Consider the following 288,358-nt stretch of genomic DNA (forward strand, 5'->3'; position numbering starts at 1 on the left):
CTTAGCCTCCTTTTTGGTGATTGTAACACTCCAAAGATAGAGCTTCCAGCAGCAATGGGCACACAGAGGCAGAGCTGTGGCACAGAACACCTAGGCTGCAAGAGCCAAAGATTGGCTTTGCTTTGCCTCACTATTGTTTGAGTCCAGCTGGATCAATTTATTGGCCGGATTAAAGCCCCTAAATCTGCTGCACACCCATTCATGGCTTTCTTCTGCCCTACTAATGGCAAATAGGTGAAAGAATTTGGAGCTGTCAGCCATGGAGGATACAGCTCTTGCTCTTCACACTCATCCAGCACTTGCACCAAAGGTAAAGGCAATAGCAGCCTCTCACAGGTGTACCTTATTCCTGGAGCTAACATTTTAGGGGCCAGCTGACATCCTGCCATGCTTAGGCCCTGGGCTGTTTATCTGTGCCTGCAGTCTGTCTGTCTTTGAGTCTGGAGCAAGGGATGTTGGAGTCTGCAGAGCTGATGTCTCAGGGGGTCATCACTGATGGAAACTAAGCTCATCCCCAGGTTGTAATTATTTGATATTAACATTCAGACCCATTTTTAAGTTACTTTAAGATGTTTTTAATATGAAAATAAAAAGCTAAGTGATTCCTAGGCTTGCATTAATGGAAGTAAGAGATAGAAACCTAAAGCTAAAAGTACTCTTTTTTTTTTTTTCATCTCCAAGTACATATGGAAATAGCTCACTCCAGCCCCTTGTACTTAAGGATCCATTTGTGCTGCTGCCTCAGCTCCTCCTGTGGAAGGCAGCGAGTTGAAAGAGTGATTTAGACACTGTTAACGCAAACGAGAGGAGACAGGCCAGTACTTAGCACGACAGGCTCCTCAGAAAGTTTAGACAGGGAGAAGCTGTTTCTTTTCTCTCTGTCGTTTCCCCTTTGCAGCCTGCAGATGAGAATTTCATAGTAGAATAATTCAAGGAGAAGGAACCCCTAGGTAATTCGGCTCCAGTCATCCGGCAGTCCTTAAACTCCCCAGTCTTTGTGGATCAGCTATGTGTATGCTAGCAGATGCTGTGCATTAGTACATTTAATAGAAAGGAAATTGTCCAGAATGAGTGACAATGCATATTCTAAATATCCAATAAAAGTATTCAACAGAGGAATTCAGGAAACACAAAAATGGAAGGGGCTGAAGGGTGATGTCCCTGCTCAATTGTATTGTGTATTCTAAAATGCTCCATGCTAAATGAGTGGGTTTGATGGAGGTACTGGAGAGTAAAGTGAAATGGCTTACCCATGCAGCAAGCTGGCTGACCGCTGCACGGTCTGACATTAAAAGGTACTCACCTTCAATGTATAAAAGCAAATGGGAATTCAGATCCATAAGACCTGAATTAAAATCAAATGTAGATCACAGATTTTTCCCCACTGATAACACCAGTTAAATCTAGATTTTTGTATGTGCATTTCAGTTTAAGATCATGAGACAAGAACTGGCTTTATCTACTAAAGTAAAAGCTATCTTTGTGCAGAACACTAGGGGAAAAAAAAAAGCCATTCTCTGCTTTACATGCTCAAAATGTATTTTGGGTAAACTTATATAACTCGTGGATAAATTCTTTCTGCTGGCTTCCCTTTACAGGAATGAATCTGACCTCAATATTCAACGTTATGTTTTCCAGATAAACTTGGCCCACATTACAGCATCCATCCTTTGGGTATACTGCAGAAATCACTCCAGCTCTCTTCAGCACCCTGGGCAGCACGTGGACTTCTAATTGTAGTGAGTAACCTTTTTTATTTTTATTTTTTCCTTTTCTGGAAGTTCTGAGGCATAAGATCATTCTCCTAATCCTAGAAATAACTCTTTTTTTTTCTCTCTCTCTCTCTTTTTTTTTTTTTATTGTGACCGACTACATTAACACAAGGGAATTGGCTTGAGGTTCTAGGATAAAGGCTATCTATTGTGTAATTCTCTGTATTAAAGCCATCAGACAACTATGTGGATTCAGAAAGTCAAAAGGATAAATGTCCTGTGACAAAGGAAGAATCAAAGGTTTCCAGATACTCACTTAGGTTATGAGTAGGCCTATAAAGAAAGGGACTGATCAGCGATGAGAACAACATCTCAGATGAGCTGTGGGGATAAAGTGAGAATTGCAAAATGTCAAGGTTTTAATTTCCTTGCAAAGGAAATTCTTCGCAGAGGAAATTAAAACAAACAGTAGAAATTCCTTGCCCATAGAAATAAGGAGAATGTAATGAGAGAAGAAATACTGACACCATGCAGGAAGAATGGCCCCAAGTTTAAAAGTAATCTTTGTTTGTCCTCAAAACAAAATGAATAATTTTCTTTCAATTTCAGTAAGGATGTTGATAATAACCATGGCATAAAGGTGGGACACAAATGGAAAGAAGTGTATGGACATTTAAATTATTATAGCTGAGGCAGAAGTAAAATTCAAACTGCTTGATACAATGATAATGAGAGGAACAAATTGCTTTTATTTCTGATATCTGAAAGGCCTGTTTAACAAAATGTTGGTTCAGTAGCAGGTTGATACTATATAATGGAAGAATTGTAAGCATGGCATGTGTATTTTAGAGGGAAAAAAATGATCAAGGCATTCATAAGTCTATTAGTGTGACCTCTGTAGTATGCAAAAACACCTTTGAAAGACAAAATTAATTAGAACAGCGTAAGGTGGATCACAAATCTTTCTCCAAGAAAAGGATGCAAAAGAATGATGTGGTGTCTTGCTTTGAGAAGGTAACTATTTTCCAGCTGGTTGTTGTACTTAGATCTGAATCCAAATAAGCTAGGAACACTTGATACAGGCAATATGAAAACTACTCATTGAGACATTAGAGGTGAAGTGAAGTTAGATAATAAGAGTGCCACCAAAAGAGATGAGTTCTCCAAGAAAGGAAGTATTTCAGTGGGGGTGGTTGGTAATAAAATTTTTCAAGGGCCAGTCCTGTCAGATCCAATTTCATATTTTCGTTAATAATGGAAATTGTCACAAAATACCAGTGACAAGTGATGTTGGATAGAGCTGGTGTAAACTCAGTGGAATTTCCTTGTTCTAGGGTACTGGTAAGCATTGGACAAGTGAACTGAGGAATCTGTGTAGGAGGACAGTGTTTATGAGTTGGAGAAATACCTGGATAAGCTAGATGACCTTAGAAAAGACCACTGAGGCATCAGTATGTGATGGAACTGTTGAAAAAGCAAATTCTATGATACCTCATGCATCGTATGTCTAATAAAGCAAGAGAAAGCAAATATTTTTGTATAAGTACCTGGTATACCTTCAGCTGTAATGCTAAGTGCAGTTCTAGACACCCTTGTCCGATGCAGAGTATTTCAGAGAAGAGCAGTGTCTAGGAAGGACTGATGGGATAATCAAGTGGACAGGGAGTCAAAGACTTAGATTTTTAAGATAAATAAATAATTGCTGTTGCTAAACAAGTGAGGGGATTGTGGAGGATAAGAGGAATAGAAGGATTCATAATGCCAGGGAAGGAGACAATTTGTTAAACTCAAGGGTAGCACTGACACAAGAACAAAGGAATGTCAACTAGCCATGATTAAATTTAAGCTGAAATATGCAGACATTATGACTTCTCCAAGTCAGAAGGGAGAGCTCTTCTGCAAAGCTTCTCAAGGGTGGAGGAAACTTGAGATTCATCCCACCTAACTGTAGACACTTGATGAAGGTACGTACCTTAGGGATTTAGTCATACTAGATTCCTCTATAATTAATGTAAAGAGCCTCCTCCAGACTGTGACTCAGATTTAGGTGCATTGAATCACCTCGGAGATGTTTCCCTTGCATTGACCCAAGGTCCAAGGTGACTAGTACCTACTGCTGAAACCTGGGGTAAGTCTCTTAAGTATGAAGGGTGGGTCTCCAAGTGGAAAGGACCAATTCGTTGCTAGATGAAGAATGATTAAGAGATCATATGGAATGAAACCTGCCAGAGCAAAGACAAAGCTTTGAAAACCCAGTTCTAATTTAGACCACTCTGACATTTCAAAGTTCTTTCATACTGATATCATTTTGGATACCCTTACAGACTACTTTTACTTGCACTTAAGGCCCCAAAATAATTCAAAAGGTGGGTTATTCTTTACTATTTCTTTATTATTCATGCTATACTTGGTTTTATCTTCAGAACCACGTACAGCCTCTTGATGCTACGTGGAATTATAACATGGTCTCAGGTGGGAAGTTGAATTCTGGGAAGAAAGATGAGTTGTGGCTAGTGCCTGTGGGAAGTAGGTTTTGTCTCTGCTGGAGAAGAGGAGAGGCAAGATTACCAACTTCCAGCCCTTTGAAATCAAGTCAAGATTTAGTGCCACAAATGTACCTAATTTTGTGTAAATCGATGTGTTCTTTACTAGCATGGGTGAAGCTGTCTGGATCTTCAGGGATTGTTATCCCATCCCCTCACTATATTACAGTGTATTTTGGCTTTCTCTATGAGATATAGTAGGGTGAATACATTAGCAGATCTTCTGTTTTATGCCAGTTGTTATATCTGGATTGTAAAGAAATCACTCTTTATTCTCACTAGCATATGAAGATCAAACCTCTGTGACTATGTTTTTCAAAGTGCAACATTTAAATGCCTCTTTCCAGGCCTCTCGCTAATCTCTTTCTCCATTTCATGAAGTGGTGCTAATTTGAAGACATTTTAAAGTGCTCAAGAAAGAAAGCTGGAAGTGGAGGTTTGAAGGTGACAAGGCCTCCAGTGAGGGAGAGGAGGAGGAGAGGGAAGCTCGATAGCGCTGCCCTTCCAGGGATTCTGCCATTAACTGCATTATTTTTCTAAGCTCATTAAATAACCCTTAGAACTGTGAAAAGGTCAAGAGAGAGGGGAAGGAGCTGAAGCTGCCTGTGGATTTTGGTGGTGCTGCAATTTCCTAAGCAAGCAAAAGGAGGAATGAGCGCGGGGGGAATGTTGAAGAGGCAATGAAGGAGGAGAGTGGAGAGAAGTGTTGTTTTTTCTGTTGATCTTTTTTCTTGGAGCATTTCCACCCCCCTCCCTCTGAAGGCAGTAATAGGATTTGCTGGAGATGCTGAAAACTCCAGATGAGGCTTTCGGCAAATTTTGTCTTTTCTCTCTCCCCTGTTTGCTTCCTCTTTCTCCCCACAGGTGCATTTCACGGGCTTGCCTCTGTGCTGGGGAGAAAGCAGGTCATGTGGAAAGGAGGCAGCCAAGTGCAGAGACCCAAAGAGAGAAATGATCACGGGGAAAATTACGGGTTGTTTCCTCACTGTTCACCTGCCTTGAGTGGTTCACTTAATTAACAATGCAAGTGTGAGCTGACAGATTTGGCAGGGAACAATAATGCAGTGGGAGGTGATGGAAAGTAGTCTTGCTGGGAAAGTTGTTCCTGATTTATAAATACACCTGATTATTACAGAGTCGCCCATTAATGACTCTGTAGTTTATAGCAACATTCCCTGTTCCCAACCCATGTTTTCATGGTGTTATGCAAAGGTGGCAGAATTTGTCTCTGGGAGCTGAAATTCATCTTGCAGAACAGCTTTGTTTTCATCCATTGAGCATTTAAAAAACAAAACAGATAAAACCTGCCTGGTTTCCTGTGTGCAAGGGAGTCAGCTAAAGGTAGAGTTTGGCCTGCAAACATAGGAAATGTCTCAGTTTTATTCTTGGAACAGAAGATGGGTCCCAGGAGGCACCAGGCTCAGTTTTGTTGTGTCCTTGGCTCTGAAAGCCAGCACAGCGTCCAGCCGAAAAGAGGCCTGGTTCTGGTCTCCTTTACTCTGACAAAGATCAGGTGCTACTCCACCAAGTCAGGAAATTACACTGGTGGAATAAAACCAGCAGGAAATCAGATGAGAAACCAGCCAAGCAGTTGAAAACTGGGACATTTAAACTTGAATGTATGTTATTTTCCCATAAAATTAAAGGCATTATAGATGGAAACATAACCCACCATCTAAATATTAATGCTTTGTAAAGTTTGGATGTAAACTCTGTAATTTGGGCCAATGTCTAACAGGGAAAGGAATTGAGCTGGCTTTGCTGAGCCAAGGGAGAAACTCCATGCAATCAGGCAAAGCAGACTAATGATCTGCAGCTTCCTCTGCCCAAGCTGTTTCTCCAGTTTCATGGCTGATAGGGATTGCTGGCAGTCCTTGTCACAGGCTGCAGGAGATCTGGCCCCCAGAAAGTCCTCGTATTTGGATCAGGCTCAGTGCTGGGTCCCTCGTTCGTGTCTGCTCCTGGATTTGCTTTGGCCGGAGCTCTCGGGAGGCTGTGCAGAAGCAGCTTATCCTGCGAGCTCTCCCCACGCCAGTTTCCCATCCAAATCCCAGCGTAGCTCTGTGGTAGCTGCTCTCTGGAGGAGCCACCTGCTGCTGCTCACAGCAGCCAACAAGCTGTGGTCGTCCACGGGCCAGCTCAGAGACGTGGTCCGTGCCATGGCACAGGTACAGTCCTGTCTCGCCTTCCGCTGCCGCTCTCCGTGGGCTGAGAATTGGTTTCTGGTTGCTCTAAAAGCCGGACCCTCATTAGGAACACCACGTGTGGGAAGGCCTGAGGTAGAAAGGCAGTTTGTTACTTTTTAATAGGGTTAACTTCTAAGCCACATTACAGGACGCACAGAGTTGTCTCTGCAGGTCAGAAACCTTCCAAAGAGATTACTGCAAGGAGGAATTTCAGGCAGGTGCAGAGGTGAAGGTCTCCAAACCCACCGATGCTGTGCGAGCCTGGGACATGAGAAGCAGGCTGATCTATCTGCAAATCTCTGCCTTAGCTACTGCAGTCAAATTCCCTTGAGCAAAGGAAATGTCTGCTTTTAATTGGCGGCTGTTTCTTAACTTCTGAACGGTAACATCCAAGGCAAAACAAACAAACAAAACCTAAACAACAACAAAAGGCAAGGTTTCAAACTGAGCTGCTGGAAAAATCAAGGGTGATGCTTCCAGAGAAGTGGATGATGTTTTAGATACCGTTCGTGATCTTAATACAAGATGAGGATGAAATGTGCAACTTGCATGTGGGGTAGTCAGCTGGTAGCAGGACTGCAGGACTGTGATGTGCCAGTGAGCAAAGAACATTGTTGGGGTTGGTGCTCAAAGACATTCCCCAGCAAAGCCCCATCTTTGTGCAATCCAGAGGCTGTCATCAAGTACACCCCTGCTCCAAATGCAGTGTGTGCCACAGGATTTGACACAATGTTGGCCCTCTTCTTCGAAAAGAAGTTACTCAGAAATTCTGCACAAATAAGAATCCAATTCCTTGGATTCTATATGAATAAATACACAGTATTGTGACATTTAAAATTCTTTTTCTTTTTTTCCCCTCTGGCTTTCCAGAACCAATGAATATAAAGCTTAAATTTCTGCCCTTTGCCTTTGGAAAGCTGGGGGAGCTTGTGTATATTTATCTCAGTGTAGAAACTGTGTGAAAGCTTCATTTGCATCGGTCAGAAACCGAGCAAGATTGTTTTCTAAGGTCAGGGCTATACCTATCTGGGACTGGGCTTTTGTAACTGGTGTTTCCATGCAATAAGGTGAATTCACAATATTGCTGGTGAGGTCTCAGCAGGCTGAGGCTACTCAATTCTTATGAAGAGATTGAGATTAAGGTCAATCAGATTAGGGTGTTCAGACTTGGCACAGCTGAAAATCCCTTTTTGCACTGCTGGCTGCTGAGTTCACAGAGAGGAGAGGAGTGATGTCTCAATGTTAGGACACGCATTTACCCACCTACAAGCATGTGAGGACACACATAGTCGAGCAGCACATCTGTAAAGCAGGGGAAGTATTTGGCGTGCGCTCCCCTCGGGATTAGCACTTCAGTAAAGCAGCGTGTTGAGCCAGAGTAACACGTCTTTATTTACCGAACAGATTTTGCATGTTCGGTTGTGTGAGTGAGTAAGTACAAGACAGAGATGAGCTTCTCTGCAATTGGAACAGTTTCTTTGTCAGCACTACGGCTCCTCCATTTAATTCCACAAATCTGCTGTAATCAGAGTGGCTTCACCCATCAGCTCAGCTGAGAGCGAGCATGGGAGGAGGAAGCGGCTCTTACTTTCCAGCTCTCTGCGTTCTCAGGCATTGCATCAAAGTGGCATGGAGCCTCCTGGGAAAGGGATTTGCTATAACTCATGTCAGTCCCAGCCACATTATGTTTATGGATATGATAGACTGAACACTGAAATTACCATTTGCACAAATGATCACACAATTCCTTCAGGCCTACTGTGTCCCTTTAATAGTCCAATCTTTCAATAATGAAGTGGAGATCAGTCAGGACTCTCTGGAAATCCCATCTTTTTCTTTCATTTCTCTTTTTTTCTCCTCCTTTTTTTGGGCCTTTTTATTGCACACATTATTTTTGCCCTTTCTCGGAGCCAGATCCATTTACCGAGAGGTTTTAAGGGAGATCAGAAATGAGATTCTCAATATTCTGTTAATACTCCAGAACTAGCAACCTGGCAGAGACAATTCATTGCTGCTTGGGGCAATGAGTCATGGAAAACTCCGAAGTTAGAGAACTGCGTACAGAGAAAAGGGATGCTATTCATGAGGCCTCAAAAACCAATACAGTGCAGGAAAGACACTTTAGAGAGCAGGCTTTCCTTACTGACTTAATACTGGTTCTTACACTCCCTGCTCCATCTCCTTCAAGATTTTACTCTGTTTTAGGGCACTTCTTGAGATCAATACACCGGGCCAGTTAACTGATGGTGTTAAAGGCACAAAATATATTTGTTGCGTGGATCAAATGACGAGCTGTTCTAATCAAAAAAGAGGGTTTGACCCTCTCAACTTTATTTTCATAAGAGGCTCTCCTACAGTTCTATTCCCCTGTTTCTCAATGAAAACGTGTCTCTGTGAGAAGCAACAGGACTTTTCCTGAATTTATCTTTTAAGGACTCAGCCAGAGCTGAGAGGTGTAAGGCAGAGGTAGTAGAAGTGGGATCTGCAGAATAGGTGAGAATACGACTTAAGATTGCTCTGAAACAGAATAAGTAGAGGTGAGGCAATCTGCCCTTTGAGGACACGCTGTGAAGCACTGGGTATGGTGCTTGACACAGGGCATGGTCTGGAGAGGTGATGGGAGAGCTGCTGACAATGGCAGAAGTCTCTGCCAGTTACATTTAGCTGATAATCCAGGGAACTGGGAGCAATAAAGAGATTGGGCCCTAGCAAGGAGCCACGCTTTGCATCCTGATCTGGGCTGCAGCCTACATACAGCTCCCGAGCCACATGCAGAGGTGGTGAGGTGGTGTCACACCACAACGCTCTGTGGGAGCTGGTGGACAGGACTCTCAGGTGACATAAATCGTGAGGTTTTGATGGAGCTGTATAATGAGAAACTTGGGTCTTGCTGTCTGTATTCAACCCTTTGTTGATATTTTTTCCATCTTCCCTCTTAACATCTCTTTCTGTCCCCTCACAGTGCTTTACCCTCTTTTTCTCATCTTCCTTTCTTTTTTTTCTGTACGATATATTTCTTTTCTCTTCTGTTTAGCTCCCTACTCATTGCTGTGCACCTAGTAGTTACTTCAACCAAGACATGGATATGGTCACTCTGGCAGGAGATCGTGCCCTGAAAATCAAACCTGCCAAAGACGATGGTCAAAGCCATTAGAAAGATTGCAGCTTGAGTGCCGCCCCTCTCCAACCCCTAAACGCGAGCACCGAAGTTCCTGTAATTGTGTTGTGTTCGGGAGCAAATTGTGCCTGGAAATCTGTTTGCGAGGCCTTCTCCACAAGGCTGTGCCACGTGCGCGAAGCAGCTGCAGGAGCCGGGAAGGTGCACTCAGGACTTCAGCAGTCTCTTGGTGGGGGATTCCGCTCCTGAGCTGGAAGCCTCCATCTCCCCACTGCCTCTCCAGTGGTGGGAAGCTGCCGATGTATTTGTTTTTAATTATTTCCCCTGTTGCATTCGCTCTGTTTTCTTGCTTACGTTAACACAGCTCTCCTCACTGCCCGCGCTCAGCTGCCTATTTGTCATTTCTGCTGTTTGACGTGTCGTGGTAATCTATGTGCACCCAGCCTGCTGTGCATCGATATTTACTAATGGAGCTTCTTGTATGCAGAGGCTGTTTGCAATAAAAAGATAATGAAGAAAACTCCTTGACCCTGGCCAAGCAGTTAGCAGAAATCACAGCTATCGACAGGGGTATATCCGCCGTCCGGCCCTGGGTGGGGAGGAAAGAGCCGATAGGGGGAGGAGAGGAGGGGAGTTAAAAGAAAGGGAATTGGGACCTGGGAGAGATGTGGAGGAAAGGAGGAAATGAAATGGAGAAACAGGAGGCAGCGAGGGAGGTGAGTGCATGAGAGAAATCATTGCAGGGAAGGGGAGATGGGCAAATGGAGAACAAAGTACTGGGGGGATTGAAGCTGGAAAGGCAGGGAGGAGAGGGAGAGAGAGTGGGAAACAGCAAACAGAATGGGGAGTGTGGGGAGGAACGGGAGAAAAGGCAGAGACAAAGAAAGAAGCAGAAATGCAGTAGGTGGTGGGGAGCAAGAGCCTGATTATGGGGTAAATGGCATTGGTCTGTTAATAACCAGTGGAGGATTGGCACCGAGGGCCCAGTTTGCTGACAGGAGTGGAGCCAGGCTGCTCTACACCACCTGTGTGTGCGGTCTGCTAACTTCCAGAAAGCTCTGTCCATTTCCAGCAGTTCAGGTTTTGTCCCCTTAACCACGAGTTTCTGTCCCATGGCAGTGATGCTGTGTCTCTAGGCAGAGCAGAGTTCCTTGATACATCCAGATCCTGAAGCTGCCAAAACCTGCAGCTGCTCTACAGGTGGGAGTTGGTGCTCACCTCTTCGTTGGCACACTGATCTGGACTGAGTCACCTGAGGCTTCCCAGCCAATAGCTCATGAAGTCACCTCTGGGGATAAAATTGTGTGAGAGCCCAGCCCTCCTTGCATGTTGAGCCTCCCCAGCCCTCGTGGGAGCTGTTATCATTGTGGGGTGACTTCCCCAGCCCCATCCTCTCAGGGGTGCAATGGGGAAGCCTGCCCCTGTCCTTAGTGAATCCACCTAATGGGGGAAATCGGTAGTGTACCAAGCTTCTGTGTCACAAAACCGAGCACTTGACAGGCTTGTCCAGTCAAGGGGGAGCCTTTTTCTGTGCAGAAGACCAAACTCACAGTGCGTAACGCATTTTGCAATCAAATCCTTACGGGTTTTCCCAGGCTTTTGCAGTAAGAAACAACAGTGAGATCAATAAACGTCTTCATACTTGCAAAGTGACCAAAAGAAGACATTAAGAGAGGTTTTTAAAATTCTGGGCTAGCCTGGGTCTTGGGAAAGAAGCGAGGAGCTTCTCTCAGAAGTGAGTACATGAAGCAGGTGTGAGCACCGAACATGAGGGGATCTGAGGGGTTAGTGCTGCATCCAGGGAGCTTTGATGCTCTGGCAAGCCTCATGGATTGCAACCAAAAACCTATTACAAAGCTGGGCTGTGATTCCCTGAGGCAGAGGCAAACAGAGCATCTGTAGAGAGAACTGACAGCGTGGATGGGGGGAGCAGGGAGGTTTTGTCCAGCGGTGCAGCATTGTCACTGTTCAGCACACGGCTCCTGCCCTGCCCTGCTGCTCCTTGCAGCCCCAGGGAGGGAAAAGCAAATTATCCCAGGGACACACCAGTGCCCAGGGTCAGCTGCAAGGCAGCACCCTGCTTCCCAGCACTGCTGGGTAATTTTGGGAGGAGAGCACGTCTTCCTTCTCTGTTGTCCACTTCTGCCTGCAGAAGATGCCCTGCAAGGTATTAAAATGTGAGCTGCTCAGTGCAGCAAACAGAGTAAAACTGGTTAAATTTGGTGCATAACGTCTTTATTAAGCCCAGGAGCAGCCTTCCTGGCTGGCAGTGACCCTGGTGCCCAAAAGGGGTCGGCCACAAGGAGTGTGGCCACCCAGGGCTGGGACACGCAGCCTTCTCCTGGGCAGCGGCCTGAACATAGGGAGTGCCACGGTAAATTGCACAACAAAAACAAATTAAAGCTGAGTGCCTACAGCAAAGCACATAAATCCGTACTTAATGGCCTGATTCCCAGAGGAGCGCAGCCCTTGGACCCAAAAGACTTGCTCTAGCGCACGATTGTGGCCTTTGGTCTGTTTTTGTGCATTTTAAGATGAAGTATTTTAAGGTAAGTTTCCCGGTGGCTTTGCTAATTTAATTTAGGCAGGAGGCAGACACGTGGGTGGGTGAACACGTGGGCTCCATACACTTTGCAGTCAGGGCTCCTGCCTGTTAATGACCCCACAGTGAAGCAGCAGCCAGCTCTGGGCATGTGGACAGCGGGGTCCCACATGGAGGCAGCCACATGAGAGGCCAGGGACAAGGCTTTGTCCTCACCACGTGTCCCTGGGCAGCGCCAGGTAGCAGTATTCCCAGTGCAGGCTCTCACAAAAGCAGGAGGAGTGGGGCTGAACTGCAGAGCATCAGCAGGAGTCATTTACAGGGTGGGATGTTACTAAGGGGTACTCCTGACACGGGTGAGGCCACATGGATCTGTGGGTTTCAAGGAGTCTCCGATACAACAGCAATTATCAAGGACCCAGTCTGGCCCAAGGGAATCGCAGTCCCTAATCCCCTTGGATTGTATAACCAAGTTTTTTAAATTATTTTTTCTCCCATTTCTTTTGGCTGTTTTTAACCTGAGCAATTTGCTACTGGAAGCGAAAGGTTTTGTTGCGAGCTTTCACAGCAACCGGTCAACTACAATAAAATGTTTGATGGAGAATAGTTAAAATGAATTGTTTTGACTTCGTATTTCATTTTGGTAATGACAAAATGTTTTGTTTTGAGCACTGAAAAACTCTTGGTTTCCATATTTTTTTCCCCAGCCTAATTTGGATGGATTTTATATTACATTAAAGCATTAATTTTAAATAGTTTGTAATAGCAGAGTGATTCATATTATATCATTTTGATGTCTCCATATGATTTTTTTACACATTTACTCTTCTGTGAGAAGGTTTGAGAACCTAGGCTGTTGCTTCCAATTCGGAAGAAGAATTTCCTGTAAAAATTGAAGTTTACTTTTCCAACCACAGTTACTATCCCAGCAACTAATCCTTCGCCTTCTCCATTTATTAACCACCCTTCTTCCCTCTGTCTTTACCGCTCCTACCTTGTTCTTCTTTTCTCCTCCTGTTCTCAGCATACCCAGTGAAAATCTCCTGTACCCAAGGGAAGAACAAAGGTGCAGAAATAAACCATGGTGCAGCCGGAGGGGAGGGAACAGGTCTTTGGGCACACCAGGGCTAGATTTCTTTCTGCTGGAATAAGTTCCTCCTGTCCCCTTGGTCCCTACATGTATATACACGCTTGTATATATGTGTGTATATGCTTGTGTATTTATATATAAAAACATCAATTTCTGTTCGGATATCCTTGTTCTGTTCCCACTATTTAGCCCCATGATCGTGTCTCCCACACCAGGAAATGGGCTGCATGGGGACATGAGAGCACCAGGAGGGAAGGAGAGCAGGCGAAGTGAAAAAGGAAGCTGAAAAGTTGTGAGGTTGCCTGCTACACGTCAAAAGAAGGGGCAATAAAATCTTAAAATGCTGCCTGTCACTCAGGATTGTTAAATGTCAGTGGAAAGAACACCTGGAAAACTTCTCCACGATTGCTCAGACTTTGTCTTCACAAATACTTCAGCTATTTGAGAACAGTTGATTTCGAATATAAGCAAACATACCCATACACGGTGTACATTTATGTTAATATATATATTTATTTAAGCTGTAGCTTCTGTGTTTGTTAGCTCCCAGTGAATTCCCTGCGTGCACAGATGCAACTGGGAGCCCTATAGCATGGCACTGCTCATATTTCTCTAAGAGAACCGACCCTGGCTGGTACCTGGGAGCTGGTGAGACTTGGCACAGCTCAGGCCCGTTTTGTTCCCTGCCTCCAGACCCTCTGGGGCCGGTGGAAGGGCCAAATACCTCTGCTTGTGCAATCCCACCCCAAAGACCTTGCGAGCGTCTCCTATCCTTCACTAGCAACCGTGGCGGTCGGGCGGCCGCGCTTCATTTCCTGCAGAATTTCAGCTGCTTCGGTATTTATCAAGAGCATCTGTTAAACAATCTGGAGGGGAGCGGTAATGGTGCCATTAGCGGGCGCGTGAGGAGGGAGGTGCTCGGCAGCACCGAGACCAGACGAGACGAGGCTGCGCGCTGTGCGTTTGGGGGTGTCGTGACCTTGACTTCTTGTCGATGAGCGATGTTATGTGTCTTGGAGCAGAAATGACGGTGGTAATGGTGCTCTGAATAGATGTGTTCTGGTCACCGGGGCTGGAGAGGGATGCAGGGGATGGATCATTAGAGAGACAGAAACAAGCAGCATCTCCACACCGGGTTCTTGCAGAGGTGCTGTCCCTACGTGCAGGGAGAAAACACACAGAAAACGATGCAGGAGTGTGTACCCCCTTCCCCTAAAGATCATCCTTCATCTGGGGCCTTCTTTGCCCTCACTGACTGGCTGTTGGCACTTGTGGGCTCCACAGAGGTGATCAGTAGTGTGGATAAGAAATGAACTCTACTGAGATGACGAGTAGCATGCACAACACGTACAGCCTTGTGCAAAACCCTTCTGCAAAGAAGACAGCTCAGGGGCACCCGCAATGCCCCCAGCATTCATCTGCAGGGCCCTAGCCCTAATTCCCAGGTTGCTTCCACAGCCTCTGTGACCTTCCCAAACTTCCAGGCATTCCCTGCAGCGACAACAGCAGCAGCCTCGTGCTCTGGGTCTGGCCTCATACTCCACAGGACAGATGTATTGCGGCACAGCGGTGGCTACGCAGGGATCCTCTTTGCCCAGCAGCTGCTGCAGAGAAGTGTTGAACAAACCAAATCTCCTGTCTTTGCCCATAAAAACAGCCCCGATACAAGCATGATTGCTGAACAGCAACAGTGATGCCCACTGATTGCTGAACGGCATCCGCAGCGTCCCACTCCCTGTCTGCAATGGAACTTGGTTCTACCAGTCGGCAAAGTTTTGTTGATGTCAGATTTTCTTTTGATTTACGCATCTACACGCTTATGTAGTCCTAATTCATTTCTTCAATGGCCCTTCAGCTGTTATATTTTTGCTTGTCAGGGTGCTTTTTAATTTTTTTTCCCCCTTATAAAAATATAAAAACATTTAATGAGGAAATAATGATATTTTCTCATGTCACTGACTATTTTTCCTGTCATCTTTGATGTGCTTGTAACGTGGGCGGACAGATTATTTATGACCAGGGAAATTAAATATTATTTCACTTTTTTTTTTTTCCTAATGCAATCTGTGTCATCTTCCAGTTCCCAATTTCTTTCCATTAAAGTTATTGTCTTTGCTGTTCCACTCGACCGTTTGCTGTGGGTTTTGTAACAGCGCTGCCAGAAGATGCAGAAAAACATAATGGAGAAAAGAAATGGCATAATTTGCAGGAGATACTTTTCTCATCTCATTTAAATGAAGACAGTTTGTTCCTGAGTGTCAAAAACATCAAGAGCAACAAAAATATGGAAATTGGTAATTTCTTGCACTAGGAATACTTCCAAAAGGTTTGGAGATTCTGTTTGATTCTAGCAACTACTAAAGATGTGGCCAAGCCAAACTTCAGCATAAAATATCTTAAAGCCTCAAATGATTGAAAATCTGGGCCTGAATTTCTTTTTTTTTCTTTTAAGACTTTGGCCCCAAATGCTTCCCTCATCTGCTACCAGAACGTCTGCAAAACTAGGGCAGGGATCACAATCCCCAGCATATTCCTTTGTCAGCTGGGTGTTGGGGAACCAAAATAGAGGTGGGCAGGGTGCGTGTGACAGCCCTGCACCTGGGATCTCTGCTCTTAACACTTTCTGGTCCCTCATGCCCCGATGGCATGGGATGACACCGTGGGGCAGGAGCCTTTGTGTTTCCAGTATCTACCCAGAAGGGTTCTGCAGAGACTCTGGGGTGGGATTTTTCTCCCTCAGGCAAGGAAGGACTAACCCGCTGGTCTGAACACATCGCCTGGGTTTCTTCTTTAAGCAGAGAGGACAGGTGAGCACCTCCGGAGCTGATTCATCTCTTCCCTCTGTGTTAGTCCCTTGTTTTATGAAGGGTGGAATCGCCTTTCATGGGTGCTGATTTTTCTATGGACCACAGAGGCAGCCCGTACAGCCAGCCAAGTGTTGTCAATCGGCTTTAAGGTGTCTGAACTAATGGCAGTGAAATCCCAGCCATTCTTTCCATCTGCCCTATTCTTATTTTCAGCCACGACAGCTGCAATACCAGTCTCTCAAAGGAATCAGAGGTGAACCTGAGGCTAGCAACCTTAAATGTTGGAGAAATAAAGAGCACCCTGACTGGTTTTATCCCAGAATATTCTTGCCCCATAGCTAGTGTCTTCTCATTTATCTTCCCAGTAGTTCCTCTTGCTGCCGGTGTATTCAGTAGTGTATTTTGCAGAGGAATATTTTTCTTGCTTTCTTTTCAGTGTCATGGCTTTGTTTCATGGCTCCTAGCTCCATGTATCAAAGCCAAATCCAAACAGCCTTATATCACCTTTCTTCTTTTTCCCTTTTTTTTTCATTTTTTCTCTCCACATCTCTGCAAGGCTGCCTGCTAATCTCTTCTTTTGCAAAGATTAGAAAACTAGTTTTTCTTTGACCTTTCTGAACAATTGGGATGTTGGAGTCCCCAAGATGGGTCTCCATTATCTCATCTTTTGGGTTGCTGACAATGATTAGGCAGGACAAAGGATGTGCTCAGAGCATTGGAGTTTCAATCTGTCCTTAGGGAGTACCTGGAAATAAAAGCAAGTGGAGGGGGGACAGCTCCAGCAAAAAGAAAGGTTCGACCTTTAGAAATCATCCTTGGCTGGTGCTTTCTCACCTTTCCAAATATACATAACTAAGATCTGCAAAAATAGGTCTCTAAGTGCAGACACCTGCATCTAGATCAATTCCCCACAAGACTGCTCCCCCAGCATGTTCCACTGAAATGGACACTCAGGACTTTTGAAAATGAGGTCACAAGCAGAAATGTAATTTCAAACTATTATTTTTGTTTATGATGTATCTAGCCATCTAGCTATCTGTCTGTGTGCTATGATCTTTACAAGTTTTTATTCAGGAGTAGGTTACCCTTGTACAACAGCTCAGAGCAAGGGATGAGTGATGCTTCTGCTGCTCACAATCAATCTACGAACAGAACTGTGGCTCTACAAGGCATGATTTCTTCTCCTACTCTTCTTTTTAGTAGTTGATCACCTGCTGCTTGCCTTTTCCAGGGATTCAGAACAACGGTTGCCCATGCAGGGCCAGGTGAATTAGCAGGTAAATTTCCAGGAGCTGCAAAGCTTTCTGCCTCCCACCCGAGCATGCATGGCACAGCAGTTTGTTTCTGTGGATTCAACAGAGCAGTGCGTAGGCAACATCCTCATGTTTCTCACTTGCATCAAACAAAGACCAAAGAACTGGCCAAACAAGCCAAGAATGGATTTGTAAAATACTACACTCCTGCCTTACTCCTACTTCTCTTGTACACTGAACAGAGGAGAAACTAAAGTGCAGATAAGCACTGTGAGAAGAACATGACCGTATGGTATCTTGCACAGCTCAGAAAGCAGAAGAATATGTATGCACAGTTACATTCACAGTGGGACATCCATGTGGGCAGAGAGAGAGATTTAGGCTTCTCACATGGCTGTTTTCTGCTCCTTTAGAGCACCTTGCCAACCTGCTGCAAGGGAAGCTTAGGCACAGAGAGGATACATAAAGAGAAAGTGAGAAAGATAAGAAAAAAAAAAGAGAGATTTTTAAAAATGGGCTAACATATGAAGAATGGCCTTTGTGAACAATTCAGTCGTTTATCATTATTTCATTGGCATTGTATGAATTATAAATTCCAGATTATAATGGAGTAATATCTCATCTCCTTTCCCCCTCAATGGGCACTGGATGGATGGCCAGGTGAGCTGCACTTGGACCAGCAACATTCTCCAGAAGTCACTGTTCACCTCAAACTGCTTTCCTGAGTTTCTTTTCAGTAAGCATATGTTGATCTTTCACTGGTCTTTTCCAGAGGTGGAAATTAATGAGAACTTAGAAGACAGCTTTTATCTTTTTGGAGACAGTTTAATTTAAAAATTTTTGTTCTAAGTTTTGTTTTCCTAATGAAAAATGGAAGGGTGAGGGACAGAGAAGCATAGAAAATGAGAGCTGAAGCCAGTGTTGCTTTGCAGTTTATCCAGGGACTAAAGGCTAAGTGTGGATGCAAAGTGCTATAGCGGCTGAGATGATGGGTGCTAACGGGACATAACTTGCCAACATTCACTTGGGTGTTTCTGTACTTGCACAGACACCAAGTTGTCTGTAAAAGAATGGGTGCACAGCCGTGATGTAAATGGGATTTGTCCCCTTCAGATCTGGTACTTCAGTTCAGAAGGCTCTGACTGCTGGAGTGTTCTTGTTGTGCCCACAGAAGAAGAGTCGACTCAAGTGCAGTAGCAGGGTTAAAAAAGGAAAGGATTCTGGCTGTAAGAGATTCAAGGAGCTGTGAAATCTGCTTTGAGAGGTAGAACTGTGGTGTTTACTTAGCAGACTATCAGGATCTATGAGAAACTAACAGTAGCTATAAACATCAATGGACCAGCTTCCATGCATTTTGATTTCCAGTTTTGTTACACTTTGGCTGTGTCACAGCTAAAATAAGAGGTACTAGATAGAGTGGCTATTATTGACATATTATTAATTCGGTAGGAACTTTTTTCCAATTTTCTGTTACGTTTATTTCCATAGCTCTTCACTACTCACAGACAGGTTCCCTTTCCTCTCCCATAGTGGTTTAACACCCGCTCCCAGCTTACCTGCCAGGGGGATGGAGGCCTAAAGCATTTGCATTTTTAGGAACAGAGGTCTCTGAGGTATGTGAATGTAAATGTATGTGAAAAGGAACATCCCGTCTTAAGGAGAAGGTTCCACGATGTACCAGTAGGAATTGCTGTAGAATTATATTTTCCTTTGAGACATGATTCTCAGTTATACCATCCTTTCACTCATAGCAAAAAAAAGAGGTGTACAGAGGAGGAGGAAAGGAGGCTAGGAGGCTTAACCCAGCTTTGTGATCCTTGTACCCCAAGGCTTTAAAGAAGCCTAACATCTGCATTTGAAGAGGTCATCCTACCCAACCTTTGTTTCCCAAGTACAGCGTATTTACCCAGAGCTCCACAGAGATCCAGGGCACATCCACACAGATGCTGATAAAAGGCTAGCAGCAACAGAGAGATTATTTTGTTTGGATCTGAGGTTTTCAAATAAATACACCTGAATCTAAATCCTGTCCTTTCATAAGTCAGAGGGTTAAAGCTTTTCATCAAGGCAAGGTGCTCCCCAAGCAATCTGCATCGAGGGCTCTCTGAAGCAAGAGGACGTTGTTGACCCAGACATCACTAACTTCTTTGCTCCTGAGAAGTTCTGGCTGCCGATAAACCTTTGTCCTTTTCCTTTGATTAGCTTTACTCTGGCTATAAATCCCATTTTGTTCTGTGCTGGGATCTGGCCAAGGAAGTATTTCTATTAACCTGGAGCAGCTGGGGAGTAGCTGGCTCTTGGTGTCTGGAGCTTGCAGGCCTGAGCGTCCTGAAACACTAATGCTCTTTTTTCTCAAAGACCCAAAATAACTGAAGGAAATCCATGTTCTCTCTGCGGTTATTTTGCAAGCTTGGAAGCTGGCAGAGATGTGTGGGCAGACTGTCATTAACCTAAAGATGGCAGTCATTAGAATTTTAGTCTAAAATCTGCTCTCTGCCCAGCCGCCGTGCCCAGCGTCTTTGCTGTGAGCCTTCATTTATCCATTCAGAGAGTGGGAACATACTCCCGCTACTTTCATTACCCAATTGGCTTTAATTAAAAAATCTGCAACACCTCCTGTCTTTGAGAGCTCTGAGTTTGGTATCCGAGTGTCAGGGGCCCTTGTAACCGAGGGCGATGGCATTCAGCCGTAAGAGCAGCAATTTCCGCGCGCTGAGGCTCGATGGGCTATGCCGCATTAGCGCGCCGCTCTCATTCGCATTCATTTGCAGCCAGGTGTGAGTCCCTGAATCTTCAGCATGTCTTCAGCCTAAAGGAGGAAATAGCTCACTTTTAGCCCCGGCTCTTTGTGCTTGGTTATGGCATTTATTAGGGCATTCACCCCGAGCTGTCCCACCCCGAGGCGGTGCGGCCTTGCCAGGTGCACCAGCCCTGTCAGCGGGGCACCACAGCAGAAAGCTCTCCCCGTCTTTGCCTCTTGCCCGGGGTCTGTGATGCTCCTCCGTATCACACAGGTGTAAAATGAGTACCAAACATGCACAGCAAATGTTAAAAACCCTCGTTGCCAAAGGCAAACTCTGTAGTGACTAATCTCTGGGGGGCTCCTGGGTTTTGAGGTTGGTGTATTTGCTGCTTTCTGTTATCTCTGCTCTCTCCTTGCCTTTTGCCAAGTATTTTCTGTCCCTTCACCCCCTTCTCTACACTAGCTCCCCACTCTGCAAAGCCAGTGCCCTCAGCCAGCAGCACTTTATCTGCTACCAGTGTAGTGTGTCCTAGAAAGAATTATAGCATTGCCTTTCTCTCGACAGCTAGGTCATCTCTCAGTAACATGCAATAAGCTGTACTTGGGCCAAAGGAAATGGGTTTAGCCTGGCGGGTAATTAATTTTCTCAGGGTTCAGTTTCCCACACTGAAATTGGTCTCAGTCTGATCAATTAGAAGAACATTTCGCAAACGAAACTGATTATGAATCATGGGTTTCAGTTCAGTTGTGGAAAACCTGATACATGGCTGTTGGAGCAAAACGTAGAGAGAAGCCTCAGCCCATTTATCCCAGCTGGTGCCGAGAAGTGAAAACAACATACACGCACACATGCCCTCCTTCAAGGAGAAAAAGGTGCGGAGACTCAACCAGACCTCCCCATCCTTCCGAACACGGCCCTCAGACCTCCCCAGGAGCTGCCCCCGGGCTGATGCTCTTCTGGGGCCACCCCTCTGAGTGCGGACAGAGCTTAGCCCTGGCTCCCTTTTGCCTCCAGACATGCAAATCAAAAATGGAAGAGAGTTTTAAGATGAGGAGCATCCCCCAGATGCCTTTAATTCAGACATAATGGTTTCAGACAACCAAAGGAATGATCTCAGAAAGCTGAGGTCTCTGTATCACAGTCATCTTCCCCTTCCCATTTTCCTTTGCAGGTAATAGTCAGAGAAATGATAGCAGCCTTTTCAATTGCAATTTAGTTTTTAAGAAAACGACATTTCCATTTCAGCCAGGAGCAAGCGTACAGGATCTGTCTCGCACAGTGGGAAGAGCTACCCCCTGCTGCACTGCGGAGAGCACTCTCCATCCATCCTGCCTGCTCTTCTCCCTGCCCCAGGTACCCCCTAACACTGAGCAGGACTCCTCACTGCTGCTGGTTGTTTCAGACGGAGTCCAATTTAAAAAGAAATCTAGCTACTGTTTCTTTAAAATATGTTCAACACTTTACTTTAAAGGAAATAAATAACTTCTAGAGTTCAAATGAAATTTTGCTGAGAGCCATTTTTTTCTCTGGAAAAAGCCATGACACTAAACTTTGCAGTCATCTCAAGCCTTGAACAGTTTTTCATTTGTGTCAGATTAACAAAGTTAAAATTCCCTCTCACGGACTCGGCATTTAGAGGTATTATACTAGAAGTAGCTTAATAACTTTCACTTAAAAAAAAAAAAAAAAAAAAAGAAAAAGAAGGCAAAGGCATTTTTAGCACCATTCAATGTAAACAAAGAAAAGGAATTTCACAGAGCAGGACCTGCTGAAGGGGATGAGCTGCAGCTAGAGATGGGAACCAAGGCTGGGCCTCCCAGTGAAATGAGTCTGAATATCAAAAATCCATCAGCTGAGGTCGCAGGCAGTGGTCTCCCCTGGTTTTATACATTTTAACTGGGGCAAGCCCGGGCAGTGCCTGAGCAGGACACAGTGCAGTAAAAGCAAATTAATAAAAAGAGGTGCTGCAGAAAATGGTTCTCAGAGGGTAGGTGTGTATTTTATATAGCTCCTGTAGGTTTTCCTATAGTTCTTTTTTCCTCTGTCTTACTAACCTACACCCTTCATAAGGAAAGAACTGTATGTGAACAGAAACGTCTTATTTTGTGGTTGAAATACATCTCTGCAGATACATAATATATCCACGTGGTTGAAATAATCTGTTTGGTATCTCATGTACTGACTTCTATTCATGCTGGAGAAGTTCATTTGGCATTTGGAGGCTTGCGGAGCTCACCAGTTGCTGTACGAGGAGACACTACAACGCTGGGTCACACTGGAGACAGCTCTGTCACCAGCATGGTTATTCTTAATGAATGGAGTCTCACTGTGCCAGGGAAGTGGAAGTGTTGATTGTGGCTTTTAGTAAAAAATACAATACTCTGGCATACCTTCAAACTGAGGAGCCAGACCTGGAACCTGACAGAGGGCAAACCCGACCGCTGTATATTAGTAGTGCAGAGGGCAGAGGGCTGTCACTCCGGCAGTAACCCCTGCCGCGGAGGAAACATGTACAGAAGCTGTTACAGAATGTGTAAAGATGAAGTTGCCTAGCTGAGGAATCAAACCTAAAATAGTGTTCTGGCTCCAGGCTCGCAGAGATGCCGCTTTTAAGATGCAATGGAAAACTGATGTCCTGACCTCTTGTGGTCACTAAATATACAGTGCCAGATTTTCCAAGCATATGATTGTTTTCAACACACTGTCTCCTTCCTAAATGTTGATTTGCTTTACTGAATAATGTTATCTCCAGAGCCCTCTTCACAATTTCACCAGAGCAGAAACTTACTCAGTGTTCCCAGTTCTTTTGTAGAAGGTACAATGTGACACAGTTGGAGTTCTCCACCCCCTGACAAATGCCAGAGCACCCTGCAATACAGCCATCGACAATGAAATAACATTACTGTATGATCTGTTGCTCTGCATACCTTTTTTCAAGGATTCCTTGGAAGCAGGACTGCCTTTTAGGGCATGTGAAATGATCCTTGAATGTAGCTTGACAATCGAAGTTCAGAAGCAACAACAATATCTTTGAGAATGAGAAGGTACAGGCTAACTGTAAGCATTTATTTTTATCATTGCCTTGAAATGTTTCAGGACATGTTCAGCAAAAAAACTATCCTTGAAGAGCTGGCATAAGTTGTAGGGCGAAGTATCTTTCGCATGGGTGTTGGCAGTCTAAATTATACAGGATTCAAGCTTCCAATATATCTTATGGTTATTGTCTGTGTCTAGTGAGTTTTGCTGTAAAGAAATGATGGGGCTGGAGCCAACCATCTGGCATGACCACATGGGAAACCAGACTTTGATTCACACCTCTGCAGGCTGGAGTCAGATGCTGGGAACATTGAGGACCTGACTGTAGGACTTAAAAAACGTCATTCATTTCACTCTGTCTTTGCCTTGTGCTGTCGGGGAGCTACAGGTAGGAATATGGCCGAGTATGATGGCCACTGACATTTCAGAAGAGGCTGAAAGCTTTGAGGAGGAATTGCTGGAGTGGGTTTAAAGACAGGGAGAGGGGAAAAAAAAAAAAAAAAAGGAAAAAAAAGCACTAGATATTAATGTGGTTGATTTACTGTATTTTGGACAGGCTTCTGGTTCTTTTCTAAAGAAGTAGTCCCCGTCGACAGCTGTAGCAACCGTGTTAGATGTGGTTTTCTTGTTTCTAGCAGGCTGTAGGATTTATTTCTTTGTATGGAGATGTGAGCTAGGGGAGACTGAATGCTGTTCATGTGGGTGGATTACTTGGTGATGTTTTTCTTGTAAAAATGGAAAGCTTGGTGTTTGCTCTGACCACGATAAAGTGGAGATGCAACCCAAGCTGCCTTCCTCCTGCTCTGATAATGCCCTGGTTGGCATAACCTGTGATTCCCATCCTGTGCTCCGTGTGCCTCCAAATTCAGAGTGAACGGGATGCTTCAGAAGGTGTCCAAGTAAGTCACTTGCCTGAACAAGGCTGCTGAGCGACTTAGATAATGCTGCTTGGGTTGGGAGGTTATTGATAACTCGAACTCCAGTCCAGCAGCGTAAAGGCAGCAAATAGGGGAAATGTGAGACAGAGTGAAACAATCACCGTGGTTCCAACCAGCGAGCACGTTTCCTGCTGTGTACCGAAAAAAACAAAGCAGGTGGAGTTTCACTTCAGGAAGGCCAGCTAAGGGAGAGAATGATAGGAATGGAGCTCCGTGGTCAGAGAGGTCCGGGTTGCTGCTGTGAGGTCATCACGGGATGAGGCACAAGTGCTGTAAATGAAGGAAGAAAAGGCAATTTCATACCATAATGCACTATGCACAAACAGTAAACAGCTACTTAGCCTCTGAGATGGGGAATAAAGCAAAAACAAAGCAAGTCAGGAGCAGAAGCTGGCCTCTCCTGTAGCAATCTGCACTGAACCGTGTTCAAAATGGCCACCCGGCCGTCGTGTTCTCAAAGAAATGGTGCAGAGCGCAGAAAAAAAAGGGGCAGAGCTGTATCAGAGGTGAGCCAGGCTCGTGGTTTAGATCAGTTCTGTTCCTGAGCCAGCCCAGGCTGGTTTTTCCACAAGCCGATGAAGTTCTGATAGTTTATTTGAGACCCAAATGTTTGAAAAATGGCCAAGAGTTGCATGGTGACCTCCCTGGGGTGCCCAGCAGCACTCAGAGGATGTTAGCACCCATCTCCTTCCCTGCCAGAGCCTGGACACTGCTCCTGTTCCTGGGAGGTACCGCAGCCAGGAGGCAAGGTTTGCCCCATGCCCTGTGCGTTGGGGCTGCTGCCACGTCCCTGCTCTGCTGAGGAAGTTGGGGTGAGTCCAATCACACCGTGCTTCCCCAGAAATGAAATGGAAATGAAGTGTCCAAAAGACAAGGCAGTGTTCTACAAATGCTGTTTCCGTCTGATATTTCAAGATAGCCGTGTCATATTTGGCTTCTAATATCAGTGAATTATTTCTGTAGGTTAAGGGGCTGAAATAAGCTGTATTGACTGCTCAGTGCTTATTAGAAACTATCAGGAAGCAACTGAGGCAGGGTCTTACCCTGTGATTTTATTACCTGCAGCTTCGGTGGTGAGAGTGATGGAGGGCAGAGGGAAAAGAAAGAAAGAAAACCACTTTGGTTACCTGGCCATTGTAGTTATTTGGCACCTTCAGCATCGTGCGACATTATGCAGGAGCAAATAGGATGAGGTTGGGTTTGTAGTTCATTAATTCCCTCATGCACGTGGTAAATCCCCACCAGCTCCTGTAGTTCCTCCCCCAGAGCAGAGTGACTCCTGGCCAGGGTGTCTGGGTCGTATTTCAAAGCAAGAACGGAATAATTCCGAGGATGGTTATCTCCTTTCCAATCTGTGGTCAGATAACATCCCTGTGGCAACCACTGCAATTGCCTGTGTGGAAAAGGAACATTCAGAAAGTAATTTAATGTAATGGATTGTTTAGCTTCCTTTTAATTAAATGTAGCAGCTGGAAACAAGAAGAAGACAGTTTTGTATCACCAACCAGTTCTCTAATTGCAGGCATCCTCCATAGACCCTACTTGGTGTACTGCACTTTCAGTCCAAGTTTAAAACCCATCAGTATTGCTTAAACACCCCAAAACATTATGATTTTTTTCCTACCTTTCATGAAATATTGCATTGGTTTGTTTTGCTTTGCAATGTCTCTCTCTCCCCAGAAGTCAAGCTGCTGCTGAGAGATTTGTGTCCCAGCAGCTCCAGGAATCCTCTCTGAGGATCCAGCAGGCACACCGGGGAGGAGAGGGCTCCGGTTCCTTGGGAATCTGCCCTTTTCAGGGGACTAAACGAGGAGCTCCGACTGTTTATTCCCTCCAAATGACTCTGGGTTTTGAAGATGACTGAACGCATTGATGTGCCTTTCAGCTGAGCCCCTTTTATGTGAGCACAGAAGGCTCCTTGCAGATTGGATCGGGGCAGCAGTGGCTCAGATGGACGCTGCAGATGTAAGGGGGTCGAGCACGGAGCTGGGAGGAGTGGGGCCTTCAGAGCAAGACCATTTAATGCCATCCTTTGCTCCTGAATTTTGAAATGCAGGCGTCTGGCAAATGTTATCAGCGGGAAGAACTGGCTCGCGGTAAAAGGGTCGAAATGCAGCTGGGTTACAGCAGCAGGGTGAGCAGGGTGCTCAATGTCCCCTCTGCATATTCAGTGAGAAGCCCGTGGTGACGAGCTCAATGGGTGGGTGTCTGCAGGTGACATAAACCCACCCTGGGCGAGCCACATTCCTCCACAGGTGCCTGGCTTTTGGATTTCCCTCTGCCACCCTCACTCCCTCCTTCCTTTCCATTTCAGATGGGTTTTGTGAATACGTGTAGAAGGAATGGTTTTTGTGAGATTTCCCTTAAAAAGCTTGCTACAAGGAGGACAGCCGTACCCTCTTGGCTTGCCCCTAAACTTGGATTATTACCCAGAGCCCAAGCCCAGAGCCTGTGGCCACGGAGAGCAGCTCACATTCCTCTTGGTGGATCCCCATGGATTTCCTGCCAGCCCTGCACAAGGCTAAGGACAGGTCTGGAAGCAACGTCTGCACTAGTGGGGAGCTGGGCCAAGGTGCTGCGAGTTTGCCAAGCAGCCCTTTGGCCGGGGTGTGAGTCTGCACCTCTTGCAAAGCGCAAAGAGCTGCAAGGAGAAGCCGGTGCTGACTTGCAGATATATAAAAAAGGCTTTTTAAGATCTCTGGTGGGGTAACTTGCAACTGCTAAATATACTCGAGGAGAAATACAGCCTGATCATTTCTCTCCTCGGTCCCACTGTGGTGCTTTACATTTTTCCTCGTGAGAGGAGGAGGGAATGCTGGCATTGGCAGGGGGAAGGCTGGGGAAGCAGCGGATTTGGTCTGTTGGCTGTTAACGTCACCAGGTGCCTCGTCAAGGCTTTTTCCCGTTCTCCTGTCTTGATCCTCAGGGAAAAAAAAGAATTGAGAGGGGGCATGAGAAGATGAGGGAAAGGACAAGCGAGGGCTTTCTGCATGTGGAGAGGAGGAGATTTTGACAAACTGGGTGATGGTGGCTAGGGAAAGGGGGGAACAGGCAAGTAGTAAATGAGTTTGTGTTCCTGGCTGCTGAATAGCCCCAGGAGGTTCCCAGCAAGTCTGCCGCTTTTTTATTGGAGTTTTGTGCCGGAGTTATAAACCCTTTAAATGAGTCTAGATCATTAGGGAAGCTTGGCTGATCACTGATGAAAAAATATAACAATTAAAACAAAGGGCTGGAAGAGGGAAGCAGGGGGAGAGGGAGCTGGGGGTGAGCGATTTTAATACTTAATAACAAATACTAATAATGGTGCTGTGTTGGGGACTAATTAAAAGTTTCTAAAAAGAGAGAGAGGAAGAGAGTGGAATTAATCTGGAGTGTTTTGTCTGGCAGCTTCCATGAGCGCCTGAACAAACCGCCCTGGCTTGGAGCACGGGCCAAAATGCTGGAGTTGAGCAAAGCTCTGGAGGTAGATGGATCTGATCCGTGGTGAGCAGGACTCAGACATCTGGCTGCTCTCCACTGTTGTGTGTTTTGGTGGCTGACCCCTCTGGAGCCACAACCATCCATCCTGCTACGTGGAGCAAAGGGGCTGGGAGGGGAGCTGCTGCCTGATGTCGGGGATGTGTTGCAGGTGAGATGTGTGACCACTCTCCCTCTGCCTGTGCTGTCTTCAGGGACATTTCTACCCCTGCAGAGAAATGTTCCCAAAGGCAACAGCCTCACATCTGCTTCAAGCTGTGTCCTAGGGGCCAGGGCAAAAGCAGAAACCAGCACACCTGCAGCGACACTGCCCCTAACCAGTGCACAGGGGGCTGGTTGAGCTGGGGCCAGTACGGGATTGGGCCATTTGCCTGCAATTTCAGCTCAGCTGTTATCAAGACCCACCACTGCCACCCTGCCTGTTACATCCTTCTGGATAAAAAGCTTGGCTGTGGGTGAAGGCCAGCTTCAGACACGGCACCCCTTCCAGCACCTCACTCCTTCGCTTTGTCATCCGTGCAGGCAACTCTGCATTTTAATTATGGTTGCTTTTTGCTGTTCTTTATCTTAATTAAGTCTGACTTGCTGACTGTTTCAAGCGAGATTATGTCTGGGAAAGGCCTCCCTGACCCAAACTCCGAATTGTGCAGGGAGATACGGAAGCTGTCATCGCTGGATGTGCCCGGCAGCTCGGGCCTTGGGGCCGCACAGATTGCAGCAGGGACAGGGACTGCAGCGGGGCTGGGGAGAGCTGCAGTGGGACCAGCCCCCTGGAAGGAGCACACAGCAAGAAAGCCAAGGGGCTGCTGGGTGCCAGCAGCTAGAGCAGATGTCCAAGAAAACTGCCCTGTCCCATCCTGTCCTGTCCTGTTCAGGATCTGTTGTTTGTTTTTTTTTCCCCTTTCTTTGGTAAAGCAGCACCAGACAAATTCAGGCTTGTGATGTAAACACCAGCAGAGCCCCCCAGGTCCCTTGAGGTGCTCTTGGAAAAGCTCCTGGTGGTCACAGACAGCTTTGCCCCACCATCACCCGCTGTGCTCTCGGCATTATTCTCCTTTGTACGGGTGTCCAGGTCCTCAGACAGCCCTCCTGGCCAAGCAGCATCTCAGTTTGTCTTCTCATCCTCTGCACAAGGCAGCTCTGCCACAGCTCTCTGCTTTATATCATTTTAGCCCCACAAAAGAAGAGCTAAGGTGGCTTACGGTGGGCCTGTGTGCTGTTTTGCTTGAGAACTCAATCTTGGCTCTCGATGCAGCCCTGAAGCGGCCAGCAGCAAGCTTTGCTATTCAGCGCCAGGGCTGGATCTGTCTGTAAATACTTCCATTTCAGCAGCCTCTCTCGAACGTGACAGATTTGCTATGAGGAACCTGGCAGCAAAGAATTTTTTCCCCTCTCTCTCTCTCTCTGACAAATGTATAAAATGTATTAGCTTTTCATGTTCTAATTTACGATATAATAAACTCCTCCGTGCCCTGGCCTCTTTCAGGGATGGGAAGTGAAGCGCTCCCCTTGCTGCTCCGGGGAAGCCCTGCCGGGCGCTGCGGGCAAGGAGGGGACAGAGGGAGGAAGGGGAAGGGGGCGCAGGGGCAGAAAGGGGAACAGGGATGTTTGAGGACCTTTCCAGCAGCTGGTTTCTCAGTTCGCTGGGCATCATTTGCTTCCCCGGGGGATTTACACGACTCCGCTGCTGCTTTATTGCTCCTGGTGCATTGTGCTTTGTGGAGGAGCTGCTCCGAGTGGCTGAACAGCGTCCACACCCAGACCTTCGAGGAAAAGGCTGATAAACTGCAAGAAGGGAGCAGGTCTGAGCATCCTCATTCGGGTCAAAAGGAGGGGAACGCAGGAGTAGGATGCGGAAAGAAAAGAGATTGATTCACTTGCAGTGAAGGATTTGTTTGACAAGATCACTTAAAAAAAAGAAAAAGAGAAATTCAGTGGAGTCCAGAGGACCAGCCTCTGTGGGTGTTTGTGTACACTCTTGGCATCAATACATGCTCTGTGTGTAACAGAAACTGGAGCTCCCACTCAGACCTGCTTATTCTGTGACAACCCTGCTTTTCTTCCCCAGCTTTTCCTTCTGTTTGCTTTGCAACTCCATCTGAAGGGACCTTCTGACAGGGCAGGGACCTTATCTTTATTCATCAGGCTGCCAAGAACTCAAGAAAAAAACCCTTTTTGTTCATTTAATGAAATGGGCATGACGAGGGTTATGTGCTTCTTTCTTCCTTCATGCATAAATGATTGTCCAAGAGGTATTTTTTTCTCAGGTAAACAGATTTGGTTCTGATGTTTTGTTATTACAACAGGGGAGAAAGGGTTAGATTTTCACAGATGACATATGTACGTGTGATGAGCTGGTAACTTTACACCACAGAAGGTTGCTGTAGAGTGGACATCTGACATCTTCATAAGGCTGAGGATTACATAAAAAAATGAGAGAAGATGAAGTTTTTCCGCAAGAAAAACAGCAAACAAAAATGGGAGAAAAAAATCCTGGAAGTGGGCTGGCAGTCAAAGAGAAGAGAGGAGGTCCTCAGCAGCCTGGTCCTCAGCTTGGTGCACGGCCCATTTCAAGGGGTGTCCAAATTTAAGGGGTTAGAACAACCCAACCCCCGGATCAAACACTTGGAGTCTTCAAGACAAGTCTCAGACTTTTCTGAGAGGTTTGAAACTTCTGGTTGACCTTTGTTTATATCAGTTCCTCGTTCACTGAAATATTTTGGGATCCTCAGCACAGAGCTGTGGGTTCAAAGCTTTCCACTGGCCAGCAGTTCTCCAGGCCAGCCAAGAGGGGCTTAAGCCAGTGCCTGGAAATACAGAAGCAGTCTTTATTAGTGTTGAAAATTACATGGATGCAAAGGCTGCAGCTTCTTGCAAGCTTAAAAAGAGCTCCCACCCTGTCGTAAAGTCTGACAGCCTCCTTAAATTGCAAGGTCCTTGCTTAAATACCCCACTGTGGGCAGCCAGTCCCCCTTCGCACCATCACCACCTGCCGATCCATGCCTATAATCAGTCCCTCTTCTGGGCTCTGACCAAGCTCAGCAATTTTATTCTGGAGTACACTGCAGGAATCCATGGGGACCCTTCTGGTCTGTAACAGCAACACCGATGAAGCAGCTTTGTGAAATCCCAGCTCCTGCTAGGAGCCTGTCCGTGCAAAACCCAAGCACAGTGACCACAGTGCTGAAACAGGGTGCAGATACTGGGACTGTCAAAGCCACAAGCCTCATTGGCAAGGATGACCACAACCCTGTACGAGCCCTTCCCCAGAGGACACGGTATTTTCTAATGCTGCACAAGTACTTCAGATAATGCCCTGCCCTTTCCCTTTCGTATCAACACCAGCACGGCCGAGTTATCGCTGCCAGGCCTCCTGCGCAGCGGGGCCCATCCGTCAGGCCCCTGGGACAGGTTTGCTGGAGGGTTAGCTCAGGTGAAGGACACAGGGAACGTGTCTGTAATGCTCTGGGATGGATGGGCTGCAGGATTTGCTTGGGAAAGTGGTAACAGTTCATGTGTGTAGGGTCCTAGTGATGGATTTGGAGTAGGATTGGCCTGATGATGAAGTGAAGTGGGGCCTGTCAGTATTTTTCATGAGAAGTGACTCTGTTCCCAAGGCACCAGGTACAACAGGATTTGCTTAGGTGGGACAGGGGTGCATCCAAAGCTATATAAACCCAAAGATAAAAACCTGGGGGTAATTAATGCCATAGGATTTCTCCAGGAGAGAAGCAACATTTCCCAACCAGCCCCAGCAAGGGCTCTAGGCCTTACCCCAGCCCATGTCCTCAAGCCAACGAGACTTGTTGCTTACAGAGTTTCTTGTGATCCTCAAACCAGCTGAAAGGCTGGCTTGAGTAATTAAAATGCTAATTGGAAATTCACCATTCATCAGAGGAAATAGCAATGAGTTGCTTTCTTTCTCCCTTTTTTCATTCTTTTTTTTTTTCTTTCCTCCAGCATCTTCTCTCTCGTGGTGGCAGATGTTGGGGTTGTGAATCCATTGTCTGCCAGAGACACAGCAAAATCCTCTTTCCAAACTAGTTTCCCATATTTTTGTTGATTGTCTGCTTGAATTAACCTTCTCTAATGAGATGAAGATACGCAGGGTATGTCTGTAATTTGCTGGCTAAGAAATTAGTTAGTGTGAATATAACACATCCTGGTGGGTGACAGGGATTAGAGAGCTCTGCGCGTACCCAGGTGGAGGAGAGGGTGGCACCTATTTTTAATGCAGGTTTGCTGATGATCTGAGGGCTATCCTGCCCGTACACATGCATTTACAGACTTTGCTCAGGACTGTCAGAAACAACAGCTTGCCATGTCCTTCAAGGAGGCATTTACATGGGTGTGAAGTGAGCGTAATGGGGGTGCAAAGTGCAGCCATGCCACCTGATTTCTGCACTACTGTGCAGAAGCAGCCCAGGTTTGCACACGGGCACCTCCAGCTTGCTGCCAAGCCTCCTCCAACTAAAGCAAAACATTGTCAGGATGAAGGATTCAGGGAGACATACCAGCCCGTCAAAGAGCTGCCGTTTACACGAAGCATTACGGGGGGATGAGCCTGCGTTTCCCTGCCCAGAAGTGGCTCTGCAGTCGGGTTCTCCTTCAGCTCGCTGGGTTTGGCTGCGTGTGTGCCTGTGGCTGTCCTCTGCTGGAGAAAACGGGACACAGACGTGTTTTATGGATTGCCTGAAAGCCCTGCAGGCTTCTGAAAGAAGGCGTCTGCTCAAAAGGATTGGTCTGAAATTTCTCAGTTGTCGCACAGCACGTGGCTGAAATCCGCAGAGAAAGGCGGATGCCTTCGAATGAAAGGGTTCAGGTGTCAGATTGGGATTTTTCCTTCCCTCCGCTTCCCTGCTCCCCCATGTCTCCATGCCTCACACTTCAAATATTTGGATCCAAACGTCAGATTTCAATTCTGCTTCCCCGACGGCACAAAACGACCCGCTGGGGAGCACGACGCATCCACGCCAGTGCACATCCTCACCTGCTTTGTAACCTGGGGACGGGAGATCAGATAATTGCATGGCTGGCAGCTTCCAATATTTTAGGGGTAATTTATGGTAATAGGTGTTTGAAACACTCTCAGCCCTCAAGATATTAGCGCACACCTCCGCTTTCATAAAAAAGAAAAAAGAAAAAAACCTTCCTTTGTTTTCATGCTGAGCAGATAATCTGGATATTGTGTGTCAGATTCAATTTGAAGGCCATAACAGAAAGACAAATAAAAACCTCCCTCCCTGCTACCCCCATCAATTTTTTTTCCTGTGTTTGGATATTGTGATAATGGATTTGAGTCTGCAGGACCCGCCGGGGGCTGAGAGCCCCTGAGTTTGTGTATATGCCAAACATGTTGCAGTTATAATGATGTGAGGACCAAAGAAAATGAGTTTTGCTAAAGTTCTTTCTAACAATATCCGTTGCTTTAATAGAAGATATTATCACTGTTTGTGAATCTCGTCACATGTTAGGCCTCAAATCAGATGTGTTTACAACCCCGTACTTTAAAAAGGTAGAAGGGGAGCACTATTAGTTTGACTTTTTTTTACATAGTTATTACAAGGAGAAAATCCATTTACTTGGGTTCGAGTTCAGACGGGCCCTGGATCAAAAGGCTAAAGTTATATCCTGAAATTTGGGAAGATTCATATCACTCATATCTGGGTCTGTGTTTATTAGCTCAAACGAAACAAAACACAGAAAAAGGTGAGCAAACAAACGCACAAACAAAACCGCAGCTAGAGCCCGGAGTCCAGCCCTGCATCTGGAATGAGTTCAGACCGAGGTACAAACTTGTAATCCACTTTCTCATTCTCCCTAATTGTCATTTTTGTTGGATGTGTATCTAACATATGCCAATTACTTGCTTTTTCATAAACACAGTCCTTGCCCAAAGGTAAACAAGACAGACGAAACGCGAGGCAAAGGATGGTTCTGCATTACAATTTCTCTGGCAGTGAAGGCGGCTTAGGAGGATCCTGCCCTTCTCCAGCCAATTCTTCCCTTCCCGTGCTGCAAGCTGCCTTCCCTCGGATACATCCGTGCAACTCTGTGTAGGGGCTCAAGTGGATCAATTCTAAAAGATTTATTCTTAAATGTGGCCCGGTGTCAGTACAGCCCTCAGGCAGTTGCCTCCGTGTATCTGGAGCGGTAAATTGAGTTGCAGTGTGGGAAAGCACAGCCGTGGTGGGAAACTCGCCTAAATTGGCTTTCCCCTGAGAAATTATGATGTGGTTGGATGTGCTGAGCTGGGGCTGTGCTCATCCACACCCCGGCACCCCTGGCCATGGCCTGCAGTGGCTGGGGGATGAGCGCTGGAGATGGGTGGGGGCATGGGGAGAATGAAAAGGTTTCTGGCAGGTGGTGGGAGAACCTTGGGGCAGTGTTTTGGGAAGGGAAGAGGGGGCTCTAGGTGGCACCCAGAGCATCCAGGAGAGCTCAGAGCTGGGCCAAGGGTGCCAGTTCTCCATGGGTGGCCCTCGGAGATGGGGCAATGCTGCAGCTTCGCTGTCGGGGGCTGGAGATGGGAAAAGTGAGGGGGAAACCCAGGAGCAGACACATAACACAGGGGCTGGTGCCTGGGCCGGTGCCTCCCCACCCTCATCATGAAGAATTTCTTCCTTATATCGACTCTAAGCCTACCCTTCTTCAGTTTAAAGCCATTGCCCCATATCCTATCCCCACGCTCCCAAATAAAGGTTCTCTCCCTATATAACCCACCCCATGGAGCTAGGTGCCCCATGGCGCTCTGAGCGCCCCACTTCTGTTCTTTCCTCTTCCTCTTGCTCAGCCCCGATCACTGCTAGTCGTAAGCAGGTTTGAGAGAGGTTGCCACCGATGTAGTCAATTAATTCTGTTTGCCACTGTGACTTTTGGGACCTGGCCTATGAAGAATGGGGTTTGCCAAGCTGTACATCATCCTCTCTGTTCTGCATTTCTAATATAAAGGAGAATGTAGCCTGGGAGGGATACAGGTTCACTTCTTCAGCATCATGAATAACGTAAAGGAATCCACTTTTTCCAGCTATGTTCTCACCTCTTTTTTATTATTTTTTAACAAATACTGGAGTTAATCCCCCCTCTTTTGGGGGAGAGGGAGGGAAGGAGTTAGGTTGCATTCAAAGCTTACAACCTGGCCAGAAATCTCAAGTGGGGAGGCAGAGGGCTGGTATCACTGCAAAGTAATCATATTCCTCAGCTAGTGTAAACTAGCTTCGTTCTGACAATGTCAGGGTAATTGGCATGAGATGTGAATCAGGTCGTATTCAGCCTGAGAATGATATCAGTGAAAATGTTCTAGTAGGAGGTGAACATCAAAGAGGGAAAAAAAAAGAAATCAGAGGAAGGTGCAAAATAGAGTTACTTTACCTGTAACATCAGCATTCATGTCCTGCAAAATTACTACAAGAAAAGCGAGATACAGAGCTGCATAAAACGGGGCTTCTTGTCCAAGGGAAAATATCAAGTTTTGCCTTTTTTTTTTTTTTTTTCCCATATCAAATCTAGGTGAAAATTTAGAAGTCTGAAGTTTTGTTTTGTTTTGTTTTGTTTTGTTTTGTTTTGTTTTGTTTTGTTTTAAAAGAAGCATAAAGAAACATTTCTTTTCAATTTTCTTATTTTGTGGTCTTTCTGGTCATGTTGGTGTCTTGGCTTAGTTTTTCCTTAGCTGAAATGTTGTAAGAAAACACATTTCAATCAGGGGGAAAAAATAAACAAAAACCACTCCCACACACACAAGAAAAATAAAAAATAAAAAATAATAAAAAAAACAGGCAGCACCTTCTCTTTAAAAAAGGAAAAAAGAAAAGTGGAGGAGAAAAAAAAAAAAAAAGGTTGATTTAAACTGACCCTTTCCTGCAAACAGTTATGATTTCACAGAACTGGACTTTTGCAAAGAAAAACAGGCGTATTGAGAAGCACCCAGGCAGCTCTTCTGCTGCCACGGAGCCGCGTTGTCAGCACACCTCTGTTCTCCAGGCAGCAGCACGGCGTCTGTGAAGAGCTCTGCTGCCAGCAGGGACAAGGACCCTCCCTGGGCTCAGTCCAGCACCAACCTTGAGAGTCAATGCCCGCATTGTGCGGAGCCCCGCTCACAAAGAGCTGCCTCTCTTCTCGCCTTGTTCTTTCATTCTCCCGGTGCACTGTAAAGGTCACTCTTCATGAAAGTAGGTATTTGCTCTTTGTGTTCAGCGGGGAAAAAAAAAGTATAACCCTTGCATATTACTGAGGGTTTAGGAGGCATTAATGGACTCTCTCTGTAAAGTTTCTTGGGCATGAATTCCTCTTTTTGCTGTCACAACGTGGTCAGAAACGTTCTCTCCTCCCTGCAGGTGGAGATGGCATGGAGGGGTTATTTTCTGGCACTGTTCCTGTTGCTCTTACATCGTTCTCGTGCTGGAGGCTGGGGTTTCTGCTGTAAAGCTTCAGCATCTATTAATGCACTTTATGTTTTCACCGACGAGTTTATAGAAGGTTCTTTCCTTGGTCTCACTCTGAATTCCCTCTTGAGCCCACTGAGTTCAGGTTGTATTACACGGCTATTGTAAATTGGATAACAGCTGATCAATAGACACTTGTCCTGAAGATGAATGACCCTGTATCGGATGCAGGGCCGCCTTGGAGAGGAGGTTTAATAAGCTGAATTTGGGGTATAAAATGAAGTGGCATAAATAAGGACGGCCAGTTGGGGTTGGCGGTGGATGGTGCTGCCAGATCCTCTCGAGTCCTGCTTTGCCGGCAGCTCGTCTTGCTGCCAACTGGCAGCAGGCTTTGATGGAAAAGTGGCTCAAATGGTTGCTTGAATGGAAAAAATGGAAAACCACAGGGCTGGGGCTTGGGACTTGGGTCTAGGCCACCTTGCTGGGAGCACATGGGGTGAGGAGCTCGGTGCACGAGCAGAGCTGGGAGCTGTGGTGCCATCGCCTTTGGTACCGGGGGCTAAATCTGCAATCCCGCCTGACGAGCACAGAGCTCTGCCAGCTAAATGGCAGGACTTGCTCGGTTAGTTGGCAATTACAGCAGGATCTCAATTTCTGTGAGGGTCAGCCACTTCAGAGGAGTGTTTTCAAGAACTTGCTTGTCAGCGCAGGAAATTATGAATACAGTAGACTAAGTTTCCACCCAGTCTGATCAGTCTTGAGTTTAAATAATAATATTTCATCTTATTTAATGAACTGTCAGCCATCTCCTGAGGAAGACACTTTAATGAGTGGAGAATCATGTCCAATGCTTATTTATCTAAGTCAAGAGCATAGATCTGATAACGATCTCTTTTCATCCGTGTGTCTGATTTGCGTATGTCAGGCCACTTCCTGAGCCCTGCAAGGTGATTTGCATGAGAAAGGAGGAACACGGATGGTCACCGAGTCTCATTCTTCACTGCTGAGGGAACTTCGTACCAAAGTAGACTGAATGTCAACTCAAAGGGTGCTTAAAGGAAGAAGAAAGTGGAGGAGCAGAAAGGGGAGGAAAGGGAGGGAGACGAGAGCTGGTGCTCCAGCTCAAATTGGTGGGGAAGCGCTCAGATGGGCTTCACCGTGCCAGGGTTTCAGTCTGGAGTAATGAGCAAAAGTTAAGGAACTAAGTCCCCATGCTGGCTAATAACCGTTCTCTTTTCTCACTGAATTTTTATTATCTTTATAACTGGCGTGCCTGAAATCCAGGGGCTGTATCTCATGGTGTAGAGGAAAAAACATAGGTAAAAGTTGGGGAGGTGGCAGTGGAAAGATGGAGGCTTTAGAGTAATTGATAACACAGAAACCAGGCTTCTGGCATGCACGTAGATCAAGGGAGAGGCATTCAAGCTGCCTAACTTCAGATACTAATAAAAAGTCTAATTAAAACAATTAGTCTCCCCTGGAACTACACATAGGCAAGTCAACATCTCTCCGTTGCCTACAAGGGGAGCCAGGACAGACAAGCTTTTAACTAAGGGAGTAAAATGAGCACATACATTTTGGTGGAGATGTCACTGCCCCTCAGGTAGTCACTGTGTCCAGATGAAGCATGGGAGCGATCCTCAGCAAGCTGCAGTCACAGAAGCAGGAAAGGTTTCTCTGTAAGCACTGCTCACATGGTATGGGGGGGAGGCATGAGAGGTCTTCCTGTATGAAGCCATATCTCATGAAAATCCTATGTAAATGGTAGAATAACTTTAAAAAATGCAGTTTTCCAGGGGGTTCGGTCACACATGGCACTTCTTGTAACTCTATTGCAAAAGGAACCATTATGTGGGATAAAGATAAATTGCTTGCTACCGTGGAAGCAGGTTGTTGCTTAAGCAGCATTCATTGAATCATAGGAAAAAGGATTGCCAGAGACCTCAAGAGGCCGATGCCCCAAAGCTGGACCTCCTTTCCTTGTCATTGCCACGGCAGTGACATCGTCCCTCTGCAGGTGGTGGAAACCAACCCTCTACACTACCTCTGCACTACCATCGGAGTCTGCCAGCCCTCTGGGAGTCTTTGAGGTTTGGGCTTTGGAGGTCTCTGAGACCTGACTGGGCAGAGCCCTGAGCAGCCTTGTCTGAGTTCAGCGTTCACTTTGCTTGGAGCAGGAGGATGGATTAAATGAGCTCATGAGGTCCCTTCTGACCTAGATGTTTCTACAACACTACAGTTTCATAAGGTGATAGCCAAAGCCATGCACAGAATTGAAGCCAAGGCTTCAAGCCAAGGAATGAGTTGAGTAAGGGAACTGTGGTCTGCATCATGGAAGTGAACTCTTCCACTTCTGCCTTCTTCCAAAAGTACGAAATCATTGTCTCAATTTCAAATCCTCTACCATTATAATTTCAAATCCCTTTACCAAGGAATTGCTTCTTTACCTCTTACTGTTTTTTGTTTGTTTGTTAGCATGTTCTAAGAACTTTCTGGACAATTTTCTCTATTCTTTACTTCCCAGCTGTTTGCATAGTTGAGAAAGATTTAATATGGGCAAACAGAGGATAGTCATAACCAGTAATAAGTACATTTGCTGTCTCAAAAGCATTAATTTTCAAAAGTTGAGAAAAATTACAAATGAAATTGATTAGCAGAGAAACTGCAGTCAGAGAAAACGCTGATTGCAAATTGGGGATTCTGGAAGAGGAGTTTATTAGATAGCCAAAACACAACAATTTCATATGAAGTAAGAAGACAACTTTGGCTGGAGTCCAAGCCTTGCTCTGTTACAAAGGAAGGCGGCAAGAGAAATCTATATCCATACATTAAAAAAATTCCAATGAGGATTCAAGATGGGAAATGGGAAAGGATTACTGCAAATGAGAAATTAGGAAGTGCAGAATGTTGATAAGGAAGGCGAAAAACTTCAGAGAAAAAGAAAATCGTGATTGGAAGGGCAAAGGAAATTAGCGAGGGATGAGAGAAACAAAAGAAATCCCAGCCAAGCACTCCTGGATGGAAACAGCAAAATTATCAATAATGAAATGAAAAAGCAGATACATTCACAGGCGAAGAAGCAATTCAAGTGCCGAGAAAGAAGCAGCTGGACATTTATATTATATGATAATGAAGTGCTTTACAGCGCTTCGGAAAACAAGGCAGGTACCCAGACGGCAGTAACAGCTTAAACTCAGCAGACACAGAAAGCTTGCACAAGGGCTCACTGAAGAATTAGCTGAACTTTCGTTTGGTCTGCTGACTTGAGCTTCTAATAAAGCCGGCACCACGGAAAGTTCCTCTGTGATGCTCAGACAGTCGTGGTATTCTAAAAAAGTCTGGGAGGTTGTTGCTGTGTGATGGGGAGCACGGTATCGGTCTTAGGCAAAACATTGGGAGTGCATAAGCTGATGCCAATCAATGACAAATCAAAAGGGAGAAAGAAAATGAAGGTTTTTCAATATGATTTTGTAGAAAAAAGGATATTTCAAACAGAATTGGTTTTATTCTCTGAGACTGCAGTGTTGGTTCATAGGAGTGTGTATACACGTAATGGATTGACTTTTGTTTAAGTAATTCCCAGCTCTCTGCTACTTTATTGTGCTAATTTCATTATAGATGAAGAGCCCTCACACATCTGAAATTGGATAGCTGCTGGTGTCCAAGGGCATTGGATAACCTGGGGAAAAAACAAACAAACAAAACATAAAGCAAACATGAAAAAAAGCACAAGACTACGTCTAAGATGTTACACAGAGATCAGTGTCAGGGCTGCTGGTTTTCAACACTTTTTCTGGAATGATTTGTAAAGTTTTTTAACAGCACAAACTGGGGATGGTGACTTGGAAATGATTGGAGCTCTTTATGGGGACCTGCATGAGGAGGTACAAGGTGCTACAAGACTCCTCAGTCTGGAAAAGGCACACAGAAAACCAGTGTCTGCAAGCTGAAGGCAACAAATTCAATTTAAAAACCAAGAGATCTCGTGGGGTTCTTTCAGTCACTCATTCCTTGATTTGCTTATTTAAGTAGTGGGGGTGATTAGCCATTAGGTCAAACAATTATGGGGAAGATGTAGGATCCTGATCGTGTTGCGGTGATGCTGGGAAGTTTGCAGAGGCCAGAAGTTAATCACCATCGCCTCCTCCGCTCGTCAGTGGGAGGAACCAGCCTCCTCCGGCTCGTGTAAGCCAACCTGCCGCTTTTAATAATGCTGCTGAGGGGTCTTGGTTCCCTGTCCTCTGAGCATAAGGGGGCTTCACTCAGCTGAGTGTTAGTGGACAGCCCCCCTCGTCCCCCAGAGGGTGTCCTCTGGTCGAGCTCAGTGCCCATGCCGCTGCCAGAGTGCGCTGCCCCCAGCCCTGCTCCAGGTATTTTGCCTTCTCTCCAGGAGATGCAGGCAGGGGGCTGGCTGTGTCTGCAGGCTTTTTGTCCGTGTCCTTTTCCTTCTTTTCCCTGGGCTGGGGTTCTTGAGCCTGCGAGGTGATGTAGTGCAGTGTTGGGATAAGGCAACCTGATGTAAGGCGCACGGTTTGGGCACAGATCCGATTAAAGAAGAGGGGGGAAAGAGAGAGCAGCTTCTCCTGCCTCTTGGGCCTCTAAAGTTTGCACCCAGCAGCAAGTAGAGCGGGGAGAATTGTGTCCATCAGGTGCCTGCTGCCTCTCCGGGCAGATGCTAATGAGCTGCTGATGGGGACGTGCCCGTCTCCTCGCTCCCCGGCTGCGCTCGCGCCTTCCCCACCGAATGGCATTAATCATGTCAGCTCCCCTTTCTACAAGAGTGGCTGCTTTAATGGGAAACTCCAGCCTGCATCAATATCCCGAGGGGAGGAGGAAATGAAGAGGAGAGGAAAGCGTGGAGCAAAGAGGTAGCTAAGGGTGAAAGCAGTCGCCGTCTGTTCCAGAGCGGGGATTTGGGAGGGACAAGTCGGGGAATGGAGGCTGGATTTACCTGGAAGGGCCGGGGCAGGAGGGATGGAGGCTGGAGCTCTGCTGCTGGAGCTCGGAGAGGTTTGGGGAAGCAGAGGTGGAGTGGCACAGCTGAGCTCCAGAGCCACCTGCCCGGGGGCAGAGGGCAAACACTGGCACAGGTGAAGCACTTGAGCCTGGAGCACAGGATGGAGAGAGGTTGAGATTTCTTCTCACGCCTCCTTCCCCTCTCCTCCTCCTCTTTCTGCCTCCTGTCTGTTTCCTTGTCTGTTCCCATGCTCTTTTGACAGCTTGTTATTAGAAACATTTCTGCATATTAGCTGAAATTAAGTTAAACACTGCCTTGTAAACCGCTGTGTGACTGACACATTTTTCAGCGTACCTGAGCAGATGAGATCGATCCTTCTGCCCTGGCTTGCACAGTGCCATCATACTCTGCCTTGGATTTGAGCTTCTCCAGCCCTGTTTTTCCCACCTCTTTCCCAGGTGAGATGAACAACACATTTCCTACCCAGTGCATACAGAGAAAGAACTCCCTGGAGTCTTCTCCCTGGGATGTTTGCTCTGCGTTTTTTCATCAGTAATCCTCAGGAGAAAGATGGAAGTCATCAAAGGGCTGGATGATGATGCTTTGTGCAGCTCAGCACCTGAGCTGAAAACCCACGGAAATTGGTGTAAAGGAAGAGTAACGGTCCGTGTTTCCCTTGCTCAAGGAGTGAAATGCTCGTTCTTTACAAAACAAGGCAGCATGGGCTGTGCAATGGTATTGCTTTAATTTCTCTTGAAATGGAAGCTTGGAAGAGCCAAAAAAACAAGTGTGGATGTACACACATTGCTGGAAGAAAACCTGCCTTGGTGCTGTAGGACTTACCCCAGGAAGGATGTGCCCAGACACAGCCTGGGCTGTACAGGCAGAACAGGGCAAGGCTTTGCAGAGAGCTTATCCCAAAACAGTCTCCAAAACACCCCAACCTGCGCTGTTGCTCCTGCACTGCTATCTGCCCATGCTTCCAGCTTCCTAACACTGCAAGACACATTTCTGTCTCCAAGGATGAAGCACCTCGTCCCGTAAATGCTGAAGCCTGAGCATGTCCTACAGCCCTGGCAGTGCTGGTTTGTGTGAAGCCTGCAATGACGGGAGGTGCTGCAGACAAGGTGATGAGCTCAGCCTATAAAAACACGCTCCTTCAGAGAAATCCAGCCAGGAGAGCTGGCAGCCTAACACGCAGGAGGAAGAAATGAGGGTGACACGACACAGGTAACACAGACAGGGTGGGAAAGCCCTCCACGTAAATGATAAACCGAACCTGTGGAATTTGTTGCCACAGGATATTAATGAAACGAATAATTTAGGAGGAATCAAAGAGTTTGCAACCTCAGCGCGAGCTATGTCCAGAAAAACATGATACAGGTTGAAATTTATAATGACTAAATCTCTGCAACATAATCTAATTATCAGACAAGGTTAGGCAAAAATGACCTCCCGTGGGAAGAAATGCACAATTAAACGTGTTAGATCTGATCTGATGAGCAGGTATGTTAAACCTTCTTCTGAATCACCCGGTAGTGAATTTTTTATCAGAATTGCAGTAGCAGATCAGACAACCTTTTTACTTCTCTTCTTGCCATTACCCTGTGATCTTTCCAGATAAAATATTTTATTCCCTTTCACATGGAAATGTTTGCAAACAATATTTCAGAGGTCTTAGAAATTGGATTTCACACTCACTTGTGAAAACGTAGCCTCAAACAGACTCCGTGTCTGGCGGTTTCTGGGTAGCTGTCAGCCTGATACATCATGGCTTGGGTGACTCCTGGGTACCAAGAAGTTGGTTTCCCCAGTATAAACTTCATCAATTTGTTGCATTTTGGCATATACAGATCCCCCACTGGAGTTGGGGAAACAAAAAAGGGGAAAAAAAATCCTATTGGCTTTTTCTTCTGAAGTTGTAACCTAAACTATTCTGAAAACATGAAGTCTCTCAAACCCTCCTGAGACAGGGTGATGTTCTGTGGGTGGTTCGAGGATGGAGAGCTTGGCACCAGGACCATCCCATCGCCTTCCTCCCACCCCTCGGTACCCAACTGTGGCACAGGTCTGGCATCCAGTGAGCGACGGGGGAAGCTACTGTTCATGATTAGTTGAACTGAGCTGAGTGTTTGCACCTTTTCTTTCATTTGAGAACAGTATGCTCACCCCAGCTGCAACAGAGTCATTTAGTTGTAAAGAATAAGCCTCTGTGATCTCCCTTTCTGTCTCTCATCCCCACAAATATTTAATCCTTGCTAATTCTGATGGTTTTACTAAAAGTGGTTTTCAGTCTGCTCCTTGCCTCTGAGTTGTGCTACGTACCAAATGGAGCATGGCACAGAAAGCCCTGCTGTCACCCAGCCTCCCTTAGAGCAACCATGAGCATCGTGACCCCAAGTGTAGGAGTCACTGGAGCAAGGTACCAAACCCATAACACATTGACCCGTCACCCCCTCTCCCTGGGGATCAGAGATGTATCCCTCCTGTCTGCATACCCGTGTAGTGTCTGTCACTGTTGTGCTGTTTCTTGTGCTACTTTCATAGAAGCCACATCCCGAAGTCACCAAAAATGCCACTCTCATTAAGAAAAGACCTCATTTTCCCAGGCAAATTCTCCGTGCCGGTGGGCTCAGTGCATTAGCGGCGCGCTGCTTTTGTGCGGCTGTGTGTGATTACGATCGAAGCAAAGATCCGCACCGGAATGACAATGTGTCGAGGAGAGCAGCAGGGAGACGTGCTCGGTGGGAGACATTGCCCATGTTTGCAATCAGCATCACAACCGGAGGGCCTCGGGCTGACCCTCCGCCCGCCCCCTGGTGCTTGGAGCATTTTCTCCACCGCTGCTGATTGCAAACTGTGGCTGTTCTCTCCAGCAGCGGAGGGCCCAGGTGTTGTTTTATTTTTAGGTGTATTCTGGAGTCCGCTGCAGGCAGCGAACTGGCGTCAGCAGAAGGATTGAGAAGCAATGAAGTGCTGCTCTTCACTTAGAGATGTCATTTTCCTCCTCATAACCTCCCTTTCAAGGATGCTGGCCCGCGAGATCCTGGCTGGGCGGTGCGTGCGGGGCAGGATGCAGCTGCAGGTGCACGAGGGAGCAGGGAGCACTCAGCCAGCGTCCAGCCTGCCCACTTCACACCACAGCCACCCAGCCCTGTAGGACAAGGGGGACCTCCCCAGGCCCTATCTGCATTTTCCTCCCCAATTATTCCTCTCCAGGTGGGATGCGCTGCAAACCGCGGTGCACCACCAGCTCCGAGCCTCAGCCCTCCCGCGCACGAGGCTTGGCCACCTGCCCCTGAACTGGAGGGGTCAGCGAGGCAAAGCCAAAGCTGTCAGAATTGCTAAAAGTCAGGGGCAGCTCTGGGAGTCATGGCGAGGTCGTGGCTCCGTTCAGCTGTAATTTCCCAACAGAGCTGGCCCTAGGTGCGAGCAAAGCAGGCAGTGCCTGTGACAGCAGGCTGCTCGCAGCGACAGCGAGCCGGTGGCTCCGAGTACCTGGCCCGAGCCAGAGCCAGGCCAGCTGGGCTGCTGCTGCTGCTGCTGCTGCAGGGTGTTTGGGCACGAGGGAGCACATCTGCCTTGTACAGGAAAAGGCTCGGTCCGTGCATCCATCACTCCTCGCTCCCACCTTTCCCCGTTCAACCTCGGTGCTGCAAAAATCCTGTCTGGCTTTTTCTAATTCTGATCTCAGGCATATTTGCTAGATCCCAAAACAACCACTTTTTGGCACTGGCTTTACTTGTAATGTATTCTGCAAAGCTGTGTCTGTGCTGGTAGCATTGTTTTGTCTGATTATCACAGAGGTGCATGTGGACACAGTGCGTGTGTCAATAACAGCGCTGAGCCATGCGAAACAGCACAAAACACTGCTGCAAACTGGAAGAAATAACAGGGGAAAGACCCAAACCCGTGTTTTTTGTAGCCTGAGGCAGGGCCACATGAGGGTCCTGGGACACAGCCCCTCCTGCTGGGGTCATTGTGGGATTAGTCATTGGGCACGGGGCTCCCCCAGGGCAGAAGCTCATTCCCCACTCCTGTCGGATGGACAATTAACTCCCATTTGCAATCCCAAAGCATTTTGCACTGGAGCTTAGCGGTGGTGTCCTGATTGCGGGTGGGGAAACTGAGGCAGGGTGAGCCAGGAGCAGCCTGCAGAAGCTGGCTCAGCCTCCAGCAGCAGCGCAGAGCATCCAGGAGCCGTCCCCTCGGGCACCGAGCTGCCTTTCTGCCTGGCCAGCCCCGTGACTGCCAGCTGGGCGCCGAGAGGGAGGTCACCGGGATAACAAGTGACACCGCTGAGCTGCTGGGGCTGAAGTGGAGAGGAACTTGCCAAGGCAGAAATAAGCAGGGGGGTTGCTGGATGCATAGCCACTGGTTTTCGGAAAGCTGGGATATTTCTGGTCCATCATACGGAGTATTGGGATGAAAGGTCCTGATCGTCTCTTTTCAGTCATTTTTGGTGCTTTCCATAAAAAGAGCTTTTCCCACATCTGCTAGGTGAAATATGTGCTTGATATGTATGATATGTGATATGCTTTTCCAGTTCTGCAGCTCTTCAGGTCTGTTTGTTTGTTTTCCCCAGTAAAGGTGCCCACTGTCTTATCTGATCTATTCAAGGAGATTTCCTTTCAGCAATTACAGAGGGAACGATGCAGGACCCCTAATGAAAGCCAAGGCACTCTCTGGACTTTCAGAAAGAGGCAACCTTGTTTTCACCAGGTTATCCTGCCCCACGGATAGAAACAAGCTTCAGGCTCATTTACAGAGGATTTCCTTCCACTGCTCCCTAGTGCATGATCATTTGGGACCAGGAGGGGTTCAGAGGGAGCATTTGTAAGAAAAGTGGGGGCACCTGAGCAGACATTTCCATAGAGAAGTCACAGCTGTCAGCAGTGCTGCAGCTGTGAGACCTTATAGGGATCAACACGGTGCTGAGGACAAGATAAAGCAGTGCGTAAAGATGTTGGGGAGCAAAGCAGAGAAAAAGCTGCCCATCTTCCTGCAGCCGCGTCGTGTTGCATCGTCACATTCACCTGCAGCCTTCATTCTTAACAGCATTATTTTAAACTTCAGAACCGTATCCTTATTTTTGGTTACCAAGAGGATCAGCTTTAATGCTAGTGACAATCTTTATGTTTCAATCCACCTCCAAGGTCAATTTACTTTAAATATTTTCCCCAAAAAAAACACCATCATTTGTTTAAAAACGCGCTTTAGTGAAGTCATTTTGTGAAGTGTTTCAAAAATTTGGCATTTCTTCAGGAATCAGATTTTCTTTAAAACAAAATTTTAAGACCTCTCTTAGAGAAATTCTGACTCTTATCCAAATCTGATTCTACCTGTGCCTGGCTAATAAACAAAAAATAAATAAATAAAACAAAAAAGCCCACAGTTTTCTTTATGAAGGTTAATGCAACATCTTTACCAAGTGAGATAGAGGAGGAAAGGAAAGAAAGCTTGGAAGAAATGCTGTAAATATTTGAAGATAAATAGCAACAACCCCAACAACAGTAGCAGCATGTTGTCTGTGAAAGTCTTATCTATTGAACACCATCCAACAAGAAAGGGTAAGGGAGTGTGGGAATTAACTTCGAATTAAAAGTTGAAGCCTGGAAGTTTTGCAGGTTAGACAATGGTACTAACTACAAAAAAAAAAAAAAAAAAAAAAAAAAAAAAAGTGGAGTGTATTAAAATCAAATATTAGAAAAGAAAGTGCAAATAAAACCATACAGGGACCTGGTGCTGGCTGGGAAAAAGCTTAAAGTGATGCCAGAAGCACAGAGCAAATGGAAATAGAGGCTACAGGCATTAGAGGGATAGGACACATGGCTAATGCCTGTAAGCCCCGTAGTTAAACAAGAAAGGCAACAGCTTACTGAAGATAAAACTACAAAGCAGCAAGTCTGTGTCAAACAAAGAACAAGGTGACAATTGGTGGGAGAGAATATCTAAACACCGGACCTCAAGTGCTCAGAGAAATGAGCAGAGAAATTCCTCCCTGAAACCCAAACCACTCAATAAAAAGCTGCAGACTGTGCTGAGAGGGGAATTTAGGGGAGCCTGCAAGGATGAAACCAAATCAGACCTCTGAAGAAAGCCAAAACTTTTAGAACAAAGACAGGGCCGAAATCCCAGATAAAGATGAAGAAGCTGTTTTGGGCTATGAGAAATGTCTCTGGCAGCCACAGGGAGCACAGAGAGGTGATTTATTTGAGGAAGAGGCCTTTTTGTATTGAGGACCCTGGGAGCTGGGTTCAGTCCTGGGAGGCAGAAATCCCTCAGTTCCCCCAAACCAGGCATCTTGCTGTGACCCTAAAGAGAGTAAAAGGAAGCTCAAGGACTCATGAACCCTGACATGAAGAGAAATCCCACCAAAAGCAATGGCTCACTGCACAATCAATTCCAAAAGGGGGCCAGGAGCTGCCTTGACCCTCCAAACCAAACCTGAACAGTTGGTTTTGGGACAGCCACACCAGACTGGGGTTCAGATGCTTCAGTTTAATAGCTTCAGCAAACAGTTGCCATTGCCACACCACAGGTAACAGTCAGGGTAAGGGGAATCAGCTGCTGATGAGCCTGTCAGGAGGGGATCGGCAACAGGAACATATTTGCCCCAGCTGGCAGAATGAGTTAACATCAGACAGAAAGGGAGCCAGGCCCAGATCCCAGCCCTTTCCAGGCACCAGCTTGGACTTTTCTGTCCTGAACTTCTAAATGGTCCTGAAGCTTCAAATTGCTGCCAGCTGGGAGGTGGCAGGAGGGGGCTGGGTAGGGGAAGGTTATAAATGAGCTGTCCAGGGCCTTGCAGGGGGTTGAGCAGGATGGTGCTGTGCTGGGGGAGAAGTGCAGAGCCTGCTTGGTGCTGTTTGAGGAGGAGAGCTGGGAGCCTTGTGGTTTGAAGGCACAGCAGGTGAGTTGGCTATTAGACACGGCAGTATTTGTGAGCATAAATGTGACAGGAGCATAGCAGTGCTAGTTCTGCTGTTGTTGTCCAGGATGCCAGAGGAAGCTTTAAAATGGAGCACAGTGAAATAAAAAGGTGGGGTAGAGAGGCTCCTTTTCCTTCTCTTTTCCTCTTCCTTTCCTGAGGCTCCCCACTAAGTGATGACTTTGTGTAATTAAAATGAACAAAGTAAATGGCAGCAATCCATCTTCACAATCACAGCATTTTCTCCTTCTCTTTGTTGAAGTGCTTTGTTCATCTCAAATTGGTTAAAAAAAAAAAAAGTAAAAGTAAAAAAATAAATAATAAAAAATACAGAAATAGAAGTTGAATGGGTGCCTGCAGGGGCTGTATTTTTAGCAGCTCATCAGTTTGCAGAGAAGCTCAGAGGTTGCAAATTCTAATTGCCAACCTGGAACGTGGAAAGCGGGACAAGTAAAAGAGTGTATGTGTTGTGAGGGGAGTGAGGATTTGAAAGCAGGGGAGGAAGAGATAATTGGCACCTTTGCTGCTTACGAAACGTGGTGGGACACCGTGTGGTGAGGCCATCTGGCTGGTGTTCGTGGCACAAGGGCCCGGTGGAAGGCTCTTGTGGAATCCGCCTGCAGGAGGGATTTTACCTCCTCCCTGGCTGGAGCTATGCGTGTTTGTGTCTGCTAGGGAGAGGCCGGATCAGGATATTTGCTGATGGGGCACATCAGAGCCAACTGAGATGCTGGCTGGGAGAAGGAAGTGAGCAAGTGGGAAGCGATGAAAGAGATCTAACAAGGGGAAGGCAGGGGGTGGTCTCTGGGCACTGCTCTTGGGGCCAGGCCTTGAGATGGAAGTGGGTGCAAGCTCTGTAGGGCTGTGAAACATTAACTGGATTCAGCTTTGTCCTGGGTCAATGCCCCACAAAGTCCATAAGCAGAAGGTTGCTGTGAGAAGGGGTTGTTGATTTCTGGAGAAGTGGGACTCCAGCATGGGACAGCCTTTTGGACAGGACAGAGGCGGAGGTGCTAGGGCAGCCCTGGCACCATCTGACATGAACACAGTCCCCCCATCCCCTCCCCCACTCCCGGGTTTGGCTTTTGTGCTTTGCAGCTCTGGGGCTTGAGTTGGGTGTCCTGGAGCTGCTGAGGGTGCTGACAGCTCAGCTGATGGCTGGTGGGATGCTGGAGCCCATGGGGTTGGAGTAAGGGAGAAGGCTGTCTTGCATTTTGCTGGGTGTTCTGGCAGGTTTTTGGCTTGCTTTCCCGATAGACTATTTTCATCTCTCCTGTCCTACTTCCTTCCACACAGGCCTTGTTTTCCCCCGGGGACTGTAACTAAACTCGCTCCTGTCTATAATCCCAATTGGTTCATCAGTTCTTTGGAGCCTTTCCAGGCGTATACAGAAAGATGATCACGTGCGTCGGCCATCTGATGTATGTACATAAAAAGCTATGTGCAGGCTGGGCCGTGCTAAGCAGTCCTTGCTGTGGGTGCAGTTATTGGTGTCTGGACTTTGCGAGGAACCTCGTTACAGGCAGATAAATAGCATCACAAACCCCGTCTTTCTCTGTGTGAAAGGCCTAACCCTAAAACAAACAAAGCGAGAGATGTCTGGCAGAGCGGTCGTTGCGAGTAACTGCTAATTTGCTGAGGTAATGGGTTATAGGGATGGAAGTAGGACAGATAAACCCAAAAAAACACGGGTGAAACCATATGTAAGCAATGCTGTAAGGGCAGGACTTGAGGGTGAAACGGAGAAAAGTGTGGCCATGGCTGATTGCAAATCAGATCTGATTTGCAGAGTGAACACTGAGCGGAGCTGGTAAGGTCATCCTTCCATATGTATGAGCTTAGAGCCCTGCCGTCGAGCTACCCCCTGACTGTACGCTTCATTGCTGACTTGATCCAAACCCTAGACCCCAGTACAATAGGAAGAACTTAAGAGGCATCCTCACAGCTCAGCACTGGGGGGAGATGTACCCGATGCAGCCCCCTGCTTGTGCTCAGCATCCCCTTTTCCCCTGGCGGAGCTGGCTGTGCGAGCACAACCTCGGTCCTGGCCTTTGGGATGCTGCTGCCTGACAGATTAGTCACGCTGCCGCGCTTCGGCCGCTCTCGGCTGCCTGCAGGGCTGTCACTTTCTTCTTCTTCAAGGAAGAGCCAGTGGGCTGAGGAGGCTCCGGTCCCATCTGCCAGCAAAACCCGTAGCAGGGAAAGAGCAGCAGCTAGCGGGGAGGTGCTGGGAGGGGGAGCAGTGGATTCCCATGATAATTAGGATGGCTGCATCATCACTTATGCAAATAGGAGAAAGAAGGAGGCTTTCTGCCGCAGGCTGCCTGAATGGAGGAGAGAAGGGAAAGAAGGAGCTGTTCACCATCAAGGGAAAGAAACCTGGTATGCACAAATGGGACCTGATCATTTAGGGTGGGTTCTTTCTGTCCAGAAGCTGCAGGAGCCCTTCAGGACGAGTGATTCCTGATTAGTTGGGCTATCATCCTGTCTTACACGCCCATGGAACCAACATGGGCAAGTTCAGACAAATGAAAGCAAACTCTGGTTGTTCCTCAGCCCCTTGTGTCCTTTACATTTCCCAGGTCTGTCTCACTGCCCCTGTGCAACCCCAGCACTGCAAGTACTCGAGGACATCCCTCAACTTCCCCATGTGCCTAGAGGGGCCCTAACTTGGTGGTAGGGCACATAGGTGCAGTACAAATCCCGCTGTGTACAGCTGAGCCCTCGTGGTATCCACCAGCCTGAGCCATCCTCGAGCTGCGTGGCAATCCTTCTTCCACTGCTGATTCCTGGAGACCGCAGCTCCAGTGCTTTCAGTAGGATGAGGGTTGAGCAATGTTGTCATCTTACAATGCCAACCTTTTCTGTGTCTGACACCACCACAGATGTGTTTGTGTTCACTGTTTTCCACTTGCTCTCAATCAGCTTGGCAAGACATCTGTCTGCCTGGTGCAGAGCAGGATTTCAAAGGAAAGCTGCTCGGCAGCCAGCTGTGGCTACCCTCTCCCTCTGTTCGGCTGGACTGCCACGCGAGCCTGCAGCAGGCTCTTTCAAATTCAAAATGTGTGATCCTTGGCCTCCTTGCCTGCGAGGGAGAACTGATCAGACCTTGAAGTCAGTGATGTGAAAGCGGCAGAAGAGTTCTTGTCATCTTCTGTCCATCTCCCCACTGCTTAGCTGGTGGAGTTGTGTGCAGAAGGGCCCAGGAAGACGGCTTTGATGCTGGGGAAGAGTAAGGAGAGAAAACATTGTGAGGTTTTGGTCATGTGGCAGCTCTGTCTTATCCTAATACATGCCTGGCTTCATAGCAGAAGCGTATCTTGCCTGCTAATGTAAACTCAGCAGTTTGTGTGTGGTGAGCTATTTGTTTTGTGTTTGGAATAGACAAAGCCACTCTATTCCCAAAATGCCAATAAACAAACAGCAAAAGAATAACACGAAGCCTTGGGACTTGTCTGTGCGTGCCGGTTTCTGTGTGTAGTGGGAAGTTAGGGCTGGATCTAAGCACGAGATCCATGGACTGTGCACTCTCCGTTTAACGAGGAGGCAGCTACGGCTTCCACAGAGCCCTTCCTAGCTCAGCCTGTGCCAGCTGTTGGGGTGGTGGGAGAGTGTGGCCTGGAGAAGAAGCTCAATATGACATTGACCTTCATGCAATCCAGAAAGTTCCTCTCGTAGCCACCTTAGCCGTATCCTAATAAGATCACTCACCTTCTTTCTGCTTTTCTTGGGGGGGGGAGGGAATTCTCCCAGTCCCAGCTCACTGTCAGATGAGCAGCCTAATCACAAAACCACTGTGGTGTTTGCAGGCTTGACAGGTTTTAATGCAGGGCAAAGACGAACAAGTGAGATGAAGGCACAGCCAAATCAGCGCTGCCGATTAACGGGGGATCTCGTCAGAACTTGTACATCTCCAACAGTTTCTCAGTCTTGGTGGAGCTCTGCTTGCTGAATGAGGAGTCTTTCCTCAGCCCAGCTCAATTAAGCCACACCAAATCACTGAATGTATTTACTTACTCATTTACAGTTTATTCCCCTGTCCCATGACACAGGTAGGCAGATGCTTTTGCAGTCTCTTGTCCCCCTTCTCTTGCTGATGAAGAAGGAATCAGCTCTCCCCTTGCTGCTTCCAGAAGTAGAACCTGATTTGATTGACGTGAGGGCAAGGAGACCTTAAATAATGTCACACCCATGCTGAGATGTCACCGAATGGCATAGCTGAACCAGAAAGCTGGGTGCTGGTGCACCTTGGGCTGCTTTCCTCTTCTGAGGTTGTTGGGCATCAAATCGACTTCATGCAAAAACCTGCTTCTCTTTCTGGGCTGCGTTGATTCAGTTGTACTTGGTCTGTGTCAGCCAGTGGCTGATCTGGGCTTATCCCAGACACAGACAAATGAAGGCTTGTATCTGTGCAGAGCAGGGAGTCACGTCTGAGCAGCAAAACTGTTCCTTTGGCAACAGGCTCTAAAACATCACAGCTTAATGTCTCTCCTTTTGTCTTTAGCGCGGCGTAACAAAGGAATATTAAGGCTGGATGGGTTCTGTTGACATCCAAAACTTTTCCTCTGAACAAAGTGTTCGCAGGAGGGCTCTGGATGTGACAAATGAGTCTTTGCGTGCTGCTCTGTGCCTCCTGTTGCCGTCAGAGGAGAGGAGGAGCTGGGGAACGGCAGAAAGGTCCCAGCAGAGCTCTGCTGCCTGCTGAGAGCCGCAGCAGGGGAAGGGAGGCTGATGGCTGCCTCCTCTCCCACGACTTGGGAAGGCCCGTTATCTGCAAACACCCTGGAAAAGGTGCATTTATGTAAACATTAAAAAGTGAAGTCTGCGGAGTCCAGGGCAATCCATCTTTTAAATCTCGCTTTTATAGCATTATTATGTGAGACAGTCTCATAAAAAGCTCTCTGTAGATGTTATTACATTGCATTGTGGCTTTGGAGAGTGAGCTGAAGAAGCTGTGAGTTTGTGCAACAGCACATGTTAGCATGAGTTATAGTATGTCAGGGGCCCCGTGTTAACGATCAGAGAACCTATTCAGCTCCTTTAAGGTTAATCAACTCGGCATTTGTGTCAGGTGTAATGTCTAATTAAAATGATGGAAGGGGTGTGAATGCCTCCTGGCAGAGGAGGGAAATGGCACAAAGAGGCAGCGTCAGTGCCATATTGGTTTGGAAAATCAATAAGAAGAGCTCATTTTCTCCCAGTGTATCTGCGCGTTTGCCATTCAGTGGGCTCATTTGAAAAGGTGCCAACTGGCTGCCGGGGAGCCCGGGAACCGTGGCGGTCGGGAACACTTCGAGACAGTGCTGTGGGGAAGGGAGGGGATGATGCTGAAGGCCACCTCAGGGGGAAAGACTCTGTCCTTGTGCCTGCGAGGTGAGGGCTGCCTGGGCCTTGGGAAGCTCCGTGCGTGGAGGTGCTGGTGGAGAAGGGATGGGGAAGGAGGGAGAATGATGGAAAGGGAAGGGATGGAAGTTCAGGGCTGGCAAACCAAGGTTGCCTGGGATGCACAAAACTGGCTCTGTGAAGAAGCAGCACGTGGAGTGCCAGTGTGGAAGTATAGAGGGGAAAAAAGTCAGCTTGGGTGTTTCTGTGTTCCTACAACCTGCTAGGAAATGGGTGCTGGTGCAAGGAAGTAAGTAGCCTGGTCTAGGCTGAGAGTGGACAAAACTGGATACACTCAAAAAGCCATTTTTAATTGGGTAATGGCTTTGATGATGAAAAGTAACTTTCAAACTAAAATATTATGAGGAAGAGCTTGTGTGTTGGTGTTTGGGGTTTTGCTTTTTTGGGAACTTGGAGAAAATGACACAGAAGTTGTCTTCAGTTTTGCCTCTCTTAATAACTCTATATAAATTATGTAAGATACTGTAAAAATAGTTTGTTTCCTCATTTCTAATGAGGTGTACCCGTTTTTCAGGACAGCTCTTCTTTTGCTGGTTGTGCAGTCAGTTGGACAGACATCCATCCAAGTAACTGCACAAATGTGTTAAGGCTTTGGATAAATCAATAATTTTCCATCTATGCAGTTACACTTCTCTGCAAATATAAACATTTGCTCATTATCACCACACACAGTTTCATCTCCACTGAATTTTTAATGAGCAGGAATGATAATTTATTCAGTAGCTTTTTTTTTTTAGATAAAATGATGTCTTTTCTTAATGATTTTACTCCTTCTGGTTTAGTTAGCTTACTGCTTTCCCCTGCCTATATTTTCAGTGCAACATGCAGGAGTTCAGACACACTGTGCCTATGTTTAAACACTTTTAAATCACCTTATTTGTGAAGCACGATCAGCATCAGAGAGGCAATGAAGAAAGGCATGGTCCTCTAGGTGGCAATTTAGATCTTCAAGGGCTGAGCTGTCCTCCTGACACCCTGCTGGCTCCGTATTGATGGACGCAGATGCAATATTGTACTCGTAGATTTGTTTGATAGAGGTGGGAGAAATGCAGGTCTGAGGGGGGGTTAAGAAGCAGCACTCAAGTGACCTCGATAGCACGGTTTTCACCTTGCCTTTGAAAGTCCCACACTGAGTTCAACTTCCTTTCTTCTCTTCTCTGCCCCAAATAAAATACCTGTGAGGTTGCTTGGGTGGCTCATATTTATCTGCAATAAATACATGCAATACCTGCTTTCTGTAGGCCAGAGGAGGACAAGGGAGGACTGTAACTGTACATCTGCTGAGCATCCAGGTTGGCAATGTGATCAATAATTAGCCTCTAGAGTTCTGCTGGCCTGCTTTTGAGCCATCAGGCATTAACAACACTTCAGTTTCACCAGGAGCATCAGTCCAGGGTGTGAGAGTGCTCCTTCTTTAGCAGAGGATTGGATTTGCCTGATCCCATGCTGCTCTGCACTTATTTGTGTGTCCCTCGTACTCAGGCCAATTTGCATTAGTGTCTGAGGGGGCAGCCAATTAGCTCCTTCTCACATAGCGTAAAATATGTCATACCTGCATCCCGGTGTAAAGTAGCAATCAGTATGGTAGGACACTGTCCCCAGGTGGCTTGGTGCAAAAATGTAGAGATAACAAAATTAAATGACATTTGTAGCTCTGAAACCTCAGATTGGGTAGGAAATGTTCTGGGATTATCCTGACTTACGACCTTTAAGTGCTCTATGCAATGACAGAATCTCTCCCTGAAAGCTCTTTAAACAGAAATTAATTTATGCCTGACAGTGATTAAAGGGGAAAGTGAGAGGAGATGGAAATTAGCAAATCCATCTCTATTGCTGAGATCCCATTATGATTATAAGAAGAGGGGAAAATCAGCATTACGGGTGTCAGCTGCAATCTGTTGCATTCATTTAGCAGCCCATCCTACCTGGGAGATGTCCTTGTCTGGATGGATATACCTGTCACGCTGGCTTGGCCTGAGATGAATCAATTGTCGAGGTGGTGGAGTAGAGATGGAAGCCATTTGGCATGGTATTAACTCCCATTTTGAGTTTAATGCAAGAACCTAAAGCGGGGTCCATCAAATAGAGTCAGATGAGAAAACTGATTTTGGAAACGTCTCTCAAAGAGATGTTGTTGGAAGCGACGTGATAACAGAAATGGAGTTGTTATTGTGGCCAGGCAAAAGGATGCACATGGGACAATCTTGTTTTTGAGATACGGATCAGACCTTGAAGATAGAGCCTGCTCTTCCTTTGACTATCACGGTAAGATACTTTGCTTGATATTTTGAGAGTGATTATAGCAGCTAGGATGTAAGTGAGCAAGTGGAAAAAGAATTTGCTTACAAAGAGAAGTTGGGCAAAATTTCAAGTGCTTGAAACTCTCAACCCAATTTGTAGTGCATGTCTCATCAAATCTCTAAGCCGCTTGAACAGAGAAAATCCTACTGACCTCAAAAATATGAAATGTCCACTACAGGAGACACTTTGGTACTGACACAAATGGGATCCTGGTTCTTTTTTCTGGTGGTAAAATAGAACCATCCTGGAAAAGGTTTTAGTAATTCCCTCTGAAAAATGCAAGAAGCAACATTGTGAGAAAAGTATTTATAAATGCATAGCTTCTGTCAGTGGGCTTGATTATTACATGCATCAGGTGCAGCTCAGAAGTGAAAAGAAGAGCTCTGATTTCTTAGGAACAAACACCTGAATTGTACCACTGGTGCTTAGGGAGACTTCCGTGCCTTAATATCACAACTGACCTGCTAATTTTGAACTAGGAGCAGTATCCCAAAACTGCAAGCAAAAGATGTGTGATGTATATGATGTAAATGGGTTTTGTATTTAGCTAAAGGCTTGTGTGATTGTCACCATAGAATACTTTATGTTGGAAAAACCCTCTAAGATCATCTGGTCCAACTGTACCCTAGTATTGCCGAGTTCACCGTTAGGCCATGTCACCAAGCACTACATCTGCATGTTTTTTGAAGACCTCTAGGGAGGGTGACTCAACCACTTCCCTGGGCAGCCTGTTCCAATACTTCACGACCCTCTTAGTGAAGAAATTTCTCCAAGTATCTGACCTAAACTTCCCCGATATAACTTAAGATCATTTCTTCTTGTCTTATCACTTGGTGCTTGGGAGAAAAGCCTGATCCCTACCTCAATATAGCCTCCAATAAGGTAATTGGAGAGTGCAATGAGTTCTTCCCTGAGCCTCTTCTTCTCCAGACCAAACACCCCCAGTTCCCTCAGCCATTCCTCACAGGACTTGTGCTCCAGGCCCTTTACCAGCTTCATTGCCCTTCTCTGGACATGCTCCAGGGCCTCGATGTCCTTCTTGTAATGAGGGGCCCAGAACTGAACACAGCACCTGAGGTGTGGCCTCACCAGAGCAGAGTACAGGGGGACGATCACCTCCCTGCTCCTGCTGGCTGCACTGTTCCTGATATGAGCCAGATTGCCGTTGGCTTCCTTGACCACCTTGGGCACACTGCCGGCTCGTGTGTATCTGCGAGCACTGACAAACATCCCCAGGTCCCTTTCCACCAGGCACCTTTCTAGCCTGTACTGCTGTATGGGGTTGTTGTGCCCCGAGTTCAGGACCTGGCATAATGTTGAATAAAGGAGGGGGGAAAAAAAAGGGATAACAGAACATCTTTTTTTCTTCTGTTGTTCTTCCATGGCACACCGTTTGTTTTTTTTTTTCCTTGAAAAATGTTACTGAGGTTGTGCAAGATGTGGAAAGTGCAATGAAACACTGTTCAGGAAGGGCCACAGAACCCATGGTTCAGCATCTGCTTGCCACTGGCTTGTGGTCTCTGCTGTTGTTGGTTTTGGGCTTTCCTGTGGACCTTGATTCCCAGTTGTGAACCAGAGACTCTTTAGAAAAGAACCAGTTAACAAAAAGGTCTCTGACCTCTTCAACAGCTTCACACACTTGTAAATACTTCTCCCATCTCCAGAAGGAACAACAAAAGCAACACTTGTTAAAGCATTGTAATATCCACTGAAGTATATAATACACCAAACAATCAAAGGCCAATTCCTCGTTCAGGCTCAGGTGCCAAAAAATGTCTGAATAAAGCACTTTCTTCCATCCCTTCTTAAGATCCACTGTTTGGAAAGATGCCTCAGCACTTCTCCAGCAAAGATTTATCCTCCTGCTCTATTCAAGGAAACAAAGTGACTTCAGCTTCTTTGTTTAACAAAATAAAATAAAATCAGACACAAACCCAACCTGGCAGGATAAAAATATATGTACATATCAAGAGAGAGGTTCTTCTGCTTTAGAGCAGGAATATGAAATTATGTTGTAAATTAAATTATAGAAAGGGAGAATAATATGAACTGAAAAAAAGATTAGTTCCAAGGCTGAGTTTCAATCATTGGCTTTCCTGGATTGTGCTGGGCCTGCGAGTCGGACTGAGCTGCCCTCAGACAGACATGGGGCCTGGCTAATTAATCTCTCCCTTCTTCTATAATGAATAGGGCCAACAAAGAGGAGCAGAAAAACAGTGAGAGCGAGGGGGGGAATGAAATCTGCTGCGGGCTGAGGCTGGAGAGAGCAGGGGAGCAATTTCAGCAGGCACGGGCTGTAGAGGGTCACGAGGAGCCTGCCTGGAGAATCCTAGGAAAGCTGGGCTGGGAAGGGGAAGCTGCAGGCTTCATCCTGGGCTAGGTGGGAGGAAGGGGACAAAGTTTGTCATCTAGACAAGGTGATTAGCATGGAATTGATAGGGAAGGGGCTGATGTGAAGGAAGATTCCCCAAATGTGTTTATAGAGGAGGAGGCAGATGGTGGAAGCCCTGTATGGAGGGGTCAGGGTCAGCCTTTGGAAGCATCTCATGGCATCCACTGCTGCATTGGGAGGGGAAAGGGGGCCTGGCAAACCCCTGTGTAGACATTTAAACATAATTTGATGGAGTCTTTGAAGCTTTACCTGATTTCTTTTAAATACATGTTTGATTCAGTTGGATTTGAATTTCTCTGCAGAGCAAAGGGACTCCAATGAATGCTGCTGGCAGAGGGATTTGGGATGTCTAATAAAAATATCTGATTTTCAAGGAAGCTGAGCACCTCAGCTGAGATCTGCAGAGCTTTTAGCACCTAGTATGCTCTAGAAATCAGGCCAAACTCTTTCCTAGTGGGGCTGCCAGAACGGAAAGAAGAAGCAGCAAATGGATGACATTGGACTGAATTCACTGGGGCACGTCTGGCTCCCAGACAGAGCTTCCAGCACTGAGCTCAGCCCCTTGGGCTGCTCGTGAAGTTTCTCTGAAGGTACCAGTGGGCCAAGGTGCTGGTGCAAGACATGACAAGGACCAGGGTTGTGAAAAGCTGAGGCCTCTGGCTAGGTTTGTTGTTATTCTAGGGAGGAATTAAAAATACTTCTTTTCCAATGCTTTCTATGCTGGAGGGCATCCTGTGTTTGCTCCAGGCAGCAGGAATGCCTGATCAGCCCCTCTGTACGGGGTGCACCTGGGGCTCCAGCCGTGGCAGAGGGTCAGTCTGGGTAGAGATTTCTGCTTGGAAACCCATCCTGGTCCCCTTTCAGCCCTCTGCTAGCAGAGCAGGCAGGGAATCCTTTCCACAGCCTTGAATCAAAGGAAGGCTTCACCTCAGCAAGTCCTGAGCCTGTACCCCTCGTTCTTTTTTCCCAGCCCTCAGTGAATGTTGATACCTGCCTAGAAACTGAAGCATCCCTTTCTTGCCGGTACCTTGGTGCTCCCTGGCTAGAGGCAGCAGCAGGACAGGCGGGGAGCAGCAGGCAGCAGCCCCAGGGAGAGTGATGAGACGGCAACTTCTTCCCCAGGGATGTGTCGGGGAAAGGGGCTGGCACCGCAGCTACATCCAGAAGAATAAAATGAAGGAAATAAATAAAGGAGGCACAGCGCGTCCTACAAACAAGAACATGTGTCTGCATTTATTAACATTTCCAACGCGGATTTAATTCTCAGCAAAGTGCTCCTGCCTACACGAAGCCCAGGCGTGTTGCAGGAAACCTCTCGTTAAGTTCCATACAAGCCATCTTTTTAGTGCATCCTCCAGGGGAATCTTCAAACAGATTCTATAATTTCACTGATAAATGGCTCTTTTGCAAAACACTATTTACATTCCAGCGTCAGAAAGGCTGGCGACTTTTCTTCCCCCCACCCCTTTCAACTGTCTCCTCCCTGTGCCTTCAGGGAGGGCTCTCTCGCCCACTCCAGGGAGGAAATAAAGCATTCGTAGGTTCCTTGGTGAAGGAGAAAGCTGATGTGCTGGATTTCTCCAGGAAGAAATGCAACCGTAGAGCAGCAGCAGTGTCTTTTTAGCTGGGATCTCTCTGGATGCTTCTGGAAAGAGGGAAACATTTCAGTCCTGGAGACAAATCTGGGCATTAGGATTCAGAGGACGTATTTGTTTTTTTCTTGGCATTGCCACAGGTTTTCTGGGTGGCCTCAGGCAGGCCACTTAATCTCTTTGGGGTCTTGTTTCCATCGGTACACACGGGATGAACACAGCGACTTTATTCCATTTGTTTGTCCTGCCTATTTTGATTACAGATCCCTGGGGGCAAGGATTGTCTCTCATTAAACAAAGCAGCCTGTACATGGGGATCCCAGCTTTGGTATGGCCTCTAGGCATGCAGAGCAACAAAACAACATCTGACAGCCAGTCTAGACAGTAAAATAATGCGCCAGAGAAACACAGTTTGGTCACTGCTTCCCTGTTTCTTTATTGCTAAACTGGGGCTTTTTTGGTTTTTGCTGGTCGCTCACCCTCTCTGCTGAGCAGCGTTTAGGAGGGGCAGAGCTCAGGATTGTTTGCCTTTAGCCACCTGCCTGGAAAAAGGAATAAAAAATAGACCCTGGCAGTTCCCAACGAGTTTCTCGTACAAGACTGAGGGGCACCCCAGGCCCCCCTGGGTGCGTTAGATGAGCTGTAGCTGAGCCCTCAGCAAAAAGAGGCTGTGGCAGTGAGCACAAGCCTACATGTGTGTAGGCCTCAGTATGATGTGTGTTCATGAGGCACCTCCAAGTTTCTTCACCAGCATCACTTCAGTCTTTTTGTGCTGCTGTAACGCCCTGTGGTCAGCGTGGCACCAGTACGCACACTTTACAGGTAGACTAATTAGGCAGTCTGAGGATGTCTCAAGCCCCCAGTTGCTGCTGTGGAGCGCTGGCTGCGCGCCCATGTCGCCGCCATCCTGGCTGGCCCTCAGCACGGGCACGCATCAGGGACTCACAGAAACCATCAGCTTCCCGCACAGCCGTTTGGTTTCAGTTTCAAATTTGCATTTACAGCCGCCTGAAACGAGTTCCACTTACCAGCTAATGCTCTGAAGGTGAATCAGTGCACCAGAAGAAATTTGTTTGCTGCCTGCTCTTGCTCCAGAAACAAGGCAGGCCGCGTCTTCAGCCGGTCTTGGTTGGGCTCTGCAGGTTTCAGCACCAAGTTTTATTAGTTGATCCGCTCCAAGAGCATCTCAACTGTTTCGTATTAGCAACTCCTTTGCTTTGGATTATCACTGTTTTTAAACCATGTGGGGACAACACATCTTCCCCACATCAAGGGAAAGGCTGCAATTACAGACATAGAAAGCACCGGACTCTTCAGGATGGCATCACGTCCCTGGCAGAAAGTTGATTTATTTTTAAACCGGTTCCTAAGGAAACCAAGTTTCCACAGTCATGTTCTCTGTCTCTTCGTCTGTCAGTCCTTCCCGAGTAACTTTTATATAAATTAGGCAGTTTCAACCACATTTTACATGGTAGGAGAGGAAAGAGTTATGAAACTCCAGCCTGTCTTGTGAAGCTGGCAGTGGGAAGAGCCTGACACTAGTGCTGCTCTGGGCTGACATGTCACTTCAGCAGTTACCAGCTCAGTCTGGCTGCCATTTAGTAATGAACTTTCAGCCCTGTCAGTGCCGAAAAGTCACCAGGACCTGGGGTAATTTGGAGTCGGTAGTGGGGAGCCTGGGTTACCAGGCTGTGGGAAGAAAAGGAGATTTGGCTTTCTTCCCAGTGCTGCTGGAAAAAATGGATTTACTGGGTAGATCACAAAGGAACTTAAAATCCTGACCAAGATTTGTGCTCAGATACGACAGCTTCTGCCTTTTTTCCCAAGTGCTCAGAACCCAAATGAGAGCTCTGCATGTGGGTGAAATCTTTCTCATGAGAAGATCCCATGACACCGAGGCATCACAGCGTGTGTCGTTCTGAGAAAGTTTCCAGCCGAGGGGCAGCTCAGGGTTTTGGTAAGAGTAGCAAATCACTCCTAACTGGAGAAAAAACAACTTAACAAGGGAATTCAACCCTTTTCTTCCAAAACAAGGGCTTTCAGCCTTGCTCCATGTCATGAAATACGATGGCAGTGTTTAGCTTTAGTTCCAGTGCAAAGAAACACCAGGTGTTTGGCATCCTGAATGAAGCTGTGAAATTGTATCCCTGTTCTCTAGACTTCTTTGCAGAGCAGAGGGGAAAGCGAGCAGGACCATGGGCTGGCACAGGGGAGAGATGTGAGCTGGTGGGAGGAGGAAGGGGCAGAGGAGCTGCATTGCTTGCTGCACGTTTTACTGTGCCAGCCCTGTCGCAGGGACTGCCCGTAGGGAGGAATCCGTGAGCCTCATCCTACTGCAACAGCAGAGCTTGCTCTGGATGGACTCTCCCTCCACCCTCACAGCCAGCTTGAGAAACCTTCTCTTTCCTGTCCATTAGTCTCAGTTTGTCGCTCCCCTGACCAGAGTGGAAGGATGTGTTCGCCATGAGCGAGCTCAGGACAGCTGTGCTGTTTGCCTTTCAGGTCAACTGCTTGTTCCCGGGGGGGAGAGAAGCAGGGGGTCATCCTGGCAGGAGCCGGAGCCTGATCATTATCTGTTAATGGGGAAGTCAATTAAAAGGCTGCCATTGCAGAACGTTTTCTGATGACTCTAATTATCCAATAATTGTATTATCTCATTCAGTGGTGCGACACGGCACGAGGCCCACGAAATGATGTGGGTGCTTTGAGTCTGCAAAGGGCACCCCGCTGCCTACAGCTGCTGGTGGGTTTCCGTGTGGCCCACCAGGGCTGAGCGGGCATGGGGATCCCTTTGTATCACAGGAACAAGGCAGTGAGCAGTGTACATTCCTCCCAAAATTCATTCTTCCATCCCGAAGCCATCAGCTTTTATGTGGACCATAAAGCTGCCTGTAGCCTGCCCTTGCTCTGAATGTTTTATTTGGTGTCTTGAGGGTCGTTCCTCCACGTTGATAGCATCAGGAGCAGGAGACAACTCCAGAGCTGTTGTGGTGCCCCACCTTGTGTATCTATAGAAAAATAATGACCTTCAGAGCCTCTCTGATGCTGCTGCTCACACCCTGCCATGTCCTGAGCTTGCCCAGCCCTGGCCATGCTGGGACCCAGCTCCTGCCTGGCACCAAGCTCTTCTGGTGCTGGCAATGTGGGCAGATCTCTTCTGAGGTTGATTAAAATAATAATAATAAAAGCATCAGGCCTGCTCCAGATATGTTGTGTGCTTTAACTAAAATTGTGGCCAAGGAAGAAAACAGCTTCACCCCGTCCCTTTTAGCCAGTAGTTCAATAATTGCAGCATCTTCTGATATACAGAAGACTGGGTTCAGTTATTGCTTTTCCTGTGGGAAGTCAGGTAAGTCTCCTGCACTTCCCAGGATAACGTCCTACCAAGGAATAGCAGCAGGAGAAGGTTTTTTTTTGTTGCATCATTAGGGAAAGAAAGAGGGGAGCAGTTCACTGGCTACCCTCAGGGCCTCATGGCACCAGTTTCTGCAGGTCTCACTGAGACTGGGTTCATCAGCAGCATGGCAGTAAGACAAGAGGGACACAGAGTGCAAGGCCGTGGTGTGGTTGAACCTGTGGGAAGCAAGATGCACCTGGCTGTAAGGATTAGTTTTCCTTTTCACATTAAACACTCTTGAAGGAAATGTATGTCCCCCTTTGGGATGCATCACCCAGGCTTCCACTTGCAATGCTATGAACAGAAGGAAGGACCCTCCCCGGGCTGTTCTTGGAGGAAAGAAGCCTCCAAACTGTGAAGGGAGGAAGGTGTTTCCTTGCAGCTCAGGCTAAAACTTGGGATTTCAAATCCACCTCCATGCTGGTTACTACTTCCCAGCTAGCAGGGCTTCTCTACTGACACAGCGAAACAGGTGTAGGGCAGGAGTTAGGAGGCAGGAGACCTGGTGGTTTCCTCAGCACTTGCCATTTCTCTTGTTTATCTTCCATCCTTTGCTAGCACCACATTAGCCAGTGTAGTGGCTTTGCCTGCCTTTTTGTGATAGGAATGTCTATTCCAAATGCTAAAGGTTGTGGATTCCAAAGGAATCTTGCTCCATGTAGACACAGGGCCAGTGTCAGGCAAGTGCTCATGGAGAGGCTGCAGGAGCTGAGCTGCTCTGCAGTGTCAGGGTGCCGAGATGAGGGAGCTGAAGCAGCCTGGACATTGTACTGTGCCGTGTTGTGCTGTGCCTTTCTATGCCATGCTGTGCCATGCCGTGCCACCTCCCAGCAGCCCACCCCTTCCCAGCCAACAATTCCCTTCCAGTGGCCGCCTCAACCCTAACTTTGTATCTGTTAAACCTCAGGTAATTGCTTTTAGATGGGTGTAATTAAGAAGCCATTAGTGTAAAGTTTCATTTCAGTTTATGCTTTGGTCTCCATTTGAGCAGAGAAATATGAAATTAAGGTATTAGCTCCTTTCAGAGAGATGAGTCATGAGCTAATAAGTTTCAAGAGCTGTTTCTCAGCTGTAATGATTCTGCTTTTCTCTTTCCAAATCTTCTCCTCCTAAATTCTTGTTTCTGGAGAATTCATTTTTTTAAAAAATAAAAGGGGGAGGGAAGATGTGGAGTGAGGGATCACTACCATGCTGGCAGCTGGAGAGACAGCAGCATTTCCCTGTGGAATCTCCCTGCCACAGCCGGGGATGCACGTGGGGGCAGCACGTAGGCAGGGGTGTGACATACCAGGCATGCAGGGGATACGGGGCACGCACCATGCAGGGTCAACCTCTGCTTTTGGCTGGGAAGGAGGGAAGCAATGAGTGGCCAAAATGTCCAAGGAGAGACCAGGGAAGGTGTCTGGGCTTTCTGAAGTAGAATATAGAAATAGAGAAGGGGAACACGAGTTTGCCCAGGAAAACTAAAGGTCCTTGGGGGATGAGGCCAGCCAAGTGCTGGCGTGCACAGCTCCCAAGGAGAGCGATGTGCCCCTAGGGCTGCAAGCTGGGAAGTTCATGATGGGCTGAGCACTGACCCAAACCGATGGGTTATTTGGGAACATTTTTCCTGTCACCAGCCTGAGCCAGCAGCTGGTGGCCCTGCTCACCTCCTCTCCCTGCAGCCTCAAGCCCTTTGAAGCTGAAGAAATGCCTCCTTTTCTCTGCTCTCCACTTGCTGCCTGCCTCATCCCTGCTCTCCCCCGTGGAGCACCAGCTGGGCACGTCCATCCAGCTGTGCAGCAGCACTCGAGCTGCCCAGACAGATGGGTCCCAGCAAAAAACAGCAGGACAGATGTGCACTGGCCCGACAGATGTGCACTGGCCAGACAGATGCGCCCCAGCAAGCGCCACGAGCTCGCAGCCACAGTGTTTGCACAACCAAATCAGTGGCAGTCAGAATTGCATATACAGCTAATCACGGCTTAATTAGACTGTTCAGACTGCGCGAAGGGTGCTGCATACAAGGAAGGGAGAAAGGGGAGAGGTGTCCTTAGTTTGAGACTGTGAAATGCTACTGAGCATCAATAATGCATCGCAGTAATGTTCCTGTATGAATTGGAAATGCCAAGCAATCAAAGGCCATATGTATTTAGCTTAGATCCACATGATGTCCATGTATTTTTAATAGTGTGGCATCTTTGAAGTGTGTTTATGAAGCACAGCGTTCCTCTCTGTAGCCGTGGAGGAAAGAAATGGCCCCTGGCTGGCAGGCACATGCTTCCTCCCCTCCGCGGGCTGCCCGGACTCCCAGGCAGGGATGTTCCTTCCTCCTGACAATATTCTGGCTTGGTAGGAGCAGGAGTAAAATTAGCAGGCAAGGGGGAAAGGATGGATGATTTCTAATAACCTAATCTAACCCAACCTCTGTCTTCTGTCGGCTTCATCATTTCTAGTGCGTCTTCAGAGTGGGTTTTGTACCCTTGTTTTGTACCTGGCAGGGAAATGGGTGGCTGGGGATCGGAATCTGAGTCCAGGAGCGTTCATCTGCAGGTGGGCGTCCTGGGCTGGCAGCTGCACTTACCCGCACTGAAACTGGGAAGGAGAGGGGAAAAAAAAGGAAAAGAAATGAAAAGAAAAAGCAAGTCACATGCTTGGTTAGCGGGGCTCTTAAAACATTAGGCCGGCTAAGAAGGGAAGTGGTGGGATGCTGAAGCTTTTAAATGAAGTCTAAAGGCCTTTTTTAAAAGATGTGTTCTCATTCATCTGGGAATTTTTGCAGCATTGCCAGCTCGTGTCTTTAAAATGAAGAACTAAATGCTTTAAGTTTATGTGAGAGCTGGCAAGTTTGGGATGAAACTGAAATCCACACGGTTCCCGCAGCTGGCTTGTTTTCTACTTTGCTTGTTTGTTTTGTGCTGCTGGTGTTGCGTTGTTGTCAGCTTGTTGTAGGTATTGCTGGGGAAAGCCTTAACCTTTGCTGAGAGGTGTATTTGATTATCCTGCGATCTTTTAAAATCCCTTGGTGTTTCTGGGAGTGTGTCTGCCTGGCTCTGGGATGCAGGAAAGGTGCAGACACGGGGCGGTCCCAGTTCTCCCCGCTCCGTGGTCCTGCACCCAGCTCTGCTGCTCTGGGGGGCACCCGGTGGCTCCAGCAGAACTCAGGGCTATGCCAAAGGCAGAGAAACTCCCAAAGACTGCTGATCCCTAATTCTAACAGAGGCTTTTGAGGATGTTGATGAAAGCCAGGCTGTCTTTGTAAAGCAGAAAGCATTCTCTCACCTTGATTAAGGCCCCGTGCCCTGCCCAGCCCTGCAAGGCACAAAGAGGCAGGATGCTCCGGGGGCCCAGCCAAACATAAAGGGGATGGCAGAGGGGGGGTGGAGAGAGGGTGTGCTGACACAAAACTAATTCTCCTTCCATTTTAGTTTGTGAACCCGTTGAATTGCCTGTTGGGTTACATAAGGGAAATCATCGTGCCGGTGCCGAAAGGGCAGCCTTGGGGATGCAGCATGAATGCTGAGCAGCCAGTGAGAGGCAGGGGGGGGCACCCAGCCGAGCACCCCATGCAACTTCCCTGCACATGGGTTTAGTGTGGGGGGACACAGGTCTCCAGCCAGGGCTGTGCTGGTGCCCACATCCCCCCCTCTTACCCTCCCATCCCATCCCTTGCCTCCGAATCGCACACACCCTTGCTGCCGGCGCTAGGGGAAAATTAGCAAACAGGCTATAAATTTTGCATGAGTTCCTGAGACCAGAGAGAAATTAATTTGATGTTGTCTTTTGATAAAGATGTAACCCCCTTTCTCTGACTTCAATTTGTTGTCTTCCCCCCCCCGCCCCCAGCTTCGCAAACACTTTTTCTTGAAGGTTGCCATTTGGTTCTTGTGATAATAGAAGTGCATAAATAAATGAATAACCCACTTCAAATAACCCCCAGCTTGTAAGTAGGAGCCGATAGAACACCACCCACGGAAAAACAAAACAGGAAAAATAATAGTAATCAAATCAAGTCAAATCACAGGCCGGTTGCCTCTGGTTTGGATTAGCTGGGTTTATTGTGTGCACAAGCCTCGGTCGGTCCCGTGCGAGTGCCCCAAGCCCTCGGTTTGCTCGGCGCAGCTCAGGGGCACGAAGGACGGAGCAAACACGGGGACCTCTGAGAGCATCACAGCTGCCTTCGGAAGGGCGAGGCCAAGCTGTTGAGGGGAGAGCTTGAGGCCATCACCTGGTGTTTTGTGCAGAGAAGTGCTACCTGAGGCTTCGTTTCTTTCCTAAAGAGGCAGGGGATGGTATTTAAATCTGCCTTTAAATCCGCACTGGAGTTTGGGAGATCGGGTGCAGGATGTGCAGACAGGGTCGAGAATTGAGGTCTGCTGTGAACTGGTTGCAGTGCTTGGGTGGAAGCTCACGTAAGAGTTCATCCCTCAGACTTACCGAGGCCCTTTGGCCATTTTGTTAATGGTGTCTCAGCTTTTTCAAGTCCTGTACAAACAATGGTTAGCACCTTATATTTTTCCAGGAGCTATCAGTGGTTAGAGTTAAGTTAAGAATGCTTCTTTTTAGATTAAAAAAAAAACTAAAAAAAGTGTTACAGGTCAAAACCCATTTCAAATCAAATAATTTAGAGTTTGAAAATATATTTGAAAGGAGAATGAAAAGAAAAGAAACAATTGAAAGAAAACTCCAAGCCCATGTTTAATCTGGAGCATTACATTTGCTTAAGAAATGAAGTTCTCTTCTCAAAAGTATTTAACCTCTTCACCTATTTTTCCCTTAAGCTGATTTTTAAAATTAAAATGCTCAATATGAAACAAAGAAAAGCTTAGTATAAGAAAAACTTCTGAAAAAGCTTTTAACAAAAGTTTGAAATTGCTTAAAGACTTTCAAAATCCCTTCAGCTCCCCTGTTTTGGTCCAAAACTCCTCACCAAATTTGATCCCAATTCACATGGAATTTTAGTTCATTGAAACCAAATGTTCCCGTTGATGTTTCCGTCATTTTTCAAAGTGTGCCCAGGTCATGCCAAGGCTTTCTATGGCAGTGATGGGCTATGCTCTGTCTCTGCCATTTTAGCACACATGCAACTTCCACCTACAGGTTTTCTTCTTTTCTTATTTTTTTCACTTACCCCTTCTCTCTACATACCACGTGTTCACAGATTTTGCCAAATGGATGTTCTTGTGTCTTCTCTCCTTACATGCCTCCATTCTGTGTTTTGTGTTTTGTTTTGTTTTTCCATGGTGCCTGAACTTGTGGCACCAGAACTAAGTCCTTGGATCCAGCTTTAAGGGACTTGGTCATGGATGTTGGATGGACTTTGCTGCTCTCAGGATTTCCTCTGGCAAAGAGGTCCCCAGTCCAGAAGCTGCCCCTCCAAATATTACACTTCGTATATAGTTTTCTTCTCGAGACAGCCACATAACCACTGTAAATCAGGTTTTGTAGATATTTTTAGGAGCAGAGTTTAGAGGCCACTTTGCAAGGCGAGAAAAGATAAGAGCATGTAACAGAATCGTGTGACATCTGCCTCTCTCTTGGAGACTTTGCTTTGATTTTTCTTGAATTGTTTTTTGTCTGAATTTTTAATGGAAGGAGTTAGGCAGCTTGTCACTCTTCATGTATGGAAAACATAATGCTCTTTGATGTTCTCAGTTACTGTGTCATGTTTATGTGCTCTGACAGTCTTTGAACCGCGGCTCACTGCAGACAATGGGAAGGGAGCCTCGGAGTGAGGAAAGGACTTTGAAAGAGCCCCGTCTTCTCCTCCAGAAATGGCAGCATTTCACCACCATCCACACTGGTGTCCAGCGCCTTCAAAACATGAAAATTTTAGACTGGAAAAGCTGCATGACTGAGCCAACAGTGTGCGATATCTCTCTGGGCTATGTCAACACTGGGAGGTTTTAGGAAGCTTTAGAGCTTTTCAGAAATTTCCAATAATTTGACATAAAGACAAACTTGTGGAGCTTTGTAGAATTATTTTTAGTTTTATAGAAATAAAATTCAATGAAACTAAAAATTCATATTTCATCCAAGCACTGATCACACTGACAGGAACTGCTAGTAAAATAAATACATCCTTTCTGTAAGTTTTTCGTAGCTATCCAAGAACATAAAAGTGACAGGCAGTTGTTGCGAGGAAATTAGGTGCGAACAAGCCCAGATCTATTTCAGCTGCATACTAAATAAACACCTGAGATCCCCGATGATGCTGCCCAGAAGCTGCCCTCTTTACTTCTGATCAGCACAATGACACTTAAAAAGAAAAATCACAGTGCAGTGTTCTGTAGATCACTTTGCATGGCTTAGCGCGTTATTTAATGAGCTTCAGGGCACAATGCAAAGTGTGTTAGTTCACACAGGTCTTTCATTAAAAACTACAGCCAGACCTTTTATTTAGTCATTTAAATGGGCTGCTTCTCTTCAGAGATTCTTTTAAGGTTTGTTTTAAAAACTGCCCAGATTCAGCTGCAAAGCAAATGGATCAAAACACACATTATGTTGTTATTCCAGGAACAGCAGCAGGTAGAAGACACCGCCGCAGTCATGGCACTGCCGTGCTGGATGCCAGGAACAGGGAGCAGCACGAGGCAGAAAAGCTTGCTGCTTCGCATGCACCAGCACGCCGACACACAGCAACACAAATGAAATTTGTCTTTTTCCTCCCCTTACCGTGTTTTTGGGACTCTGTGATCACCTGGGGTTGCTACCTCTGAGCATTCCTGGCCCAGTTGGTTTGGGAGAGAAGTGGAGGTGAATTGGGTTCTGATCCCAGGGGTGGCCAGCAGCCTTCCTCTCTGTCCCCGTCCTTGCCATCTCCCCTGCTCTACACCGCATGGCAGAGACCCTCCAGGTCCTCCTCAAAAGCCAATTTAGAAACCTGGCAGGGAGACCAAGCAGTCAATTCCATTTTCTTCTCCTTCTTCTTCCGAGCACGAAGCCTAGCAGACCCCTTCAGAAAAGACTCCCTGTCACAGGAAAGGGCTCCTTTGTATGCGAGTTGCAGCGTCTATTTTTCAAGATAACCTTTATTTCATGTAGTGAGTGTTAGCTTTGCTGAAAAAGAGAAAAGCCAAGATAACTCCTTCACCTGTGGAACATTATTACGCTTTCTGGAAAAAAGAAGAATGAGTCGTTCTGGTGCATGATAATGGAGGTGGAACAAATCAGGCAGAAACAGGTGCCGAATGGCACCTCTCTCTATTTCTCCCCACCCGTCTATCTTTGCAATCTCACTCTCTTTTCTCTGTCTGTCTTCCCGTCTCCAACACAGGCTGACTTTTCTCTCTCCCTTCTCTCATTACCTACAAATTCTCCATTTTTCTTATGCACAATATAAGAGCCTCCGGGACTCATCAGCAAAAGCTGCGACCGACAGCTCTATTATTTGGGCTGTCTGTTGAGGTGGTGGCTGGGCTCCTGCCCTGCTGTGCTCGGTGCTGTACAACCGAAGCACAAAGTACTGGCTTCTGCAGCAAAAGGTTTCCAGCCTAAAAATTTTGCGGTTTGCATTTGGCTGCAAATTGGTCTGTGGGAACATTTTCCCCTGGGGAAAAGGCTGTTCTTTGGGTAATAGGTAAAATGTGAATGCTTCATTGGAGTACTCTAATTCCAATGACATTTCAAAGGCAAAATATTGAATCAATTTGAAATCAAAATGGATTTTAAATTTTTTATTATTTTGGCTGCTTCCTGCTCCATTTCCCACTTGTTTTCACTTCTATATTAGAATCTTAATTTTATTCTGTTGCATATCTATATAGCATCCAGTATTGCAATACTAAACTGAGCCTCAATAATATCAAAATGAAGCATTTCAGTAGGTGGTGGCATAACTTCTGAAGAGACATACTTCAAAACCGCATTTTCTGACTTGGTCCTGTCTGAGACATAAAGAAATGTTTAGTTGCTAGATTTCTCTGGAGACAGAATGCCTGTTTTCTCATCAACTTTAATGATGAGCCCTAAGAAAACCTGGGTTTGATCAGACAGAACAAGGCACATTCAAACGCGTCTTCGGAATTGGATGCTGATATTGCAGTGTGACAGTGATGTATGGAAGAGGTTTCCCTGTCCCTCAGCGTACCCCATCCTCCCTGTGAAAACGTGAATCATGCCTTCAGCTCCCAGCTGTCCGCTTAACTCCTCATTTGAGCAATGATTGCAGTAGAGGAAGGAGGCTGGTTGTGCCTCGGCTCCAAACTGGACAGCAGCCGGTGTACGTCCCCCAGTCCCAGCATCCCCATGGAAAGCCATAGCCACGGGGTGCAAGAGTCAGGGACTGCTGCATGCACCTTGAAAGGGAAGGAGGACATCCCACCTGGGATTAGGACTTTAAATGAAAACCAGAAATAAAATTAATGATGTGGGAAGAGCATCTTAGTCATTTATCCTATTGCTATGGAGCAGGGCCGGTGGGAAGCCCGGCTGGCTTTATGCTCTAATCAGGGCAATGTGTTTGCAGAGCTGGCGATTTCGCATCGGCTGGATCCTACTGGCAGGGGAAAAGTTCTGCAGCACACGCCTGGGTGAGCTCCGTGCACATATAGCAGCTCTAAAAGTTGCTACACAGAGTCCGTGCTGCACCATAAATTACAGGGTAGTTATTTCTTAGTTATTTAGCAGTTACAGTGTAATTAGTTCCACTTAATGTCAACTTTTGTCAATACGTCTTCCATTAGCCAGAAAATTATAGCTGGGTTTGAAAGCAATGGCAATACATAAGTTTCTCTGAGCATGGAGTTGGAGAGGGGAGGAGGAAATGTGCTGCGGGGAGGGACGGGGCTGCTGGGTGAACGCCGAGCTGGTCTCATCTCTGCATTCCTACAGGCGCGCTCGTCCTCGCATCCCCACACACACAAAGCACACATCTCCTCTCCAGGATCGATATTCCAGCCCAGGCTGCAGAGAGGAATCAAACAGGTCCCTGGAGAAGTTTGCTTTGGCTGCTCAGAAACAAACAGACAAGCAGGCGAGCAAATAAAACCCAAGATCTGCCTTAAGATAGCATTTGTTGCCTGTATTTCATGGGAGAATCTAATTAAGAAGCATGCCTTCGATTTTGGGGATCCCAATATCTTTCGTTCAAAGAGGGCTTAATTTCCAGCTGCTCTATTCTTGGTCATTGCAGGAAGTCCATCTGTTCCCACACCCAGAAATTTAAAAAAAAGAAAAAAATAAAAGTGTTGACTCCTTTTTATTTGTTTGTTTTGCTTTTGAAACTGTAGATGTCATGAAAGGATTGAGATATCTGAGTTTTGCCATTGCTTTGAATAGGGCCAGTATTCTGGTCCTTAGTCCAAAAATGGTGAAAACTGGGGAACTCAGCTTTAGGAAAAGCAGGGAGAGATATTATCGTGTGTCACAATAGTCTGCATGGTGAAGGGTGAGGCAAGCTATCCATCCTCCTACAAGAGCTTCCACTTTAGGGCATCATCAGCATTTGGGAGCACTTTTAGTATGAAACAGTCTTTTACCTGTTTCACATTTCAAAACCACGTGGCAGCAGATTGCACAATGTGACTATTGACTGAAGTGCTAATGATGGAATGATTGGAAAATATCAAAACAAAATCTATTAAGATTACTTTGTAATGAAGCAGATCCATATAATTCTCTCTTTGTTTGTGTGACTAAACCAGGTCTCCTGTTATATGCCTAGAAGCAGAAAAGAGTCAGCATGGGTCCTTTTTTTTTTTTCTAATAGCTTTCATAATTCCAGCCTCCAATAGTCCCCTCCATATAATTTTCCTCTATGAGTATGCTGTGTTGATTTCACACAGGGCCCTGCATATGCTAAATCTGGTCCTTGAAGAAGAATTAAGTATTCAGTTCAGGAAAAAAATATCAGTCAGAAGGAATGTAACGGTACTGTTGGTATTAATACATCCTCCAAACATATAATGAAGTTCCTTCAGTTGTCTTGCACCCCTCTGTGTCCACCAGGAGGCCAGGGACAATGGGGCTCCTCCTGCTATTATAGAATAAACAATAATAACAACAACAGCAATAAACATTTGCACCACAGATTTTTTTTTCCTGACAAATATGAATTTCAAAATTAATGTGCACAGCTATACAGTGGTGATTGCAACTTCCTACTATTATCGATAATAAGACCGGGGCATGTAAGTCAACGAGCCCATTGCAGCTGAAGCACTGAGACCAACTAAAATCTCTTCTGAGAAATCCTTGGAGATTTATGTATACATATATATATATACATATATATATATACAAAAATCCCCAACCATGTTTGCATAATGAAGTACTGTAAGAAAGAATCATGATCTGAGAAATTCCATAAGCAAAAATAGAAGGTGAATTCCTCTGATAAATAATGCACTGTAGAATACTCACTGAGCTGAGTCCATTCCACCTTGCAGTTTCCCATCCATATGGAGTTTCCTTCTCTCTGTGGGCAACCTCATCCTGAATACACTTAAATGCAATATATGCAGACATTTATGTCTGTTCTCTTGAATATTTCAGGCCACGTTAGATAATTCTGCCCCACAAAACTCCCTTGCTTTAGCAATCCAGGGAAAAAGAATAGGCTGTGTTAATGGTCAAATACACCATATCCTAAAGTACCGCAGAAGCAGCAGGGGTTGGAACCTGTGGAATTTTGACTTATGGGTCAGGTGTTGGTTGGGAAACAGCACAGAGGTTAGCCGAGCCTCAGTCCTCATGGGAAAAAGAGGATCTCAAACAAGGCAGAAGGGCTGGTGCTTCTGTCCAGCTCTAGGGTCATGGTGGTCACTTTAGCAGAAGTCAGACTGAGGAAGCAGAGCAGAGGAGGGCCTGGTCAGCACCAGCTGTGGGGACTCTGATGTTTGACATAGCCTGGGGGAAGAGGTCCCCTAAAACCTGCTCCAAGGCTGACTGGGGTTGGCCGTGTCCCACCCAACCTTCCTCATGAGGACGAGGGTACCCAGCTGGGGCTGGGGGCTGCGAGACATGGCACCCAGGCCCAGCCTCGCCTCCCACCACCCCAGGGCACTCATTCAGTGCCTCGAACCCTCTGGCTTAGCACACTCAGTGCCTGTATGGGAGGTGATTATTATGGGATGCCACCACTTCTGCAAAGAGCCCTGCTGCCCACACTGCCTCCTCTCATTGACTGCTGAGGTATTTTTGCCTGGGGTGAAGCCTGAGGGCCTGCCAGCCCTGCCCCAGCCTCCTGCCACCCTGAGCCCCACCGGCCAAGCAGCAGGAGGGAGGATGAAGGGAATGACAAAGTTATGACAAGCACTTTGACAAGTGTTGACATGGGAAGGAGAAGCCATCACAAACAACTGTGGGCCTGAGATAATTTCAGCCTCAGGGCAGAGTCTGGAAGGTCCTCAATGACGTCAGGAGAGTTTCTAATGGCATCAAGTATTTGTCATCTCCTTTTGCCTCTCTCCTACACATACCCGTGTCTACCAATATTGAACCTACATCCGAGCTTTGCTGTTCCAAATCTGGAAGGTGTTGGCTGATCAAGGGGAGGATGCTCTGAGTCAGGTGCCCCATGTTGCATCCGTAACTTCTGGAGCTCCGTGATGGAGACAAAAAACAGCTACCACCCACAAAAGCCATGTGGCGGATGCTAAAGAGTCACAGCCCAGGCCTGTCTGTGAGGCTGGTGGGCTGTGAAACACTCCACAGCCTCCTCATTGCTTGGAAATGCAGTTTGGCCATGAGGGGTTGGAAGTCAGTCTGGTGGGAGTGGGGACATCTTGGCTGGTTGGCAGGGAGCTCACTGGGGACAGTCTTCCAGGGTTACTCGGAAATACATTTTGCTTCATCCACATACGTGGCCCAACAGATTGAGTGTCTGCTCTTTTGCCAAACATGCAGCTGAATAAGTTTTGCAGGTTGGCCAAATAGAAAGTTTCTGGTAACTGCAGATCTCTACTGTAGCCATAATTTGGGACTCTGGAAAGGATAGGGAAGACCTGCCACCTCTGATTGTATAAGAAAGAGAGAAGAGGTAGGAGAGAGCAAGATGCAATAGAGAAGATCAGCAAAAATGGGGAGCAGAGACTGTGTGCTCTTAAAGAATCAACAATACGCATAGAAAAGGGAATTACCCAGGGGAGTGAAGTGTGTGTGCGGAGCTGTGAGAAATGTTATGGAAGAAAGATATTAAGGCGAAGCAACTGATATTTGAAATGTTATTTGAAGAGAAGTTTTAATCTGATAGGGCGCAGACAGAGAATTAATGGATTTTCAATGAGTTGCATAGCGCTTTGGGACAGTGTAGGGAACAAAGCGAAGTTCCGCTGCTGGAGGTCAATGCCACATCCCTGGCACAGAGCAAGCCGTCAGAGAAGAAATCAAAAAAGCAATTGAGAAATAAAGTCTGCTGAATTCCTCTGAGATGAGCAGGAGTTTAAAAAAACAAAACCAAAGCCCATAACTCCCATATCTGCTTTCCTTTTAATTACCCAAGAGTTCAGGTTGGATGGCTAGAATCAGCGATAGGTATGTAAGCAGAGAAAAACAGGTAACTGTGAGGCTTCTTACAAGTCCTTCAGAGTAAGAATAGCTCACAGAGCGGATTTGTGCATCAGCAGGCATGTGGGAGGGCCACGGAGGGACTGGCTGGGGTGCCAGCAGGAACAGTACTGGGGAAAACTCATCACAATCCACAGCCTGATTGTCAATGTTGGGCTCGAACCACTGGATCTCCCTTGCACCCCCAGGCCTGCATGACTCAGTAGCCCTTCTGGAGGGCAGGAGACCTCCTTTTGAAGGCATTGCTTCAAAATGTCTTTTGGAAGGGAAAAAAGAGGAAGTAGAGCCAAGAAAAAGAAGGGATGAAAAACGGTGCTCTTGGATGACAGAGCAAGAAGATCCTTATTCAGATAAACACCAGTGTCTTGGGTCTGAAAGAAACTCCCTGGGCAATCTAGAAATCTTATCAGCTCTACAGCTCTTCTTTTTTTTTTTTTTTTTCTCATCTGTTTTAGTCTATCTTGATTTCTCCTTATTTCTTCATCTCTATTTCTTATTCCATTATTCCATTCTTCTAATATGATCAGAGGCTGTAGATATCTTGTGTTTCCCAGAATCCCAGTTAAGGTCTTGTTGGCATCTGGAGGGCAGAAAGTGGTGGGGGTCATGAAGGCAATGAAGCAGCAAGTTGAATCATTGCTATTATTTAAGTATTTCTAGGAAATGCAGACCATTTGTGTTTGTCTTTCTGTTGTTTTTTTTTTAGCCCCCAAATTTCTTTTCACCTAGGGAGACTGGGTTTAGGTCAAATCCCTGAAAAGAAAATGATCGCAGTTTGCTTCGTTTTTCTGGAGTCAGGCAGCTGGATAGAATTGAGAGACTCTGAAGATCCTTCTGAAAAGGGAAGCTGCAGCGTGAGGTCCAGGACTTTCAGAGAAGAAAAACTCTATAGGGAAAGAGCTATTTTAGAAAAGCTCCATCAACCAGCCATTCAACTGGTATTTGCAATCAGTCATGAGACACAAATGCATCGAAAAGAGGCGTCCTTATTTCTTAATTCTTGTTTCATATATTGATGCCATCAGTAATATTATGTATAACCAATTAAAAAGAATAATGGCTCTCAGCAGCAGGCTGAATTCTTCACTGCATCTGATTCAGTACTAAACCATCCCAAGAATTCTTCTGAGGCTGCATTTCTCTCAGTGTATTATGGAAATGCAGTGCACCTTTTAATCAGGAGGGACATCTCTACTTAGGCGGCAGACTGGAAAATTTCTTCTGTGCAAAATGCTGTGTTCTTACCTGACTGAAACCTGAGATTAAACTCCAGCTGATGTCATGGTTTCAGGAACAGGCAGATAATGCACTTCTAAAACTTGGAACTGAGTAATGCATTTTCTTTGCATTTAGATTTTTTTACCCATTTTCTTATAAACGGAACTACACCCCTCCTCCTCCCAGTTAACAAATGGAAATTGGTTATGTCTGGAGGATGGCATTAGGACTAAAGTACTCTGCTGGGACACTCCACTGGGGATTTCCTGGCTCCTCTGCAGCTGTGATCAGTCTTGTAGAGCTGCAAGTCAGCGTCCTTGGGAGCTGAGCTGGGGTCAAGAGGAGCACCACGGCCTCAGGGTACTGACGTGCCCAAAGGAGACCATACATTTTTTCAGGATTGCCATTTGTGCCTCTGAACTAGGTACCTAAAAATGGGAAATGGACAGGGACAGGTTATCCAATGGCTCAACCACCTGCACTCAAAGTAGTCATCTAAAATAGCCACATCCCTTACAGTCAGTGCAAAGACTGCCCCCTCCAGTGTACAATTTGGAAGCCGAAGAAATAATAGCTTTATTGAAATTGTCACAATATGAGCACTAATTCTAATGTGTCCCTGATTCGTGGTTCCTCATATGCAGAAAGCAATCTTCCTTTTTTACTACCTTTTCTAATCAGAGTATATGTTCTTTCAAGGCAGAAATCTCATCTTTCATTTTGCCAATGTGCAGCATCTTAACACATTTTCATCATAGCTGGGCCCCAAAGACTCTCTCTCGGTATAAATGACCGATACCAATGAGCTCTTATCATATTACAGTAATGCAAAAGCAAAGAAGGAGCTTCAGCTTAGATGCAAATTTCAGTCCTGCCCAAACAAACCACCTTGATTTAATGATGCAGAGCATGGAAGAATTACATATACATCATCCCATCAGGATGAGCTTCACCTTCCTCCTCTGCTGCTTATTCCTGTTTCAGGAAGGAGATTGAATTTAAGTCATGGAGAAAGGTGGATCTGTTCTGCAGTGCAAAGAATATGTAAAGCCCCAAATCTGGAAATAATAGCAATTCCCATTTCTGTATCTTTTCTGAAAAAAGACATTTACAGGTAGCTTTTCTTGGAACAGTAAAGATTTTTCTCTTTTTCTTCTTCTTTTTTTATTTTACTATAGTGAAATCTTTAACAAATAATCATTTCACACTGTACAGTTCATCAATAGAAGCAATAACACCAGGTTATGTAATAAATTAAATATGATTTGCAGTTGAAAGTAATCGTGCTTTCAGGCATCAGCTTCTTGTCACATTAAGGGCTCTGGCAAACAGGTTTAATATTCGAGGAATGAACAGAATTATTGACAAGCAGAGGAGGAACTAGACAGCAAGTGAGCATCGTATTAATTTTTCAGAGACCGATATTGCTTTTCCTGCTGACATTGCAACAAACTTTCAGGGCTGGCTTTTGCTGTGGAGGGTTTTGGTAGCGGTAGTCGTGGCTTGTTTTTTCTTGAACTTTTTTTCTGCCATTCTGTTCATGCCTGTTTGGGAGGCAGAAGGAAACAGGGAGAAAAATAGCGGTGGCTCACGGACAGCAAGGGCAGCTTTACTTCTGGGTTTATTCTCCCAGAAAACTCAATTCAAGGTTAACTGAGATTAGCTCCAGTTCTGCCTTTCATTATACCAATGGGCATCTTTCTTGCTTTTGAACAATGGCATACAATTCCCATCATGTTTCTAGAACATACAAAGATTTAGGGACTTCCACTGGTTTTTGGCTTAGAGGGAGATTCTGATGGTTGAAATATTGGAGCTCATCTAGGACAGAGTTTCTCAGTATAACAGTGAAATTAAAGTCCAAGCTACAAAGCCTGGCTGGAGTATCTGAGTTTCCTGGTATTTGTAACTTCTGGGTGTCACAATGGAATGGAAATTGAAAAGCCAAACTTCCACATGTCCAACCGGTCCAGTTTCCCAGAGATGAGTGTTGAAAGTGATGACAATTCACCTTTTTACCTATGTTTCCAAAGTGCTACAGACACAGCTGAAGGGGGAAAAAAAAAGTAAGAAAAAGTGTGAATGGCCACTCTGAGGCATGTGTTTTGTCTAAGGCAGAGGTAAAAATAGCCACTGACATTTTTCTTGTCTCAGATTTGAACTCTAAGCACCACACCCTTCCTCTATATGTCTCATGCAATTTGTCACTCCAGAAAGATGGAAAAAATGTGTTAAATAAAAATAACTAAAGTGCCTTTCAGTTGATGCAATATGGAGAGGCAGAAGAGAAGATTTGTGTGGTGTCGTGGTCAGTGGCTGCTCAGATCAGAGGTATCTGATAGGAATTGTCATTGGAGGTCCTCACAGAGATCAAGTGTCTAGAGATTTCTGTATCCCTAGGAGAAAAGCTGCCCAAAGCAGCTCCCTGCACTGCATTTACGTTGTGGAAGGGCTGGATTCATGTCCGTCTTTGGCATTTGTGAGACAATGGATGGGATATCCAATCCCTTAGGCATTTAAACACAAGAATCCTCACAGGAGGTAGTTTGGGAATACTCTCCCTCGTCTACCCCACGGTGGTCAACCCTGTGCTTTTGAGCCTTTTTCACATTCCTTGCAACATGGAGAGGAGAGGATGAGGGCAAGAGACAGCTCTAGGCTGGTTGGTGATGCTTTCACGGGCTCTGTTCAACCCTTTCTCTCCACTCTCTCATCACTGTCCAAAGCTCTGAGGGCATTAATATGGCTGGCAAGGCAGGCAGTGCTGCAATGAGCCGGGCAGGCTTTGCAGGTTGGCAGCACCATCACTTGGTGGGCCAGAAAACAGCTATTTTAGAAGGGGAACTGTATTGCAGGCCCCATCAAGTAACACTCAGGTCTGGTTTGTTCGTTACAGTAAGCTTTCATAGGCTGACCGACCTTGGCATATGTGGCCAAATTTTCAGTAATGACCTTGGGTCTCTGTGAAAATCCATATAACTGGAGATGGCCCCGGCCACGGTCTCCGTTCAGCCATGAAATGTGCCAGCTACCTTACTCCAAAATACCCCGGAATGACCTCATTTCTCCAAATAAACGTCAGAGTGCAAGAGAGCCAAGAGAGGAGAGAAGAGAGAGAAGAGCTGTTTGTCCTAATCAGGATCAGACCCAGCCTCCCCACCCAGTCCAACAGATGAAATCAAATCAAGACTCTGATAAGAGCAGGATTTTCTTTTTCAATGAAAGGTGATGGAAAATGCAGGCTTCAGATCTCATGTCTCTTACTGGAAAGCTGGTAAACTGATGAATGTTATCAGCTTTCAGATTTGCCTTTGTGGTGTTCCTTACTGCTGTCCTGGGACTTGTTTTAAGGACTTATTTGATTGTGTGCAAGACTGGATAGACCACTGGGCTGAGCAAGTCTGCCTAAAAATTAGAGTGGGGTGGTCTCAAGAATAATAAAGACAACACCCCTTTGAGGTTATGAGCAAATTTGACTGTTTTATCCCCTCTATGTGGAAAAAGAACCAGAAGTGAGAGATATTAAAGCACCATTGAAGAGGTATTGAGTTGCACCTGGAGGTCTGGGACAAAAGTGTGAGAAAGAGGCAAAGTTTCAAGAGAAATGCTAGCATATGAGCACCCTTCTTGTAATAAGCTGTTTCTCAAAATGTGGAAAATGTTAAAATTTTGAGCATCAGCTGCATGTCCTAATGGTATATTAACAACCTAATATACCTTGGAAAATGTTGTTAGAGGCAAGTAGCAGAATAAATACAGGAGAAGCATGAAGCCATTTGTACCCAAGGCAAAACCTGTCTGCAAAGTGCTACAGGGCTGGAAGAGGGATCTGGATAAGGATTGCAGCATCCAGGACGGGAACTTGTGCTCACATCCAGCCCACTTCTTAAGAGAAGGTGGGAAGGAAATTTCCTGTCCTTATAGTGAAAGAAAGCAGAAAGCACCCTGATGAATGTGGTGACTGTGGGACTGCCACAGCACAGCAAAAGCTAGTTGATTCAGAAGAGCTCTGTGTTCTTCAGAATAGGGCTAAGAGAGTCAAAGTAGTAGCTGCAAGGGGAGTCTTCAAAATCCAGTCTCAAATACTGATCATGAGGATTGCAAATAAGGTCTCTGAATTACTGTGGATGGCCACCCTGCCCCAACAAGTGCCTGTCCTGCCCCAACATGCGCCCGTCTCCCTCCCTGCAATGAGAGTCAAGGGGACAAAGTCAAAAGCCTGGATTGTCGTGGGGGAAAAGTAGAGAGACTTGGCTGTGGGGTTGGTTGGTTGTTGTGTGTTTTTTTTGTTTGTTTTTTTTCTGTTCCCAAGCTTCTTCAAAGCTGGTGTTTACACCAGTCTTTGAAGCTTCTCTGATTTCTGTCAGTGCTCTGTCTAAGCATTTCACTGGCCCTTTTTCCATGGGAGCTGAGGAAATCCTGCCATCCCTGTTGTACAGATAAGGACCAGTGATGCAGAGGGAGAAATACGTGCAAAGAAATGTGAGTGCGGCTGCCAGGCTCTGAAGTACATCTGAGAGTCCCATCCTACGTGCCTAACTACCCATAAAGAGCTGAGACTATTTGATTGCCCCAGAAGTCAAGGGAAGATAAGAACGGGAGCTGGGTTCCTGATGTCATTGGGCATCCTCTTTAAGATCCATTCTCTCTGACTGGTGAATGGAAAGGAGCTGTGCTCTTTCTCGTACAGAGATTAGAATTAGAAATAGATTTGTTAAAGCAAAGCAAAACAAAGCACAATCCTTTGTGTTAAGTCTTGCACAAGAAGTACTTCTGGGTTTCTTCCAGATTTAGATATATTATTGTTAAAATAAAGTAATATTTATTCTTATCCTCACACTTCGCCTTTTCTATTTAACCAAGTTGCTATTTTTGAGTTGAAAGCATACACACAAAAAAATGCAAATCCCAAATTTCAAAGGCACCTTCCACTTGGAATTGGATCTATTTTCATCCCTGTGACTATCTTGAACAGCTCTAATTGTCATGCCCCACTCTGAAATCCACAGCGCGCTCCTCTCACCAGCATATTTTTGGATTATTGTTCATTGTGATCAGCCTTTTGTGTTCCTTTTGATATGGGCCAAATTTCGACATGAGGTACTGAGTCATGCATAATGTGGATCTTATTTGTGTCTCAAAGAAACCTTCCTTTTTCTATTCCCATGTACCTGGGCCAACACCTGGCAGAGTTTCCTGCGTTTCCCAGACAGACAAGCAAAAAAGCACCTGAAACCCAGCAAAGCACAGAGCATTCAAAACAATTCATTTAATTATTATTACAAAATGTAGGGAGTGCCAACTTTGTATTGTAGTTTCTGCACTCCTGTGTTTTGTCCAAAAACTGAACAGTGACAAAATGTCCCAAAGAGAAAAGGAAGAAAAAAAAGTTCTGTTGCAACCAAGGACTTGGTGGTGACATATTTAGTTTCTGCACACCAGAACTACAGTCAAAAAGGAGTGGGGATTCAATGAACAAAACGACTAGGATATTATGATTGATTTTCTAAAGACAAATTATGTATTTTAAGCACTTCTAGGGAGTGATGAAGAAGTGGAAGGGCACTTGGTGTAATGGTGTGGAAAATCCAAATATTCCCATTTGTGCCGTGTTTTGTGGAGTGCTTTCCCCACGTCCATACTGTTCTGTGGCACTTGTACTACAGGCTGCCCGCACGCCTATGTAGCATCACCGCTATGGACTGGGCTTCCCTGGATCCTTTTAAGTCCCCTGCAGCTTTTTCTCTCTCTTTCAGTTTCTTCCCTGATGCCTGGTCAACATATATAAGCACCATTTGATGTGTTATCAAAAGGAGGGATGCTTTTTCACTGGGTAATGCAGAAAAAAGATTGCAGGCAGAATCTGCAACAGTCTCTGCAATAAATAGCATCCTTAATGTTGCGTGCCCTCCCTTTCTCTGCACACACCTCTGTGAGTGGCTTTTCTCATCCTGAATCTTGGGATGCTGAGTTCAACGTGCCTGATATTGGTGCTACTGCTTTATGTCCCAGCTCTCTGCCCAGAAAATTCCCCTGACCTTCATGCCTAGGTTTGTTGAGGCAGGTGAACCAAGCAGGGGCTCCTCCTCGCCTGCACTGTAACCCGCAAGCCAGGCTGCCCAGGGAACCCATGCAGAACAAGCTCCAGCGGATTTCTGTTTGCTGCTTGCGCTGACCAGCTGCTTCACAAATGGTTGGGCTATTTTAGTTTTGTTGCCATAATCACTTGGCTCCCTTGGTACTATCCGTCACTTGCAGATGAAAATGAAAAGCCTTGAAAGTCAGGTGACAATAACCCAGCGTGTCCAGGAATCGGGGATGGAGGGTGGGAGCACAGAGCAAGGCAAGCTGTTGTAAGTAAATTGTTAAGCACCCTAGAAATGGAGTGCTTGACACTGGAGAGAGGGAGCGTGTTTGTGAGGGAAGTGGAGAAACACAGGAAAATGTATGTTTTTATAACTGGAGACCACATCCCCTTGAAGGTCGGAATTTGATTGTTCAGTGGTCAGGGCTCAAGACACTCTGTTTGTGTCTCAGCTGCATGCCCTGTGCCATCACGAGCGATGCTCGAGGAGGAATTATTGGGCTAAAATAAGCAATTTGCCTGCAGTTCTCAGCCTTGTCTGTGCAAGATGAAAATTGTTATTCTGGATATAAGAACTCATAATTGCAGGGAAAATCCTTAAAGCCATGGTAAGGGAGGTGATGCCCCGAAGGTGGTATCCCCAACTCCATGTTTCCTCCACGTGCAGATGGAAAAGGCACGAGCAGCCCGTGCAGAAACTGGAAGCATAGACCTTGGGCTCAAAAGGGATGGCACATCCCTTTTTTGTGTGTGCTGCTAATGGAGCTGTGTTTGGTTTCCATCAGCACACACGGGACTGTGACAGGAGACCTGATGGGGGCACGCAGGTAGGGGGCAATGCCCATATTTCCATCCTGCTGAGGATCTGTGTGTCGGATGTCTCACTGACTGACCTGCATGGCACTAACCTTGATTTATCCTGGTGGAGGAGAGGGGAGAAGTGAGCACAACGAGCTGAATCCTAGAATAGAAAAAGGCCACTGGAGAGGGAGACAGAGTGCAAGGAGGAAAAGTTAACGCCGTGGCCTCTGTGATTCCATCTTTGCAGGTCCCTCAGGCAACATAACCGTAAACAGTCTCTTCAAAAAATGTGAATATTATGCTCCTTTCTGACAGGTTTTTTCCCAATTTCCTTCTGTCTTTACAAGTAGCTGAAGAAAATAAATATTTAATGACCTATTTCAATATTTTAATGTAGGTTTCTTGGTTAAAGCATCACAAATCTCTCCATGAAAGGGAGACAATAGAATTACTAAAGTAATGAGCACTGCAGCAAGTGGGAAGCGGGCGGGAAGGGAGAGGGCCAGAAATGAGGCAAGGCTGCAGAACCCAGGGGCACATCGCTGTCAGATCCCTGACTCGCTTCAAATGCTGCTTTCCAGAGCTTCCTGGGGAAGAAAGCCCCAGCCAGTCTGCTGCTGTGTCCTTCACCACTCCTGCGGGTAAAAGCGCAGCCGAGTTCTCCTCCTCAGAGCCCCGGCCGGGCCATGTTGCTTTGTGTAGGCCGCGTCAGGGCCCTGGCTGTTGGCCAGAGGCTCGGTGGGGCAGCTGCAGCTCATGGCCAGCTCCCCAGGGACACGGGTCCCCACGCTGCCACGGGCACATGGTGACAGCCCTATGGGACCTGCTGTGCAGCTTGTGGTGGTGACTTTTCACGCCCGATATATGGTGGGGTGCTGGCAGGCCTGAGCAGCTCCACCGCCTCTTCAGGTCACTGCTCCTGCTGCTTCTCTCTCTGCAGTTCTTAGTACCGAGATGGGTTATTCACGTTCACTCACACATGAAGTCCTTCATGTGGCGTGTTAGTGAAGGCTGCACTCTCACTCATCTTGATCTACATTTGGGGTTGTTCTCTTGCACAGGAGAGTGGTACAGCGCACCCAGTGTAGGATCTTGGTGGCACCTGTACGAAGAGAAGGCAGAAAACATTGCTACGGACCTCAGACCACCCTGTGTGTCCTCACACGGCCGCTGCAACAACTAACACACATTCCTGGTGCTGGGCCAAGGCTGCATCATTAAATGGCGTTCATCATGCAGACAGGGTGTGTGCACAGCGTGGCAGCTTTGTTCTCCTGAGACAGAGGTGGGCTGCAGCCCAGGAACGCGGCCGTGAGAAGGCTCCGTGCAGAGACAACCTGGGAGCGAAGTCTTGGACCGGTAACTGCGGTGAATATTTTATACCTCTCTCTCTCTCCTTCCTCTCTCTGATCTCGGCGGCAGTCTCTAGCCAACATAATTCTTTGTGAGTTACTTTCGTTAGCAAAACCTTTCACCCTATGAAGATGTTCTACTTAATTAGTAAAAGTTCAATTTTTTTTGTCACTGACAGAGCCCCATACATCACCATGTCTGGAGAGTCATTAGCTGTAAAATTAATCAGGGTGGATAACGGCTGAATAGAGTCAGAGCCCTTTGTGTTCCTTCCCACATCTCTGCCTTCGATGTGAGAACCTTTTCAAGAAGGGGAATCCTAAAAGCATCTCCAGATAGCCAGGAGACCGGTTTCTAGGGTAGCACTGAAGTAGGGGGTATCCCTGAGCCTGAAGCAGAGGGGGACGAAGCAGGGGTTAGCAAGCCAGGAGACTGTCACCCATGTCTGACCCCTGAAGCACTGCAGCTGAGGAACTCTGCCAGGATGCTGGGTGGCTGGGATTTTCCTTTCACCCACTGCTGGGCACACATCAACGGCACCCTCTTGTTCACTTCTTCATGGGCAAGTTTGGTGCCAGTTTGGGATGCGAAGGAAGTGGGGCCGGGTTAAATAGGCAGCTTAGCACATTCCACAGCTTCAGGAATGTGTGCTACAGGAGGGCAACGGAGGATATCTAGGAGCATGGGAGAAATTTAGACAAGCAGAGGACAAAGAATATAAACCAGGCGGTTTCTGCACTGCACTGAAGGAGCCGTGGCACAGTGCTCTGCTCCCTGGCAGATGATCTGTCTGGGTGTTTTGGCAGCACACCAACCCCTTGGGCATGCCTGCAGAGCCAAAGTGCCTTGAGAGCAGCCTGAGATCTGCCTCCAGCAGGGGTGGTGGAGATGAAACCAAGGTGCCTTTGCTCCCCTGCACTGCACTGGTATGCCCATTGCTCAGCAGTGATGCTGTCGGAGTGTTCTGCAGCCCATTGTAGCCCAGTGTTGGACTCCATCCCAGCTGTGTACTTATTGCTGCTCAGGAGGTCTCCTCTTCAAGGCAACTACTGCAATTTCCTACAGGCTCACCTATTTCCAAGTGGGTCAATAGACACAAGAAGACCACATGACATGCTTGGGTTCACAGCATGGCTCAGCATGGATTTGCAGGTCAGCTTCTTCCTGGCTGTTCTTTATCTTTTCACCAATTTGCTCCCTGGGTATGGAGTCTCAGATTTTCTGCTGGCAGATGGAGCCCATCTGTGTCTACAAGCAGGTGGGGAATGTTGCAGGAAGTTGTGCTGAGGATGTCGGATGCTTTGCAGGAAATTTTGGACAGGTGCATTAGCTTAAGAGGCTTTTTATAATGAGAAAAATGTTTTGTGTTGTTCTTACATCCTCAGCCCAGGACAGTGTATATAAGTCAGTGTTGCATTATCTCTTCCTGTTCTGGCACTTCTTTAAATTAGCAGGGAGGTGCTGCTGGCAAGTTGTGATGAAGAGCACTCATATCATTGTTTATTACTTTTATTGTTGTTGTTAAGGGAGGCCTTACTGTTTGATTTGTAGCAAAGGGAAATTGTTAGAGATAACGCAAACAAATGCAAGCAAGTTGATATCGCTTTTAATTTTGCATAACTGATCACAGGGCCTCCTTAAAAGCAAACTTTTATTTATCACGGTATACTTCATTTTGATACGGAGCAAGACCAGACAGGGGGAGAAAGCAAATATTTCACCTGCATAGAAATCTGCCTTCCCACTTGGCAATCTTCCTCCTCGGAAAGCATCTGAAGAGCAGACCTCCTGGGGGGGACTTGCCTGGGCTGCTGCGCTCCCTCCAGGCCTTGCCACTTCTCTGCTGCTGCGGCTGATGCTCATAACACTGAAACATTTTGGAGTCTTCTTTGACTAACAAGTGGCTCAAGGCCTCCAGCTCTGTCCTCACACTCCTGTCGACTGGAGTTAAGTAAGTGTCTTAACAAATGGAAAGTGATTTCTCTGCCACATCCCTTCTGGGTACGAGTCCCACCCAACCAGAATCACGAACACTGAGGCCTTGTCCCTAAGGATGAAGCATGTGTATCTCAGTAAACAATTTTGTCCTTGGCATCTGATTGATTTATAAAGCTTGTTTTCAGTGTACTTGTGCAGGGATAAAGCAGAAAAAATTGGAGCTTCCTGCCTCAAAACTCAATATCATTCCTTGCAGTAGGAGATCCTTGTCTTTGCAAGGCTACAGATCGTTTTTGATTGCTTCGCTGGGCAGAGCAATGGGGTAAAGCAAATGTCAAAATTACCCCAACCCAGTATGGATTATGCATTTTTCCCCCTTTGCCTTTCTTTGTGAAAATAAAAGAAAAGGAGAATTTTTCTTAGGCTGAACTGAAAAATTCTGTTTTCCAGTAAACATAATTTTTTTTTTTAATCTTTGTGAATCTTTATGCTTAAGACAAATATAATTTGGTTAACAGAAAACCCTGTTTTCTTTTGAAAAGAGACTTCATTTTGAAAATGCCAAAGTGGGATATTATCTTTCTTATTTGCTCTTGTTTTCTGATTAGTTATTTGAGGGAGCCAAAACAAATTTGTGAAAAGCTTTATGCGCTCTGAAATTACTTTTTCAGTGAACAAAAAAAAAATTGACCTGTAACTTTATACCCAGCTATAGTTATCAAGCTCTGTTCCAGGCTTTTCTTAAGCATCTTTCCCTCTTAAGCTTTTATTAGCAAGGACTGAAAACCTCAACCTCCAGACTAAGTGGACTTTCAGGCCACAGGATGGCTTCACAGTGTCTGTAACATACCGGATCCTACTGGGCGGGCTGCTGATGTGTGGATAATGTCGCACATACAGGCAGAAAGATACCCCAGTCCCATGTCAGGGCCCTGTCTTTAATGTACATAACAGGAGGACCATTAGCACATTAAATGGTAGCACTGATCATCACTGCTGATTTAGACACAAGAACGAAACGATATTGATTCAGGATTATGGCCAGGTAAAGGCACAATCATGCTATTTGCTTTGTGCTTGATGTTCTGTAAATGAACTAATTTATAGACAGGATTAGTGTGATCTATAGAATAGAGGATGAGGATAGAAAGCAGTGCCCTGCACTTCATTCATGAACCGAAGACTGGATTAGAATTTAGGGGAGGAAAACAAAAAAACAAACAAACAAAAAAAAAAAAACAAAAAAAAAAAAACAGGAATATAGGTAACCTCAGTGAAAGGAAAGACATAAATTGGTCTGAATTCTACTGCAGTCAGAAAAAGAAGAGTTCTCTCAAGAGCTGCTCTAGCTGGGCTTACGCTGCTTTGCACTTCATTCTCATGAGCATAAATACATAAATACACAACCTCATGCTGCCAAGTTGAGACTGGATAGATGAAGAGAAGGCTCAGGTACAGAGCTATAACCTGCTTCCCTTCTGCTTTCATAAATTAGCCCCAAATGGCCTTAGGGTGCCTGTTTTGCTGATCTGGAACACAACCCATAGCAGCTTTCTCCCAGAGGTGCCCTGCGAGGGTGGAGGGAGTGCATCTGGGCTAGTCACGAATTTTCTCCCCTAAGAACCAAAATTTAGCAATTTGTTTGATATTTACTTGGGGAGCTGATGAGAACATTTTGCAAATGTCTGTGTCTCCGTGGAAAAAGGGAGCTTCATATATATGTATACATAAACACTGGAAAATGATTTGCAGATGCTCTTCCTTTCTCCCACCCTTTTGCAGCCAGTACCCCTTTCTGGCAGGGGGAGTCCATGGCGCGTTGATAGGAGCAGACCTCGACAGCCCCAAAACCAGTGCAGAGACTACTGGGGGCTTAAAAAACAACATGAGCCTCAGGAGATTTATTTTCAGCCCCCTTGTGATGGCAGCCTTGGTGACTTCAGGTAAACCGTTCCCCTGCTGCTCTTGCCCTGATCTTGAGAGGTGTAAGGGTGCTAATATAATACCAGTAAGGAAGACAAAGGTGCTGCCTCCCTCTCCTCATCTGAAGCTGGGCAAGGAGTGAGCTGGTGTCCCTATAAGAGGCTTGGAAGCCTTAGTGTTCAGTTAAGTGCTGAACTTTACACCATGAAATAGGCAGGCAAACACAGGGGCCTGCTTGCCTAGTTAACATCCAACGTAAGAAGCAAAATGGGTGCTAGCAAAACTTCACTAGGAAACGTAGAATAACCTAGTTATTAATCAAGAAACGTCAGCAAAGAATGATATCTAGAGGAAAAGGCTCCCTTCACTCCATCTCACTGCCCGGCATCGTGCAGATCTCAGAGAGGGGAAGCAGTTTTTCCCAGTGTTTTCCAGCTTCATTGCAGCACTTGCCCCAGGCGCAGAGTACCCAGACAATTTGGTCCAATTTGTAATCAAGATGCATCAGACTTCCCCGTAGTCTCTTCAGTCTCCCAAGTTCCAGGCTGAAAAAACCTCTAAGTGCAATACTAGAACGAAAATGGCTCCAAGGCACCTAGGTTAGGATGAATGTGCTTTAAAAGCATCTGTTAACTCTATATCTCTTTCCAGCAATAAAAATTATTTCATGCACTGTCTGAAATCACCAGTTTTAGGGCTTCAGTACCTTGGTGGGTGGACAGAAGGAAGCCTGGAACATGCAGAAGGGAAGACAGCACATAGCACTACACGTAGCCTAAGATATTTTGTAGTAATCAATTAATCTGATAGTCTTCTCACACTTCTCCCTAGAGTGATCTCTATGCAATCTTGCCCTTCCAGCTCCAAGTATTTTCAATTGATTTCCTCAATTGATTGTTCCCGGTGTTCCCTCCTACCCCAGACCAAGCAACCAACTAAGCAAACTCACCCAAAACAGCTCCAGCCACTTTATAATCTGTTTTTCCTATTGCCGCAATTCCCCCCGTTCTCCCTTGTAACGTAAAAACAAAAACAAATAAATCCCATCTTAATTATACACCAGCACACGAGCAGCACAAAGGAGCCGTTAGTGTAAGCAGCAAAAAAAACGTAATTCCAACAAGTTTTGCCAGGGCCCTCCATGGCGTGATGCTGCCTCAACGTGCTGCTTCTCCCCTGTCCTCCCTCCGTCCCCTGCATCCCCTGGCTTGTCCCCAGCACCCAAGGGTGGCGTTGGCTCTCCAGGCCACCCATGGTCCTGCGGATTTGGGTGCTCGGGGTGGAGCGGGCACCACCGGCTGGAGGCGGTGGGGGCTGAACTGTTGCCATTGGAGATGGCGACAGATGCTTCCTGGTGGAGGCTGCGGCAGCTAATTCAGGGCTTTGTGGTTTGAGACAATCCCAATTATTTCCAATTAGGAGATCGCAGTGACAGCTGCTCTGAACAGGGCCCTATCTCGTAGCGGAGAAACCTACCTCTGCTTTCAGCTGGGCCTGGGTACCTGCATTTCGAGGACGGGGCTCCCCGCGTTTGTTTTTAATAACCTCTTTTTCCTCCACCCCTCGCTAAGCAATTCTTCCTCTCTCCCACACAATGCCACCTCTCATGAGAAATTTGGCGGCAGAACCATCCTTATCTCTCCCCTACCAAAACCCATTCGTTTCCTCTTTTCTATATGCAGAGTTTCATTTTCCTGCTGTGCTGTCCAGCTCCTCCATCACCTCTCCCTGCCCTGTGATGTATGGGCTTTCGCAGGCAGTTTTGGCCTGACCCAGCCAGCCAAAATCAGAGGAAAATCTGGTTTTATATTGCCTGGGGAGCATTCATCACAGAAATTGTCTCATTTAGGGAAATTAAGAATGAAGGAAAGGGAGAACTAGAAATTTATTCTGGTTTAGCGTTAACAATATATCTATCTACTGCTGTGTAAAGAGCTGATATTTTCTCTCCACTTTTCTCTTCCCTCTCTCTTGTCCAACCATATCACATAGTCTGGCTTGAAACTGCTGGCTGTGGTAGAGGAGTACGTAGGACAGGAAGGAGATGCTGACGAACGACACACATCACTCTCCATTTTATTCCATAGCTACTCAACGGAGGCAGATCTAATCCTGAAAATACAAACTAGGCAAATCCTTTGGAAGGAGAAAAGGGAGTTTGCGGGTGCTGGCTTTGTTTATGATTTAGCTAAATCCTTGTTTGTTTGGTTACTGAGTCTGTTGAATTACAGCAGGGCTAAGCAAAGCAGAGGCAAACCCTGAAGTGCTCCACACAGAGCCCTGGAGAACCTCTTCAAGAGGCAACGGCTCAGCCTGCTGTTTGCACGCTCCCTGAGCAGAGGGGTAGGGATCTGTCACCCTCTCCCTCGTCTCCCTTTTCTGTCTCCCTGCCCAAGATGCAATAAAAAGTTCGTGGCTTCCTCGAGGAATATTTGTGTGTGACCTGGCAGCTGAGAAGGCGCTGTCTCTTTTCAGGGAAGGTTTTGTTCGACTGGTTTGCACTGTGAGCACCACGCAGCTGCAGGGAGGTGTAAGGCATCTGTAGGACAGATTGGCAGCTGGGATTTCTTCCCCCACTGGAGGAAACCCCTGCTGGAGCAGCCCAGGGCCACTCTCAAGAAGCAGCTGTCCTGCAAGTGTGCATGCACCCAGCAGGGACAGCACGGGGACACTACCTGTGCTGAGATGGTGACAGCAAGGGGAGGCCAGGCCATATTCATACAGGTGTTGTAAACCGTGGTACTGAGCACAGACCTCTGCTGTACCAGCCCAATTCGTTACCCAGCTTAAAATCTGCTGGCTTCCTATCCACTGGCATCAATAAGACCATTGCCAGCAGATTTTGGCCCATAGTGTTTTTGCCAATCCCTGCCTGAGCATGGCCCTCATCATGCCTGCTATTCTCCCTGGGATCCAAGAGGCAAGATTTTAGCCCACGAGATTTTTCAGTGGGATGCAAAGTACTGAAACAATGCTGTATTTGGATGACAGTGTTGTCTATTTATCTATGTGGAGCACTTAGATACTACAGTAGATAAGTGCCTTGTAAATACAGATAAATAGATTAGATTAGACCTTGACAGTGGTTCATGCAAAAGGCATTTTTATGTGCAAAAATAGTAACATTGTAGAAAAATAGCTATTATTTGGAACCTTGGGCTACAGCTTCCATAATTGATATTGTTGAAGGAAAGAGGAAGCTAATGGAGAAGAGCTGCTGTGACTGCTCTTTTGTCATTGACTAATTCTTCCAGCAACCGAAGCAGCATTACCCAGCTCCCATTTAGGCCCCGATGTGAGTGGCCGCATTTTTCAAGAGAGCACAGCTCGATGAGCCCCGAGTCCTTTAGAAACTCTCCATGCATATACCGCAAGGCACGGACAAGGGATGGAGAGTGCTTTGGAAAAACATCCTATCTTCTACATGCTGGCTTCTTGTAATACGGGCTACTGCATAGCTCAGGGAGCGGCCCCCAGATCTGTCACCACCGAGGGTCTGGACTTGGACGTGTCCCCAGTGGAGACATCCCAGTACCTGGCAGTTCCTCCAGTGGTGTAGATTCACATCTTTCTTTGCTACATAGCCCTGGTGTACTGCAAGTGTAGGAAGCCCTGCACCCCAAATTCTCCACACGAAAATTAAAGATTAAAACGCAGAAAATAAACATCGAGTGATCTAGGAAAACCTGAAACAAGCAGCAGTTTTGTTTCTCAAACAAATCACAATTAAGTAACAGCACTACTCCCTCAGCACCACTTGCCCCCGTTGCATTAGGTACCAAACCCAAGTGCTTAAAAGCCAGGAGATTAATAATTAAAAACATCATACATCTTTTATTGCCTATAGAAAACATGTAAAGGTTGAAAACCTGGCCCATCTGAAGACAATGTCAAAATTCTCCTTGACTTATAGATTAATTTGGATTTTACCTAAATTGTTTTGACAAATACAGTGAAATGTGTGTCATAAGACACCTCAATAATCTTTACAGTGACCCAAGAGAGATGTGTATTTCTAGAATTTAACAGAAACCAAAGCTTGTCTTAAAATAAATAAATAAATAAATAAATGAATACACATGCAAAAGTAATGTCGATTAGCAAAAGAATAGTGTTATGGAAATTTATTCTTTTCTGTAAAAATGTGCACGTATTTGCCTATCACAAATGCAGTATTACCCCATACTAATGGTACTTGGAATTACTTAAACTAACTAATCATATTTTCTACTTATGAATATTCCTTAAATGAAAATGTTTGTACATCAATTTTAACACAATAAAAATTTCAAATAAAAGAGGAGGGAAAAAAAAAAAAAGGAAATAAATCACAGGTTAAGCATACAGTTGTTTTGCCAAAATAAAAAGTGCACTTCTTTGTACTCAACTTAAAAATAAATTTTTATTATGTGGGCAGTATAGGGTTTCAGGAGTCCTTAATCATTCATTTCCTTGCTTTTAAGTGTGAGGGTTTTGCAAATGATGTGATAAGTAAGTACATTGTTGTCACTTAGCAACCTTAACTCGTTTCTGAAGTGAGTTGTTTGTTTCTATAATAAATGAGACTCTCAGATACCATGGTGATGAGCATAGGAGACCTTGTATAGGAGACTCTTAGATAGAGTGCTGTCTCCATAAATATTGCATGGCTCGGAGGTAGAAGGCCCTCACAGCAGAGGAGTAGCTCTTCCCTCTGGTCCACAGCATGGAAACCCCATCGCTGGCTCTTTGTGCTACCTTCTGAGGAGCACCTGAAGGTTGTCCTGAAGACAAGAGTCGTGATTCTTTCAGGCGGAAGATCTGGGATTTGGGCTTTGGATGTAGCTGGAGGTCACCTCTACAGCATGCAAGATCCTAGATGTCCAAGAATGCGTTGATGAGTGTGCAGCCAGCTCTGAGATGTGTTCATCTCTGTCAGCAGACCTCATCGCACAACCTCGTGCTTTGCATTCAGCTCCACACTCTGCAGTTTTCTCCTCTCCAGGCATCCTGCTAGACCTGCACTGGGCCTTCTCTTGGCCCCTAATTACTCCTTTACACACTTCTTCCAATGTAACACCGCTATAAAGCCGGCTTAACCAGCTGGGGGAAGATTGCTGGCCTCTGGGAAGCCTGCTGTGATAAAGAACCTCCAGAACAGTTCCTGCAGCTGGGAACCGATGCCAGACCTTGAGGGCTGTGTCGGGGGAAAACAGGAAAAAGACAAATAGTATGGCTGGGACGGAGTGAAATCCCCGACATCCTCAGCTTTTGGGATCTCTGTCTGGAGCACCAGGTTTCTGGGAGTGACTTGAAGCACAAGGGTTACTAACAGAAGTCATAATATATTCTAGACAACTCTTTTGCATCCTAAAACTGCATTTACTATGCAAGGCTACAAAAAATCCCTGGACATAGTCTATCCTACTTGATTTTGAGAAAAATCCTCCTGATTTTGCCTGTTTTTCTCTTTCCTCACTCTCAGTTCCTTCCTTTTTGTATTTCCCGATCTTACACGCGATATATTTGTGTTGTTGCTAATGCTCCTTGAGTTTAAATTAATCTTTTAAAGAAAGACGAACCGCATGAACTTTCTTTTGTTTTTAGAAATCATATCCATATTCATAATCCACTAATCATGTTTGATAAATCAGAATCCGTTGTGAAACATACTAACCCTTCATGTTGCTGCAGTTTTTAATCTTGTAGGAAAAGGGATCATCTGTGCAGTGCGTTTGAAGGGGCTGGGCTGGGCTGTCTGGGGTGTCTCATTGAGTCAGCTTCCCTGTTTGAACAACACAGCTTGTGCTCCCGAATCTAAGCTATCATCTAAAAACATAACGAAGTCTTCAGTAAAAAGAGGAATCTTCACAGTGCAGACCAAACACCATCTCTGTGATGCTGGCCTGAGTCTGCAGCTGGTCTGGAAGAGCAGCTCTGGGCTCTGCCCTCATTTTGGTGGCAGAGCCACGCTGCAGCCTCAAACTCATATTCTTGCAGGTCAAAAATGACACGTATTTCACTTGCAATCAAAGAATCCACAGAGGGATGACTGCAGAGATCCATGGGGTCCATCATAAGCAGTGACTTATTTAACCTGGGTACGAGTTGTGCATAAGAGTGGGAAGATGACTTTTGCCCCTCCATCATTTGCACAGGAGCGTTCACATTTGGTTGTTTTCTATTTACAAACTGGGAATTTTTGGCAACACCTGGATAAGTGTGAGATTACCTCCATCGCTTTTTTTTTTTTTTTTTTTTTTGCATCAGTGCATTTATCCTGATCTTTGCTTTAGAGAAAGAGGAGTCCAGACCCTCTCGTCTATTCTGCCTGCTACGAGAGCGCAGCATTTTCCCCACTGCCGTGGGGCAGCCAGGCTGAGACAAGAAGCTGTGGGGAAGGACAATGACAAAGTGCAGAACTCAGGATCATGGACCACCTCCCACGGGTGGTGTAAAGGTGGCTGGCACCAGTCCGTGTTGGTGGAGTTGCTCTGCTTTCCACCCAGCCCCGAGGTTTGGGCTCCCGTGCTCTCCCAAAGAAATATAGATGTTATTTGCTGAAGCAGATTCTAAGCCTGCCACGCTTAATAATTCAGTGGTGAACTTTAGAGCTGAGCGCAGGCTGAAAAATAACTTGCTTTAGTAAGTACGAAATCTCCATTTCTGCTGCCTTCGCTTCTCCCTCCGATTCTCACCCCTGGCCCAGGCAGCTCCTGCAATCCAAACCCTCGCCGTGAGCACGCGACGGAGCCAAAAGGAAAAGCTCCAAAAATCCCCCTCCGAAAGGGAGGGAGATTCATTTCCTCTCTGCGGGATGTTCATTGTTTTTTCCTGCTCTCAGCGGCCCAGGTCTCTGTCGTTTTACATGATGTTTTATAAGGGAAACGGTTCTCGTAGGCACCGATGAGTTCATCCGCAGAGACGCGCGGAGCCTGGAGATTTAAATTTATACCTCCCCGACACCGCGGTAATTGGGGCTCCCAGGAGAGGAAACCCTGACAAGTGACACAAATAAACTCTGCCAGACCCCTCTGCAGACCTGTAGCAGCAGTAACCTCAGGAGGGTTCCCATGATCGAATTACCCTTAAACAAATGCTTCTGCAGTAACTGAGGAGGCAACTGCTGAAGGTCAGCCAGGTGTTTATAGACCGTGCTTACCAGGTTTATTTCCCAGTCCATGAGTTGCAACACTGGCAAAATGGAGCTGGAAGAAGCTAAAAACCTAATTAAAACTTGTTACTCCAATTGTCTACGAATGCATTTATTTAGGCCTTCCCTAGCCCTGTAGCTATTCAGGCATAATTACACAAGTGCTGTTTCCCAGAATATAAATGAATAGGATAAAGTGCACACATTTTCTCCCCTGTGAATTGAAATTTGGCAATCTCTGTGGCACTTGTTTGGGGAGCTGATGAAAACATCCCGAAGATGTCTACATCTCAGTGGAGAAGAGGGAGGTATGCCACTGACAGGCAGGTAGGTATGGATGTATGGATATATCAACAGACAGAAATAGAAAAATGAGGTATAGATTTTCTTCCTTTTTCCTTTTTCTGACTCCCTTTGGAGTCAGAACCTTTTTTTTTTTTTTTTTTTTTTTGAGGGGAAGAAATGTGGTACATGGGTGCAACCAGATCTCGACAGCCAAAGGAACAGTGATCCTGAAATTTGGGAAGACCAGAAATTCAGAAAGAAATTCAGCAATCCTCAGCAGACCCATTTGCAGCCCCCCTCATGATGCCAGCTTGTGTGATGCTGGGGCAGCCCCTCAGCCACTTGCTCCCAGCTCTTTTTTTCTTTTTTCACCTTTTGCCTGATGAGATTTCAAGCTTCTTAGGGAAATGACCTATTGTATAAATATGTTATCTCCATGTAGGAGGGAAAATAATTAATACTGATGTGTCATTTAAACAGCTGGGAGGGAATGCGTTTCAGGTGCTGCACTGCTTCAACTGCTGATTAAAAGACAAAAAGTCCCCACAGCTGACTCACAGGCTGCTGGTGTACCAGTTCTGGGTGGACCATGCACAGAAGACAGACAGCTCCTTCTGGTGAAAATGGTGAGGAAGCCAGAAGTTACGGATGTAATACAAAAATCATGGAATTAAATTCTCAGATTGGATCATGTAGGAGGTTCAAACCTGAAGAGCAAGGGGCTCTTTGGTATCTCTCATTCTGGATTTCCTCCCAGAGGCTGCTGGTTTTGAGCTAAACAGCAGCAAAACAGAAGTGTTGGCTTGCACAGAGCTCTGCTGTAAGCCCAGTGCCTGATAGGATCTATAAGCTTGATGGGACCCTGGAAATTCAGAGAGGTTTTTATTAGAAAGAATTAGTCATGGTGTCAAGGGACTCTTTCACTCCTTGCTTGTTTAACTGTACGTAAATTGTTTATCACTTAGTCATTACCAGCTCACATTCCTGGATCTAGCCCTGTTGACAACTTGTCCCTTGGGGTTTTGTTGCAGTGCAGACCTCATCCTGGCCCTGGATCTCCCTGCCATATCCTTTTCACGTTGCTATTTGTGAGCTGAACTCTTCCACGCAGCTGGAGGAAGAGCTTGGTCAGGGGGAGGCTTTCCCAGGAGCAGGAGACGTCCCATTGACCCCTCAGCCCCAGCGGCTGTTCGCATCCTCCCCTTGAATGTTGGCTCTGCACGCCAGCAGACAGGACAAAGATCTGCTCCAAGCCATCTGTGCCTGGACCCAGTCTCCCAAAGACACCCATCGAGTTTTGGGGCAGTCTAAGCTCCCCCCGCAGAGGTACCCGTGATAGCAGCCCAGCAGCTCACCAGCTCCAGCGCTTCCCAATATCCCAAAGTTTTCCTAACGCGCCAATTACTCGGTGCCCCAGGTCATCACCGTGCTGGTGGTAAAATCTGCAGTCACAGAGCTGGACTTTTCTATGTTTCCCTCGGCTCACAATCACCAGAAGATGATTTAATTGCATGAGAAAATGTTCTCTTTAATCTCTTAGAATTAGTCATCTCTTCCTCACTCATCTCTCTGTATTTTTGGTTAGAGAGACTGAAAATCTTAATATATCAGTGACATTTATAACACATGTTAATATTATAAAACGTCAGCGCTCTATTTGCAGAAATGAATACTGATGTGATGGGAGTGTTTTATTATGTCAATGACTTTTATTATAAATATGATAAAACTGTGTCATCTTTTTTTTTTTTTCCAAATAAAAAATAAAACCACCTAATCATTTATCTCAAGGTTACTGCTCCGCTACCTGTTTAATTTATTCAGTGGCGCTGTTAAAAAAAAGCACACCCTGCAATGGATTTTCACGTTGTATGGTCATTTGATGGATGTTAGCATTTACCTGCATGTTTATTTAGGATTAGAGTGTGATTATGAGCACAGAAATGGGGCTAACGTAGAGGCTTCCTATGGACACAAAGCCAGGAGATGAAACCTAATTTTGAGTGACTAATTAATTATTGCTAGAGGGTGAAAGGGGGCTTGATATCATGGTGTCCACCTTGCTTTCTCCAGGGTTGCTGGCTCCTGACACTGCCATGCCTTAATCCTGTCGACCCTGTAAAATGAGGCTTGTGAGATGTTGACCCCCTCCCGCTAGTGCCCTGCCTGAAGATCTCCTGGCCCTCGTGTTCACTGCCAGGCCCACGGAGATCAAGAGGCTCTGGGAGGTGTCTTGGACAAGCCCATTGTTTGGGCTGTGACACCATCCTGCCATTTAATCTTAATTAATTACTTAATCAAAGCTAGTATTTACTGTTGTGAGTAAGCTCAACTGTTTGCAATAGGTAGTTGCGCTGCCAGCCCCAATAATCAGGTGGCAGATTCACCAAAATCAAGAGCTCATTGTAAGGATGATGATATTTTGTGGAAAGGATTAGTAATGAATGGGTGTTTGTGTACATTTCTGCTTTGTCTCCTTGACTGTTTAAATTTCCTTACAATTTTTTTTTTCAAATTGCAGACCCCTAAGAATCATATTTACAAGAAATGAAATACTAATATATTTAGAAGAGAAAAATTGATTTGATCCGTACAAACTACCATGACTGCAAGGGCTGGGTTTTTCAGAGTACCAGGAAATGCCATGGAAGTCCCTCCAAAGTTGGAAGCAGCCACAGCGAGCTGGCACACGAGCGGTCCTGAACTCACACGGCACCGTGAGGGATCCGTTCCCCTGGGGAGGAAGCGAAGGGAGGAGGACAAAGATTGCAGCGTTAAGATCATGCTGTTGCTATGGTTGGTAGCATGAAAGTCTTGAGATTATTTTTTTTTTATGTATATATGCTTTTTTCTTCCCCCCATTCTGTCTGTGTGCTGGCGTTCCTGCAAAGGGAAGCCTGGGACTGCAGTCCCCGTAAGAAGGCCATCTGTTTTGGTTAGCGACTTGAAGGAGGTCAGGAACGGGCTGTGGAAGCCGACTGTCACAAAACGTCACGCAGCAGATAATAAACCCACAGCGAAATTTAATGTGTGGGTGTTTTTCATGGAAAGCATCTCGAATCTCTAGAGAGACACCCGGTCTGATGCGCTGCTGCTGCTGCTGAGACCTGGCAGAGTCGTCACGATCGGTGCAGGATCTGGCCAGGGGACTGCGGGGAAGCAATGACAAGCCAAGGAGCTTCCCCAGGTGCCACCAAACCTAATGGCAGCACGGGGCAGGGAAGCTCCCTTGCCTGCTGCCTGAATGCAAAATATCTGCAAGGTGGCTCTGCTCGAGGGCTCGCTAATTTGTGCTGCGGGGAAGGAGAAATAACTTTGTGCTGGTGTCCAGTTTGGAGATTTCCCGGAGGGGAGGACAAGAAGTGACCTCCGTGGGGCAGTGGCAGTGGGACACGGTGTGCTTCATCCCAGCAGTGCCTGTCCCATCCCCTTCCCAGGCAGCACGAGGGCTGCTGAGAGGCTGCCTGGGTTATTAGGCTGTCTCAACAGCGTGTTTGTGATGGTTCCCCAAGGACTCCAGTCTGAAGTAGCGGAGTCGCACAACCAGAGAAGGCTTCTGCCTCCCAGAAGTGAGCTACAACAGCACTTTAGCTGGAGACAGAACAGCTCTTTAAAAAGAAAATGCCGCGACTCCTCTTTTAAATGTTCCACTGGGCTCTCGAGGAGCTTTGCAGCCATCCACAAGGCTCTGAATGTTAAGGATGCAGAAACGAGCCCTGCTAAATCACAGCGGTGCCTGGCTGGTCTCCTACCAGCAGCAAGAGAGCACAAGGTGTCCTGTGGTGGCAGGCAGGACACAGGGATCAGCTCATTTCACACATTTCTTCACTATGTCTTTATTTTCTTTACTGTTTTCTTTACTTTCTTTCCCTGATCTCAATCCTTAAGGGTGAAAGCTCACACCTCTTTCTGTTCCCCTCCCCGTACCAGGGGCTATGGGGAAACACAAAGTAAGGAAATCATGGCAGGTTATTTACCCCTTGGGGAAATGCCCCGCTGGAGAAATATAAATCAGATTTTAATCAGGAGAATTCCTAATTAAATCTACAGGAAGCCCTGATCCTCTTCCATGTACTCTGGTCTCAAACAAGCTGCTACTGATTTTATATTGGTGTGAGATAATTGCTCTCACTATAGACTTTCATAGAGGTCTTATTAGTGACATTCAATATACTCCTAATGAGCAAGGTCTATCGAAACACCCTTCTGTATAGCAACCTATTGCACTCAGGGGGTTAGAGATCCATAGGAAAGGAGAGTGGAGATGAAGCTCCTGAAGCACAGGTGGGCTTGTGAGCCTTTGGAGAGCTCTGGCACGGGCTGCTGAGATGTTGCCGCAGCTCTGGCTGCAGATGCACAGCCCTTCCCAACCCCCAGACAAAAAAAAATAATAAATAAAAAATGTATTGACGCAAAATGTGGGAGAAAGGAAGAGAATCTGCAAATCATTTTTATTTATCTGAATCTATTGATGTGTCTGTATATCCATATCTAGCTGCCTACCCACCCGTCAGCGCATTTCTTCGCCATCCTCCCACGGACGCTCGTCTGACTCCTGCCCCTGCAGCTGGTGCATGCCAGGCATCTCCTGACCTGGGCTGGCTTTTGCCTGCAGTTCTCCTGCAGGTGAGTTTTTAGAGCTTCCACCTCCTCTACTCTCATCCTTCAGGAGCTGGCTGAAGGAAGAAATTCCCTTCTGCATGTGCCAGGGCCGCAGGCACAGCCTGGGTGGTGCCTGGGAGAGCAAAGCTGGCCACAGGTTGCCCAGGAGGTGCTTTCAGTGAGATCTGGAGGGAGAAGCTGGGTGATGGTGCACGTAATGCCAGCAAACCCTGGGGAACCTGAAGCAGGAGAGTGTCTCCGAGCTGATGTTACTCTGGAGTATAGCAAAGTCCACGGCTGAATGGCTAAAAGGGGAAAGCTCCAGCAAAGGGAGGAGATGGGCTCAAGGGGAAAGGCTGCTGTGTGAGACATCAGTAGGGATGAAACAGTTATAGGGAGAGAAAAGGGAGTTTGGGGATTAAAGGAGCAATTAGAGGGAATGTCTGAGGGGCCTGGCTGCAAAGGCAAAACTGTCTAACTCATGGCTGGTAAACAGAAAAGGGGTGGGTAGGGAATAGGGCACCGCAGGGGCTCAGAGAAGTGTTGGCAGTGAGGGTCTGGAAGGAGGAAAAGCTGCACAGAGATGCCAGAGAGAGGCAGAAGCAGTGTCCTGAGGCAGAGAAGAAGGGTGAGGGATGTAGGACCGAAGCTCTGGGGTGCAGGATTGATTTACAGAGCAAGGAGCAGCCAGACAAGAGGAAACACTGGCACGAAGAATTCCCATGAGGGGGGAGCAATGCCATGGGCAGGGACAGCGGCCAGGCCTTGGTGCTCTCTTCCTGTCACTTTGACACTTTGCTCTAATTTCACCTCCATCCGTTCCTTCCGCAGCCACCTTTCTGAGTTCCTTAAGGATGACTCATTAAAACAACAAGGAAAAAAAAAAAAAGCCAAAGAAAAGCAACAGCCACCTATTTCTGATCTAAAATGAAAGGGCAAGCTGTGTTTTCTATTTGGTCTAGAAAATGCCTTTCAGAGCTCAGCTGGCATTTAATTTGTTTATTCTTCCTCAGGACTCTTGCTCGCCTCTCCCTGCTCCTGTTTCTCACAGTTGCTCCTAAATGGAAGGCAAAGCCAATAATGGCCAGGCTGGAGGTGAGCTTTCAAACCCACAACATTGGAGCAGGTTCAGAAGGAAACAAATGGAGGCTGCTCGGGCATCATTTAGGAAATGGCTGGAGACAGATGGGCATTTGGAGCTGAAACAAGAGCAGGAGAGCTGCAGACCTTGGGGCAGCAGGAGGGTTTTGTGCTGCTGCAGGGCAGCTGGCAGTGCTGGCTGGGGGTGGGAGGGGTGCTAGCAGCAGCCCCAGCTGCCCAGGGGAAAGCTGCCTTCCTCCTCATCATCATCATCATAACCTGGGCACTGTGATAGCAGGAGGTGGCAGTTCACGGTGACAGCTTTATGTGCAGATCTGTGCACCGCAGTGATGAGGCTTAGCTCCTGAAGAGCTCCAAATGGGACTTTTAGAGGCTCTTAAACCAGCTGTGCAGTGTTTTCTGTTTCACAAGACCAGGTCCACTCCAATTTCCAGTGTGAGGACCTGCGTGTGAGTACGCCTGTGTGTGTGCCAGTACTGGAAGGGCTGCAGTGCGCTAATGATGAGGTTGTTAAGTGGAGACTGCTAGGGCTGAGGTGGCAGCGGAAGGTCGGGGCTGTGTCCTAACACTTATCTCACCACGGGAGGTGCTCAGCTTCCTGTATCCCAGGGCAAGTCAGCAGAAAGGCAGGCGTGTGTATTTAGCTACAATTTCCAGGTGCTGAAAAATACAGACAATAAATAAGATGCTGGAGACCTCCATCCTCTTGCATATATACCTGTAGTACGTGACCTTCAGCACTAGAGCAGATCACTTAGAGGTGGCAAATAAATGCAAAATATCTTCCTGTTTCACCTGGCCAAATTTTATTCAAGAAAGGATTTATCTGGAGAAACCAAAGGCATGCAGTCGGTGTTTGGCTCCTGGGGGCACTTCGCAAGCCAGCCGTCTCTGATATCCCATCCGTCTGCACCCCAGTGTTAATTCTGGGAGTCAACCATCACTTAGCCAAGCTAAGCCGTGCTGCAGCTCCAGCCTGTCCCCGCTGGCAGGACGCTCAGCTCTCCGTCTTGTCCTTGTCTTGCCTCTGCCTGCTTCGTGGCACGGATCTCTGCAGAGCGGCCAGGCCGCCAGCAGCTCTTTCTCTTTGGGTTTGCACAGCCTTTTCCTTGGGATCCAGGGGACTTGTTTGTATTAACGTAATTGGCAAACACATTGTTCAAATATTAGCAGTGGCAGCAAAACCATTGTGCGGGAGTAGTCGAGGCAAGCAGCCCCTCCGCTCGCAACAGTTAAAACCTGGATGCTGTTGCCAGGCATGTTAGGCGCTGAACACGATCCAGAAAAGCCGTCCAGCTCTGGAGCTGGCTGAGCAGCTCCAGTCTTAGTCATTATTAATGTGACTGGGGATAAAACTACACAGAAAGCCACTTTCTGCAACCGAAAGCATGTGATGAAGCACTTGGCGTTACGTTCAGCCGCCCCTGGAGCGCGGCGCGAGTGAGCAGGATGACGGGGGCTGTGCTGAGCCTCTTCAAAACCAGAAGAAAGTCATAAAGGAAAATGTCCTCATGGCTTTGCCACTACCCCACAGTTGTGTAAGATGAGGTTTTCCAGGCACTTGTTGAACAGGACTTCGTGGGAAAGGTTTATAGTGATGAGCTGAATTCCACGACCCCACTGAATCAATGGCATTTTATGCCAGGTACAAATTGGGTCAGTATTTTTATGATGATGGCCTCCACTGATATACTGCTTGACTAAAAAAAAATAAAGGATATAAAGTGATCATAAAGCTCGGTTTATGCTTAAACATATGGACATGTGAATAATGCAGTTCCTATATGACAATAAAAAGGATGGGAGGAAGGTCTTTTGAATTCTTTATTGATGAATTTAATGTAGTGGGACAATACCAAATCAATGGCATGATGAAGGGGCTGGGGTTGCCAGGCCCACATCTCTGATTTGGGCCAATGCTACGGCTGATGAAAGTGAGAATTTTGGTCATTAAATATCCATCTTCCTCCTGAGACTCTGAGAAAGAAAAGTGCCAACAGGATCAAAGAGATCTCCAACTCGCAGTCATTTACAATGGAGTGCCAGTGAGAGGCAGCTGAGGAAAGCTGATGGATGAGGGTGCTGAGGATTAATAGGAATGTTCTTGCATATCAGTGCCCCCTATAAAAAATCCTGACTACCTCCTCCTTCACCCCACTATCCAACAATACTAGCTTTCTTTGGTCTTTCAGGTAAATCCCTATTTCTTAGAAATGTGAGTTAAGGGAGAATCATTTCTGTGTAAGAAAACATGCAGTGTTTTGTTGGTTTTTTTTTCTGCAGGTGAAGCTGAAAAACACACCCCAGCATAGCCTGAAGATGTAAAAGAGAGAAGACACATAAACAAGAATTCAGAATGTATTTATAAAAACCTCATGCATTTTTTTCAGCTATTCTCATGCTGTTTGAACATGTAAAGCTGGGCACGCTCTGGCTGCAGTCAGAGTATCTCCTACGATAACTCTGTTGGAGTTGAGATGAGCTACATAAGCAGACAATTTGGCCCATAATTTTTCCTCATGATCGGCAATTTAAAAAATAATCTCTGAAGGCAGTGGGTGTTTGAACGCTGTTGTCTCTGCTCATGCTGTTGCTTTCCCTTACTGCTCCTGAACCCAGCCGGGTGCTGCTTGAAGCCCTGGCACTATTGCAGCCTTGTCAAAGCACCCTGACCGCACTTCTGCTTGACTTGGCCGAAACTGGAGTACAACACGAATAAATGCCTGTCCTCTCACTTTCCAAACCCACAAGGAATCAAATCTACCCAAAGTCACCTCTGCTTCAGGTGTGTAACAGCAGTGCCATGTCCTCCCTTCTGCTATGGGGAAACTGATGCTCAAAGGGGATATTGTTTTGGCAAACAAACTAAAAACTGATCTATAAGAGGGTTAGAGATGTGAGCCCCAAACCATATATCCTGCCCATTCAATTAATTTTCTTCTAAACACCAATCTTAGGCTTTAACCAAAAGCCTGTCCTTAAATGAGAAGCAAGCAAACTCTGTGGTTTCAGCAAAGTGTTTGTGTTCAAACCAAAAAGCCTGGAGCTTTTGGTACATTATTGCATTCATTTAAAAACTGTTAAAATTAATGGGAAAGTGTAAGAAAACAAAAATCATTTAGGGAAGCTTTTTGTTTTAATATGTATAAACTCAAAGAGATTGATGTACTGATATTTTTTCTGCACAACCGTTTTGTTAATGAAGTATTTTGTTGCTTATTTACCTTTACAAATATCCAAGGACAGCTTCACCGCAGGGTTTGTTATTCCCCAGCAAGCAGGAAGTTTGTGGTTTTAGGGAAATGCTTTTATTTAACGTTTAAAACAGAATGCAGATCTGATTCACTTGCAGCATTTCGCTCCAGTATGATATTTCAATAGATCAATAGGATTGATAGCATGAAAAGTTAAATATAAACTCAATTTTGTTGCAAAATAGTTGAAGGATAGTGTGAAAATGCTCCAAATTTTGTTTTAAGTCAAGATCCCCCAGATTTGGCAATTCATTTCATGATAATGATATTTTGGGGCACATTATTCTCTCCCACGGGCTTCAGAGTAGGGCTTATACCTGTCTACACCGAAGGAAAATTTGAAACAATTTCTGCAGCATCGATATTTTCCAGCTGATTTTTTTTTTTGAATGCTGCTTTGCAAATATTTTGATGGAAAATCCCTAACAATCTCCCACAATTCAATGAACTCAATTGGATTCCTTAAGTGATAAATTCAGAGAATTGCAGCACCACAGAATGGCTGGGGTTGGAAGGGACCCTAAATGCTACCCAGTCCCAGCCCTGCGCCGTGGCAGGGATGCCACCCACTAGGTGAGCTTGCCCAGGGCCTCATCCAGCCTGGCCTTGGACACCTCCAGAAATGGGGCATCCACAGCTTCTCTGGGCATCCTGCTTGCACCTGTGCCCAAGGGAAATCTTTGCATTTCATAGCGTTCTTATTCAGTTTGGGTCTTCCTTGGTTGTGGCCCTGCATCTCCTCCCAGCTGTGCACTTCCCACAGGTGACTGGTCGAACACAAGTGTCATTTTGGCTGCTCCCTGTTCATATCTTGGCTGCTTAATTATGTCCTGCAGGTGGTGTCCTGGAGGGGTGCAGGGAGAGGAGAGGAGGGAACCTTCCAAGGAGCATCAGTTCAGGTTGGGTGTCCATCCAGCCTAAGAATGGCGATTGTCACCTCCTTCCCCACCCTTAGACAACAAGTGAGAGCTGTCACATTCACTGCCAGCACGCTGCCACTTACCCTTTCAGCCTGTAAGTACTGATATAACTGTGACAAACGCATACTCACAGGAACAGGAGATGTAAGGATGCAGCTGCAGATCCTGGACCATTACAGATGTTTCCAACAGGCTCCTTCTGTCATCCCTACAACCTTTCTTCTTCGCTCCCAACCAACCATGACACAGCGGATTCAGCCAAATGGAATTAAACACATCTCACTCCCCCTCCCTCTCCCCCCCTTTTTTTTCCCCATTAATTGTATTTCATACTGAGTTCTGATGAGCTTTAGGTATCTGTCCTTATATGAGCCAAAGGTAATAAAATAACAACAAGATCCCCAAAGTACTAATAGGGTAATATGTGGTGAGAGGAAGGTACCAAGTGGAAAAAGAAGCAAGGGATAATATAAAGAAAAGGTAGAAAGAAAAAGGAATGATGAGAAGAACAGAGCGATAAGAGCAGGGAAAAAAAAAAAAAAGAAAAAAAAAATAAAGCAATGTAAAGTCAGAAATAGGGGAAAGGCTAAAAGGCAAAAGGGCAGATGGAAGAGAGAAAGAGGAGAAGATGAATGGGTGGGCTGAAGGAAGGCAAAGGAAGGGAAAAGCTGAGTAAGGAGGGATGAAAGAACTCCAGAGTGATCGGTTCTGCAGGTGCATCTCAGCAGGTTGCCTCTGATCGGCTCTCTCAGGGACACAGCATGTTACCTGGACTAATTTATAAAGGAAATGAAAAGGAAATGGACTTGTTATAATGAACACCATTAATTCACCTCTTCAGACTTCACTGTTTGAACAGAGAGTATCAAACTACTCAATTGTCATTTGTCTATTCCATTCTTCTCTGTTGCCTGTTGGAAGTGACTGGTGAGCACATACGCCCCCGAATGGCTGCACAGCCACTAATTAGCATATATATTGTTTGTCCTGGTACAAATTTATAGCAAACAGCAATATTTTACACTCCAGTAAAGTTAATAAATGAGGCTTTAGGCTATAAAAATTTCATGTTCTTTTGTGCAAAGGTCAATTATAAATAGTTAAGCACATATTCATCCAAAAGCTTTGGGCTCCAGCACTGGAAGAATAAAATATATTTTGATCAGTCCACTTGCCAGCTGGACCCATGCCTCTCGTGCAGCCTCTGAGACACCTTTCTCCAAATGGCCATTCAGTTGTAGAGTGCTTTTGGCCATGAGATGACTGAGGTCATGCTTTAGCTTACAGGAGGAAGATGCTGTGAAATGTTAGAGGTACGCTAGGATCACGCTGAGCCAGGCTAGTGGAGATTTTAATGGTTCGAGTTGTCCTCTCTGAGAAGCTCTGGGGCTGCAAAATCGGATGCGTACACTCAACGGTGCCGCTGATGCTGTTAAGGACAAAAAGTCCTTAGGGAGAAGCTAAAACTAAGGAATATGAAAGCCCTTCCTCATTTTCCATATGCAAAAAATGTGGGTTTAAAGATATCTTTTATTTGTATTACGGGAACACGTAGGAGCTGCATTGTGCTCGACGCTATAAATATATAGAAGAGAGGTGGCCTGTGTTTTAAAGGGCATCATCTGCATATGAGTGATGGAAGGAGAGGTTCTGCAGTCACATGCGTTATTACTAATATAATTCCTTTATATTACAGCTTCAACAACAAGACTATGCTGTTATATGGGGTCATATGTGAACACAGATAAAGACAGACGTGTCTCCTTGGGACTGAGAGCTTATAAGACAGGGATCAATGAACTGGATATATCTTCTTTCCATTGCAGGTGGAGGGGAAATGCACTGGCATTTCCTGCAACAGCCTTCTTGAGGCTGGAGCTATTAAATCACAGAAAAATTTTGAGGGATTGTGGTGAAGCTGGCCTGTGACAATGTGACAAGGAAATTCAATCAGAGGACATGGAGATTATAGGATAGACTAGACTGAGCAGGGGATGCAAGCAGCTGCTTACTGGAAAGAGACACCGTGAACAAGAGCATCTGAAGACTTGACACCGCAGGAGGTAAGGAATGGAGAAGTCTGGAGCCCAGATCACGGAGGAAGCAGTGTTAAACAAACTGTCACCCAGCATTTGTCATCAGTGTTAACCTGGTAACCAGGCAACTGAGAGATATGTAAGAAGCTCACTGCTTCATCCAGAGTGAAGGGATGTGTTTGGAGGGGATGAGAAAGGGCTTAAGAGCTCTGTGATTCACGGGATCAGCAACCCATCATCAGGGGCTGTCGGCTGGCAGGCAGGACACACTCACACACATGCTGACTTTATAGGATAGATTAAGGGTGAGGCAGGAAAGCATGGAAATGAAGGGAAGAAATCAGCACAAATGGGAACTGTACCAAAGAGCTGAAGCTTCAATTATTGCTGTCATTAGTTACTTCTCAACAATTCCTGTAGTTGTCCCAACTGCAGTATTTCATGTTGGTTTACTGCCTTCCCTCTACCTCTCCAGGGCTGTGCATCCAGCGTGTCTCTGTGAAGCTTTGTTCTCAGCTACGGGACATATTCAGCCCCACGTATCATCCCTCCACTGCCCAGAGACCACATCAGACACCACCAGCTTCAACAGAGAGAAGGAAAGCCACTGGACACCAAACAGCAGCAGGTGGGGATGGGGGAATAAAGATGTTGAAAAGGACTGTTGACATCCAGAGACCGGCTTGTCTTTGCAGACAGGAGACCTTTTAGTTGGACTGGTTTCATACAGGGAATGGTTTGAAGGTCCTGTACAAGAGAAGTTTGGCAGGGAACAGAAAGCTACGTAGAGGTGAGATGAAATCAGGAATGCTTGGCACATGGAGAGACGTGGAAGGGTCTGGGGACAGAGGAAGAAGGGGTAGGGTGAAGGGGGAGATGAAAGGGTTGTTACCACTCTGCGTGTATCCTAAAAGGAGAACACAGCACACAAAGCTTGACTTTCCCACTCACCTGGCCATGTGAACAGAGGGTGTGCAGAGTTCCTCGCTCTCAGCTCTCTGTGCGGAGCAGGAAGGAGGCACTCTGCACACCATGGCCTCCTGTTACAGACTTAATGCTAAAGTTGGCTGAAGCTAAACTATTTTCATTATAACAGCCTGCAAATTCATTTCCCTGCATTTCAGCCCAATCCATTTTTTCTGCTTGACATTAAGGAAGCTCTGCTGCAGCAGGCAATCCAGTAGAGAGCGATAACAGGATTGGAAAGGAGAGGCAGTCACCCAAGGTCAGCAGAAGCCTTTGGCTGCCAGTGCCAGGGTGGCTCAGCAAAGGTCACCACAAACGGGCAGGGACGTCTGGTTTGCAAAAGGCTGCTCATTATACACAGCGGGCCCGGCCCGAGTCGTGGGGGGGATTCAGGGATGCATCTGGCACCCAGAGAGGCAAGGGATGCTGATGTCTGCACTTGGTCAGGAGGAGACAAAGCTCAGCAAAGAAGACAGTGCAGCTGTGGCTGTCATGTTGGCTTTGCTTCATTTACGGTGCCTGTTAATTACACGAGGCTTGTGTTGGGAACAGCTGGCAAGTTCCCTCCTTCTGTCCCGCTTCTGCATGCGCTGGGTCGGTTGTGTTCTTCTTGGGATTTCAGTGCCAGGACTGGGAGGGATTTGTTAACTGACTCTTTGCCTCAAAGGTGACCCAAGTCAGACCCAGGAGGTCCACGGAGCTGGATGCCAATCAGCTGGTCCTGACCTTTCTTCTTCATTCCTCTCTTTGTGCGTCCGGGCACCAGTTCTCATTCTGCTTCTGGTTGTGCCACTCCCCAGTTTTAAACTGAGCTGTGAAACAATTTCATCTCAAACCATACAAGCTGACCAAAGGAAAAGAAGGAAAAAATAATTTCAGATACAGCTGCTACAAACCTAGATCCCCCGCATTGCATGTAGTTTAGGTTTTAAAGGTTTAGAATTGCTAGAGCCGGGGGGGAAACAATTCAGAAGTTTAAGGCACAGAACTTTTGTTACTCCCTCTAACTCAGGAGAGGTTATATTTGTTAGGCAGTGGTGCATTAGTTACAGGAGGGCTCACTCTCAGAAAATGTCTACACAGCTGTTTTCAGACATAACTCTTAGGATTTAAAAAAAAATTAAATAAAGTTTGCTGAAGACTTTGAATGCAGCCTGGATCTTATTGTATAAGAGCAAAGGCTTGCATTCCCCCACCTGAGAACAAAATCTAGTCTGGAAGTGCTGTTCTCGAACAAAAATGACAAGCCTTGTGACAGCACATCTCCTTCACAAGGGAAGTTAGCAGAAGTCCTGCCAGTTTGCTATTCTGGCAAAATGAGCGGAAATCTGCCTGAAGAAATCCAGGAAAAATGGATATAGTAATACCTTGCATTAAAAAGAGGTTTGGATGAACGTGGCCACTAATTGAAAAGAAAACAGCTATAGGGCTGCCCTTTAGTGAGACAAAGCCATAGTTCTTGGTGTCAGCCAAGGTGTCTTGAAACTTGTCAGTGATGCTGTGGGTCAAAGCCCTCTCCTGACATTGCAGAAAGCAGCTGGACACCAAAATGCTGAGGGCTGGACAGTGCTGTAGCAAGGGCGCGATGAGAGAGGCACCAGCCCTGGCACCCTAGGGCAGGAGGAGATATCAGAGGAGGACAGCGCTGCCAGAGCACCCCCAGCTCTGCTGCTGCCATTTCACCCTGAAGTGGGGCTGCAGGCCCACAGAGGGGGCTGGAAGGAGCCTGAGGAGTGTGAGAGGGGTGTCCTGTGACCCACAACATCTCCTGTAGCTCTGACTATGGCGGTCGGACTGGCTGATACAGGTTAGCTGTCCACTCTCTCACCTGGCTATATTAACCCCTCAGGAGTTCAAAATCTCATATAGATTCAGAAATTTGGAAGCTCAGACTGTTCTCATCGAAGCTTTCAATGTTATTATCTCTGCTACTCAGCGGTAGATTCCAAACACCCTCAGGAATTCACTTTTAATAAATGGTTGTGGGGCAAAGAGGTGGAGAGCATCCAGCACGGCCCCTGTTATTATACTTTCCCCTTGCTCAGTGCAGCTCTTACTCAAATATTGGAGCCATAGGGGGCTGCTGGTGGTGATGGGGAGCTTATTACAGTTCATTTCTCATCCAAATTAAAATCAGCACATTTGGTTCAACTTGCTGTGCTGACTGAGCGCTTTTGCTGGAGCAGAGCAAGACCAGTGGTCCTTGGCAGGGACAAATATGGAAGGTGGACACTGGAGACTCACTACCTGAGAAGACAGAGGATCACTGACTGCAGAATTAAAGCTAGCACAAATTACCCCCTCCTGTTCCCACCAAAGTCAGTAGTCAGCTTGGAAAGCAACAGGACTGCCTTCAGACTGCAGGCTTGTGAGGAGGTGATGTAGCGAGTGCCATCTACATCTGGAGAAGGCTAAAGCAGAAAAAAGGAAGAAAAACAAAGAAACAAAAAAAACCTACTGGTCCTAAGTGAGTTGGCAATAGGCACGGCCACCTGAGTGCCACAGCTCAGCTGGATGGCTGAAATGTTGGTCAAACCACCTCTCTCCTGACAGCACAGCTCCCCTGAGGCCTGGGCTGTTCCCAGGCTCTGCTGGGCCCCCTCAGGTGTGCTGTATGAGAAGCAGTGACCCAGCTGTCTGCCCCAGGCACAGATCCCTTTCGGTGGACTACAGCAACAGCTGAAGACAGTTTCCTCACTGCGGCAGGATCCGGCCTCTCCAGGCAATGCGAGGAGAAGGTGGGAGGCAGCCGGGTGGTAAAGCCCTGATCTGAGTCATTGGAGTGACTTGCAGAATTCATTTGACTAAGCAGCTGAAGGCACTCAGAGAGTTGTTTTCTTCTTGTTGGTTTTTCTCCCAGCTCTGCTATCTGTAACATTTCCCATGTTTCACCTGCCCAGCCTTTCAAATCATACACACGATGTGCATGCACACACACAGGCTGATGTTTTCAACATCTTCACCCTTTCTCCCATGAGCATCCTCAGCTGTCAGTCTCCAGGTAAATTTAACTTGCCTGTGTCCTTGACCACACCAAGGAGTGAGATGCAAATGGCCTATGTGGCTTATTCCCAAGTCAGAATACGGCCTCAGCCTCTTCAGTGGGAACGAGTCAGTAGTGGCGCTCTTCACTGCTGTTCAGAAATCTGAATTACAGATGTTTCCCTTTGAAATCCCCTTTCACCTGGGAGTAGAGCCGTGGGCTCCAAGGTTTATTTTATATTTTACTATTTTATTCCAATTCTTTCTTTCTTGTCTTCAAAAGGTACTTCTCACAATGCAGAGGGAGGATCTATTTCTTAGTTTAAGAGGGAAAAAAGTAAATGTGGAACAATACTTGACAAAATAAGCCTATAAGGGAAAATCTTCCTGCAGTTTTACTTTTTATTGCAAGTTATTATGTACACCTCCAGCTCTGACATTATTTTATAATCCAAAATACTGCCACTCAGTTAAAAATAAATAAATAAATAAATACAAATATGTTATTACCTCTTTGCCTTGCTTAATAATGGACACCTTAGGTACGGTTCTCCATAAAGTCTAAGCAGCTGGTGTCCCTGCTGAATTCTACAGCTGCTCTTGTCCCCTGCTCTGCTCACATCTATATGCTGCAGCACCTATTTACTCGGCCAAGAGCCAGAGATCCCAGCTGAGGGGGAATTTTAAGCCTATGAAACTATTTATTGTCGTCTATATACAGCCTCTGACATCAATTTAATTTCCTGTTTTTATTGACCCATTTCACACTTCTGAAATCGATTTGCAAAGCCCGTTAGGGACAGGTGTGCTCCCATGTCCTACCTAAATGTCCATGCTAAATGTCCACAGTGCTCCTAAAGAGCACAACCGAGAGGCATTGCCTTGGGCCAGGGCTCCAGCTTATGGCATCGGCTGTGGCACACCTTGTCCCCAGAGCCCAGCAGTGAGCAACCTTGGGGACAGGCAGTGGCAGGGATGAGGAGGAAGGACAAGGACAGACCCAAGAAAAACAAAGAAAAATAAGGTGTGATCTGCCCCGACGGATCAGGATGGAAAAACATGATGGAAAAACAGGAGACTAAGATGGGGCTAACACAGAGAGTGATGGAGCCAGAAAGTGCAAAGATCTGGGAGAGGAAAAGAAAATCAAAAAAGAAAGAAAAAATGAGTCTGAGGAAGACAAGGGAAGAAGGAAATGTGTAACAGAAATAGCTTGTACTGGAGCTGCAGGGTTTGGTTTGCAGATAAGGGTTCTGGAACTGCCTCTGGAGGCTTTTCTTACTCCATACACTTTCCATACACAGTCCGTAGACTTTGGGGCTCTCCCTGCTGTTGATGGTCTGGTTGGAGGACACTACATCAGCCGCAGTGTTCCTCACTGGAGAAGATCATTTACTCTGACAGAGGGCTCCTCATTTTCAGGGCATGTCAGGAGGTGGCTCTGAGTTCAGGAAAACCATCTTGGGCTTTTCTACACTGCCAGCAACACTCCTGCCTTAGGGCGAACACCCAGATTCAGCTTGGGGCCTTGCTGGCTGGCTCATCCCGCCCAGGCCCAGCCGTCCCTGCTGCGGGCCCACATGGCGCTGCTCAAGGCAAGGCCCCTGGCAGGGCGCTCATGGCTGAGCAGGCCCTGAACACCGCGCTGAGCAGGCTACCACACGCCATCCAGCCCTACCAAGCAATGGCTTATGTTTTCAGGTTCTAGCTTACAGCAGGGGTTTGTCTGTTGTGGATGTCACACATGCAACAAAAATGCAGTCAATGAGGCAGCAGGGGTGGAGGGAGAGTCTGTACAAATTTTTAGTGAAATTCTGCCATTATTACTCTATGACTGAAACACAGATCTCCAAGGAGGCTTCCAAGGAAAGTAAATCAATCTATTTAACTGTCTTTTAACAAACTTGGGTCTGGGAATACACCCATTCTTGGGCCTGGAGAGCTCGAAGCCACATGAATCTGGGCAGAGATAACAACCTTTTGCTGCTTTGCTTGGAGTTGCAGCTGCCCACGGTACCTGCTGAAATATGCTCTCCCCCACTCCTCTAAGCTCCCCACTGTCACAAACCTCCTTGGATTTCCAATTTAACTCCTCCAGGGAGAGTGCACTGGGAAGGAAGGACCATAAGCTCACTAAATGAATCTCTTAATCACTGTCATTTTAGTCCTGAAAAAAAAAAAAAAAAAAAAAAAAAGAGCCAAAACAGTGGTATGATTTTTTTTTTTCAGACAAATGGAAGTCCAGAAGTGAACTCCTTCTTCCTTCATTGCATCACATTCCTCTTGAGAAATCTTGGTTGCTGAGACGATTACGTACATATATATGTGTGTGTTGTGGTTTTTTTTTATAAAGCATTTTTCCTTTCTGTGATATTTTTTCATATTCAGCAAGGTGAAAATGTTAGTCAAGAATGTTTTAGAGGAGAGGTAGAAAAATATTGTGTGTGCCGGGTGTTTAAACCTTCTTGGCTCAATATACCTGCAGTGTGCTCACAGAGACCCAAGCCCAGGACATGGTTTGATAGCCCAGGATGTCACCCTCTATCAGCTTGGGCAAAGATGAAGAGGGCTTTTGTCTGTCCACCAGTGCTGTGTGCAGAATAAGACCAGACTCAGGTTTCCATATCTCTACTTACTCAGCCATACTTACATTGGCATCAGTCAGATGCCCCAATTCCCAGCTGGTCAAAATGTAAGGAAAACTGGGTGTCATCAGCAAACCTCACCCATTATGAAGTATCATAGTTGGATGAATGGATAAATGGATGTGGTCTAAGTTATTCTCCATGTTCAACTGTCATAACACATTCAGGGTCCAGAGGGCAGAATTAACCCATCTTGCTGCTTGCTGTGAAGTTCTCAGCATTTAATGATGTTCAAGCTTGGCCTGGTGATCCTGTGCACTCCTTCTGAGTGAACTGCCTGCAGATTTCTCGTGGCTCATCTGAGATTTTGGACACACAATTTATAAAGATGTTTTCTTCTTGCTGTTAACTGTCCTAGGGTATTTCACCAAGGGTAAAAAGCTCTGCCTGGGAGAAAATAATCTTTGAAGAAAATACTAAAGTAAAATGGCAGAAAGCTCAGCAGCTGCAGTGACATTACCTGCACGCCATGCCCAAAGAGAAGGAAGGTATGGGTGAAAATCTGATCCCTACCGTTCATCCTTGCAGTGGGCTTCCTACATCTGAGGAAGGTTTTCCCAGATTTCTGAAGTAAAAGAAATGCAGAGAAGTCCCTCCATCCTGTGCTTCCTCCCCCATCTGGATTGAAATTGTGCATTCAGAAAGCAAGCTGAAATGGATTCTGTTTAATAAATTCTCTTTGAAAGCTGGAAAGAGTTTTGCAGCCAGCAGAGGAGGGAAGCTCTGGAACAGCCTTCCAGCAGGAGGAGTGGGTGGCAAGCAGCAGCCTGACTGGTTTTATGATGAAGCTTGATCAGTTTATGAGTGGGATTGTGTGGTGCAGTTGCCTGAGATAGCAGGGGACTGGATGTAATGACCTTCGAGATCTCTTTCCGTCATGTGTTCTTCGACTGCAATGAAGTCACAGAATATAATAGACACAGCTCTTTTTTGTTGTTGTTGTTCAAGCTGCTTGAGCTTGCACCAGCTGAGAATCTGCCCTAGCGTGGCCAAAGTCAAGGCTGGCAACCTTTAATCCTTGTAATGTGTGATAACACCTCGGCCCTCTTTGCCCGCACCTGGTTTCCTGATAATACCAATGATGTCTTTATTCCACAATGTCTTTTTCTATTATAGAGACGTTGGCAATGGCCTATCTGGTGGTCACATTCAAATATGTATTTTTTCCCTTTGTCTGGGCAATAAAAGATACCTTGAAAGAGCAAGGATGGTGGTGAGAGTGTCAGGTGGGGTCACGAGGCACAGGCGTTCCACAAAAGGGAGCAAAATAACAATGAGAAAATACCTCAAAACACTTTCCAGAAATAACAGCCTAATTAATACAGCTGTTGTTTGCTCCGTAGCTGAACCTCCTTTTCCCATGCTTGGGAATAACTACAGGGGAATATGAGAGGGAACTCAGCTTTGTTTCTGAGCTTCAGCCCTAACAACCTGCTTTGATAGAGAAATGTATATGAAATCAGGGGGACAGATACACAGCATGTGAACTCTGGGTTGTGTCAGAACTAACCAGCGCAACATGAACATTGGATTCAGAGTACTAACAATGCACTGCCTGTTATATATATATATATATATCTATCTATCTCACAGAGGGACAGTGTGCCCCCAATCAAAGTGCTAGATGGACTACAAACAGAACAAAAAAAAAAAAAAAAAAAAAAAAAAGCAACCTGTAGAAGCTAACAATTCAAGTAAGTTAAGACACAGAAAAATAATTCCAGGAAAAAAATATATTTGGCAAAGAAATCCAACGAATTAATGATCTCAGTTGTGGGAAGATAATTCACAGGAAAGCAAAATGAGTCTAATAAATTAGAAAGCAGCAAAATTAGCCTAATAAACCTTTGGCTAGAAGTTAATCACTGCAGCGCACAGGTGCAATGTAACTTCCCTGTGGGTGACCCTGAGCATGGAGAGTGACGCAGCGTGGATGTACCAGTCTGAATGCGGCAGAGCTGGGAGGAAAGTGGGAATTAAGGTTTTATTTCGCTCCATTGTGAAACTCTTGCAACCCATTGCTCATCAGCTAACAGATGTCTCAGTGTGTGCCCAGCCCGTTCCTGGTAGGAGATGGACACCGCGTTTGTAGATCTAGCTGTTAAGCTTTGTACGACTTCCAGCTTAGTAGGGCTTTTTTCCCAGTTTCTGTGGTCAGCCAAAATGGCATCTGTTCTGCTCTTGTTTCTCTAGAGGTCTTTAGGGATCTGCTGTGCATGCGCTGCTGGTCTACAATGGCAGTGCTGGACCTGTCCCTATGCACTTGAGGATACCAAAAGCAGGATCTCATTTTATCACCCCATAAAATAAACTTGTCCAAGCTGCACAGAAAAGCAAATCCAGTTGCACTTTTTTTTTGGCTCAATTGTTGCTATGTGCAGCAATCCAAGGGTACAAAAGGTCGTGGTTTCTCCTATTGCCCTGCATAGCTGAGGAGCACCTCTGTGTTTGGCATGGGAATGGCAGCAAGGTGACCCTCCATCTGCCCCTGTGAAGGGACAGGTTAGGACAGGGAGCTATAACAGGTCAGCAGCAGGACTCTGCAGCTGCAAAGTGTGGCATTGGAGGAGGGAGTGGAGTCCCCAGACAGGCGTCTTGCTCTTGCCAGCACTTACAGTAGCGTGTTCTCTGTGCATCCCTACTGCTAGTGAAGAAAGACTTGAAGTGCAGTCTAAAACTCCACTTTTCCTAAACCTCAGCAGCTGCCCAAGGACACTGGTTCACTTAATTGCTGTATCAGTGCATTCAGAGATACTCACTATCTCGCTATCGGCCCCAGCGAAACATGTATTATCCATTTGTCCTTGAAACCAGCCATCCCTTCGCAAAGTGATTAAAGTAGTCGTGTGTCGGATGAACCATGCACATCTTTTTTTTTCTTTTTTCTTTTTATTTTCTGCCCTCCCCAGTAGAAATCATCCTTGTTCCCCCCCCCCCCCTTCACACCAGTCACGACAGAGCTTCTTCCTTGCAATTTATTATGTTTGCGCTCGTTTGTTTTCCTTCAGACAGTCTTTGAGACATTGCATCCACTGACCTCTGGCAAAGGAACGGGAACAGCACACACTTTTATCCTGGCACTAGGCAGCAGCAGTGACAAATTGGCTTACTTTTCTGCCTGACACTGGGGGGTGTGAGTAGGGAGAGGGGGTTTTATCAGCCCAGAGTTACTTATGCATCTAAAATGGGCTTTGTAATCTCCCTTCTCTGCTGTTATTTAAAGTACATATTTGGGTTTCTCTATTACTGTCTGGGAATGAAGAAAGTTTTGCCCAAACGGATGGAACCTTCTGGTGGGAAATAAACTTGCTATCATGATATGCTGAGACTTTTAATTTTTTTAACATCTATATATACATGTTCAGTTGTGTATGGATGTACTCAGCTATGCTAGAAACAGGAACAGCAGACACATCCACAACCACACTTTCCAAGCACAAAAATATCGAGCCATCTACCAGTGAAAAGAGATTAGGCGGTGTGGTGTGCTCAGCCACAAACACTTCCCAAACCTACGGGAACATTTTGGAAAGAAAGTACTTTCCCTGCTTCACTTCTAAACTGAGCACAATCAGCCCAGTCGATGGACGACTCTTGATGCTTGAAAGTGCAAAGAGGTAATAGTGATGATTTTGGTTTTGCTACAGCCTGTTTTGTTAGCAGCCCTCCTGTCCCTGCCATGGCACTTCCATCTCTGTAGGGGATTGCTGGCAGAATGGCACAGGAACTACACCAAGAGAGTCAACTTGTGTGCAATTCAGTACTGACCTCTGCAAAGCCTTTGAGATCTACTGAGGAAGAGCACTCTGACAGCTACGTGGAGTTGCCTTTCCTGTATTCCTCACTGATTTAAAAACTCTAGGGAAAGGTTATAACACTTGAGGTCTTCTCTGTAAGAGTCTGCATAGCTGCATAGCCATTTCTGAAGGGACACCTTTGCACTTGACCATCCATCTTCTGTTCTGGCTGGGCTAGCTGCTGTTGTTCTGAGGATGATCCATGCCAAAAACTGTTCATCTCAGTTTAGTGCGCCCTCAGAATAACATTTTCACTGTTCCCATGTTGCAGCTATGTCCCGACCTCAAAGGGGTGATCTCAATGCGTCCTCCTCATAAATCTGCTGTTGTGTTCCCTCCTCCGCTTTCTTTTTTGTGGCTGATGTTATCTTCTGTTATCTTAATTACATGCTTTAAGGATGCCTGCTGCACAGATCATTGATGGAGTTTGATGTTTGTTAATATCACGTTGCGTTATGGAAATCTGGTACATTAAGACCTTGGTGTCTTTCCAAATTATTCTGAAGATATAAAAAACTTAATAAGCAACCCACTTAAACTAATACAGACTAATAGGCTGAGAAGGGAGGAGGTGAGCTTGGGAACCTGATTGTTTGGGGGGTTGTAAGTAAAATGATTTGAAGAGCTCTTGATTGAGACTTGCTGTTTAAGGTCATGATTTGGCATCAGAATTAAGGTTAGTGCTGGTGGGGATAGTAGATACCAGTTTGTGGTCAAATCAAGTCAACCTTCATACTTGTATTTAATTTTTCCCCAACCAGCAATTTGTCTTTAAATGCAAACACTTAGCTAAATCAGGTGCAGATGGTTGTTTTTATCAAATGAATGCTGTTTTATCACTTTAAAAGCTTTTGTTTTTAGTCAAGTGAAGGAAGTGGGCAGCACTCCCTTGTTTTTGAAAGAAGAAGAGCATATGCTTTTTAATTTGAAATGTAGCACTAATAGCATTATCCACAGGGGGATAGGCTGTGCTATTGTGGATTGTGGATAATGCATTTATGCTCAAATATCCTTTATTCCCTCCTGAGTGAAAGAATTTAACAGCATATTGTATTACCATGCCACAGAGAATATAGTTTACTCTTAGAATGAATTTTTTGACAATCTCAACTCTGTTTTTGTTTTGGTTTTGTTAATTTTTTAAGGAAAATTCTTGATGAATGTTCTTATAACACCGTGCTGAAAAACACCCTCAGCCTACCATGAACAATGAAAAAAATACTGTTGGGGGAAGATGTGGAGATAATGCAGTCAAGAGCCAGAGACAGTTTCAAAAATAGCTTTTCCGACACATCCCTTTTTGCATTTGTCGGTCTCCGCTCTCTTCTCACCAGAAGTTGGTGCTCATGCTACAATGGTGCCAAACTGGGGATGCTGTGAAGCAGAGAGAAGGAAGCTTGAGACGAGGAAACTCAGTCCATTTGTGACTTACTGTAGCAAACTCCTTCTCCCCAGGGCGGTAAGACAAATGGTTTAATAACCCAGAATGCTGTGCTCTTTGCTTCGGCAAAGTTGACTCTCTGCATTCAGCCTTACCCACAGGTATCTCCAGCAACCTCCTGGGAAAATGCTGAACAAACAGAGATCGCGGCTTGGAGGCCCGGGGCTGGCCTTGCATTGTTTGCTTTTTATTGTAAGGCTTATCTCGCTGTGTCATATGGTTAAAAACTGGAGCCTTGCCTCCAAGATAGCAGTGGGAAGGCAAGAAAGCTTGTGCGCATTTGTCTTCAGGTCAGTTTTATAAATGAATGTACTGACGCAGCCCTCAACAAAATGCGAGGGAGAAACTATGAGCAAGAGAGAGCGAGAACAAGTCCTAACTTCTTTCCTGTCATGTGGCTTTCTGAAAATGAAAAATGTGAACGCTGCTCTCAGGCTTTCTCACCAGAGAATTGGCCGTGCTCCAGAAATGCTGTGGAGCTCCAGGCTGGGAGCTCCAGCCCAACACAGTGAGGGCAACCCCAGATAGCCGAGCGGCAGCTGCAGCTGGGGAATGAAACGGGGTCCTGTGCTCAGCTCTCATCAGCCCACAGGGTCTCGGGATGTCCTGGTGGTGTCAGAGACACCGAGCCAAGCCTGCCGGAGACAGTGGACTAAGGATGAGGAGCTCGGTGGGAAGAACGCATCGTGATGGCCAAGTGGAGTGACAGAGGAGCAGGAGGGGGCTCTGGGTGCTCGCCCACTACCCAATAGCAGGAAGCACAGACAGAATTGCTGCTGTCTCCCAGGAGAGTTCAGCTGAGACTACAGCCTGAGGCTGGGACAACTGATGGATGTGCAGCAAGTACTGAATTCAGACCTAGTTAGGGCCAGTAGTCCATCCTGCAGCTCCACTTGGAGGATCACAAAACAATGGCTTGATGTCCATCATCAAACTTTGCAGGACTGCAAGGCACGGTAATATCTGTGTCCTCTTCAGCAAAGCAAGGATTACTTTTAACTAGTTTTAGCCGAGTAAAATTTACATGTCTAAGCCAGTGATGCAGGCTTCATCTACAGGCTGCAAAGAGAAAGGGAGGCATCTCCAGTGAATGAGTCACCTCTTCTAATGTGCGGTGTCTGAAGTGGGTGGGATGACTCATCCGAAGGTAACAGCCTCCCTTTCTATGGCTTAAATGACTAGTTCCAACCAGAAGCCTGACTTTTTGGCAGAAATTAGCCAACTTCACTCTTAACTACATTTGTCTCAAGTTACTTTGAAATTTCAGAGCTAGGTGAGAAAGTTTACTCCTCAGTAGAAAACCCCTTCAAAGGACCATTTTGTGCTTCCTCCTGGGATCTGCAGGTCTTTGTCCTTCAGAATGGGGCTCAAATGGTTTGCTTAGCTTCATAGAGTCAGAGAAACTAAAGCCTATTGGGAGCACAAAGAGAAGTCATTTAACCTATCCCCAAACCCCAGGCAGAAAGCTTCAGATAAGTTTTGTTATCCTTAATGTTTCCTCCTTTCAATAATGTCTTCCAGCAGTCAGTAAGAAAATTCCAGTTGTCTTCGATGGGCTTTCATCCAAGCCTGCGGAGAGAGCAATACAGAAAATTCTGTTGCAGAGGCAAATCAACAGAGGAGAAAGGTAATGGCACAAGAGAGCTAAAAGATGTAATCATGAGAGGGGGGAGAGGGAAACATCACGGCTCATCTTTAAAGATTGAGCAGCAGAAGAACACAGAGGCAATGCAAAGCTCAGTGGAGAGGAGATCTGGGCAGGGGGAGAGGGACAAGCTCATACCCTTGAAATACGCCTCTCTCCACTGCTGCAGCGTCACTTCCATTTGAAAATGCCTAACTGCTCTTCAGTTTAATCATAGCTGCACTTTTGGGTATAAGATGAATAATTAAGCCTGGGAGTAGAATACAGCAAGTGTTAATAGGGCTAAAGGTACTGCAAAGTCCTTATAAAAAGCTGTGCTTGCAGCAAAGAGTGGCTGCTGTTCTCTGCGTCCCCAATCATGAAGTGAGGAGCATGAAAGTACTAAATTAAATGAAGTGCATCTGTATCTATTCTGCTGGACTTTTATTTTTTTTCCCTGCATTTGATACCATTGCTTGCTAAATAATACCCTGTTTCCAGCAAAGGCTGAATGGTGTAATTCTAAATCTTCCCTCTAAATCAAAAGAGGACAGGCATCCTGTACATCCATCCCTCCATGCCTACCCCTGTGGGCTCCCACAAACGCAGCCTTCTCCCTTGCATAAGCTAATGTTTAAAAAATAAAAAATAAAAATCTGTTGGCTTAAAGAAACAATTCAAAATGAAGTGGCAGTGTTACAGAGTTTGTTCTCCTTGCTGAGGTTCAAGGTTGCTTCCCGTTGCTGTCAGAAGACCAGCAAGGAAGAAATACATTCCCACTTGAGTCTGCGAGAGGCAACAATTAAACAATGGCCTCGAAGACACTGGCCCAGCCACACTGGCCAGGCACCTGGAGGGCTGGTCCTTGCCTGTAACTATACGAGAGAAGGCACAGAAAGGAAAAGCTGCAACTGAAAAAAGATGCAGCTCTTAATCTATGCACAGTGCAAGTCATTGCAGTTTACTCTCTGCCTCTATTTTCCCCCTCCTGCCATGACCATGCTTCTTCCTGAGACTGTGGACCTCCAGGGCAACAAGGCAGGAGCTCAGAAGAGCTTGCAGTTTGTGTTTGCACCACCCAAAATGTATTTGGGGACAGCGTGAGAGGAGTTTGGTTCGCTCCTGTGAGGAGAAATCAGTCTGAGTGTCATGGCAAACAGCGAATGGAAAGCTCCTCCTTTAGGTCCTCGTTTTCCGCTTGCACCCAATTAAACAGAGCTGCATGAACTAATCAAATTAGGTTGGCAAGGAAGAAAAGACAGATTGTTATTTTTAAATCCTTGAGAGATGTTTGGGAATGGGAGGTCATACAGGTAAAGAAGGAGGTCAATAAATAGAAAGAAGGAAATTATTTTTAACCATTGCAGATAAGGTATTTTTAGAGCAATCACCTGAAAGCTCCCTGAACTACACAGGATGATAAGCACCACTCAACACAGCAGCAGTAATGGGAGCTGCAGCCTGGCGCAGACCCATGTTCCCCTGCTTATTTCAAGTGAGTTTTCAGCGTAATGATTTCTGTCCCCTTGTCTCCTACCTCCTGTCCTTATGGCTGTCACTGAGGGAACCTCACAGAGCCTGCCTAACACATCGTCATCGAGGGGGATTTCAGTTGTTGCTAAGTGGGCATTTTTCCTCTTCTCTGGTTTGTTTTTCATCCTTTTCTTTTGACTGCTCTCCTCTCACCTCTGTGCTAAGTAGGAGATGAAAAGCCAAACCTCCACAGGTAGGCAGGTGGGAAAAGGAGCCAGAAGTTGCCTTCCAAAGGGACCAGGGGACCTAGGGACTGGTGTGTGCTTTTCTGCCAGAGGAGCAGCCCTCCGGCTGAGCCAGCGGTGGGGAAGGGTGCTGTGCATGAGGCAAGGGTGCTGTGCATGAGGCAGAAGGGCTGCCAGAGCAGCACTGCCCCATCAGAGTCCTATCCAACAGGTCCCTGTGCTGGAGGCAGCAGGCACAGGTAGAGCTTGCTGGGGAGCCGTGTGATGTGATGGATTTTTATTTTCACTTTTGGCCTTTTTGCATGCTATCCCACATCATTTCACCAATTATCTACTTCATCAGCAAGGACACAGGACCATCACCTTCATTTTTCATAGTCAAATTTAGGCGAAGGCAAAAGCCTTTAGACGAATCTAACCTTAGAACTTTCCTCTCGCAGCCATTCCCCACTGATGTAGCAGACAAGACCATGGGATGCACTGACCTTGCTGTGTAGAGAACACTTTTTGATCTCTTGCCTTCTTAAAAAGGGCCAAATCCTCAAGGTGATTCAGCCTGAATCATGCTGTGCCATAATGGTAAGCTGGGAATTTAGCATAGATACTTTCATAGGTAAGGGAAGATGCCTGAGTGTCTCCTTCAACCTGAATTTGAGGTTGCCAGGCTTCTGAGCAATTCAGGATGTTGACGTGTTGCCAGTTTGGGTAAAACAGCTGTTTTAGAGTCATTTTCCTATCTTGCATTATATCTGCAATCTTCAGCTGAACATTTTGCTGCATCTTCCCCGGCCACTCCACTGAAGGTGGTGCTGCCTCTGCCTCTGTGGTTTTCCAAAGTGAGGGCAACGAGAAGGGATTTTTCTTTCAAGGATCACAGAAAAACATAGAAGATGCCAATTGATAAATATTTGACTTTCAAAGATGAAAAAGAAGAGCAAGAGCAGCATCAAGGGAATAAATCGCTTGGGATGTCCTGCGGTCTGAATGTACTTTTCATGCTAAGACAGGAATTGCAGATGCAGTGTGTAAAGATGCAGGTTTTACAAGAAAATAGAATCAAGCAGAAGACCTCTGGGAAATCACAGAATGTGTGTACACTTTATGGTTTGTATAAAATTAAATGTTCAGGGTTTTTTTTAGAGATATTGATCCTTGTTCTTTTATTATTATTATTATTACAATTATTTTTTGCTCGTTTCATTCTCCATACCCCTGACTTTCAGATCCCTTGTTTGAATTGGTCCTATTTATCTGAAACAGGTTGATAACTCTCATCTCTTTTCTCTTTTGCTCTCAATAATTATAGGTCTCTTAGGAAAGCTGGGCTTCAGTAGAAACTTTGTAAAGGTTTTGAAAGATTTTATTAGAAAAGATTTGGATCCTGCACAATTATCAGTTCTGAGAGGTGCTTTGCCCACCTCCTCCAGTGGAAGTGCTATTGATCATCTCACAAAAGGAAGGCATGTACTTACAGAGAGAAAAGTTGAGGTCTGGTTGCCTTTTCAACATCAACGATAAAATTGCATCTAATGTTCACCTCATTCACCTTAACTCCACTGGTCTGCACTAATTAAGGTGGAGCAAGCCGTGCCAGTTAATAAAGAACACTGTAATTCAGCTTGTGCTGGTCCATGATTGCAACAAGAGGAAAAACCCAATAACTGATTTAAAAGACAGGCTTTGATTAATAGAAATATCTGGGGCTTTTGTTCGCTGATTGTACAGCACACACTGCAAAACCCTGCCACTATCAATGGCTTAGATGTGAGACTTAAAATACCATCTCTCCCTTTAAAGTTGGGCTCTAACTTGCAAAGTCCTGCTGTAAAATATTGCAGACGATTTTCATAAATCTGCCTTCTTTCTCGCAACAACATTGGTCTCCTTGGCCGTATGTGCCACGGTTCTGCTCTGAGGTCTTGTACCCAGGGCAATCCCATCCCACGCGATAGCTGACTCCTTTTGGAGCCATCACCTTGCTCCCTGCAAGTTGAATACCAGAGGAACTTACAGGCTATTCTGCTCATGGGTCTATATTAGATGTCCACACATGTATCAGCCTCAGTTCTCTCTGTCCAGGGCAGCTTTTCACCACCATCAGACCAGGCTTTGCTTCCTCGCATCACCAGCACGCGCCCCCCTACATGTCCCCTGTGCAGAGCATCACTCCTGTGGGCTGTAGCACAGCTCCCTGCCACCTCAGCACTTTTTGCTGAAAATATATCTACAAAAAAAGAATTTCCCGGGGCAGTGGGAGGCCACGCAAGGCCAAGAGCCAATGATGCCTCGCAGGCTCAGCCTTGGGAGGTGTGAGGGACACCAGCGTTTGCAGAGGGGGCTGAAGGCCAGGGTGTGGGTTGCAAGCACAAGGAGCAAACCCCCGAGCTTCACACTCCCCAGCCCTCTCTGGATCAGCACATTATAGCTGTGCAGGCAGGAGACAGAGCAATCAGGGATCGCTGCTTCCTCCTGGCAGCTCCTCAGGCCTCTCAGGGGCAGTAAGAGAGGTCTACGTGCGCTCAGCAAGGCCAACTTTTCACACCCCATTAGGCCAGATGTGATGAACCTCGCTTCCCACAGCCAGCTCTGCTGATAGAGCTGACCAATTTTTTTTCCCCAGCTGAACGGTTTTCGCTTAAAGAAATGCAAATTCAGCAAAATATATTTTTTTTGTTGACATTTTTTTATGGGAAATTATTGAAACACTTCACTTCCATTCTAGCATTTGGCCAGTTCTGTCTCATCTGGCGTGAAGTAATCAAGATCCAGCAGAGAAGCCCTCTCTGGAATAGCCTCTTTCAATCATTTACCACAGTTTCCCATCAAGAAGGCTGTCCTGAGATTCCTGGGCTGAAATATGATGGGATGCTGCCTTTCACCCTAAACTTTGAGAACAGCACTTTGCATTTAGCTTTCGAACTTTCTCCCAGAAAATAAAAACATTGCTCTAGACAGCTGCATTGCTAGGGAGGAAAGGTGCCTTGTTTCAGCTGAATCATAGGAAGGAGGGTTGGACTTGAGGCTTTTAAAAAATTAACAGTTGCCACAGCAGGGCTCCCTCTCATGCAGCCAAGGCAATGAGGAGAGGAGCCGGCACAGGGAGCCCCGTGTGATTTTTATAGTGACAGATTTCTTTGCATAATGCATTTTGGGTGAAGTTTCAGGTTTATTTTGTACTTATCTGATGTCAGAAAAGAACATATTAAGTCTTCAAAAAAAAAAAAGAGGAAGGTTTTTTAATCAGCTTATTGCAGCCTTCCATGTATAATAAAGCAGTTATATGGCAGTAAACCTGGAATCCTACAGGAGTTTGTTGTAAAGTGACAGATTCAGGTCAAAGCTGTTAATGAGCAGCCAGATTGATGTGTGATGCATAATGATGGGGGAAATGGCATTCTTGTTTTACAGGAGAGCGCAGAAAGGTAGGATATGCCAGGTCCATCAGAACAACTGGCTACCCTGGGGTTTAATACTTTGCCTCTGGCCAGTACCTGATATTTCAGAGCAATTTGAGCTATTTTACAGCTGATGACTGAAGTAGCCACATGGTAGACACATGTTTTTGGCTCCTTAGCTCCTTCGACCCTGGCAACAAACCCTGAATATCCCAGCTGAGTCTTCTGTAGGTAAGATTTTGAAGAAGAAATTTTTCAATGTCTGCTCCTGCCTAACTTCTTGTCTGAAATGAACACTTTTTGGAGCATGAGTATCTCATGCCCATGTCATCCAGTTGGCTTTTGTTGTTGTTGTTGTTCTTTTTTTTTATTATTGATTTTTCTCTACATTTTCTGGTCTTTATTTTCATTAACTGGAGCCTATAATAAATGTGTAAGTTATACTGGCCTGAAAGAAACACTGCTCACCCCATTAGGAGTATCAGGGAAGTAAAAAGGCAAGTGGGAAGAATGCAAAAGCAATCACTTCTGTCTGACATTTCCTGGGAAGAGAGGGCAGCAAACAGATACCCTTAAAAACCAATGACAGACTGATCCACCTTTATGGGACTGACCCTTGAAAGATGGTTGGGAACTTCAGATGGTGTCACATGCGTTTTCTTCTTAATTAGTGGCCCTCCTGAGAAGTTTCTCGAAACCAGGTCTCCTCTTTGTTATGTCTCAGTAAAATGCCAGCCACTCTGGTGTCTCGGTGCATGACTGAGGTCCCCCAGTGCCACATCAGAGATATTAATTCTCATTAAGAAGTGATGCAATTTGTGTTCATTTGGACACACGCTGTACACTTCACTGGCTGCTCCAGGGTGCAATGTAAGTGTTCATCTCAGTCTAAAAGGCACTGTGCATGCTCCATGACTGCTGCCTAGGCTCACTGAACCCAACCCAAGCACTGAAATTAAAGAAGTAATTCAGGCTAGCAGCTTGCTTTTTGATCTCATAGCTCCTGGGCCTTTACATCCGTGAGATCTGGGATTACCCCAGAGCTCAGCTCATTCTACCAGTTATTGAGAACTCTGAATTTGAGCCAGAAAAATATATGATCATGATCTTAACCCATATGGTTTTGAATGATCCCTTTGACTTTCATGCATCTGCCAGCACACATGCACGCAGTATTGCAATCCACAGCGCTCAGCACCTTGCAGGACTGAGCCCCTCGCTAATCCTTCTAAACCCAAGTCTATTGACTTTCAAAGCAAACCACGAGGGTTTCTTATCTGCATTTTCTGAGCAAGCTGCTTGCTTAGGCTGAGCCTTTTGCATTAGTCTTCACCAGAGTTGATTTTGGGCAATGAACATGATTAGATTTTTATATCAGGAGAGAATGAAAGCATGGAGATAGTTCCGGAGTATCCAGGAGTAAGTCAGGAGTGAACTCCCTTCATTGAGTAGCATATAAAACCACAGAAACATCAGAATGAGTGCCTAATTCCAGCCCAGCCTAATTCCAACCCAGGTTTTGCTTTCTCATCCTGGAATGAATCTTCACAGAACCCTGAGTTTAAATGTCTTAGGGAAGTTTGAAAAACATATCTCAGTAGTTAGATGCATGACATTTGTATAACATAATCCTGTCATCACGTTGTAGAACAAGATTCAGTCCTAAATTACACCACAACCCAACTCAGAGAGAGATGCAGCATGCTGTCGAGAAGCTGCCCCAGAAAACAGGCTGAAAGAAGGATTGTTTCACCTCTAGAATATTTCTATTATTGGCTTCTCTTTCCACCAAACTCAGGCAAAGGCAATTCTTTCAGGCTTGACCTGAGCATTTGGGATGTCACAAGACTGAAACAAGATCTGCATCATGGTAGCACATCACCGTGCATCTTTCTCAAGGTCACTGGCAATATACGTGAGAGTGGGATACTCAGACACCAGAACTGTCAGGGAAAATAAACGCATACCTGGAATAACAGTTCCTGCCCTGTTGTCTCTCCTTTTGTTAATACAGTGGTCAAACTTATGACTGAGACTGCAGACAGACATGGGTCACAGTTCTGTGCAGATTTTGTCATAGCAGGCCAGTCTCTGTCTCTCTCAGGTTTCCCTTTCACACCTATAAAATAAGGGTAGCCCCAGACTGGTCATTTCTATGTAGATGAGAGTCTAGTGCTAACTGTGTGCATGCCCAGCACCAAACACACTCAGACATGAGCTGTATACAAGACCTCAAGATATAAATTAATAGATAAATTAACATATAGCTCATATATATATACACTAAAAAATAACTAAATGTATACACGTGTCTAGAAATGACATACATCTGTTGTGTTTCTGTCTTCAAGGTATCATAGAAGTCTCTTGCTTTTCTCCCTTGAATTGAACAGCACCAGAATCCAGGGGCTCTTTCCTCTTCTCCTAGAAGCGTCTTTGAGAACTCTTGACCTTCGGCTCCCCATGGCACACCCTGTTGCAAATCTGCAAGCACTTTGCCAAATCCTCACGAATGAGCTCCATTTTCCTATTCAGGCAAACCTATGTTCTAGACAAGCTGAATGACAGATGGAGGTATTAAAAAACAGGGTAGCTCAGATACTTGAAAACTAGCACGTACCCCACCTGTTTCAATCAGAACATCTTGAATTTAAATTGCTTATGTTTTTAGACCTCCTTTAAAATCCCAGTCAAAATAACTCAGATGGCCATTGTCAGCTGGATGTTGTTGTGCCGTTAAAGCCCAAAGTATCTCAAATAAATGCATCACTGGCAAAGAAATGCCTAATAAGCAGAACAAGTCTTTGTGCTTTTCCCCATTTCATTTTGCTTCTTTGTTCAATTAGTTTTGTTGTGTTGTTTTGTTTGTTTTTTTTCATGTCATTAAAGTGTTATTTTAAGCTGTACTTACATGATGTATGTTACATATAATAGCTAATGGACTGGTTTTGTTCATTATTGAGCCAAAGCTGATAAGAGGGAAGGGTGAGAGACAGGATGGGTTTGAGGAGTAGAAGGAGTCCTCCCTGAGCAGGGAGGTCAGTAATCCAATTTCTTTTGTGCCTACCTCTATCTCTTCAGGGTCACCTAACCAGATCTTTTTCCTCCGCAGGCTCTACTGTGGTGATTATTTTTTCTAGCAATACCTTTCGTAGTTCTCCTGGGGAGGGACCCATGGCCTGTTTTTTCTAGGTCTCTCCACAAGGTCAGATTTCCTTCACGTCTGCATTAGGACAAAAGCAAGCACTGGAGGCCAACGGGAACCACCCAGAGATTGCACGGCTCTGCAGCTAAACACGAATAATGAGGGCACAAAACGGTGTGGTTGGGGCCGTTCCTGCACAGCAGCACTTGAATCTCAGCTCCACTGTGGTGGTGTCACTAGGACAGCCCTCTGCTGCCCGCCTCAGTCACGTTGCACATTCCCAGGCACTTTCTGCTGTACCAATTAAGAGGTGTAAGGAGGAGGCTGTTGAGTACTAAAGTGAGTGTCAGAAAATGCTGAAGAAGAGCTAAGAGGCCAACTGCTTGTCCATTTCCATTTCCCAGGTACCACAGGAAGGATTTGGCTAAAAGAGGGCATCCCATGGTGTGTGAGGTACCTGAGCCTATCCCAGCTACGTACACTCCAGCTGCTGCACCAGCAGGGCAGCTTTGTTACGGGTCCCACCTCACCACTGCCAGCCCCAGGGAGACGTCTTTAATGGCACTAGGCACCACTAGGATGTTCAGCTAACTACATCCCACCTTGTGTGTCCTGCTAAGCTTCATCCAGCACAGACTGGAAAGCTACCCGTATCGTGAGACCCTTTCATGCAGTGCCTGGTGCTACAGCTGTTAGTACAGCCACAGAAGCATGAGAGGCTAAAGATTGGGAAGACTGAGAAAGACCACCGCTCCCCTCTTTCTGGTGGTCAGTATTAATACTGGCAGTCCTGCATGTGAGAAGGTTTGTTTTGCATAGCCAAGGTGTACAGATTACACTGGATATTTTTTTTCTGTCTTCTATCAGAAAAAGAAAGTCATCTTTGCTCAACCAATGGACTTGTACCAAACATCTTCCATCAGGAAAAGTCACAAGTTGAAAATTCAAGAGGAGGGGCTCAGATTTCCAACAAGATGTTTTGTTCGTTTGTTTTTAGAGAGCTTATAGTCCTCATTATTTTTCATATTTATTTAATTTACAGAAAAATAATAATCCTGATGACATTAAGATAAGGCAGTTTTAGACTATGGAAAGAAAGATTTCTGGGAGAAGTTGCAGAGAAAATATGAGGGGCTGTTATTGGATACATGGAATTGAAAAGGGATCTGGGACAAGGACCGTACTCTGACTGGGCCCAGCAGGTCTCATGTGCTGTTGCAAACTCCAGGTTAGAAGGAAGGTGGAAATGTTTCCCTCGTGACCTCTTTACGCCCCCATCTGTCTCCCTTGTGCATCTCCCATAACACACAGCACCATCTCCACCTTCCTCTGCCTCTGCTCTCAGACAAGAAACTGCAACACCTAATCCTTGTGTCATTTTTTCTTTCCTTTCAGCACATACCGGATTTTGCTCATCAAGGAAAGCACTTTAGCCAGCAACACGAGCCCACTGTTTGGGTTGCCGCTCAGCACTTCTCCTCCAGCACTGGGAGCTGAGCAGCCAGGCTGGGGATCCTGCTACCCCCTTGGTGCAGGAGATGCCATCTGCCAAATGTCCCCGAGTGGTGTTTTAGCAAGTGGGCTAAAAAGAACATCCTGTGCACGGTAGCTGAAGTCCATCACAGCTGTCACAGGAACATACGCACGCAGCCTGGGCTGGAGGTGGATGCTGGCTCGGGAGGGAAGCTGGGCAGGTGGCCAACAAACCTCCCTTACTTGCCGATGCTTCCTTTTGGGGAAAGGAGATCCTGGCTTAGTATGGCCTGAGATGGCCCAGGGGAACCCGACAGCCCCAGGGAGCACCAGCACTGACAGGACAGCTCACCCAGGCAGACACCAACACCACTGACTGAGCTTCCCAGGGCCTTGTGGCCAATCTTGACTTCATCAAGGTCACAGGCCTGAGCCCTGTAGGCCCCCAAAGCAGCAGATCATGCATTCTTTTATGCAATAGGCTTTGTGCAAAGGGGAAAATCAGAGGGGGAACAACACCCATCCTTTGTTTACTTCCCTGCCTTGTGCCCCCTCACTCGTTTGTGCCAACCCACCTCCTGCATGAAGTCACGGCTCCGGGACATGGCGGTGGCTGGAGCTGCAGAGGGGAGGCCGCAGGGTCACCAGGGCTGCGGCCTTGGCCTCCTCCTCTGAGGGTGAGGCTGCCGTGGTCCAGATTCCTCCCGATCATTTCATGTGATAGCTAATTAATGGCCTCCCCGCGTTTCCATGGCGACACCATGCTGTGCTCTTAGCCCTGATCCAAATGGGCATTCTGCACACTTGTGAAGCCGGAGCATCAGCATATTAATAAGACTTGCTGACGTCCGTTGCTTTCTGCCACATTGGCTGGTAACTCTAAATAAATGTAGAAAAGCACATTTCTTAACAAGCTCCTAGCGCGTTCTCTCATGTGGCTTGAAGCAACCGATCCCAAAAGTTCTTCATTTGGAGACAGGGAGCAGGGAGTCTGCTCTACCTGCTGGTCTTTGCCTTGCTTAGCCTTCGGGACACCTGGCATCTGGCTTTTCTTTCTTCCTCTGATTTATTCAGAAGCTTCAGCTTTCATAGAGTCTCCCTAACTTAACTGTAACAAGGGATGAACATCTGTTACGACTCAGTAGGACCATCTCTGTGTTAGCTGAGCTGGATGCTCTTAGAGATCGCTCCCCAGATCCCTTTCGCCCAGGTGAAGGGAGCTGAGTTTCATTCTCGTACAGAAAACGACTGCTCAAACCTCAAAGTCTGAAGATCCTTTTTAACATCGAATACGTAGCACTACCTACTGACCATACAGCTTAGTGATTCTAGTTTTATGTGTCAAAGTGCTCTCTGGGCCCCAGCTAATTCTCCCCTATTAGTTTCCCTCCATTCTTGCATTGTCTTGTAAAACTTTTTTCTGGCCAAGTGAAGGACTTGGACATAATTCCCTCAGAAATCCATTAACACCACTGCAGCACTGGTGTGGTCTCTCTAGGGTAATGTGAGCTAATTTGTCTTTGCCAAAAATATTTGGTCTTCTACCTCCTGCAGAACAAATACCCTAAAACAAACCTGCATCACCTTGTTCTAGACCTGGATGTCACTGGTCAGGAACCAGCAGAAGTGCTTATGGGACTGAGCAGAGACTGGGTGCCCTGTTTGTGGTATTGTGAACATTTCACATTTGAAAGGTAGGGCACAAAAATTTTCTCACAGAGTGATTTTCCCACTCTGTGTCTGGACCCAGACATCTCTTGTTCCAGCATCAAAAGTAGAGTGTAGTGCGGTCCAAGACACAGTTGATTGGGTTGTTTGGTTTTATTTTTCTTTTTTTTTTCTCTTTGACATAAATTTTGAGCCCAAAAAGCTGTCTGGACTGCCAGATAGCTACACTTTCCTCTACCCTGAAGGACAAGAGAATTGATCCGTGACATTTTGTCTTCATTCCATCCCCAAAATGTCATTCAGCCATGCTGCAACAACATCGCTGCATGGATACAACACATCACTGTTGTAATGTGCCATCGTATCCCAGTGGCATGTCGTGACATCAGGACAATGCATGTCTGCACCTCTGCTCTCTACCACTGCTTTGGCCTGGACTGGACAGTGGTGGTTTAAAGTTCTGCTGGCTCCCAATGTCTTGTGTAAAGTCCCTGATGTTGCACTCCTTGCTGAAGCCCAGATTAGCTTGAGGCTGATCATCCCAGGGCATCATTAAGAATACATGAGAGTAATCGTTTTGATCACTAATAGTCCCACAAACACAGGACAAGATTTAGCTAACGTGTTGTTAGTTACCCACAAGATCTGAGATTTACTTGCAACTTCTCTGGCTGCTACTCACTAGAGTTGGATGCTTATCTTGTAGGAAAGCAATTTATCGAATTCATTTCACTTCGTGTTAGCACATTCACTATTTCCAGCCACGAATAGATCCCATCATCGAATGCGGACTGCATCTCAGGCTATAGGTTGCTCATAAGCAGTATTCAGTATTTTTAGAGCAATAACTGTAGTTCTTTTCAGTGTCAGCTCTTCGGGTCATACATGTAAATTAAACAGTATATTTCTATTCCATTCTTGGATGGATGAAACTGTCAGGAACATTATTTTCACTCATAATTACAAATCTGACATTCATTTCCCATGAATACTCTCAACTATTTGCTTAAAACTAGCTTCCATGCATACCATTGCCAGTAAATTTTCTCTTATTGGAAAGCTGACACAGAAATGTCACAACTATAAAGTAACTTGTTTGAATGGTGGGGTCTATAAGCACGAACCTCTACTATGCAGACAAAGACCCAATCAAACAATGACAAAAAGAAAAAACAAATGAACAAACTAAGAAGCAGGCAACCTTGCAACCTTTTCCAGGGACTGACGAGTAAAGAAAGAAAGAGATCTCAGCATAAGCTAGGGAAAAGACAAAGTCAAAGTTACTACCAACTGGAATGGATGAATGTCCCTAGAAACATCTTTGTTTAATTTACCCAGATCTTCTTCAGGCTCATGCACATGCCCTCCTCTGGGGGGGGACAGACAAGGATTGATGTGTGCTTTGTGACGAGGACTCCTTTTTGTTTTCTCACTAACTAGGCAGATAGTTTCTCTTATGCTCTTAATTATTAGTTCAGCAGGAGAGTTCAGTGAATGTTTATTTTCCTCAAGCTATCTAAGTCATTCTCAGCTTTGATTTGCATCAACCAAAACCTCTCAAATTAAACAAAACCTGAAGCCAGACTTAATTGTCTGAGTCCCTGGAGTCACATGAATAACACCACAATGCATTTAGCTCTTTCCAGAAGAACTAATGTTATTCTAAGAATCTACAAAGAAGGTCAAAACACATACAAGACTATTTTGAACTTGATTGAACCAACAGGTTAAGTCTTGAGCCAGGTCTGAATCTTGGGTTTTGGATCAAAACTGTCCCTCCTGCTGTGCCCTGCTTTTCCACAGGACACTCCTCCAGCTCTACAGGTGGGTAGGATGAGAGACCTGTTGCTCCCTTCTAAAAGGGCAGAACGTCTGGTCTCGCTCTGGCAGTTTTCACAAAGAAATTTCAACTAACAGTGAAATTAAGAGAAACACCCCACTACTCTCCTCCCCCATGCTTGAGCTTCATCACTAGCTCAGCTCATCTTATATTCACACAGTATAGCCTGCATTAAACAAAAAATAAAATCTGAACACACAAGCACACACACAGTTAAATTTTACCCAGCTTTTAGGTATTTCTTTTCTTTCTTCCTTCCTTCCTTCCTTCCTTCCTTCCTTCCTTTCTTTCTTTCTTTCTTTCTTTCTTTCTTTCTTTCTTTCTTTCTTTCTTTCTTTCTTTCTTTCTTTCTTTCTTTCTTTCTTTCTTTCTTTCTTTCTTTCTCTCTCTCTCTCTCTCTCTCTCTCTCTCTCTCTTTCTCTCTTTCTTTCTTTTTCTTTCTTATAACCCTTTTAAATTTGGCTTTGTCCTTGCAAATTCAGAATAAATTTGGTTATTGTGTCCCACCCTCTTTTTGTGAGTTTTGGAGATATTGAAATAAAATTTTCTCATCTGCTTTCTGTTTGTTTGGTTGGTCTTGTGGATAAATAATCTGTATCAAAACAATGATATTCTTCATAGCCACAGAAACAGAGGAAAATTAAAAGGATTTTTCTATCCCCAAAGAGCTAAAATAACTGGTGTGTTCTTCTACAACTCCAGGTTTCCTTGGCAATGTGTTTTTTTACATTGTGCTTTGGTTTTTTGGTGATGAAGGTTATCCAGTGTTATTAGGAATCCCAGGACATGGGTTAAAAGCCAAACTCAGGTTTGCCTTTAGGTTTTCTGAAATAGAATATAAATTTAACTTCTCAGTTTGAGGGACTCTGTAGAGACACCGTGAAGAGGAATGACTTGGGAAGGTTTACAGGGGATGTGCACTGGCCGGACTGAAGGCAACAGCAGCCTAGTGCCAGGCATGGGCTGGAGCCAAAGGCACTGCAGAGCCCTGCCCTGCCTCTCTCTTTGGCAAGAGCTGACACTACCTCCAGTGAAAAGTCTTCTGAGGTGGAAATGCCAAAGTGAAGACACCTCAGATCTGCATCCACCCTCCACCTCATGTGTCTTCTCACCAACGAGGCACTCGTTTTACTCTCAAAGGACTGCCATCACCTTCTGTCCTCCAGCAAAGCTCAGCACAGGCTGGGTGAATAATTCAACATAAAGCTGGCATAAATCTCAACAGAAGAAATATTTTTTATCTTTAACCATTTACTCCCACTAGGAATAATGGCAGTTCTTTTACATTTACATATAACTCTTTTTTGTTTGTTTACTTTGATTTTTTTTGTCTCTTTGTCGTGGCACCTGCATAGCAGAAATCTTTACAGTTCATTACAGAAATTTGCCCCTCTCTCTGCTCCTCCTTATATTTACCCCGCTGCCTCTGAGGACTAGCAAACAACACCCCCAAGGTCAAGAGAGAGTAAGGTGTTACCCTTTTATGACGGATTATAGAAATAACAAACATGCCTGACAGTTTTATACAGCTGCTAGAACGGGTTTAGTTTTCAACAAATGAAGAATTTCCTCTTTTTTTTTTCTCTTTTGTATATTAATTACATTTTACAAATTTTGTTCTTCCCCCTTTGCTTTTTCCCCCCTTTTCTTTCTTTCTTTTTTACTTTTTTCCCTCTTTTTTTTTTTTCCTCTTTTATTTTTTTTACAGCAAAAGGATCAGTCACCAACATGTCCACTGAAAAGTCCGGGTTAGCAGAGTTTGGCTGTCATCTGGTCCGACTGTTTGAGGATCTCGGTGTTGTACAGGTCTAGAGCGTGGTTCACGCGGATGATCTCGCTGTTGGTGAGCTTCAGGCGGTGCTTGAGCATACAAGAGAACAGATCCAGCTGGGGCTTCCCTGGGGCCACGGGAGGCGCCAGTCTATTGATTCGGTCCCGAATATCCAGCAGCAAGAGCATGACGGAGGAGGACGAGTAGAACTGCCCACCTTGCGTGTACGACTGGTTGACCTGCTGCACGGCACTGCGCAGGAGGTCGGCGTTAAAGCGCAGGCTGTAGCCGTACACCTGCACATCCGAGATCTTGATGTAGAACTGGCGCTTGGTGGGGTCGGAAAGGTCCACGGGCCCTTGGCCAGTCTCGTTACGCAGCAGGGAGGGCAGCCGAGTCCGGCTGCGTAGGTAGATGTGGACGGTCTCGAAAAAGGTTTTCCACCGGTTGCCCAGTAGCAGGGTCCAGTTGTAGCACTGGCTGTTTTGGAGGCGGATTTTCTCCCAGCGTGGGTAGCCGTACTCCCCAAAGGGCATGTTCCAGCCCTCGGAGTGACTCCCACTGAACGGGTTGACGTAGACAAAGAACATAGGGTCCAGGCTGCTGTTGCGCATCTGGCAGATTCGCATGGAGATCCCAATCACCATGTGGATGAAGTCCATCCGGTTCTTGTTGCTCTTCAAGGTGAGGGACATGCGCTTGCGCCACCTGGGGTCAAAGAAGGTGTCCAGGCGGATCTCGTTGCTGATGAAGGTGGTGTGCACGTACAGGCGAGAGTCCATTTTCTGCAGCAGGTACTTCAGCTCCAGGTCCTGGAAGTCCAAGTCCGTCTCAAAGCTGATGAACTGCTCGCTCCGCTCCGAGTCTACGTTCTGAGGCTCGCAGCGACCCCGGTAAAGCTTATAGCCCTTGTTGCATGAGCCACACAGAGAGATGTTGGCAAGGCTGCACATAGCACAGCTGTTGTTGCCCCCGATGATGCAGGGGATGGGGCGCTGGCACAGGCTGGTGCCACCGTGGCAAACGCAGCTCCGTTGGCTTTCCAGAAAGGTCCCCCAGAACCCATTCTCATTGCAGTACAGCAGGGACTGGACCCGGGTAAGCCATTCCTGTATTGTCCTGCAGGTGGGAAGAAGAAAGGATTAGCACCATAGAGCCTCCCAGAGCCTATGGGGTTGACATCTTTCTAAGTCCACAGTGCCTTTTAGGGATATTTCTGAGGTGGAGCTTTTATAACACTGATGCCCTGCTGTGGCATTTGGGAGCCATCCCAGGCTCACTCTTACATCTGCCGCTTACTCCTTCCATGGAGAAGAGAAGCCCTCTACGAAATAGCCATAAATCAGGACTGATCATTTTTCTCTGCACGCTGCTCTAAGAGCTGAGACTGGCTCAGCCTTCTCCCGAGGCTCTCATCAGCATGGTGGTGAGAAAGTTCAGCCATGGGAGGGGAGCTGATCAAGCTGTGCCAGAGGCTGAGGTGTGTTCAGGTATTGCAGGTCAGCATAACTCCTAGGCTGGTGGTAGGCAACAACCCCTCTCCATACCCCAGATAATTTCCCCCACTTCCCAAAATAGATTGTAATGGGATAAGGCAACCTCTGCTCATGGTGCAGAGTGCAAAAACATCAGCAAAGAGCATGGAAGTCAGGATGCATGGTGACAAAGCTGCTCAAACAGCTTCTCCTTTAAGAAACCTTGTGCTAATTAACCTCCTGTTACAGCTTCTCCCCTTAACAAGCAGCCACACTTGCTCACTTCCAGGCCCCACCACTCCCATAATTGCTCTACCAGCACCCTCACCTCTACGTCCCATGGCCCTGGAACGGCGCTGAAGGAACGACACCGTAACCCACGCTCTCTTTTCGTACCACCGCCTTGCAAGGTTGCCTTGCTGCCCCCTCGTCCCCCCCTCCCCGGGGGATCTCAGCACAGCGACTCCTTTCTCCGCAGCCTCCAGCAGAACCCAGCCGCCCGCTCCCTCCCCTCTGCCTCCCCCCCAGCTAATGAATACTTCATTGTCTCCTCTGGGCAAAAAGTTCTTGGTAGCGCCGCAGTGAGAGGACTGGCTAATGACAAATTAGGATTCAGTCCCTGTAGAACGGGAGGAGTGATTATGGACAGAGGCTCTCAGAGCTGGATTAGTGAAATTCATGGCACCTGCATCGCCTGACCTCCGAATAATCATTAAGCTGTAGGCTGTATCAAAGAAGGCATTAAATGATACAGCAGCAACGAACAGCAAGATGATTAGGGGGAGGGAGGGAGTGGAGGGATGAAAGTATAAAACAGAGGAAAGCACTGGAAGGAAAAAAATAATCAAGGAGCAGAAGCAAAAAGGGTAGGGGAAGAAAGAGGGGAAAATGTGCAGGTAAAAGGAAGAATGAGTGAAAAATGCAGTAGGCAGGAGGCTTAGGGATGAAAAAGGTGAAAACTGGAACAATAGCAATAAGGGAAAGACAGAGAAATGGCAAGAAAGAAAAAAAAAAAAGCAGAAAGAAAACTGGTAAAAGCATAATAAGGAAAAGAAAGAAGTGAATTTATCACAAAAACACTGATGTCTTGGATGTAGGAAGGGGCAATTTTCATGTTCCTCCTGCGGTACAGGGCTGTCAGGGTCACTCTCCTATATTCACAACTAGCAGGAGCTCTCCCAGCAGTGCAAAAGAAAAGGGGGGCAGGGGGCTCTGAGCAAGGCACCTCCAGAAGTGTCTGCTGTAGTGGGAGGTGGTGACAGCCCCGCCTGGTCCCCAGCAATGGGCAGGGGACGCTCTTGGCTTCTAGGACAGCTCTGCTTTGGAGGGAGGGGCAGGGAACAGCACAGAGTGACTGCAAAATGTGCTGCTGACAGCAACAAGCACTCTCAAAACCATCTCCTGGGGATTGAGTTTGATTTCTGCTCATAGGTGAATTTTTGGCCACTTTTTCTGCAATAAAAAATAATTTAAAAATCTATCCTATTTAAGCCTTGCAGCTCTTGTTTGGAAAGCCAGCTAAATGTTCTTGAGTTTAGCAAGACGTGCAGATCCCAGGCTTCGTTCCTTCTGAGCTCTCTCCTGTGAGCCCACCTTGGTTCCCCTGTGCACATGAAAGCTTCGCTCTTTGCTTCTAACCACTACTCTAAGCACGAAGCTGAGGGATGATGTGCAAGTGGAGGATGAACTAAAACCAAAGCAGGTCCCCAGTGTATGCACACTGGCTGCCTGGGCTTGCTGTGGTTGTGAGAACTGCTGAAGGCAAGCACAAGGTGCCTGCAGGTTGCTCTTCCCATGGTTGGGCTTGGTGACAACAACTGAACACATCACAATTCCAGCTCTGTGCAAGTGAATGCAACTCTCCTGATTTCCTTACACCACTGCTCATGCTCAGGATTCCCAACATATTTTGACAGTGTTGGTTTGAAGCTTTCTGACACAAGTTTTATATCTTGATAATGCCATTGAGTTCATGGGATAAAGACTGCCAGGTTGTACAGCAGGGGACACTATAAAAATTGGAGTAAGATGACCACATCCTAGTCCAGCTGGTGTGTTCTGCCTCAGGAAAGGAAAGAATCCTTGGCTTATATTAGCTGCTGGTAGAGCAAAACAAGAAAGGATTCTCAGCAGCTATCTTGCAATTGAAGCTAGTCATTTTTTCTATTCCTTAGATTAACTTGGTGGAGAAAGGATGGAAGGAGCTTTGGAGAAGGAAGTGTTTTGTGTGTGTGTGCATGTCATAGCATTCAGCAAAGACACAAGTAGGACAAAAATGAAAAAAGAACTACCCACCATCTGCTGATGGTGGCAATAAAGGATGTAATTAAACGAAAATGCAGAATCCAGGGCAGAGCTGGGCATTGGCTACAAACATGACAATGGGAAGTGTGATAGACTGAGAGGAAAAGTGGTATAAATTACCACGTTTTATCTTGCAACTGGGACAGGATAAGAATATACGCAGGACCAGTCACAGCCCTTTGGCTGACAGGAGGAAACTTCTTAAAACACATGCCCTTGTGGCTCAGGTTCATGTGAATATAACCAAGAGAAGTCAGGGAAGAGGGAAGCTGAAAAGAGCCCCTGTTTAAAAGCTGAATGCCAGTAGCAGAATAGCCATTGATCTCTATTTTTATTATTTTCTCTTTCATTAAGGAGTCATTAGTTTCTCTTTCTCCTCCTTAACATCATTGCAAAAGATATTTTGCTTAATGTTTGCTTCCTCTGCTAGTTCAAAGTATAAAGTAATAGAGCATGTGCAATTAAAAAAGGAAAACTATGTCTTCAGAGGTCACTGGTAAGCAATTTCACGTTCAACTTTAATATCTGATATTCCAATCTCAAATGATATAAAATGACATCCAGACAGAGCTGTGAGTGAGTGTTATATTGCAATGGTTTCCTGCTGTTGCTCACTGGAGTTACACAATGCTGGGAACTGGGAGCCACATAATCCTGCAGAGCTCTTTCACCATTTAAAACCATTTAAATCTCTTGTGACCCCCACTGAAAAAAGAAAAAAAAAATATTTTGCAGGCCATTTTGGGGCTTTCTGATCAGAAATGGAGGTCAGGTTATACAGAAGGTGATGAATAATTTTATTTCTTTCTGACTTGTCATTCTTCAGGATTAATCAGGTCTGGGGAGGGAAAGAAGTTGGTGGGTGTCCCTGAGACAAAGATGCAGCTTTGCTGTACAGGGATCTGAGCTGATCAGAAAACCAAACCAAACAAATCAACCAAGCAACCAAAAAAAAAAAAATCCCAAAATAAACAAAGCAAACAAACAACAACAAAAACAAACAAACAAATGCTACTACCACAACAACAACAATAATAATAATTAAAAAAAAAAAAACAAAAAACAGCAAAACCCAACAACAACAACAACAAAAAAAAAACACCATCCAGCAGAAGAGGTTCTTTTTTTTCCTTTTCTTCTTTTTTTTCTTTTTCCTTTTTCCTTTTCTTTTTTAATTGCAAGAACAAAGGTAGGAATTTAATGGGTTTTCCTTTGCAAACTCACCTTTCCTTTTCCAGCCAGCACTAGCTCCTGTGGAGATACCTTTGGGCTTTCTGTGTGGAGCAGTGAAGTAAACATTGCTATTTTCATTCTCAGCAGCTGGGAGATGTATTGTTAACTAATGACAATATGGCTGGAGCCCAGAACATGTATCAGTCCCCCTCCTTTGGGTGTTATTTATATTTTATATCCCGAATTTTAAAATACAACTATAGGTGCTCATTCAAGGTTGAAGCTTTAACAACTGAGGAGTGGTTTCTTTTTTTTTAAACCAACAAACTTGCCTGCAAAGAGGTGCTTTTAAGCAAAAGCAGTGCAGAGTAAATATATATATATATTTGTATTTCCTTTTTAGCTGTTACAAAAGGTCATGGAAAATCATCCTAATTGCAAAAATCCCTACTCTCTCTTTCTTTTGGAAACACCACCTCTTCCGTTCCCTGAGGGCAATCAACAGCAGCCCTATTTTATTTATTATTTTTTTTTACGGTGCTTTTGAATATATAATATAGGCTTACTATTATGTGTATTAGAGAGAGAGGCTTGCTCTTAATAGAAGCTTTCCATCCTTTCAAAGCCACTGGCATGCTTGATAAGTGTCTGTCGTTCTGTACGGTAACAATTAGAAAATTAGAGTATTTCCAAGCCCAGTGAAAAGAAGGATGAAATGCATACCTCTTCCACTACCTATCTGTCTGCTGAGCCCCTCCCCTGACTAGCTACAAATGCAGAATGACAAATAAGAAAAGAAATTATACTATGCCTGGTGGTATTGACTTAAACAAATCAAGCACATCAGTCAGTTAAAAACCCAGCTGCCATCATCCATTTTGTCCTCCTTTCTCCAGATTTTATAGTATTAGTTGGAGGCTCCCTTTCTGCCTGGCTGACTTTTTAAAATAGAAGAGAAATGCTAAAGACACATTTATCCGAATGCTTCACTGGATCTCTGCTTGCTGCTGCTTCACGTTGCTGCTGTTATGGCACAGCTCAGAATAATGCCTGGTTGTGCTTGCGGCTTCTCCACCCGTGTGCTTGTTTGAAGAAACTTCGCCATTTGGCAGGAATGGGCCAATTTTAGGAAGTTCTCCAAAGACTTTTTTTCATAATCTCTTAAACTTAATAGATATTTCTCCTCATCCCTAGTAACACCATTGAGTCTTTGTCCAGAGACATGAGAATTCTTGGTAATTAGAGAGACCTTAAGCTTTGGAAGAGTTTCCTGAGCTGCACAGTGATGAAATGAAGACTCAGCATGCTTAGCAGCCAGTGGGCAGGATGATAATAAGACACAACAATCAGCTAATTTTCTCTTAAGAGTGAACATTTATGTAATAAAAGAGCTAAAAAAGATTTCTTCTAAAATACTAAGCTGGCATGACCTTTTCTAGAGAAGCGTGGAAGAAAAGGCACTTGGACCCTTTTTTTTTTTTTTTTTTTTTTCCCCTAAGATTTTCAGTGTTACCTCAATCCAGAAAATGTAGAAAAAAAATAACAAGTAATGTTTATTAAAATCCACAGATGCAGGTGTGGAAAAATGTTCAGAAGCAAACATAAACTCAGCCATAGTGCAGGGCTGAGAGGAGCCAGCAGGAGGTGACTATTGGATATCAATAGCTGCTGTAGCTGTAATGGAAAATCTGCTCCCTCCGTGTACAATAACATCACTAGGCTTCTGGTCAATGCAGGTTTGAAGGTTCACTCTGCATTTTGTAGAAGCTATGTGATATGTTCCAAGTAAAACTAAGGTTTCTTCTTCACTCCGGTTATATTCACAGAGGAGTGCAACCCAAAAATTATCTGGAGCACCTTGTACTCCATATGTCCACCTAAACAAGAAATAGAGGCTTAAAATTTGTCTGTGGTACGTGGTGCCAGACTGCCTAAAAAGGAGATTGGCCTTTTAAAAAATGTCTGGTTGGCTGTTTGATGTCATTTTATCATAGAATCAGAGACTCATATAATCGTATTCTAACAGAACACTACAGAACAATTGGGTGCCTGTCAACTGGGTACACAGAAGGGATGTGGATATGCTTAGAGATGTGATAAAGGTTACTTACCCAATTTCAACCCACTCCCAGAGTTTAGCATTTTCCACCCCTCCACATTAGCACACCCTGTATCAAATCCCTTCAGCTGTAGGGTTTATGTCCATGCAAAGGCTCAGCCCACCACACCGCAGCCATCCCAAAGGAGGAGGGTTACCTTTCTCGAGGCAGCTGGTGGTTAGGGTTGTGCCGACACCGGACACTGAGGCCAAAGAGTTTGCGGGCAGTGCGCTGGATCTTCTGGCGCTGGGCTTCCAGGGAGCTCTGCAGCAGCTTGTAGCGGTTCTGCAGGTCCCAGTCGTTCCCCCAGTGCTGGTGGATGCTCCCAATGGTCAGGAAGTGGTTGCTAGGTAGCCTTTTCATGAAGGATTTAAACTCATCTGGAAGACACGAGAACGTGGAGAACTACAGAGGGATCTGAACCGTGATGAAGTTACAAGGATTTACATCAGCAGGATGGAGAAGCAGCGGTGAGGTGTGAGGTTTGAGGTGCTCTGCTGGAGGAATCTGATGTCCATCAGCTCCCTGCTCTGTCGCTCTGCCCCAGGAAACCCACTGCCTCCATGACTGTTACTGCGGGAAGATGAAACCCCGGGAGCGTCAGGGTGAAACAAAACGGTTAATGTGTACAGGGTGGAGAATAAAAGAGAGCAAGCTCCCTGGAGCATGGGATTATAGTCTAGGGGTTACGAACAAAAAGCAGGGAGCTGTAATCATTGTCAGCTAAAGAGTTCTCATTTAAATTGTTTTTCAGCTGCTTCTAAAATGCCATTTGTTGTTGAAGTCAAATCACTTTGGCTGTGTCATTAATAAAAAAAGAGGGGAAGAAAGCTTAAGAAAATCCCCACAGGAAGGGTTTGGATTGTGTGAAAACGTCCCGCTTTGTCATTTTTTAAAAAGAGCCTTCTGATTTTATATTTGAAGTTAAATGAGTTGCTTTATGTAACAATGAAAACAAAATAAAATAGTTTGAGGGGCTAGTCGGAAAAAAAATGTGACAATTTTAGCCAAGGGAAAAAATCTAATGGATCCAAAAAATGTTGTTAAATGTTGTTTTGTGATCACTTTATTTCTGTTTGATTTTGCTTTACAATAATAATAATAACAATAAAGCCTTTATGTAGGGTTTGGGTTTTTCTTCCCATAACAGAACAGAAAATCTGATACTATTTCTGTTTATGACCATCCCTTTCTTTCTAACTGAGAAGAATAGTTTGCTTAGGATCTGATTACTGGGCTGGGACATCCTCATGTAGAACAGACAGATGGTTCCAACTTTCTCAATAGAAACTAACCCAATTTTTGATACCAGAAAACTGTGTTTGACACACTGGGACCTTGAGAAACTCGAGGAGTGGGCCAACACAAACCTCATAAAGTGCAATAAAAAAAAGCAGAGAGCTCTGCACCAGGGCAGAACAACCCCACGCAGCAGCACAAGCTTGGAAGCAGCCAGCAGAGCTGGAAGTGCCTTGGGGTTATGGGGGACACCATGCTGAAGGTGGGTCAACGTTGTGTTCTCCCTGCCAATACAGAAAACTGCATCCTGGGCTACCTCCAGATTGAAGGACGTTAATATTCCCTGTTTCTTGGCTCTACTGAGGCTGCACCTGCGTTTCTCTGCCCAGCTTTGGACACCCAATTAAAGAGGTCTGTTGAGAAACTGGGAAGGGTAGAGCTGAGGGCTACAGAGATGGTCAGGGGTCTGGAGAACGAGTCCCCTGAGGTCAGGTGGAGGGATCTGCACTTGTTTAATCTGGTGAAGGAGAAGCCAAGGGGCAATCTAATTACAGCCTACAACTGCTCAGAAGGTAGTTACAAACGTGAAAGAGAGAGTCTTATTAGAGACAGATGATATAACAAGGAGTAATAGACACGGGCTACAGCTTGAGAAGTTCAGGTTATTTGCTGGAAAACTTCACTTGGAGGTAATGCAGTACTGGGACAGGCTGACCAGAGATGTTGAAGAATCCATCATTTTAGACTGCTAGACAAAACCACAGCTGACCTGATCTAGTTCTGGTGATGATCCTGCTTCTGGTGGGAAGCTGGACCAGAGCCCCCCCCCAAACCCACAATGTACTCAAAGAGAAATGTAGCCTTCTTTTCCTGTAAGTTATAAATATTATTTTTCTTCCTTTCCTCATTTAAATTTGTTTTTCCTTCATCTCATTTTTCAGAAGAAAAAGAGGAAAAATAAAAAAGGCAAAAAAGAAAGCTTGAAAAGGCAGTCGTCTTCTAAAAAGGAGAAATTTTCCACAGAAATATTGGAGAAAATCAAAGCAGATAATTTAGAACCTATCGTACAAACCTCATATACCTGAATTTATGACTATATATATTTGCATAACAGATTTCTTATTATTCAACAATCTGCAGTTCATGCTTAACTGCTTAACAAAGAATATCTATGCATTAGTTGGTAGGATTGTTATATAGATGGTAAATGGATGTTCATGTTTTACTCATCACACAGTGAAACTGAGCACCTAATAAAAATAATTATCATCATTGCACTATCAAGATCCACAGGACATCTGCTTGTCTCCTTTCTTCCCCAAAGATAACTGGGAGATGTTTTTTTAATCATCTCAGGTTTTCACTCTATCAGTAATGCTGCTTTCAGTGCCCTTCTCCTCCCCAAAAATGATTCTCTCCTGTGCAGTGGTCCTCTGAAACTATCATCATGTATAATTGCTTCTGTTGACCATGCTGATTACTCCTGGTACCTTTCAGCAGTAAAAGCCTTGCATTTGCTTCCCGCCCCTTATAAATCAATTTCCTCAAAAGCCTGTTTGTGCAAAAGACCAAGCTTTTTTTTTCCCTCTGATGATGAATGTGCTACATTTTTCATAGAGACGGGCGAGGGAGAAATTTCAGTGCAGTGTGCACATTTTGATACTGCAGTGCAACGTTGGGGGAAAAACAAATGAGCAAAGAAATCTGGCAAAATAACAGCTGAATGGAGTTGTTTTTAAAAAAGGGAAGGGAAAAAAAAAAAAAAAAAAAAAAGGAAAGAAAATACTTTCCAAAAAAGTATTTCTTCATATTTTATTTATATTATAACTATCCCTGAAGGCCCTAACCAAGACTGCATTGTGCTAAGCCTTGTACTTTTCTGGGAATAGTCCATTCTTAACCCATAGCATTTCCAATTAACTAATAAGGCTGTTTGCATTCGTTCTTATTTTATTTTCTCTGCACAGAAAATGTGGCCGATGGCTAGGACTACGTCTCCCAGAAAGCACCACGGCCCTTCTTTTTGCTGAGTCACTCCAGGTGGTCTCAGGGCAATGACTCATCATCGCAGGTGGTGCGGGGCAGAGGTCCTGCCTCTGGAGAAGACTGGTGGCATCACAGCAAAACATCTGTTTTGGAGATGAAATTTGCTTTTTTTTTTCAGTGCTTTTCAGTTAAAAAATGACCTTTTCATCAGACAAAAATAGTACTGCAAATACAAACAAACAACAAAAAGCCCCAAACAAATGACTTTTAATCAAAAAGCTGTTTAAAAATCCAGAATCATGGTTCTGATGTAGATTTTTTTTTTTTTTTGGCCAGCCATACTAAAATGCCAAGACAGAAAAAGGTGGTGTTATTGTTCTCAATTTATACATGAGCAATGAAGCACAGGGCTGGGAGAAGCTCCAGAGCTGATTTAAAGCAGCATTAGTTCACTGCAGCCTCCTTGACTTTGAAGATGCTATCCCAAATAACGCCAACCTTTTATTGGTCCCTGCAAGATTTTTTCAAATTGACGTAGGAACCCCACACAGATCAGAAACAGAATATAGATCTTTTAGGCTATCAGCCGCTTCCTGCACAAATGATATTTGCTTTCAGAGCACTCATGTGCCTTTCATCCCTCTTTACTGGAAAAGCCTTCAGATGTCACTAGAGATTTTTCTTCTGTTGTTCATTATGAAGAAAATCCTCCAGTTATTGGGAAATTTTATTAAAACAAAGAAGCAAAACACTAATACTACAGTCTTTTGTGATAGCAACTTTCATCTCAAAGGATAAGTTTGCACATGATGCAACAAAATGATGAATGAGATGCAGCAGCTTTAAACATAAAGATAATCACTCCATCTAGCCCTGAAAAGCCTCCAGCCCTGGGTGGAATATGGCTGTGGCACAGCAGAGAACTGCACTGCAATGTGTCACTTCAACACAGCAAATGAAAAACACCCTCCCCTGTTAAAATCTCAAGGCAAGGGGGACTAAATATAATTATCTACTGTGGACTTTGCTTAGATCAAGTGCAAGAAGTGCCCAGTGTAACAATAAAACAATCACTGTGGGACCGTAATTTTTCTCCCTCCATAGGGCTCTCACCTTCAAAGTGTCTGGGTTACATCCCCTGGAAATGTAAAGGGGTTTGATGAGTGGTGGCCAACATGTGGCTCTTGAGCAGCTCGTGTGAAATTCCCACACCAGAGCCAGCAACAAGTAACCATGCTGGCAGGCACTGCCAATAATTCTGATTTGTGCAGCGCTGCACTAGCAGATGCTCAGTTTCTGGTTTGGCCTGGTGTTCCCACCCTGCCCATAAATTTATAGAACCCCTCAGAAAACCACTGACTTCTTCAGCTAGTGGGCTGCTTCTGGAACTGCCTCAGCCCCGTGACTCCCCACAGTTTGTGTCTTGCAGCTCTCGTCATGATGCTCATCAGCCCTGGGCCAAGGGGTACTGCTCTGACGGTGCTCGTCCAAGCACCAGGCTGACAGTGTGGGTTGGACGTGAGAGCCCATGCGATGACAGACATGCCAACAGGGCCCACACCTCGAAATACAGAGCAGCCCTCAGCAGCCCACTGAGGATATAGCATAGGCCACCTGAGTTCTACCAACTACAGAGCTTATGGTGACCTTCAACATGAAGAAAGAAACTGCTGCTGGGAAGACTTCTGAAGAAACATTGCTCAGTACCTTGGAGTGAGATGGTCCCTTCCTTGCAGACATCTTTCCTAACATGAAGACCTGGAGAGTTATGGCAATAAACATTAAAGAAAAGGTGTTGGGGATTAACTGGCTTACACCAGAGGAGGGAGTCAGTGTGGGGATCAGTCCTTGACCAAGTTTTGCTCAGTGCCACTGTGTCTTCTAGGTTGGCAGACCAATGACTACTATAAAGGAAATGATATGGCAGCACCAATGCTGATGCTTTCTTGTCTCGGACCCTTCTGAGTTTTCTGCGTGGGCAAAGTAGCACACCAACGATGAGTGTTACCAGCATCAAAGTGGAACAACCTCCACTGACACCCCCAGTGTTACACTGGGAGAAAGCAGAGGAAGAAGAGAAACGTTCACACCAACAGCCATCGGCACTGTAGGAGAGAGAAGTCATTTTCCTTTCTCACTATCTCAGATGAGGTGTCATCTGGCCTGTGCTCTCTCTGTGAATTGCCTTTCACCAAAGCAGAATAAATCATTCATGCAAATCTGAAAAGCAATTTCTGCATCATTCATATTGTGGAAGTTTCTCTGTAGGACTATTAAAGAGAGATTCTGAGCTGGTTTGGTCTGAAAAATCAGATTTTTAATCAAAAAAAAAAAAATCCATGGAAAATATCCCCTTATGCATATGCATTGTGTGTGTAATTTTATTTGTACATGTGTGTGTATAACAATCCCTCAAGATCAAGATCATACTTTTGGGCTCAATATCATCCATTTTTTATCCAAACTGTAACATTATACTAGGGAAGGAAAGGATTCTCAACTGGTATAGACTGACAAGTTGTGTTTGAAAGAAATCAATTGGAGAGTGAGTTTTGCTTGGTTACCTGAATTCTCCAGATCTTTATAGGCTTCTGTCCAGGACTTGGCCATGTTTGCTAGCGTGTACTCCATGATCTGGATGTCGGTGATGGGGCAGTTGCACTGCGGGAATTCCTCCGCACACTGGCAGCCGCACTGGCTGTTCCGGCAGATGTACTCCCCCTCGCCATTGCACATGATGTAACTCAAGGCAGACTGGACAAACTTCTCCTGTAGGTACTGGGGGAAGATGATCTGGAGACCTGGCAGAGAAGCAAGAGGCAGGGATGTAGAAAGAAAAAGGAAAAAGGTCATTTCGCATATCTGTTCTTCTGTTCAGAACCTGTTTCATTAACAGCTTGGGAAAGTGATGCTAAGGAATTAAAAGCTGTTGGGAGACTTCTCTCACAGCTGTCATGGGTAAGGAAAATGGAGTAGAAAATATATGCCTCAGGTGCAAGCAATGATTAGCTGGAATCAGATACCCAGTTTTACCCCCTCTTTCCAGTCCTGATCCCAGTACAGTACAAAGCATCTGAGTGCAAAGCCTCCCTTACTGCCAGGTGTTATGTTTTTTTTTTCATACAACCAAGTGCTAGCTCAGAAATGATGAGCAGTACACTGTTCTGAGCTGTTTTAGGAGAGACTAAATAGGTTTGGTACCACAGAAACAAGAAAACTATGCACTGAAAAAGAAAGGAACGGAAAACAGAAGAAAGGAGAATAATATAGGGAGGGATTTCTAAAAGACTCTTGCAGAGTTAAGTGCTCAGCTCCCACAGCATAAATACAGGAGCTGGGTACCTGAGTCTTTCCAGCTCACTCCCTGCTAGGAGGGCTACTTGCCAAATCCTATAAAAGTGCAAATGGATTTAGTGCCAACGATTTCAGTGGTGCTCTGAAGGTTTACATTAGCTGAGAGATCAATCCCCAGGTCTCTTTATCCATAGCGAGTGTTTGTGTATCCATCCATCTGCACAGGCACAAGTGTAGGTGGATGCCTGCTCAGGTACCTGAGGACATAACCGTTTCCCTGTTCTCCCTGTGCATAATGTACATGTTTTCCCATCCTCTCCTCCTCCAGCCTCTGTCTCTGGGCCCCCTACAGACATGGGCCCTTGGGGACGCACAGCTGTTTCCTTGCAGCGGGGACGCTCCGCTTGTCAGCCTCGGTCAGCGTCTGCAGTGCACGAGGCAGAGACAACGACCACGACGAGCCAACCCGCTACGGCAAGCCTGGCCCGTTCACCTCCCTCGTAAACGGCCCGGGGATTTTGGAGAGGCAGAGAGAGGAGTTTACGGCTTGAACAGCAGCGCTGAACTCCAGTGCAATGAAGGCGCGCGGGTCAATTACCCATCTGTTTGTGTTTCTGCAGCACTGAATTACAGGATCCGTTGCTGACAGCTCATTGGAGTGGAATGAAAATAAGACAATAATTCAGAGGATGAGAGCATGCAGAAAGGGCAGGAGGGGCCGTGGTGCTTTCAGGAGTTCAGGCCCATTTCCCTGATGGGGCACGTTCACCTCAGGCAGGAGCGGTGCCCCAGGGGAGCCCGCTTCCCCTTCGCCTTTGTTTTCGGAGAAACACCTTGTCAAGGATGAGGCCCTTCCAGAAGGCCAGGCCTGAGGGGATCAGAGTGTGGTGAAGGTTCAGGGGCTTCCCTCTCCTCTCCCCTCCTGCTCCAGGAGCACTGTGCTGGGTGGCAGCGAGCAGCCCCCTTCTCTGACCTAATTTGCAGCCAAGCACAGAGCAGTGGCTGCCACCAAGCAGGATGAGTGCAGGCTTCACCTGGAGAAGGCACCTGGGACACTTGCACAAGGAGGGATTTCAGGCCTGGTGGCTGGAGGCACTGAGGCTGTGTAGTTCCTGATTTCTGTTGTGGGGAAGGGAGGGCTGAGCATCCCTGCACGTACTGCAGAAATAGTCTGAGAAGTGTCAGGGCAACAGCAGCATTCTGAGGTCCCTTCGATCTTCCTGAGAGGTTTCTCTGTAAGCACCATACCTTTCTTCCTCTTGCTTTCAGGATGGAATAAAACTCAGGGTCTTCTAGGGCTTTATCTGAAGCTAAAAACACAGAGGGATGTGGTTTCTTTTCAAACCTTCACTCTGACATTGGGGATAGGCTTACCTCCAGGGTCCAGGCCTGGAGGATGGAAAGAACGTGCCGAGCTGCTGGAGAACCAACACCTACAGAGCCTGGGCTGCCTGAAGGCTGTGGTGCTCCCTGAGCTCAACACGCTCACTGGAGACAGGGCTGGCCTCCTTGCTGTGCACTGACCCTGTTTATTCATGGTCCGAGTCCCATGAATAAATCTTTCTGCTCTCTGCTTCATGGAGGAGCAACCTGCCCTGGCCCCCGCCTTTGAATATGAAACCCAAATGCCCAGAGGCTCTTCAGCTCACCGTGTTTTCTTCTTTGAATTTTAACTTGGATGACAGCACCTACATGCTGCCTGGTCCCAGCCACAAATGGCACTGGCTTTGGATTTATTTTGTTTCATTTTATTTGAGTGGAAAGGGGTAAAAAAGCAACTAAAGACACAGGAAAAGCACTTCCATTGGAAAGGGTGCATGCTGTGTGCTCCAACACATGCAGAAATATGAATACCCTGTAATCTCCAAAACAAAACATGGTCCCATTGTACACTGCAGAGTGTCTCAAGTGGGTGCTTGTTTTGTGTTTTTGCTTTTGTCCATGAAACTCATGGTTTCTAAAATACTTTTCCAAGATAACCTTCTGTAGTAAGAAATAATTTCACGTTCACGACAGCATAAATGACCCTTCATTTAAGAGACAATCAGACCCCCTGTACACTTAGTACCAATTCAACAAAACACTTATATAAATACTTAACTTTAATCAGGTAAGCAGTTCTACTGAAATCTGTGCAGTTAATTTTAGCATTTAACAAGCAGCACATATTCAAATATGTGCTGAGACCAGGAACACAAGTGACACGCAAATCCAGCTACTCGTCAAAATGTGCATGTGCCTACACCCAACACAGAACCCTAATTTTAAATCTGAAAATGTGCTGTCGGTATTACATGTTATTCAGAGATCCTCCAGCCAAAAATTTCCTTGCAGAAGAAATCAGTGTTAGGTTACTGAAATACTGCCGTGCGTTTTCACATTTGTACATCGACACATACATAAATACCCACACATCTATCACCATCTCCAGTCACAGGCAGACTTACATCAATGCTTCTGTACTGAGCACCCTTGTGACCATATCCTAGCAAGATACTTTACAAGTACCGGGACAGTAGCATTTCACCCAGTCCTTGTGCTCTCCTCCATCATTTTCATGTCAGTCTGCACCATGCACAGAAATATTGCTGACATTGAGCTGATTTCAGCTGTCAGCAAAGTACCTGTGTGTCAGGTACAGTCATTTTTAACATAAGCTTTAGAATCATGAAGTTGTAAGAAGGCTCTACTGTTGGAAACCTCAGTTCTGGCTGCTTCAGTTGCCACCTGTGAAGCAGGAAAGCTGCTGTCTAAAGGACTATCACAGCCTGCAGAGCAGCTTGTAGCCAGCCATGCTAGTCAGGAAGCCTTGCTGCCCTAAGAAAACACCCCATGGAGCTGTTTCATTCTCTAAGAATTTTCTTTCACTATTGCAACCATAAAAAAAAGAAGTTCCTATTTAATCCTTCAGCATTATCTACTGATAAACCTCATCATGGCAACAAAGCAGGGAGGTGACTTGGTCTTAAAGTCTGTGATAGTGGACCAATATCATAGGGTGAACACCACAAGCCAAGACAGGGTGCAAAAGAAATTAGCTCCTTTCTCCACGGTAGCCTCCAGAGCTGACAGTACACAAGAAAGATGTGTGCTGGTGACCAGTGTTAGGGAGAATATCTTAGTTTTGAAGGTAACTTACTGATGAAAAGGGAGAATTTATCCGCTCTGAAGTGTAAAGGTCCTCTTTAGAAATTAAGAAGTGCCAGGTTTGGTAGAGGTTTGGCTTAGAAACCTGCAAGCAGAATAGCTAACAAGGGTACATGTCCTTAACTCAACTAGAAAAACTATTAGAGAGAGATGTTTGGCTTTGGACTGTACATAAAAGGCTTCCTGCATTAAAAGTGGTAAATTTCCCCAGCTCTAAATTAGAGCTATTTAAAACATTTTCCATAGAAGAGTTCTCTGTTGAAAATGCAGTTTCATTGAAGCATTTTGTGAGAACATGTTGACTTCTAAAGCACTTTTGACAGGGAAAGGTCTAAATGTATTTTTCATACTTCCTCATTCTGTTTCGCTGAAAAGCTGAAATGTTTTGTGTTGTCATTACTGCTCTGCCCATCTTGGTGAAGACTTTAATATTAATTGTGATGTGAATTTTAATATTCTATTACCATACTTGATGTAACAAACTACCGATATGCAACATTTCTTGATTAATGTTGCGATGTTTAGAATAGCACAGAAGGACGTTACCTTATTGAAATAGTGCCATGTTGCAATATAGATGTAAATGGTCAGACTGCCCAAGAGGATGCGTCTCTGGAATTTTAATTCCCCAGAACTCCAGAACTTTTCAGAAGCTTGTGGGTTGTTGTTCTTTTTTTTTTTTTTTTTTTTTACTCACATTTTCTAATTTCAGCCCAGGAATGTTTACCAGGAACCAGAAATCCCTATTTCCCACTGGTTGCTGTAGAGTTGTTAGCATCCCCCCCCCCGATTTACTCCTTGCCCAGGCAGCCCCAGCTGAGGAGGATGCAGATGAAGGGACAACTTTGTGCTGGTGTTGGGGATAGGAGGATATGGAGTCTCACCACTGAGACCCTGTTCCACAGCAGGATGCATCACCGCACAGCCCCCTCCATGCTTGAGGCAGGAAAACTTCCTCTAGGCAGTGCTAGGAAGAAGGGGAACCTGAGCTCTGTGACAAATAGACATGTATCTAGACCATAATGCGGGGATCTGATGAAGACGTATGTGCATGCTGGGCCCATAAGGATGCTGGTTTATGAATTAGTAATGCTGCTTTGTCCATGTAACCACAGGCATTGAACCTTGCACTTCCAGGTCAACCCCTTCGTCTCCAGGCTGGCTGACCTTTCTGAACCCTGCTTGCAAGCCTGGCTTGGCTTTGGGTCCAGCCACCACATCTCCTAAAGGGCAGGTCTTTGAAAACATGACTCTCAGGACTGGGCTGCAACAAGCGAGTTCAGAAATAGAAATTCTCCCTGTCATGAAGATGCTGCTCTTTTATTGAGCCGGCCTTGGAGCCAGAGTGACACGGAGGTAGTAACATGGATTTCTGTCAGCAGCTCATGCTTGGCTGCTAATCAGATCAGAGGAGACTTGGTCACGATCCATTACCCACAGCCCTGTGACTAATTCCTAATGAGGCCTCTCAGAGCAGAAGAAGGATCCCGGGTAATTATCCCAAGAACCACACTCCAGATTAGAAAGAAAACACCCAGGTGTAGCTTTAAAGGTCACTTCGTTCTATTAGGAAGAGCTCTTACCTTCCTTCCTTATGTCACCATCTGCCTTGGATTGGATCTAGCCCCTTTCTGCTCTGGGTTATCCCACGGAAGTCCATGAAATCCCAGTCTGGTTGACCTATGAGGTCCTGCAGCAGCAGCCCTTTGTCTGCTGCCATCAGAAATCACAGCCTCATCTGTCTTACCTGCCTTCTCTTTTTCTAAAAAAAAAAATCTCTTTTTTCCCCCACTTCCTCCCTCTCCTTTCCCCTCCCAGCTATCTTGCTTTTTCTCTTCCCTTTTAGGACCAGGTACTGAATAGAGATCTACTGATTTACTTACTTACCAGTTTGTCTGCTTATAAGTCAAGCAGTCTGTCTATTTAGCTCTTCACCTACTTATCTGATGTGTCATCCTTAGGATTTCATTACCAGCAGCCATCATCACAGTATATAAAAAGTCTCAAAATGCTTATTGTTAATTAGGTAAGTACCAGAATTCAGTAATTTAGACAATCACCGGAATAGTGAAAGTAACCTGCCTATTATTTTTAAAGGCAAATAATAAAAACAATAATAATATATCTGCAACATGACTCAGTAAATGAAACCCAGTTTCTGTGAAACCAAGATTAAAACGGCACTTGCCAAATTATACTCAAAGCGGAAGATGTAATGTAGCCTATTCATCTGAAAAATTAAAATTTGTGCAACTACAAGGATTCCAGAAATAAAACCATCTGGGCAAATGAGCAATTAAATCCCACATTTCCTTATTTTGTCAAAAACTTGGGAATAACCTTAGTAAATTACACGCCCAGTGAATTTTCTCCTTCTACTCAAGTTCACTTCTTGCTAACCAGCATGTATTTACTTATTAATTCAGTCATGACCTCTATCTGTTGACTTCTGGACTAGCTCCCCAGCTGGGACCGAAGCCATGGCTTCTAGCCTCCAAATAAAACCTCTGTGACTTTTCCCGAAGATTATGTTCATTAGAGAGTCCCAAAAGCTGATCTGCAAACTTCTTACGCAAATCAGCAATTTGGGAGGGACAAAGAGAGATGTGGGCAGTATGTCCCTTCAATATTAATGGAAAAGGTCACATTTATTTATATCGGCGAATGTATAATACACAGAAATCCACCATAATTCAGTGCAGGGGTAGGAGGGAGCCCAGATTCCTCACTTGAGTCCAGTCTTCAGCTCCTTGTGCCTTTAGCTCAGCCCTGTTGAGCCCTAACCCTGCTGTGCTGAGCATCATGTGAAGCCACCAGAAGCCACTGGTCCTCCTTCAGGGAACTTACAATGCAGATGACAATCCGAGCAAATAAGAGGCGAAAGGGTTAGAAAAAAGGCCACCCATCTCTCATCTCATGCCCCCGCTCCATGCCCTCTGTTACCATCTGCCTCTATCCCGTGACCTACCTTGCAGGTGGAGTTTGCTCTCAGTGCTTTGCAGAAGGACAGAACTCACAGAGTCCAGATTGTCGTAGCTGTTACAGCCCAGGGGGCCAGTCCGAGTTTCTGTTACCTACGGAGGATGTAGAAAAGAGAGAGAGGCGTGTTCTCTTTGATTAAAGCATCATATCTTCCCTAGCCAAGTTCAGACCCATTGTCACCAGCTGATGCAACCCAAAATACATCTTCTGCAATTGGGGAGAAATGCCCCACACTGGACAGACATGGCTAATGCTTGGTGCACTCACAAGCAGGGAAAAATACAGTGAATTGTGCCTGCTTTCTTTATGGTACAACACATTATTCTGGGCTTGGAAATGGGGTCCTACAGATTGATGTTTTTCATAGAGGATCTCCAATGGAGAGCACCAGAAGCCAGTAGAAGAATTATTCCCTGGCTTCTCTTACCAGGCAGCAAGCTGCAGAGATGGATTGCCAACCTGCAATGGCACCTAGTGCTCCCACAGCATATGTGCACACCATCCTCGTGCTAAGGATAGATGGAGGCACAGATGACCTGCAGCACTGCTGCTGTGGTTGTTGCTGTTGGTTTCCAACCATGGAGGAGAGCTGCCCTTCCTGAATGCACAAAGGGCGATTATCTGCTGTCACTGTTTCAATATCTCAATCCGATTTCCCATCCAGGAGGGAACAGACTCAGCCATGAGACACCACAGAACAATAACAAGAGCTGAAACCTTTCAGAAATGGCTAACAATGACGACTCCATCCACATCGCCTTCCCTGGAGTGAACTCTGCAACAATAAAATCCCTTCCCAGTATAGGATGATTGCTTTCAGAGAAGGCAGCCTTTGTCTGCAGAGCCATTTTCCCTATTTTGTATGCTCTGAGCAGCTCCCCCTCCTTCCTGCTCCAACCCCCAAGCTGTCTCTCAGTCCATTTCATTCCAGATGCCTCAGTAATGCCACACTCATTTTTTTCACCTTTTCTTGTAGTGAATTCACCTGAGAGATGTTTAGCTGACTTAGAGCTGCAAGAAGAAAATACTTCTGGGGTACATGAGGTTGCCCAGTTCACAGACCTGCCTTTCCCCTCCAATTTCCATTGCTGATCTGGGTCATTTGTTCCTTCTCTCCTTTCCAGAGGTCACTACCACACACAATGGTATTCTGTCACCTACCCTACAAAACCATCACAATGAATTCCCACATCTTTCCAGACATTACTGGCCCTGGGGAGATCAGTTCTTCTGTAAGGTCCCTGCCAGAACAACTCACCCTAGGGAAATCAGTGTGGGAACAGAACAACTTGTCATCAAGAAAGATATTACACTGAACTGGCGAAGCCCTGTCCCAAGTCCTGACATTATTGGCATGAGAATATGATCCTCTCCCTTCCTGGAGCAAGACACGGTACCTTGATTGCTCCGGTAGAGATCTGGATCTCGTGGAGTCTCCTCATGGTGCCATCACGGTCTACGAAGTAGGAGGAAGCAAGCTGGTGCAAGGCTTCAACGCTCTGGGTGGCGTTTCCTGACTTCCTGTCGAGGCGGCTTTTGTCCATGTACATGGTCAAGGCCTCCTCTCCTGCAGTGGGAAGAAAAGGAGTTGTCAGTAGGGCCCAGGAGGTTGCCGTGTAGGGTCACCTCAATGGGAATGTATGATATTTTGTTTTGCACTGAAAGAAAGAAAAATCTGACACTCAGATGAATCTACCCTTCCTCATCAGGACCAAGGAGCTAGAATATATGAGCCTCCTTCTCTATTCAACCAGTAAGGGTAGATCCAACACACCTGTACAGCAGCTCCACTCAAGTCATCAGATGATGTTTTGGACATTTATTAGTCAGCACAGCTTCACCCCAGCTGCTGGAAAGGATTCAGACCATTCAGCCCACTTGAAGAATGCTCTTCTCTCTGAACAGTACATCTAGAACAGTGCACACCTGGCAGGAGCAGATGCCACTCTTATGCAAGTCTCCACCCTGATTTCTAGAAGGAATAAATGATGATTTAAATTGCAATCAGGACATAGGTACAGAGGTGGGTACAGAAGACAAATGCTAGTTGTACCTCTTCAGCTTCCTGCAGCTATGCAAAAAGGCGAAGGGTGAGTGAAGGGGAGTAAATAAGAAAGTGAAGTTAAACCAAGTCCTCTCTCTGCCCTTTTTTTTTTTTTTTTCTAGTATCTCATTTAGTGAATCTAAGTGGGGACTGAAAAACACTGTGCAAAATAAGGAACAATAAGTGAATTTGAGCCAGTAAACAGAGTCTGAGAGTGAAGCAGTTGGGATCTGTTAGCAGCAGACATCCTGAATATTAGCAGAAACCTGAGTCTAACAAGAGATATATGAAAAGGACACAAAGCTTAGAAGTAATATTTACTTAAAAGTTCAATTTGTGCTATGTGATCTAGATTAAAATCTGGTTCATTCTTAACGTGAGGCTGGCATTAAAAGAGTAAAAATGGAGAACACCCTCCTGCATCCTTAATCCTTAACATGTGAAGCTCTGATTTTAATAAATGAAGAGAATAGACACCGAAGGTAGAAATATGCCTTTTCTACATAGCCTTCTTAATGAGAAAATGATTTGTTCTGATTTGATAGATGAGTACGTTGCCTCTGACAGTAATAGCATGGTCAAAAAAATGCATCACCAGTTTTTAGGCCAAGAATATTTTGCTCCTCAGCATTTTTGTATATTTTTTTTTAGTGAACAAGCACTTACTTTTCTTAGAAATTCCAATTAGCTGAAGTAATTTGATTTGTCCAATTTTTTTTATTGCCTACATGAAAACAAAACCAGAAAAACAAAACAAAACAAAACAATAAAGCAAAACAACACAACAAAATCCCCACACAAGCCTGTAATTCCACCCCCCCCTCCCCCCTTCCATTTCCTGGAAATATTCCAGCTTTTATCTAGAAGCCAAATGTTTGAAAACAAACTAAAAATATTCTGATTAAAAATCAAAATATTTGTATTTTATTTCAGCTTATTCAAGCAATTGGTACATTGAGGATTGTGCCTTTGGCTTTGAGATGAAAAATGGAAATTTTGGGTGCAAAGAAGATACCTTTCATCAAAAGAATTGATCAGTTGAAATCTTTTAATTGGCTTCATAGGAGCTAAGTGGAGAAGCTTGGCATGTAAAACTTTCTGCCTTTAATCTTTAGTAAGAAAAAACATATTATCCTCTGACCACAACCAAAGTTGTATCAGGAACACCATCATCATTATTACTTTACACACACACGCACACAAAAAAAAAAATCCCTGGAAAATGCCCAGCTCTGATTTCCTTTCTTTCTTTCAACATTATTATGCACTGAGCGGCGGCGTACAGAGTCTTTGGCAAGGATCAAGGCTCTGTCACATCCACACACACAGCAGGAAGATGGTTCCTGTCCTGGAGGATTTAAAATCCAAGTATCTGACGAGACACAACAGGTGTATACAACAAACACCGGGAAAGCACGAGGTAATAAGACGGCAGTGATTAGTGTGAGAAGCAGCAGCTACAGCACACCAGATGCCTGGCCGCTGTCAATGCATTTCCAAGTTTCATTGCTGCGGTGAGCTTTCCGGGGGGATTTGAGGGAAGGTCAGGTTTTGTGAATTTTCATGAGGCGACTCGTTTGCCACTGAAAGTACAGCCTCGTGGGAGAGGTTTGGGGGAACAGAGGTTGGATCGGTGTGAAAATGGTGTACTTTGAGCCCAAAGTGTTGTGTTGCTCAGGGAACAGAAGAATTTTGCTGCGTGGAGATGCAGCTGATGTAAATGGGGCCAAAATGCCTCCATTTCACAAGGCTGTGGATGAAGAGGGAAGGCCTGGAGTAATTTACCTGAGCTGCAGCTTAGAGGAACCTGTGGGATCCAGGTATCAGCAGTTCTGCAATTCTACCGGAAGTGGAAAAAACAGCTTTTTTGGGGCAAAAATATCATACCTCCTTCTAACAGCCAAGGCACAAAACTCAAGACCCTTCCAGTGCAGACTGTAGTGAGAGGAATGCTGGGGTCAGAGGTGTCTTGGACAGACAGCAACTGGGAAGCCAGGCTTGAATCACATCTGGTAGTGACACCAGTTTCAGATGAGCAGGAGATCCACCGTTATTAGCTTTGGGTCCCAAGACAACATGAAGCAGGCAATGAGCCACTGAGACAGCTCCCAGACATCAGACAGGAGAACCCTGGGCTTGGGGACAGTGGAGATCAAAGATTTCCCCACGAAAGCCATCACTTTTCCTCCCTGAGGTGTCTGGACCCCTTCAGTGGGAGGAAGAAAGGAGAGGAAAGTAAAGCCCAAGAGATTTGATGTTTTTCCTGAAGGACAAATGCTGTCCCTAGGAGGGAAGGGTGCTGAGCAGAGATAACACTGCTGGAAACCTATGCTGTGCACATGTGCGCAGCCCAGGAAAAGCACTCCATCCCCATGGAGAGAGTATGTGAGCAAGCAACCCTTAGATCAAGAGAGGTTAATAGACTTTTGCTGCATTATTAAGTCTTAATTTCTCATTTATTAAGCGGATGCTATGTTCAAAGTTGTCTTTCCTTCAGGGCTTTCCCTGCAAATTGGCTCTCAGCTCTGTGTGCTCCATCCCAGAGCATGGATGCCCTCAAAATGACCCCTCACCAGTCCCTTTGTCAGAATTAAACTGGAACAGAGCTGGGTTTTTATTAGGCTCCGGGGGGACCCAGCTGCTCTGCAGGTTGAAAGGCATCAGAAGTGTTCCTCATGTGGCCAGGTGTGAAAATAGCTGCTGTATTCAGCCGGGGCTGGTCTCAGCCATCACCCAGCCTCCTGGGGTCCCTGCAACAGATGGCATTTAAGAGCAAAAAAAATGGCCTCTGCATTTGTCACTCATTTGCAACCTAATAAGACGTCAGGCTAAATTACAAAGCACTGTAATCCAAAACAGGATGGCTGTAACTTTTTTTGAGGAGACCAGGGTTCTTGGGATTGCCAGGACATGTCTGGTTTTGTGTCCCAGAGGTCTTGTTTAGCCCGCAGATTGTGCTTTAGAGTGTGTCCTCCTTGCATAATGCATGCTCAGTCTCATCTGCATCTTCTGTAGGACTGCCATTGCCAAGATAAATCCTTCTTTTTTCCCCCCACCGTTGCTCACCGTGCTCTGGGCTGATCGAGCATTTAGCACTCCTCTCCAACACCAGTTCTCGTTACAAGCCTCTGCATATTTAAAATTGTTGTGTTGTAAAATCAGGAGAAGAAACAAGCCACTGTGAATAATTCAAAACCTCACCCAGGCAAAATTAAAAATATATTTCAACATCAAAGGTCTTTCTTATTTCAAATTTCCAGGGATGTGAAGAGGGAGGAGGAAAAAAAGCATGTCAATGGAAAGAGAAGTGAAATCTAGTTTTTCCTTACTGGTTTCTTACTTGTCTGATTGGGGCTCTGTAATATGGTCCTGAAAACTATTTCCTCAATAAAGAAGAGTTTATATTTACAGCAAGTTCTCTAAGGCCTGATGCAGGCAGTCACTTGTACACTTCAGGGCACAGAGTCTTTCTCTCTTTCACACTTCTTCCTGATGCGGTGGCCAGTTCGAGTGGCTGGGCTGGAAGAGCAGCTCGAGGTTTTTTGAAGGACAGTTGCTGCCCGAGAGGTCATTTGGTTTCGATGGAATGCGCCAATTTACCTACCACCTCATTTGTGCATGAATCATATGCACACATCTGATCTCATCTGCATCTCATCTGAGTGTCTGCAGAATGCTTTGGGAGCAGACAGATGGCCAGAAATTCCTCAAAGTTCACTACAAACTTCACAACGTGGCAAGGCTGGAGGTCGGATACACTGTAAGGAGCGACAGCAGCAAACTCTGTACTAAAAACTAAGACCCTTTACCAGTGCAGCATCCTTCTTATGGATACACATTCTCAAAGGAAAGGCATTTAAATGTAGATCCCAAAGGAGTAAAGAATGGTAAAAATAATACAAGTGAAAAAAAAAAAAAAGCAGGAAAGTTGCTGATTTTCACCCCTCCTCTTTTCAATACTCACTACTTGAAATGTTTATGCAGAACCGAAGGCAGTGCTTGCACACGGGTTAATAGCCCTACAGTTCTTTGTCTTCTGCACCACTGACATATTCTGTCTGCACAGGCAAACCTCTCTGCACTCCTTCTCTATACACTTGCAATTTTACTCAGCTGTGTTGTTTTCAGTGGTTGGGCCCCTGTTACTGCTTGCACTCCTGCATTCAGCACAGACCTCCCTGTGCTGCACACATGCCTTGCTCAGCTCCTTGAGCTCCCCTTTCCCTGGAGCTCTTTAAAATTCTTCCACTTCCATCCAGAAAAGATGCTTTCCCCCTGCATTTGGTTTCATACTGAAGAAAAGAGAGATCAACACACTGTATTGCTGAATTAAGGCCGGGACGAGGGAACAGCAGGCAGGCTCCCCAGGTAAAAGAAGCACGTTTATCTTGACGCACCCTGGTACACCCACACCGGTGTCAGAGGAGTACAGGTGCACACGTATCACAGATGCTGAACATGTACCCATTACACTGTGAATTCATTTGCTAAGACTATTCATACTCCAGAGACTTTCAAACATAATGAAGAGATGGGATGAGGCTGGGGAGCTGGAACCTGGCTCTGTGCTACCAGCCAGCCCCCACATGGCATGGCCAAAGGTCTGCAGGTGCTGCCTGGTGGCTTTTCCACCCCACCACCAACACCGGTGTGAAAGGGTCCAGATTGTGCACCTACCTCCCAGGGTGGCAGAGATGAGGATGTGGGTGCCGTACTTTTTGATGATGGTATCGATGAACTGCTGCGTGGTGGGTCTCCTGCCCAGGAGGCGGATGCTTCTCTGGAACTCAGGCATCAGGGGCAGTGGATTGTGGAGCAGGTCCCTCCGCTCGATGGCTGTGTTCCTCACCTTCCAACGGGCAAACTCCCTACACGACAAGACGGGAACACAAGAGGGGTGAGGCTCTCAGTCTGGAGGGGCAGGGAGAGCCTTCAAGGGCAGGGAAGGAGGATGGTGAAGGGGACAATCCTGCTGGACACCCCTGCATGGATACACACGTGAGGCTGCAAGGCTGGACAGAAAGGGAGGGGAAGGAGAAGAGAAGCAAGATGTTACCGCACAGCCACAAGGCACTTTGAGCATTAGGTTTTGGGCTGCCAAGGAGGTGGCCTCAGAGTCTCCAGAGATGTCTGGCAGAGGGCTGCATTTCCCTACAAGGAAAGCAGTCCGGTTCTTTCACTCTCACATGTTTTTGGGTTTTACACCTCTCCCGAAAGCAGCAAATTCTGGTTTCCATCTACAAACAACCAGTCAATTAGTTATACTTGAGATGCAGACTGGTCCAATCATTGCTACATCCTTCTGTCGCACTGCTCGTAAGCCCTCCTGGTATTCAAAGCTACTGCTTTTGTAAAACAAGCTGAAGGAATAACACTTTGTGCCAACATCTTAATCTTTCACCTCCAGGAAGTCCAGCAAAAAATCAGCTTGAAAAACAATTTACTTGATAAACTATCGAAAAGGATTGATTCAAATATAAACAAAGAATAGGATGAAAATGGAGGTTTTGTCTCTACTCCTTTCAATATTTCTCTCTCTCTCTCTCTCTCTCTCTCTCTCTCTCTCTCTCTCTCTCTCTCTCTCTCTCTCTTTCTTTCTTTCTTTCACCAATAAAGTGATTTTCAAATCCCTTCTTTAAAACTGATAATAACCGGAAAAAAATAAAGTTAATGTTTGCAAAAGCAGCTCTTTATTAAAAGTATCCATTCTGAAACAACACAAAGGGAAATGTCTGGAGAAAAACTTGCCCACCTGCAAACTAAAAACCAGGCCTCTGAAATACATCACCAGCTGAGCATCTAAAAGATGAGAAATCTCTTAATGTCCTTTGAAAACTATTGAGCACAGCCTTCTTGAAAGGAAAAGATATTATTTATAACCACTCTTCTATGACACTTCTGCACTATCTTAACCCATCTCCCAGAAAATCAAGTCACAGACTTCTCTGTCCCTTTTCATTCACTTATTCCTTTTAAATAAGATTTAAGACAGAAATTTCATTTAAATAATAGCAATGACAATACCTGGCACTGACATGGCACTTTCTCTCAATATGTGTCAACCAGCAACAGCAATCCCACATTGCTGGTGGAGAACCTGACATGCAGGCACATTTGGAGATGCCATAAGTCAGCTGCAAAGCCAGGATCAGAAGGCAGAGATATTTGTTCCCAGGCTGACTCTACACCCAGTCCATTTTGTGTGTGTTAGGTTATTTTATTTAATGCAATTATGCATGTATTTATTTTGATTGCATACCATCACAACACCCCAGGCTGCCTAACAGCAGTGCATTCATTAAAACAACAAAGTGGCAGCTTTTTCTTTCAACATGTCTCCTTGCATCTGAGATAATGCCCCTTCTGTAGCTCCTAGGCTTTCCCAAGCCAAGGAAAAATCCCAAAGCAGAACACCCTGCTGATTGCATCCTAAAAGTCACCAATGTCAAAGCATAAAATCTGCAGAGCATAGGTCTTTCCCAGAAAAATCTTGAAAGAAAGAAGGAAGGAAGGAAGGAAGGAAGGAAGGAAGGAAGGAAGCACGCAAACCAGGATCTTAACTTCATGAGTAGAAAAAATAGACTGTTGGCTCCAAAGCTGTCTGTGGATAACAAGTACGTTAGCAACATCCATGAATTTACTGTATGAAGCTGTTGCCTCTGCAGTCCCAAAATAGTGTAAAAATCCATTACTTAGTATCTCTGGGAGAGATATGTTTGGGGGACCCACAATAGCTTTTGATGATAGGTAGAACCTTAAAAGTGAAGAAAAATAGCTTATCTCTGACACTCCAGAGACAGGTTGCTGTCATCATTCATGATCCCAAACCTGGCTCTAGAAGAAAATTCCCTTTGCATGAAGAAGGAATGGTCCCTTCATGACAGAGCAGTTACACTGCACGGGAAGATGCAAATTTGGATGCTAAAAGACAGGCAAGGTCTTATAATAAATTGAAATTCGTACCATAAAGATCATAAGTGTAGAAAAAATGCTGTCTGTGCTTCTTCTCCAAAGGGACAATTTTTAGTTCCCATGAAATCAAGCACACTTCTACTTTCAGATTGCTGCTTCCTGGAAGTGTTATCAATAAAGTTAGGGGAGATAAACCCTCTAGAGCCAGCATGTTTTCAGAAAAAGCCATGGGAATGCTTCATGTTACCAGACAGAGAATAGAAGACTTTGCTTTTGTCACTGCCAAAATATCTATTCCAAAGCAAAAACAGTGCAGCTGAAACATGCAGCTGTTCTGGGAGGACTTTATTGATATATCAACACCCAAACCCAAGGAATGTCTCCAGAGGGTGGAGGCAGGCAGGGCAAAGAGTTACAGTCAGGGCCCTGTAGTGGAAAGCAGTGGCAGTATGGCTGGGAGAAGACTGAAGGAGAAAATGACAATTTGGTAAATAAATTTTTCAAGGGAAAAATAAGTTGTGGTATTTTTTATTTTACTTTAATTAGTTAATTAAATTATTTATTTATTTTTATATCAGGTCCAAAATAATCTCTTGCCACCACTACCAAGAGGCAAAAGAAGGAGTTTAAAAGAATTCGTTGTCCTATCTTCAACCTTGCTTGCTACCAAGGAACAATTTCAGTCCCTGTTCATGGAGCAGAAAACTCCTTAGCAGCATCCACAGCTAACACATCATACTGAAGGAGAGTTTTTTCCATTGGGTTCTTTTGCATACAGTCCCTCCCCAGAGCTTTCTGCTCCTAGGGCATTTCATCGAGGTGAAAGCCCAGTTCTATTATCCTCCCCAAATGTCTAGATGTGTGGCTTTCAGAGCTGATGAGAAAAGCTGAGCAAATATGTTATGATGAATAATTTATGCAACTAACTTAGATATTTATCTTCTGCTCATAGAATATCTATGAGCCAGTTGCAATTCCCTCTAATTTATGCATTATTTGAATTTACTTAGTGACATTCTTCAAGCTGATTTTTATTTTTTTTTAGGTTATAGCATCGTATTTGGAGTATTTGGCTGTTTTCTCTGCTTGTGTATTGCTGCTTGGTTGGGACTGGTCAAACAGATGATATAGCATTATTTAGTTTCCTCATTAATGACCACAAGTACCTGACCACACTTTCAAGTTGGCTTGTTCAGTACCAGAATATTTTATATTCAAAGCAACCCTCTGAATACCAGCAATCTTCAGTGCAAGCTATAGAGCTCTGTGCTGTAGGATGCACCCGAGGACAAGATTATGGTACAATTTTGGAAAACAGACTTGACATTAATGAATATGACCAGTGAAATAGCTTAGAATTATTGAAGTGGCTAAAAAATAAGAAATAAAAAGAGTTTTGCAGGAAACTGTACACCTCCAGCCTTAGGGGATGAACCAACCTGTAACTCCTGAAATCTGTGAAAAAAACACCTTCAAGAACAGGTTTTCTTATTAACTTTCAATGTCAGACTTAATTGCATTTTCTGCAGAAGCAGCTGTTATTGGACAAAACAGAATCCATGGCACCAGGCTAGGTAAGCACACTCTCGCCTTCTTGTCACCACTGGATCCTTGAATCCAGGAATCCTTGGAGAATCCATCCAGGCCTCGGATTTATGGATGATGTATACAAAGGGGCACTATAATTTTTCCTCCCAGAAACCATTCTAAGATGCCGTCTCACTGATCATTGCTTCTCAGAAGCCTCAGCGTCACCACTGTCTTAATGCCACTGCCTGGCAAGCACAGGTGAGGCCTCCCCAGGTCTCAAGGCACTTTATAAAAGAGAAAATAAATAAATAAATAAGTAAATAAGTAAATAAATAAATAAACCATCTTGTTTGCTGGTTTTCCAGGTGAAGGAGTCACAAAGAGCTGACCAGGATTATGATGGTTCCTCCCGATACAGTTGGGATTAATACAGAGCCTTGTGACCCTCGGGGGAAATCCCTGGCATGCACCTGAACTTCTGCTGGGGTGGTGGGGGGTGGAAAGCTTTTACGGGCTTCACAGAGGAGATAAACCTCTTAACAAGAAGGAGGAAGAATCTCTATCCCTGATGCAGAGACGGGATAAGGAGAAACTATGACCTAACGTCTGAGTAGTGGAGGAGAGGCACTTGTTTATGCTCTAATGTCTCGCCAGCGTAGACAGACCATGCTAATGGGGAGCGTACACAGGAAAATGCCTGCCAGGTCAGCAAGGGGAGTCTGCTCTCTAATATCTGGTGAAAGCACTGAAGAGTCTGCTCTTTTAATGGCTGCAAGGGGGTAGGAAGTGTCTTGCTGCTAATGCCTAAAGGAGAGGAGAGGAAATAGAGGGATGAAGTACATGCAGTAGCTTCAGGGAGACAAATATGCATATTTCAGTCCTTCCTCCTTGTCACACGTTTTCCTTGTATATGGCTATGTCTGAGAAGATATTTGCCCCTTCAGAGTTTGCGTTAATGAGCTAGCCATCAAGGCCATGCATGTCAGACAGAGGGAGTCACTAAGGATGCCTCCACACTCATTAGCACTATGACCCCTCCAGGGAAACAACACAAAAAAAGGGGAAAAATGTTGAAGAGAGAAGAAAAGTCAAAAGCCTGGAATGGGTACATCATACAGACCCATGCAGCAGCAGCAAGGCTAGGAGAATCCAAGGGCATGAGCATCTTTACCCTGGGAGAGAAGTCTGAAAGAGAGAGGCCGTCGGAGCAAATTAAATTCCCCATCTTCAAACAGCGAAGGCGACCAAAGGATGTAAGTGAAGAAACAAGTTCAGTACAGACCTCAGGGATCGTTGCTTCAAACCAAAATGAAATTAAATGTATTAAACAATGAATGAGACAGAGTCTGTTTGGGAAAAGAAAAAAAAAAAGAAAAAGAAAGAAAAACAGAGCAGAAAGACACTGAACAAAGTCTATAACCATCGCACTAAGTAGAACATCCCAACCCCTCCTGCTCCTGGGATGTTGCCTGTGTTAAGTGCAGGGCTGACAGGGCAGTTAGTGCATCCCACTCAGTGCACACTCAGCAGACTGGCCCAGCCCCACCACTCTGTGGGAAGTGGGCAAGGAGAAGGCCCCAGCGCCTTTCTTCTCCTCGGTTCTCCATCCTTTTTATAGATCACAGCTCAAAAGCCATCAGCTGCTCCCATAGGTGATGAGCAGACAAAGCCTTTCCAAACAGGGCAGCACTCTTGTCAGTAATAGCAAGGTATAAACATTACTTCATGTCCTCTGCCTGCCCTATTGCACACGTTATTGACTTGGTGATGTCTGTAGGATGCCAGGCCAGAGACAGAGAGCTCCTAGAGACTTCTTGTTCTCTTGGGTTTTGGTATATGTCTGCCTAGACATGTGTCTGTCCCTTGTTTTAATCCAAGCACCTCCAGTCATTAAGACTAACATTTTGGGGTGCCCCTACGTTGAAGAGAAGTATTATTAGTTGTTAGCATAAGTGTGAACTAGAATACAGACAGGTTTGAGACCTTGCCAAGATAACACATAAGCTTTTTGTTAGCATCAGGAACTGAGCCCAAAGTCCTCTGGAATCATCCTGGATGCTCCAACAACAAAGCTGGGAATTTTGTTTGTTTGCTTTGATTTGTTTTTCCTTTTCTCAGTCTAATTGTCCCAGTCAGGGGCTGCACAAAGTAGTAGTTATCTTCAGTGCTCAGGGTGACAGCTCTTCCAGGTTGCTGTGAGCCCTTGACTCTGCAAACAATGCCATGGGGACAGGATGTGAGCACGACCACAGCACTATAATGCTTATCTTTTACTGCCAGATCTGGCTTAATGTGAGTCTGTACTGGCTATCTGTGGTCATGGTGGGCTTGGTGATGTTTTATTTCCAGTCTGTGCCCTCAAAATGCCAGACAGCCCCAGGCTGAGCACTGCAATATTCTTTGAGCAGTTTTCTCTGCAGCCTGGCCCCTTCTCTATCTAGGCCAGCATGAAGAAGTCAGCCTTCAAAGCTGAGCTTTTCAAAGGACCACAAGAATTAGTTTCCTGTGAGGGTTTGGCACTCATCCCCCCTAATCTATTTAAGAAAAGTCCACTCCATAGATTCAAACTAGTTCCAAATTAGACAGAGGATGAAGCTCTGCCATAAAAAAAGAGAGAGAAATAAAAATCTAATTCTAGAGAAGCATGAAAAAGAAATCACTTAAGCTGAAAATCTGACAGCATTTTGCATAACAACCAGGCAAACAGACAGACTAAGATATGACAGCTGGCAGGTAAATAAGATAAATAAATTGACTATTGATTTATTGATTAATGCTGTGCTTTCCATACCAGTTTTATTCCTTTAGGATCAATCACCTGGATACAACCAAACCCAAGGGAAAGTCTGTCACTGTCTGGGTCACTCAAAATAATCATATAGCAGAAATAAAATAATGTTTTTCAGATACTAACACCTTCACTGATCTCCTCAGGACAGTGGAAGAATCTTCTGCTGCTTTTTCCTTGGTGTATATTTTGGCCATATGTTTAGTCTTGGATAAGGTGTCTGAAACCTCAACAACTCCCCGTTTTAGGTGATCATTTCAGCCTGTTATATTTTCCTGTTACAGATTTGCCTTTTGTCTCTCTGATATTAAAAATAAATAAATAAATAAAAAATAAGAACGTTCCAGGGCTGAATGATACGAAGTTTGCAAGAAACAATAAGAAAGAAAATGACTTCAAAGTTAAGTGGATTTCATGTGACCTTGAAAGTATCTGGGTAAACAGATTGTTCCAGCACTGAATTAAAAACCAATCAGACAAACATGACTCTGAGTCCTGTGTTCTCTGTTAGGATGTGACTATACTTGGGTCTCTTAGGAGGCAGCAAGTAATTGTTGGGTGCTGGCAAGATTGATTTGTTTAAAAGAAGATGAAACTGGAATAAATGTATTACTAGAGAGTCAAAGCAGTGTTTCAGCATAGGTAAATACAAGTTAAAAGATGGGACATTAAATTTAGTCATAATTAATTTTGCTCACTATTAAATTTTGCTGTATCCAAGATGTGGCTGTGATTCCTAGCTCTGACTTAATACCCAAATGTAGCTACCACTGTAATCAGAGATTCACAAACAAACAATAGAATAGGTCACTACCCCTTCTGCTGAATGAGGTTGTTTCCAAATTAGATGTTTCTGCACCCTCAGCTAACACATTGTAACCCCTAAATGTCTTCAGCACAGAGTAAACTCACCAGTTACCGTCATCTGTTATCTATTGATCACTCCCATATTTCACCTGACTCAGCTGGTTCAATTCCCTCTCATCACACCCACCAGGTTCCAGCACAAACTGCCTGTGGGGTGTTTATCCCGGTCAACTTTCCCCACAATATCCTTTGTGCAGGTTTCATTGCAAGCAGCACACACCTCGGGCGTTAGAGATGCCCTTTCCAACACCAGCCTGCTTAAGCCTTCTCCACCCTGGAGACTCACTTGTAAGTAGTTCCCATTACTGTTAACACCATTTCAGCTGTTTTCAGCATTGGGCTGACGGCGCTTCTTTTGAGCCACTACAATTTACGTAGCTGTTGATACTGACTGCTAGAAGCCAGAGTGACATCTTCACAAGAGCTTCCAGCGTTGTTAGCACGGCTGCAGCTTAACAAACATTAGCAACAATAGGAAGTGTTCTGTTCTGTTGCTGTTTTCCTCCTAAAAACTTGCCTAAACCAGACATGGTTTATTAAGCTACTGAGGAAGCTACTCTAATAGGCTGCCAGGTCCTGTGCTCCAAGCACTGAAACGGACAGTGTAGAGACACCCATTCCTTCACTGTGAATTATGATAAAAATCGCAAGAAATGCAGCCAGAGCAATTCTCCAGTAAAATATCGGAGGTAGCCTAGAGAAACTTGTCTACAAAACAGGCATTTTGAGTTCTACGGTTATGACTACAACAACACTGATAATATTTTTTTCATAGCATATTCTCCTGGATTTATGTTTCTCTGGTATGACCCAGAATTCAGGAGAAAGCAGATCCTGGGAAGTCAAGAAGCTGTCACAAACATGCTGTCAAAGACCAGTAGTTTGAAGCAGCAGATGGAAACATCTGAGTCATTGATGGCATTTTGTATGGTCTTGAGGAAAGCTAGGATAATAAGTACAATTTTAGCTTTTCCACACTTCCCTTCTTATTTTTGTGTGTTCCTTTGCTCAACACATCATTCAGTCAGACACAACAGGTTGGAAGGAAGCTAAGACATAGGATGGTGAGAGACTTAACTAAGTCTGTACAGCAGCATGTAACAGAAACAGGAATAGACCCCAAATTGTTCTTTCAGGTAAGAAAATAATAACAATTAATAGATAATTCTTCATGTTGAAGGACTCTAGTAGGTCAGAGGACTGAACTCTTCATGAAGTCCTGGCTAATACTTGGAAGTATTTAGATCTATTACTTATAGAAAACAAGTTTCAGATGGACACCAGGCAGACAGATTCTAGTTTATAGAGCAGATAGTTTATCCCCCAGGGGAATACAGGTCTACATCATGCCATGGAGAGCACTCTCTACCCCTTTTAGCCTCTCATCAAGCCAGGGATGCCCTGCCCCAAAATTCACCATCTAGACTAGGTCACCATTGCCTGCCAATGTTCTTAGGAACGTAGCAGTATGAATCAAAGGCTGTAGCAAGAACATAGTCTGGAGGAATTCAATTCATTAAATTGCTCTTGCTTCATTTCCTGAAGACATTGGTGTTTGGACTACTGGAGCTTTTTTCCCTAATTTTAGCTATAGCAAGCTGGTAATCTTGACACCACAGCCCCAAGCTTTGTTCTTTACTTGTCCTGGTTCATAGTAAACTCAGATGAAAAAAGAGTGATATATGTGTACTTGAACTTTAATTTCTCACATAACAGGCTTGGGTACCTGACTACTGCACTACTGGCTACTTAAGTACAACATTTGTCAGCACTGGGAAAGCAAGTATCAGAAATTTAGCCTTGATTGCCCTTTTCCTCAAAAAGCACAAATTTTTCCCCAACGCAGCGTGCAACCATGTTTCAAAATTTGAGCTGTTGTTAGAAAATGGAGCCATCACCCCCCTCCGGTCAGTTGTGCTGACTTTCTTGGCAAAGGTTCAAATACAGGAGGAAAAAAAATGCTGTTTCAATACCAAGCCCCTCCTGCCTCCTACACCCAGCTGTGCCCCCGCGGTCATCCTGGCAGAGCCATCTGGGCACCACGACCGTGCCCGTGGGCTAAGCAAGAGCAGTACCCATGCAGGCGGTGATGGCAAAGCCATCCCCTCTTGCCCACCCCCTCATCCCTGAGTCATCCTCAGCTGATGATGGCACTGCCAACCATGTGCTGTGGGTGCTGGTGGGCGACTTGGATGGTTAAAGACAGCCAGCTGGTGAAGCCACCTGCTTACATCAGGGACCCTGTGATGCAGGATGATTGAGGGGTTTTGTCCAGGTCAAGTGAAGTGAAGAAGCTCCATATACCTTTCTCTTTGGGGAATATCCTTGGGTATCCTTGAGTCTCCTTGGGCTGTGTGTAGAGAGCTTGTAGGGAAATCATGACTTGCAGAGATGCAATAGGGTGGAGGGACCGCTCACTGCCTGCACTCAAAGTCATACCCAGATCCAGCACGTGGTCACCAGTCAGAATAACTCAGGAGATGTGAGCAGCCAATGGCTGGCATAGAATCACAAACTCATGGAATCATTAAAGTTGGAAAAGACCTCCAAGATTATCTTGTCCAGCCATCCCCAAACACCACCATCACCCACTAAACCCTGTCCCTTAGCACTACGTCCAACCTTTTCTTAAGCACCCCAGTACAGTGACTCCACCACCTCCCTGGGAAACCCGTTCCAATGCCTGACCACTCATTCTGAGCATCCCTCATCACCCCTGCCATTGCAAGGCATCTTGCAGAAAGCACTTGTGAGTATGAGGGGTATGAGTACAAGTGAATAAAATCTGTTCTGTCATTGTAAAATAGAACCACCTTCCTCTCCCTCATTGATCCTTAATGCTTTACTGCAATAGTACATTAATAGTATTTCCTCTTACTTGGCTTAGGAGAAAATAGTGGTTCCTCCTCACAGTTCTTCAGGGCACCCATTTCTGGTCCTTCACCCCAAGCTCTGCAGCTCAATATCCCTTTGGTTTCCAAGCTGTGCTGTTACACCCAGGCTGATTGCCAAGGCTTCCAGTTTTAACAGTGATATCCAGCAAGGCAGGATATATACAGTGGCTATATGCAGAGACTGTCCCTTCTCAGCATAGAATTCAGGTGGTAACTGGGCCTGAAATTACTAGCAAAGGGCATAAGGTGAGAGGTAAACAGCTGGAAAATTAGGCTGCAGAGAACAGCTGCAGCAAAATTCAAACCATCCATAGTCAAAGATGTTTGTGTTTTGTTCAAGATTACAAAAAGAAAAAAAAAAAGCCAACAAAAAAAAAAAAAACAAAAAAAACAGCTTGTCCCAAAAAGTCTGTGACATTTCAGAATTACAGTAAAATTGAAGAAATTTTCTCTAGGAAAAAGGTGACCCATTTCCTCAGACTACATCCCTCTTTAGCAAAAATATTGAGCACAAGCAGTGAGAAAGCCTTGAACATTCCCTGGTTGCTCCAAAATCTCATTTCAACAAAAATCAGTTTTGATGTATTTAATTTTCATTCCTAGTCATGCCATTTCAAACTCAGACATGTTTTGATGGAGGAAATAAAAAGACCACAATAAAATAAAAATTCACAAACTCTTGAAGAAAGGCAATCGCAATCTTTTTGCATGCTGCAAAGTGGCCTGCAATAAAAAGACAACTGTGCCTTTTGTGCAACATTTCATAAAAGAAAAGCTTTATTTTTTTGTCATGTTCTATCCAGGGAACAGGAAGGAGTGAATGCAAATACCTTTGTTTTCTGGGATCTCTTTGTGATGCTCTGAAGAACTTGGTTATTCAGGCATGTGCTTAGCAATTTCCCAATCTCCAGTTGTGTTTTCTTTACCTGTTACCTATGACTTTGATACATAGATCTTAAAGCATTTTAAACAAATGTGTCACCGTAGACAGAGAAACCAAGAGAGGGAAAGCTTTTCCAAGGAAGAGATCTAGCATGCAACACAATCATGAACAAAATTACCCCAGATCTGGAGCCAGACTAAGCATTTCCCCAGCAAGAACCAAAGTAGATAGGGGGGTCGTGGTCAAACTTGTGTCCATTTTGCTGGTGCCATGAACCAGTAGTCCCCTACAGGGCCCTTTCTACCTGCTCAGCTCACTTCAGCAGTTTGCTTCTTGCATCGGACTCCACAGGGCTGAGGGCAGTGGTAGCAACACAGAAATGCAGAACAGAAGCAGGGCAGGGAGTAAATGTCTTTAGAAAACACCACTGCACATAGATTCCTAAATCCCAGCCCTTTGGGGAGGACTCAAGAGCTATGTACAAGCAGCGGAAATGTATGATGTCCTGCCAAGAGGAAGGTGTTGGACTTATTTATAGTAACGGTGAGGGATCAAATGCGCACCCGTGACATTCATCTTCTGCATGGTAACAGGACTCCGACAGTTACGAAATCAATCTAATGAAATGCAAACCACTTCCTTTGGGAAGGTTGTGTTGATTGCTGGCTCTGTTGTGTTCAAATCAGCAAAGAAGAACGTGCAGGACGGTCTGGGAAAGGAGGCTGTAGATCTCTAAGGCCCCTAGCTAATCCATACCACTTCAAGTTGTGGCTGTCTCAATTCCTCTCTTTTTACGACTCTATCATAGCCACAAGATACAGGAGGCTGGTTTAGTGTAAAAAGGAGCACCAGAGTGTTTCCTTAGCCAACTGAGCCTCAGGCATCCCCAAAATAGCTAAAAGAGGTTGTTCCACCCATTCTGTAGGCATACAAACTGTGGGGATGGAGGGAGTTCATTGGAAGGGCAGGAATGCAAACTGCTGGCTGCCCTGCAACATGCACCGAGCTGTGTAAGTGCCTACCTGCATGAATCACCTAATTCAACTGCAAAGTTGCGTGCATGCTAAGGTCCAGACATGAAATTCAGGTCCTGGGGATCAAAGGAACAAAATTTCCTTGGCTTCAGTGCAGCCAGCAGCCAGCCCTGCGTGCAAAAGCAGTCTGAAGGTCCAGCAGGGCTCTGCACTGAAAGCAGAGCTGCTCTGCGGCATCTGAATTTGGGATCTGGGGTTTGGGGTTTGGGGTAAGGCAGCCATTCAAGTTATATAAGGAGGAAACAGAAGTCAGCTGTGTGGGGAGTTTCCTGTAAATGTTCTGTTTTGTTTTGTTCGGGTTAGTAGGGAGTGAAATAGAGGGTAAAGGGGTTGTTCTTCAGTGTAGTCTCTTATGCTTCAGGTTTTCATTTTGGCTTGGCAGGTCTTTGCTTTGTGTCTTCAGCATGGCTCAGGGATCCTTTGCTGAGTCTGGGTGGGAGTTTCCATGAGGTCAGTTTTTTCTTTCTTTCCCACACCTTTCACTTTCATGGCAGACTTTCTTGGCAAAGCTAACATCAGGATCTCTCTGAGACAAGGCACTGGAAGCCAAGTCTGGGAAGATCAGATGCTGCAGGAAAGCTAAGGAGAAAACCTCTCCTCTTGACTACTTCAGGGGGTAAGGACCGAGTGAAGAAAAAGCAGCAGCTCCTAGCCTGCCTGTTAGCTAAAGCCATACCTGCAGCTGAATAAGGGATTCTGTGCTATCACACCCCTGAGCCTCTGCTCAGAAATAACGAACCCAGGATTCTGAGGCATATGTATATATTTACCTACTGAACACAACAACAATATCTGCAATGCTTTCTAGTTGGCTTCTGGGTTTTGAGACTTAAAGACTCCTCTTTTCTGGCTTTTCTTTTCAATCCTAAAAGACAGCTTATTCTTTTTTTTTTTTTTTTTAATGGAAGCAATGGAAGCTGTGAGTTACACAATTATGTGACTCAAACCTGGAATGCTTAAAGAAGGGGGGGGGGGGGGGGGTGAGAAGCTGATAGGAATCCCCTCCTCCCCCCTCCAGTATTACAAATAACGGAATAAAGAAAATAAAATCTGTGGGATCTGGCAGGGAACAGGTCCCAGTGTTTCCTGCTGTCAGCTGGAAACATCCCAATGCCTGAGCAAGTGCCAGGAAGATGGGGGATAGGTCAAACACCATCTCCTTGCCGTGGGCTTGGGTTAAACTTCAACTCGCTCAGGGCAGCGGCTGTCACAAGCCTTTTTGGAGGGAGAGAGGCATCCTAAATCTGCCTCCAGTGGGAGGAAGCAGATAAAGGGCCCTGAGCAAGAGCATCACCCAGAGGCCTCCACGCTAAGTGCGTGTTTATCTCGCCCAAACGTTGGCTCTGCAGCAGACCTGTTTGTGCTGTTACTCAGCAAGCCCAGCTGCTGGCGCATTTACTGATCTCCAGATAGAAGGAGCAGAAATATCTTTTTTCCAACCATGATACCAGGTTGGAAACATCCACTGAGTCCCAGCAGGAGATGTACTGGGTACACCACCTCTCGGACCTCATCCCTACCTGCCCAGCTCCTTGCCCCACTTAGCCCCATGCCTGGCGGGGCAGGTGGAGGCTGTATTTTGAGCTCCAATCTTCCTGGGCAATGAACCATTATAAACCGTGCGCTCATCAGCGGCACCGAGTTTCTCTGACTGATTGTTTTCTGATGCTGTTTGGCATTTTATCCAAGCTGCATAGAAAACTTATTACAAAACCATGTTTGTGTCACTTAGCTGATATCTGTGGCTTGCTGCAGCAGCAGGGTGCAGCGCGATGGAGGGGCACGGCTGATGAAGACCCACCAAGGTGACAGGGGCCAAGCTGCAGGCCAGGCGCGGTGTTTGTGGAGATGAAAGCAGGAGCCCCTTGAGCAGCCCCAGGTTATCCTAAGGGTAGTTTAGCTGTTGTGAATTTGACTAGATCCACAGGCCACAAATAAATGTTCTAAATGCAGATCAGTTTTACATTAGATGACTGCAAGAGTCCCTGCTGCCATTAAAAATCAGTTAGTTTTTCCCCTGCACAGCCCCAGGCTAGAGCCTGCCATCCATTCACACCTGTATCAAGTCCGATAGCCTGTGGTAGAACTAAAGAGAATTATTATTTAGGTTTTTTTATACTAGTTGGGCTCTGGGAGCAGCCAAAGGCTGGGAGATGCAGTCTACAAAGAGACAGTCCATACAGTCCTAGAGATTTAGGATGGGAATTCTTCAAACTGCAAAATGTTGTGCCCTGCAGAGCAGGAGGTAGGATGCTGGGACCTCAGAGGGTCCTTTTTGTCCTGTGTTTCTCAGGTTCTGATAGCAGGATGCTGAAGTGCCCCTGTCCTTCCACATGAGGCAGAAAAATGATGATGTTCTGCGAGATGGCAGCAGAGGAGACACTCTGGGAAGGTATGCCACAGAAATGGAGACAACCATTTTCCAGCCAGCCTTCTGTCATCCTCCTGCCTTCATCTCCTGAAGGCCCCCAGCAATGCACAGAGCAGTGTGCCCGGGGTCTGGCTGGTGACATTCAGTCTTCCTTGGGCACTGGTGTTTTGCCAGCTGTTTGGCACAAACACTCCCGAAAAAGCAAAAGTTCCCAAGTAAAAAACTCAAGTAGGAAAAAAGAGAAAGCACCAGCCTTGCAGAAACCACTAGATGTGCTCCGTTGGAAAGGGGGACATGTTGCAACCTCCTCCTCTCCCGAATTGTTTCTGGTCCCTAAATCCTGCATTTCAGGAGGGGGCTCCTCCACTTCCCCCATCCTTGGGCACAGGCAGAGCTGCCGGCTTCTCCCACCTCCTCTCAGTCCCCGTCTCAGCGCAGGCGATCCCCCCTCGCTCACACCTCGGCTATGTGCTGGTGTGAGAGGCCTGACGTCAGTGGGGCTGGCCATCTGGAGCAGCCTCCGTGCATCTCCCTGCCTCATTTACTCTTAGTTCCCTTTCAGTCCCAGCTGAGATCATTTCTCTTTTCTCTCCTCCCTTGCCTGTGACTCTCTTATTTTCTTATTCATTTTCTCTCTGCTGCTATTTATGATTTATTCTCTGTAACTGTCCTATTTAATGCTGCAGAAGGGTTGGGGACATGGTTTCTGTGGAAGACGTTGTAGAAAACAGTAGGGTCCTTTCATTAACTGATCACAGTGGGGCTGACAAAACACTTTCTGGCATTGTGAGAGATGGAAATCGCACTACAGCATCGTGGATTCTTACTTTGCTGCCCCGAAGTTGGGAGCACAGTATGAGAAGGCCGTGATTCCTTGGAGAAACTGGAGGGATATGCTTAGGAGCACTTCTGGACAAAACAAGCAGCCTTCAGGTTCAGACTGGGGGCTTCTCTCCTTGTGGTGAGCTTTGGACATCACCTTACTCCAAAAAGACGAAATGTCCTCTCCAGAAGGAGAAGCCTGGGACATTGCACGTGCCATCTCTGTCTGCCCAGATGGTCTTCATCCAGGGTAGAGCATGTTTTGAGGAGCTCATGGGCCCCACCGCCCCACCACTTCTAGAAACCCCAGGATCTGCGGGAGTCAGACGGCTCCCAGCAAAACACGATGAGTCTGTGAGGCTTCTTCCTACACCGGGACTTTTTATCATGCGAACGCCACGCTGCAGCTGGTTCTAGGAAGGCCTCTGCCCACACACTAAATAAATTCTGGTGCGGTGCACTGCTTCTCTATGGAAACCGTACCCTGCATTTCTCTCTATAGGATTTTTCTCATTTCAGGCTCCATAATAAATTAACGAGAAGATGTTTTCTTCACACCAACTATAGGAGAGACTCTTTTCTGTACTCGATTAATCTTTAGTGATCTATATTAAATATTTATCTGAAGAAACGAGGCCTGTATTGCTGCAACATTTTCTATTATGAGACTTTTTCATATCAAAAGATATTTTCCTGGTGCTGACTCGTATATACACAGTCAGAATTTCCGATGGAAGGGCACCCTTTTTTTTTTTTTTTTTCTTTCTCTCCCAGTGACCTTTTCCCTTCATAACAAGCTGCTGATATGTTAGAATTTACTGGGTTATAAACATTTTTTATCGAGTAGGAGGAAGCTGGGTGATTTGGCATCAGCTTCCCTAATAAAACCCAAGGGAGAGGCTGTGATGTTTGACACCAATAAAGGCATGGAAGAAGCTGCAGCCCTCTGGGATGCTGGTCACGAATGCCAAGAGGAGCCACTGAGTGTCGGTCACGTAGCTCCACTCTGCTGAGGCACTGCTGGAAGGGGGCCAGCTCGCTGGCATGGGTGAGGGAGCTGGGAGGGCCCTGGTAAAGGGCTACTCTGTTCCTTCCCAGCAGCACAAAAACTGTGTGATCTGCCACAGGGAGCAAGGCATGGGGATTCCTAAACCTTCTTTTCCTGCAGCTGGGAGGTGGGAAAACACTAAAGAGTGGAGATATCTAAGAAGAAATGAAGATCTTGGTGTTGGGTTTAAGCAGTGGTCCTACAAGAATGTGGAGAACCCAAGTTTTGATCTTGAATTAGTGGCTGAATTTTTCATCCCCAAGACAGACCTGGCCTTGGCTACAGATAAAACAGAATTATAATTTTTCATATTGATGTAGTGTCAAAAGGAAACCCAGCCACGAGACTCTGCTTGTGGTGCCAGGTGCTCAACGGTAATGCAACAAAAAGATGCTCCGGGTTCTCCAAGAGCTCACAACCTAATTTGTCTCTGCCTCCCAGGGGAGCCATGATTTAAACTGGTCAATAACTAACTCATTCCACAAAAGCCTGAATAAATCATCTGATGACTAGATATACACACATTATAAATGTTTAGCTCTGATAATATATGACTGAGCTGCTATTTTGACAAATAGCTAGTGAATAATATATTTGATGAACTGCATAATATTTTACTAATGATTAATTTATTCATTTGAAACAAACAAACAAAACCTAGTCTTTTCCTCCGCTATCAAAGAGAACCCTAAGTAATGGCTGCAAAGAGCTTTGAGATCCCTGGATGATCTGTGTCTGCTATTACACCCTTTATCATCGTGTATTTCTATTTTTATTTTTTTTTATTACCAGGGATAATAAATCCATAGCTTATGTTATGGACGGCCTCGTTTAAGGTAGTGACATCCTGGTCAGAAGCTCCTGATTTTATAATTCCCAATAAAATCTACAGGAATTTGGCACTTAAGACAGTTAAGTGCCATAAAAAAAGTGTTTAAATGCCTTTCAAAGTCTGGGCCAAGCTTCTCTGAGACTTCATCTGATTCTTCTGTCTGGGGATAGATGTGCTGTGGTGGGGCACAGCTTCAGGAGGGCTGGTTACTGCATGACAGCGGTCTGTAAGGTTTATTGAACATTGCCCTGGCTGTAGTTCTTCCTCTCCCTCACTCTTAATCCCATTCAGAAATATAATTTCTGTGAGTTCACAGAGAAGATAAAGGACCAAAGAGCAAGAGCACTTCCTCAGAGCTGCTCTGCAAAGGCGGACTGATTGATTACAGATTGGACGCTGCTCCAACTTCCCTTCCTAAATGAAAAATTGAGAGCTCTTTAAAATTGAATAAAATATGCTGTTCTAAGAAGGATTTCACTGGCACGAGCACAATAGGAGGTAGTAGTGAGTTGTTCGATATTTCTGTGTGCACTGGCTAATCCTTTACTACTCGGTCCCTGTGCGCTGTCCCCGTGGCACCTGATGGTAACTCATCTGTAACCGGTATGGACTCCAGCTCTGCCTCTCCAGACAAAGCTGAAATAGCTCTCGTTTGGGAGAGCTCCGACTGCAGTTGTGGCTGGAGCCATCCAGGAGATTATGCCTTTTTGCAGCTACTGCCGGGGCTGTGAGATCTGGCGTTGTTCCATGCTGGAAGGATCTGGAACAGCTTGCAATGTTTTCACTAGACAAAATTTTGTCAAAATAGCTCATTTCTTAGATCTCTCTCTTTTGCCGTAGTCACTAGTGACCTGAGTTTGGGACATCAAAAATGTGTTGAAGCCAATTCATCAGCCTTAAGCACTTCATTGCCAACAAAAGAAAACACGTTGGCAAAACCTTTCTTTGAGGAAAACATTTTCTACTCCCCAGAGACAATGTTGTTACACCTAAATCACAAAGGCTGTGCCATCCTGCCTTTTGCCTTCCCCCATCCTTCTGGAAGCACCCAGCTCTCCTCCCCTTTCGGTGTGCAATCCCTATCACTATGAGAAATAATCCCACCCCAGTGGCACAAACACTTGCAAGACTCTGGCAGAGAGCTGAGCAGCTTCCACACCCGACAGCAGGCAGAAGCTGTGCTTACAGCAGCTCTGCCTTTGATGCTGACCCACAGCCATGCAGGAGACAATCACCAATGGAGCTGATATGCTCAAGTGGGGAGATAAAGCATGCTGTTTTTTTAAAAAAAAGCACAGTGAAACTATCTCAGTCCCCAAGAGTGAAAACAATAAACTTGCTTTTATGCCTTTTCTGCAGAAGAAAATTCAGCCCAAATACAGTTGGCAATTATCCTGTAAGCTTATTATATATAGTAGCATTCAGCCCCTTCCACACTCTTGATTACTCCTCTGTTATGTGCTAGAAGAGCGGATAAGACTTTTGCTGTCCCCTAGTATTTCACAGGATGGTACCTTCAGATTTCCCTTAGTCCACTACAGGGCCATGCAATACTCCCATCACCCCGGTAGCTGAGTGCACCTCAACCATCAATGCTCACGTCTGCACAAAGATGTGCGAGGCTCTGGGAACATCCATAAGCATGGGACGTGCTCTGCTACCTCTCTATCTCTTCAGTGGGCATGGGTAAATTTGTCTGGGGATGGCAAGCCCACCACTTAATGGTGATGGTGGAAATCCTTTCATCTTGTCATAGAAGCATCTCTGTCTTGGTATGTCTGTGTGCAAATACTCTAGGAATTAAGTGCCCTTGAGCGGTGCATGTGCTTCACAGAAACAATAGAGCAAGTTGTTGCAACACCCGATTAATTAGGTTCATCTGAGATTATCACACGATTAACAAAACATCAGTTCTGGTATTGCCAGCATTCACAAGTGTCTGTTCAGTGTACAGTCTTGTGGTAGGGTGGAAAACTGGAATATATTTGCAATGCTATTGCTCTGTGACTTGTTTTCCCTACTTATGCAGCCTGACGAGATTTACCATTATGAATCACCCCACAAAACTACCTTCAAACTCAAATTTAATAACCTAAGTATTATGAAGATCAATATTATGGCTACTCTCATTCATATGATTAGTGCTAATATCATTCTGGGAAATATTCATGCTGCAGTAGTGACTAGAGACCGGGATTAAGAGGAGATCCTCAGCATCCATACAGAAGACAAGGCACTGTTCTCTCCAGCTGTGTCCTGAAGTGCAGTACTCAATCTCTGAGTCTCCATGGGTTTGGATATTTTATGTAAGTTATCTAATAAGATAACAAACCAGCCTTACAATCCCTACAGCCATATTGCTAACTGTTTGAAAATCATGAGTCAGTCTACAAAAAAGAATTAAGAGATTGGTTTTAAAATTCATGAGACTTTAAAATCTGATAAACTTCAGGGTTCCTTTTTTTTTCTTCTTCTTTTTTTTTTTTTTTTTTCTTTTTGGCTTCTGCTTTCTGAGTATGTAGGAGTCATATTATCAAGTTTTCCTCAGCAATTATGAGGGCCGTAAACTTACTTTAAAAATTGAGTTGAGACTCTTACATAATCACAGGACTCTAAAAGTGTGGGCTTTGAAGAGACACTAAATAATCTTGAGATACAGCTTCACCATGTGACTCAGCACCACTCAGCTGCTGAATCAGAATGGCACAGATTTCAAATATCAAATACTTCCCTGAAACAGTCGGGAGTCTTTTTGGGCAGGAAGGGGAAAGTCTGAGACTTTCACAGTCTGCTTGTGTATTGCAGGTAGGGGGAAGGCAGGGAAGAAAGGAGGTAAAGTGCAAGGAGAAAAACTTAGTCTGGTAGGGATTAATCATTGAGCTTTAACCAGAGATGAAGGTAGCAACCTTCTTTTCTTCTTATTTTCTTATTTTCTTATTCTCTTAATCATGCAACACACAGTTTGCCCTGTGTACCAAGCTCTCTCATTAGTGTTAGCCAGGCTGTACAGCTGCGCTCCCCAGGGAAAGTCCCAGATATTTGGAGGAGAGTAAAAAGTACTGTTCTTTCTGTTTTTCTGCTCAAGAGCTGGAAGCTAACACTAAAATATTTAATGCTGAATATGCCATAGACAGCTTTTCCTTTGCTGAGAGGGAAAGAATCAGTGTGGAAGAAAGGAGAGCTAAAGCAAAATGAGGTCGGGAGGGACGCGCACAACAAAAACACCTTTGCCCTCCTGACACATAATGCTGGGTTTCACCTCATCCTTCTTCCACCTTTGAGTACCTGTGGGGAGGCAGTATCCACCCCTGGTTTGTGTTTGTGTTCTCATCCAGGCTGAATGGCAGGGAGCTGCCAGAAGCTACCAGCCCATGAATCCCGTTTTCAGCTTACAAAGGGATGCTTTTATTACAGAAATGACAAGATCTCTAGCCATGTCAGCACGGTCAGTATCAGGATCCTTGTCAGAGCTGTGACTAAGTCAAACAAGCCCCAGCTCTAAGTTATAGGGGAGCAGCTTTTCTCTGCCTTTTCATGGTGCTCATTCCTGGGAATGAAAGGTTGTTGCAGTATTGAGCACATTGGAGTCTCCAGTCCCTGGTGTGCTGGCTGAGAGCATAGCCATCAAATAAAGTTTTTCTTCAAGGACCCTTCAACAAACCTTGCCAAAGGTGCATCCCTGTAAGATGGAGAGCATCTTGAGGCTCCTGCTCCTTAACTTGTCTCTAAAATGTCTGCTTGCTCCCTGCTGAAACTGATGGCAGGAGAGAACACAGCAAAGGCAGCATTTGCTGGCTTCTGGGCCAGCAAGTGTAGAAGGGTGGCAGGCCGTAGGCGTAACAAACCATTCATCCCTAATAGCTGGGCTAAAGAGCTGCTCTGAGAGGCAAAGCATCACCTGCTGTAACCCTGGAACAGAGAATTTCCATCTTGCTGCTTAAAAAGTGCTGCTCCCCATCGGCACAGCAGAGCCTGCAGGAGCCCAGCGCAGTCAGCTGCCTCGTGCCACCGCTGGACAAGGGCTGTGCAGAAGCAGAGGTTGTGTTAGTAGGGGATTTGGCCCAGCCAGGCTGTGTGAGAGCCATGCACAGCAACTGAGGGCACCCCACTGAAACTGTGACATAGCCCAGCTCCTGTGGAAACTCTCCTCTCTCGTTGCAAGCAGAAGCACAAGCCTGGATGGGAGTTTGATGCAGTGGCTTCCCCTCCTGGCTGCTTTCCCCTCTGCTGAGAGCTGGCTGTGCATTAAAGCAGATGTTGCTTGCACTCAGGTCATGTTTCCAAGCTTCCCTTCACAGTCATAAGGGCTGGAGATGCTTCCCTCCCTCCCCACACTCGTTCCTTAATTAAAGCTTAAATTCTGATGTCGTCACAGGACTGCAGGAGCAGGGCCTCAGGCAGGCACTTAGTGCTCGGCGCTGTCAGCAGGACTTTGATTTAGAAGCCCAGAAAATACTTGGGAGAATCCCATCTCCTCGCTGCACCCCAGCTAGGGTCAAAGCTGAGGGCTGGCCTCTGGGACAGGCTGGAGGCTTCACCTCAGGCAAAATGTGGGGATCATTGGGGTGGAAGCCTGCAAGGTGACATGGGTGGGAAATTGGGTCTGATCGCCCCAGGCATGGAGCTTCAGCCCTGCATGGCTTTGATTTCATGCTGATGATAGGAGAAAAATCTCACCCAAGGGGCTGGCCCAAGCCCTTCTTCCCTCCTGCTCCAGGTAAAGCTGATTCCTGGATTTCTTTTTGGGGGTGTCCTTGGGTTCTGTACCTGCATTTAATAGTTCAGCATGGGATGCCAGCCTGGATGGCTCTGACTGCCCCAGTGGGACGTGTCTTGTTCCATTTACAGAGGCTGGTGGGTGGCAATCAGCAAAAAAGAAAGGAAAAAGGAAAAAAAAATACATACTTTCTGGAACCCAAGGGAAACATTAGAGGGATCCAGAAATAGAAAAACCCCTATAATAGGTACAGTCATGCCATCTCCCAGTGCTACTGGTGCCAGAACAAAATTATTCCGGGATGACTTTTTTTTTTTTTTTTAATGTAACAGCTTCTCTGCTGATATAAGCATCTGCTTGACTTAAAAGCAGAATTGATAATCTGCTCACCAAAAAAAAAAAAAAAAAAAAAAAAGTGAAGGCTTCTCCTTGGCTGCTTGTTAGCCTTTAAAATATGTTCCCAACCCACTGGACTGTGGTCTGCTGGTCTGAAGAAATCAGAGAGGAGCACAGTGCTGTGGCAGCAAGCTTGGAGCAGCCTCGGGAGGTGAGCTGGGGAAAGCTCCCCTCTTCCTGCAGAGGGGAACAAAGACCCCACCAAGGTCTCCAAGGGGCTCCCTTCCAGCCCAGCAGGGTGCAGAGCTTATGGGAAAAGGGCAGTGACTCAAAATATTTGTCTGAGCTTCTTCTGGGCTTTGTTGGGAGGATGGTTGGAATATTTCACTCTGGGCTTAGAAAGGGGATTCCTGTGCTTGGGCCTGCAGCTCTGCAGAGCTGTGCTAAAGCTCAGCTGATCCAATGAACGGTTTATCCGGGTCAGCAGGCAGGGCAACAAGTTAGTGCTGTGGCTTGCTGGGCATGCAGCTCCTGTGCATGCTCGTTTGCAGAGGAACTGGCCTGTGCTAGCCACAAGCACCCTGCCAGGACACAACTACCACCACTTCTGCAGCATTTCCTATGGCCTGGACACGTGCTGCCAAGTGGAGACGAGGGGCTGCCCTTCCCCAAAGCTTGCCCAGCTGTTAGCAGCTCTAAGCCCATCAACGCCTGGTGCCACTTATCCTTCCGCTTAGCCCTCTATTCTCAAGAATATCAAAGAGAAGGAGAGGTGTGTCCTTCTGTCAACTCCTGCAGCTGCCAGGGCTGCTTGTGAGCCCTTGCCATCTGAATCCAAACGCAGCCAGCACAGCTGCTCCTCCAGCCCGACGAGGGCCAAGCTCCTCGCCTGCTCAGCCCAGCAGCTCCCAGGGCTCAGCGCTGCACAGCTCAGCCCCAGCCATTCCCTGCCACCCCTCCTGCCTCTCCTCCTCTCATACGAAAAGCTTTCCATAGGCAGGGCGGCTTTACATGCAAGGAACGTAATGAGGCCGGGCCCTGAACTGCATGAGGAATGAAGGCAGCGGCTGAAGGAGAGGCTGTGTGGTGGGGTGGGCTGCTTTCCGCCCAGATCTGAAGGGCTCGAGCTTGCCAAGAGGCTGCGTTAGAGCTGGTGAGACAGGAATGCAAATCGTGGCTCCCTTGTAAAGTTGCATAAACTTGTAGTAATGTCATTTTTAGATTATCATTTACATTGAGGACAACACTGGAAGGCTTCATTGTTTGCAAGCACTATGGAAATAGATTTAAATTTTTTTGGTTTACACACATTTATTTACAAGGCATTTACTGATTACAAACCAATGTACATCACTCGTTTACATGCATAATGTAAACTATGGAGATTTTGTATTTTTTTTGCCATGCAGTGCCGTACAGATTCCCATTGCTCATTCCACTCAGAGGCAAGAGCCTCCTTTCATCTCAGCTCCCTCTGTCCTTCAATTGCTGCCTTGCCTCCCCGAAAAGAGCCTTGCCTCTGACTGGAACACATAAAAGTTGATGTCCCCTTTAAACAGATAGCATAAAAACCTAATAGGAAAACCTTGTCAGCAGAACTTCAGCATGACTAGAAAAGCCAAAGCAAAAATTAAAAAGCCTAACAGTGCCTATCAGGTTGTACCAGCGCAGAGCATTGCCTTACTGCTGTTTGAGAAGAACCTTCACGGAGCTTTTTGGGATGCTTCAGGCATCCAAAAACAACTGGAACAGGACTGAAAGCTTGCCAGGATATGTGTGCCAGAGAGGAACAAGTACTACAGGCATGCTGGATGGTTTAGCTCAGTCAGTAGCACCTGGGTCTCAGCATCCATCTGGGTTTTGGACAAGCTTGAGTCTTCCCACAGCAAAGCTGCCACCCCACTGCCTGTCCTGGCTGTGTCTCCTGTGCCCAGCGGTGCTGGTGGGACACACGCACAAACATATATATATCTTAGCATCCTATATATAACATATTTTATCCTAGGATGCTAAAATCTGAACCCAAGAGATAGCAAATCTCAACCCTGGAAAACTGTTAGATTTCAAAGTCTAAGGAAAGCCAGATTTATTTTTTATTTTTTATTTTTGGCTTCTTGATAGTTTCAAGGACATAAAAACTATTTGCAAATTCAACACAAATGGAATGAGCAGGTTGAGAAGCAAACAGCTGAACCAAATCAAAATCAAAGTGTTTCCCTTTTGACACCTTTAAATGGCATTAGTTGGCTTTGTGTTTTGAGGTGAATTTTTATGCTATAAAAATTGGAAAAAAAAATATTGGTTTTCACTGGATTAAAAAAATGAAAACAAACAGCCAAGCTTAAACATACCACTGAGCCTAAAATGAAATGTTTTGATTTTTTCATTTTACTGAAAAGTTGAACAAACATCAGTTTCAGATCAACCCATTTTTAATGTTATTTTTCTTCTGTACAACCAGTGAACCACAAAATCAATTATTTGTGCAGCTCTGGTGACCAGTAGATTAAATTCAATGCAATAGCGAAACAGCAAAAAGAGTCAATGAGGAGTGGAGAGATGGGAGAAAAAAAAAATGAACTGAAAAAAAATGGTGAAAGCAGCTGTAATAGAGCTTGTCTCTGCCCAAACTTAGCATGCAGCTTCACAAATGCTTTAATACAACTCTAACCCATGTTGCTGCTGAAAGCAGTAGTCTCCTCTGTCTCCTTGCTGCCTCCAACCATGCAGCCCTGTCCCTTTATTAGCAGCTGAGTAAACAATCAGCGAGGCTGGAAAAGTGATCTGGTGTAAATTAACTTTTTTTTTTTTTTTTTTTTTTTCTCCTGCCAGCTTAGTTTTCTGCTGGATCAGTTCCTCAGTTGTGAAAATCACAGGTTTGAAAGAAACCTGCCTGCTCTGGTCAAGAAAGGCAAAACTTCTGTACCAGAAACAGGAGTCAAAAGCTCATGTTCATTAGCCAGATTGTGCAAGTCCAGTGCCTGAAATAAGGAATGAATTCTCCCCTCACTTAGAAATAACAAAATCTCATAATGCATGCAGCTGGACACCCAGGGCACGCAGCCTCACCAACCCTGCTGCTGTGCAGGGCCGGGGCAGTGCTGCAATCACCACAACAGACGCCCCAGCAGGTAAATTGGTGACTTCTCCTTGCGTATTTATGTCACAGAGAATCTGGCTCATTGTTTTAACTTGTGATGCTGTAAAACTTTGAAAGTTTTGTGAGACAGTTTTGTTAGACCAAATTGCTTTTTTTTTTCCTTCCCCTCTTTTCTTTTTCTTTCTTCCAAAATCTAAGCAACAGAGAAGCATCTCACGTCATGGTAATTCTCTTCCTCTTTGCTGAGGGAATGACACATTTAGAGAGCACGTAGCTGCTCAGATTTGTGAGTTTTCTAGGACTAAATAAAAATCTCTAGTGTGGCCAGGCTGCCTTTAGTAGTGCAAATCTCTTTATGAGCTCCCAGTTTAGTGTCCACTCTGAATCAGAGAACCAGGGAAACCACAGATCTGTTGGTGAGACAGGACCCTGGGGGATCCCTCACCCAACCTCCCACTTGAAGCAGAACTATCACCAGCTCATAAGCACCTCCAAGGGTGGAGAGCCCCCCACCTCTCCTGTCCCAGCGCAGCACCACCAGTAAAACAACATCCTGGGGATAAAAAATAAGTTTTCTTCTCCCTGGGCACTATCCCAAGCAATTTATGGCTCACTTGTGCAGCCAGTTACTCACAATCTGTCCTGTCTCGGGAGCTGTATTTTCTTTTTATATATCCAGAGACCTTACTGTAAATGGGGTATATATGTACTCGCTTTTGTCGTGTTTCTCTGTGGTTGGGGGGACAGGACAGGATTGGCTGGTCCATGGGCACGTACATCTTGCAGCATTTAATTATCTCCCCAGCAATGTGGAGGAAATGTAATTGTCTTCCCAGCAGTGTGCTGTCATCTCCACTTCTAAGTTGAGGAAACTGAGGCACGAAAAAATGAGTTTGTTTCATGGCACTATGGCAAGAAAAAAGGGGTGACACAACAGCATAGCTCCAAGAAGTTGGCTGAAGCTATTAAATGCCGTGTGGTGGTAACAGGAAAGGTTTCTGGTCTGAGAATTGCCCTAGTCCCAAAGTCAAACCAAGCTGAGCTTCATCCATTTTCCAGCCCTTCTGCAGCATCTCGCACCCCAGGCTCTCATGACTAGGAACAACAACAGGGACAGTGATAATGAATATTCAGACATCCCACAAACCACTCACAGCATCTGCCATCCTATCTGCATTAGCATCTGAGTGCACAGATAATGATCAAAGCAACATTTTCCTGCCAGAGGCCCCCCTAAACCAGCCTTATTAGTGTGAATCGATGCTGATTAATGTGCCTCCTTAATGCAGTTGTACCTACCCCTACTGCCCATGATTCAGTATAAAACAGCCCCCACTTTGCTTGCCTTCCTCCCGATACCGCATGCACAATGCAAACTTTGACTGAGAGCACCCGTGAAATCAGTTTGGACCAAATCTTGCAAGAAAAAGTCCTAAAGTCTGCTAAAATGCAAAGCACAGAAGGAGGGAATGAGTCTTTGGAGACTGTGACACGAGCTGCCTTTTTGTGCCAGGATGTTTCCAGGCATCCTATGAAAAGATACCGGCAGCTACGCTGCTGTACAGCAGCTCTGCCCGCGCAGTGTATTAATAGCCTCGCTACCCAAAACAGGCTCTTTCTTGCTGCTGACAGATATTTGGACTTCACCTGTAATGGAAGAAGGTTTGCATTTTTTATTCTGATGCTGCTTCTTTTTTAAAGTCGCCTGTGAAAATTAGAAAGTGCTGCGTGTTGCCTTACACTGCTGCGTAACATCGAGAGCGGCTTCCTCTAGGTGGGTTTTCAGTGTAAATGACACGCTCCTAATGTGCTGTGTCCACACTCCTGCACAGCAAGACACTGGGGAAATCACCACTAAACCAGCAACAGCGTTTTGATTAGGGACGGGTGAGGTCCTCTCGCCGGTTTTCACATCCACTCCAAAACCTCGGGTGCTGTGGCTGGGTCGAGATCTGCTGCTGTTGGCCTTGGGAGAGGAGCAGCGGTCAGGGCAAACCTCATCCAACAAAATTTCAGGTGCCAAAAGGAACTGACCGAGGGACAAACCAACCAATTAAAAAAAGGAAATCTGGGAGAAAAGGAGCATGGAAAGAGGAAAGAGTGCAGAAATTCCCATGCTCTAAGTGGGCTGCTTTCCGGAGGAAAGGAGAGTCACTTACTGCAGGATACGTGCTGCCCTTGGGCCAGTGTAGTGCAAAGAGCAATTGAGAGACATCATTTGGGAGGAAAGAGGCTTCTATCCTGGAATTAAGCAGTTGACAAAATCCCAACAGCTTTACAGATTTCGAAGTCAATTTAAGGAGCCCGCAAAATGAGATTTTCTCCTCATGGCTTTCGGTAAAATGACAGGTTCTGGAGGGGGGGCTCCAAGTCCAGCCTTAGCCGCTGGGAGCTCCGCTAATTCACCACAGCGAGGCTGATTTGGGCACTGCTTAAATAATGTGTGGGCCCAATTTTCAAGTGACCGGTCCTTCAAACAGGGCCAAATATTAGAAGGAAATAACCCTCCGAGTCTGGCCAGCCCCACACCTAACAGCCCCATGTGCTCTGCTGAAGGACCCGAGGGCTCCCCCTCTGCTCTGCTGGCTGCAGTGGGACCTAAAGCCAGTCCCAGAGCACTTCCACAGTGATGTATGGCCAAGAGATGCCTCCCTACGTGGCCTTTGCTGTCTTTCCACCTCCCTCTGGACCCTGTGCCTAACCACTTCCACCAGGCTGTCTCACCTCCGAATATTTCTGTGAATAATGACTTTTCCAGCACTGCCTCTGCTTCTGACTGTTTGCAAGACCCTTGTTAGACCCCCTCCCCATGCCCCCAGGCCTCCCACGCGTGCAGATGCTGCTGTCTATGCCTCCCGTGTGCACAGAGGTTGCACACTCTTCTCCCTGTGCTAGAAGTCTCTCAGATAAATGCTTTGGCAATATCCAGCAGAAATAGAGAAATACAGATCCTTTTTCACTTCCCATGTATAAAATTCACCCTGAACTAAGATAAACCTTCAAATTCTTAGCAGTCTCCTACAGACCAAAGGGGAATTTGCTCCTCACCCCGTAGCAGATAAAATTACAAATCACAGGCTTCACATTAAAGCAAGATTTTAGCACCTTTACTAGAATGGGAACAGCAAAGCTGTGGTGCAGCCTGTCTGCCCTGGGTGTGAATTCTCTGTTGCAGGAAACCTTTCATGAGAGGTTGCTCACAAACCTGTCAGATGCACCACAGGTACGGGCTGAGCCCGCCTAGGGGAAGCTGCATGGATTAGATGACCTCTCAAGGTCCTTGCAGCCCCTTTTCTCCATGATTCCCTGAGACAGGATCCCTGGCTTGATGGATCTCTGCCCTGACCTACCCTGACAGCCCTTGGAGGTGTCTGAATGCATCCATTGCATGCATTTGCCTCCCACTGCAGCTTCTGGAGCCTGCTGGGGTGGTGTTTAGTGCTAAAGAGCTCTTTAGCAAAGGGCAGAGCCACTGCCAGGACACTGTGTGGGGCAGAGCACAGCCCCGATCCGGCAGGGCAGGGGGAAGCCAGGGTTATCCACAACCACCAGTTGTGTATAACATAACAATCCACATATCCACAAAACCTTTTTTTTTTTTTCTTTTTTGAAAAAGACATCTTTTCTCTGCTCCTCTGTATAAGCAAAGCCTGTGAGATATCCCCAGAGGAAGCGTGGCAGCCTTATTGCTGCTTTTTGCGGCTGTTGTCCCCCAGGCTGTTTGGAACAAGGAGGACAAGCCAGGACAACATCTTCAACCCATGCTAACCTGCCCCTGCTCCGCGGGCTGGTGTGAGGGGAGGGGATGCTGCACTCCCCGCAGGCCACGATGGGACAGGCAAAACTCATTTTTCTTCCCTGCACGTTGATGATGTCTCGCATGTTGCTGCTACCCCGCAAGTGCTTTTGGCTTTCTGCCCGTGGGAGAAGGCTGCCTGCACACACATGGTTTTCAGCCCCCACTGACCCCCAGAAAACACGTGTGTGTGTGTCTCTGTGTGCATGTTGGCAGTAGGCTCTTCGCTAGCACTTTCCTACCCACTAGTTTGTGTAGCTACATTTGCAAGTGTCTTTCCGAAGCACGACGGGGATATATAATTATGGAAATGTGCACATGGCTATGAGAGTTTGGTCTTTGGGTTTTAGCCCAAATCTCATGATTCTTGCTGGCTTATTCCCCTTCCTTCCAAAGTGCCTGCTGCTGTAATAGGAGGCTCACATGAGCACCCCAGCTTTTCATATTCAAATAACAAAAAGATAAGTATGTTTCTGGATATCACAGCTGCCAAGAAGCACTTGAAACAGGCAACAACAAAGGCTTGAAAAACCTAGAAGGCAAAGGAAAATCCAAATTCTGCCTATTTTCTGTAGTTTTTTAATTGAATGACTTTCAAACCCCGCTCACAGTTCTGGAGGCAAGTCTGACTCATGCACGGAGATCATCTGCAGAGGCCTGCAGTAAGCGGCACACAGCTAGGACGCAGGCACAGCAGCGTGAGAACTGCCATACCAACATGTGCCTTGTATTTATGGCTGTTCGTGCTTTGTGAACCTAAAACTGTTGGCAGAGCACATGTGTGAATTTGATACAGATGCTTGGTCTGCCCATGGGGACAGATCTGAGAAACTTGCTTGTGAACCTGACTTTGAATTTTTTGCCTGTCCCAAAAAGTGCACACCCACACCTGTGGTCCTTTTTCATCTCATTCTACATTGTGCACACTGCCAGGGCACTGCGGTGCCTTCATCTCATGATCAGAGCACTACATCCGAGCCTCTGAAGCAATCTGCATTGCCAGCTGAGGGCTGTGGGCAACCAGAGAAGCATCTCCAGGTGGAACGGGTGCAGTGGCGCATCCCCCCCGCATTGACTATGCTGCGAGCTCAAGGGACCTGTCTGGGTTCCCACCACCATACAGCTACGGGAGCCGCAGCAAACCAACGTACCTGTATATTTTATATCTGGTTGTAAATCCTTGACGATGTCTTTCCACAAAGGATAAGTAGCTCCGCGAGTGGTGGAAGGGCCCCCTGTCTGAAATAAGCCAATCAAACTCCTTGGAGACATGTTGGTTGGTGGCAGCGGGGTCCTGGTGGGAGGGCTGTACTAGTATATGGTCCCATATAAACAGGAGGTAGAGGAACTCAACAAGCCTCCAGTTCATGCTTTTCTGTCTGCCTTTTTCCTCTCATTCTTGCTCCATTCTGTGGAGTCCTGTGGAAAAAGAGAGGGAAGAGGGGGAAGGAAGGAGAGAGAAAGAAATGGAGGGAGGGGAGGGAGAAGGGAGAGAAAGAGAGAGTTTAGAAATAGGAATTGCTTTGATCCTTTGACAACTGTCTCTCAGGGTAAAAGAGACATGAAAAAAAATCACATTTTAAAAGCCTTCAGTCTGTCTGCGTTGCTGCTTGGAGTATCTGGCAGTGTTTTATTCACACCTAAGTGGTGCCTTTAACCTCCTGAGTACATACCACCTTTGAAATAACCAGGTCCCGACCTGAGCCATCCTCACCCCAGCTTTTCCATCATTTCCCTCATGAAGTTCTCCGCAATGCCGCAAAGAGGGGTGAGGGCTGGGTGCAGAAGGTGGCCGCACCCCAGGCTACAATTACCCATTTATCGTCCCTTTAATGCCGTGCCAGAGAAACGTGTCTTCTGCTTTCATGTCTCTCTGATGATCTGTAATCCATACTCCATGCAACCTGAGCAATCTATAAAGACCCAGCTCTTGCTTTAAAGTGTTGCCAAAAAAGAAATAAAACAAAATAATTACCCAGGTTTCAGCGACGAGCGCATGCGGACGCAGAGACACACACACACACACACAGCCACACGTGACTCTGAAATCCTGCCAAACGCTGAAAGATAAAAATCACCCCAACCTGCTTCCCTGCCGGGGTGCTTGGGAGGCACGTGTTTGGAGGAGGGGACGGGGTCTGTTGCTATTGGGATCACAGTAGGACCTCGGGGCTCTTCCCAAGATCGAGGCTCATGCTGAGCATGCATATTGAGCAGTGGGAGATTTGCTAGGGAGCTTACGGGGATGCTCCCCAGCACCTGGTGTAGGGCACGCCGTCCGTCATGTGCAAAGCATGGCTGCGGGCAGCCCTGCTACGAGCCAGCTCCTCTCCCCAATGTGCTCGGTGTCTGAACAGACAAGACATATGATGAGTGGGAAGGGAAACAGAGGGGTGAAATGCCTTGCCAAAGGTTACGCAGCAAGCCATGGATACAGCTGGAAGAGAGCCCTCGTCTCCTGACTCCCATTTCCAGCGTTTCAGCCGTTAGATCATCCGCCTCCGCAGTCATGCTGCTGGCACCGTGCCTCTCTCCGAACGGAGCCGTGTGCTCCACCGGTGGAAGGGGAGCAGCTCGTTTTGTCAGCACCTGTGCCCAGCACCAACCCCATTCCCTTTGGCTTGCTAACCAGGACACTGAGGGGAACACAGCAGCAGCAGCAGCCCAGAGTGCTGGGTTGTGCTCCCCACTCACCAGAGCTGAACACCCTCATTGCTGGGAGCTTCTGACGTGGCTTTGAAAAAGCCCTCTCCCCACGCAGGACCTGTTCCTCCTCCTGCCCACCTCCTGTCCATCCGGTTGCCTTGCTGAGTTTTGTGGGGATGTGCCAGCATGGTGGGGATGCCCAGGCAGAGCAGCCTTGAGGCCATGGCCCTCACTCTGGGAGTACAATCCTAGCCAAAAGGTGTCCTCAGGGCAGCCGATACCCACACATTTCTGCATTAATATAGCTCACAGAGCCTGGAGCTACTCTTTAAAAGGAGGAGAAATCAGGCTACGCAGAGCTTACAGCCAAGAGTTTTGGTGTCAGGCGTATTTGTACATCTCCAGCAACCCTGCTGGTTGGGAGTCTGAGTCCACCACAAGCACTCTGAAAGTCTGCAGTTCACAGAGGGAAAAGGTCTTGCTAAGAAGAGGTTGCACTGTTGTGCTAGAGGCTCCACGCACATTTGCACATGGAGGTGAGAGCCTGCCTGTTTCAAGCACCATGCTACAGAGCAGAGGGCATCAACATCATGGCTGGCGTGGCCATCTCCTTGACTCCAGGAGCTTTCTCTGGGAAAAAAAAGCAAAGATGCAGCCCATGGCAGCGAGTGCACATCTCATGCGCGGGTGTATTGGAGCTGGGAGTGCGACGGGGAGCACAAGATCCGAGTGTGCGCACGCGGCGGGGTGCGTGGGAGGCTGCACGTGTGCACAGCATGTGCCTGTGGAGCTGCAGCGAGCTCAGCAGCTCTTGACAAAACAGAATTGTGTAAAGTCTAGTTAAAAACGACAGTCAGCTGTTGCATTGCATGAAGAAATGGAAAAAAAAAATTAAGTATGGGAAAGCCAACGAATGTTCACTTTTTTCTGTTGGGCACATATAAACTTCTTTCCAGTTGCAGATAGAATATTACTGTTATTAAACCTAATGGCACCTGTAGCTCCTGACTGAGGAGGTTGTTCCTATACTGGAGACATTTTTAATATTAGCCTTCAACACTAACTCCCATTTCTGCCATAATCAGGACAGATTTCAGTGCTTTAGTCCCTCACCTCTCAGAAAAGAGCAGTACTACTTTACCTTAAAAAAAAAAAAAAAAAAGGGGGGGGGGTTTGGGGATTCTCACCCCACATCGAGGGGCACACAGCCTATTCCTAGTGGGGTATGGTGTGGGTCTGATCCCAGTCACAGTGGTCATGAACCTGAGGTGTTACTTGGAAATGCTCTCAGCTACATCCCACCGTGGGCATTTCCAAATTCCAGTTCAGGAGATTTTTTCTTCTGCTTCTCTGTTCAGGCTGCTTCTCTGCCCCACTGCTCATTGCATGCCCACAGCTCTCTGCCATAACAAGCACACAGCTGCAAGCTCAGCATATTCACTGCTAGACAGGTACGTAGGTTTGCTGCTGATAATGATCTGTGCACATCCTCCTCACCGTCTTGCTTGTCTGTTCATTAAACTCTTCCATAACTACTTCCTTCATCAGCCAGCCTGGATCAGTTTTCCTTTAAACATTTCACTTCCTATTGAATTTCTATTGCAGAGAGGAAGGGAGCTCTTACATACCAAAGTGGAGTGATAGCTCACCTCCAGCTCCCAGCACAGTGCAAGCATAAACAGAAATATGAGAACAACCAAATGAAGTGGGCTTCAGAGAAATCCCACTGTGTCCTTCCATATCTGAGCAGCGTACACTGGGGAGATTTCAGTTTATAACAGAGAGGAGATATTCACTAATTCCCCACACACACATCTTCATCCTCCCTTCCTTTCCTGTTAGGTCGAAGTTAGAATCAGGATGAATAGAAATGCTTAATAGAAAGGCTTAGTAAAAACTCTTTACCAGGGCTAAAGACATGTCTAGAACATAGCTTGAGACCACAAGAAGTGGCCACATCTCCCACCTGGAAGCTGGATACTGGAGGTATCAGTGCTGAGAGCAAGGATTGGTGCCTGAGGCAGTGAGGGTAGTAGAGCACAACTGGGTCTAGATGATTAGCACACAACCACCTTTAATTTTTTAGTAGTATCTTTTTCCCCCCGTAGCTTCTGTAGAGATGTTGTTTCGTGTTAAATATTAATACACACCACGGGGCTGGTCCCCATGGAAGCTATAAAGCTTACTAAAGTGGGACTATTTTGTATCTAAGGCAATAATGTGAGGTCTATTCAATCTAACTCCTAACAAGTTTGAATGTGAAATTAATTTGTTATGTGGCATTACGGGGCTTCACTGATGTAAGATATGTTCTGGGGATTGTGCAAGGCGAATGGGGGAAGAAGAGGAAGGGGAGATGTCTGCATGTATAGAGCCTTTGGGTAGGAGACCCAAGATAAACTAAAAGCTAAATCTGTCACAGAAGCAATCTCTGCATTAAAGGACAGCCTTGCTAGAGGAAGACACTGGCTTTTGATCCAGGAGCCAACATTCTGCTCAGTTCTGCACAAGACGCACTCAGTGATCATGGGCAATGCCCTTAAATGTATTATTTTTCCCCCTCACTTTCCTATTATCAGCTTGGGCATACAATAGTATTTGTCAGACTGATTTGCAGTCTTGTTGGAGAAGCCATTGTCTGAGTATAGCACTTAGCAAAACGTAGCCCTGCCGGCCACATGGCTCATTAGGTGTTCATGTCCTAAAGGCAATGAAAGACAACCACTTCAAGGTGTCAAAAAGCTACAAAGCCTATGCCCACTCCGGAGCATTACACAGTGCTGTAGTGATCTGGGTCCTTCTGGTTCATCTCAACAAGCAAGATGATGCAATTATCATATCTGTTAATAAACATGATCAGCTGGTGAGACAGGACATGGGCTCAAGTAAGTAACTGTTGGGATCAGAAGATGTGAGAAGTACTGATTCTGAGGCACATAACCATCAGTTTCCAGCACTGTCCATCACGAAGGCACATCTGTCAGGGTAAATGTAGATTTCTGTCGCAACCCCTTTTAGAGAGGCAGTTTAAAAAGGCCTTATTCTAATCAGAATTCAGCCTGGAACATTAAATGTTCCTTGTCTTATAAGCCTTCAGGATTCTTGGAGGAAAAATAGGCAGGTACTTTCTGTAAAGAGCAAGTTGTATTTGAATGTACACTTAATTTCATTGTGATTGATATCTGTGTGTTAATTATATTCTATTTTGGGCAATACCTTTGCTGTCACAAGGCAGTGCCTTTTATCCAAGGAGTTCAAATTGAATTAGAGACATTAATTAAAGCTCTCAGCACTCTAGTAAGGCAGGCAAGTGCTGTTACTCCCATTGTTTCTTGAAATAAGAAGAAAGGAATAAAGCTGGGTGTCTACTTAGCCACTTAAAAGGTAATTTTTATACAGCGGGGTAGCTCAGAATGGTAGATTTTACAGAAAACGATACTGTGAGATCAGATTCTTGTTGGGAAGGCTGTGTAGCCCCAGATCACTGCTGTAAATGGGAAAGCAGAGTGCAGGAGTTGGCTGTCTGTTGCTTGCTCTGAACACTACACTTTGCCTCTGCCTCCTGGGATTTTCTACCCTTCTTCTAACCTCTGTACCTTTCATTTATCCCTTCTATTAGAGTCAAATTGATCTTGCACACATCCCTTCTGTTTTCTCACGCTCATTGTTGTAAACTATTTCCATCAGAAATGTAAACTTGGGAAAGAAAGATTACTGAACACATTATTTTTAGTAAAGAAATAAGTCCCCTATCTCTTTAAGCTTCATGCACCAATAATTCTTTCTTGTGTCCCACATTTGGTTCTTGGCAGGTTGAGAGAGGTTTCTGCCTGCTGCCGTTTAACAGAGGGAAGAGGCTAACAATTGCTATTTGTATCTGAAACGCTTCTGTTCTGCAGCAACTTCACATGCTGCTTTAGGATGCTGATAAATTAGTAAAAGACTGAAGCGTCAAGGGAGAGATGAAACAGCTTATGTTAGTTTAGAGCTCGACCCTGGAAAGTGATGAACATCTGACCTCATTTCAGCAAACAGCTTAAGTGCATGCTTAATTTTAAGTGTTTTTACCTTCTCACAGATTTTATTCAACATTCCCTGCTTTAAGTACACTCACATTTCTGCTAGACAGGTAACTACTGCCCTACACCTCCAGGGTTTCACTCCTGGTAGGTCACTGGTTGCAGCTTGAGCAACAATATTTATGTCTTGCGCCTGATTCAGAGGTGGAATAGCTGGAAGGTAGCTCCTGCCCATGGAGCAGCTTTAGTTCTTTAGCTGTTCTCTGTAAATGCTGGCCAGCAATCCAACCAAGCTGAGAACATCTCTTGTGTGTCAGGGAAACAGGGAATGTGGATGGAAAGGGACAGGGAAGCCAATCTGTCAGTTTGATAAGCCTGTAAGTTTGTTAAGTCATACAAAGTTCTGTGGATAAACCTGAGCCCTGGGAAGACAGAAATTGGCCACTTCTGCCCTGGGGTCTTTGTGGCTCAAGCTGCAAAGGAGTCAGCAATGGAAATACAGTTCAGCAATTGCTGTAACTTTCTGATCAGTGTCTAAATTTGCACTTATTCTTTGCCCACTTTACTTTGAAATGTGTGAACACTTAGACCTGAGGGATATTCATCAGCTGAGATGCTTTTGGGTGAGAAAAGGCAAGGAAAGGGGATGAGAAATTCCTCTCCTAAAGTACTGATACAGTTTAAAAATGCACTTCAACTTTTCCAAGTTGTTCATGCTGAAAGAAATAAAAGAAATAATGATTGGGTGATATGAATGTTTTAGTTTTAAGAGCACCAAGGGGACACATTTCCAAATTTCCATTTGAAACTGCTTAGAGGTATTTTTCCCCCCTTTTGATTCATCCTTCTAGCCCCTTAAGACAGCACAGTGATAAAAATATTTCTTTTGACCCTAAATGACTCGGAGGAAATAAGGCCTTTTTCTTTGCAGTTTGTCAACACTTTGCTTACAACTTGTCAGAATATTCAGTGAACCAAAAACACCCTACGTATCCTTTGTTATTAATGCAGTTCAACCAGCAGCCTAAAGGAAGCCACTTTTGTGCAAAAACTCTAATTGCTCCCTGCCTATAGCGAGGTGAGAATCACACTGGTAACAACTAGGTGCCTTATTTCAGCTCATTTGTCCCCACACTCCAGCTAATTATAAACTACTGATGTTCTTATGATGAGGATCAGAGGCAGCTTGAAAATGAAGAAGTGTGGAAGGGACGCAATCTCCACCAAGTCATAACATCAGGTGGTGCTGGACAGTGTTAACAGAGGGAATTAAACTTTATCAGACCTCACCATGAATCAACTAGCCAAGATGCCAAAGACACTGCTCTGAAATCCAGGACCTACAGAGGCTAGGTTCAGGACTCTACTTAGGAAGAGGATCCATTTAACAATGCTTGGTAGATCAGAAACTGAATTAAAAGTATCTTCTGCACGTGCGTGCTGATATGGGATGAAGAATGATATTTTGAAGACAGTCCTGCTGAATCTGGGACTGCGACGGTATCGTGCTAGGTGCTGTACAACCAGGAAGGCAGTCCATGCCCCAAAAAGCTTACAATCTAATTAGAAGACCAAGGACACCAGATGGTCAGGGACAGATGGGGGAACACGAGGGAACAGTGAGATAATACCGCTCAGCGGGCTGCGGAGCAGTGGTGTCAGCACACCAGCAGCCCTACCGTTGGCAAGATTTTGATAGCTATTGTCATAAATGAGAGTTATAAATAGGGAGGCAGGATAATGAGCTAGCTTTGTAGATGTTTGTGAGGAACTCCTCTCATTTGTGAAGTGGCAGAGATAGAATGAATATAGATGGTAATAATAATGATAAATTGCACTTTTCTGAGCTGCTTATTAAGAAAAAATATGGTGGGTGGTGAGCAGTGATTTCTATTAAACACTGCCCCTGAACTTGAAATTATTCCTACTATTATTAAATTATTGTCCAAGCCGGTCCACTTCCCCATAATTTCATTGTAAGTTACACAAAAATGCAGCTCTGCTTTCTGTCTTCCTCAGTATTTATACACCTTATATCAAAGTCCGGTAATCTCATAAGTGTTAATAGGTTTTTATCCTTGCAGTAGCTTTAGGAGATGGGGAAATGCTGTTTTTCCCATTCTGCAGAATGGGAATTGAGACACGGGGTAGATTAATGGCTTGCCCCAGATCATTTCTTAAGTGCTTCAGGAATTCAACCCAAATCTCTTAAGTCTCAGCTCAATGTTACATCTCTTTGCAGTACCCTTCCTACGCACCTTCATGCTACTGTTCCAGAATTAGCTAAGACTTGCCACAGAGCTGCTTTGAATTATTTTTTTTTTGGATTGCTCATTTTCATGTCAGAAAAATGCCAATTCATCAAAGGCAAAACACTTTGTAGAAATTTGTTGATTTAAGGGAAAAAAAGCATTTTGATAAAGTCAGCTTTTCTTTGGAACAGAATGTGTTGAGTTTTCTATTTGGAAAGGATCAGTTCAAGATTGTGTTTTGTTTTTCATTACATGTTGAGTAATATACGTTAAAAATCAAAATGAAGTGTTTTCTTAAACAGTATGTTTTGACTGAACCAAAATAAATTTTGTAATTTATGCACAAAGAAAATGTCCAAATTCATTTAATACTTCTGTTGCAAGTTGGAATAACGATTTGTAGAAACACCTGCAAACTCTGCACAATAAACTGAACAACTGAATAAGAATCTTACTATTCCCTGCCATTTCTACTGGAAAACTGAGACACACAGTAATATGAAAACTGAGTTCAAAGAGGTCTGGGTCAGAGTCCAGAAACCCTGGTTCTTGCTTTCATGCCTACTCCAATCTGTGTGCCAGCCTTGCCTTTCTAATATATTCCATTGCAACAATTTGAACCTGTAAGCAGAGACCTAGAAGGAGAAATACCAATGCCAAATCTGCCCTGAAGAGCAATAATTTAATGTTAAATTCAAAAGATCAACTGTTATCCCACACCTGACACCCTCTGAATTATTTTTATTGTTCTGAAGTTCATTCCTGGGCAGGCACTATGCCACCACAGCCACATGGAGTGATCCCTGGGAAATGCAAGCAGACACTGCTTATTTTGGTATGCCAGCAATCTGAGGGTACCTAATGATCCTTGCAACTTATGTGTCTTCCTGTTTTTCTTGCCCCTCAGAAAGGAGCATAGTTCTTGACCGAGGTTTTTGCACTTCTCAGCTCTGGCTGGAGGAGCACAAGGGGTTAAAATCTGCACACCACTGCTTCTCCTGGTACAGCTCCTGCTGCTTGGATAATGACAGCCCTGCCTGCCAAGATGAAAAGCCCCATTTAACTCGGCGCTTCCTATGGGCACCAGGTTCTGCCACCATTCACGCTGGATGATGCCAGCAGAACCAGGGGCAGCTGAAAATGGGAGGGAAAAAGGACCCTGAGTTGTTGGCTGCAAATTCTGGCCTTGAGCAGATCCGCCTCTCTTATCACACGGTGAATGAAGAATTTGCTGTGGCTGTAAAATCTCCATGAATTTAGCCACACCAGCTCCTGCAGCCACTGCTGGAGCCCGTTGTGCAGCAGTCCTGCCAGGCTGAGACCTCACGAGGCTGGCACAGCTTGGGCTTTGTGGGGGAACACAGCTGGAACTGGAACCAGCGTTAAGCTAACTGGCTACTGAAGCGATGTGATGGATGCTGTCCAGTGACTGAGAGGTGTGCTACATGAATCTCGCATTGATTTAAGGATTTAGGAAGAATTCTTTAGTCCATAGAGCCCTGGTCTGAGGCTAGTTCAGCTCTGCCTACTGTCCTGCCTCCCCATATATGGGAAGATGTATGCACATTTGTGCACAGGAGCTTAAATTCAGACTCTAAATGTGGGCTAAAATGTGTAATAGCCCCAAATAACTCAATTTTTTTGGCAGTTTCTGAAATAGAAGCCAGAAATCTTGAATGTTGGTCTCCTGCACCAGGCGTGCATCCATGCAGCGCCCAGCAGTAGCAGGTTCTGCTGGAAGGTCTATTGAAGTCAATGAGCCTTGGGTTGGATCTCATTGCAAAAAGATAATCAAATATCATATTAACTCTTAATTTGGAACAGCGTATTAAATTAGAAGCTCAAATTAACCTGAAACTGCATTTATATAATGAGAAGATTTAAAATCTGTGCATCACAAAGGTGGGAGAATTCCTAGCCAAAGCTGTTTTCAGCAGCTTTGAAACCCAGTGCCAACCTACCTGCAGTGCTGCGTTTAACCTATTCCATAAGCCCCAGTTCTGGGATTTTCAATGAGAAGGAAGGATGCATGGAAAATCAAGCCATCTCATACTTACTACTATTAATCTTTCAAGCACAGAAGGGTTGTTACTAGCTGGACCCCAACCAATGCCAAGAACTGAAAGATCCCAGAGGATACTGAGAATCTGCACTGGCATCTGACCATCACGAATAATAACCTCTTCCATCAGTGCATCAACACAGATTCTCTGAAAACTGAACTGAAACCTGAAGGAACTCAGTCCTCTCTAGGTTTAGATTCCAAAACCACTCAGGGCTGAGCATCTCGAATATTAAAACAGTTTGATACCCGAGTTTCATGCCACCTGTATCTCAGAGTTTTATTTATCTCCTTCTTTGAGATTGTTCTGCTCTGTGCTAAATCCATCTTGTGACCACCTGGAGCGTTTGAGAGTCTTGGCTGTGATGCTTGTCTGTTTAGATAGACTGTAAGTAGAGCTGGTCAAAAAATTTTGACAGAACAGTTTTTCGCAGGAAAACGCAGTTCTCTTGAAATCGAAACGTTGCATGGGAACATGTCAATTTTGACAAACTTTTTTATGTTTAAAGTGTCAAAACAAATCATTCTGATTTTCTCTCCTCACTTCAGTTATACTGAAATGTTTCATTTTGAGGAGATAAACATGTTATTTTTATGTTGTTTCAATTAATTTGCTTTGACATTTTTATTTATTCCGCATTGTGTTGATATATGTTTAATATGTTTAAAGTATATATGGCAGAAAGTATTTTGTGGTGTTTTAGTTATTATATGTATTATCCTTACACTGTGCTGAATATTTCCCATAGCATTTTAGCACTATAGAAGCAGAGGATCTTGATGACCTCCAATAATTACTTTTGAAATTTTTTGGCCATAAGAGATTTGTGGGAGCAGGATTCTGATTCAAAATGGTGTTTTAAAAACAAAACACAAACACAAATAGCACAAATCAAAAGGCGAGAATTTCCCGAGGAAATAGCATGTCCATTTTCCAAGCAGCTCTGTCAGCTCAGTGACTGCATAGCACAGCTCAGGTCCCCTCTGCACTTGACAAAACCAACTTCTTTGCTTGCTTTAAAAAGGCAAAAAAATTAAAAAAAAAAAAAAAGGGAAAAGGGAAAAGGGAAAAGGGAAAAGGGAAAAGGGAAAAGGGAAGGGAAGGCAAGGCAAGGCAAAAGAAAAAGAAAAGAAAAGAAAAGAAAAGAAGAGAAAAGAAGAGAAAAGAAAAGAAAAGGAAAGAAAAGGAAAGAAAAGGAAAGAAAAGGAAAGAAAAGGAAAGAAAAGGAAAGAAAAGAAAAAAGAACTTTCCCAGGGTAGAATCTGCATGTAATGTTTTCATGAGCATCAGGAACTTAAACATCTGAATACCATTGACCTCCTAGGGCCTTTGGCTTCCAAGCCACTTACATGCTTTTAAAAGATATATTCCACCTCCTTCTTGGAAGTCTACCTGTTCTTTTTTTTTTTTTTTCCAATCTCTCTTTTAGAGCACATTTTTGCTCCATCATGCATAGCAGAGGGGGATTGCTACCCATGAATTTCCACCACCAGGTGTGTGCAGTGGCAGAAGCACGTTGAAAAGAGGGGCAAGGCGAGAAGCAAAAGAAAAGCTAGAGCAGCCGCACAGAGCAGAGCCTGTAATGAGGCAGCGCTATTGATTCTTCATTTCATGGATGAAAATGTCCCCAGCGGCTCCTGTGCACTCTCTGCAGCTCGATAAGAGACAGAGGGCAGCAGGTCTCGGTGCTGAGGTCTCTGCTCGTGGGGCTGAAGGCGAGGGGACGGGGAGCCTGTCCCAACCAGTGGTGCACAGCACTCAGAGCACAAAAACCGGGCGTGGAGGTGGATGGAACAGGGAGCAGAGCTGGGCTATACATCAGCAGCCTCTCTTTCCTTCTCCTCCCTTTCATCTCACCAAAAGGAAGTCTGAAGGGCAGCAAGGGCTGCTCCCTCCAGCCCCCTCCACAGCCAGCACCCCTCACACAGAGCACTTAGTCCCAGCCCACCATGTGGGCTTCCTGGGTGAGGTGTTTTGTGCAATGTGAACAAGCAACCCCAGCCCTTAGGAATTTATTTGAAGTAGCAGAGGCCTTTCTGTCTGCATGACCTCTTGGAGGGGCATGCCTCTCCTGCCAGGCACCGCAGTCTGAAACCCAAGTCCCCGTACACAGCTGCTCTGAGTGTGCACCTTTGCATGCAGATTCACCCGGGTGTCTACGGCTGCTCCAGCTGGTCTGTCACTACAGATTACGGCTTCCGTGCTAATGGCGAGCATGGCTGTAGTCTGAGACATACATTAAGGGTCGTTTTCCCTCTCCCCACCCCACAAACAGCTCCATCCCAGCCCACGTTTCTGTGCGTTCAGCCACGCCACTGGCAAGGGAGGGGAGAAAAGTGCCTGTTTGTTTCCCTGTTAGGCAGCAATGGAACAAGTTGGAGGCAGAAAAAGATGGCTCAGGATGAAGAATTTTGAAAACTGGAGTTTAGTAACTTGAAAATCGTTCTCATCCCTTGTCACCTACACATCCAAAATATTGCAGCCCCATCCCTTTGACAACAACAGCGCACAACTGAGCACTGAACTGCCCCCCGAAGGAGTCCTCAGGGGAAATGGTTCATGATTCCAAGGCACACGGTGGAGTCTCCTTGGAGAGGAAGAATGCTCCTGCAGGGAGAGATTGCCCATCCATGCCAGACACTGGAAATCATCAGCCTTTCATTGCCAGAGGATTGAAGGCTGTTGACAGATCGAAAAGAATTGGCATGGACACTTGACCTTCCTCCATTGCCAGGAGGAAATCATTGACCAGGAAGCACAGCACATGCTCTGCTCGGCTCTGCAAGGGGAGGGAAGAGGGTCTGGAAGAGTTTGGAGCTATTTGTAAAACAAACGCTACTGCTTCAGCACAACCTGTGCAGTTGGCCAGTGCTGTCACCACTCGTGGGCATGCTGGAGGAGACTTCCAGTTTGGCACATGTCAGGTGCCATCACAACTCCTCCTGCTCCAAGGGGACACTCAGAATGAGGGTCTGCCCAGAAGGCTTTCTGGTGAATGCTGACAGATTCACACCTTTGCAGGCTGGGAATGGGACAGAACATGGTAAAATGCAGTTTACAGTATCATTGGCACAGTGTCCTGCCAAAAGGAGAGCCTGATCCCCTCCACCAGCACACACACACAGCTGAGTTCCCCCACTGCTTGATAGATCCCACATGCCTCTGCAGCCTCCCCAAGCGACTGTCTGACAGTGATCCAGAGCAGGCATCACATTTGTTTCTCCAACAACCTGACTCGCAGGAAGATCTTTGTGCAGTCAGCTGGCCAAATCCAAATCTGCAAAACACCTCCATCACCGGTCATGATTAATTAATTCTGCTTTGACATTCCCCAGGGCACCTACCAGCTACTCCGAGCTGCTTGAGAAAGAGACACTGCTGTGGAAAAGGAATGAACAGATTTTCCTCGACTGCAGCCATGGAATTAGATAATAAATAACTAGATAGATAATTTTCTACGAGCAGTAAATCAAATGCAGAACAGGAATGTGGCTAGCTGGCTTATTCCTGTGAAATCAAAGCCGTTTGGAAGGAGTTTCCAAAGAAGGGTATTTAAACTCTACTGTACTCATGAAGACATAGCCTGAAGTTATCTATCACATCTAATGCCACTGTTTATAAAGACAGCCAACTATTCTTGGACATTTTATTCTTGCTATAATATTCTTGGCCCAAAGCAGCCCAAGGAAGCTTCCTCCTTATTTACATCTCCGTTTTCTCCCTCCTTCTGCCTGGATTGCAGGCTAGACAACATCTTTGTTCCCACAACATCAACACCGTTTCCCCCACCAGCTGCTGTGTGCTTGGCCTCTATTCCTCAGGGACCTATAGGTACCTACAAGCCTAGAATGTGGATTCTTCAGTCTCTTCTCCTATCTAACCCTTAAATGTTTCTCCTCCCTAAATCACACCCTCTGTCCACATCGCTCCATTAACCACACAACAGAGGCTCCAGAGACAAAAATGTTGTTCTGCAGGACTCGAGGACATCGGCAGGGGTTCCTGCAGCATCCCTGCTTCAGGTACCGACCCTGTGATGTGCGTTGTACCGAGCAGATGGCGGCCTAATCCCTGCCAGCATGCAATGCCCAGTGCGCAGAGAGCACCCGTAACCCCTGTCTGATCAAATATGCGCTTGCCTCTGATTTTACTCGAGAGCTAGAAGTCCCTGTGCACAAGCTCATCCAGACAAATCAAGTGTGAGACTGCCAGGCTTGAGTCCTGTCACAGCAGGAGGAGGAAGCTGCTGGTTCCTCCTTGCCTGCACATCTCCCGGTCCTGTCTTTGCTGTCCTTTTGGCCCTTGAGGACACAGCTCCCAGCTTTCAGACCTGTTACATCCTCATCCCTAGATGTTTGCCTGGAACTCTGTGCTCCCGTTGCAGCCAGGGCTTCCATGTCCCTGCCCACCTTCCTACACAACCTCAGCCAGCTCTGAAATGTGCTCAGATCGGCCTCTTTCCCCCCTCTTCAGTACTCTCCTCCTTCACCCACCTCACTCCTTCTCTAGCCCCCGCAGCAGGCACAGGCAGGACACTTCATTAACACGTGCCACTTCGTTAGTCGTCTTCTGCAGGAGAGACAGAGAAGAAGAGAGGAAAGTGTGCAAAAAGGGAGAGCAAGGAAAGTTGAATTAGAGGAAAAGTAACAAGGAATTGAAGGTGTGAATGAGACAGTGCAGAAGAAGAAGAAGTATGAGAAAAATCTAATGGGTGAGAAAGGGACTTGTAATTAATCTGCAGCCTAGTGAGAGAGCAGGGAAATAGAAGTCAAGACTATAGGCTTCTCCAAAGGCTTCTACTACTGATTTACTCTGTGGCTCCAGACTAATATTTTTATTTTCTCTTTTATCTCCCCCTGCTCTATACCCTCTGAGCGTATGTTATTTGAGGTACGAATTGTTTTTAACCGTGGAGCACAAAGGAAACTGCTAACATAGGCATTGAAGATGCGAGACATTATTTTTAACACGTACTAAAATCAGGCACAAAAAAGTGCTTGGGGATCGACTGACAATGCTTATTAATTCAGATTGAATTCATTAGGTAGTTACTGTCAAAAAAAAAAAAAAACAGGATAGGAAAAATATAAAAGACTGAATTATTCCTAAACTCATGTTTCATATTGAAATATTTATAAAGTGGACCTAGAAGGAAATGTTAAAAAAAAAAAAAAAAGTGAAATAACCTAGCTCTGAAAAATATATATATTTTTGTCAAATTTAAAGCTTGAAAGTTGTTTTTATTCTCCTTTCTGTTTAGTGTCACACATAAAATTTTCATTCTTCCACCCCAGCTATGTTGGCATGACTAAAATTATTTTTTCCTTTTTTTTTTTTTTTATTCAGAACCAAACTTTAAGAAAAAAAATAATTAATCTCTCATCTCTACCAGGAATTACGATAACTGTCAGTCAAATCTTTGTAACAACATGAGACAGCTCAGCAAGACTGAATTTCTGTGAGTTTCTTGAGCTGCTCTGTTTCATAGTACCTTGTTCATTTCTACTCTAAACTTACATTTAACAGAATTTAAAGTAAAATAGTAAGATTTACAGAAAAAATAAATGAGCGAATCCTTGTTTCCACAATGTGTGAAAAGTTCCCAGGATAAAATCTTGGAGAAACTGAATTTACTTTTTCCATTAGAAATTGCCATATTCTGCTGTTTTATTTTAAGACAGTTACAGTATCCCTTTTTACCTATTCTTTTGGCTCTCCTTTTTCTTTCTTTCTTTTTTTTTTTTAATTATTTTATTTAATTATTTTTTTAGGCACAGTTCTCTCTAACACATAACCAAAATAGGTCCCTGCAGAAAATATATAGCTCCCTATAGAAAATCGGAACGTGAACCCAAACAAAAGCATAGCCCCCTGCAACCAGCCATCCCCGAGTCAAACCACAGGAGAATGCCCTGAACAAGACACAGACACAGAGGGACAGGAGCACCTTGTGCTGGGGATCCTGCTTCTCAGGCATCCTCTGCCATCCCCACTCCTGTGTCTGAGCTCAGGCATGGGACCCTCCTCCCAGCCACTCGATGGCAATCTCGGTCCCCGAGGTAATTAGGGTAATTAGGGTGTTCCTACAGTGTCCATAAATTTGGCTCCCAAGTTCCTTTACCAAACAATCTCTGTACTAGTTTGCTTTTGGGTTTTCTTTGGGGGAAGAAGGCTTCCACCACGCCAAAAAGAAAACAAGAGCTGTGGGTATGGTTTGCTTTATTAACAGCAGTTGTGGGCAATATAAGCAAGCAGAAACACAAACCTTTCAAAGAATTATTGTCATCTTCCACAGCCCTTCTGTACTGTCCCAGCAGCTGTTGCACTCTCAAACACTGCACATACACAGGATGGATGCAGGATGCATCCTCTACATTGTACTCCCAAAATACTGCATTATTGAGCTAGAAATCAGCCCTCACATCCTTTCAGGAGCCTGGAATTTTAAAATCACTGACAAAAATGAAATCTAGAGCACATCTAATTTCTCCTGATATTATTATTATTATTATTATTATTATTATTATTATTATTATTATTATTATTATTATTATTATTATTATTATTCTCTCCAATTCCAAATCTTCCTTACAGAGATCAGCTGTAATGCACTGCAAGCTCAGCAGAGTGTGTGTTTGTCTCCAGCCCTTGGGTTCATGTTCATTATGGCACCTGAGGTGGGATCATGCCCCCAGCATCAGAGAAGTGTCCCTGGTCTCTGAGACAGGGTGGGTTTGGGGTTTGCCCTGTGCTGGTCTCGGCTCTATGGAAGAGCTGCCACCCTTCCCCTGGAGCTTGTTGCATTAATGGGAGAGAAGATGTTGTTTGGTATTACCCTGCCATGAGCTGCAAAGGCAGAGACACAAACCCTGAGCTGTGTCCTTTGTAACACGGTGATTCCCCCCTGTGAGCAGCTTGGAGGAGCAGCAGTGAGAAAACAAAATGCTACGGGAAAACACACTGGCTGCCTTCAAACTTCAAAACAAACAAAGTAATGAGAAGCACTGCAGGAGAATCCACTGGCAGGAAGCAGTTATCAGCCTCCTTTGCTCTTCTTTTTAATGTAAGCTGCTTTATCATTAATTGCTATTTACTGCAAATGATGAAATTGGTTAAAAGACTAATATGCTGCACTGAAACAATCTTCATTCAGCTGTCTCAAAGCACAGCGTGCATGGGTGTGTATGCATGCATGTGTGCACACACTTCCTTGGGCATGTTTTGTAAGCAAAAGCCCCGTACCTGCGTGTAGGAGAGGGAAAGAGATATAATTAATGTATTCTTCCCTTACATATTCCAGCAAAAAGCTAATTTTAGTGGTGGATTTAGGCAGGAAGAAGAGAAGTTAATCCAGGTCAGACTTATAAACACAGAACCATTTTGCTGGGGTGGTGGGGAATTAAAAGCAAGCTGGGGCTGCTTTGGCCCAGCACTGGAAATGTAAAGACTCAGCACTGCTGAACACCAGTCTTTGGGGGCTATATTTTCTGAGGACATGGGTTGCTGAACTCTTCCAAAAATCCAGATTTTTTTCCTTGTGCCAAACTTGGAGCCAAGTTCCCCGAGTGGTTTACATCCCCTGTGCAAGCCGGAGGGCTCAGAACTGCAGCTTTGACAGAAGAAATTCAGCTCCTCTGCCCATGCATTTAAAAAGCTCTTCTGGAAGATATCAGCCTAAGTGACCTGCCCAAGGTCATATATAACACGGTGGTGACAGCACCGGGATTGAACTATCTTGCGATGGCGCTGCTTTATTCACACAGTGCTGTTGCATCCCAAAACAGCCGCTGCTCCCTGTCCGCTGCTGCCTTCCACTCCTTATCGCAGTCTCCTTAGAGACACATCTGTCCTGTGCTCCGTAAACCATAATATACCCATAGTCTTTTATTCACTATCCATCACCGTGCAGTTTTATTACAGATCCCTGAGTTACCCAGCCTAGCCTACAATCTGCTTATTCCTGCCTGCCATTCTCCCTTTTCAACCCTCACCTCACCTCTCAGCCTTGGCAGTGTTTTAAGTCTTACAGGTACTTGAAATGCAGGGACAATTCTCGTTCCCTGGGGCAAACCCAGCAGAATTTCACCAAGGCCAGTCTGCTAGTCTCTCTCTCTCTCTCTTTTCTCTATTTTTAATGCAGATGGTTGGAAATCAGAACCTAGCACTGGTCTCTGCAGTCACATTTGAACCAGCCCTTCAAGAATACTAACTCACAACTGCCATTTTAAAGCTCTGATTCCCATTCTTGCTGTCTATAAATTTTTCTTCCCCTCCCTTCTCAGCTCCTTTCATTAGAAATCAATCTTCCAATAATGCAGGTAAACTGCAATCCTACCCAACAGCTACTTTTCTGCATACATCTTTCTCATGCATTTTGCAGAATGAGAACTCCCTTGTCCATCCTTCCCCTTTCCAGCCAAGCCCGTAAGCACAGTAATCATCACACCTACAGAACACCTCGTCGGCAGGTTTGCACCTGCCTGTCACATCTCTCTGCTGTTTGCAAGCCGGGAAGCAGAGGAATCATTTTTCTCGATGTGGCAATTTGTCTCAGCATTCGCACTTGCCTTGCCAGTGAACTTTGTGTTCCTACCTGCCAGCTCTGCCTCCCTCCTGGCCCCAGCCACACATCTCCTGGAGCTTTATTCCTTCTACATTACATGCTCTCCTCACAGCCATGAGCATTTCTTCCTTCCCATCTTACTGAAGAAAACATACTTTCACTACCAGTCTCAGCCCTAGGGCAGCTGGCTGGGTCAGAGTGGTCTCTGCACACCTTGCGATGCTTGTGGCCACCAGGCACTTCGGAAAGTGTCCCCTGCCAAGGCTGAGCACCCATCTATATACGATTGCCCATGTACCCTTTGCACAGATGTCTGACTTTGGCAACAGGGAAATATGGCTGATGTGAGAGAAAGGGTTTGGAGAAAGGCAGGTTCCTCCTTCCTCCCACCAGCGTGGGCCTGCTGAGGGTAGAAGATGGTTGGCAGGAGGCAGGATTGTGCCTGGCACATGGCACAAGGATGAGTCTCCATGTGGGGGACACCTTGGGACCCTCTGGTGAACAGGGGAGAGGAGATGGGACACGAAAGGGCTCCTTCACTGCTACCTCTCCCCTGTGTTGCTCCTACCAGGGCAGTTTGGTTGAGCTTTCAGTCATTCATCCCTGCCCCAGCCTTCCTCTGTCAGCTTGGGCAAATTCTTTAAGGTGACTTTTCACAAACGTCCTGGAGGTTGATTTTCCAAGTGTCCAGCATACCCCACTGCAATATTTAAGGCCCTGTTTTCTCAGATGTTGCATTCCCTTGCCACTGACTACTTTCAAAATCAGCTAAGGCCAAGCCTGAGCTCCTATTCCTGCAAACTAAAATGCTTCCACTGACTCTAATAGGATTTGAATTGATCCCTGAGCCTTGTGCTGCACTTCCCCTGGTAGAGAGCAGAGGTGACAGCATCCCCTGCCTCTTTTCCATCTCCACTGTCTGCACTGGAGGCCCCTGAGGGCAGGGAGCTTGCAGCTGTACAGCACCCAGCACAGGGAGACTCCAGGCTCATCGGGGCTGCGCACCATCCTGCAGATAACGGCGGCGATGGAGGAAGCTGAAATGTGCAGCTCAGGGTCACTGCAGCTGCTTATAACCACCCATTTCATGTCCTGCTTCAATATCTACTGTAATCAGTGAAATTACTTTTGTGGGAGTTGACACAGAAGAAGAGATTGTTGGATTGATATGCTGTTTGGCATTGGCAAAAACCCTTTTATAATACCTTAATCCAGCACCCAGAGAAGCAATTTGCTAATCTCTTGCTGACTTAGCTTCTAGCAGGATCGGCCATATCCAGTCATATTACCTGGCCAACCATATTATGTTCTTACTATGCAGAGAGAAAATGTCCTTCCTGACCCCAGAAGATGGTCAGCTTTTGCTTTGAAGCATGAGATCTGATTACCATTGTCCTAGATTGCAGAGCTGCAAATGCTATTAATTGCTACAAAGTTATACAGCCCTTTACACTTCAAATCCGTCCAGACTTTCATCTCAGCAACTTTCTGCAGCAGGGAATTGTGTAGCTTCACTATAGGCTGAAGAAAGGAGTATTTCCTTTTAATTTGCTTGAAAAGTTGTGCCCTTTAATTTTGATGTGTCCCCTTGTTCTTGTATCATCAAAGCATTAAAACGTTTCTGATCACTTTTCATTCTAACCTTCACATACTTTTGTGCTAGAACCCAAATGTCCCTTCTTACTCCAGCTTTCCCATACTAAATAAACTATTATTTCCCCATTTAACTTGGTAATATTTGTAAAGCAATTTAAAATATATTAATATGGTTCAATTATAATACCACTTCTATTTTCAGTCCTTCCTTTTAATGTCTCAAGTATCCATCTAATTTGCCATCAATCTCCATTGATTCTCCTTCTGATTATATGTTAGTCTTTATAATATCCCGGGGAATGTTTCTTCTGCCTTCCTGACCAGCATTTTGGAACAAAGAAACTGAATTCCAGCGGATCACAAACATGATTCACTCTGCATTCAGCATGTGTATGGATTTGCAGTTGCTTAGACTTTGATCTCGCAGTCAGGTTTCATTACATCCATTGGACTGTAATAAGGAATTTATCTATGAAATTCAGACCGCAGGATTGGGCCCATTGCAGATATGATTGCACTGGTCTGTGACACTTGATGTCTAAAAGCAAGCCTACATTCAGTATTCTTTGAGCAATATTTAAGCACTCAGTTATGTACTCTGCAATAATGGGGCCTGGAAGCCATGGAGACAAGGGCATGATGTGATGTCTATGCAGTCACAGATAAGGCAGGAATGGAGAATGAGAGACAGTTATCTACTCTTTCCTGTTTAACCAAAAGTTGGAAGCACCCAAGAAAATTATGTGGTAGCTCTAAAAAAACAAATGAAATACTTCTGCACATGACCCATAATTTCTTTTCTGCAGGATGTTGTGGAAACCAAAAGCATAAGAGGGCTCCAGGAGGAATTAGCCATGCTCACACAAGCTAGACCTCCTGGTGACACTGCACACAGTTGTCGTGAGACATCGGTCAGCTCTGCATGTCCCCAGCTAGCCAACAGGTTGTCCCAGGGGTGGCAGCACTCATCCAGGCCTCTCTGATCCCTTCAGTGTCCACCACTGACCATGATGGGACACAGAGTCAGGGCTAAATGAACCTTTCACTTCACTCAGGGTGGCAGTTCTGGTATAGCCCTTACCCTGTCATCCTGTCTCGGTGTCTTAATCAAGGGACTTTCCTTGGTTTTTGATGCTTTTTCATTTGTTTGAGCATCCTGTATTTATTTTTGCCATTCTGCAGAGATATTCTATTCCTCTACTTTCAACAAATGTTGCTTTCTCCTGCTGTTTTGGTCAGAGCACTTCTCAATTGTTCCCAGTTTTAACAAGGCCTGACCCAGCTCCATCACCAAATTGTACCACGCCTTCCTCCATTTCACTATCAAACATCCAGAGCAATACACCCAGTTCTGATCGCTGCCTTTTGCCATTAACTTTTCTCTCCTAAGAAGCAAATATGAGGATTGATATATATATATCTATATCTATAAATGTACACACACACACACAAAATAATTTTATACAAATATTTACCAGAACTCAAATTACAGCTAATAGTCTACTTTAAGCCAACGACATAAATATTCTTGTAGAATGTTAATGGGTGGCAATCTAACCTGCCTGGTTAGATTTATCTACTAGCTAGCTTAAAATACAGTACAGCAGCCCACCCTCATTTTCAAATACTTTCTAGTGCTCTTTAGGAGAATGGTCATGGCAGATAAAAATATTACCAGGCAAAAATATTCTCAGGCAAAAAAGAGTGAAGCCTGGAGTTGTTTTACAGAAACAACTTGGAATTTGGACAACATGACATAAGCAAATCTAGAAATAGCTGCTGGTCTTAAGGCTACGTTACGTGTTCCCATTGCTGCTTTATGTCCATTCACAATTTTAGCACAAACGTTGTGCTGTCTTTGTTAGCTATCTCCTTTCTACTTCCTCAGTATTTCTCAAGCATTCTTCAGGCTCACCTTGTATCTCCTACGCTCTCCTTGCTCCCTCAAAACACATCTTTGATTTTTTACTGAAAATCTCTCACAGCACGAGAAATGCCTGGAATAACACTAACATCCTCATATTCTAGGCAAGGAGGTGGCCTGAGCCAGGAGGGACCTATAGCCACATATGTACCCTGGCATATGTCTGAGGGTTTTGCTACCCGCTCACCATCTGTACCTGCTTGAAGAACAGTCACACGCCGAAAGCAGCCAGGCTGCTCCAGCACTCGTAGCCTCACTGCTGCTTATTCCACCGACACCAGAAGTCCAGCTGGAGAGATTCTCCCCTTCTCATCATGGTTCTCCTGCCTGTCCTGAATTTGGCCTCCTCCCCAGGGTCACAGTTCGGTTCCTTTTGTCCTTCATTGGTTAGTTTTAGCTTCTTTGCACTTTTCTAATGATTGCTCTGAACTGCTGAACAAACATCTTTTATTTATTCTTCTGGTTCTGGCAGCCCCACCTGAAATGTATTGCCTGCACAAGGCAATGGTTTTAAAGCTCATCCTCCCTGTCTTCCACCCTGCTTAGCAAGTCAGCATCCACAACTGCAAGGATAAATTATCACAAAGGTTCCCAGTGTTTGCAACGTATCTGACAACCTCATGCACTGCTCCAGTGGGGTAAAGAGATGGCTAAACGGGAGCAGTTTTGCTGACTCAGGACTTCTAGCCAAAATTGCATCCAAAATTGTGATGGACACAGTAGAATCTAGAGCACAGGCCAGGTTCTAAATCATGCTCTAAATCAAACCCTGAGATAGAGATCCTTGCTCACCATGAAGCCGTTTAACTCCCCTGGCTTCCGCGGGCTGTGATGATTTACAGCAAGCAGTTCTTGGCTTTTCACAGGTACTCGCTGTACGACACACATTCAGCTCTAATATGCATAAACGTAGAAGCCCACACCGTAAGAAGTCTTGCTGTAAGGCTCCAGGCTTTAACTTCTACAAACACTGGGTGAAAAAGCACACTTTCTCCCAGGAGAGCCATAAGCCAGGTTCCAAGCATGAAGGGACTGCAAGAACCCAAGCTACCCTGTTGCCTCAGACCCCCTTACTCTGCCGGAAATCTGTCAGTACAGGGGAATGGATAGGAGTGTGAGAGGTCCCTCTGCTATTTATTTTTTTTTCCTTTACAACAAAAAACCCTGGAGCAAAATTCTGGATCTGTTCTTGAGAACCTCTTGTAGCTTCGTTTGTATCATTGCCTGGTGTGCATCAGTGCACGGCTGGTTTTGTTTTAATTTTTTTTAATGTCGGGAAGGAAAGATGTCGCTGCGATGGCATTACTCTGTTAAACAGAGCCCACTGCTAATGCATACAGAAAATTTGTTCTAGGCCTTGAAAGCCGTACTGGTGCTCCTGGCACCTGAACTTCTGCCTCTGCCCAGCCTTTCTGTCACCAACACAAACAGTAATAATAACAATGCATACAACATTAACAATACAAACACCACGCCAGCATGCACCTGGCAAAGGCTAGTCACTGTCCTCCCCTGGAGGCCATCTGGAGCTGGGTTAGATGCTCTGCTCTGATCAGCTTCTGCGGCTCTGCCTTACTCATAGCCCTACTGCCAGGGGAAAGGCGCTCCAGCAGCAATGAAACTGGTTGTTTTTATGAAGTAGGAGAGGGGAATTATTTGTGTGAGAGTCGAAGCATTGCAGCTCCTGTGTCAACACCTTGAGACGTGCCATCAGCTGAGCCGCAGGGGCCTCAGTGCCACCACGGTCCCTGCTCGTAGCCAGCGCCGAGTGGACCTGTCAGGGGATGTGGCAGCAGCACTGCGGTAGGTATGTATGCTCTGCCAGCTGCACCTTGTGGGCTTCTATGAAATGGGTTGCAGTACATGACTTCGGGAGAACAAATAACAAAAATAAATAAGAATCTTTCTTTGGTTCCTGTGATGCTGCTCACAGGCCTTCCTGCCTCCCGGCTGCATGAAAGCAGTGCGCTGAGCAGAGGGCTGCAAAGGTGCGGGCATGTTGTAAAGATCCCTGGCCCAAGCACTGAGCGAATCCAGGGCCTGACCCTCTGCCACTTTTCCAAATGACATGATTATGCCAGTTTATGCCGCCTTCATTTAGGGTCTGATTCAGCATTGCCAAAGTAAACTTGAGTCTTTCGCTTGTTTTCAGCTCAGTCTAAATCAGCTGCTCCGCTGATTTCTGCTTTTTCTCCCATCCCTCCCACTAGTCCCAGCATTTTTTCTCTCCTGAAATGGTGCTATTCAGCCCCTCGTGCCAGCAACAGCTGTCCTGTGCCTACTCCCAAACTGCGCTGAACATCACCCGATCCATCTAGTCCAACTCTGCCCATGCTCGGCTCTCTCTGGACAGAGGAACCCAGGAGATACATACAGTTTCCTTCTCCAGGCCTACCTGTTTGATAATGTTTCCCTTTCCCACACCAATTACGAGCTGCAGACCTCCTGGACGTGGCAGCATGGCACTGCACGGCAAAACCTCCCAGGGCACCCAAAACACCTTGGGCTGCTCCCCGTAGCCAGGAAGAGATGCTCTGCCCTGACTCAGCTCAGCACCAACACTAAGCCAGCCTCTTCTCCTGCCCCGGGCAGCAGCCATCTTCCAGGCACGAGGAAAAAGCAGAGGATCGGACCGTGGGTTTATTTAGAAGCTGGGTCTCTCCGTGCATGGACATTCTCCCTTTTGGAGAAGCTGCTCTTGTGTGGCCTGGAAGGAAATGGGCCAAGGTCCTTACGGTTGTAAAAATCTCGTGATACTTTTTGAGAGAGGGATGGTGTAAATCAAAGCGCAGGGCACCAGCCACCTAACTCTGGGTAATTTATATTCTGCCTCGCTAAGTTCATCTCTGCACTTTCAATGCATGAAGCGATTTTTCACTTCCCCTGTAGTATTTGCTGGCACGGAAAAGCTGCTGGGCTCTGTCCCAGAAGTAGCTGCATTTCATCACCGGGCCAAAGCCTCCTGCGCGCATCGGGCCAGATCCTGGGCAGGATTCCCGCACCCACCAGCGGGGCTCTGCCGCCTTGCAGCGGGAAGGATCCGGCCCCAACCCATTCAGCTGCACCTGGCCTCCTCGGAGAAGAGAGCCCTGTTGTTATTTATCCCTCTTCCCCCCCCGGGTCCCCGGAGCGTTATCAGCGCTTGGCTCCCTCTCCGCGGGGCCGGGGCAGGCAGGGGGGAGGTGGGAGCTCTCCCCCCCCCCCCGGCTCGGCTCGGCTCGGCTCGGGTGGGCTGCGTGGAGCCACAGCGCCCCCTCCCGGGACAAGGCGCCGCCGCCCGCCCGGCGGCTCCGCGGAGCTGCGCGGCTGCGGAGCGGGTCCCGACCGCGGGGGGACGGGGACCGAGGAGGGGGGGTCCCCGCTTGGTTCTCCGCACGAAGCGGCATGATGCTCTGTGCCTAGCTGATTTTCATCCTCGTTTCCAAGCTTACGGGATTTTCATCCTTGTTTTCGAGCTTTGGAGATATATATAAATACATACATACATACATATATATATATATATATTTATTTATTATTACTATTATTTTTTATTTTTTTTTCTGAACCTTCCTGCGTCAGCTGCTCACACCGTGCTGACACCGAGCCCTGGGCAGACTCTAGAAATCCACATCCATCCATTTCTGGGGGTGGGCAGGGAGCCAGCACGAACGCACCGGTTCCTGACCGGAGCCAGTTTCTGCAGCGCTTTCCTGAGCAATGCACTCAGTGCAGGCACCGGGACTTCTGCCTGAGCAAAGACAGAGGGATTTGGCTTTGAAGTATTTCTGTTACACAGACAACAGCGATTATGGTCTGCTGGCAGACCCGCTCCCTTGTAGTGGTTAGCATCAGCCTTACGCATACTTCCAACGTAGTAAACAGTAAAGGTGAGGAGGGAACAGAGCTATGCTCTCCATCACCTCTTTTGGGATACCTTTTTACCCACAGCGAGCCAATTCACCATATGTTCCTCCCCTCCAAAGTTTTAACATGGACTCTAGTCGGCCCCATTCCATTCCTGCTCTCGGAGAACAGCACAGCCTCCTTCCTAGGCCCGATGGAAAGAGGGGAAGGGGAGGAAGGTCAGAGGGGGGTGCTGGTTAAATACCTCTAATGCCAGTGACATCATCTCCCCCGTGTGTACTACGCCAGTTCTGACCGGAGGAGCTTGCAAAGGCAGATTCGTGTTTGTACTCTAAGGGTGGGAAGGTTTTGCTCTGAACCTGGGTACGGCTGAAGTGGAGCCTGCGCTGTGTATATTTAGCTATAGATGCATATGCGGTTTTGTTCACACACACGCTCAGACGTAGAAAAAGCAAATGTGACTCCAGCACAGCACTTCACGTTCTCACAGACTGGTCCTTGATCAGAGAAGGTATGACAGGTATGGGATTGCCACTGCTCCCCCCAGCCATTCCCTGGTCCCCTGGCTGCTGCCTTTCCAGTAGCAAAATCATTACTGAGTTCGAGGGAACATGCAAAGAGCAGTAAAACAAACGCAGACTCACAAAACGCCTTTTCTGCTGCGTGGCAAAGGGCTTTGGAGTCAGACAAACCCCAAATCAATGCCTGGAACCAACTATGAAGGAGAAGCCTACGATTAAGGCACAAACCACCTAACAAGAGACTTGCAAAGAAGACAGCGTGTGCATGCTCGTGTGAATGTCTGAATCCTTGATTCACATAGAGAGAATATCAATGCAGTCCTGCACATTACGGTGCCTGTTCGCGTGGAGATCAGGACTGTGTGTCTGCACGCAGGGGAGCTGCGGGGCTGTGTAGCTTCCATGGGAGAGCAAGATTGAGCTGCTGGGCTTCAGCACGGGGTTTAAGCATGTGTTTAAGCGTGCCGGCTGTACGAGTTCAGCAACGTGTGCTTTATGTGCTTAGCGTGTACATGCGTGCAAGGAAAACGCGACTGCTTCTCTATGTGCTGTGTGGGAGGGAGAGAGCCTGGGTTTGTCTGTCTGTCACTCACAAGCAGATCTGATCAATCTTTTTCCCTTTTAAGGAACAGAAAAAATATATTCTCTTATATTTCTTGCACCAAAGCATCGTCTCCTTGTTACTTGCTGTCTCTTCCTCTCACTAACCCTCAAATACTTCTCCACAACTCTCAGGAAAGCAGCTTAACTGCCATTAACGAATGATTATTATGCACCCAGATGAACAGCCAGAGTAAAGCACGAAGGATCCTTCTGTCCTACCTAGTGCAGATGTCACTCAAAGGCTAAAGCCACACGTTGAGATTGCCAGCGTTTCATCTGCTGCTTGTTTCTCTCCATGAAAAGGAGACTGCATCTAAGAAGTAACCCCCTCCTCCTTTCCCCACTCCCAAGCAGAAGCACGGAGGGACTCTCCGAAGCCAAAACACACACTCACACCTACACCCACCTCTCTTTGGGTCATTGCTGTGTCTTTAGACCTGGACTGTGCCAGACCTCAGGGTTGATGCAATGGCGTGGAGATGCCCTGCATCCCCCTATTCCCCATGGGCTGCAAAAGGCAAAGTTACGCTCGGCAGCAGCCTCACAAGCAGCGCTGAGAGCCGAGCTGGGGGAAACCAGGCTCCTGCGCTGTGGGATGCGTCCCCCCCCACCATCGCTGCCCTCCCCCGGCTCTGCCGCTGTCTCCCCGTGCCCACCAGAAGTCGAGGCAATCAGCCCAGTGTGGGATTCAAGGCGACAGACTTTCCTTTTCCTCCGCGATTTGCTTGTCACTTGCTAAAGCGGAGCGGCGGATTAAGTGGAGATGACACCATCTCCTTGGGGACGGTCCCCCCCCCCCGCTCCGGGCTGTCTCGATACTCCGGAATACAGATGGAGCCTGGCTGCATCCCACCCCCAGCTCAACCAGCCGGGGCTGAGCCCCCACCGCCAGCATCCTCCAGGGGCCTCATCCTTCTCCAGCCCTCCCAGTCCTCCCAGTGCCGGCCAAGCTCATCCTCACGCACACCCCATCACCAACCGGGCTGCAGGACTTCTCCCAGCCGGTGTCCCCCCCCCCCCCCCGGGAACTCCGTGTTCCCCGAGCCGGCAGGGGGGGGACACAAAAGGGTGCGGGGCTGGGGGAGAGGTGCCACGGGCGTTACACAACGGGGGGAGCCCGCTGGGGGCCGGGGCATCCCTGCAGCCGCAGCGCAGCGCTCGCCTTACCTGCTGCTAATGTCCCTCTCTGGAGGAGATCCGGGCGCCCGTGGGTTTTATTCGGCTCGGTAGGAACTTGTGGGAGAGCTTCTCTGGCCAGCTTGCATACTGGGTGCTGGGTCGGCAATGCAGGCGTGAAAATCCTGGGTGTCTAGCAGTCCTTTTCATGCTCAGACAGAAAATCCCCCTCCTTGATCCAGATCGCGGGCATTAAGGGCAGAGGCAAAAAAAAATAAAAATAAAAAAATCCTTTTTTTTTTCTTCCCTTTTTCTTTTCGTTTTTTTTTTTTTTTTTTTTTTTCCTTGCCTTTTCAGCCCCCTTCCCTTATTCCTGTGCCCCCCCTCTCCTCTGCTGCTCAGTTCGTAGCCATCGGGGGAAGGAGCAGAGGCAGCAGGGAGAATGGAGAGGGGGTTAGAAATAAAAATGAAAAGGGCTCCAGGAGGGAAGCGAGAGGCTGGGCTTGTCACCGGAGGAGGGGCTTGGAGTGGTCTGGAGAGGATGAATGGGGAAGAGGAGAGCAGGGAGGAGCCCCAGCCTGGCCATTTTATTCTAAGAAGTGTTTTGTACATAATTAGGGACGGGGGAGGGGCAGGCGGGGGCAGAAAGGAGGGACTCCAGCTCCGGCCAGACGGAGGCTGGGCCGTGAGAAGGGAGGCTGAGACGGGGAAGGGCCGCTGGAAGGGGCTGTGGGGGGACCGAAACTTGTCTGCCCCCCGGATTTGGCGAGGAGGCTGCAGAGCAGCGGGTTGAGATTCCGAGCGGCCCCCACCCGTTAAATCTTATTTTTTTTTTCTCCCCTTTTTCTCCCCCTCCCATCCCTCCTTTATTTTCTCCTTACCGGAGCCAGGCAGCGCCGGGCCCCATCCTTTGACCAAGCGGCTGCGGGAGGCAGGGAGGGCCGGGGGGAGGTTTGGGGGGCCTGCCCCCAGCCCGGCCCCCGCCCTGGGGTGCCCACCTCCTCTCGGGAAGGGGGCGCAGGGGCCGCCCCCCACCCCCACCCCCCCGCAAACCCCGCTGCGGTTCAGCACCGCGGAGAGCGGCGGGGCTGGGGGGGCACTCAGGACCCGGCTCGCCCCCCGGGCTGGCCTGGGGGGGTGAGCCGAGCAGTGCTGAGCCGTGCTGGGCCGTGCTGAGCTGTGCTGAGCCGTGCCGAGCCGTGCTGAGCCACCCCGGGAGCCTCCTGTTTCGGCTCCGCAGCTGGGTCCGCCTGGCACAGCCGGCTGAAATCCCATCGTGGGATCAGGGAAGAGCTGGGAAAGGGGTCTCCTCCTCCTCCGCAGCACTTCTCTGGTTCAGATGAACAGGACGGAGCTCTGGGATTACCCGAGTGCTTTAAAAATATATAAGAAAAGCGAGGGAGGAATGAGTCGGAGACGGGTGTGCCTCAAGGGCATCGCCCACCCAGACGAATCTCAGCAGCTCAGCAAAAGCAGCCCAGTGCAGGAAGAGCATCCAACACTCCCTGGCATTGTGCGAGGCTCCTAGACCCCTCAGACAAATCGCTGGTTGTGCTGTGCTGTCAGAAGGGAAAATACTCAGCCACCTTGAGCAAGGTATATGGGACAAGAAGGACAATGGGGCATGCCCTTTTTCTGCCCCCCGCCCCCCCCCTTCTCTGGCCTGCAAGGACAGTCTGTTCTGTCCTTCTCTCACACATCCACTGTGACTACAAGAACATTGTCTTAAGCTAAATCTTCAGCAAATCTTTTCTGAGCAGAATTAGAAGCTGTTTGGTTAAACTCCAGGCTGCTCTGATAGGGCTGAAGCTTAGCTTATCTGTTACAGTACACCCAAAGCTTTTGAGTTTTACTTTTTTTTTTTTCCAGGCAACTGTTCAGCTGTAAAACACACTTCATGGTAAACCACCCCTGATTCTGTCACATTGGCTCATATAAAAGGCTGAAACAATTCTCACAGATCTCCCTGGTACAAGGCCACAGAGGAATGGCGTACACCACGGCAGAGAGGTTTGAGGGATCGGTTCTTATATAGACCATATATCTGCAAAGCACTTGTTTAAACAAATAAATAGTGTCTGGGGTTATCACTAGTGTGTTCTTTCATTGTTGCTCTTGGCATTTACCAGAAATGAAAGGGGGATCCTTCTGTCTTACATGAGGATGTTTGAAATCAAAGCAAAAGCTCCAGGGACAACAGCTGCAGTCACGTGGGATTTACTGATTCAACGAACAGAGCAATACTGGGTGTCATTCCTCACTGCACCTGGGAAGGCTAGCGTGTGATTAGGTCTAGCGAGACCTGGAATGATATTTCATATTCCTGTGAAGGGACACCAAAGAGAAATCAGGTGAGCCTATACTCTTCAGTCATCCAAAGGTCTCCTGAACCTAAAGAACAACCTAAATATTCTCTACAAAGTAACACCTTCTTCCAGAAAGTCAGAGCCAGGGGTGGGTGTCCTGCCCAGAAACAAGAATTACTGTCAATATCATAAAAATATAATGAGAAAAATATAAAATGAAATGAAAATAGAAGTTTTGCTCATCGTTTTCTTGTCCCAGACTGTTGTCTCTCTTTCCCCCCAGTTCATACACATGCTATTGCTGCCTCTTTCCCAAAAGCTTTTACTGTCTCTGTATCAAAAGAGGATTATTTGGTGCATTGAGTATTCAACATGTTCTCTTACAGTATTGTTGTGTTCAATGAGCTTTGCTCATCTGAATGGACACTCACTGCATAGTCCACTGGTTTAATTTGCTGCTTTGGAAACCTAAGCAGGTTACAGCATATTTAGCTATGTGTCTGTTCTTATGTGTCAAAGATAAGGTTTCTGGATGGCATTTTTAAAAACAAAATTATTTCACTCCAGTAGCTTTCTCTTTTGAGTCATCTCCTCTTTTTAGTCTTGGATATTTCATCTCACCTTCTCCCTGCAATGAACAAAGCCTGGATCTTCACCCCAGATCAGCAAAGCTCCATTGAACAGGATTTTTTATTTTTTTCTGCCACTGAAGAGTTTTTCTGAGTTGTTAACAATTTTAGCGTGCCCAGTTCTCACTTTTTTCTCTTCTAACAAAACAAAGTTTAGATATTTTAATTATAATATTCTTCCCATGAAGGAAATATAAACTAGTCAATCAAGAAAGAACATGAAGGAGAACAGAAATTCATAGCACACTGTGTAAAAAGAGAGCCTCCCATTTGCAAGTACTAGGCCAAAAACAACAACAACAAAAAAGATGGTGGTGAGGATGGAGAAATGATAATTTGGATTGTCAAAAGTTTAGCAAAATGTCACATGAAACAGAGATCTGGAAATTAGAAATAAATGTCCATGTCCAAGTGGGTTCCCTCTGTGTATTCTGAGTGCCATTTCCTAGTGCAAAGAACCTGTATGTGCCACCTGCACATGGTGAATACTTCATTTCTATTTGTGATGCTGCAGCAAAAACCCACTTCAGAGTCCCAAGGGTTGGTGAAAATAATCAGACCCTACTCTGAGTTCTTCTTGTGCTACCAGCAAACTTTTTCTTTCCTCATATCCTCTTGTGTTTCCCTCCTTGAGGAAGCAGAATGTATTCTTGTCAAGGTTTTGCAGACTTCATTGTTTATTACAGGCTAAAAATGGATTAAACTTGCTTTGTGAGCATTGTATTGATATTCTGGTGCTCTCCCAGTCTCTTATGAAATGTATTTCCTCTTTCTCCCCTGCAAACAATACCACAATAAGTACTGATCTTATTTAGACTGTGTTTTGTGTTGGTTGTGTAGCTATCCAGCCATATGAGCACCAGCCATATTAATTTGCTGTTGGTATCCCCGAAAAGGTGGGTGGGTGTCTCACTGTTCACAGACTAGATTGGGTGATGTGCATGGTTGTGTGGCCAGATAAATACCAGGCTGTTTTGATGGATGGTGGAAGAAGTTTGGCAGGGGGCTCAAGGGTCAGATTTAAGAGGCAAGGAGCTGGCAGAGACTTGTTTCCACCATGTCCAATGCAGAATTGAAGGTTTATAGTCAAAACTTGAACAGGCAACAGGAGAAGGGCTGGAAGTCCTTGCAAAGCAAGACAAAAATGTAGACAGGTCCCATTAGAGGGAGAAGAAACAGTTAGGACCTGTGTTTTTCTGAAATAAGTTACTGATAGCTGGCTCCTCTGCATTAAACTGAATCATCCCCAGCACAGCTCTAGAAGCCTGAAAGACTCTGAACTCACTGAATTTCCCAAGTAGGTGTTGTTCCATCAGTACACTGCACCTAAATTAACATATCCCAAATTTATCTATTGAGATAAATCCCTTTCCAACTTTAAATTGGCAAAAGAAGAAATACCACAGCTTCAAAATCGATCTTCAGTTGTCCTAGGCACTCACCTTTGAGGATACTTGTTCTGAGCACTGTGAGCCTCTGGGGGCTGCAGAATGAGTTTTCAGTCTCCTGAGATTCAGCTTTCTGATGAGTTTTTTTGGTATTTTTACTACTGGTCTTGGGTAGGAAGCAGATGGCTTGTGAAGAAAGATATGAGAGTGGTTTGTCTGTCATTGAAACTTAAAATAAGACAGATACCACTATAAGGTCAGCTGTAGGAAAACATAGTGGGCAGAAAGAAGAGTAGGAACTGATTGTTTCCCAGCTCAGAAGCCACATTAATATGAAAGTTGTTGGTCAGGGCTAACTGATGCAAAATTAATGATTTCTTCCACTGGATTCTTGTGTAATTCGAACGGGACAGGTGTTTGGTTTCAGATGTTTGTCTAAATACCCTCTTCAGACAACAGAAAGATAGTTATCACTCCAGAGGTGCAACCTTCTTGTTATCATAGACACTATCTTAGATATAATATGGATTTTCTTATGGAATTAACTATCTAAAAGGAACCAAATCAGCAGCTTAGACTGAATTCCTAAATTGTAGTGGGATGACTTCAGAAGAGTTGAGCCCTTTCCTCTGGAGCTTGCAAACGTGCATGAGAGAGCAAGCAAATGAACCCATATCTGCTGATTTTCCCATCCTAGCCACAAATCCATCCTCTTTATTAGCAGTCTTTCATATTCACTATTGTTACTATTGTGTGGTACCAAGTGCAAGTCATCAGTATTCATCACCTGCAGCTTAGTTTCTTCTGAACTTGGAGTAAGGCTTTTAAAAGGGAACTACTTGTAACTCCCAACCCATCATGAGCTGTACACTGCACAGAAGGCTTCAAGCCTCGCTCTGCCTCTATCTGCAATCACTCATCACTTCATACCACTCAAAAAAATGTTGGTAGATGAAACCCACATGCAGTCAAATGCAGGGACTAGAATGTTCAATTGAGCTTTTTTTCTTACTCCTCACTCCAATGTATCTATGTTCTTGCATCTGTTTCATATCTCCCTTAGCCCCAAAAATATTCATTCCAAAGAGATGGTAAAGCAAGAGGCACTGATATCTCCTGAAGTTTTTGAAAGAGGCATGTGAAGGAAATCTCTTAGCCTGATTTGCAGGGGTTGCTGGAGGCATTGGACAGCCGCTGGCATCTGTAGTCTTTCTAAGCTAATTCTGAAGCAGGTCAGCGAGAGTTAGAGGGTCAGTACTTCTTTTCTGACTTACACAAGAGAAGAAGCCAGCGCACAGCTAGCAGGGCTGAGATAAGGTCATACAATCAGATGTTAGTATAGAATAACAGTACCACCCACAGGATAAAGCCAAGTCATAACATACATATGCATCTGACTGCATGACTTACATTGATGCTAATGTATTGTAACTCTGTGGACATTTTTTTTTTTTCGGTCATCTGGAATGGATGTTACAAGACTGTTTCATCTTTGTACCTTCATGTGGATTATAAATAATGACCAAGGAACACAGCAAAGGAGGGAAATTTAGTTTTCTGGAGCCTGAGGATCTAACTCAGGCAGGCAGGCTATCCAGCACCTTACAACAGCCTCCCTCCCAGCACCCCCCCCCTCCCCTTGGTGTCATTTATTATTTATTTGGGAGAAAATCTGAATTTGAATCACTAAGGAGTGACACATTTCAGAGCATGCTGCTGCTCTGAGATAACTGCACTTTGCCTCAGGTATGCGGTGAGTCAGGAGGTTGATAGCTGGTGCGTGCCGGCACCCTGAGAAATGGGGTTATTGTTACCATACAGTAACCACATGCCCTGAGCAGTGTTATTCCTTGCTTACAACAGTGTCTTTTCATCTCGTTAAGAAAATGTTGATGTGATTGATTTTCAGGAACTATGTGGAAAGATGTATACCAAAGTGTTTTACAAAAATTTTCTGTGTAAACACGGCCTCTTAGGCTACTCTGGTTGGTGGTCAGAGCAGCAGAAGACAAATCAAAATGTTTGGGAGCCTGTTTCAAGAAACACGGCCAAGTTCTCCAAGAACAAGCCCTGGTGTACCACATCCAGGTGTCTAGGACCAAGATCCTGGTGTGTAGTGAGAAACACAGCTGCCAGACTGTTTAGATGTAGCTTTTATGCCACAGTTTCCCAAGCAGCATGTTAAAGAGTGTGTATAAAAACTGCACCTTGTTTATTTTATTTGGAAGCTTCCCAAAGCAAAGACTGCTATACTTACTCTGTGTGCACACCTCTCCCTGAGCAGTCCTGAATTCAGCTGCTATCTTTCTCTGCTGGTGGTAATATTGCTAACAATTAACATTGCCTACACGATTCTCTACCTCCTGCTAGCCAGATGTGCCTGGGTACCAATACGGTTCAGCTTTCCACACCAAGCACTGCACATTCTCTGAATTTCTTCAGTACTAGGTTGCCCATTAAGTTCAATCTAGGTGATTCTGTAGGTTATTTCCCATCTTTTGCCCTCTTTGCATCCAGTTTGCCCATGACAGCTTCTGAGCCAGCCCAGACCTCGTCCCTAGAGCGTTGTCATCTCCAGCATCGCAGTGCTATTACCGTAGATTCACACCTTCAGTTCAGTCTTTAGAACCAACACTGCTTTTCAGTTGCTGGCAATGAATTTTGCACACAGACACTCAAGGCAACTTAAAGGGTTGTGGCTGTCAAGTGTTTCTTTATGTAGTGTTCAATTCTTGTTTTCAAGCTTTTCTTTTGCTCGTGACACCTTCTCCAGAAATAAACATTTCTTTCCCTGCTAGTTTTAGATCACTTCCCTCCGAGCCTTGCAGCATTTAACTCTTCCCCCTTTTCTTAAGGAAAATCACCCAGTTCACCTCTGGAGGGAGCGATCTATTGCATAGGAATGCAGGACTCGCTTGGACACCTGGCATCTATTTTTGGCTCTGCTGCTGGATGGCCATATAATCCCAGGGGATCACTTCGCTCTTCTTTGCTTCCATCTATGCAATACAAGCACTAATACATCAATCTAATGCTCTCATCTTGTCAGGATTATTGTTGTTTCTACAACTGCCACCTAGAAGCCAAAACTGAGCTAACTGCAGTTACCCACCTGGGTTTCTGTCTACGAACAGAGTGCAGGCACAGTGGCAGCACACGTTAATATATTTGTGCTAGCTTTACCTAGCTAGCGTGGGAAATGACAGTGCTGAAAGCATCATGGTTTGCATTTATGTCTCCTTTCCAGCAGTTACCCACACCAGCAAGACTAAGTCAACACAGGAATCTTTAACACACTCTGCCAAAGCCTCATCTGAGAGGAGATGCAGGGCTTGCCTCACAGACTTCCATCTCACAACAGGTGAAATCAAAAGGAGATATTAGTCACCCTATAGTTCCCCCTGCTGTTTATGAGAAAGAACATGTTTTGCACAAAACCTGAAGCAGAATTAGGAACAAACTCAGATATTCCAAGCCTCCGTTAAATGTCACTAATCTCCAAATCATCCATCCTTACACACGTGGTGACAAAAGCCACCATATAGGGGCAAAGTAATTATTTTTATTCTCTTTCTCTCCTTGCTGCTTCACCAATAGTCGATCAATATTGTCATTAAAGCTCTGAAAATAGGTTCTGTTGGTTAATCTGCACCTTGAGTACAACACGGAGAGAAAGGAAAACAAAAGCCCCTCAATCATGTAGTCCTTCCACAGCCATCATCAACCCCTTTGTTCAGAAAAAGGGGCACATCCATGGATGTCTCTTTCACAAACGACACGGCACATGGGCCTGCGTTTTCAATAGGCACTTGGAGCCTAGGAGATATTTCTCACTAGTGACAATTTGTAGGTAGGTCAGATTTAGAGGATGAACTGACTGAGGTATCCTTTAAATAGCTGGCTTATTGTATACTTAGTGTATTCCTTTAACAGGCTTATGCTATCATTAAGTCTTCCACAGAGGAAGGGAGCCATTGTACCAGTGTAACACCGACCTAATTAGCTTTGCTGAGGATTTATTTAACAGGTTTATTCTAACAAGTTTATTCTTTAAACGTCTGATAACTGATTTGTTATAACTCTTTTTAATGAGTCTCTGTCTTCCTCTGTTGGGTTTAATTCTTTTGGCTGCTGCTCAGTAAGGTTTTGCATCTACATAGAAGTCTGATTGTACTGTGTTTAGGCTTTGATAAGCTTTATTCTTATAGTGGATATTCATTTCAGTGTACTGAAGTAGGGGGCTGTACCTATATTCATGTGAATAGGGATGTGTGGAAGAGGGAACTTTTTTGTATTACATTTCAGTACAGTGCCTTTCATCCCAGTGAGGGCCAAGCAGTCTAACAAACTACCACATTCAAACCCCACTTGCCAAAATTTAAGAATCCTATTGATTTCAAGTAGGTTTCTGATCAGACCTGCAGAAAAACTCCCAATTGGTGCACTCACCAACAAATTGGTAAGAGGTGGATGGAGCACTATGGCCAAGCTAACCCCAAGCACTGCTGATGTACCCACAGCACCCTGACATTCCCTTCAGTGACAAGGCGAGATGCTCACAAGACTCTTACAAGATCAATGCAAGGTTATCCTGCCCTGATGCTGAAGGTGAGGTAGATTCAATTCCTCCAACAGGGTAAAATTTTCCATTGCTGCCTCTTTTCCTGAGGTAGGGTAACACATGTGCACAACAGAACGTGCACAGATGTACACCTAGCTGCTTTGTATAGTTCCAAATACATTTATTTTGAAGGTATTTCAATAACATGAATTTAAGCTTCACTCTAACAAGACATTGTTTCTATAGTTCTTCTGCATGTAGGGAAATTCAAACAAGTACGTTAGAGCATTAATCAGAGATGCCCCGCAGGTCAGTGGAATAGAACTGAGCTCTCCCAGCCCAGTTCTGTAATCCTAGGCTGTGTTCTACACACAGAAAGAACATCAGCATGCTGATGTTGAAACGAAAAGAAGAATAAGAGCCCCCTATGCTCAGCCCAAAATGTATTATAGTTCTTCAGACTAATAAAAATGATAGTAAATAATACATAATTTGATTAATATTTGAGTGTTATTTATATATGATACTTTAGTATTACTAGGAAAAGCGGTTAATGGGTTTTGACCCACATTGTTATGCTAGGTACTACTTGATTCAGATCTCAGTAGACAAATTCCTCTTCTGATGAGCTTATTCACAATAACATTCAGCCAGGAAGTGCCTCAGCTACAGAGAGTGCCGTGAAATTGATGTTTGGTGGCAAAATTGTGTGTCATCTTTAGAATGTAAGTTTATACAGCAAAGAAAGAAGGTTCAGGGACAAGCCAACACTTTTGCCTTCTAGAGGCTGTGAATCTGCTGTAAGAATGAAGTAATGTCTCTGCAGAAAGGGAGGAGGGGGTGTAGGTATATGTCTATGTGCACACAGGGAGACAGAAAGCCTCAATCTTCTGGATTTATTTAATAACACATTTAGGATAAGGTGGAAATACTCTTATCATTTATATAGATGAGAATCTGACAGACTGAGGGGTCTTATCCCTAAAGTAACAGAAAAGATACACCCAGGCAGCAAATTTAGCAATTTCTTCCAAAATAACAGGTCTGTTTCCTAACCCTTGGACCAACCTTCTTCTAATGGAAGCTTTCATTCCATAGTACCTTAAAATCCAAGAGGATAAAGGAAGACTAGAGGCCCTGGGGATAACTGGTTGGTCTCATTTTCACCACCTCAGCTCTGCTGGTGTTTCTTTTGAGGGTCTGCTGGCAAAAGTTTTGTAATTTAAATGAAAAGTAAAAAAAAGAAAAATTGAAGATTGTTCTCCACAGAAATATCACTAAAGAGATCTCAGTATGGAGGGACACATTTCCACCACATGTTGATACATCTGCTTCCTGCTACTAACAAAAAACCTTTTCCAACCCTTAGAATCCAAATGGGGAAACATCTCTAATAACAGAAGGCTCTGAGAGCAATCCATCAAACACATGATTTCCCCAAACAGGCCATATTCACAGGGGTTGAAATGTTCCTTCTCTGCACTTGTTATAAACACACAAATTGACCAGTACCTACAGAGCAGAGTTGGATATATATATTTTTTTTCATTCAAAACTGTCAGGCTTTTGGACAGTAAACTTTACAGAGAAGTTTTTTGCTTCAGCAAAACCTCTCGGTCACTGGATAATATTTCTGGTAAAAACAGAGAAACTTTCAATCTGGCAACATGGGATGTGCAGATAGGTTCAGGAGGTCAGATGCTGGGACTCTGACTTAGTTTTCACCTAATTGTTACACGACCTCTCCAGGAAAGGAAAAGGCACTGTGGATCAGCTTAATGGTTTTCCTGTCCCTACCATCTGCTGTGCTGAACCTCCTGTCTTATGGAGTGGTAACAAAGTGAGGCACAGAGAGGGAAGCAGAAATTGCAGTCCTTGTGCTCTCTGGCAGAGTGCAATGCAGATAGTGGGATTTTGTGTGATTTCCATCCATCTCCTCTGTGTGAGCCCCAGGCAGGTGCTGGTGCTGAGGAAAGCACCAGATTTTGCTTCTGGAATACATCTATATCTATATCCATAGCACCTTCCTTTTCTGACAGCATATTACAAAAGTAATTTGGGACAGGACAACCCCAACATCACCAGCTCACTCAGTGCTCACCAGTTCTCTGATGATAAAATTCATTCAGTTTTAGCCAAAGCCTGACCTTAGCAACAAAATAGGGTGTGCAGAGGGTGTTGGCTGAGGATCTGTTTTAACATTTCCTATGGAATAAAAGAGAAACCTCATCCCCTCAGTTCTCCAGCTTGACATGTTGCCTGTAAGCATAAACCTCCTCCAGAAAAGAAAGCACCTTCTACCACTGCAGCTCCCTGAACGTCTCCGCTGATTCCCATCCCTCCGCCTGCAGTGGCGTGATCACAGCACAGTACCTTTAAGCAATAAGTGATGACTGTCCGAGCTGACCTCCATGGGCTTAGATCTTCTCTATCCACAGCAGCAAGGTCAGCTTCTACCAATCAGCTTCTGTTCTGTTTGCAGAGATAATAAAAGAAGATATACCTTGGCTTCCCACCAGTTTAACACAGTTGTTTAATACAGTAATTCTGAGAGAATGTGCATGTTGTGAATGACTTACTGTTATTACATGCATTTAGGGCAGCCTGAAGACTCAAAAACAGAGATAAAAGTGCTATTATCCAAAGGACCCCTTTGCCCACAACAGTGTTTATGAAAATCATTTTGTTCTCTTGCAATTTGATTTTCCATTTTATTAAACTGTAAAGCATGTTAAAAGGAGAGTGGAAATACATTTGCTTGCCAGAACCACCTCAGTCAGATCAGGAGAGGGCATGGGATAACCCCTCCAATTTCTCTTCTACCTTGTGAGAACAACCATGGTCCTGGAAATAAAGCAGTGGGACTCAACTGATACAGACATTTTCTGCCAACTGGTGGTAGGGTACCAGAGAGGTTTAGAAGCTCATCTGTGAAGATAGAAAACAGCAGTGGCAGATGTTTGATCACAGATACGAATTTCAATTATCACAGTTGTACCACTTGAACAGTCCCCAGCGTGCCTCTGAGCAGTCACCTTCCCTTTTGCAAAGCAGGGGATGAGAAACTTTTTTTCCTCCAGTTGTTTCAGAGAAGAAATATTATTACGGTCCAAGTTATCATTATAACTCGTGCTTTTACTGGAGCTCCAGAATGTCAAGGTTTTATTATACATTTGCTTCTAGTAGATGAGAATTGCTTCCTTCATTTCACAAGAAATAGCCCATTCATATTTCGTTACACAAGTAGAAAAAAATAAATACAAATCTTACTTAGTCAGCAAAAGAGGGCACACTCCACCTCTCCAAATCCTTTTGTTATTTTTGATTTAAAGTCATGTATTCTTCAGTCAATATTGTTACCGTGGAGAACAGACTCTACATTTTAGAATATTCCAAAAATTATTCTGTCTACACAAACATGAATGTCCTCAGACCAGATATGTCTCTACTCATGTGTCTGAACATCCCCTGGTACAATAGAGATCTCTGCAAGAGCCCTGAATTGCTCCCATACTGCAGCTGATGGTAATTTTTCCCTGATTTTTCATTGGAGAAATTTCACCAGTTACTATCTGAAACAAGAATGTTGCTAAGGCTCCTTAATGGCTGTTATTTCTGCCTCTTGGAGGTTTGCCAGAGCAGGCAAAAACCATCAATATCACCCCACCTGGGGTGCTGATCTTGTCAACCTTACCAATATTGGAAGGCTAATCTGTGCAGGAATGCTCACAGAAGTGTAAAAGCTACATTTTTGTCTTTATTCTTGTAATTAATGGTTAAAGCTGGATTTCAAATTCTAGATAATTTCTCTGACCATGGCACTTCCAGTGACAGAACAAAGGAGTTGAAAGGGCAACATTGTGTACTTATAGTAGAAATAGTATAGAAAAATGGTGTAGATAACTAGAAAATACTAGAAACAGAATGGTGATATAGCAGATCTGTTTAGCCCTCAGACTGGAGAGCTCCAGGAAAAAATCCATGCATTGATACCAGTTCCATGTTACTCAATACTGATAAGCTCAAGCATTTTAAAAAAAAAAATCACAACATTTTTCTCTACAATCTGTAAGATACTTTCTGTAAAATACAAAACATGAAATGGAAAAAGATATTTTATTTGGCTTCTATTTTCTGACCCTCCAGAATGGTCACAAAATATATTTTTCTAGCTTTTATTTTCTATTGTGAAGATTGGAAACTTGATTTTTAAATCAATTTGCTAAAAGATGAACTATCCAAATAATAATATGACACCTGGATCTGTATCTCTCAGAGAAGAATTGGTATTATGATATTCACAATAATCCAATTAAAATCATACCAGTGAATGTTACAGATGAAGTCCTTTTTATTTATATTCATCTTTTGTCAGGATGCCTTTTGATAAATCTTGTACCTTGCATCCTGTTGCAAGTAATACAAACTCTTAGGTTTTCCCTTGTGGATGTTCTCTTCCTTTCTGACACCATTCTCAGGCTCCAGCAAATACTGCTGAGCTCTGTCCCAGGGGTTGCTTCATTTCAGAGGTGGCGACTTCTTTTCCTGAAAAGTTTGTTGAAGTTCCTCTAGGAATTACTGTCATGAGATAAGTATTACATTGCTTTCTTGGTAATATGGAATTGCCAACACTGAGATTTTTAATAGCTTGAAAATGCTGCCAAATACAGCTTTTTTATATGCAAACCTTTCACTCAGTGCCAGATCCAAGTAAATATCTTCATAATATTAATATTTCCACAACTCTACGTTATTTTAGTAGTGGGTAAGTGAATCTGTGCTCCTTTCCTCAGAGTTAAAACATCACAAAAAGACAGGATGGCCTGACAGCTAAGAAACAAGGCTGACAGCAAAGGCTGTGCTCCCACCAAGCTGCAAAGGGGGAAATGACATTAGTCCCTGTCCCAGGAATTTGTGCCATTCCTGGTGAGACCCCTCCCACAGAGCCAGGTGTGGAAGGACAATCTAGTTCAAGTGGATTTTCCACCTACACCATTTTCTAAGCATTGATCAGCTTCTGCAATCACAGATCAATTGATAATTTCATAAAACTAAGTGAATGATTGTCAACACTAATCAGTCTGGTGTGGTGCATATCCATTGACCTTCAGTCCCAGGAGCATGTGCCAAAGACAAAAAGCCTCTTTGCAATGCCTTTCCCTCCCACAATCCCCAGGCTATTGCTGTTTATGGACCAAGCTTTTGTTTAATTGGTTACAGCAAACAGGGAAATAAATAATACCAATACTCAGCATGTCTCTGTTGAATCCCAGCTGGCTACTGTGAGAAGGATTTGCTCTGCAAGCAGCCCTCAGGAAAGTTTCTAAGTCTGCTATGAGGGAAAAAGCACACAGATTTTTAGCTCTACTATAGGTGACTGCATTTCTCCTGTGTTTTAGTAATGAGAGTTAAATAAGAATCATGGAGAAGATTCCCCGTGCCTTTTCAATACATGTTGCAGAGCTGGTTCTTTTTCTCTCCAGTTCCTCAGCCTGCACTGTGAGGACATGACACAGTGAAGCTGTGTCCCTGCTTTGTCCCTCTTTTCCAATCCTATCTTCCTGGTCTTACATCCATCCTTGAAGGAGCATCAGTATTATCCAGGATTACTGAAATGAGAAGCTAGGAAGAGAAGTAAATTATCAGTAGGCACACAGGAAAACTGACTGAAATCTTTCAGGAGCATCTATATATTTTTGGATTCCATTTGCTCATCATTTCACACCAAGTAAACGTAGCGATTCCTTTTTACTTGCGTCTCCATGTGTGCATCTTCATTTTGCTTTTCCTGAAAGCAGTTTGTTATTCCTAGAGCCTGAAGAATTTACAAGCCAAACTCCTTCCTGCTGCCAGAATATTCCATGAACAGATTTTAGTCTTCTGAAGCATCTTTGCTGTGCAGAAACATTAGTACTTAGAACCCAGGCTCCTCCTCCTCTTCTAACAGCTGTTCAGAAATGTTCACCAGCTGATAGTCAATATGCAGCTATTGGTTAGTTAAATCCCAAAGCCCTAGTGAACCTATTTTCATATTAGAAGGTTGCTTCCAAACACTTCTAACAAGAGGCTCACACAGTTCCTGCAAGTGCTTGCACAACACTGCAGCAGCAAAGCACAACTTTTCAGGTTCACGTAGACTGGAAGCGAGCTCAAAGAGAGCTGTCTAACTTAAAAATCCCAGCCAGGGTTCCCAGAAACCTTGCTTGTGTCACACAACAGTTTCACAGTCACCTCTACATTGCTCTCCAATTGGGAAGAAAATAAAAGCCCTTTTGACTTTGGCATAAACATAGCATGAAGTGTGAAATTAACCCATGTTGTACATCATTTGGAGTGACCAGTCATGTGCAGTTTCTAGTCTAAGTAATTAGCAAAATAATTAATAATCTGCTAAATAATTAGCACACATAATTAGGTATGGACAAAAATGAGAGCCCATGTATGTGTGCTCCTTGAGTTTGAGTTCTAGTGAAAAAGATCAGAATACAAACTATGTTTTAAGCCCATAGGCTGGCATGGCTTTGGGATAGCTTTATCTGATGGAGTAATCTGGATCTCGATACTAATTAGATAAAGACATCTTTCTGAATTAATAGCAGGGTTATCTCCTCTAAGTTTTTATAGCATCTGTTCCCAAGACCTTCACAAGTGTTAGGATTTGAGGTAGGATTTACTGTTCTTCAAATCCACCTCCCAAACCCTAGCGTGGGCAGCCAGAACCATAAGCACAGAGCACATGCCCCATTGTGTTTATTGTGATTCTAGGGAGAGAAATTGTTTATGCAGTCCTGGATTCCCTTCACTGAGTTGTCTTTCTCTGGATTTATCATCAATCTCTTTCAAGTAACACTTTTCACCTTAAGTTTGCTATGGGAGAGGACAGAGGAAGAGTTGTTGTCATGGGACAGCCTGGGACTTTGTATGGCAGGCAGAAACACACTCCATGAAGATTTTTTTTTCCAGGGACCTCTTTCCTCTTTTCAGAGTGGCACAAGAAAATGCTCAGTTCCCAAACACAAAAAAAGCTGTTCATGATGAAGACCAGCAGTACTAGCTCTGCAAGGCAAACCCATGAGAACCCAAAGACCTTCCTCAAGACATCAGCAGATGACCACCTGGCAGAAGGACATTTAGTATTATGCCTCACCTCCAAAACCACAGACAACTCGATGCCTTACACAACTCTTTCTATCCTTCCAACGAACCATTCATCACTGGAAGCAGGACAGCAGGCTGGCTAAGTGGCACAATAAGCAAATCCTGTCTCTGGAGAGGCGTGTGCTCTGTTCAGTTCCCAGCGCACATGCAGGTCTCCATCTGCACTCCTGCTGAGCCAGCCCTCCCCGGGTGGGTGCAGGGAAGGAAGCTTTGGCTGCATTTTCCCCCCCGGAGGCTGATGTGATATATTAGGTGGAGGTGACATTTGGGTCAAGTGAGCACCTGTTCTCCTGAGGCCTCGGGGAGCCTTACTAACATGGGAAGAATTTATTTTAACAGCTAGAAACTGGGGGAAGATTATCACCGTACATTCTCTCCCTGGGAGCTGTAAACTGCTGGAATTCACTTCTCCCCTTTGGGATGCTGCACTGAAGAGAGGAAGGGTCTCTCTACAAGGGCAAGAGGAAGGGCTTTGCTCTATAAAGCCAGGCTGTTAGCTTTCAGTGGGGATTAAGAATAATTGATGGATATCCTTCGTCTGCTAAGGATAACAACCAAACCTCTCCAGCATGGAAGCAAGATTACAAGGTTGAACTCATTTTATTTAATCCAGAGGATTTGCCTTTAAGACAATGGATAACTTCCATACAAATATCACTTGGAAAGCAACACCTAATGCCCCATGCATGTAAGAGTTCAGGATGTGATAATGCTATTAATCTGCTTTAACTTTTGGTTAGCCCTGAAGTAGTCAGGTAGTTAGACTAGATGTTCCCTGAAAGTCCCTTCCAGCCAAACCATTCTAGTAGTAGATTGAACATTCCACCTACTTTTGCAGCAGTGCAGCAGATAAAGTTACGGAGAAGTAGATTGTTACTTTTGGCAGATAGGCGAAAAAGGTGTGTTCCCTTGGCCTGCAGAGTCAGAGTCCCTACACCACTGCCTATCTCACCAGTTAGGAAAAGTATCCCACATTAAGTGGAAAGGTCTAGGAAAGTGTCTTACAGATCACCCTTCTGGCTTCCAGAGAAATCCATAGCTTGCACCTGTAGGTAGCTGATGGCATTTCATAGGTTCAGTTGCTGGCCTTGCCCAGCTTCCAGTGACCAGACATGCAGTGCACAGACCCAGCCTGGGGTGAGCACCCTTACAAGGGCCATGCCCAGCCCCTGGGAGTCCTGGAGTCTAGAAAAGAAACAAGAGCTTTGGGCAGGAAGATAAAAGCATTTGGTCACACCAAAACACTTTGCAGAAATTCTGATCTGCTTTGGAGGAAAAGGGAATAGGAGTAAAAGCATCAGAAGTGTGTGCGTGGGGGTGGAAGTGAACTTTTTTTCACTTCTCTAAAATGTTGATTTTTAACTCTGTTTTGAAGTGACTTTTGATGTTTTCTTTTATGTCATTGTCTTACTCAGACTAGTTTTAACAGTCAAAAAAGTTACTCTGGCCCCAAATGAACATCATTTTGTTGCTCTTTTTTTTTTTTTTGAAAGAAACTTTTCCATCTTACAACAAAAAAGTTATTCACCAGCCCTGCTGGAATCACTGCTCTTCTCTCATTCTTAGTGCTGGTGCTATTGGCATCAATTCAGCAGATGAACAGAGGATTTCAGTCTTCTGAAGCTGCCAATCCTGCACCTTTCAAAAATGCCAACTGCACTTTCTATGATAGCAACGAATTACTGTGCTAGAGCCGACAGAGCCTGCAAGCCCATGGACAGAGCCAGAAGCAGAACCCAGGGTGAGAAGCCCGAGTGGCTCCATGGAAATCACTCATGTACATCTTGTTTTCTGCAGGGGTCAGCTGAATGCATTCCAGTCTCTCCTGATCCTTAGATGCAAGCAAAAGCCACAAAACCAGATCTTCTCCCTCAAGCCGAGAATTCATGATTTGGCCCAAGGACTTGCTAATCAGGAGATTGGCTCATCCAGCTGTTAGAGAAAGCTTGCAGCAGCACATCACTCCTCTCTGTGCTGAGACAAAGGCAGGGAGAGTGGGAGCAACATTTCTCAGTGTGACTTCTGCCAAATGATCCTCTGCCTTTCCTGCCAAATGTGCCCAGCTCAAAGGAATAACCCTTATACCACCTGCGGCTGCTGTTTCTTTAGCAGAGTGTCACTTTCTTGAAAATGGCTGGCTTCCACAGTGGAAAATAAAAGTCACTCCCAGTGGCAGACTCCTCCAGGGATAGGCACTGTACACAGGGGAGAAGACTGGATTGCTGGGATTCCCTCAACAGCCAGAGTCTCTCTCATATGGTCCTGATGGATCAGGAAAAAGCCCAGCACACCCTAAAGCATCTCCTCAAGGCCCTATAAACTCTCCCAATCCTGTGCAACCATCCCACTGATGCCAAGAAGGGATAGCTGTGGTAATTAAAAGGTAGCAAAGCTCCTCGTCTGCATGAATAGGGGACAAGTCAATACAGTTCAATCTGCAGCTGAATTGACTGCAATCAATTTCTCTTTCTGCCCGTCTAAGGCTGCAGCTGTAAAGCACTCGCAATCTGATCAATGATGACCTTGAGAGCAATGAAGAGAGACAAAGCCACACTGCAAACTGAGGGAGGGATGAGAGGAGCCTTGGGAGCATGCAGAAGTGAGAGGGAAGGCAAAGCTTGGTCCTCTTCTAGAGCAAAGCAGAGACACAATGTGGTCGCATGGTATCAGCCAGGGAAGCATGCTGCACATGGGCACACATCCTGCTTCAGCAGCCCTCCAGAAAAAGCAGCAGTGTGATCACCCCACTGATGAGCTGCTTCACGAGAAAGGGGTTAACCAAGAGGTGGGATTGTTCTTGCCCAAGAGACCTTAGAAATAATCCTTAAACATTGCTATGGTCTCCCCTCTCTCCATCCTATACAAAGGAAATATTTAGAAGCAGGCAGTGCCAGGCACCCAGGGCAGCCTGGCATCTGCACCTGGCTTTAGGGTGAGCCTGCCCATCTCAGGCAGCTCCTGCAGAGTTGTCCAAAGAAGTAAAACAAGATCGTGTCTTAGCGCTTACTCTCACGCTCCTGACCAGCTCCAACCCAGCCCAATCACTGTAATGAATTAATAATTAATCAATCACTACCTGATTTCATTTTCAGCTTGCAAGATGAGAAAAAGAAATGAGATCTTAAAATAATACTCTGCAATGGGTTGTGTCTGTCTCTAGCAAATGCAATTTAACTGACTTAATGAAATGCTAATTGGTAGAAAATATATATAAAAAAACGTCCTGAATACTACTCTAATTAAATTTCCTTTTTCCAGATCTGCAAGGCAAAATGCTCAGTGCAGAAAGAACAGTAAACAGACGCAAAAGCTGTCCTTTTCAAGAGGGGGGTAAAATTACAAAGACCTGCACAAGGGTTCTTCGGGAATAACACCATTGTTGTTCCTAATTGTGTGCGCGCTGTATGTGCATGTGGCATAGCTAAATAAAAACGATGTTTATAAAGAACTGCCTGCTCCTTTGCTGATGGACTGGAGGCGCTGATCTGACAATTAAAGCATCGTCTCGGTAATAGCCATAAATAAACAGGCAGCATTAGAACAGCCTTGCAATAAAGATGATATTAAAAGCAGAACAAAATGAGAGGCAGCACTGAATAGGAAAGGGTGAAGTGTAAGTCACGTTGATCTGCTCTTTCTTGCAGATAAGAAAACAATGAGATGTCCTTCCCGTGGACCCCCAGCAGTCAGCAGAGCTGTTACAAAGAAAGTGAAGGACAGGTCTCTAACAGGGGGTGATGGGTTTGTGAATAGCTTTTAGTCAGAAAAGGGGAGGGAGGGAGGATTAAAGTGGACACAACAGGAGCTGATTAGAAGTTTTCCATGGAAACTTGCACAGGGAAATATTGATTTGTCAAAAATTCAGGTTCTTGCAGGCCAGGGTCAATTCTGACCCATCTTGTGCAATTCATAGAAGTTCTGAGTTGTCAGAAAGCCAAGTTCCCAATTTCAAACTGGAATAGCTTTTCATATAGAAACTATAGATCACTACCTTAAAATGAAAAAAAGTTTTAAGGGGAAAATAATATTCAGCAACAAAGATAAAATGCCAGCTGACCTAATACAGATATTGCCCCCTCCCTGCAAATTACTGACCTGGGAGCACTTCAAAGTCCTTGTCCTCTTTTGGAGAAAAGAGGTGGCAATGCTCTGAAAACTCCCCTGAGCTAGGCAAGCAGTGCTCTCTCCAGCACTGGGCATGCTTCAGCACAAGCTCATACTCTGCAACTCTATTTGCAAGACATCGTCTACCTCTCTTGCATAGATAGCATCCTTTTTCCTCAGGCAAACACCATCACTACCAGTACCTTGAGTCTAGTAGCCCACAGGGACATAGGCTCCCCCTTGCTTCAGGCTCTATCTATAGCACTATCTTTAAACCCAGACTACCACTATAGCACCTTCCTAGAGGCTTTAAATGCCTTTGTAAATAGCCTTTCCAACTGAGTATCATTACCTTAATTAAAACCCCACCTCATCCTTCTGACTGGAAAGGTTCACATAATCGTTTTGTTTATCTTAATGATCTCATTAGCAGCAAGATTAGAAAGTCCTTCAGCACCTCTACCAGTGTGCTGAGCCCTGAATGCTCATCATGTGGGATGTCACACAGGTGCCTCCGTTCTGGTGGTGTGGGTACGTGGGCTAAAGTCTTGTGGGGAGGGATGCAGAGGTCTTTTCAACTACTGTACTATGTAAGCTGTGCTAATTTCTGGCTACTCCTTCCTTCAAGGGATAGGAACCTCTCAAACCTCCAAAGACTGGGCTTAGATGTGTACTGATGTCACACAAAGAGTAGGGAATGTGTAAGCTGTTTACACCTAGCTGAGGAATAGGTAGCAAGATAGCAATGGCTATATGCTAGGAGAAAATATTTTTCTCCATGTTTAGAGCTGGCATGGCTGTTCATTGACCACTGGTCTAAATAGAATAACTCATCTTTTCTCCTTGATTCCCCCAAGAGCTCCTTATGGTTTATGGAACACAAAGAATAACCACTTTGAATTTGCATCCTATTTACCTTTTTCATAATTTTTTATGACTATATTGTGCAAAACTAACCACTCTCTTCCTTTAACCATTGTCATCAGGCTCATGAAGTCCAGAAGTAGGTTTGTGCTTTGTATTAGAAAAACACAAAGAAAAACACAGTTGCTGTGTGTTAGATAATGTGATTGCTGGGGCAACAGGTTGTTCTAAAAAGGCCACTTCTTCTCCCAACTCCCACATTCTCCTTCCACTGCTGGAGATATTGAAACAGACAAATAAAAAGGGTACCTCAGCTTTTGGGACATACGCTGGTAAGAGCTGAAATGAGGCAGTGGCAAAGTCTGGCATGAGAGGGTTTGGGAGATGTGATCCTGGCTGCTTCTCCCTCCTTACTGAGTGTGCAGACACCAGCACTTCTTTTTCCTTACTGCCATGAAAATTGCCTTATTGAATTTTTAAATAAACTGTGCTGGTTGGAATATCTAAAGAGCCCTTGCACAGACCCTGACAGGTTGTTCTTTTTTTTTTTCTTTTTTTCTTTTTTTTTTTCCTAAATTAAAAATCTTGGCCTCAGGCAAAATGGAAATGTCTTCAGATTTGCAATCAGTGCTCATGTAACATATCTGAAATGCAGTTTATAAACTGGTGATTTGATGGGATTTGCTCCTGGGGGCTGTAATGAATGGATTTGCAGACTCTCTGAGCCCAGGATGACGTGACACAAATTGCTACCAATGACCATTACGAGGGACGAGGGGAGAATGGGGAAGAAAAGAGCAGCCCAGTTCTAATTGCTGAGTTACACACGGGAGTCACGATACCTTTTTCTTACAACCTCCTCCTTGTCTTTGTTTGACCCATCAAGATGTCCAGTCTGCCAGGGGAAACTCATTTAAGGAAAAAAAAAAGTGTTCTACAAAACATTTCAGATTCCCAAGTGGAAAACTTCAATGAGCTGCAAAACCAATGACCCACAGGCCCCATCCACCTGATGGAGATGGGAAATTAATAACAAAGTACCTGCTGTTAAAGGTTCAATGAGAATGGCCACAGAGAAGCTGCTGAGGAGAAAAAGGCTTGAACTTTGTCTTGAGACAGCTCTCCCTGCTCTCTGAGCTGGATCTTCTGATTAGCTAAGGCCAAAGGGAGATCTGGCATGGGGATGGCCTGAGGAAGGAGGGAAAATAGAATAAAATACCTCGCGTGCTCTTTCCTCTCTCAAGGCTACAACTCCTCTGGCCTTAGCTAAGGAGGAAATAGATGACCAAATCACCGATGTGCTTAGGTTAAATAGGCAGAGAACACAAGAGGAGGGAGCCAGGGAGGTAAGACTGGGGGCAAATGTTGCAGAGAACAGGGGAAGAGAGAACTATAGGGACACAGCCAGGCAGAGCTGTGTGGAGGAGAAGCTGATGACTGAGGTAATTTGCTGAGGCCTCATCCAGAGCATGCAAAGACAAATGATGCAGAGATTCATCAGTCATTGCTAACACAAGCTGGGAAAGCCATACATCATTGTACGGAGCTGGGTCATAGTCAGGAGTTTCAGGGACATCAGTTGGGATGGAGCCCCTTCAGTGCAGATCCCCCTCCTTTGCAACTCCCCACCAGACTCTGCTGTCTCCTCATCCTGGTGGCATCATCTCACCTGGAACAGACATGAAGAGAGCATTGATTGTCCCCAAGGGCCTCATAGGTCCCACATCCTGAGTGCCTGGGGTCTGCATCATGCTACAGTGTGTTGCCCCTGAAATTCACACACAGATGTGTACCCAAAATACATAACTTTTTTTTTTTTTCTCCACACAGCTAATCCAAAGGTATCTCTTCCGATCTCTCCTAGCCCACACTAGCCAACTTTCTTTCCTCGTCCCACCATATTATGATGAATTTTTAGATCACCTTTTGACACAGAGCAGCATCCAGCAGATTATGTGCAGAAGAAAAGCATCACATTAGGAACTGGGAAGGGGAAAAGGACCAAGGAGGAGCTGACGGAACCTGCAAGTGTATCTCAGAGGTTTTACAGCCTGTGGGCATGGTCATTTCTACACAGTTTACTTCTGGGCTGATGCTGCATCCCTGAGCTGTAGCAAAAGGAAGAACAGGCTTATGGGCAGATTGCACAATGCTCGTGAGGTCAAAAGTATACGAGCTCTGGGGGTATCAGCTCTAAGCTGTAGGGCAGGGAGAGGAATGTGCTGAGAGGCTGCATGCTGCTCTGGGAAAGGGGGCAGGTCGGTGCAGAGCTGGGCTCCATGGTTTGGGGCAGGCCTGGGAAACGTTGTTTTTGCTCTGCCTCTCCCCAAAAGCTGTAAATGATTCTTATCCATCATTATTATGTCACTGTGCATAGGGATGGCCTAAGGGCCCTGCAGAAGCCGGCGAGCTGATCCACAAAAAGGCGCCTGAAGATCAGCTGTTTTTTTCTGCACCGAAAAGGTGAGATCTGTAAATCGCCAGAGTCAGAAGCAGTTTGGAGTCTTGGTAACCTGAAACTGAAGTTTTCAGCATCCATCATTTTTCTAGCCGCTTCTCAGGATCTGTTTGATATGACTCTCTCAGGACTCTCTCAACCATAACTGAAAATTCATTGAAAAGCTTTTTTTTTTTTTTTTTTTTTTTTTTTTTAAATGAAGATATGGCCAGTTTCAATATCTTCTTCACTCAAAAATTGGGGGGTAAAGGGTGAGGGGGTTGGAAACCCTCCAAAACCTATCTCCTGTGCAAAATAGAAAATGATAGTTTCTTAGTTTGAAATGTCTTTTCTCATTTTGTAGCTTAGCAAATGACGGGCTCGAAAGGCTTTTTGTTTTGTCAATACATGACAAAATGAAAGAGAAAGGTTGGTACCCTGTTAAAAGACCATGTTTCACTTGACTAAAGGCGATGGGGTTTATATGTTTATTTTACTTATTTTGACTTTGCAGAGGACCTGAAGTTTTGGCTTTGCAACTTGCTTCAGGATATGACCATTTTTCAAACTTACAAAAATGTTTGCAGACAGGTAACTCGGCACAGCTGTGCAACCCTTGACAACATGAGGCTCTCTCTGGTGTCTGCTATCTCCCCAGAGCATCGTGACAAACTGGTGAAAGGTCCTTCCAGGCTCTTTGCAACTGCCTCTCAAAGCCTCTTTTGCTCTGGTGAAGGCGTTTATGTGGTGACCACAGCAGGAGCACGCAAACGGCTTCATTTCACACCACCACACTGTATTTCAGGGTACTTCAATGTCTCCCTATGACATATCCTCAGGAAATGCTTTGTCTCTTGGTTGAATCCTGAAACAGGTTGTGTCTGATTGGCAGCCCAGCAGCAAAACTTCTTGTGACTCATTTAAGGATCACAGAAACAAAAGAATCTCTTTACCTCACAGTAAAAATACCTTACAGCCCCATCTGGAGAACATCCCCTGTCCCTGTGCCTGCAGGACCATCCTGAAGTTCAACCCCATGAGATGCCAAATGGCAGACACCTCTCTGACCTCCAGAGGGGACCCAGCACCAGCCTGGATAGAAGGTTTTGGGAGAGAGGAGAGGTAAACACATGTGAGGGAGAAAGCGTGCAACCGAAAGGGAGAGAGGCTGTTGGAAGGTTTCGTCATTCCCCTGTCTAGAAGATATTTCTCCATTGACTCTATTTAAAGTCAGCCCCAGGCTTGTGGGCTTACAGAGCTTTTAGCAGATGAAAGAACTCACTCATCAGGCAGAGTTTTCTTATGTGCTTTTTTTTTTTTTTTTTTCCTCCCCAGCTCTCACCGGTCTGTTTTAAAGCCATTTCAGCAATTGTTGAAAACTGTCAGATGCCTTTGACAGATCAATACCTTACCGGGGAATTTGCATGACCTGTTCGCCAATCAAAATGCAAATTGGGGATACGTTTAAAGCACGAGCCCCCAATTTGTCTTCCAAATGCTGCTGGAAAGTCATGAAAGCAATTTAGCTGTTCCTGGGACTGCACCTTGTCTGCAGGCTCACTTCTGCCGATGCCGCTGTGCTATTTTTATTTTTTTTTTTTGCCAGACGGGAATGTGCGTGTGTGTATGTGTGTGTGTGTATGCATGCTACAGGCGTTGTTTCCAAGTCGGGAATATAAATCTTCCTCTCGGACTGAGTGAGATTTATAGCTCTGCCACGGGGCTCCCGGCACCTCTCAGCCCCACACCTCTGCTTGGGACTGGGGCAGGAGCAGGGATGGGGCATGGGAAGGGGGACGGCTCCGGCTTCCCTGCTCCTGCCTCGCTTCTCTTTTTTCCAGATGGCATTAGGGTTTGGAGACAGAGCAGAGGCTTGTGCCAACAGCTCACACTGCGGCAATAATGAGAGCCATTTAACGGAGGTTGAGTCAACAAAAACATGCTTCCCTCTCAACAAATAAATGCTTTTATTCCTCCTCCTTGTTTTTCGCGCTAGGAGCTTTGTTCTAAGTGAAATTGCCGGATCAACATCGCAAGAGATGAGAACATTTGATTTAGCTCTGAAATAGGTACGGGTGGTGTCCTGGTGGCACAGGCTGTTGTGTTGGTCCCTGTTCCCGTCCCTCAAGCTGGGCAAGCAAACCTGCCTTGGAGCGTTCACACCTGATCAGCATTATCCATCCATCCCAGTCTGAGAACCTGGTCTAAGCCTGCTTATCTGGTTTTCTTTCTTTTTCTGGTAGTAAACAGGTTTTATTTTTCCCACTCCTTTAAAACTTTCTGAAAGAGGAGGCCTACTTTGTTTGAAAATAATTGATTTCCCCTGAAAATATCCCTCCCCCCATAATAACCTCACAGTTTTGATTTAAAGACACCTGCAAAGGTGGTGTGAGGGGTTTTGTCTTTAATGAGAACTTGAGATGCTCTATGCAAGACAAAAAGCCTGACCAGCCCATTCTTCAGATGGAAACGACATGATTTCATGCAGACTCATGCATGAAAATTTACACATATTCCTTTAAAACTCATTTGGAAACAAAAGGCTCTGTCAGCTCTATCTACCCATGGAGCTATCTGTTGCTGACAGTCATACTGAACCCACTGGCATCTCATTATGAATCACTTACCCCACAGGCCCAGACCTGGGAACTGCAGATTCTGCTGTATGGGACATTTCCTGGCATTACTCAAAGCAGGACAGTTATTTTGGAAATGGACTAAGTTCATTCCAAAGGAAATTCTTTCACACCTACCAGATCTAGTTAAGAAAATGAAAGAGGTAAGCCTTTACTGCAAGATTATCTGGGGCAATTTTTAGATGTCCCTCCTCTCCAAATTATTATTTTTTGTGCTCCTCTCTCTCCTTGAAGGTCTGGATTCTCCCTCTCCCTGCTGTCTGCCTCTCATCTGGCTCACCGAGGCAGCCAGATGGTGTAATTTGCAGGTACCTCCACAGCACTTACTTGTCTGACATGCCCGAACTGATTGAAACATGCACAGAAACATTTGAAACCTCATTGAAAGGGTCTGGATAAAGTCCTGGAATGTGATAGATCTGGGAGACAGACCAGGCACATTCAGCCACCCCAGAGACTGCACGGCACAAAAATCCAGGGGAAAGAGTTTGTGCATGCACATCTGTGGATGGTGACATTGCATGGAGGGGATTATTGTAGACCTTTAGGTGACTATTTTCCAGTAAATAAATACAGTATGGTTGCTCAGACCGTCTCTCTGCATCTGTTCTAGTATGTGCATAGGACTTAGCCCAATTTTGCGTGCCTCCATGCTCTGTGTGCATGTTGGATGTGTGCACACCTTGCAGAACTGTGTGGTTGGTGCAGCAGGTACAGCAGGACGTGTCTGGCATGCACAGACCATGCCGGTTTTTGATCCAATGTGCAAGCAGAGAGCATGAGTGGCAAAAAGCAGATGACCGCCTGCTCAGGGGAGGTTTTCTGGGTGCACACACACCATCGCTCACTGCACACAGCCTGCAGGTCACCGTCAGGAGCTGACCTGTATGGCTGCTGACCAAAAGACCTGGTGTTGGCTGGTTCCTCTTGTTTGAAACAGGCACCTGCGAGAAAAGATGTGCTTCACCCCTCTCAGTGAGTGCATACAGGAGACCATGGGAGGACGGTGACTCAAACATTTTCATTACCTTGAGGTCAGCAGCATTCGAACACTGTGATTCCACAAGTTCACCTTTTTTCTTACACCTTCGTGCCCTTGGCAAGCACCTTGGAAAGGAATGGAGAGAGGTGTGCACAGAAAGTGCACCGCTACCAAAGAAGGTTTGAAAAGGTTTTCTCTCTTCCTAGGCTTCTCCCGCTTCTTCCTGCCAGGGGATGGTGCCAGATGTCAGATGAGGGATAAGGGGGGCAGCATCTGGTGCTGGGCAGTGGGGGAGAAAGAGAAAGTTCCTGGGAAGATCTGCAGCAGATACAAGGAGTAGAGCTTCCTGGAGACCCTTCAGAGCAGTAGGTTGTAGAGAACTGGCCTGAAACACCCCCAAATGCAGGACAGTCGTCACTCAGTTTCTGGATCAGCGCACTCCAGGGGAAGATGTCTGCTGTCATACGAATAAAATCTCCCCTGGAAGTATTTGTGAATAACAATAGCTTTGTAAACAAACACCTGGCAAGAACAGAACTGAATCAAACACTGATTTAAATACGGTAAGAAACCTGGCAGGGAAAAAAACAATAATTGTATTTTATTGTAGGAATGAAAAACAAAAGAGTAAAAGGCCTTTCTCGTGCTTCAGCTGGGGACTGGAGGAACTGAGCGAGGGGACGAGAGACGTGGGCTGCTTGTGCACAGTGCCCTGGTGTGCCGGTGTGATGGCAGCACCCTGTCAGCACATTGCGAGAAGGAGCTCCATCTTTCTTCCTTACATGGCCTGACAGCTTTTCAGAAGAGATTTATACAGGGACAGATCAGAATATCTGTCATAGCAAGCCACTGTGATCAAGAGAAATGAGGTGCTGAGCCTCTGATCTAGGACCTCACACTTCTTTTTTTTTTTTTTGAGGGTAGAGGAGCTCTTGTTCCAGGAGAGGGCACAGCCAGGGGAATTCCTTGGCACCCCACAGTGGAGGGTCCCTGGGCTACATTGATGCAAGTCGTCGATGCTGGGATTTATCTGGCTGCCTACAGACACCTGGAGCCTACAGGTCTGCATCCCTGCGGGCTGGCGAGCCTCTCTTTACGATCAAGGCAGAGAAGCTGTCACTTCTAGGGCCCAATTCATCTCCTTCTAAGGCAGGCGTCTGAAACAAGTCAGATGAATTGTGCTGTGGAATTGCTTATTTCTCTTTCCCAACTACAAGGGGAGTCCAGACAGCTCACTTGGCTGAGGATGGTTGTGCTGGAGCTGCTGAAAGCGAGAAGAGGTGAACCCCAGCCCTAGCATGCAGATGGGCCATCCCATAACAACTGTCCACAGCCCTCTGAGACCATTGCTGGTGTCACAACCTCAGCACCCCTTGGCTAAGGCACAAAGGGCAGTGATGCCCCCAGAGTGGCGGCAGGGCACCCATCTCATGGGAAGCAGGTGATAGAAAGGGCTGCAAGGGGCTGGGAAGCAGCCAGCTTATGAGGAATTTTAAACGAGTCCACAGCGACAAAATTTAGAGTTTGCCCTGATGGATTTAAAAGAAAAAGTCAGGGAAAATCTCACCATTAGCATTAGGCAGCAAGGCTGCTTGGCTCGCCCCCTGAGCCACTCTGCTGTGACAAAGCCATGGGAGCATTTTACAAGGACAAAGGTTGCTGGCTGGTGAACAGCAGCATATTAACATGGAAATGACAGCAATCCATGTCAGAGCACGGTGCCCATGCAAATCTTTCTTAGGCTATTAGCAGTATGTGGAACGCGTCCTCGGATGTGGGACACTTCTTTGCAGGCATCGGGTGACTGGCTCACAGCCTCGTAGTGCTGTCTTGACGGTCTCACTGAAGCAAACCCACTATGCTGTATAACTGGGGAAAAAAACAGAGAGAGAGAGAGAGGAAAAAAAAAAGCAGATTGCAATTCAGACCCCTGCTTTCACAGTGAAGCTCCTCCGGACCCCAGCTGTGGTGTAAATTGAGATTCCACATGAATGCGGTTGCCTGCTTTCACTGCTTGTTGGGTGCAATTTACTTGTCTTATCCGATTTACACTATGCACTCAGGTTTGGAGCGTAAATATACAAGCTCATCTAACTATGCAAGCATCTTTTTTTCTGTTTCCCATCTCTCGCACCGGTCCAGATGCATCAAATTCCGAGGAAGTGATTTTAATTTCAGCAATCTTTCTTTTCTCACCCCAAGCCCCACTGATTTCTGTGGTGAGGTTTCCTAACCACATCACTAGAGTTTTCCATTGGTTTTCATTTTATTCTCCGATTTGAAGGGTTTAAGTGGGAATTAAGTGATACCTAAGCTTTGAGCACACCCCCCCTCCTAGGGGTGAATTTCAGCCTAAATGAAAAGTGCATGTATTAGGAATGTGCTCCCCAAGCATGAATAAATGTTCTCAGGGTGCTCCTTAACAACATACAATCTTCCAAGCTACAGGTTGCTTTACTAGGATTAACAACCTGGAGGAGAAGGATTAATATAATTGCTACTCCTAACCACAACTGCAGAAAATAATCACAATGAAGTTAAATAAAACCTTTGAAACCTGTCAGGTATTTTTTGCACTTTTTTTTAAATCCATGAATATCTTGCAGGAAGTCTTCTGATGACAAGCAGGATGTGCAAGCATTCCTCTTCTCCTCCCTACTTTTTAGAGAGTTTTTAATGATCAAGATTAAAAAATAAAATAAAATAAAAAGTTCATTGGAAAGCCCTAACTGACTTTTCCCCAGCTCTGTTTCACAGTTCATTCCATAAGAATAAATGAAGAATTCTGTCAAATCTAAGAAAAAATCCATCTATCCCCAAATCTTATATTTAACAGTGGTCGAAAATTGTCACTAGTAGAGTAAGCACATGGTAAGTACGTAGCCGTATTTCCCTTATGCTCTTTCTCAGCTTCCAGCAATCAACAGATTAGGAACACCCTGAGCCAGAGGTGTTACCTTTGGGTTTAATGCCCTTGATGGATTTTTTCTTCTGTGAAGGATCCACTGGCATCATGAAATGCATAGCTGAGCTCTAGAACTCTGCTGTGAATGCCAGAAGTTTACATGGGTTCTGAAAGCAAAGTGTGAAACCACACCACGTTACCATCTCTGGATGTGCTAGCAAACAAAACACACCTTGACAAGGAAATCTCTTCTCAGGAGACCTCATGAAACTGATACGCAGTTTTTGTTTTCTTTGTTTGTTTCTTTTGTTTGCTTCATTTCTGGAATAAGCATGTTCCACAACAAGTTTTGCAAGAAAAGTGTTTCCCTGCAATCAGCAACCCCACTGAAAATAGCTCTCAGTGCTCCTCCAGCCCATCCCCAGAGGGCTGTTGTCAGTGCTGGTACCTGATTAGAGACAGATCAGATGTACTACGAGGTATTTGTCCTGCTGCCCAGAAGCGGAACATCAGGAGCTGCTGGACTGTGACCAGTTGAGTAATGCTCAACAAGTGCATGGAAATAAACATAATCATCTTTATCACGTTAATCGCAGTCCCACAGGAAGCCTTCACCTGGGCTTCAATGAATTCAGAGCCAATTTGTTCATGTTCTCTGATTCTCAGTTGGCCCTGGGCAGACAGAGCCAAATTCTCCCTCACGTAAAAGCCAGCATGAGGCCAGTGCCTTTTACATGGTTCTCCAGATTGGGCTCCTGTCCTTTGTGAGGTGTTGTGATGGTGAGGTCATGTAGGATCTGAGAATCAGCAAAAGCTGCAGAGCACCAAATCTGTGTTTCTTAACCCTTTTCCACCCTACAGAGATTTTTCTTCCCCCTCTGGCTGTCAAGATCCTCTGCTTGTTACATAGAAAAAAAAACCAAAAAACATTCACTTACGTATGGGGGTTTTCAACACCAAACCTTTCTGCTCCACAAAATTTATCTTAGCATCTACATCCACAGAAACCGCAGTGGAAAGTCAAGCCTGCTGGCTTCAAGAGGAAGAATAAACACCCATTTATGTATCAAGCAGTATGGGCTCTTTAAAACCTCCCCAGTGCCAGAGCCAGTCTCTCTCTTTCCTTGCTCACATTCGTGCATGTTTTCCAAGACTCTGAGCTTCTAGCCTGAATTGTTTTTGAAGCTGAACCTGTTGCACCTCTCCAGGTCAGATCCTGGTCCATTTCTTGCTCTTGTTTTGAGCTTGCCCTGCTGACAGTGGGAACTGTCTCTCTGTAGCAAACACACTGTCAGTCCTGTTCCAGCCCTGCCACATATTTCAGATAACTTCAGATACACATAAACAGCCCTTCTGTGCAAGTGGATGAAACCTCTCCTGCCTTGGCTTTGCCTAGAAGAGACAGAGAGTTGCCCCTCAGGCAGAATGAAAAGGGCCCAACTAACGCTGTGATGACAGCACAGTAAAATTTCCTGGGCCCTAAATATTTTATCATCATAAAATAAACATAGATCTTCTCGTCATGAAATATACATTAAAAAATGTTTAAACATGTTAATTATTAAACCAATATTGATTCATATTGGATGAAGCATTAACGGGTGGAGTTTGCAGGAGGAAAATTGGCAAATGTATTTAATGTCGAAAGAGCGCTTGCCACATATCAATATTCATCAGGTCTAACCACTAATAATCATAAAAGTGACAGGCCAGATTTATGGCTCCTCTGTGTGAAGACAAGTCTGTGCAAAGGGACAAACTGAAATATTAAGATGGGAGGCACAAAAATTCTCTCTCTCTCTTTTTTTTTTTTTTTCAGCAGCTCATCATTGTGATTTTATGGATAAACTGGGGATTTGTGTATGAGAGTCTGGGCAAATAGAGGAAGGCTTTTTGGAGTTTATTTCAGAGCAGTTTATCAGGAGAATATAATCAGATGCTCATGATCACGACTGGGGGAAGGCTGTTTTGTGATGCAGGTGGCTTCACAGTCCACAAGGAGTTAAGTGGAGCTCACATGTCCTCTCTTTGGACATTTATTCAAAGAATCTTAGATGGATTATCTGAAATTGGTAGAGCAGGAAATGCATGCGTGTGCCACTTCTAACCTTTGCAGGGTTGAAGGTGAAGCTATGGCTTGGGGAGTTTTATGGCACAAGCCAGTTGTTTTGATTTGGGGTTGTAAACACTCCCCGAAGGAAAATACCTTGCTTACTGCATCTGCAGGAATATTTTTTTTTTTGCAACATTTATTCCACTGGAAGCTCTAGTTATGATAATACCTTGGGATCACAGAACAGGCATGGAAGGTATTGGGGACTGCAATTGCCATTAATATAGGAGACCTGAAGGTCCTTAGTTTGGTTTAGTTTTAAATGTAGATGCCCATCCAAACCACTGAATGAGAAGGTGAACCCTGATGTCCATACAGGGTATCTCAGGACATTCCTGGCACTGTCATCTGGGTCTGTTTTTCATTCCTCTCCCCATCTTTTTTTTTTTTTTTTCATTTCCCTTGTCTTACCTTGAAGTGAACAATTCTACCAAGACCTGACTCCTCCATCTGCAATACTGTGGGACTATGTGAATTTAACAATATTTTTGAGCTATACTCCTGTCTGATGGAACTGTAGAACTGCAGAGTTCACGGTATTTAAAACATTTTCTTGATAAGAGAGCTTTCTTTTTTGGTCTTTAAACAAAAAGCACAATGAGGTTCACTGACTGTGTTCAAGGACTCCAGTTTAAATTTGTTCAGTCTACAAATCAAAAAAGAAATTTGTTTTCTTAACAGCCACCTCTGCAAACACAGTATGGTACCAGGGAGTTAACAGGTGCTCTCCATCTTGCTTGCCAAATTCATTTAATACTTTTTATTGCTGTGTTGCTTTGCATCACTAATACAAGTCGGAACCTTCAAACTGATAGAAACCTTCTTTTTTTTTTTTTAATTCTTTTTCTTTTTCTTTCTTTCTTTCTTTCTTTCTTTCTTTCTTTCTTTCTTTCTTTCTTTCTCTCTCTCTCTCTCTCTCTCTCTCTCTCTCTCTCTCTCTCTCTTTCTCTCTTCCTCTCTCTCTCTCTTTCTTTCTCTCTTTCTCTCTCTCTTTCTTTCTCTCTTTCTTTTCTGAGATCGGGAGGGGATTCATATGGTTGCTGATGGACAGAATCATGCCAAGGAAGTTAAATAAATTGTTCTTCTCCTTACTGCAACTTGGTCTGGGGGGCAGGGCTTTCACAGCAGATGGATAGGAGCGCAAGCTGTTTCACAGAGGACAAGGGTAATGAAAAAAGGAGATCAGATGAACAGGACATGGCCACTAAATTTACCAAATGCCACCCTGGAAACAGGGATCTTTCGGTTCTTTTAGGACACCTCCTTTTCTCACCAGCCCTTTTTACAGTCAGAAGAGAACTGCTATTTCTTTTTTTCTCAGTACAAAATATATGCCAGTGTGACAGCAAATGTCAACCTTTTTCTGTGGGACAACACTTTCAAAGGCCAAAACCTTTAACATCTGGCAGCTGTAGTATTCTGTTGAACAACAGCTTTATTGTCAATGTTTATCCACTGGAGAAATGCTTCTGAGCCTATGCATAGAGATGATACACTAAATTGTCCATTTAATTTCCACTTACTGTGAGATTCGGCATACATTAAATAATATTTGATCATTAAAAGCATGTTTATGGACTCTAATATTGCTATCAGTGATACGTGACTAATACATAGTAAAGTGCATCTTGTCACGATCAGTTGATTTCAGAGCAATTTGTCATTGGCAATTGTTAATCTGGGGGTTCTCTTCCCCTCTCTCCTAATGCAGCTCCATAAGACGTGTCTGGAGGGAGCCTTGCTATGGTGGTGTCCTTGTATAATGTCCTTGTAAAAAACAAGGAGTGGAGCAATCCTCTCATGGAGAGACCCACAGTATGGGGTGGGCCATGGCACTGGTTTCCAGAGTGACACCAGCTTCACTGGAAGCATCTACGGACTAAGGGGGATTTCTAGAGTGAAGAGCAGGGCTATTCATGTTTCTAGTGTCCAGCTGGATAACATGACACATCTCAATCAAAGCACAGCCAAAATTAACCTTTCAAGGTTGCGCTATTGGACTTGTTTCCCATCAAAATCATGCCCCATGTTCAGATATGAGACCACCTGTATCTCTACAACATCCCATCTAATAACATTTGATCTAATTGATCAGTCATAGTCAAATGTGATTTAGAGCTAGCAACCTCAAACACATTAAGTTCTCACAAGTTTCATGAAAAAGTTAATTCCATCTGAGTTCCTAATTAACTACACACCCAGGAATTCAACCACAGGATACATATTCATGGAAAACGAGCTTCATTTCCACCGATCACAGAAGTAGCTGGCATCTTGATGGGATGTTCTCCCACTGGAAAACATCAATTTGTCAAAATCAAAACATGCTACAGGAACAAACACTAGTTTCAGAAAAATTTCATTTGAAGACAGCTGTTAAGTCTGTGGTAACAGATTTATTTTTTTTCAATCTTAAAGAACAATCCTTCCCCTAAAGATATGTTATCATTCTTGTGTACAGAAAGAAAAAAAAAAAATGTGTGTGTTTGGGGGAGTAAAGGGGTAGTCAGGGAATTGTTGGTGATTTGTAAAAAACTATATTCTTCTGAATGTCTGAATGTGCATTAAAATAGAAATTCTATGGTTTTGACTAGAGTATTAAAAAAATTCTTCAGAGTGAAAGGACCAGGTAATCAGTAGCCATATCCAGAAAAAACTCTTTGTCAGAAGAACTCTCCTGTACTCAGCTTCTCTACCTGGGGCAATGAGCTACTAAGCCCTCATTGATTATTTACCCACGGTACCCAGATGATATCACCAGCAGTACTCATCTACCACGAGCAATCAGAACATCTGGCACTCAGGCCGAGAGCAGAGCCAGGTACTACAGCTCTCCTTGCCTCTGTTTTTGGCAACCTAATGCTCATGTCCCAGTGCCAAGCTGTGGGCTTGTTGGCATCCTGCAGAAGCAATGTCCCTCTAGCTCATGTGAGTGCTGGCAGGGGAGTGTAGATCTCTCTTGCTTTATGGTTGTCTTCCTCAAATCCCTCCTACTTGTCATTGCAATTATTTCAGCATTTCCTCCCTCTTGGATCAGAATCTCCTCTTGTCCAAGGAAATCAAACCAGTTCTGTCTGTGACTTGAACATCAGCAAAGAGTCACCCAGCACCTGTCCGGATGCATGGGAAGCATTCAGAGAGGGGCTTCAGTACTAAGGAAGCCCGAGCCATACTCCTTGGTCTGTTGTTTAGGCCATCTGCAGTGAAACGGGTCAATGCTGTATATAAACACAAGGAAGAGTCAGGTTTGTCCAGAGCAGGGTTATCCAATGGATCGGAGTGCCTCAGCTTCCTCCACCTGTCCATTTTTGAGGTGATAACACCTTTTTTTGGTCTCCTCTGAGACCGTGCTTTTTTAGCTGCAGGCTGTGTCACAGCCTGGGCAGCAGTCAGTCCACTGACAGCTTGATCTCAGCTGGAATCACTAGATATTGCAAAAATAAACCCTAACAGGCACCATTCAGCATGGCAAGCTCTCTCATGAGCTGGGATGTAATGACATGGGACACGCTTTGCAAATGCATCTGTCTTCTGGCCTAACAGCATCCACATTGTGTGGGGTGCAATTAGGAGGTCACAGAAATGCTGTCACTGATGGCTTTCTGGCTGCCTTTGGAAAATGTTCTCAACACATAGCTAATAAGTAGGTTTCTTTTATACCACTTTGATAGTTAGGGACAGCAGGAGGAAACAAGCAGAAGACCCAGCTTAGCACTATTATTCCTTTTAACTTTGCTTAGCAAATGATTCTGAAGTGCTCAACACAATAACTCCCCCTTTTAAGCATAGGTTTTCCACTCCTCTTCCTCTGCTAGGGTCTAATTTTAAGGGAGCACTTTGGGATTTTAATAACAGAATTATACACTTTCCCTACAGGTCTTTAATCTCTCGATGTTTATCCCATCAGTTGTGTCTCTGGCGAGCCTTTATCCTAGGATGTTTGTCTATTAAATTAACAGTATTTCAGAAGAAGAGAAGCCATTTGCAAGCAGTAAATCACAAGGCAGTGGCATTCACTTAGCTCTCTCGCTGTTGCATCACTCAGTATATTATACACTGTTCTATACACTCAGTATATCACCAAGTTCTTTATCTTCCCTGCCTCCCCCGCCCTCCGCCTCCATGCTGTCTGCAAAAGGCACAAACCTTTCGGAGGCAGCTGAATCAAAAGGGAAGGAGACGGATGAGATTTGTCCAAGCAGAGAACCGGGCAAGTTTTGAATGCTTGGATGGCAATGCTGGGTTTTGGCTGGGGCTGCCTATAGAGAAGAGAGCAGAGCAAAGCCCTACACATCTGGGTGTTTCAGAGTGGGTCAAAAACACCAACTGAGGATGCCCAGCAAAACCTCAGTGTCAGGGAGAATGCAGCAAACGTGGTGCCTCCTACCTACAGCTGGAGGGCAGCAGTCATGGGATGGAGGCAACCCACACCTAACAATGTACAGCAAAGCACCACAGCGCTGCAGGATAAGAAAGACAATTATATGCTGTATGGTGAAGAAATGGAATTAGATGGAAGGGGCTCACAAAAATGTGAATAATAATTCTCTTTTGTGTGTGGGATATCAATGGCTTTGTCTGTCTTGATTTCTGGTCTGATTGAAGGGACCTTTCCATAAGAAAGTCACCTGCAGTGGAGGTTTCAGAGTATTTTCAGAGCTTGACACTTCATAACAGAATCACCAGTACTGAGAAATATTCACTTTTCCTCCTTGGATCCTGCCTATTCTGCCAAAAGAATGGTTTCAGTTTCATTTAAGCATTGAGAAGTGCAAGGTCCATAGCACAAAGCAGGCTTGGTGCATTTGTAAGCAGATGGGAAACATTTCTATGTGAGCATTTATAAGATGTCTAAAGTTGTTTTCCTCTCATTGTTTTCCTACATGAAAATCTGAATGTTAAGGGCAGTGTGAACCAATAATTTTGGGGAAAAAGTCAGAACAGGTTGTACAAAGCAATCTGTTGCCATGATTTCTCTTTTATTTCCCTTATTGACTTCTTGCTTCCTACCATCCTTGTATAAGTTTTTACAACATATTCATGCAGAAATTCATTTTTTTAGATCAAAACTCTCTTTGAACCAAAAAATTTAGAAACAGCAAATTCTGGTCACAGATTGTACAACCTAAAACTCTGGAAATTTTGTTTCCCCCTTTTTTGAATTACCATCTAAACAAAAACAAAGAGAGAAAATAAATTGGAAAAAAAAAAATTGTTCTAATGTGGAGCAAAACTAGCACCTTTCAGCATTGCCCAGAGCTGTTTTGGAGAAGGAATCCTCAGCTTCAGGCTCCTTCTCTGGGGCTGGATCTTCAGCCTTGATCTCTGTGCCCCAGGTCTATTTGCTGACCATCTGCTTCTAAAATTGTCCTCTGTTTGTTTGTTTATTTATGTGTTTGTATGTCTCTCTTTCTCTTCTGCTTTTTGAAATTCCTCTTTGGATCTCATAAATCTTCTTTATGGAAATATTTTTGCGATTGGCATACTTCCAAGAAATGTTCAGACTCAATAAGGCAGTTTTTTTTTTTTTTCCATGGGGAGAAGTTTGTCACAATTTTTCTGGATGGATTTCCTCCATGAATCTTGGCAGCGCTGGAGTCCCCTCCAGTAGGATATAAATGGAAGCAGTGGCTCTGTCTGATAGCCTAGCTTTCAGAGTGTGGCCTCCAGTTTTTTAGCTGCAAATAACTGCGGGCAATTTTGCCTACACTTAATTGCAACGAGGTTTGTTTCCTCCAATTTTTAAGTCCTTCATTTTCAGGCAAGCACAGAGCTGAATGCTCATGTGTTTTCCAGTAAAAACACTTTATAGCAAATGTTATAAAATGATTCTTTGCTGCTGCTAAAACACACAGTAATTTTTTGCTCACAGACTGGAGATCCAGGTGATGTTGGGATCACCAGGTGATATGATCACCACAAAAAAAGACCAGTTCTTGGTTCAGCTGCTGGCTAAAGCTCTGGCTCTGCCAAAGAGTGAATGTATAGCTCATTTCTTATTCTCTCTTTCTCTTGGTAAATTTAGCAGTCCTTTAAGCAGGGTTAAATTTAGTGTTAGAAAATGACTGACTGCAAAAGAACACAGTTAACATTTTGAGTCAACCCTACCTGTCCATGGGAGGATCAGCCCTCCCGGTGTTGTTCCCAGATAGTGTTCTCTGCATTTCACTCTCCATAGTGTTAGAAAGCTAATCTAAATATCCTCTATAATTTAAGACCATCTTTGAGCCACTCCAAAATTAAATTGCCTCATGTTTAGGAGAGCATAGCTAAACCTCAGATACTAGATCTTATGGCTGTACCAGCTGTTTGCCCATAGAAACCTTTGCAGGGGCCTCACTGCTATTCCTAAATTTTTAGAAAAAGATTTTCCCAGGAAACTGAGCTAGTGCTTTTCCATGCTCTACCATCTGCGCTTGCTGGAGACCAGCTCGGTTACTGGCATCCCGCAAATTCATCAATAGGCAACAAAACCATTAAGAAACCAGCAGAGATCACTTTAAAATGCAAACAAAGCAGAATAGTGAGACATTTCAGACCACATCCTGAACTACTGTAAATCAGTGAAATTCATGTGTTTCAAGCAAGCTATGCCAGTTTGTGCCAGCTGAGGGTTTGGTTCTTCATCATTAACTCCTCCAGCATTACACAGCCAGGTTTCGGAGGCTTTGAATGACTTCCTGCTTTGAGTTTACAGCTGTTCCAGCAAGGCCTTTGGTTTATCCCATTAATTTATCATTAGCCTGTGTAAACAAAAAGAACAAAACAAAAATGGCTGGGAAAAAAAAAAAAAAAAGAAACCAAAACATATGCACTCACTTTTCCTCCAATTCAGGCAGGCTTTAGGTAAGAAATATTGCCAAAGTAGACATCTAGTGGGACATGTTTCCTTGTTAAGATAAAGATGTTGGCTGAGATCTAAGACACGAAATATCTTGGTTCAGATCAATGAATAAATAAATAAATAAATAAAACAGGCGTCCGACTCCTACCCAGGAGTCTTCCATTTCATTAAAGAATATTTCACTCTTCCATTTCGATGTTTTCCAGTCATTCTGATTCCACCTGGAATCAGATGCAGATGTCCTGAAACACCAGCAAAGATATTTCTGACAGCATTTCTGAAGCATAAGCAAGCAGAAAATGACAAAAGTGCCAGGAGTAAAAGCTGCTCTCCTGATATTGTCCATCCATTTTGGCAGATAAATAGGGGCTGGCAGTTTGAGAAAGCTTCAGGTACTCACAGAAAGGGCTGTGTCCTGACCACTGCCTTTGTGTCAGTTTGATGCCAGTTTGCAAACATAACCTTGCAGTAGATCCTGAACTGCATTTTGGCTTCATACTTTGGGATATCTGTGCAACAAAAAGCTAACATCCACATGGACAGACCAGTCTAGAAGTTTGGAAGAGAAGATCCAATGATCCAGTACTATTATTGGATCCAATACTCCAGTACTCCAATATTATATCCAATAATCCAATACTATTTGTTCAAAGAAAAAAAAAAACTAAAGATAACACTTCCCTTTTGCCCCAGATAAGCTGCCCAAACCTGTCTAATCGATAGTTCTGTTGTTTTGAGCTTTAGCCACCTAATATATCTCTGGGTTTTGCCCTTCAGACTGATTTCCCTCAGGAAGAAGATGGATGAAGTCCCAGAGATGGTTGGCAGGGTTTTCACAAGTACATACCCAAGTTAGATGGACAAGGAAACAAATGGGCCCAAAGTGTTACATTTCTCTAAGCACCCTTGTGAATCCTCCTAGGCATTATTTGTTTTGCCACGATATTTCTGTAGAGCTGACTCACTGTGCCATGACCAGGGTAACATCTGTAGCATACAGCAGTTCAGAATTAAATCCCAAGATACTCAAATCATCAAAAATATATCCTAAACTGCTTTCTGCTGATCTTTTTCCTGGTAACAACAAAGATACCTGACAAGGTTTTCACTGGATGGAAACTAGCTAGGATCAATCTTTCTGCTAGCAGTAGCAGACTCAGAAATCTCCCCCAAAACCTAATGACAGGGGCAGCTTTCCTGTCTTTTTGGTAGGATTATTTTATGCTCTTCCACAACCTCAACTGGTGGCATGTGTCCCCAGCATGGGAGTTAATTTTGACATTTCTGATTCTTGTCATGCTGTCTCCCGTACGTAGCTTATCAGACAGATAAACCAATATTCCTTTTCAGTCATAAAGGCAGTCTGGGGAATCTTCATGTATTTCTCTCTGTAAAGATCCCTGACATTTATATTTTTGCAGACTTTTGATAGGTAGATATATGGCTATGTACGTGTTTATATTAACATGCACACAGAAGTACGTATACACTGTTGCTGGTCTTGTACATACTTCTTTGCAGAGGTGTGCTTTCCCACATATGATGCTGGGGAATCTGCCCTGCTCCTTGATGAGGGATGCTCTGTGTGCTGCTGCAGCCTTATTGCACTCACAGAAGCTCTGCAACATGGACACAGCAGCACCTGGCTGTGGTGCTCGTGAGGAGAGCTGCTGAACTGGGCTTACAGCATTACCAGATGAAATAAAATGGCCCTTCTTCAGGCTTCTTCCCCTCAGGGGTTCCAGTTGCAGAATGAGTGTGGAGACCTGGCAACTGTTTCCACAACAGGAAAGGAAGAAGGAGAAAGAAGGAACTTGATGACACTAAAATTTCCCCCAAGGCCATCATAAACTGCTTGGCTGATTTGATGGATGGGATAAGCCATGTTCCAGATGGGCGAGACTGGTGCTGAGCAGCGTGTTTGGGCTGCAGATCTTTGGATAGCAGAACATTTGGTGGTATTGAGATGGAACCTCTTCCACTCCTGAGCTACCAGTCACAGTGACCATAAGTCACTTAGAAATCATCAGGGATGAGTTCTCTTTTCTTCTTTTGATTTATTATTATTTCTTTTTAAGACAGCATAGCATTTTAAGTCATGCCTAGGTTTTGTTGCTCATACATAGTGTTGAATATTGTTCTTTTATCTTGCAACACAGACCTGAAAAAACGCTCAGGCAACCACCATTGCCTGTCTGATTTGGAAAATCCAGAGCTCGAATGCAGCACTATTTCTTATGTCCTGTATGATTTCTGCTTCGTGCTATCATTGTATGGGATTAACATAATGATAAAAACTGTCTTCCCATTCTGGAGTTTTGCAGTGATCTTACAATAAACATGTAGGTAATAGAGAAACTTGGTATTTGAGATGAGATAAGACCAAAACTCAGGATGTTCATGGTGGAAAAACACCCCAAATCAGAGCTTAACTTTCACCAGTCTATCCAGATCAGGAAAAAATTACCCTGGAAATCTCACTCTATCTAGGCAAAATTTCTTTATGGGTTTTCCATATTTCTAGCTGTCAAATATATTTAAAACATGACATCAGACAGCCTCATCTCATAATATTCTGCTTCTTCTTTCTCTCAGTGGTGAAAGAATGAAAGACGTTAGGGACATGCATGAAATTGTAAATCAAAAATTACTACTAGTAGTAATAATATTCCTGTTAATTATTGCAATATAACTCCGTTTAGGAACCCTGCCAGGGACTTTGGTTTAGGTCCTGTTCAAGGTGAGGCAGCAGGTGGCAAAATCATTTTCCGTCTCAACAAATTTCCCCATTCCCTGTTTGTAGCACACATCAACCTGGCCCTTTGATCTGTTACATGATACTCTCCTTCCCAGGAGAATTCGGGGCCAGATGCTCTAACACAAAGTAGCTCCATTAAATCTCTATTGCTTTCCGCAGGGTATCACAAATTTAAATTGGCCAAAGACTTTGCTCCTGAGAGCCATTGGAGTGGACCGGGGAAAAGATACAAGTTTTATCAGTTTTTACAACAAACTGTCAAAAGAGGAGTGGAAATAGCAGTGGGTTTTCCAAGGAATGGAGACAGCCATTTAGGCAGTCAGAAAAAAAAAAAAAAAAAAGCCGAAGTTTGTGAGCAAACTCACAAAAGTTTGAATGTTGGGAAAATAATAAAATAATTTCTATCAACAGGATAATTAAAATGTCTGCTCTTGTCCAAAATCATGTCTTAATCTGAAAGAGAGGGAACAAGACTCTACCTCACACTTAATGCTGCAGGACTGAAGATCCACTGTACCAACATCTCCCCAGGATGCCACAGAAACTCCAAGGGAGAAAGGACAAAAGATTTCCCCTTTTGGGGTATGAGGAACACATCCCAGTGCCTTCCATACCCATACCCACTGGACCAGACAGGTGCACGCTGGCAGCTCTGACTTGACAAGGCAGTGATGGTTTCTCAGACCACTTGCAGGTTTCTGTTCTGTGATCTTCCACCCTCTCCTCTCCAGCCATATTTTCTCTTCCTTATTTTCTTAGTCCTCAGCTCCCTAGCTAAGGTTTGCAAAGGTCCATTTGACTTGGTTTTCCTGTGGTCCTGTGCATGATGTGTCCACACATGGAGCACATTTCTGTTAATGGAGGCAGGTTCTGCACTCAGGCATGAAACTGTCTTTCTGTACATCCTCAGTGGGGCATCCAAAAGGACTGAGGATCTCTACATGCTTCTGTGCAGAGACACATGCTGGTATTCTGTGTTTTATACAGGTATTTGGGTAACCTATATCCACGGGTCTGTGTGGCTCACTTCAATCTGTGTATCATAAATACACACCTTGGTTCTGTGTTCATGGGGATAGATCTTCTCTTACATTGCATCAGCATACATTTGCATAGGAGCTTTGTTTCATAAGCCATTCTGCTGAGGAGAAGATAATCTAACCTGGCTGGCTGGACAGACAGGCAGCACAGCATGTATTTGGGCACATATATATAATTTCATACAGCCTGTGTTTGACTGCTTACATATACATACTGTCACTGAGTGCGCCTGACTGCATTGCCATGGCTGCTCATGTTTAAAACCCATCTGTATGGATTACATCTGTGCATATAGCAGTTTGCGAAGTGCAGACAGCGCTGAAATGGCTCGGGGCCAGACGCTCCATATTCCTCCACCAATTCAAGCACAGCTCCACAGTGAGTGTGTGGCCGAATCCTTTCCCTGCAGAGCTCCAGTTTCTCCCCTGTATTTTTATCCACCGAGGAACAATTTGCCTACTGTGCCCATGCAAGTGTGTTGGTAGCAGTGAGGGATGGGGAGCCCATTGCCCTGCCCAGCTGCCAGCAGCATTTTGGCAAAGACATCACAGTGGGTGGCCAGAAGCTCCGGCAGCCTCCCCGTTGGGTCCAGTGTGGTCCTGGTGTGGGCAGGGAGCAGACAGAGGCGCTGCATGTGCACGGCTGTATGCTCACCCGTGTGTGTGTGAATGCACTTCCCTCTAGTGGGCAAAAGCACAGCAGAGCTTGGGATTTTCTTGCAGCTGCAGAATATTTTCTCTAGCTCGGGCAACAGAGCCTTGTGTTCCTAGTGCTGAAGGTCATGGGCTAGATCCCAGCTGAGGACAGCAGAGCCTTCGTGGTGGATGTCTGACGGCTGACTCAGCTTCATTGGCATAAAGGCATGTGTGAGGCTTCAGCACAAGCACTCGGTCGTGTCTGTGTGTGCAAGCCCGTGGTTCTACATCAGAGAAGGTGGTGGGGATGGCATTGGGTGAGCTGTGCCTCCCCATCGCAACCTGTCAGGCTGGCAGCCTCTGCATGGCTCGCATCTGGAGCCTTGACAAAGCAGAAATCTCCTTCCCTCCAATCAGCCCGGGAAGTGAATTCTCTGAGAAGGATTTGGAGGGAGAATTCCAAGATATTTTTTTGATCGAGGAAGATCAAAACAAGCTTGTTGAAAAATTCCGTTTGATGGTGTCAAAATGTTTCATTTTGAGAATGTCAAAACACTGCAATCTAAATGTTTAATCAAGTGGCACGTATGTGGGGATATATTGCTATTATTTCAATTAAATTTTTTTCTAATATTTCCCTGAAACTGAGGCAAAATCAAATAAGAGGGCAAAAAAATGTCAAATCAAAAGATTTTCTTTTGATTGCTAATTGTTTCAGTATTTTTCTACTGTAAGTGGCTCTATGCTTGAAAATATTTTCAAACACTATTTAATCAAACTATCCTTTCAAAAGAAATTTTTACATCACGTTACTGTACAGCTGTGCTCCTCTGTTCTTCTCAGCTGGTTCTTTGGGTTGTGCCTTTTTATCCGTGTTGAATTAAAATCTCGTGTTTCCCGGCTCACAAATTACTGGGCTTGATAGGCCATCATGTTTGGAAGATTTAATCAGAAGGCTGAGAGTCCTCCTTCACCCAGTTCCTCTGCCGCTTCTGATGGAGGGAGGTGGGAGTAATGAATGCTGATTGAACCTCGCGCTAGGAATGAGTGAAAAAAAAAAAAAGACCCATCACTCTTGTGTGATTCAATTACCTCTGAGAACTTTTATTCTCTTGGGGATTTATTCATACGTTCATGATGAATTCAATTTGTGAGGGATGTAAGGGACAGTGACGGTGCCCGCACGATGCTGCTGTGACGTGAGGACACGGCGGTGGAAGGAAGCCAGGCGGCTGGAGGGAGTGGGAGAAAGTCCTTCTTGTCAAGGTGACACGAGGGACACGAGCAGAGGGAAGGGAACGAGAATGCTCCTGGGCACAAGGAGGGAGAAGGCAGTGGAGAGCAGGGAGGTGCTGGGCTGTGGGAGGAGCAGGGAAGGAGAGAAGCCGGAGACTGCACCACAACGGGCACTGCCGTTCTCAGGTGCTCACTCTAATCTCCAGCACGCAAAGCCTGGTCAAAATATTGTCAGATTTGTGTCAAATTTTATTACAAATCAAAACATAATCCTGGCCTAGGGAAGAAGAGATGAGCAGAGAGACAGTTTCTAATACCTTAATTTAACAAACAACACGGAGTTATTTAAAGGGAAATATAGTATTTTTAAGAAAGCTGAGTTATGGATGCAAAGCTCTGTGCCTGCTATTTATTCAAATTTAAAAAAAGAGAAATGGCTGAAAAAAATCTGTTGTTTCCTTTTTTCCTCTCAAAAGAGGTGTTGGTTTTGTTTTGTTTTTGTTTTTGTTTTCTAAATAAAATTGTTTAGAATTTCTAAAACATTTTTGTTTGTGTTAATATTTGAATATTTAATAACACGAGTGAAAACTGCCAACCTTCTCTAGTTATGGTAAAATTTTTCCTCTTTTGCTAGATGAGTTGCAGAAGTGCTTCTCATCACAACTGCTATCCAAACACGATCACTGAATAATCCTTCATTCCTCTTGGTCAGAACGGATATAGCTAATTCCCTGAAATTTTAACATTTGTTTTTGTTATAAATCAAAATGCAAATGCAAAATTACCCTCAGATCAAAAATGTCACAATATTATTGGGAAGCATCATGATGCTTGATTTTTATGAACATCTTCTACTCCAACAATTTCAAGCTATTATAATGAAAAGCGAACATAACAGGAAACATCAAATAATATTTGTTCATTGTTTCAATATAAGCCATGTGTTTAAAGAGCATTGCTTCAACAGTGTCATCAGAATGAACATTTTCACTACAGCCAAAAGAAAAAGTCCCACTTCAACAAAATGAAAAAGAAACTGTGCTTCTGTTTTCTTCTGCTGAAAATGTGATGGAAATTGAAGCATTACTGCGACATGCTTTTGTTTCAATACAGTTATGCTTTTGTTTCAGTAGAACAATGAAAAAAAAAATCATTCTTTTTAATTACAGATCTATTCTCCTAAACCTCAAATAATTGTGCTGGGGATTACGCACAGGGGAAAGGGGAGGTGTGGGGGACTGGCAGCAGACAGCAGAGATCAGGTTGAACTCTGTGCTCGGCTTGTTCTTTATTCTCTGGCGACTTGAATGAATCTGATAGATGTTTAAAGACAGAAATGATAATATGGTGTCTAATCAGTTTTGCAGATCCTGCTCCTTTGAGTAATGGGACTCAAAGGGGTCTACAAATGGGATGGAGAGGCTGCAGCAGCTGACAACGAGAGCTCTGGTGACAGCATTTGCTTGTTGTTTCCTAACTTGTCATCAGATTCAATCAACACAAAGGTTGACTTACAAAGATGGACAATAAAATATTTATAGGTTCCTCCTCTGGGAAACTGGTTGGCCCTGGGAAGAGAGACCAAGGTGAGGAGCAGAACGGAAAAGAGAGTGAGGTGAAGACCACAATGAAACTGGTTTAATTTTCACATGAAAAATGAAAGAGAACAAAATTGACCTTAAAGTGAATCCTTTAAAAACATGATGCTTAGGCAGAGAAAAAGTAGGGCTTTAAGGATGGGGCAGGTATCAAAATGAAGGAACCACATTTGAGGGAGCAGAAGTTTTGTCCTCTCAAGGTGGCATGGAGAGATCTCAAGAGGCTGGTGGAGGATTTCTCAGTGATTGTGTTTGGACAGCAGTTGTGATGAGAAGCACTTGCACAGCCCATCTAGTAAAGAAGGACATTTTTTACTGTAATTAAAGAGGGTTGGCAGTTTCCATTTGTGATATTAAAAAATTAATTATTAACCAAAATAAGCAGGTAGATTAGTTCTGCAAAGTCCATCTAGATTTTTTAACTTGACGTAGGGCCAAATGGCATGAAAACAACAAGTGTTTGCAGATTTGCTACAGAGGAAAAATATTAAAAATAATAATAATAGCACACCCAAGCAAATAACATATTTGAAGTTGGACGGACATCTAATTTCTACAAATTATTTTGCTTCAATTTGTCAGTAAGAAAAAAAAAGCATTAATAATACAATTCAAAGCGGAAAGGTTTTAAAAAACTCTGACAAAAATTGCTACAGTGAAAATGTTGAAAGAGACTTTTTGACATTGTTTAGTTTTTCTCATGCGAAGCTCTCTTTCCAAACTGAAATGTTAGCAGAGAAACATGACTACAGAAAGGGGTTCAACTCAACCAAAGACCCAGGAAAAATAAAAAATAAAAAAATAAAACAAGTTTTGAAAGGCGGATTGAAATCGGTGTGAAAGGGGGAAAAGGCAGCAACCTGCCCCAGATGGCCTAGGGATGCTGAATGTGCTGGGGGACTGCTCTTGCAGCAGCCAGAGCCCATCCTTGTATCCCTTGTGCTACTACACATTGCTTGCACCCAAGTCTCTGAAAAGACAAACTTTGCCCTTCGTCAGCCTTTTTAATTCAGACAGAGGTGTTTGATACCAGCAAAGTCTTTCCATTTTCTTTTTTTTTCTTTCAAATAAGGGAAATGTCTTTGAAAGGCAAAACTTAAAAAAGGGACTCTTGCTGTCTTTATTTTGTTACGGCTCTTACTATTATTATTTTTCCAGAGGTTTTCTTAATTATTATGCACAAACAAAACTGCCAAGGGAGAATCTGAGCAATTCTCTCAGAACTGCAGATGAAAGTAATGGGCTTCTTAAAGACTTTATTTACATTATTGAACACAGGGAGAACAGAGAGAGCCAGACAGACATGCTCACATATTAAAAGGACAGCTTGCCTGCCCCTTCAATATTAGCCAGCTGACTGTCAGATCACTGTGGGTTTGTTCCTCACAGGTTTATTCCCCTGGTAGCTTTGGTGATGGAGTACTGGTGGGCCCCACCTGGGTCCCCCAGGCAGAAGCAGCTTCATCTGTTGTGCCCAGGGAGACCTCGTCTCTGAAAGTTTTGAGGGCTGAGTTTCCAACTTGCATTGTTTTTGCTGGAGATCAGGAGAGGGAGAGAGGTTGGACATTGCTAGCTCTATTTTTCCTCCACCTTTCCAGCTCTTCCTCCATCCTTCCCCAGCTATGCATCAGGGAGCTGGAAGTTGAAATTCCAAAAATGTGGTGGAATTTTCAGGCTCCAAATGACTGTCCAAAATATTGCTTTTTTATATCACCCTGTACTGCTGCAGCCCCCACAAATAAGACTTCATAAACTTCTCATCAGAACTTTTTGGAGTGTGATTTATCATAATCTGAAATTATGGCATTTTAATTTCATTTAAAGTGTTTTTAGCTAGCTCTGTGAACTCTATTTTGAATACCTGTGTAGTGCCTGAAACGGGAGATTTAAAAGCACTTCAGGAAAGTTAATGAATTATGCTTGCTGAGAACTACGTCAGGAAGCAAAGTGTTATAATTTATAGTCTTCAGATAAGGAAACCAAGACATGGTTTGGTTATAATTCTTCTTCAAAGCTATGCCTTGAAACTGTGTCAGAAGAAAGAATAGATCCATTTGGTCTGTTTTGGTCTTTTTTTTTTTTTTTTCCTGATGCAGAATCAAAAGCTCTACTGGATATAGAAGATATATTTTGTTGCAGCATTGTCAGCCATTAAATTCTTCTGGATTATCCTATAATTTTCACCTTGCTGCAAGCCGCTCTTCCTGCAGACATCACCACGAACACAACACTTGCAGCCATCACAGGACGTAAAAAAAAAATTTAACAAAATCAAAGGCATCTCTTCTCTGATGTACACTGAAACTCTCAGGTGATGTCCTGGCTTTTCAGGATGTGGCTCACCGCCCTACAGTCGCAAACTGGCTGAAGATTTAAGAAGAGCCAATGTCCAGCAGAGAACCACCTGCTGACACCTGCCTTATGCTGCCACAAAAGCTGGATTTGACTTCCTCCCACGCTGCTGCTGTTGCCAGCACCAGGGACCATGTTGGGCAGACGGCTCGTCCCTGCCTGGGACCCGATGCCGGCACCACCGCTGCAGCGGCGCGCTCGTGGCTGGCACGGGGACTGGGAACCAGGAAGGAGACGCATGTGAAGGGGGTGAGTGGTCGGATTGATGTGACGGGCTTGAATCTCAGACTTGGGTTTATCTGCAGGATGGAAATGGGGTGGAGGGGCTGTATGGTCTGTGCAGTTAGATGCTGACCCCTGTGCACATTATGTAGTACCATATGTGATCTATTTGCTGAATTGTGGTAGCACCAAAACGTTCCAAACAGTAATATGGCCTGGCTTCCTGACATGGTAAATAAATAAATAACTAAAATAAAAAGCAGCAAAATGTGCTTTTTGTGCTCATGATTTAGTCTAAGAGCTGTGCTCAGCAGACATCAAGGAATTCATTTTATTTTGTGGAAATGTACCTGTCTTTTCTATCATGGAGAAGTTTTTTTCTTTCTGTGTTTGTTTTCAGATGTTTCTAATAACACTTTTTGGTTGAAAAATAGCAAACTGTCAAAAATGAAAATATTTTCAGTAAAAAGACTGTTTTCATGACTTTTTTACACATTGCAAAAACATTATTCCTTTTAAGATTGCCAAAATTTCCATTTTCCTGCTTTGAAACAAAACCTTCCAGATTTCCCCTTTAAAATGACTTGTCTGTTACAAACTGAAGTAGTTTTTTTAGAAAATGCCCAAATCAAAGCAAAATATTTCAAAATTATTTAAATTATATTTTCCAGAGCTCAATTTTGTGAACATTTTCAGCAGTTTGGCTTCCCGTGCTGCCTGAGGACGAGACAGGGCTTTCATAAGCATAAATAAATAAATAAATAAATAAATAGGTTTACAAGGCAAGGAAACCATTTTCTCCCTATTCCACTGAAATGTTTTAATTTCTCTAGCAGTAAATGACTGGTTTTTACTTCACGTGCAGGTCAGGAACAGCCTCCATGAGCTTCCAGGCTTTTAAGGTCAAGTCCTACTGGCTTGGAGGCTGCAATGTACAGCTGATATCGCAGGGAGCTGGGCTGTCGCTCTCCATCTGCTCCTATGTGAAAACAGTAATAGGAACCAGCTCTTGCTGTAATTGTGTTCCTTCAGTTAATTCTGTCCCATTAAGCTCAAAAAGCACAATCACACCAAATCGTGGCTCTTCCTTCAGTGGCGGTGCTTAAGGATGCTGAAAACTACGTCCGAGGAGGAGCACACACAATGGACACGGGTCCCTCTGGATGACAACGCCAAGGCTCTCCTGCCCTCCAGGGCCAACCCTGTCAGCTGTTGGCTCCTTTTTTTCCCCCCAGTGAAGATCTTCCTTCATTAACACTTGCCCTCATTGCAGTTCTTTTGCCTTTTCAGCTCCTTCCTCAGCCGCGGGGTATTTAACCCCTGTCTGCTGGAGGATATTGCCTTTTCAGCAAGAAGAGGTTATTGCAATCGAAACATGGGGTTTGTTAAACTGCGCAGATAACCCTGTAATTCATCCTTTGTCATTTCCCTGCGCTGGACACTAGGCAGATATCTGTGTGCTGCTTGCTCAACCCTTTCAAATGAACTGGCCATTTATTCCCAAAGTTTAACAGAAAACAATTTACAGAGCCTGCAACCCGCTACGCAGCTGAAATGTTCCAGACGGAGAATGTGTTAGTCACATCTCCGGCTGAGTTAATTTACAATTTAGGATCCTGGGAAGGACAGAGTGTTGAGCAGAGCTGTACCCTGTCAATCAGCCTCACAGAGCGAGCTCCCTCATAAGAGTGCCCTCAAGAGATGTTTTAAGTGCTTTCAATACCAATAGGTCATGTTCGCCTCTCACTTATGTCGGCCACTCCATTGGCATCAAAGGAATTGCTCTTGATTTACACCCATGTAAGTAAAATCAAGCTCTTCAAGCACACCACCATGTCCTGATAAAAGCACTGCACACCTCCTAATGAGAGCTTTTCCTCCCTGGTCCTGCTCAGAAACCCAGGAGAGGTGATGCCCAATATTTCCCCACCAGCTCAAGTGAGACTTGGCATTCTCTTTCCTGTGTTTGGCCGTGTTATTTCTTCACAAAATAGTGTCTAATTATCCACACACAAACCTGTTTAATACTAGCAGAATCATCTCCACATTCCATCCATGGGATGGGGCAGGGGATGAATGCTCTGCTTCTAAATTTCACACATCCACCCCTTTTCATGCACAAGGCAGAGCCAGGCTTAGGAACAGATCCTGAGCCCCCACTCCAGCAAATTGTGCTGCCTCCATGTCTGCTGGGAACTGCCACATATTCTGCAGGCTCTCGCTCTGCTTTTGACTTGCTCTAAACCCAGGGAGAGAGCAAAGCAGAGCTTTCTAAAGATTTGCAAAAGCCTTTGCCCTGCTCCCACCTCCACCTCCAGCCCTGCCAGAGAAAGAAGCACTGAGAGCCAGGAGCCACAGCCTTGCACTCTGAGATTGTTAATGAACACGTTTTCTGTAGATAATTATAGGGACTGGGATATTGAAAGCACTTAAAACATCTCATTCTTTTAATTCATTAATTATATTGCAATTACGCAATTCTCAGGCACTCACTGGCACTTTGGAAATCAGCCATTCTTGGGAGACAGGGCAGGGATGGGAACTGGGGAGGGGGAGAGCAGAAAAATGAGAAAAGGGATGATGGGCAAAGTCAGAGGGTTTGGCAAGGTAAAATGGGTCTGAAGAGCAGGTAACTAGAAACCAGTTCAGCTCAAACCCCTCTCTCATGAATTTTAGTGATGTCTGGTAGCCTTGCACCAAAGTGCTACTCCTGTAGTTATTGTTATTCTAGACATGATGCTGCAGATATCTGCTTAGGATGGATTTATTTCCCCTTCTTACACCAAAGTTCCAACAGCTCCACACCCCTGAGGAGCTGCTTTTTTTTTTTTTTTTTTGGGTACTAGTCAATAAGTCGATAATGTTATTGACTTGGCCTTACAGGGTACCCTATGGACTGGATGTCCTGGCATCTCTGGGGATCCTCAAAGGTCATTGCAAAAGGTCCATGAAGATGGTCTCCTTAAGATTCCTCTTCTATTTAAAGTTCTCTTCTCCCCCTACTCGAGGGATGCAGCACAAGAAAAGGGTACTCCAGAGCAGAGCTGATGTTTCCCAGCTGACCGACAGCTTTCTAGGGGCCATTATTCACAGCAGTCATTGCCAGTTCCCCTGCAAAACTGGGAAAGGGCATGCAAAATGTTGAAAATCATCTTTTCTGCCACCGCATGGGCTGTCAGCATAGTTTACATCCTCATAGGATGTAGCAAATATTAATATGCTAAGGAGAGTAGAGCACTCGGTGGCTGTCAGAGAAGCAGGGTCCCACTCACTCTGCCTGCACAAGCACTCCTCCTCCATCACATACATGGGTTTCACTGTGCACATCACACCCACAATCCCCAAGATGTGTCCCAGCTCTGGATCAGGATTAAAAATTGGGTCCAAAGCCCCTGATTTCTGTTAATGCTCTCCAGCAGTGGAGAACAGTGTGGGCAGGCAGGAGAGCAGGGAGCTTCATAAAGCACTGCACAGACCCAGCCTGGAAGTCCCCAGTGCCAAAACCCCAAAAGGGCCCTTTGGCCTGCAGTTGTTCCAGGAAAGACAGCAGGAGCCCAACAGGGAATTTGCTTTTCCTGCAATTCTCATTTGTTTCAGGTGATTTTCAGAGAAAGGGAGAAAAGCACAGTGGAGGCAAGAGAATGCAGTCAGCAAGGGCTGACCAGGCCTCTCTTTTTCTCTCCTGCCCTCTTGGGATCTTTGGCCTCTGTCTGAATTGGCTGATTTTGTATTCACCAGCCTCTCTGTTGGCTGTAGGGGAAAAAAAAAAAAATGCGAAGAAGGGAAAAAAAAAAAAAAAAAAGAAAACCCAGATATGAAAACCTGGGTGCAGCAAGCAAAGAAATTGGGAGGAAAATCTGTGCTTTTACATCATCATCCAGACAACAAGAGAGGAAAAAATGCTGGGATTTACCAGCGATGAGGACTTGGATCTGTTGTGATTCAAAGCCAATATTTTTCCCCTGCACATCTCAACCCAGCCATGCCTAAGTACACAGCAGAAGGGAGCAGATACAGGTGTGATGTGTGACATAGGAGTTCAGACTAGATGGCTCCTGCAGTTGAAGCCAGATGAGAATAAATCTTAAGGACAAAAATATAGATGTGCATATTTCCCAGGAATTACAGCATTAGGACTCCTGTTAATTGCTATTTTGGTCTCATTAGAGAAAGAAACATTCACTAAGCGTATTCACGCTGCAAATGGGATTCATAACAATTTGTTTGAGTCTGAAACCACTTGTACCTCCTCCTGGAGCAGAGCCAATGCCTATATTTAAACCGAAAGGCTGAGGGGAGCTGACACGGAGGCTGGTGCCATGTTGGTGTGTTTATTTATAGGCAGCTGCATGTAGTTTGCGTGCAAGAGGAACATGAAGGCAGTGGGGAGTGCATGTGGGTGGCTGCGGGTTTGCTACCTGCTTGTGCCCAGAACTGATGCTTACCCATGGAGCTGCAGACATGAGGGACATGTAAAGCCATCCTGGGGAGAAACAGTCAGCTTTGGGGCTCTGCCTTCAGGAGCCAAAGCTGCCCCGGTGCAGCAAAATACCTGCAGTAGCAAAATACCTGCAGAACATCACTGCTTGATTTGAGTTGTATTTGACCCTTGCAGCCTGCATGCCTAATTCCAGCATTGATTCTCTATGGACTAGCCTGCTTTGCTATTTTCTTCTGTTATTCTTATTTTTTTTTTGCTTAATTGTCTTTTTTTCCAAGTCCTGTCTGGGAGCTGGGGACAACAGGGCAGGCACAAAGCTAAAGCCCTGACCGCTCACAAGCCGCTTCACTGCCAACACACGGCAAGCTCAAAGGCTTCTCCTCTGCTCCTGCCTCTGATTGCTCCTGCAGAGGGACGCCTTCCCTCCAGCCCTTCCGGGGGGTGGGTGAGCTCTGCTGGGGAACTCAGATGAAGGCATCAAAACAAGAAAGCTGCTCGAGGAAGTGGCAAGGCAAAGGAAGGGCATCAATCTGATAAAGCGCATCTGAACCCACAGGCGACCCAGGGTGACTTTCCAATGATTGCGGCTCGTAACATCCGTTACAAAGGATTGTCAAAGCTCGGCCAACAAAGAGCATAAACTGAGATGGATTTGATCATATCAAACTGTCGGTCTCATATAATGCACTGCTCTTCCTGAGCGGAGGGTAAGGCATGAAGCAGGAGCTCCCAAATAATTGCGGTAGCACAAGACGCTGCTGCGAAAGGGTCCGGACAGTGGCCCGCCTGCAGGAGCCTGCCAGCTGATCACTGCTTGAAGGCCTTTAAAAACCAAGATGGGTTTTCATCTGAAGAGATTGGCTCTCTTTTTCAGAGACTGTTTTGTTCACTTAATGTTTTTAATTATTTCTTTTCCTCAGGCAACCAGAAAGCCCGAGGATCAACAAGTCTCTGTTCTCAGCAGTGCTCAGGCGAGCACTGGGAGAGTTTCCATTTGTCTTTTTCTTTTTTTCTTTCTTTTTTTTTTTTTTTTTTCTTCTGTAGTCTCAAAACAGATGTATCTCTATCAAATTTGGTTAGTTTTTTCTAACAAAAAAAACCCGTTGCTCTTATTCTTTTTCCCCTCTGGAAAGTGCGTAAGATTATTTTTCAATTTTGTTGAAATATTTCAGAAGAGAGAAAGAAAGAGAGAAAAGGAGTGAGGGGAAAAAAGCCACAGTGTTTTCCTATTGTATCAGTTAGTTGAAATCTTAACTGAAATCTGTCCTGAACAGAGTCTGGAGATTGTTAAATCCATGGCTACATCTGCCTCAATCAATCCTGCACTGTAGGTGGGATACAACCAGTTTTAGAAGGGAAGAGGTAGAAAAGGTCTGAAAAACTGAAAATTTAAAGAGATTTGCATTAAAAATTCAAAGTTGGATGAATATATCCACTCTTATGAAGGTTCTCCATCCTGGTATCAGCTGCTGAGCCAGAAGTGTGTAAACGGAGAGTAAGAGCCCTGCTGGACGTATGGAGACAGACTGGACAGCAAGGATGAATGTGGAGATTCATGGCCGTTTCCCCTTCAGGAGGGGAAAATCACTCCCCTGCAGCAGGGGAATGCTCCTGGGGGATCACAACATGTATCTGGGGACAGCAGACACTTCAGGAAACTCATGGCCACCTGGCTCCTCTGATGCTGACCTCCACGGCCCTGCCGCAGGGTGCAGGTGGCTACATCTGAAGGAGTTCATGTTTGGCCAAGTCTTGAGGCTTTTAGGCAGATCTTTTTCTTGCTGGAATCAGCTGGAGAATTACTATGGAAGGATCTCAGTACCAACCTGAACAACACAAACTGTTTATATAATTTCTACCAGAAAGCCATTTTGCTTCCAGAAATTCTTGATCAAGTCATGCTCCGTCCTGCACAGATCTGCCTTATGATAGCACAACCCAAAAAATTGAAAACAGTGGAGCGCAGAGAAATTCCACCTGTGAACGTGCATTTAATGCTGTTAAGCTGTTTCAAAGAGCCTAGTCTCATGGACTGGTAACTCAGTTTCCCCATGCAGACGTGTGAAGGGAGCAAAAAGCTTTCAAGCACAGACAGCCTGGGGTGAAAAATAAACGCATGTCATACAGACATGGCCTGGGATGTGAGTGATTGTTATCATTGCAGATGCAGAGACGTGCCATTTCTTTAAATCTTTTTTTTTTTTTTACATGCAACTAGCCTGTGGAAATGTACTGCACTCACTAAAAGGAGGCAACGCTTCCAAAGGGGGTAATTCAACACCTCAAGTTATAATTGTTTCCTAATGCAACATCTTTATCCTATAACACAAATAAACACTTGCCGGTAATGGTGTGCTTTGTTAATTACAATGATTCTTAAAATCTGCCCTAAATATGCATTATATTACAGCGACAATATTATAAATGAGCATCGAGTGACATTCATATCACCTATTAATAGCTGGAGGGTTTTGGCAGGTAGGATTCTGGGATTTATGCAAATGAAGAATGTGTTCTTCTATTCTAATTTCAGTGGATCTCCTCTGTAAACTTCTGCTGTGCTGAATTAATGTCTACAATGCATTTTGCTTTTTAAAAAATAAAAAATAAAAAAAAGAAGCCACTTACATATATTATGGAGGGATAATGAATTATTATTATTCAAAATGTAGTTTTGTTGCACTCATTTGCATATAATGTTTAATTTTTACAGAATATTTCATTCTAATGCATGCAAAAATGATCAAAAAACTCTCGAAATATGCTAATGTAAATTCTATTGCAACTACACTTCAGCCTTTATTTCTGGGACTTTATTATAAAACATTAAAAAAAGAAAGCTCAACATTAGGATAATTTTTTAAAAATATGGCAATTGTTATGATTTAAGTGCAGGGTGAAACTCCCCACATGTCTCCAATTACTGAAAAGCCTTGGACAAAAATACCTTTGTTGGGGTATGATAGAAATCTCTTTGAACTCAAGGAAAAAAGCATCCAGGGATGTAGTTTTCTGGTAGTTTTGTTGCTTGTTTTGTTGATTTTTCTTAATTTTGCAGTGGGTGGTGTGTTTAAAGGCACTGATGAACATCTCAGCTGGGTTCTGCTGGAGGCACAGGAGTGCTCCAGCAAGGACCAGGAGCTGCCCTGCTGAGGACCTCGAGGCACAGCACCAACCTGTCTCTGTGACAATCAGTTTTTCCAATCCGTAGCATGGGGATTTTATTATATATCTCAAGACAGGCAATTAGGATACATTCATTAGCTAAAGACTCTTCTATCTGTTCTCACCTCATCATCAAAAAGTCCTCATTGGTTCCCTGCTAGTCACTGCTTTACAACCCTGATAACAGACCTACTGTAGCTAATGCCTTAAAGTCCCTGTCCACTATTGCTCCTTCTGCCCTGCTAAGGACAAATATTATTAAAAGACCCCACACAAGTGCTGGAACAGCCCTTGCCGGCTCTGCTCAGGGCCATATTCAGATGATGCAGAATTGGGTTTGGTCTTCTCTGGGCTCTGAGGAGTTCCCGTGCCAATTGCAGCAAAACACTCAAACTGCTTTTCACTCAAAGGTGAAAGCAGTGAGTTCCAGATCACGAGAGCGCGTCATGTATAGACCCTTCTTCTGCTCGTATTATACCAAACCTTTTTTTTCAATTTCCTATCAATTACAATAATTCAATTAAGCATCATGTTCTGGATTTACACACACACATGTACACACATTCTTCTAAGGAAAACCAAAATGATCCCTGTCAATTCATATCTACATTTTTTTTTTTTTCCACAGAGTTCACTGACTGGTCTGTGGTTTGAGTGCCTATCTTAAAGACATCTGCTACTGAAAACCTCCTTCCTATGTATATAATTAAGGACATTATTTTACAGCACTCACATTTTTACAGTCTGGCATCATTTCTGTACATAAAAGCTTTGGTACTTCCATCTCTCCCTTATTGCATTACACTTGTTTAAGTTCAGTAGTTCTTATTCTGGGAATAATACTGATGGCCATTCTGCAGCCACAATTATTAAGCCAGGACCTATAAAAGGAGATGAGTTTTGGATTGCACCTATAAATGATGATATGTGGGTTTCTAATGCTTTTCTGTGACTAGAAGTCCTACATCAGATGAACTCCACAGAAAACCACCTGCATCCATACTCTGGGTTGCTTTCAGAAAAGTCAGAAAAACTTTCTCCTGGGCACTCCAGTAACAGAAAATTGATGACAGACTCCACAAGGAAGCAGCTTTACCACTTCCAGATGTGAGGGCTGGTGAACAGCACATGGAAATTAAACATGCTGGGAAAGCCTGTCCAGGGAACAACACCCATGCTGGACTTGTAAGCAAGGGCGTTGGAGATGTTGCCATGCTATGCATGCATGTCATGCCAGAATGATCATAAATGTTCAAGAAATAATGAATTATAATAATATGAGTTCACAATATGGACTCCATTCATATCACAGCTGTCATGAACTTACATCCTCATTTATTTGGAAAGGGCATCTGTACATGTGAAAGGTAAATACATTGGCTAAATTGAAAAGTGTTTTGTTTTTTTTTTTTCTGATGTTTTTAGTATTCAGCTTAGCAGAATATTTTACTATAGATCGTTTTTTCAAGAGTTAAGCATGCAAACCAAGAGGTTTATTTGAAAGACAATAAAAAGGGAAAAAAAAAGAGCTGAAGCTGAACCGATTTCCAACTTTTTTTTAAGGGAGAGTTTCTCCTGCCACCCCCTGAGCCCAGCCCCTGCTGACCCAGCACTGGGGGAGGGCGAAGCACCTGGAGAGCAGGGATGCTCACCGTCTGCAGGATTCCTCCACCCCAGCACTATTCCCTTCATAAATCATTCCTGGAGCTGAGCTCGGGATCAGGTTTCTCCCTAGCTGAAGTTGGGGGACAGCTGAACACAGCTCGCCGCCTGTCCTCGTCCTTTGGTTTGAGAACATCAGCACTCTCTGCTGCTTTGAAAGGATAATCCTGTTTGCTTTAACCTTGCTGTTAGTACTCAGGAGCTGCCTCTTTTTTTTGTCCACTCTGACAGCTCCTGGTCTGGTACTGCAGCCCTGTTATTATCTCTGCGAACTCTTGTTCAGGGGTAAACAGGCGCAGAAATCGGGGGAGAATTGGGGGTACCTGGCTGACAGGTGGGGGGGATGGCTACCAGCCTTGTCGTGCCAGGGAGCATCAGTGTTAAAGTGATTAATTTCTCTTCTCCATTACTCTAAATTAGCTAAACAAATCCCTCGCTAGGGCTGTCATGCTGATGTTCAGCATGCAAATCGTTTCTAATGAGCGGGGCACTGTGGCTGGTGGCGAGCTCGTAAATCCGTCGGTTCTAATGCTCGGTTCCTGCACCCAGAAGATGATATTAGTGATGAGGCAGTGGCATACGGTTAATGCTTGGAGAGAGAAACCTCAGTTGAGAAAAGGAGGAAAAGATCTGGAACAAGAGCATGAGAACGGGGCAGAGTAGCCCCTATGCAACCCCAGGCCAAGCTCTGCTTAATAACCTCACCTGCAAGGGAGAGAAAATGTCCCGTGGTCTGTGCCATGAAGGAAACTTTCTGCAGAGAGACGGATGGGGGTTGTTTTCTTCCGAATGGCAATGACTCAGCTGTGCTTTGCAAGCTAAACCCTAAGCACAGTGCCCTCACTTTCACCCTGAGTGCAAAATCCTAGCAACAAAACCTCGCCAACCTTCTCCAGAAGTTTCAGTGGAAAGGGGTTTTCAGTGAATACAAATGGCTTTTTCAGTTGAAGGTGTTTGCCTGTTTTCTACAGAAAAATATTGATTTCAACAGTAATCATTAATTTGCTCAAACCAAAAGCTTTTCAGCTAAAATGTGAAAAAAAACTTGTTCCCAACTTTTTTGTTGTTCTTTGTTTCTCTAACAAAATGTCATTACTTCCAATTGAAAAACAAGCAAATAAAACCTTTGCCTCCACCAGCTCTATTCCTTCCCTGATGTCCTGGAGGAGTCAATTCCTTAGCCCTCAGCCCACTGAGAATCCCTGGAGGGATCACAGCATCTCCTTTGCTTCTTTGCTCTTTTCTCCCCACACTGGGATCACAAACATGTCCTCAGCAGAACTCCCACCACCAGCGGGATTTGAACATGTGCCTCAGGGACAAGCATGTGCCTAAAGCTTTTTGTTTCATAGGTAATGATTTCAGGAGATGCTTTCGTGGCCTCATGCTGAGATCACTGGGTGAGGTTAAGGTTTTCAAAGGATGCTGATAAGTAGCATGCAGGAATTTCAGATGCGGGAGAGCATCTGCTTGCACTGCACCCTAGGCATTCTGCTGGCTTAAGCACCATTGAAAGTCCTAGTGGGTGTCCATTGGCATTTTTTGGCACTTACTGCTTTTGACCAACTACCTGAGTAAATTAAAATACTCTGTGGGGTGAACAATGATTCTTAAAGTCATATTATTTTTTAATGAGTATCCAGGCAACAACAGAGAATTTATGAAAATGTTTGCAAATTTTTAATGTTTCACCCACTTCAGCACGAAGACTCAAACCAGGAAGTATGTTATTCATTATTCATTAATCCTTTTCCTCCCCCACCTCCCTTTCCTGTTCACAAGCATCATGTGTTGCACTTGACCAATCATAATGAATAATGAATTACTGGCAAACAGTCTAAAGCAAACAGTAAAAGCCGATAGGTTGAAAAATTATTTGTTCATCCTATTTGGTGAATACTTACAAATAATAAACCCATTCATATAAATCAGGATCAGTTCATGACAAGTTTGCTAACTGGACTAAGGCTCTGGTTCAACAATACATTAAGCACATGCTGAAGTCAACAGGATTTTTTCATTTGTGCATATGATTAAGTAGTTGAAAAGTTAAGCAACTTGTTGATTCAGAGCTTGGCTTCTTAACACACTTCTCACAACAAACAGCTCCATCCATCTTAATGAGCCCAATCCCCAGTGTTCAATCTTTGGGAGAACGGTAAGAAAACAAATGCATCCTCTCCTGAGTCCCCCCTCCAAAAATCTGCTGAAACATTTCTGTGTTTGTTTCTCATATAACTCAAAGGCTTGCCCACTTCAGTGCAGCACTCAGGCTCTGTGCTGACAACAGGGGCAGCCAAGATCACGTTTCCTTCTCAGCATGTTTGTGATGCTGGCTGAAACTCATGAAATGTCTCTTTGGACTGGTAAAACACAAATTTGAGCTTGTTTAGCCCTGGGGCACTGAAGCCAAGTTTCTGGTAACAGTAATTCCTGGTTCTTCAGCTACACAGGCAGCTTGTCCTGGAAAAAGAGGCTGGAAGGCTCTGTTATGAGGAGTCAACGCACGAATCCAGCAGCCCTGGGGGAGCTGGTGGTTCAGAGGAAATGCCCCAGGTGCTTTGTCCAGCATGTCCAGTTTAGGATTTGATCTGAGGCCCCCAGAGTTTTCTGACCCTTGAGAATGTTTTTAAGCCACAGCCTTGTAATGAACTTCTATTTTGCAATCTTTGCTAAGACAGATTTTTGGCTATTTTGAAATTCTGACAATGTAGTTTAAAGGAGAGTGAGAACAAGAGAGAGAGAAAGGAAAGGAAGGAAAGGAAAAAAGGAAATAAGGAAGGAAGGGAGGAAGGAAGGAAGAGAGAGAGAGAGAGGAAAAGAAAGAAAAGAAAGAAAGAAAGAAAGAAAGAAAGAAAGAAAGAAAGAAAGAAAGAAAGAAAGAAAGAAAGAAAGAAAGAAAGAAAGAAAGAAAGAAAGAAAGAAAGAAAGAAAGAAAGAAAGAAAGAAAGAAAGAAAGAAAGGAAGGAAGAAAGAAAGGAAGAAAGAAAGGAAGAAAGGAAGAAAGGAAGAAAGAAAGAAAGAAAGAAAGAAAGAAAGGAAGAAAGGAAGAAAGGAAGAAAGGAAGAAAGGAAGAAAGGAAGAAAGAAAGAAAGAAAGAAAGAAAGAAAGAAAGAAAGAAAGAAAGAAAGAAAGAAAGAAAGAAAGAAAGAAAGAAAGAAAGAAAGAAAGAAAGGAAAAACCCTACTTAAGATACTTTTAAGATACTTAAGCAGAAAGCAACTTTTTTGTTTGTTTTGTTTTTAAATAATCTTTCCCAAATAAATTGTGTTTTAAAAAGGATGAATACTAGCTTTTTTTAAGAGAAGTTATGATCAGCATAATTTATGAACTGATGTACCTGTTCCAGTATGAGCCTGTTACCATGCATACTGGTGTTTTATTTAGCAATCAATCTGTCAGAAATGGTTATGTCAGTAAAGACAATGCAGATGCCATTGGTGATAGCCATCATATAAAAGTTTGAATTGTTCTATCCATATTTTAGAGAAAATAAGCAATCTTTGGAGCAAATATCATAATCATAATCTATTCATTTGTTAGAAGCACTTCACAGAAAGATCTGACTGCCTTCTGTGGATGTTTGGACATGTCATACTTTTGCACCCAGGGAATCCAAACAGCTTTTCCTAAAGATCAGAAGAAAAAAAGTTCTATTTTATTAATCTTTTGATCTAATAAGAAATGCTCATTACAAAACATTACTATAAAGCTTCTGGGAATATAAATCAATATGTATATTGCCCCCCATTCCCATCCACCCACTCACATGTCCACATTCTTTTTTGTACCTGAAGACCTTTCTGGAAGTTAGTAAGAGCAGCCAAGACTGGACAAAGCAAAAGTCCAAAGCAAGAGACATACCTGAGGTCTGTTCCTGAGCCAGGATCAGTCACTGTAGCCCAGGGAGGAATTCGAAGAGAAATTCATGTCCTTGTGAAGCTGTGATTAAATATTCAACATCACCAATGAGGGGAAGGAGAGCAAAACCAGCAGCAAAAAAAAAAACTTCATTTCTTTTCTGTTTCTGTTCAAATACAGAAACCTTTGGTGTCCAGGCAGAACTTTTCTTGGGGATTTTTTAGAAATGTTCTTCTTATATGAGACCAAAGAAGGAGGATTATGTCTGCTGTAAAGTAATGGCTTTACAATTGGTTATCACCAACCAGGTTTCTGAGGATCCCACAAAAGCAAGAAGGTGAAGGACAACTGATGGCATTTGTAGAGCTCCTCTGCAAAGGTGACAGTGCAAACACCATTGTCTCTGCCAGGCATTAGAGACAGACAATTAGCAGACAATTAGCAGATATCCCTACTCCTGAGCCACTATCTGGGTCTGCAAGGTATACATGTACATGATGATGAAGGAACTTTTGTCCAAAGTCCTTCATGGGCCACCTGCAAATCTCTTTACAAAAGGAACTTCAAGATGCTTGAAGAGGTCCATGCAACCGGGCAAAAACTGCTAGTCATCCAGAGCAGGCAGATTGTTTAATCCCTGGCTTTTCAATGAAATATGTAATTCAGCTGAAGTTTTTGTGCAAGGTGGAATTTCGGATCACAAACTGTTGCTGATTCCTAGAAATGGTGATGATAGAAAGGCAGGAGACACAGTTTCAAATCCCCACTCCAAAACAGAGCTTTAATTTGGTTGTTCATCCCAATAGCCTCAACAGTCTGTTGATTATTAATGGCTATTTCTGCAGACTGTTAGTCCTTTCACCAGAAAGAAATCTGTTTACAGTGGCAACACAGCAGAAAGACCTGCAGCTTTGGAGGGCTCAGCACAATACCAGCACTTCCATCACTTTGGGCTCTTATGTTCCTTTAGAGATCTCTTTCTACTGCAACAACACAGAACAAATGTTCCCCAAATTAACTCTTGAAAGTCCTTTTTCCTCGAAACAACTCTGAGACAGAGCCCCTTCAAAGCAGGGATATGAACTGGCCAATGGAGTGAATACCTAAGCAGCCATGATTTCTCTGGTATTAGAGATGATGTGACACCAATTGCAGGACTGTCTTCAGAAAGAAAGAGCAGGTCCTTGAGCCTCACCGCATGATGTGAACAATTGTGGCTGGGAACTGCAACCTCTCAGGCATAAGAGAAGCCCTTACTATCTTTGTGCATCACGAAGCACAAAATGGAGCCCGCTCTCAGTTGGGTCCTTTAGCTGCCACAGTAAAATAATATTATTCAGACTGAGAGCTCAGAGCAGAACTGAGTTCAGTTTCTCTCATATGCACTGATGGGGAAAAAAAAAAAAAAAAAAAACGAAAAACAAAAAAATGAAAAGAGGTAGTTTGTGACTTGGCTATGGGTCTTAGCAGGTGTCACAGCTTCAAGTCTTCCACATGGTGCCCATGGGGAGGGAACTTGCTGTGGTGGACACTTTGCTGAAGGACTTCACTTAAGGACTGATTACATGAAAAAGATACACATGCATAGAGTCTCTAACTACTTTGCTGTTCAAAATGAAAACTAGAGGCTTATCACGGAAATTGAGAGGGGAAAATTCCTTGTAGTGACTGCAGTGGATTTGGCAAACAAAGGGTTAATGGAGTCAAGAAGGGTCTGATGAGTTTGAGATCTCTGATAATGAGTTGCTAAAACTGGCTGGGATAAGAACTGGGAGAACTGAGAGGAGAGTGGTCACCAAATAATGGACTTTCTTTGGGGTGGGAGGAAAGCAAGGCAGGCTTTTGTCTCAGGAACCTTATCAGACTATGAATCAGTAGTATCTAAACAGGGTAATCACCTAAAGAAAAAGAAAGCTTTCCTAAACACTGCTAGTCATTGAGTTAAGAGATCTGCAGGAAGGATTAGAAAAAATGAGGGATTATCCATGAAGGCAACTGAGCTTGTTTCTCCCAATCAGGGACTGTGCTTTGGGGGTGTAAAATAGCTCTCTGATTCATTTGGGAGTGAAAACTGTTCCCTCATTGGGGTGCTTTGCCTATAAATCGTGAAGTTTGCTCTGTCAGTGTGTGTAGAGCATCTGGCTGAGTGAGCTCTGTAGTGTGCTTGGGAAGGTTACAGTAATGAAAATGTATTTTCCATTATCTTTTATTTAGAAGTGTTTTTTCTTTTTTTTTCTTCTTCTTTTTTTTTTTTTTTCCCTAAACAAATACAAAGATCAATTATATTCAATATAAGTGGAAGAGATCTAGATCTGACCCCTCTCTACTTCAGTAGAGAAGTGGTTAATCCATTGGAGTCAAAGGAAACAACCTTGTGAAGTAAATGGGCTCAGAATATGACCTGCTGTTAGTGTGCCGGGGGTTGGGATTGTTCTGGAATGACATCAGTGTACTAAAGAAAACAGTGCCAATTAAGTGCTCTGAATCAATTTACATGCCCATAGTGTTACCTTTGACACATGCTTTCAGCAGTACCCTTGAGATGACTGTTTTCCCTTGTGATGGACATTTTCCAAGCATATTTATTTAGATATGACAAACTTGAATATCATGAGGAGGTGGAGCAGCTGTCTGCACTTCTACTCTTTCCAGCCAACAAGTTTCAAGTTTTTCTCTCCCCCTGGCTTTCTTTCTTCCAGCCGCAGCAAATGCAATTCCTTGCATGGCCATTACAATGCAAATTTAAGACATGAGCCATTCAATGTGATAACAATTTTAAAGTGTGGCTTGTCTGCAAAATGGGAGCCCCCAGAAGTGCACTGTAACCCATCCAGATTTACACTTGAACACACTGCCATCAGGAGCACGACACTCCAGCAGCACTGAGTCATTTCAGCACAAATGCAGTCTGGTAGATACCTTCAGAAATCATCACTGTGTTCTTGTATGGCAGTGTACCACTTGTGATAGGAGATTCAGCTTCAAGGGGCCATGAAGATGACTTGAAGACCAGGCTGCTACCGCAGGAGCAACATATCATGCTCTTAATAAGGTAAGTGACATCACTGTTTTGTTGTCCCTTTGGTGAGCACCTAACTTGGGGCCCTTGCTTCTGTATAAGAGTTAAAACTGCAATTTCTTGGAGATCAAGTGAGCAGAATGTGAAAGGGAGTTAGAGCTGTAGCACAGAAGAAAAGGAAACCCAAAGACGTGAAGTTACATTCAGGTGATGTTGAGGGGTCTTCACTCCACTCCCATTCAGTGCCCAGGTTTGTATGGGTGGTCAGTGCTGGCATGGGTGCATGGATACGGACCTGAAATGGGGAAGGAGAGCAGGGAAGGCAGAACCTCAGCACTTCTGTGTGTGTGCTCTCCTGGGAAATGCTTGTGTCCTCATTGGGAAGAGTGCAGAAAACAAAGGATGTCCCAAGTGAGGTGCGAAGTTGTGAGGCTCCCTCTCGCCATCCCTATTCCAAGCCCCCCAGGAGAGTCATTACCTCCAATTTAGTTCCACGAATGTCAACGGAAAGGCTGTAATCATCTGTTTGGCAGAGGCAGGGCAGGCCTGGATGTCGGCGGGACCTGTCAGGGTGTCACTTCATCTCTCGCACACTTTGTTAGAGGCTGACAGCCAGCTTGCCATTACCACTGCAGGGCCAATTATCTCTGCACTGCAGGAACATGCCCCACTTGTCACCCCCCCTTCCTCTCCCACTTGCCCTTCCGCTGTGGATCATTAAAATGATTTTGCACACACAAAACACGCACACACGTGCAGCTGCTCAGCTCAGTGCATTAAACCAGTCCCAGCCGTGGGTTCCTCAAACCTGTCACCATGGGCAGGAGTACTGTGGAGTGGAGGGGAAAGATGTACTTTTTTTTTTTTCTTTTTTTAATATTTCAGAAATTATGAGACATTAAAGGCTTGTGTTTCCCCCTGGGTTTAATTACACTGAATGTATTTAAACCGCTCTAATAAGTAGTAAATCTCTGAAAAGCTACAGAATACAAGAGGGTTTGTCACCTTCACACAAGGCAGGGGGAAAGTAGTTCTTCATCCTAGACGGATCTCTCTGGGATATAGAGAGGGTTTTTTTTACCAGCCTCTGGGGCTTGGTCTTCTTCATTCTACACCAGGATGCTGGAAGAGGTTTGAAGTTCCCTGTCACTGACCACACAGCTTCACCTCTTTGGGCACTTGCAGAGGTGTTCAGGAAGCCAGGGCTCTCCTGTTCACAGCCAAAGCACAGTGCCTTCCCATGGGCAGCTGTATCAGGGCCCCCCACCCCTTATATCAGCACTAGGGATGAGCTGTGCTCCTAGGTCTCCAATTGCTTTCCTTCCTCCAAGCTTCATTTCCCCTGTCCTGAGTATGCACAGCTGATATCATTCCTCTCTGAGCTGAGATTGCTATTCAGGACAAACCTTTTGCCACTTATTCGTAAATTCCCTGGCCTCTGGAGATCTTAGACAGACTGTCTTCTCCTTCACCCTATCCAACGGTGCCATCTTTCCTTTTTTTTTTCTTTTTATTTTTTTCCTTCTCTCTCTTTTTTTTTCTTTTTTTTTTTTCTTCTTCTTTTTTTTTTTTTTTCCATTGCCACTTTTGTAAAACAACTTAAATGTCATCTTCCTGCAATTACCCACAGAAGAGAGAAATGAATAGGAACATTCCCACAGGGGTCCCTGTCTTAAATGAGGCTTTTGTTGTTATAAATTGTTACTCAAAGCAGTACAAGCCTTTGGAACCACTCACGTGTTCCTGGTAACTTGAAGCATGGGGCTTTGAATTCAAAGAGCTTGTTTGGAATCTGCCAGCCTTTTTGGAGGTATGAAATCTGAACACGTAAGTCATAGCAGTAGCAGCAAGTCCTTTTACTTGAAGCTGGCTGCCACTTCCCCAGGCAGAAGTGACTTTGAGTGGTGCCTGCCACAGGATCCTTGTTCCCAGGCACCTGCTGGCCCTCGGTGCCTTCCTTGCATCTGCCTTGGAGGGACCGAACAAGGAGAACATAAAGTAGTGTGGCTTCAAAATTTTCCTTACCGCCCTGAACCACAACCACCCTGCTTCAGAATAGAAGTCCGATGTCCTGTCTCAACCCCAAAAGATGCAATGTGACCTAGTGGTTATAATGTCTAAGTTTGAAGAAGGCCCAGGAATCCCTTTGCTTCTCTGCTGCTACCTGGGGCTCCTTTGGGTGAAGGATTGCACCACCCCTCCCCACATCTCTGCTTCCCC

The 288,358-nt window shown here is 45.1% G+C and overlaps 1 protein-coding gene and 2 long non-coding RNA genes across 5 annotated transcripts; 2 read left to right on the forward strand and 1 right to left on the reverse strand.

The window, feature by feature from the left end:
* Positions 1–342: 342 nt before the first annotated feature.
* On the forward strand, positions 343–110,434 carry LOC110354167 (uncharacterized). Of its 2 annotated transcripts, XR_011803987.1 has the most exons (10): positions 343–518; positions 1,639–1,739; positions 98,543–98,817; positions 100,517–100,647; positions 101,637–101,718; positions 104,008–104,509; positions 105,815–105,992; positions 107,725–107,961; positions 108,410–108,562; positions 109,568–110,434. It is a non-coding gene; the product is annotated as an uncharacterized lncRNA (long non-coding RNA). The 2 variants fall into 2 exon arrangements; XR_005260043.2 differs by lacking the exons at positions 98,543–98,817; positions 100,517–100,647; positions 101,637–101,718; ... (3 more) ...; positions 108,410–108,562; positions 109,568–110,434 and adding an exon at positions 1,885–2,320 and having other exon boundaries at positions 360–518.
* On the forward strand, positions 47,556–59,225 carry LOC113845441 (uncharacterized). The gene is made up of 2 exons (XR_003501001.3): positions 47,556–47,697; positions 58,782–59,225. It is a non-coding gene; the product is annotated as an uncharacterized lncRNA (long non-coding RNA).
* Positions 110,435–135,840: 25,406 nt separating the features above from the next.
* On the reverse strand, positions 135,841–221,722 carry BRINP1 (BMP/retinoic acid inducible neural specific 1). 2 transcript variants are annotated; one of them, XM_027470798.3, is made up of 8 exons: positions 221,273–221,722; positions 193,224–193,491; positions 162,820–163,010; positions 157,496–157,665; positions 156,085–156,190; positions 149,240–149,476; positions 143,608–143,830; positions 135,841–137,518 (listed from the first exon to the last, which is right to left on the reverse strand). In XM_027470798.3, the coding sequence occupies exons 2-8, from the start codon at positions 193,439–193,441 to the stop codon at positions 136,378–136,380; spliced, it is 2,286 nt and encodes a 761-aa protein (XP_027326599.1). In that variant the 5' UTR covers positions 193,442–193,491; positions 221,273–221,722; the 3' UTR covers positions 135,841–136,377. The 2 variants fall into 2 exon arrangements, with proteins under 2 accessions (XP_027326599.1, XP_027326600.1); XM_027470799.3 differs by lacking the exons at positions 193,224–193,491; positions 221,273–221,722 and adding an exon at positions 173,118–173,267.
* Between the last annotated feature and the right edge of the window lie 66,636 nt (positions 221,723–288,358).

This window comes from Anas platyrhynchos, chromosome 18 (assembly GCF_047663525.1).
Source record: "Anas platyrhynchos isolate ZD024472 breed Pekin duck chromosome 18, IASCAAS_PekinDuck_T2T, whole genome shotgun sequence".
In the NCBI taxonomy this organism is placed as follows: Eukaryota; Metazoa; Chordata; class Aves; order Anseriformes; family Anatidae; genus Anas; species Anas platyrhynchos.

What these genes read in the sequence shown, in the direction of transcription:
- BRINP1 (XM_027470798.3), bottom strand. Translation starts at nt 193,441, where the DNA reads ATGAACTGGAGGCTTGTTGAGTTCCTCTACCTCCTGTTTATATGGGAC. An exon ending in ACCAGATATAAAATATACAG is followed by an intron (nt 163,011 to 193,223) that starts GTACGTTGGTTT and finishes CTTGTCGTGTAG; the next exon opens with GGAGTTTGCCCGTTGGAAGG. An exon ending in TAAAGATCTGGAGAATTCAG is followed by an intron (nt 143,831 to 149,239) that starts GTAACCAAGCAA and finishes CGTGTCTTCCAG; the next exon opens with ATGAGTTTAAATCCTTCATG.